Source organism: Erpetoichthys calabaricus, chromosome 2, assembly GCF_900747795.2.
Source record: "Erpetoichthys calabaricus chromosome 2, fErpCal1.3, whole genome shotgun sequence".
Lineage (NCBI taxonomy): Eukaryota > Metazoa > Chordata > Cladistia > Polypteriformes > Polypteridae > Erpetoichthys > Erpetoichthys calabaricus.
Window position 1 is genome coordinate 172048318 of NC_041395.2, and position 246925 is coordinate 172295242.

General features: G+C 39.5%; 4 protein-coding genes across 10 annotated transcripts in view; 1 reads left to right on the forward strand and 3 right to left on the reverse strand.

Annotated features, from left to right (window-relative positions):
- Nucleotides 1-9209, reverse strand: part of proca (protein C (inactivator of coagulation factors Va and VIIIa), a) — a 22107-nt gene extending 12898 nt beyond the window's left edge. The window contains exons 1-3 of the mRNA XM_051923584.1: nt 9057-9209; nt 7069-7143; nt 6513-6673 (exon numbers count right to left, since the gene is read on the reverse strand). Of these exons, the coding sequence (XP_051779544.1) occupies nt 6513-6673; nt 7069-7138 (231 nt within the window). The 5' untranslated portion in view covers nt 7139-7143; nt 9057-9209. The remainder of the gene's footprint in view (nt 1-6512; nt 6674-7068; nt 7144-9056) is intronic.
- A 20834-nt stretch (nt 9210-30043) lies between these two features.
- Nucleotides 30044-41306, reverse strand: LOC114645463 (complement C1q tumor necrosis factor-related protein 2-like). Its single transcript, XM_051923583.1, has 4 exons — nt 40953-41306; nt 32231-32311; nt 31144-31224; nt 30044-30930 (listed from the first exon to the last, which is right to left on the reverse strand). The coding sequence occupies exons 1-4, from the start codon at nt 41263-41265 to the stop codon at nt 30059-30061; spliced, it is 1347 nt and encodes a 448-aa protein (XP_051779543.1). The 5' UTR covers nt 41266-41306; the 3' UTR covers nt 30044-30058.
- Nucleotides 41307-73677: 32371 nt separating this feature from the next.
- LOC114646550 (diacylglycerol kinase delta-like) lies at nt 73678-207644 on the forward strand. Of its 6 annotated transcripts, XM_051923580.1 has the most exons (31): nt 73678-73809; nt 104083-104193; nt 105456-105536; nt 141762-141866; nt 146082-146214; nt 147267-147373; nt 150700-150825; nt 151229-151331; nt 151656-151818; nt 155031-155139; nt 155259-155398; nt 155676-155760; nt 157063-157157; nt 159147-159246; nt 161871-162147; nt 168579-168725; nt 168840-168968; nt 174407-174503; nt 178570-178680; nt 181118-181214; nt 182610-182717; nt 182862-182975; nt 185799-185933; nt 187036-187193; nt 190080-190191; nt 190469-190561; nt 191609-191728; nt 193888-194008; nt 196423-196553; nt 201921-201925; nt 203103-207644. In XM_051923580.1, exons 1-31 carry the CDS (start codon nt 73681-73683, stop codon nt 203191-203193), a joined length of 3633 nt encoding a protein of 1210 aa, XP_051779540.1. In that variant the 5' UTR covers nt 73678-73680; the 3' UTR covers nt 203194-207644. The 6 variants fall into 6 exon arrangements, with proteins under 6 accessions (XP_051779540.1, XP_051779536.1, XP_051779537.1 ...); XM_051923576.1 differs by lacking the exons at nt 201921-201925; nt 203103-207644 and having other exon boundaries at nt 196423-196898; XM_051923578.1 differs by lacking the exons at nt 73678-73809; nt 201921-201925; nt 203103-207644 and adding an exon at nt 103762-103992 and having other exon boundaries at nt 196423-196898.
- Nucleotides 207645-210488: 2844 nt separating this feature from the next.
- Nucleotides 210489-238975, reverse strand: saga (S-antigen; retina and pineal gland (arrestin) a). Of its 2 annotated transcripts, XM_028793315.2 has the most exons (16): nt 238815-238975; nt 238373-238463; nt 232724-232784; nt 230694-230738; nt 229912-230105; nt 225634-225693; nt 225446-225513; nt 224481-224616; nt 224308-224392; nt 222157-222229; nt 218365-218502; nt 215660-215737; nt 215064-215087; nt 214325-214377; nt 212541-212550; nt 210489-212171 (listed from the first exon to the last, which is right to left on the reverse strand). In XM_028793315.2, the coding sequence occupies exons 2-16, from the start codon at nt 238421-238423 to the stop codon at nt 212051-212053; spliced, it is 1197 nt and encodes a 398-aa protein (XP_028649148.1). In that variant the 5' UTR covers nt 238424-238463; nt 238815-238975; the 3' UTR covers nt 210489-212050. The 2 variants fall into 2 exon arrangements, with proteins under 2 accessions (XP_028649148.1, XP_051779545.1); XM_051923585.1 differs by lacking the exons at nt 210489-212171; nt 212541-212550; nt 238815-238975 and adding an exon at nt 238663-238681 and having other exon boundaries at nt 213897-214377.
- Between the last annotated feature and the right edge of the window lie 7950 nt (nt 238976-246925).

Here is a 246925-nt window from a genome sequence, read left to right on the forward strand (position 1 = left end):
ACAGTCGACACTAGTGGAGGTGGCTGTCTGCCAGTGGGTTACAGATATATGTATGGAGACCACCTAAAGGATAACCAAGAGGAGTTTCACTCTAAAATCTAACTATTTAATTCATTAATATGAATTAAAATGCTATATGCCTTTGTATTGTATTTTAAACTGACAGTAAAGGTGTGCACTGTACTGAAAATCAATCATTTAGTTGATATATTTTTAATTATGACACAATAAAACAGGGGCAGCATGGTGGCACAGTGGTAGCGCTGCTGCCTCACAGTAAGGAGACCTGGGTTCACTTCCCATGTCCTCCCTGCGTGGAGTTTGCATATTCTCCCCGTGTCTGCGTGGGTTTTCTCCGGGTGCTCCGGTTTCCTCCCACAGTCCAAAGACATGCAGGTTAGGTGCATTGGCGATCCTAAATTGTCCCTAGTGTGTGCTTGGTGTATATGTGTGTGCCCTGCGGTGGACTGGCGCCCTGCCCGAGGTTTGTTCCTGCCTTGCGCCCTGTGCTGGCTGGGATTGGCTCCAGCAGACCCCCGTGACCCTGTGTTAGGATATAGCAGGTTGGAAAATGACTGACTGACTGACAATAAAACAGTGCTAAAATCAAACGCCCCATTTGTATATGTATTGCATTTTCACATAGTTAACACATTGGATTGGACTTAATTTTGGGATAAATAATCTTCAATACTAGTTAGACACTGATTGGTTTATTGTACTAAAACAAAATGATCGTAAAGTTAGAAAAAGTTTTTCCACATCCTGGCATTTGAGACTCCACAACCACTGGACCCTGGACATGCTGGAACGGCATGACTGCTGACCTGCTCAACTCTGGGATTTTTGAATTGCAGCTCTCAATAGCTTCAACAATCCAGACTTCTGCACACTCTGACTTCACCTGAACAAGACAACAGCTTGTGCTTCAAAAACCAACAGGAGGAGTGAGAGAAAGAGCATCCTGACAAATGCATGAGCATACCTTACATGTGAACAGCCATGCTGCGAGGTGTTTTACTGAGTTTTATTTATTTGTTTTAGCTAGTTTGAACCGGAGACTAGTGGCTTAACCAATGCAACAAGTGCTGTGTATGTGAAAGCGTGCGATTCCCTGTGCTGAGGTAAATAGAATTGAGAAGCATGACTAATTAATTAGCAACATTTGGGGCTGCCATGAAGATAAAAAGGGGGCTAGTGCGTTAGAAAGAGGGAGATCAAGAACAGACAAAGAGAGAAAGAAACAAAGGTAGAGATCGATCAAGGAACAGTTGGTTAAATGCATTCCTGACAGCAAGGTCGGAATGGACAGCATCTGCTCTGCTGGGAATTTCAAAGGAGCAGGCATAGCGGCACCCAAGTGATGGCATGAGGCAATGGTAGATGCAATGACCAGCTGAGGTAATATATCTGTGAAGTGCAGTGACAGATGGAGGTGGATCTACAGTATGTGATGCACTACATGAGAGTCTGTAGTGACTGGCTGAGGTGGCAAGCTGGGAATACTGACAGGAGATTGAGCAAGTGGAATATGTCCCTGATTTCTGACAGGACAGATTGGAATACATACTGGATGCTGGTAATTTTAAAGTATTTATTTATTTAGGAGTCTATGAATTTATTGGAGCACACCCAATGAGGTTAATTAGTTTCTCAAGACACTGATTTTTATTTAACTGAATGCACTGATTTCCACTGTTTTGCACATAAAATCTTGTTGTTTAAATAAACATCTGTTACACTTTTGTTTTGTAAGTTTGGCTTGTCTGCTGACTTGCCCTGGTCCATGCTACCGATGGCCCAGAAGATGGAGGAGTCCATGCCATGGCTGTGAGCAGCAGTAGCATCACAGCACCCTATTGTTATTCATATAGATATCTTCTATAAAATTATTATTGTGTTGTCATTACTTTGTTGTTTTAATTGTGGTTATTTTGTTGCTGTTGTGGCTTTAAGATGACACAACTATTGCCAGCACTGAATCTGGTCCATTTGTGGAGCTAACCCTACCTTCTACACACATTGTATGCTATGTAAACATTATAAAAGTATATTATAAATTGTGTGTTTTGCTCCATCCATCCATCCATCCATCCATCCATCCATCCATCCATCCATCCATCCATCCATCCATCCATCCATCCATCCATCCATCCATCCATCCATCCATCCAGGTACTGAACACATCTGATCCAATTTTAGGGTTTCCAGCAGCACTGGGCACAGAGCAAAAGCCAACCCTATTGGGTGGGGCATCAGTCCAATCTAATATTTTGAATTATGTTTTTGTTTATCATTAATTTTGTTTTGAAGCTTTGGAGAAAGGTGCCTGGCAAGCACTAACAAGACAACAGGGAGCCCTGAGAGGTCCTAACAAAAATAACAAAGTTGACTCCAGAAAGGGTACAAGCATGGTAGCACAGTGGTAGCACTCCTGCCACATGGTAAGGAGAACAGTGTTTGTGTCCTGGATCCTCCCTGCCTGGAGTTTGCATGTACTCCTTTTGTCTGTGTGGGCTTCCTCCAGCTGCTCTAGTTTCCACCCACTGTCCAAAGACATGCAGTTTAGGTGAACTGGCAATGCTAAATTGGCCTGTGTGTTTGGTGTGCATGTGTGTGTGTGTGTGTGTGTGTTGGGTTTGTTCCTACCTTATACCCTATATGGCTGTGGCACCCCCATGACCCTGGTTTACATTAAGCAGATTTGAATATGACATGACATGATTCCAGAAAGGGCAGCATATTTTAACATACCAGGGAGCTATCTGAAGGACCCCACAAGAAGGTGGTAGTTCTTACATGTGGCAAATGTGCCCTAAGTGTAATTAGTAGAAAAGAGACAGGAAGAAGTCTGTGGAAGGTTTCAGATTTATTACAGAGAGAACACTAGACAAAAAGTTGCAACAGGGAGATGCATTCCAACATACAGAGTTAAAGCAGTGTTCCCATAACCTGTCAAGCTACTTTCACTATTCTTCAGGGTGGTGGGATAACAACATTGTACTGCTCAGTGTAACCTATTCACTCCTTAAATCTGTTACACACAGTCTTACATAAATTCAAAGTCCATGGTGAAGGGCTATCAAGTCACCAATCTAACTGATTTGTGCCAGCAAGTCAAGAATGTACAATCACTCTCCTTGACTGTAGCACTCATTGCTGCTCTAGCCAGCTTTCCAACATCGAACACATTTAATCCAGTTCTAGATCATGGGGGCCAAAGCCTTCCCTGAAACCATCAGGTAGCCCGTGGTTTGGTGCCAATCCATCACAAGGTGCATTCACATGCTCACCCAAAGCCATTTATAAATTTTCAATCTCTGATTACCTTAACATGCAAGTCTATAGGATGTTAAAGAAAAACTGGAGCATGTAGTCATGTAGTCATGTAATCATGAAGGCAAACTCAATGACTATGACCCTGGTCTGAACCTAGGATCTTGTGACTGAGCAATGCTAACCAGTATGTCACCGTGCCACCTTTAAATTCTTCACCAATAATTTATTACTTGTCTGTCAATAATTCTAATAAGTGAGTGCAGAAGACAGACATGCATTTACAAACATGCATATTACTAAATTAAACCACTTAAATGCATGTACAGCTTTAGGATAGCTTTTATCTATGAATATAGCCAGGCAGCATATGAATATATTGGCCAGGCTGCAGAATGACGGGGGTGGAAAGTAAATGAGGGATGGTAGCGGCGTGACCTGGGGCTGGGCGCCAGTCAGAAGACAGTAGGTAGAGAAGTGAACTACAAACCAAACAGAAAGTTCTGCACAAGGATTCAGTAAATAGGGCTTCCCTTATTGTCAGAACATTGAGGGGTTTATAGATTGGTGTAAACAGTTCCTAGTTCGGTTGCTTTTATTATTGCCTTGTTCTTTGCTTGATGAAATAATCCACTTTCTGCCACCCCACTGCCTTGCAAGCTGGTCCACCAACTTACAGAAAAAATTTGGGGGTTGGTTACAGGATTGCCACTACAGCCACCGTAAATAAAAAACTCACACTGTTCCAGTGTGGTGCTGAGGTGCCACCCGTTGCTCTCAGGTCCCAATCTAGGTGATTTATCATGTGGTAGGTGGAGCAATGCATTATCAGAGCATGTTCCCAACCTCTCTCTCTCTCTTTTTTCTGCCACCTCTTTCTTGTCCTGCCTTCTTCTCAAAGCCAGGTTACTGGGTCACTCCACTTTCTTTCTTTGTGACTAACATTCACACACACTTTGAATACCCTTGTGGTTATTTGATGGCCACAAATGTGCATTTATGTAACTCAATGGCAGACACTGAAGAAGCAGCAAAAACAATTCAGAAACACTTCAGAACTGAATAAACGCTTTGAAGATACGGGTTAATGTAGAAATGTGCAAAATGCTACATGTGTGCAGAAGCAAGCTCAGTTATAAATACAAAATGGAATACACTGTCATAAAGGAAGCAACCTCTGAAATAGGATTTATGGGTTTATGTTGGAAAAAAAAGTTTTTATCATCTAAATAATGTGCAGAAACTATTAAAATGGCAAACAAATGCTGTAAAATCTTTTGAATATAAATTGAGGGACATTATGCTTGTGCTCTATAATGCATTAGTGAAACAACACTTGGAGTACTATCTGCAATACTGGTCAATGCACTACAAAAAATGACATAGCAGCAAGTGAAGTTGAGAAGAGCAGTCAAGTGCATCCCACAACTTAAGGACATGTTGTACCCTGACAGACACAGAGAATTAAACCTGTTTAGTCTCGAGAAGAGGAGACAGTGAAGAAACATAATCAGGTTTTCAAAATTCTCAAAGGTATTGATTAAGCAGCTCTAGCAGAATTATTTCAACTTAATGGTGAATCATGTACTGTGATATCAATGGAAATTAAGGGGAAGTACATTTAGGACAGAAGCCAGGCAGCACTTCTTTACGGAAAGTGTTGTGGAAATCTGGAACAAATGATTGAGACATGTAGTTGTAACAGAAACCTTGATGACCTTTGAAAAGAATCTGGATGAGACACTGGGACAGTTTAGCTATTAGCTAAACAAACTGGCTTGATATACTGAACAAGTAAGCCCGCGATTCGCTAGCGAATCAGAAATCCAAGAATGGCAATCAGTTTCTGTTCCGTCCAGTATTTGGATGGATGACATATCATGGAGGGTGGGTGCGTCTGGGGAAATGTCATTTAATTAAATAAGCATATCTGTACTAAAGCGATTTTGTTTTGTGGAGACGTGATTCTGTTGCCTTTGCTGACACCGACTGCTGGCAGAGTGGAGCACAGCAAGTTTAGTTTACAGGTTGTGGTGTTCGCGTGCCAGCCACTGAGTCTGGGAAGCTGCTGGCTTTGAGTCTGTGACCGTTATGTCATCTATATTACTGGCACAGTGGATTAGAGCAAGTGTAGCTCACAGGTTGTGTTGTTTGGGCGACACCTACTGACTCTGGGAAGCTGCTGCGTTTTGGGAAGCTGCTGCGTTTGACTCTGGGGCGGGCGCCACGGCGCATCACGTTGTGTTATTTGTGCGCCACCTACTGACTCTGGGAAGCCGGCGCGTTTTGGGAAGTTGCTGCGTTTGACTCTGTGGTGGGCGCCGCGGCGGTTTGGGAAGCCGCTGCGTTTGACTCTGGACTCTGGGGCGGGCGCCAAACTGAATGACCGTTATGTGATCTATATTACTGGCACAGTGGATTAGAGCAAGTCTAGTTTACAGGTGGTGTTGTCTGGGCGCTTACAGGTTGTGCTGTTTGGGTGCCACCTACTGACTCTGGGAAGCCGCCGCGTTTTGGAAAGCCGCTGCGTTTGACTCTGGACTCTGGGGCGGGCGCCAATAGTACGCATGCGCCTCGTCTGTGCACCCTAGTACGCATGCACCTCGGTGCGTCCGCCGTGCATATATTAACTGTGGTTTAGTAAGATAGATGCTCTCCTCCTATTTGTCAAATCTCTTATTTTCTTATGTTTAAATGGACTTAGTGTCTCACAGAGACATTAGTCCCAACTGGAGGATCATATTATGCATTCATTTTCCCAACTCAGTTGTTCCTCAAAAGGATCTTGTTTTAGCAGCTTCAGGCATATGATCACAAACAACCCTGGACAGGGAACAAGTGCTTTTGCAGGACTGACTCACTCATATTTTTGGGAGGTAGAGGAAAATCTCAGGAACTTTAGAAAAAAAGGCCCTGATAAATAATGTCAATTCCACACAGATGATAACCAGCCTTGCATTCAAAAATAGTTCCCTGGAGTTGTGAGACAAAAATGCTACCAATCCATCTTAATCACTTACTGTGTAGTATTATCCTTTTAAGTGGGATGAAATTTACAAGTACAAATGAAGCCAGATGGCTCAACAGAACGTCAGTGACTCAGAATGAACCTATGAACCTTTTGTTTTTTTCCAACCAACACATGACTGCGTTCACCCCCAAGCCTACCCCCCCCCACCCCCTTCGGCCAGGTCTCCAGCCGCACAAGAGACACCACCTTATGGTTTGTGGCTCACCGTGGCATCCATGGTTTTAAAAATCTCTCGTGCCTCCTCAAAACTGCACTTCTCCTCCATGCACTCTCTTTCCAGTGAGCCTTGCTTGAGTTCTTCAAATAAGCTGTTGGCTCTCTTGTGAATGCGCAATACAGTATTTGCCTGCTGGCTGCTGTAAAACACTGAAGGAGGTAAGTAAGTTACTGACATGAGGTTTAGATTTGGTTTAGATCTGTCCATTCATCCATGCATCCATCCATCCATCCATTTAATAACTTAAAGCTTCTGCTGTCAAGCTTTTCAGACCTTTTTAATCATGATTGGCTAAAATGCCTGCTCATTCAAAATCTTCCCATATGGTGCTCAGCATTCTAACCATCTGTGTAGCAAGTTGTTATAACTAACAGTTTACCTGTTTTTTAAACTTAAAAGGCTGAAAAATGAGACACAAGATGAAAGTACACCCAACTGGCTTTCCCAAATGTGTAAAAAATGCTAAATTTAACCCAAAACATTTAGGACAGCGAGGTCCAGAAAAGTAATAGCACACCATCCTCTCAATTCCCCATTGACCTACCTGAGGCACTGGCAAAGCCTGTGGCACACAGCAACACATAGAGCAGCAATGTCATCCTCAAGTCTCTCATGGCTCCTAGGAGAAGGGCAGGGAGCAGAAGAGAGAGAAAGAGAGAAAGAGAAGGTCATTTTAGTATCAGTTTGGGCCATGTCTTTCTCCACACTCCAATTTGTGGGCTTTAAACAATGGTTGGTTTTAGTCAGGATGACTACTAGGGTAACAGTTTTGTAGCCTTTAGAGAAAGAAGGTTTTGCCTATAAAGAGCCTGCCAGAATGGTAAAGAGAGTGAGAAGATAGACTTAAGTAACTAAAAGGAGAAGAGATGAGGAGAGAAGGGAAGAAAGAAGAGAAGAGAAGAGAAGAATGGAACACAAGCATTCTGTTATCATGACCTGTTTAGTACACTGCCATTGAATTCCCAAACTGTCATGCAGGTAATAAGCCACCAATTAATTTTGAATCTTTGTATTGCATTTAAGGGTAGAAGGAAGTTGGAGACTATTCCAGCAGCATTACGTGAAACCTGGAACTAACCCAGGAAGGAGCACCAAACCATCTTAGAACACAATCCTGCTCAGTCCAATGCTCACTTATCTTTTCTATTTGCTCAGTTAACCTAACCAAATCATTGGAAACCTCTATGTTTAGTGCAAGGACCGTGCACCCACTGAATGGGTGAGCTAACTGGTATCATGTATTAAAGGAAGAGGAACATCTCTATTATCAAGGCTGATCATTATTTTCCATCCATCCATCCATCCATCCATCCATCCATCCATCCATCCATCCATCCATCCATCCATCCATCCATCCATCCATCCATCCATCCATCCATCCATTCGCCCACCCATTTCCTAAACCTGCATCATTATATCCAGAACCTGAGATAGCCAGAGCCTATATATTTTGAGATTATAGAATTTTTTGTGACTCCATGTTGTTTTTACTCTTTCTCTTTTCACATGTGGTTTTGAAAAGTTTTACTGTATTTGACAATCATCAACAGCATGACAATGCGGTTTTGGTATACCTTTTTATACAGACGGACAGATAGATTGGAATCATTCACTATGATGGCACTATATAACAGATAGATAGATAGATAGATAGATAGATAGATAGATAGATAGATAGATAGATAGATAGATAGATAGATAGATAGATAGATAGATAGATAGATGGCACTATATAATAGATAGATAGATAGATAGATAGATAGATAGATAGATAGATAGATAGATAGATAGATAGATAGATAGATAGATAGATAGATAGATAGATAGATAGATAGATAGATGGCACTATATAATAGATAGATAGATAGATAGATAGATAGATAGATAGATAGATAGATAGATAGATAGATAGATAGATAGATAGATAGATAGATAGATAGATAGATAGATAGATGGCACTATATAATAGATAGATAGATAGATAGATAGATAGATAGATAGATAGATAGATAGATAGATAGATAGATATGAAGGACACTATATACAGTAAAACAGACGGAATGACAGATACAATGACTTTTCTTTTCCAGGTTGTAAACTACTTTACGATGGTGGTCATCTATTACATGACAGTATCAGCATTACTTGACATGGTACAACTTGGTACAACTTTAAAGTTTTAAAGTGGTATGACAGCCCTTCAATATGCTGCAATCAGTTCGCTATAATTGCTTACTTCTGCATTGGTGATATGTAGGTAGGATTTTTTTATTTCCACCTCAGTTAATGCAGTTTTTCATTATTCAAAATTTCTGAGTGCAGGTTATTTAAAGAAGCCATATGCACGCCTGATTTTTGTCACAGACCAGGAGCCCTGTTAGCTGCTCTATTCAGTGTTCCTCTCAAACACCATCTTTTAAAAAGGTGCTGGCACTACACCACAGAGACCAATTTAAAATTCTGATACACTTGAAAGGTACATTCACTTTTAGTAAAAATTATATATGAATTTTAAGGAAAATGGTTACTTACAGTTTTTTAGATAAAGAAAAGCAGGCCTTCTATGAGGAGTGCAGTGTTTAACCTCAGTTAATGTCTAACTTTAAATATTTGCTGTTCCAGAGTCCTTTGATTCCTCAGGTAAATAATCGAGTGATTGAAGTGCACTGTCTGCAAAGCACAGCAACAGCAACACAGACAAAAACAAACTAGGGTTTACCTTTCTCATTTTGAATAGTATGAAATAAAAATTTGAAGATATATTATATATTAAGCTCCTGGTCCAGGTTGGTCCCTGCCTTTTACCTGATGCTGATGGTTGGCCCCTTTATCACCATCCTCAAAATTCATAAATGTCATTCAGATAATGAGTGGATGAATGAGTCCAAAAAGCAAATATAAGAATTTTTGTCTCTTCACATGCGTTTGACTCTTCATTTTTGCTCATCATCATTCTTAACAATCCTAACTCTCATTATTTTATATCGCAGTTTTTCTCAGTTGTTTAGATGCATTTCTCACTAACAGTAACCTCATTCTTTAAACTGTGCCTCAAAACTTTGCAGCATTAATGCATTTGGCCAGCACTATTTCATTTCTAATTATACAAAATGCAAATGATAAAGCACTATTGCAAAACACAAAGGATGACTGTCAGTGCCTACAACAGACAGAATGACAGATACAATGACTTTTTTTTACCTGGTTGTAAACTACGTTATGATGGTGGTTATCTATTACATGACAATATCTCATCTGAGTATGTCATGATGCTCAAAACTGACTGTATGTTTTTCACTTGCTTATGTACATTTCACACTTCCATTGACATAGTTGTTGTTTGCATACATCAGTGCATACAAATTATTGTGTACAATGAGTGGAGTGCTAAAGGGTGTCCATTGAAAGAGTCCATTTCAAAGGAACAGTGTGAGGATGAAGGAGCTAAGATGCCTTTATGTACAAGTCTGACTAAAAAGGAATAGTTTTCCTTTCAGTGTGCCTCCATTACAGTAATAATGGGACCATGTAACGAAAAGAAAAATGTGGTAGGTGTGCTGTTACTGATTTGTTGTATGGAATGAAGCTCTACATTGTTCAGATTTTATAGTATGTGAACTGGTGTGTGCATTTTGCAGAAAGTAATGGAGATGGAGACAACTGACACCTCACATACATTTATGTATGAGAACAAATAAAACAATCACAGGCCGCCCACAGTGACTGTGCCAGGGCAGCATGGAGGCAGCATAACCTGCTGTGGCCTTAACTGCTCGAAGCCTGGCATCTTAAATGATGTGTTAGTTTGGGACAATGTCATGTTTCACCACTCCAGTGTAGTGAGTGAGTTGTTTGCTGTCCATCTGCAAATGTGGACAGTGTGTCCACCACCCTATTCACCTTTCTACCTCAACTTAGTTTTAGGAATTTTTTTCAGCGTGGTTATGGAAGGTATGTGGTTGTCAGACTTATGATCAAATGTCCTGAGTGAGGGAAATAGACAATGCTTGTTACGACATCTCAGCTGTGACATGCAAGAATGGTTTCCCATCAGTGCTATGCAAGGCACAACATCAGATATAATGCTGACAGAATCTTGAATCCCAACAGAAAAGAGCTGATACCTAATTAAACATATTAGCCTTGGTGTTTTCCAGTCTATATTGTATTTTCTTCATATTGTAAGTAAGATTCAAGATCATCCTGTAATGTAAATTTATTACAGTTTCTCACTTGCTTTTCATTTTTACTTTACTTATCACAACTTATGTTAAAACATGCAGTTCAGCCTTACAGTAGAAGGACAGGTCATTATGCACTATGGTGACAACTTGGAAGGTCTTCTGCCTTGCATGTTCCTGGCATACTTTACTGCTGACCACACACAAAAAATAGGACTGGAAATCCAATTAATGGGATGGAAATGCAAGCAGCACTAGCAAATCTGCAAGCACAGCAAAAGAAGACAGTAAAATAAAGAGATCAGTCATTGGATTTTGTGAACAATCACAAAGAGCAGTGGTAAGTGAAACAACTTGCATGAAATTGAATTTGCAGCAAAAATCTGTGAAACAAGATGTGTTTCACAACCCACACAATTTGTGCTATTAGCACTTATCGTATATTTCAATTTTATCTTCAAGCTTTTTCTCTTTGTGTAAATGCACGAATGTCGTGGGAAGTCAAGTCACTTTAAAAGGTGTCATTTTGCTTGACTTCTCACAACATTCATAATGGCTAACATGGTACAACACCCTAGTACTGTAAATGCATGAGAAAATGTATTCTGGTGTACATCTTGAAGGGGAAAGCACAGCCAGAGAACACTTACCTGACAATACTTAGGAGGCACATATCTGTTGCTAAAATCAATTGGACTGGCTGTGAGGCCACTGGTGAGCCTATTGACAGATCCTAGCTTGGAGCAGCTTTTTGGAGATGGAGAATGTGAGTGCTGAAGGTGTTACCTCTGACCCAAAATGAGCGGTGAGAGGCTGAACTGGTGGCACGTATGTGCAGGTGTAGCAAAGTCTGTTCTGTCTTTTGTAATTTTTTTGCACGTTTGAGTTAGGAACTTCCCCAAAATCAATTGTTCCTGTATACAGTTAGTAGCATATGTATCGTATGTTGTAGTAAGGGTGCTAATTAATGTTACTCCCACATGCACCAGGCTTTTCTGTTAAGCTACCAGGCACATGGTGGATGCTGTAGGGGTTAAGACATATTTTCAGCTCTCCTCAAGCCGTTTTTAATTTTATTTTATTTGACATGTATATTAAATGGAAACACTCAAGTTTGCAATAAGTCTTGTGTTTGTTTGAGTTCTTACATGTAGATTTTGTATGAATTATGATTGAAGTTTTACTAAAAAAATAGCATTTATTCTTTTAGCGTGGTACCAGGCCATTTTAATGTACTTTGTTGTGGTGTACAACATTTGCCACATGTGTATTCTTAGATTCATTTTTATTTTAAATTGTATTTTATTTTGTATTAATAGTTTGAGTTTGTAATAATTAGTGTGACCACAAGGGGTCACCAGAAAGCCCCAAATCACAGACACATTAAGCACCAAATATTATTAGGATAAAAAAGGCTTTTTATTTTCATCCACAATCTTCTCTCTAATAATCAGCCACAAAGCCATACAAAACAATAAATCTTTGAAATCTTCCTCCTTCACCGCTGAGTGTTGCCCACTGCCCCCTTGATGTGAGACTGTGGGCTCCCTTTTAAGCTGGACCCGGGAATGTTTCAAGTGCCACTCAATGTCTTCCAGGAAGCACTTCCAGGCCATAAAGTAAGTAGGGATGCCCTCGTGACAGCGCCCTCTGTCGGCACCCAGGGACCCTGACAGGGCTGCACTTCTAGGCTCCAACTTCCAAGCACCCTTGCAGGTGTCCCATTTGGGCTGTTATATGAGGACCACTGCCACCTGGGGTATGGGAGATAGAACATCTCATGACTCTCAGCTTCTGCTGCTCCATCCATTATATCATGCTGGCTAGACACAAAGTTATTTTTCCGTCCCATCTGTTGTTCAACTTTGGCCTCCCATCTGGGTAAGAAACCATTCTCCAACCCAGCCGCAACACTAATTCTCCTCTTATATCACATCATATTTGAGTGAGGGGACGCTGGCACACACATGTTGCTACCACTCCTCCCTGTTAACAACACTTTTCAATAAAATTTGCATTCATTTTGCACCTTGCACTGGGAATGACTGAGAAGTGATCTGATGTTTGCAGCCACCTGGTATGTGGCTTTGGGGCGATCACAATTGTAATACCCAGCATAATATGTATGTGGTTGTATGTTGGAACCTCTGAATTCAGGTAACTATCTTTTATGTGCATTTTGTAATATCTCCTAAACTTCTTCTGGATTTTTTCTGCTTTGTTGTCTCCACTCATTTGAGCCACCCCAACCCACCTGTTTCACCTTCTCCTCTGTGCTGAGTTGCTGAAATGTTCTCTGCTACTATGAGATAAGTGTTGCTCTATAATATGCTGAAATACTCTTGTGATAAACTTCTTCATATTAAACAGTTTGTCCAGAGCAAATAGTCAGGCTAGAATGTCCTTAAAGGCACTGGCACTGTGTGTATATTTATATTTCAGGTCAAGTCATTATCACCACCAGGCTGTGAATGAAAAGTTAAATGGCAGCATTTGCTCACAACTACACTGTCCTACTCATGGCTTTGGGAATACAAATGTCAGTGTGCCAGATCTACAATATGCTAAAATAACCTGTGGCTATGGATCTGTGTAGAATGAACCGTCGTCAGCTAATATTACTTTGCTTCACCCAAGATGTCTTAATGGCAAAGCATTGGTGCTATCAGAATTCATTACAAATTCTAAGCTTGATGTGATGTGCTTAACATAAACTTGGAAAAAAACGAATGACTTTATGCCTCTCAAAGAGGCGACACCATTCGGATACGTTTACTTCTCAGAGGTTCATAGCTCAAGACAAGGTGGAGGGGTCACAGTAATTGTTAGATCGGAGTTAAACATCAAAAGAATCCCAATTAACTGTCCATTGTTTTTTGAGTATCTGGCTCTTAAACTAATAACAAAATCTGATTCTGACTTACCTATTGTTGTCTTTAATCCCCAAAATTCGATGTGTCCTTCTTTTCTGAACTGAATTATTAACTCACTTAAGTTTCCTTTCCCAGACAGTAATTCTTCTTGGTGATTTCAACTGTATGAAAAATCAGGAATGAATTCCTGTCCTTGCTGGGCTGTTCTGACTTGGTGCAACAAGTTGATTTTCCTACCCACTCTAGTGGTCATATATTAGACCTGCGCTGCACATCTGACTTATCTGTCGGCAACACTTACAGCAGTGATTTGAGGCACTCATGGCCATAAAACAGTACTTTTCACTGTCTCATTACCTCTCCTTCCTCTTACCTATAAATATCAAATTTATTTCAGAGACCTTAAAAATATCTGTCCCTCTATCCCTGCTGGATTAATTTCTGATCTTTTTCTGTCATCCCCTATTCCAGCGTTTTTCAACCTTTAAGTATTTGCGACCCGAGGTTCCTTAAAAGTTTTAATTGCGCCCAACAAATGTTTTTTTGAAAGGAGCCCACTAATACCAATTTGTTCTTTTTTAATTAATGATATATCATAGATGCATATTTTATTATACCTACTTAACTTTTATCGACATTTATCTAACTCTATATTTATTTTTCTAGTATCAGCATGTAAGTTAAGTTAATTTGTTTTGGTTTCAATGTATTTTTCATATTTTTGATTCTTGTTTTCTTTTTTTCATATCTTCGCGCCCCCCTTTTTGTTACTTTGCGCCCCCCTAGTGGGGCCTGCTCCACAGTTTGAGAACCACTGCCCTATTCCATCAATGCTAGATAGTCTTGTTGACTACTATAACTCAGCACTTCATTCAGCACTAGATTAAACAGCTCAGTTAAAACATAAGGAAGCTTCCTTTAGGTGTTCAGTTCCATGGTATAACTCAGAATTATGGTCTATGAAAGCAGCTTGCTGATGCCTTGAGGGAATGTTACATAAGACTGGCCTCACTGTGCATTTCAAGGCTTTCTCTGACCTTCAAAGGGCTTAAAGAGATGCACTATGGCAGAATAATAGAAAGAGGCCAAGATAACCCAAGGATTTTGTTCCCTGTAGTTAATAAACTAGTTCCACCTGCATCTGGCCCAATTACCTCCTCTACTGAAGTCTGAAAAATCCCTACACTTTTTCCGTAATAAAATGAAAAATCTAAATAGTTCAGCTAACACGAATCCATCATCTATTTATATCTTTTCCTGTTTTCCCACTCCATCCTGCTTCTTTTCTAAATTTTCACCAGTCATATCTGCACTTGTTAATAACATGCTTTGTAAGATGAGACGGATTAGTTGTGTACTGGACCTCATCCCCACAACACTTCTTAAATCCTACCTTAATTCCATAATTTCAACTGTTACAACAATAATAAATACATCCCTTGACATTGGCTTAGTGCCACCCCCTTATAAAATTGCTTCTGTAACAGCAATGTTAAAAGTCGGGAGTGGTCTCTCCTAGGCTTTCTTATATACTCAGATATGGGGATTGATATTTGAGGAGTAAACCGTGTGACACTGATTATATTTTTATATTATGTACATTAAACAACCATCAAAAACAAATCAAATTAATAATATTTTGAAGAATTATTATAAAGTAAAGTTGAATAAATCGAACTCTGCAGCTGCGTGAATAAAAAAAAATCAAGCATGTGTTCAGGTAAAGTACCACTTCCGGTTAACGGAAATAGCCGAAAAGTTGATAGAAATCTACATTTTGTACCTAATACTTGTATGCAAAATTTATGTTTACATACACACACACAGACAGACACACAGAGATAATTCCAAAAATGGTATTTTCAGATCCTCCCAGTGTGGAGTTTGCATGTTCTCCCCGTGTCTGCGTGGGTTTCCTCCGGGCGCTCCGGTTTCCTCCCACAGTCCAAAGACATGCAGGTTAGGTGGATTGGCGATTCTAAATTGGCCCTGGTGTGTGCTTGGTGTGTGGGTGTATTTGTGTATGTCCTGCGGTGGTTTGGCACCCTGCCCGGGATTGGTTCCTACCTTGTGCCCTGTGTTGGCTGGGATTGGCTCCAGCAGACCCCTGTGACCCTGTGTTTGGATTCAGCGGGTTGGATAATGGATGGATGGATGGTATTTTCAGACTCAGGGAGGTCTAAACATCGAGATTTATCAAAATCTCAACATCTAATTATTGGATGATTACAATACTTTTCCTATACTTCGTATATGAGAAAGTAAAAAAGTCTGGTCTTGTTATTGACAATCTTAACAATTTTTGGCCTGTCACTTACTTACCTTTTCTGTCAAAAGTTTTTAAGCACATTATAGTCCTCCAACTCAGCAATTACTTAACTTCTAATAAGTTCATGGAACCCTTTCAGTCTGGTTTCAGAGTGCAGCACAGCTGTGAAACTGCTCTGTTTCGGGTAACCAATGATTTGCTTATGGCAGCAGACTGTGCCAACAAGCATATTAATTCTGTTACACCTTAATGCAGCACTTAACACTGTCAGACTTGACATTCTACTGTTCAAAATGGAGACTATTCTGGATATCTCTGGCACTGACCTCCAGTTGTTTAAGTCCTATCTGACTGAATGGCAAGAGTTTGTTAGTCGTCGCAACAGTAGATCCAGCTCACACAAGGGACTCCTCAGAGCTCTGTCCTTTACCCTCTGCTCTTTTGTATCTATATGATTCCCCTTGGCCATATTATTCATAGCTTGGTCTGACTATCATTGTTAAGCAGATGATACTCAACTCTATTTCAGTGTTAAAAGTGAAACTTCATCAGAGCTTTCTCAGCTCACAACTTCCTTCAATGAAATTAATACCTGGATGGAGAAGAACTCTTTAAAAGTAAGTTGCAACAAAATTGAAGCGCAGCTTATGAAAATTAACTCCTTTTCAATCACAACTGATAATGATCTCATCAGACGTCCTTCTAATGCAAGGAATCTTGGTGTCATTTTTGATTCCTCCCTTTCTTATTCCACCCACATAAACCATATTAAGAAACTTTCCTACTTTCACCTCTATAACATATTTATGTTTGCTCATTCCTCTCCTTTTCTAATGCTGAGAAACTTCTCCATGCTTTTATCACATCCTGCATTGATTATTGTAACTCTCTACTGGCGGGTGCACTTCTAATCTTATATCACAGCTCTGGCTGATTCAAAACTCTGCTGCAAGAGTCCTTACATAGACCATCAACAATGAGCTTATATCACCCATCCTGCTTCACCTTCATTGGCTCCCTGTGTCTTACAGAATCGAACATAAAATTCTATTATTAACCTACAAGGCTTTAAATGGTCTCACACTGGACTACATCAGTGACCTTCTCCATCACTATGCTCCTGTTCACCTGCTTAAGGTTCTCTGATTCTGGCAATCTTGTTGTGCCCCAGCCTTTAAAGCCGGCATCTTACCGCCATAATATCAGTACTATTTTGGACTCAAATCTGTGAACATCTCTGTTCAATTTACTTCGGTTTTGTAGCCAGGAAACAATAAACATTTATGATGTCTGTAGCTCATCTTTGTGACATACAGTATGTATGTTATGTTATGAAAAAAGGAGGCCAGACGCATGGTGGATACTGTAGGGTTATCAGTGAGAAGCTATTTGTATGATGCCTTGTTCTTTTTTTGTTTCTGGGAAGGGAAAGAGGAATAAATTTCTGTTTTGCCATTTTGTGCTAATTAATTGATTTCTCTAGCAATTTGGTTGAACTGTTTTCAAAATTAAACAAGGCTGTTTTATTCATCACCAGTAATGTGATGCACAAGAATAAATATTGCAGGATTTAAGCCAGCTGAACTGCATGCTTTTTCTTCCCCCTCCCTTGCTCTTCTATAAGACGATGCCAAAAAATGTACTTGGAAAGACATTTCAGGATTATTAAGAGCAAATCCTCTGTTTTTGAAAATGTAATTCTCTTTAACTCCCTTAAAAGTCATCATTTCTAAAATTAAGATATTTCACAAACCACAGTCTAAATTCAGTAATATTAATAACACTGTTAAATATTAAGAGATATCAACCCATATGAAAGTCCTATGAAACTTTAGACAAGTGACATTGCCCAACAGATCAAAGAACCAGATGTTTATAATTGGAAGGTTCTGCAAATAATACCTCCTATTACAGAACACAAGGCTAAGGATCCTGACTTTCACTTAGAAGCACTGGTTTAACTAGGAAAGGCTGTATGTTTCCTGAAAACTGTTTGGCTGGGATTGCTAAAGCTGAAGCAGTGCCTAACACTTTCATTTGCTGACCATTCTGCTCGATGCTTCAGATGGAGAAACAACAGATGACGAATCTATGTGCTGAGGCTCCTCGTGACCACAGTCTGCTTTGCTCAAGAGAAAATGCTTGTAAACTGTCCCATGGCCACTCCTTGTTTATTCAAAAAAACTTTGTTCTATCTCTCTTTTCTATCTTTTAGCAGCTTCAGAAGTTGCAGACATTTTGTTTAACGCAGGTAATACATCACATACGAACAACCAATTAACTGATCACTCTGAAGTGGAAATTTGTATTGTTGTCCGCATATTGATTTGCCAAAATTTTACACCGGATGCCCTTCCTGACGTAACCCTCCTCATTTATCCGAGCTTGGGACTGGCACGAAGAAACACACTGGTTTGTGCATCCCCTGTGGCAGGTTTTAGTGTTACAGTGGACATAAACTATTGCCTATGAGTAGGCAATACCATAGGCAATATTAGTCTTTAAATGTATAGAAAAAGTGACATCACTGACGTGTTATAATCAGTCCCCACTGCATAGGTGTGTACTTAGTTTGCCTATACTGTATATAAATCTGGCCCTTGTTGTAGCCACTGTTTTCAACATACTACAGGTTAGGTGCTGCTGACGTTGGATATACTGTATAATGGTATTATAGGCAGTATGATAAACAACTTTTGATAATCCGGGGTCTCATCGGGGCTCCAGTATTGGCTAAACACTGAAATCTTACTCTGGTATTATAGAATGTACTGACTAAAGGCACACCATTAAAGATTTATAAGAATGATCAAGATAGAAAACATAATCAAAAAACAGAGTATAAAGCAAAATCAGGAGTCAAGAATAACAATCGGAAAAACCCACTAATGTTAACCAAAAATCAATTACCTTAAATACAAACAAAAGTTCAAAACAAGAAATAGTAAAGAAAATAGCACATAATTTCATTTGTTTATACAGTGTGGACACTAGGTGGCACTGTTGCCCCTTTAAACCCAACCGACAGACACTCAGGACACAGGTTAAAAGCACCAAGAAGATCTTTCATTTAGTTTCTTCTTTAAATAGTGGTCTTCAAGCACCACAGCCACAATAACACAGGCAAATAATTAAATAATACACAATTCTCTCTATATATCTCTCCTCCATAGCTTCATACCTGGCTCGCTTGCTGGATCTTTAGCAGTCCCTTATATAGTTATGACCCAGAAGTGTTTCTGTTCTTCCTCCTATGTGACTTTCCAGCACTTCCGGGTCAGATGGAGAATCCCAGTTCTTTAATCAGCTGGAAGTACTTCGGGGCTTCCATCCAAGTGACATGTTAGTATTTCTGGGCTATGTTGAAATAAGAGTCCCAGAGTATTCTCACAGTATCCCCTGCAATACTGAACTCAAAAGTCTGTGATGCCCTGCAGGAATACAGGGCACTTTTAGGCTGTAGGTAGGCTGCCATCTAGTGCTTTGGGGGAAGCTATGTCCAAACGTAGCTGCCTTCCCCCATCCTTCCATCCCTTACAGCAGTCTTGGATAAATTAGGACTGTGCAAAGCAACGACAATGCAGTCATGCTGATGATACATAATCTTGGTGCATCATGGGATGTATCACCTTGGTAATAGGCAATTCAGAACCAACAAAATCAGAAAAACAAAATGTTGTTAAAAAGGACACAAACAGGCGGCACGGTGGCGCAGTGGGTAGCGCTGCTGCCTCGCAGTTGGGAGACCTGGGGCCTCATGTATAACGCCGTGCGTAGAACTCACACTATAACATGGCGTAAGCACAAAAACGGGATTGTGCGTACGCACAGAAAAATCCAGATGCAGGAATCTGTGCGCACGCATACTTTCACGTTCTTCCACTACATAAATCCCGATTTGCGTGTAAAGTAACGCACGTGCACGCGCCTTCTGTCCCGCCCCAACTCCTCCCAGAATTATGCCTCTTTGAATATGCAAATCAATATAAATAGCCTTCTGTGAAAAGACAATGGGAAAAGCACGGGAGAAAATATAAGAATTTCAGCGAATACCAAGTGGAGGCAAAGGAAAAACGTACTATTTGTTGGTTTAAACAGTGGTATAATCAACAAAAGGAAGCTGATCGAGTGACAGAGTGTCGGAGAAACTCGAAGGCTCAACTTCACAAAGTCGCACAGTGCCCGAAATAAAAAAGAAATCACATATCAAAGTCGCCGTGAAAAAGCGAGTCGTAGCCCACCGTCTGAGTGTCATATGAAAGCTTATTAGGGTACAGACAAAAAAAAAAGGCATACAGTGGGGAAAAAAGCATGAAATGTCAACTTTAATCTCGAAATTTCCACTTTAATCACGTAGTTTATTTTGCCATTAAAGTAGAACATCATAAACTTCATCTTAAAATCGTTTAATTTACTAGTTTCTCAAATCCCATTGTAACTAAAGTAGGACGTTAAATGCTTTGTTCTGTATTTGATTTTCTATGTGCTCTATGTATGTGAATCACTACCTGCTTCTTAAACGGGCTTTCTCTTTCTCCGACAGGACACATAATCCATTACATTCGTGATATTACAGCTCTCTGAATAATTAAAATACTGAGATGTATACGTGATATCTTTTTCATGATGATAGGAATGAAAGCATGTTATTAAACATGGGAACACGGCGGCGCAGTGCTTGTTCATATCTCACACAAGAGGCTTGCTGCGCCATGCGCAACCTTCAATGAAATAATTTATCACAGCAGTACTGTCTCTTTCAAACGTACTAACCTCCAATTCCTGTCCTTACTTTTCTTTCTCCAAAAACTCAATCGCCACACAATAAGCTATGTAATAGACGTGAAGCCATCTGTAAGCTTAGAACTTCGATTCTTCAAAACTTTTAAGGAACATTGAAATATCTTAGTAGTACATGTTTAATTATTATATCCGTCTATCTTTCCAGTGTCGCGTCAGCACCAGCAAGAATACAGCGCAAGGCAGGAACAATCCCTGAACTAGCTAGCGCTGCGGCACCGTGTCCTCACATGTTTAATTATTAACAATACAGATTATTTAAATGAAGTTAAAGTTTTATCTGTATAATATAATCAACATGTTTTGCTGCATTTCGTCTTAGAAACGAATACCGTCATCACATGTAAATACGCGCTTTATAAAGTGGCGCAGGTTGTGCAATATTATAACTGTAGTGCAAGTTTACAGTGAGGTGATTGTACTTATAAGTACAAACAGTTCTACAAGGAGCACTTGATGGACTGATTTAGTGCCTTTAGAGTTCTTGGGATGAAACTGTTTCTAAACCGCGAAGTCCGTACAGGGACTAAAGCGTTTGCTGCGGCTCAGGCACCGTCTGCTTCATGCTGTGTACCGATAATTCTCTTTCCAATCAGCTGCTGCTGTGATTCCCCAATCAGATACAGTGATATAAATACTCCGAGTGGTGCAGTGAGAGTAATATGGAAAAAGATGATCTGCTGTGGCAACCCTTAACGGGATCAGCTGAAAGAAGATGCAGTGAGAGTTACAACGCTAAAGCAGTTATGGTATTTGGAATACTATGGCTATTCCCTGGACCATTATATTGCTACAGGTTAATTACAATCAGATGCATTACACTAATAAACAATATGCAGTTAATTTCAGTGTATTTATAAAGCCGCGCCAGGAATGTGGATTTAAGAAAGAAAGGTGATCACACAGGAACAGTAGCACTGCTTTGACACTGGGTGCCGCCAGTCTGCAAAACCGGGCGGATAAATTGCGTACGCCAAGGAATGAGTTACCGTGGAAATGTGCGTGGCTTTACGCCAAGTTTAGGTTTTATACGTCGCGATTTGAGCGTGGAAAGGTTCATACGCAACATTTCTGTGCATACGCACCGTTTATACATGAGGCCCCTGGGGACCTGGGTTCGCTTCCCGGGTCCTCCCTGCGTGGAGTTTGTATGTTCTCCCCGTGTCTGCGTGGGTTTCCTCCGGGCGCTCCGGTATCCTCCCACAGTCCAAAGACATGCAGATTAGGTGGATTGGCAATTCTAAATTGGCCCAAGTGTGTGCTTGGTGTGTTTGTGTGTGTCCTGCGGTGGGTTGGCACCCCTGCCCGGGATTGGTTCCTGCCTTGTGCCCTGTGTTGGCTGGGATTGGCTCCAGCAGACCCCCGTGACCCTGTGTTCGGATTCAGCAGGTTGGATAATGGATGGATGGAGGACACAAACAAAATAAATGACTTTTAATGTAAGTGTCCACACAATAAAATGTTAGAAATGGATTTTCTGAGTAAGAAAAACCCCAGGAAAGATTCATGAGTGATTTTTTAAACTAAAGGAAGCACAAGAAAAATTAAATAAAGCAATCGGTCACAACAATGTACAATAAATTAACTATGGAAAATGCTATTAGGATATGATCAATCACACCATGCACTCTACACTGTGCATACAAAAGCCATGCTACTCTGTACTTTTGACCAGCATCACACAGAGAAACCACTTTCATGAGACATTATTTTCATGACACAGACGCTGTGTGTGTAAAAGCCTACTGTAGCTCTGCCCTGATCTATTCCATCCATTCCAGATGCCAATTCACTTTAAAATGTGCAGTTGATCAAGGCCTTGTCCTGAACATCGCTACACACTTTAAGTGCCTTGAGCATGGGAAAGGTGCTATGTAAATAAAATGTATTATTATTATTATTTTTACACTTCTGCTGACTGCTGAATTCCTCTGGAGCGCTGCCATAGATTCATCACAACATTGGTATTGTTTATTAAGCAACCCTAAGAGACTAATAACTTCACTTTCCTGTTTTTATGTGCCACAGGGACACACTGTAAGACTCAGCAATCGCCATCACATTCTTCACTATCACCTAAATGAGACCTTATGCAGGCTAGCGCTAAAGTTTGTAGATGTTTTGTCACACGATTGGGCTGTTTCTGTCTCTTGTTAAGTCTGTTCTCCAAGATTGTGGCACAGCTTGAAGCAGCCAGATATCTATTCAATATTCAATATGGGATTTTGGAACCCAAGACTAATGAATTATTTTGGTTTAATGACAAACTGAAAAAGTTAAAATTTTTAACCATTATGGTGGGTGAGAGAGGACATGCAGGAGGTGGACGTAATACAACAAGAAGCAGAGGACAAGAAGATATGGAAAAGATGATCCGCCGTGGCGACCTCTAACGAGAGCAGCCAAAAGAAGAAGATGCTGCAATGGCATCATTATTTTTTAATAGGTGCCTCCATTTCAGAACAAATGTGTTGGGCATTTCAATCTGATCCGAAATTCCTGGCAGGCACAACACAACTAACATCCTCAGACTGACTGTGTGAAGGTTGACAAGGGTATTTCCACGGTATCCAAGATAACCCCTAATGTTGAATGGAAACTAAAATATTTTGTTAAGAATATTCTAGCTCTGGTTTTTGGTCTTTGAGTTTTGGTTCATATTTTAATTTTGACAATAGATTGATTTGACTGTGGGTTTTGACCTTAGCTTGCCCTCACTACGTTCACTTTCCGGTCATATTCAGTCTTTAAATACTCACTCTTTCTGAGTCAATATACTATGAGATTACCATTCCCTTATTGACAGAGTTCCTTTAAATTAGGACAGCCATATACTCTGAGTTTTGGTCAACATCTGTAGAGTAAGGATCAGAGAGGTTAATACAGCTAACATGAGAGCACTGAAATGCTGTTCTATAGTCAGGAATTAATTTTTCTCAAAATGTTCATGTTTTGATGTTCATTTTTAGTAATGCATCTTGCTATCTGGTACTGCTTTCATCTAACATAAAGGAACATGAAGGAATGGGCACACGCAACTTAAACATCCATATTACTAACCGAGAATGCTAAACCGGATGATGGACGCAGGCACATCCGGCCATGGGCCGTAGCTGCAAAAAGACGTACTGCGCAGGCGCAAAAAGAGTCCGCGAGAGTCGGCTGAGGAGCCGAGAAAGGCGGACAAAAGAGGGCGAGAGAGGCGGATGAGGGGCCGCGAAAGGCGCAGGCGCAAAAAGAGTCCGCGAGAGTCGGAGAAAGGCGGAGAAAAGAGGGCGACAAAGGCGGATGAGGGGCTGCGAGTGGCGGACAAGACCACAGAAAAAAAGGAGTGAGCACATACAAAAAGGAGAAATGAGGCGCAAAGTCAAACGCAGGAAAAGCACGAAACACATTGCACACGAAACTAGACCCGAAAAAAAAAAAAAAAAAGAGGCTCGCGCACAACAGCAAGGCACCCCCCCCCCCCCCTACAGGCACCGGACGGGACACACACCAAAGGGGGGATTCAACAAGCCCATGGAACACAAAAAAAAGAACACAAAACCACCCCCACAGACCCTACAAGCGAGGGACGGGACACACACAAAGAGGGGGATTCAACAAGACACAGGAACACAAAAAGAAAGAAGACGCTCTCGCAACAACAATCCTCAACAATCCCCCCCCCCCCCCCCCACATCCATAAGAAGTCACACCCAAAGCCACATATTCTAAAGTGAACGTCAGCACCTTCACACTAGACAGCATAGGTGTCAGCATTGGTGGATCTCCTTACAATAAAGCACTATTAACCGTTCAACTGCAGAAAAGGAAACATATTAACAGTGACTGCGACCCTCCTTAATACTTATCCATATTTCGGATGCTGAGAAAGAAACAAGTCATGAATACACGGTCACGGGTACAAAACAAAAAGGAAAGGATAACAGGAACAAACACACGAACACGAAAGAAACAACAAAATAGACGGCTATGCAGCATAGGTGGATCTCATTACAATAAGGCACTATTAACCATTCAACCGCAGAAAAGGCTCCATATTAACAGTGAGTGCAATACTCCTTATTACTTATCCATATTTCTAAAAGAAAAAATGTCTCGACTCCAAAAACGCAAAGCTCAACTAAAGCTTCTAACAAACGATGTACCTAAAAGTAAAAACTTTATGAACTGCGTTAGATCCTACAATAGTTCATTTGCTTTTAGTGAATATCAGGCCACCAAAAGGCAATGGCCCATACTGCTTTCCCATATGTGCACAAATACTGCATCGCATTGGAACAATGCACCCTGAAACAAATCAACAACGCAAATATGCACAAATCTACATCCTGGATCCACATGACGCAAACTATCAATCAAAGTGCTGCATCGCAACAGGCACGGATTCAAAACGAAACACATCCCGTCTCAGACATACGTTAACGGCAAGGAAGGCTACAACGGGCGTCTCACACAGCACAGGCAAATCGATTACAGCTCCAAAACAACACGTCCCAAATACTACATATGCAACAACGCGCCTCTCAAACGGCACAAGCAAAACATACACCGGGAAAATTCATTCAGATTAATGAATGTCATTTGCAATCATTGTCATTCAGTTCACTTCCCTGAAGAAACAACTGGCAATACAAGTAATACATTTAGACGTTGTTGTCAAAAGGGTCAAATTAGACTGCCTTCTTTACATTCATATACTGAATATCTACAGAAGATTCTAACTGACGATGTACCTGAAAGTGAAATCTTTATCAACTGCATTAGATCCTACAAATCGGTATCCACTATGAACATTAACGGTGGCACTGCACGTGACATCCGTCTTCAAAAAATGTTGTTTATTGATGAATGTACAATGGCATGAAGTCACTTACTCAACACCATTCATAAACTTCTACAAACGTTTATGAATAATAATATTCGATTTGGAGGAAAGGTACTTTTATTAGGAGGAGATTTTAAACAGTGATTAGCTTTCCTTCCAGATGCCATGCACTCAGCTATTGTTCAGTGCACCTTAAAATACGCAGACAATTGGCATTGCTTTCAAAAGATACAGTTAGTAAAAAAGATACGATGTCCAGAACCAGATCATAACAATTGCTTATTACAACTGAGAGATGGTACACTCACCAATACAGATGGACTTCAGCCACATATTATTACAATTCCTCAAGCCTTTATCTGCGACGACTTAGTTACAGAGAGATTTGGAACAGCAATCTCATTAGACCAAATGCCCCTTTTAACACAACGCACTATATTATGTCCAAAAAATATTAATGTGGAAAACATAAATACCCAAGTCATTCCATTACTTCCTGGAGAGACACAACTCTTTCTAAGCTCTGACAAAGTTGACTCTGATCACAATAATGACCATCTTCATTGACCTTACAAGTTCTGACCTGGAATTACCTTTTACACTTAAACGGCGTGTACAAAGAAATTTTCCAATAAACCTTTACACTGTGCCACACACTTTATTGTTTGCTTTCTATTTGCATCATCTACACCGTCACACTATTCTATATCTCATTCATACATCACGCTCTTTGTCATTCCCAACACCAGGGGTTGGCGAGCGAAGCGAGCAGGGGGCGGAGCCCCCTAGTAGCAATCTATTTGAATGATGACTGCCTTAGGAATTAATTTGGAACCCAAATTAACAGAGAGAATTGACAAAGAAGCTGGAAGTGGTGCCATTCTAAGAATGCATGATGCAAACCTACAGATGTACAGGTTACAGTAGACTATACTTGACAATTTATATTATATGAAACGTACTGTACTCACATTATATGAATAGATTGCACTATGCACAACCTGTATCATCCCGCCAAGGTTCTCGTTTGATCGTGTAGTAAAACTGTCATTCAGCAGTTTCATCATGTACTGATTCTGTGTCATCTAATAATAAGTACTAGACCATAACCCCTATTAATTGCAGAGGGTGAGAAAATGTAAAACCTGAATGTATTACAGCCCATCTTAGCGTCTCTGTTCATTTCAATTAAGTTACTGAATTTGTATTTCTTTGTGTTATGTTATTTGCATTGTAAACTGTCTTTGAGTAATAAAAGTACACCCTTTTATTAATACAATTCGCAGTCATGTACCTCCAAGCATATCAAGGCATCCTCAGAGCAAAGCAAGAATCAACCCTGTACGGGGCATAGCTCAGTCCAGCTAGGAATCATCATCATCTTTAGGGAGTGGAAGAAGAACCCTGAGAAAAATGCCATGTACACACAGGGAGAGCACTGAAACGCCACACAGACAATGACAATGGTAGTGTATTAATGGCAAATAAGGCCTTTGTGATATCTAAACACTTTAGGGTCATTAAAGGGTGCAGGTTATTTAATAAAAGCAGAAATGTGTAACCCTGAGCTCAAAAGATATAACTTGCTTTGTCTTAATTTTTTGGTATTAAAGTCTCAATGTAAAAAACTGTACAAGTTCACAGTGTCAACAAATGTGTTAAAAACATCCATGTACACAGAGCTGAGCACAGCACAGTTTGCATTCTTCCCATAGTCACAAAGAATATCCAAGAAATGTTGATCTGTAAATATAAAATGCAAAAGGTTGTCTGTCTGTCTCTCAAAAATGTACATAAAATCTTGATACCTTGATTTTGGTCACAATCAAGAGCTTATGCAGTAATATGCATTAGGCGGCCCATGACATGGGTGTGAGGGCTACCTCGGCCACAAAATTGGGCTTTGTGTCCTTCTCACAGCAAGTGGTGGCATTGCTGACAGTGAAGCACATTGCACAGGGTGACTGATGGCTTTAATTGCAAATGCCAGTCATACACACTGAGCACAACAGCAAGTCCTTTCCAGCAGCTCCGTGTATGACTTTATCTTTTTACCTTTTTTCTGTATTTTTTTCTATTTCACTGTTAACTGCTATCACTTTCTTTTATGTGGAATCATTCCCTGGACACTTTTACTTTTACTACGTGGACATGGATTTTTACACGCCGAGACTCGTCTATTCAAGTTGTCAACTTCAAGCACTGAGAACAAATGCCAGTGCCGGTGTGGTTCCCTATTTACTTGACGAGGTAAGAAGGTGGTATCGTGGCAGCAGAGTTGGCACTAAGCTAAAAATGAAGCGGCTTGCGAGAAAGTGACGTTTTAAGCCTTCGGTGCCTTCTGTAATCCTGGGAAATGTGAACTCAATATCAAATAAGATTGACAAACTGGCTGCGCTGGTGAAAAATGTCAGGACCTACAGAGAATGCAGTTTGTTGTGTTCTTATTATTATGTGAATTTCCCCTTGGGATTAATAAAGTATCTATCTATCTATCTATCTATCTATCTATCTATCTATCTATCTATCTATCTATCTATCTATCTATCTATCTATCTATCTATCTATCTATCTATCTATCTATCTATCTATCTATCTATCTATCTATCTATGTCATGCATTACTGAAGAATTGGTGAAGTGGGCTTTCTCTGCCACATTACTGAGCTTCAGGTCCTTCACACACCGAGTCACAATGAGATATGCCTGATAAGAAAAGCACAGACAGGAAAGAGCTGCAGTGACATCAGGCGGCAGTGAATAAGATTGTAGCAACCTCGGTGGAGTGACCTGGGGTGTTTTGTGAGAGATGCATCAGACCCTTTTCTTTAAGTGTTACTAGTAAAACATTAAAGAAATGAAGCAGGAAAGACTTTCTTTGGATGCATACTGTACTTTGCTGCTGTGTTGTCCAGTGGTTTGACTGAGATGCATTATGTGCTTTAATAAAAATAATTCTATTCTGACACTTCAAAGATTAGTGGTAGATAAACAGAGACATTCAAAATCTGTAAACTGGGGAATTTGTAATAGTAGCCCCATGTGTTGGAGGTTTGAAATGTATGCCAGTTATCCAAGCTCTCCTTGTCTTCTTCTTCTTCTTTCTCTTCATCTTTTCCCACTTCTATGTGAAGTTAATGTGCTCAATGAACCTTCTCCAAACAGCTCAGTCCTGCACCTCCTTGCAAGTCAAGCCATTTTCCTTCAGATGTTCTTTTACTTTATCCGTCCACCTCCACTTTGACTTCCCTTGCTTTCTCTTGCCCTGTTCTTCCATTCCCATTACTCTTTTACTCACACATATTCATTGTCTCTCCTCATCACATGTCCATACCACCTCAACCTACATTCCTGTACTTTCTTATTTATCTCTCCCACTTTTGTTGTACCTTTGATTGTCTCATTTTTTATTCTGTACTTTATTGTAATCCCAACATTCTCATTTCTGCCACATCTAACGTCTTCTCCTGCGTTTCATTTACTGCCCATGTCTCAGCTCCAAACATCATTGCTGGTCTTACCGCTGTCTTAAAAACCTTACCTTAACATTCGATCACACAACCCCACCAAAACATTTGCAAAAAGTCTTAGGCTTTGCAAAATTACTTTTTTTTAATCATATCTGATAACATTCAGACACAACATTGATGAATAATTTAGTATCTGAAAGGGTTATGAATAATTATTCTAAAAATACAATTCAACAATAATAGCATGTTGTATAATATAGTTTAATGTACATGATTTTAACAAGAAAGTATAATTTTCATACAGTGATAAAAAAACAGAAAAGATATACAAAGGGGTTTAAAAACTGTCATTAGTGTTTCTGATTCAAGATCCTTATGGGACTCATGAAAGAACTGAATTGACCGCATTGCTGATCTGTCCTACAAGGTATCCTTAAAGATGAACCCATGTGGTGTGTTATTATTTGAAGTATGCCATTTGCAATTCAATAGTATGTTAGCTTTAAAATTCTTGGTAAAAGTAAGAAAATTTAAAATGTAACTTTTTTCTTCCTTGTGGGGTATATTTTCAATGAGCATTAGATTTCTAAACATTTACAATATGCAATTAAATGCTTTGCTAGTGCTCCTGTAAGGACTCCAGTAAAATCCTAGATGTGGAAAGTGTACAATGTTTTTGGCTGTTATGGTTACATGATTATTTCAGATTTATTTCAATTGACTATAAGGTTTTGTATATTTTAATGATCATCATATAATAAGCAAACCTTAACTGGGTATTACATGGTATCATGTGGTTATTCTCCTGGCCCACGGTATACTTTGCAATCAGTCATCATGCAAAGTCAGATGGAGGTAAGCATTTTGTAACCTACAGAACCATTCCCAAGCAGACTCTTATCGCACCATCTTCTGTGGTCAAAGGAGCCCTTAAAATGAGAAACTCTGGGAGGGAGAAAGGCCTCCTTTAAGCAAAGCAGCAATAGGGCAAGGGGGAGAGTAAGCAATCAAGACTTTTAAAATTGAGGTGTCTCAAAGATGTTAGTGGCAGTAGTGGAGTGATCGCTATCAAAAGGGGGCAGCAGCTTTACGGTCTTCATCGTCCCAGAAATTACCCTTCTCTGGGAGGTGTTTGTGGGAAACTGCGGCTCTCTGATGAGTCGCAACTGTCTGGGAACAGCAAGAAACCGCTGAAAGTGCTACTGCTTTCGGAGTTCTGGAACATGCCATTGGTGCTGGTATCTTTCACTTGTATCCAGGCTTGGTCACCAGCCTGAAGGTGTTGCACCACCATCTGAGAGGCCTGACCCATGTTATTTTCCTCTGTGCTTTTTACAATACTCTGGAAGTTCACAAATAGGCCCACCTTAAGCACTCTGAGAAAAGCTGTCACGTGGTAGGTGAAGATATAAGTGCCATTTACAGGTGCTGTGTAGATCCCAGTGGTGGGATTATAGTGCCCCATGACATTATAGAGCACAGATGTGAAGGGCACTGGCAGATTGGGCCTAGGGTAGATGTTCTTTAGGGCTGCAGAAAAAGCAGATTGGATGGAAGGGGTGCATGGCCCTGGTTCTCCTCTATCTCCTTGATCCCCTTTCTCCCCTCTGTCCCCTGGCAATCCCTGAGGTCCCTCAACACCTTGAACTCCTGGCTCTCCTTGAGGACCCAGTGGCCCCATTATTCCCTCATCACCCTTTTCCCCATCTTTGCACTCACATACTCCCATCTCTCCCTGATCCCCTTTCAATCCAGGGGTTCCTTGCTCACCGGGGGAGCCTTTCTCCCCATTTTCACCTGTTTGGCCGGTTATGCCATCTTTACCAGGCAAACCAGGCTCTCCTCTTTCTCCAGATGGTCCTGGAGAACCTAGATTTCCAGGTCTGCCCTTCTCCCCTTCACAAACTGCCGGACACTGACCAGGTTGCCCTGGCGGGCCTCTTATGCCTGGAATTCCATCAATGCCTGACATTCCTTTTTCACCTGAAACCAGAGAAGTAACAAATTTACATTAACATTCATACAGTGCTAAAGTGGAACACAGGAAACAAGAAAAATATCATTTTGATGTTATTGCCCAGCTCATTGCTACAGAAAAAGCATGAAGATATATAACAATGGCCACATCAAATGCCTACCATGTCCTGTAGGTGGGCACACCTACTGTGTGGAGAAAAAAGACAAAATGTCACCTACCTTTGAGCCCAGTGCTACCCTTAGAGCCTTGGAATCCAGATTGCCCTTTATCGCCTTTTGGTCCCTCATCTCCTTTCTCACCTACATGATGGTAAAAATAAAGAAGAGTGCAGACATTTATTTTTTTCTTTTTGGTAATGGTGGCTCTCCTCTTTCTCCAGATGGTCCTGAAGGTCTTACACTTTACATTTTAAATTCTGGAAGCACCCAAAAGCTGAAACAACTAGGAGAAATATACGATGATGCTGAATGACCACGTCCATGGTGCCGGATTTTATGTTTACTTCCTCCTCCTCTACTTTAGTGGAGAACTCAGTTTACATGGATGCAAAGTAATATGACAGGTAATAAGTGTAAAGACTAGACTGAAAGTCAAAAAAGTGGCCAGTTAGAAACAATTAAAGGAAAGGGAAGGGTAAAAGCACAGATCAGATAAAACAAGTCCAGTGGGATCTGACAAGGTAGAAAGTAAAGGAAGCTGAGCACTTCACCATTAAGCTCTAGTGTTCCAACATACAGTAGCTCCTTTAACTACTTCACAGTCCTCAGTGGTTTTAGCACAGTAATGCATTCCAGCAATAAGTGAGAAAGAAGAGCAGGAAAAGCTTGCATCTGTAGGCTGAATTTAATTCAAAAAGACTATCCATTTTCCTTTGATTGGTCTTTTAAATGCAGTAATAGCATTGGGTGGATATCATTTTGGTAGTGTTCAGGTTAGGTGTTTCATGGTTTTAGCATTCCATCATCTTTCTCAGCCCAAAGTATTATTATTATTAGCATTATTCTGGGAGGAACTAACTAAGGTAAGGATGACGCTAATAAGTGATTGAAGCTTTATCTTTATCACCATCCAGATCTCCTCACAGGTGGCGCAGTGGTAGTGCTGCTGCAGCAAGGAGACTGTGGAAAATTGTGGGTTCGCTTCCTGGTTCCTCCCTGTGTGAATATCGCTTTGAGTACTGAGAAAAACACTATATAAATGTAATGAATTATTAATAGCTGACGTTCACATTTTCATACTAGCTTGGTTCTTTTTGTAAACCTTTTATTCCTGTGCTTCCTTTGTCATTGTCATGGACTCACTCACCTTTGAGGCCTCTTTGCCCAGGTAAGCCTTGATGACCTCTAATTCCCATCTTCCCTTTGATTCCTTGACTTCCTGGTCGTCCTGTGAAACAAAGAGAATCAATCCATTGAAGGAGCAGTGTGGTCGAAATAAAAATAAATTAGAATGACTTTATAATTAACCTTGATCACCGGGCTCCTAACAATCTAACAAATATGATGTCTAAGGGCTTACATCTGAAGCTCTCATGCACTGGAAATTACCTTCTTGCCATTTCAAACTCCTTTTTCCAGTATTGTGGATGTTCAGATTGATGGAATGAAGTTTAGTTCTAAAACCGAACACTTAACTGCCATGGTAGAATTAAGCACTCTGTAAACATTATCTCTGATAAAAATGTTATTCTATTAGCCAGACATCTGTGTTACAGTCATTTTGACAGACCCTTAAACAAGTTGTTTCATTATTGTATCTGACAGGGGCATATGCTCCCTGGGAATGTGTCCTTTTAGCATTGTAGCTCATTCTTTAAGCCTAAATAGATCCTTTCTCACTAATAGTGCAGATATTAAGAAAAGGGAAATACAGTAAAAAAAAAGCAAAAAAAAAAAAAATGAAAATAACCTGCTTTAAAATGCAGCTTTCATTCTTAATGCATATTACAGTATATACTGCCATATAATCTATATATATAAAATAGACTGTGTGTTTCATTTACAATCCTACACCTTTTGACCAATTGGACCAAATTTTACATAGTTGCACTTCAGAACCACACAGACAAGATAAACTATTTTGGAGCCCAAAACTTTGACCTGGGGGTCCCAGTGTTTTGTATTCCTGGGTGCTACACTTTGCACACTAGTGCCACCTGCTGACTCAGAACAAATATTTCAGTCCTATGATCCCTGACTGAACTGGATCAAATTTTGCATAGTTGCTCTCTAGGACTATACATACAAGGCAGACTACTTTAAAACTCAAAATGTTGATTCTGGGGATGCCAAATTAACATTACTTATCTGGAAAAAAACTTGTACTGCTTTAGACTACTGTAATATAAAACTAATTTATTCTGCACTTTTGCAAGGGGGTGTTGGGTGAGGCTTGATCGAGCAGAAGTGAAGCACAACACAAAGGAGAATCAAAGGGTTGTTGTTTAACTCTTAACTCTGTAAGTTTTCATTCATAATTTAAACACTGCACACAGTCCACCATGAACTAAGAGGATGAGTCAGACATGAGAGCTTTCATGGTTACTATTATGATTGGTCTTCTTTATTATTTATTTATTTATTTTCCAAAGGAATTCCTGGGACTTCTTGATATCTATTCTGGGGTTTCTGGGGTCAGTTAAATTTATGCAAATATTTATTTTGTTGTATCTTAGTTCCTAATGAAACTGGAATGTTTTAACGACTTATTGTGGTGCCATTTTTTTTTTAATATTGGCAGACAGTGCCATTATGGTGAGTTTCACATTGTACACTAATAGATAGATAGAACATATTTCATGCCATTTCAGTATCTATATTTGGATAATTCTACTTTTGATAAAGTCTACTTCTTGGTATTTTCATTCTCAGTTTTCTGTCTTATTTTCTAGCTACAATTCTAATTCTTGTCTCATGTTTCTGGCTTGGCAAAAGATTAGTTTATCTGTTTGGTTTTGACTCCTGCGTGTACTCCATTTTGGTTCTCATTTCCATTCTTCCAATCCCGAGATGAAAAGTCATTCTGCTTCAGCAAAACAGTTACAACCAAGCAAGAAGTTATTCTGAAATCTAATCGAACCCAGAAAGAACAAATTCTTGAAATGCTGCATGCTGGTAATATAAAAAGGAGTATCGTGTGCTTTTACAGGGGGGTGTTGGGTGAGACTTGATCGAGAGTGGAAGTGCTGAGCGGCACAAAGGAGAAGCAAAGGGTGGTTGCTTAATTCTGGCTTTGTTGTCTCTTATTCATAATTTAAGTACTCAAACTATCCATTTTGATGTAAGAGGATGAGTTAGATATGACAGTGCTCATGGTCCAGTCAGATTAATTCTCAACTCATGAGGGCATAGATATTGATAGATAAGGCAGTGTTGATGACAGAACAGCCAGCAATGACAACAGGGCTACCATTTCAAAAACACATAAACCCTTGCTTTCTTTCTTTAGCCCATTCTACAAATATACCCAGGCAGTGCCTGGTATTTTGGATAATATAATATAATATAATATAATATAATATAATATAATATAATATAATATAATATAATATAATATAATATAATATAATATAATATAATATTTACACCATGCTATGCACAGAAAGTTTATTTCATTTTAATCTTTTGAGACACGTTCTCAAACCAACCATAATAAGAATTAGGAAATCGCTTACTAGAAAATAAGGAAATTAAGTATATATGTTTATATTGAATTTCAAAAGATACGAAACATCAGGATAAACAACTGAGTAAAAACTTTGGAGCTCCTTGGTATAAGTTTTCGTTGAATCACAGTTTGCTCAATTAGAACTTTGACATTTTCACATGAAGTTGGTCTTGGGAAAACAACATACAGTTGCCCATGTGAGAAAACAGGATTAGGTAAGTAAATTCCAAGTTTTTGTAGAGTTTGTCCATGTAACTTGTTAACTGTCACAGCAAAAGCGACTCTTAATAGGAAAGTGTCATTGTTTAAATTGAAAAGGAATACATAGACTTTGATCATCCAAACGAATCCGTGGTAAAATAATTGTCCTTTAGCAGGTCCAGTACACCTAAGATTTCATAATAATATAATATAATATAATATAATATAATATAATATAATATAATATAATATAATATAATATAATATAATATAATATAATATAATATAATATAGAAAATGACCAAACCCAGCTTGACATCAAAACCATTTAAAAAATAAACTTTTCTGTGTGTTCCCTTAGAGATAGGGTGAGAAGCATTGACATGCGGTAGAGTCTCAGAGTAGAGCCGCTGAATCCTCCACATCAAAAGGAGCCAGTTGAGGTGATTTGGCATCTGATGCCTCCTAGACGACTCCCTGTGGAGGTTTTTCTGGCACGACCAGCTGGGAGGAGACACTGGGGAAGACCCATGGCTCGGTGTGAAGATTATTGTTCGGGAGCGCTTTGGGGTCCCACAGTATGAATTGGCAAGTGTGGCTGGGGAAAAGAATGTTCGGGGCTCACTGCTAAGAGTGTTGACCCCAAAACCTGGCTTCAGATAAGCAGTGGAAGATGAATGAATGTGTGAATGAACTTTTCCATGTTTATTTACACATATTGCCTTATAACATTAGGCAACCATAAATCGTTTTGGGTATGTCTCTACCAGTTTTGCACACCTAGGTTGGGGAATATTTGCCCATTCTTCCCATGAATTGTTCAAGTTCAGCCAGATTTCCTGGTGAGTGATGATGGACTGCACTCTCCAAGTGTGTCCACAGATTTTCTATCAGATTTAAATCAGAGCTTTGACTTGGCCACTCAATGATATACATTGTTCAACCCTTAAGCCATTGTACTGTTTTTCTGGTAGTGTGATTAGGGTTGAAGAGACACAGCCCTACAAAATAATGTTGCCATCACCATGCTTCATGGTAGGTATGGTACGTTAAGTCTTTTGTGCTGTTTGGTTTTCTCTAAACATAGCACTTGGAGTTCAGTCCAAAAAGATAGTCTTGGTCCCATTTGACCATAAAACATTTCACCACATTGCATCAAAATGCTCCTAGTGTTTATTTGCAAAGTGCAAATAAGAGTCAATGTGGTACTTTTTCAGAGGAGGCTTCTTTCTTGCCAACCTGGCATACAGGCTAGCTTTGTGTAAATATTCTTGTCACATGCACATAACAACCAATCTCTGCCTTAGAAATCTTTTTATTTCCTTCTCCTAACTTGTGCCTTTCCACAGTTTTATCTTCAAGCCGTTTTGAAAGCACATCTCCAATTGTGATCAATTCTTTATGTTTCCATGCACCACAAGCAGTGAAGTAGTCAGAACCACTACAACTGATATTGGGTGGGGACTAATTAATTTTACTTTAAGCTTGAGAGTTATAATGTGTAAATACAGCTGGAAATAGTTATATTTAACTAGCCAAAGTACCCGGCATTACCTGCTTATATTTGTAAAATGGATTAAGGAAAGAAAGAAAAAGTGCATGTTTTTTTTTATCAATCAATCATCATTCACACCACCTCTCTACCAATGTCTTACTTGTGCTCTTAGTTCAAGATGGACAGTTTGTAGTGCCTAAATTATGAAGAAAATCTGGCAAAGCAGGAATTAAACATTAGTGTTGCTTTGCACTTCCACTCTCAATCAAGCCTAACCCAACACTCCCCTGCAAAAGCGCAGGATACTTCTTTTTATATTACAATAGATAGGAGTAGCATGCAGCGTTACCCAACTAAGTAATGTTAAGTTATGGACATTTCATTTGTTGGTCTGCCTTTATCTTGTTAGGATATTTCAATTACTCTGAGCTAGCAGGGGGCACTGATGTACAAAATGTAGCGTAAGAAAAATAAATAGGGCTACAATTTTCAAAAATGTTGTGTTCCAAAGTAGTTTATCTTGTCTGTATTGTCCTAGAGAGCAACTATGCAAAATGTGGATCTGATCGGTCAAAAAGCTGTAGGATTATATAGGGAAAATACAGAAAGACAGACATTCTACTTTATATATAGATTTATTTTCATTTACAGGGTTTTGTGACAAAGAATGAGGATTTTGATAGGGCATGATGATTTTGTAAAGTTACTGTACATACATATAGCTGAAGAGAAGCCATAGAACAATACTATTATCTTACAATTTTTCAGTGGGGTCTTTGGAGATTGTATGTCCAGTTTTGAAGCAGTCTCAGGCATTTCTTTTAAACATTGACTTCTTGTGTCTATGCAAGATGGCTCCTGGCTTAATGAGGCTCTGAGAGGATTTATATCCACACTTTCCTGAACAATATTACATGTGGATTATCTTCTATTCTACCAGTTTCACACATTCAGTGAGTTATTTGCAGGTTCTATGAACCAATGCTATATATGGATAGGCGTCCTTGGACCATTTTATCACACACCGCTTTACCTGCTTTAACAACTGTCAAATTAGAACAAGGTACCTGCTCTCCTTACTAAAACTTCTATATCAAATCAAAGCAAGATTTCTCGTTTTAACTCTTAAGTTAGCAAATGTATGTTAAATATATCAAATGAAATCACTCTCACAGGTCATATTATATATATACTAGTCATTTAGCCCGTTACAATAACAGGCGCTAGAACAGTGGTGCATAAACATTAGTAGGAACAGTCTATATTAAATGGCAAGGGACTTTGACCTCATTCTTTTTGTTGGTCGTATTTTTCTTTCTTTCAGCCTTTCTTTTGTTGATGTTTACTTGCTGAGCTGACCGTTCTTCATGGGCTGCCGCCGTGTATTGTGTGTCTTTAATTTTCTGTGACAGTAATACTGTCTTGTACGGCTCTATTCAATAAGGGCGCGCACAAAAAGGCGAGCTTCAAAAAGGCGACCTCAATTGAGCGCGGCGAATAAAGGCGTTCGTAGATAATTTAGTTCAAATGGCTCTGGAATATGTGAAGAGCAACAAAGTTGCAGATCTTTATTTACGCGCGCCTTTATTTGCTGCGCCCAATTGAGGTCGCCCTTTTGAGGCTCGCCTTTTTGTGCGCGCCCTTATTGAAGGATACCATCTTGTATGTCCGCTGGCTTGTACGTCCACTGGCTTGTACGTCTGCTGGCTTGTACGTCTGTAATATACCTTTAATTTTCTCTGGCGGTAATACAGGCGTGCGCATCGGTAATATGCCTTTAATCTCCTCTGACAGTAATACTGGCTTGTATGTGGCTGTAATATGCGTCACTGTATTGTGTACCTTTAATTTCCTCTTGCAGTAATACTGGTTTGTATTTCCATAAAACGCCTCTAACTTTCTCTGACAGTAATATTGCGCATGGCACCGTGCCCCGCGCATGCGCACTTCACCAGAAGACACCCACACACGGATACCTGGACTCACATAGGGATTTTATATATATAGATAATATATATATTTGTCATATATTTGTATTTTTCAACTTAATACAAACATTTCACTGATGATGATCCAGTCATGCCAATCCCCAATATGACCACATAGTGGGTTGACTATGCCAGTTGTTGGACACTCATGCACATATTGTCTGTATGGCCGTGAACATATCATCACTGTTTTTGAGAACCAGATTCCATCCGTTATTCTTTCTGTTTTGATTTATTCTTTTCCATAAAGAGCAGAATGGTCTACTGTATGTGAATTTAAAATTGCTGGCAGAGATTATTTTAGGGAAGTTTGAAAGACAACTGTCACAAATAGCAAGGTCTAACACTGAAGAGACAAGCAATCAACAACCAAAATGAAAATGAAAATCAAGCTTGTAACACTAACTAGGCACCGAATCCCAGATACACCTTAACAAGAAGAAAATTATTTTCTTTCACTAAACAAAAGCATTTGTCATGAACATACTTTGTTACTGCTAGGAACTGATTTTTATGTTTCAACACATTACTTAATTTTGATACATTTTATCATTTTTGGACATCATTAGGTTTTTTTGTTTTGGCACGGTGGTAAGCATTTTTCTCCTGATCTATGCATGGCTGCAGCCATATTGTTTAATGCTGCTGTGCCAGTTGCCATGGATGGGATGTGATGCGTTTTGGTAAGGTTTCAGCATCCTAATTTTGGAAAGATTTGCTCTTGCATTCTCTTTCACTCTCTATTGTTAAAGGAAGCTTAAAGGCTTTTCCAAGAAAATTTAGCATTAAGGAACCTTTGAAGTTTGGCCTTTCGCAGTAGTTTGACTTTTACTTGTCCCAGATCAGGCCTTTACCTTCTACTATAAAGTCTATTTTTCTGGTACTCTCTTTCCTTTCCCTACCGCTTGGCACCTCCATGACTTGAAACATAGAATATGCCCTACACCTGTAGTGTGGCATCACAGCAAGCAATTCTAAAATAGCAGCACTGGATGATGTCACCTGTAGTGATTTTTGTGCATAATTATTACTTTTTGTAAAACTTTCAGAATTACTATCATAATTTATTTAATTATTTCAGGAATTTTTTTGCAAGTTATTTGTTTTTTCTAACTATTTTTATTGCTGTGATTCTGTGTGATTTTGTGGATTAATTTTGGTTAAGGCTGATATTTTGTGGTTGGTAATGTGTCCCCATTGCCAACATACGATGTCAGGAAGTGACTTGTTGCAGTGTTATCAGCCAGGAAGTACAAAAGGTGATGTCGTACAATTCCTGCCATCCAAGATTCTGGATTCTCCTTTTAGGTGTTAGGAGTATTTGGGAGTGTGGCAGATGACTGGGGATCCTGCCAAGCCGGGACACCTGGAAGGACCGGGAAAGGGACAATACCTCCCCTGGACCATGAGAGGGCAACCACCCTAATCTGCATCAGGGCCACAGGATCACAGATTAGAAGCTCAACCCCATTGGGGCCTGTGACCACCGCCAGGGGGTGCCTGAATGATTACAGAGCCATGGACTGCAGCACTTCGGCCACATCAGGAAGTGCCGCCGGAAGATCATCTCAAAGTACCTAGAGCACATCTGGGGCAGTATAAAAGAGGCTGCCTCATTCCATTAGTGGAGCTGGAGTCGGGTGGCAGCGGATGGAGCTTACGAAGAGAGGAGTAGAGGCAGCAGAAGACTTGAGAAGAGAGAACAGAATGGGCTGAGTAATTGTGGCTTTTCTATGCATTGCGTGGTCTTGTAAAGAAGAAGAGGTTATTAAACGTGTGTGATTTTTGGACATCTGGTGTTTGTCTGTCTGTGTTCGGGGGGTGAATCTTCACAGTATTCTAAAAGAACCTTCAGGACAAGTTGTTGTTTGCAACTTTATCTTTTTGTCTCTCAGTCTATTCAAAATGATTTTTTTTCTGCTTTTTCTTCGTTTTTAAGAAGTCACAAACATGCAACTAAAGATGATGGAAAAACAAGCCAATAGCTAAATAAAATATAATACTATATCTATTTAAAACTTGAAAGATTGTGTTTTTGGACACACTGGATTATGTTTCATTTTTATTTTGTAGCTTTGTAGTATTTCTTTGCGTTGCAGGAGCTAGTTTATTTCTAGCAGGCACTCAACTCTGTTCACACAGAGACAGGTTAGCAAAGCAAACTCTTTTCTGATCATTGATAAGAGCTTTGTAAGTAAGACTTACTTTTAAGTTAATGGTAGGGTTTTCAGAGAGAAGCATATTGTATTTTCTTGATTTTCTCCCCATGTTACATCATATAGTGTTGGCTACTCAGTCACAAACCTTGACTAGTGTATAGATAAAAATTGTACTACTTTAAATTTTACTTGCCTACTGCTTGAGACATCTTTGTTTTATTGCGTTTAGATTATATTAGTTATTAATTTGCAATACTAATACTGTACATAATGTAAGACAATCAGAAAATGTGTATTAAAGATTTCAAAGTTAAAGACAGCAGGACACAATGGTACACCTGGAGAAGTTCTCATCTATAAATATCAAAACCTCCTACTGATACCATCTGAGAGAGTCCAAAGTCCAAAGGACCTTAAAATATGAAAACATCAGGGTCAGACTTGTTAACGTGTGACCTAAGCAGAGAAACTAGGTTCCTGTTCTTTAGACTGTATAGAAGAGGTATTAAGAGTCATACCTGGAGGACCCGGATCACCACGGTCCCCTTTAGCGCCTTCTATTCCTTTGCAAGTTTTGCAGAGGCAGAACCAGGGCACAGATTCAATAGGAAGTGGTTCTGGCATGCTCATCAGATAACTGCAGTAGGCATCTCCTTGGCCACTGCCATCTGCAGGAAAGCTTCTGGAACTTTCAAAGGTTTGGTTTCCTTGTAGGACATTTGGTAGTGCAGCTGAAGAGGTGGTAGTGGATGACCTAATAGTGGATGCCATGATGCCATAGAAGGTCAAAAGTAGTGTCAAACATGTAAGAATGAATCCGGAGATCAACATGGTCTGTGAAAAAGAAAATTACTTCAGTCCACACATTTAATAGGCTTACTCCCATCCTCTTTCATCCCAACAGAATGAAGTATTTCAGTCAGCCTTTAACAAAGCCAAGAATGGGATAATTTAAGCAATAGACACGACTTACCCCAGAAATTCTGCTTGATCAGATTTTCCTCACATGTAAAAGTATAATCATTCAAACTTTTTATTAGTGTTTGGAAGTCTGTGCTTTCACTCTTATGAAGCCTGTCGTCCTATGACATTACCAAACCTACTTACTTTCAGCTCTCACAAAAATCTTCAGTAGTACTTTTGAACACCAGTGTCAACCTGCATTTTCCGAGCAAGATAAAAAAAATGCCCTGATCCTGAAAGAGGGCACCAAGCAATCATTTCTAAATAAGCCAAATATCACCTGCTCTCATGGGTAGAGTTAATGGGGCTACCTGGCCTACCCTGTGGTACTAAAATAAAGCCTCAAATGAAAGGTGTTTTTCCTCAAAAGCTTTTTAAGGCCACATCTCATGTAAATTTGTTAATAACTGATCAGTGTTTATATGCACAGAAGGAAGAAGCCTAGTTTCTTCATAATTCGCAATTATATGGGGAAGTAATCTTCTGGAATTCTCCTTTTGCAAAATGCTCTGATCTTATTAAACTGAGCAAAAAATCAGGTGAGCAACCTGTGATAATTGTATTTTATAAATATGTTTAGTCAAATTGACACATATTTATATGTTTCTGTTACCGGATTGCACACAGCACATTCGTGTCCTGCTGAGTGGCAGAGTGGTGGCTCTGAGGCTAGGGATCTGCACTGGCAATCAGAAGGTTGCCTGTTCTTATCCCATAAAATGCCAAAAGGGACTCTGCTCTGTTGGGCCCTTAAGCAAGGCCCTTAACCTGCAATTGCTGAGCACTTTGAGCAGTGAGAAAAGCACTATATAAATGCAAAGAATTATTATGTGTGCTTCTTGCCTTACAACCAGTGCTTTTTGAATAATAATAATAATGAAGGTATTTTTACTTCAGTGAGATAAGTTTCACATGATGTTACTCGTTACATAACGATCATTATTTTTAATTTGTTAATGCTCTGGAGCTTGCAAATTCAGTGATTTCTGAAATGTTGAGACAGATTATTTCAGCCAGGAGAAGGAATAACGTGATCACCTGAACATTTGTCTCTGGAAATTAATTTTGTGGACACTTCGGCGTGTGGTTGCTGTAAGCATGTGCAAAGCAATACACACGCAGGCTGACAGAGTACAATGGATATGCGCTGACTACAGAACACTTAACAGTAACTGATTATGGGTTTACATGGCCACATAACTGGATTATTCGTGGAGAAATCTACCTCTGTTAATCAGGTTATACAGAGGTCAACAACCCGGTTTCTTTAACTAGTGGTTTACATGGCATTTTAGAAACCAGGTTTCTGTGAATAATTGACTTATTGAAGCGCATGTAAATGAGCTAAATGAATACTTAAAATCCATCCTGCCCTAAGCAACTCTTTTTTATATGTTGCTTATTCTTAAAACAACAGAGAACTATTTTGTATGACTTCAGTTACAGATTAGTTAAATTTAGTTTGAGAGAGGTTATTTCAGCTTGTATAGTATATTTTGTATACAGCATTTTCCTCTTTTACATGTCTCTATCACACATCACACACACCCTGTGACAAAATATTCAATAAACAAAAATATGTCTTTGATGAAATAAATAAAAAATCAAAATACTCAAACTTACAAATTAGTAAACCCAAATTCCAAAACCAACCGTATATTACCCAAATCTTACACCATATGTAAATTTTCTAACTTGTTTAAAAAATAAGTGCATTTTTCCACAATTAAAATAAAGAGACAAACAAGCTAAAAAAATCAATCTTTCCTGTCATTTAAATATTGCTAGCATACTTGGGTACTTTTTCATAATTTTCACTTTTGACATATATTAATGTACAATTTACTTCATATGAAACCTTATATTATGACCAATGTATGATATTTGACTTCAGATGTGGTGTAAATATGTAGCAGTATGGTTGTGCATCTAAAAAATGCTATTATTTTTTAGGGTTCTTCTGTGCCCCCATACCTAAATGTCAAACTCTACCCATCAGCTGCCCTGCACGCATAAAGAATTTACATTTATTTGGGTTTTTCAAAAATTATGAATATCTGTCAAGCAATCCACTATCTGAGCTCCTATTCCTCGATGAAATCACAGGAGTCAGAGTTTTAATTTGCAGAAATAAAAATAATTTTTGAGCCAATTCTGAAGATGGCACATGTCCATGGGAGTGCTACATATACATGGGCGATCTTAAGGTTCAATTAGCATAAAATGATTATTTGGATAGATGGGGGGGTTTGAAATGAGAAGAATGAACTGGGATGCAAAGTGAATATGCAAACAATATATTAAAGACCCCATAGTGCACTATTCTCTCTGTTGATGGACATAAAATAACATAATATTCTCAAACCAGCTTAATTCAGTTTTTAGGTTTGTTGGTGACCTGAGCCTATCTCCAGGAGTACTGGGCATAATACAGGAACCAGACATGGGTGGGGCACCAGCCCATCACAGAGCCCACAGTCATACACAGCCACAATATCATAAGTCCAATAATTAACCTAACACACATTTTATAGAAAAAGACCCATATAAAGAAATTGGGAACAGGCTGACTTCATAAATATAATGAACTAGTACATGATTTGATTCTAGAACACTAGTCCATGAGGCAGCAGCACAATACCATGCTAATTAATAAATATGTGAATATATACTGTAAGAAAAATCTATGCATTTTCTAAGACTTTTTAGTCCAAGTTATGTGTTGGGTGCAGGAGTATGACATTAGGTGCAAATCTGGGACCAATTAGGAATGGTCACACTTATGTACTATAATGCAACAATTTAGAAACAAAAACTGTGAAATTTCTGAAACAGAAATTGTGATATATGAAGAACCCAGAATACCCATATAAAATCCAGCTGAACTCTGGGAGAACATGCAAACTCAACACTGAATGTGACTAGGTGGGAACTGATGTTGGAATTTTCAGCGTGACAGTAATAGCGCTAAAATAGGCACCCATGTGCCCTAAACTCACTTGAACACTGCTTAATTCATGTCTGCCCACAACACAAGAGTCTGTGACTCCAATGACTTTATGTAATTTCTGTCACTGAGCTTGCTCCGGGAGCACTGACACCATGCTAGCTAAAGAAATCGACAATATCCTGGGACAGAAGGGATGTTTTATATTGGCTGAAAAGATACAACTTCAATCAAGGGATACCCTAGGATTGGAGTTATGGAAGTGTTAAGCATGGCATACAACACCAACCAAATAATCAAGGAAACAAGTTAGCCCCATTGAACCAGCTTTTGGATGAAAATCAACCAAAACTTTAATGAGACTGCTAGTCCATCAGAGATCACATAGATAGAAGCAGAACATCCAGCATGAGCGCCCACAGCACAAAAGACCTCTAGCTAACCTTTAATATAAGGAAACCTCCAGTGGCATCTCTGCTGATGCACGCTCAAACCCATGCTCTCATGCTATCACTCAAACAATCACATTTCATGTTCAGCTAGCTCTCAGCAGTCTTCATCATCATTTTAAGACATTGGCCCCACTCTGCACTGTCATAGGATGGTGAGAAAAAACCCCTGTCCTGAAACAGTCCACCATATACCCCAAATGCCATCAGACCCCAGAGTCAATTACCGGTTTGAAGAGAGTGATTGAGAGAAAATCCCATCTGCTGAGAGGAAAGTGAGCAGTAAAGGCAAAGCAACGGACGCTTTATAAAGCTGACCTAGAAAGTGATAGGTGCAATTCGACTCGCAGATCCAGCATCCCCACAAAACAAAAATAAAAAAAAGAAAGAAACACCTGCATTGAAAAGCTTGCTAATTGAGGACAGTTGTGGAGAAGGGACTTTCTTCTGTGGCGGCCCATTGTCTTCTGTAAAATGATTCCTGCCTTTTTCACAGCCCAATCTCTCATCTGTCAATGAGAATAGCTAGCCTTGCTTTCTCTCTCTTCACCTACCTTTGTTTCCACGGGTTGGTGTGGCTTAGTTAGGACTGATAGCATCAAATCCTGGTGAGCAGGCACCTTGGGAGCTCCACATCTCAAAACTAGGTCTTGAGAACAAATAGTGCCAGTCCTGCCCACACCTCACATTAGCCTAGCATTAAAAAAACAAAACAGTAAGGTTGGAGAAAGGCAAAATGATCAGCAGCTCTAAAAATTGTTTATGCTGGCAGGAGCATTGAGGCGTCTTGAGAGATCAATTGAAAGGGTAACCAACAAAACTCATAAATCCTACCTGACTCTGGAAGCCAGAGTGGCTGTACACAGAGCTGGATGTGGTCTTCTGGGAATACCAAGTAATGTCTGGTTCTATTCTATTTGTTCACTTATTTTTGGCCTTTGAAGTATACTTCATGGATCTGAATATGGGGGGAAGCCTGAAGTATTATTGGCTATCTTTAAATAAATCTTTAAATAAACTGAAATTACACATCATGGTAAGTATACAATATATTATACATTGTATGGTATTTGGCACCATGTTAGTTAAAGTGTGAGGAAGTACGTGAATTAGCCCTGCAATATAATTACATGCACCTCTTCCCACTTTAGATTTAAGTGAGTCTGAAACTGTTCTGCGTTTTATACAACAACAACAACAACATTTATTTAAATATCACATTTTCATACAAAAAGTAGCTCAAAGTGCTTTACATAATGAAGAAAATAAAAATAAAAGACAAAATAAGAAATTTAAAATAAGACAACATTAGTTAACATAGAAAAAGAGTAAGGTCCAATGGCCAGGGTGGACAAAAAAAACAAAAAAAAAACTCCAGAAGGCTGGAGAAAAAAATAAAATCTGTAGGGGTTCCAGGCCACGAGACCGCCCAGTCCCCTCTGGGCATTCTACCTAACATAAATGAAATAGTCCTCTTTGTAGTTAGGGTTCTCACGGAGTCACTTGATGCTGATGGTCATACAGACTTCTGGCTTATAATCCATCCATCACTGTTGGAATATTATGGTGCTTTGAGTAGATGGTGGTGGCGCAAGCCATTCGATTAAAACAGCTGCGCCATCTGAGCTAAGCCACATTTCACTTAGTGCAATAAAATCTATTTTTTTATCACTAATAAGATCGTTGATAAAAAACATCTTGTTAGTTAAAGCTCTAACATTTAATAGTGCCATATTTAACGTTTATACTATGTTATGATACAGATTAAAAGTGGCCTAGTGGTTAGCACTGCTGTTTTCCTAGCTAGAAAATCAGCCATCAATGTCTGTGTAGAGTTAGCATGTTCTCCCCATTCCTGTATGGGTTTTTCTCCCACACTCAAAAGGGGTGTGAGTTTTAGTTAATTAGCCACTTTAATGTGGCCTTGTATGAAAAAATGTGTGGGTGTGTTCTCTTCAGTGAACTGGCACCCCATTCACACCTGAGCTTCTGCATTGTGCTTGAAACTGTCAAAACATTAGAACAATGAGAACAAGTCATTCAGCTCAACAAGCTCACCAATCCACCCACCTACATTCTGTGAGTTTTGAAGGACCTTGAAGTCCTACACTTTGCCACACTACTTGCTAATGCATTGCATGTGTCTGTGGTTCTTTTGTGAAAAAGAAAACAAACTCTGCACTTATAAAGCTTCCTGATTTGTCCCTGTGTTCTTGCTAAATAATTTATTTTAAAGCTATCTACACCATACTGATTTCCTTCAAAATTTTAAACACTTCAAGCAAGTCATCTCTTAGTCTCCATTTGGTTAAAGTAAGAAAGTTCAACTCCTTTAATTTTCATTCAAAGTTCATATCGCTTAGTCCCAGAATCAGGCATCCTCTGGACTTTGTCTAGCCCTGCTATGTTATCTTTATAATACAGAGACCAAAACTGCACATAGTACTCCAGATGCTGCCTCATAAGCAGTGATGTGCGGTGAGGTTCATGTCTGGTGAGGCACTGACTCCTTCAGAGTCAGATTTACAAATATATGAACCCAAAAGAGTAGCTTATTCACTGTTCAATTGGCAGCATGCACAATATGGTTATGCTTCATATCTCATCATCATTCTTCACACACACATAGGTAAGGTACATACTGTATTTGGCTAAGAAAGATTGTTACATTTATAGTGGCGATAAAGAGCGTAGGGAGCGCATTTGCTCTGCACCCTCCATGTGTTCTAAATTTGCTGTTGCAATTCTACAATTCATACTCATTCAATACAAATGAAAGTATAGAGTGGTGTACAAAAAAAACGGATTTCAATTTTTACCTAAAATTGAAATATTTAGTTGTTTTTAAAAGCTTTTAATTCAGATGCTTTAATCAATTTTAATTCAGACTGTTCAACAAAAGAAAAACAAAAGAGAATATTTTATTTAAGGTCAAAATTTTGTTTTTAAATATTGGATTGGTTTTTCTTAGTCTGATCTCATTTTTTATAAAACTGAAAACTGTTTATGGTCTTACCTTTATTTGTAAATGAAGTCCATACGCCTATCCTTCTCCACGAAAATCTCCGTCACTTTCTTGTAAATTATAATCCTTATATTAAAAGTCTTAATCTTCCGTTTTTCCAGTCAGTCGGAACAAAAAATACAAATAAACGGACCGCTGCAGTGCACTTGACTTTCTGATATCACTAACTTATTGGCACCTCTGCGTAGAAGAGCAGCAGCAACAAGCACCTGTTGGGCTCACATGCGACACCTTCAGTGCGACACGGTACTGTTGGCCTCACCTTGTGCCTTTTCACTGCGGTTTTAAGTCCAATCAGCAAAACTAAATATGTCACACACATTCATTAAAGTTATTAGCCAGACTGTGATAAGTCAGTGTGTATAATTAACGTGTCTACAAACATTATATTGGCGACATACAGAGAGACAGCAACAGGCATGCGCCAATCGCATGCATCAACCCCATGTGTGAAGGAAAGTGTAGTCCAAAGTGAGTTGAGGATCATGACTGAAACACCTCACGTTTCTCCATTGTATTCGAACAGGAAATGTGTAAATTTAGTGATTTTGACTATTAAGATGATCAAAATTATTGGAATCATACAGAAAACTAATTTATAGCACAGACCAGTGGGCAAATTTATTTTATGTTATCATTATTAGTTTTTTTTTTACTTTTCATAATGACAAGTAAGGCCTCCCCTGACCACACATACCTGCTCATTAGTATGAGTATAAAGCTTAAACATAATCTTCCTGGACTTCAACTCCACACATTATACTATACCAGCAAACCTGCAATTCTCAAAAGAATCACAAATCCAAGAATGGCAATCACTTTATGTTCCCTCCGATATTTGAAGGGATGAAAAATCATGGAGGGTGGGTGCATCCTGGGAAAGTTTTCATTTAATTAAATAAGCATATTTGTACTAAAGCGGTTTCTTTTTGGAGCTGTAACTCATCTGGTTCTGGTGTTTCAGAAGCGTGTTATAGGCGCCTTCGTTTATTGTTTTTATCCATGCAGTCTCGTTTTTGTTTTTCTATGGCTGTGGCGTTAGCTAGAAGTCGTTTGCTGACGGCAGTGGATTCGCATGCTGAAGTGATGATGGTGGCGGACCCAGGCTTGGAGGGGTACATTACTAAACAAAGGTGGTAGATGTGGTGGTGTGGGCAGTCGTGTTCGGGCAGCGGTGGGTGTGTGTACGGCTTGCCTGTGGCCTCTGGCATCTGTGCATATATACTGTACAACCTGGCGTGCACGCTTTACCTCAAGTTTAGTTTACAAGTCATGTTGTTTGGGCGCCACCTACTGACTCTGGGAAGCCGCTGGGTTTGACTCTGGGGCGCAGTCAGTGCGTCTGGCATCCGTGCATATATACAACCTTCGTTTAGTAATATAGATAACCTAACATCCTGTTTGCCTTCTTGATTGCTTCTGTACACTACAGCTCTCAGGTCCTTCTTATAAGGTATACTTTCACAATTCAAATGTTCCATTGTGCATTAAAGTCTTGCACTTGCATTCATTTTTCCAACATTCAATTCTGCACATTAACTTACATTAAATTTCATCTGCCATAAATCTGCCCATGCCTGAATTCTGTTTGGGTTACTCTATAATGGTTGAACTGATTCCTCATTAACTTCTTTTCCAAATAATTTAATATCATCTACAAACTTTGCTGAGTATTTTTTTGTCCAGATCATTTATGTATATTAAAAACCTAGCCACAGGGGATGCACAAACCAGTGTGTTTCTTTGTGCCAGTCCCAAGCCCGGATAAATGGGGAGGGTTACGTCAGAAAGGGCATCCGGTGTAAAATTTTGCCAAATCAATATGTGGACAACAATAAAAATTTCCATACTGGATCGGTCATGCCCCGGGTTAACAACAACCGCCACCAGGACGGTTAGTCAACAGGTGCTGGCGGAAATTGGGCTACTGTTGGCCGAAGAAGAAGAAGGAGAAGAAGAGGGGGAAGACGTGTCCGGAGGCAGGAGGAGAGGAGGAAAGTAAAGAGAGTGGAACTGAGGGTAGGAACTTTGAATGTGGGCAGTATGACTGGTAAGGGGAGAGAGTTAGCCGATATGATGGAGAGAAGGAAGGTTGATATATTGTGCGTGCAAGAGACTAAATGGTAGGGGAGTAAGGCCAGGTGGATCTGAGGTGGATTCAAATTGTCCTATCATGGTATGGATGGGAGGAGAAATGGAGTAGGGGTTATTCTGAAGGAACATTATGTCAAGAGTGTTTTGGAGGTGAAAAGAGTGTCAGACAGAATAATGATTATGAAGCTGGAAATTGGAGGTATGATGATGAATGTTCTTAGTGCATATGCCCTGCAAGTTGGGTGTGCAATGGGTGAGAAAGAAGATTTTTGGCGTGAGTTGGATGAAGTGATGAACAGTGTACCCAAGGAACAGAAAGTGGTGATTGGAAAGGATTTCAATGGACATGTTGGTGAAAGGAACAGAGGAGACGAGGAGGTGATGGGTAGGTATGGTGTCAAGGAGAGGAATGAAGAAGGTCAGAGGATAGTGGATTTTGCCAAAAGGATGGACATGGCTGTGGTGAATACATATTTTAAGAAGAGGGAGGAATATCGGGTGACACACAAAAGTGGAGGAAGATGCACACAGGTAGATTACATCCTATGCAGAAGAGTCAATCTGAAGGAGACTGAAGACTGCAAAGTGGTGGCAGGGGAAAGTGTAGTTAAGCAGCATAGGATGATGGTCTGAAGGATGACGTTGGAGATCAAGAAGAGGAAGAGAGTGAGGGCAGAGCCAAGTATCATATGGTGCAAATTGAAAAAGGAAGACTGTAAGGTTGAGTTTAGGGAGGAGGTGAGACAGGCACTAGGTGGCAGTGAAGAGTTACCAGACAACTGTGAAACTACAGCAGATGTAGTAAGGGTGACAGCAAGAAGGGTGCTTGGCGTGACATCTGGAAAGAGGAAGGAGGAAAAGGAAACCTGGTGGTGGAATGAGGAAATACAAGAGAATATACAGAGAAAGAGGATGGCAAAGAAGAAGTGGGATAGTCAGAGAGATGCAGAAAGTAGACAAGAGTACAAAGAGATAAGGCGCAAGGTGAAGAGAGAGGTGGCGAAGGCTAAAGAAAAGGCGTATGATGAGTTGTATGAGAGGTTGGACACTAAGGAGGGAGAAAAGGACCTGTACCGATTGGCTAGACAGAGGGACAGAGCTGGGAAAGATGTGCAGCAGGTTAGGGTGATAAAGGATAAAGATGGAAATGTACTCACAAGCGAGGAGAGTGTGTTGAGCAGATGGAAAGAGTACTTTGAGAGGCTGATGAATGAAGAGAACGAGAGAGAGAAGAGGTTGGATGATGTGGAGATAGTGAATCAGGAAGTGCAACGGATTAGCAAGGCGGAAGTAATGACAGCTATGAAGAGGATGAACAATGTAAAGGCCGTTGGTCCAGATGACATACCTATGGAAGCATGGCGGTGTTTAGGAGAGATGGCAGTGGAGTTTTTAACCAGATTGTTTAATGGAATCTTGGAAAGTGAGAGGATGCCTGAGGAGTGGAAAAGAAGTGTACTGGTGCCGATATTTAAGAATAAGGGGGATGTGCAGGACTGCAGTAACTACAGGGGAATAAAATTGATGAGCCATACCATGAAGTTATGGGAAAGAGTAGTGGAAGCTAGGTAATGAAGTGAGGTGATGATTAGTGAGCAGCAGTATGGTTTCATGCCAAGAAAGAGGACCACAGATAAAATAAATAAATAAATCTTTGCATTTATATAGCACTTTTCTTACTACTCAAAGTGCTCAGCAATTGCAGGTTAAGGGCCTTGCTCAAGGGCCCAACAGAGCAGAGTCCCTATTAGCATTTATGGGATTCGAACCGGCAACCTTCCGATTGCCAGTGCAGATCCCTAGCCTCGGAGCCACCACTCCGCCCAGATGCAATGTTTGCTCTGAGGATGTTGATGGAGAAATTTAGAGAAGGCCAGAAGGAGTTGCATTGTGTCTTTGTGGACCTGGAGAAAGCATATGACAGGGTGCCTCGAGAGGAGCTATGGTATTGTATGAGGAAGTAGGAAGTGGCAGAGAAGTACGTAAGAGTTGTACAGGATATGTACGAGGGAAGTGTGACAGTGGTGAGGTCTGCGGTAGGAGTGACAGATGCATTCAAGTTGGAGGTGGGATTACATCAGGGATCAGCTCTGAGCCCTTTCTTATTTGCAATGGTGATGGACAGGTTGACAGACGAGATTAGACAGGAGTCCCCGTGGACTATGATGTTTGCTGATGACATTGTGATCTGTAGTTATAGTAGGGAGCAGGTTGAGGAGACCCTGGAGAGGTGGAGATATGCTCTAGAGAGGAGAGGAATGAAGGTCAGTAGGAACAAGACACAATACATGTGTGTAAATGAAAGGGAGGTCAGTGGAATGGTGAGGATGCAGGGAGTAGAGTTGGCGAAGGTGGATGAGTAATGGGAATTGTGGAACAGAGGTGAAGAAGAGAGTGCAGGCAGGGTGGAATGGGTGGAGAAGAGTGTCCGGAGTAATTTGTGACAGACGGGTATCAGCAAGAGTGAAAGGGAAGGTCTACAGGACGGTAGTGAGACCAGCTATGTTATATGGGTTGGAGACACTGGCACTGACCAGAAAGCAGGAGACAGAGCTGGAGGTGGCAGAGTTAAAGATGTTAAGATTTGCACTGGGTGTGACGAGGATGGATAGGATTAGAAATAAGTACATTAGAGGGTCAGCTCAAGTTGGACGGTTGGGAGACAAAGTCAGAGAGGCGAGATTGCGTTGGTTTGGACATGTACAGAGGAGAGATGCTGGGTATATTGGGAGAAGGATGCTAAGGATAGAGCTGCCAGGCAAGAGAAAAAGAGGAAGGCCTAAGCGAAGGTTTATGATGTGGTGAGAGAGGACATGCAGGTGATGGGTGTAACAGAACAAGATGCAGAGGACAGAATGATACGGAAGAAGATGATCCGCTGTGGCAACCCCTAACGGGAGCAGCCAAAAGAAGAAGAAGAAGTTTATGTATATTAAAAAGGTCAGCGGTCCCACCATTTTTAACATCACCTAATTCAGAAAGAGTTTCTCATACAACAACTGCAGTGTAACAGGCTCTGTTATTACATAAATCTGAATTGGTTGGAAAATGAATGGATGGATTTTATAGAATAAGCAGATACTGTATATGAACTATTCTTGTTTCAGTGTTTTATTGTGAAAGTGACTACAAAGGCACTTTAAGCCTCCAAAGGTTCCTTTTTATTAGTGGACGAGTTAATCCTGGAAATGCCTAAATTCTTAACCTTGTTTTATACAGTATGTACACTCTGCAATACAAACCTCTTGAATCCTTAATAAGGACTGGCTACCTTTGAAAAAGATTTAAAACTGAACCTCTGAAATTCCTTGACAATGGTTGAGAACAATCTTGCTGTCAGTTTCCTCTATTACAGTGGCTGAATTCCTGAATATTGTAGCAAAGACAAGGAGCCTTTCGGGATCACAGAACACAGCCTTCTCCGAGTTTGCTATCTCTGAAAGAATTAATCTCAACTGCACTCCCAAAACACATATCTTATTGTCTCACTGCAAAAAATGAGATCTAAGCAAGTATTTATATCATGACATTAAATCTTTTTTTTCTTATTGTAAGAATTATTGACTTATCAAATAATCTGTATTTATAATTATTTAGCTTACTTTATGAAATCTTGTCAAGTAAATTTTCTTTACCCCATTGGCAGATTTTTTTGCTAAATAAAAGCAAAACAATTCCCATTTAAAGTTTTTTTGCCTAGTTTTTGCATAAGAATTTTTTGCAGTGCTCCACCTGGGCACAGTCTACCTTGGACACTTCCTTGTCTGTGACAAACCTTGCCTAAACATCATCTCCCTCACACATAATCTCCCCCACACCATCATCCAGTTCAAGTCCTTTAAAGTATTTCCAGCCCTTTTGGCTGTACCACTGTCCATACCCTCACGTCAAATTTTATTTTCATACTCTGCCCCTCTCCATTGTACGCCTAACAGCCTTATACAAATCTTTCTCTTTGCAGCACAAGGCAACATCTGCAAATTATCTGTACTGCTTTTTCAATTTTGCTGCAAATTCATAGGTTCCTGGTCTCTCCTCTCTCTTCAGTAGCAAATTTGACCACACATGAGAGGCCTCATCACTAATGTGAACCACAGAGCCACAAAATATTGGAATTCATGTACAAAGGCTGCACACAAAGTTTTGCTCAAAGATGTTCTCTCCACTCCTTTTGTGATATCTGTGACAATACTTTTCAAATCTTTTCCTTTATGGAGGGCCTTGGTTGCATCAGCTGCAACTGGACAACTTATAATTTTCAATGGTCTAGTTAGTTATCATTGAAGTTACTGTACTTTTAGCGAAACATGATGGCATGTTGACTACAAGGTCCCAAGCCCTTATTTTCTTATAAGCATATACACACTGGTTAGTTTATCTGAGCTTAAACAAATACTATCTAGTGGTAATACCTACCACTTTTTTAGTATTTGATTTTATATTTTCATATCTCCCAATATTCTTCCATCTCATTTGCATGCATGCCAGCATTCTCTCTCTGTTATCATCCTATGAGTCATTGCCATGTGCTTGCTTTTCTAAGACTTCTGTTCAAAAAGGCACCTGTCTGCTAAAATTCTGTTTAAAGACACACAATCAAAAATACTGCTAGTTTTCCCCTGTGAACTCCATAATACAGTCTTGTTTAAAATGTGTATTCACTTAAAAGTATTTTATGTAAATAATCCTAATATCCACACAAATCAAATGTTACAAGTCTTATTTAACTGTAAAAAGGACAATTTTTTTTATTCCTGTACACATAACTATTTTAGTCTGAATCAGGTGGCTTCTAAAGATCCTGACCTAGACAAAGCACGCATAGAAAATAAATAGATTAATAAATAAACAGATGCATTTTATTATGTAAATCATTTGTATCTATTTTTAATTGCCTTTAGTAAACCAACAATCAGGCAAACGAAGTGTCTTTACTGGGGGGTGCTTGAGTCTCTCCATTCGCATGAGATTCATAAGGCTCCAACATTAACAGACAACATTATTTTTTAACTTATTTTGCATCTCGATAATAACATTGCATACAATCAAGTCGAATTAGTACAACAAATAACTTCATAGTCAAACTAGAAAAAAGAAAGGAAAAAAAAATCAGAAAGTTAAAAAAGAAAGCAGGAACAAAAAAAAAGACAAAACCTCACAAAACAGAATTAATAGACAGCATTAACATATATTCCTTAAACATGGCCTTGGAAAAGAACACCTCTGGTTAAAACCCCATGGAACTGTAAATGGAGTACTTAGGATCTGGACAGTGGTGTTAGGAGGGAGGGGGTTCAGAAGCTTAATCCCCTCATATATTGTGCCAAACCCTTGATATCTCATTTATTTACCAGCCACATTACCTGCGAAGACAGAAAATGATAAAAATTTGAAAAATTTTGATATCTCTTGCCCTATGTGTACCTTCACCACCTTTCCTTGGTTATTCTCATGTGTCTGAACCTCTCTTGACTGGCACTCAGGCATTCCGGTAAATCGTGCATCCCAGATTCTGTCTGCTTTATATTTTCAGTCTTTGAAGGTAATTTTCAGTGTCCCTGCTAGGCCTTTACTCCTCATTGTGTGTCTCATACTTCTTCTTTCAATTGCATAACTAAAGCCGAACTGACCCATCAGATTGCTCTTAGCGACCAGACATACAGTACACACAGACCATAGCGCTTTATTATACAGTATATTATATAATCACCCCGCCATAGCTCTAAGGTTCTCCACAAAAGTGCTTTTAATATACCACTGTTGAGCCATCAAGGGATCAACCAATAAGGGAACTTCAAACATCAAGGGAGACAGATGCTTGGTTAAGACATTTAAAGAGGATTAAGTGTAAATTTAAAAAAACATCACAAGGAGGAACAAGACACCAATTAAACAAAGAAATCTGTTTCTAATTCAAGCACAAATTAAGATATATTTTGAAGTTTAATGACAATGCAAGAACTCGATGAAGGATGCCGATAGACACCCATAAAAGGGGCTAAGATACCATCAAATCCTAGAAATGCCCCTGAATTTGGAATGAGGGCTTTCCAATGGTAAAACATTTTCTCAAAACTCAGGGATGTTGCTTACTCGACAATAATGCACATTTAAAGGATTACACAGGATTAAAAGTCATTCAAATTAGTTTTTCTTTTATGTAGTGCAATTAACAGCAAATATCATCATAAGTCTCTTTACAGAACAAAATAAAATGCAATTTCTTGTAATCATGTTGTCACACATGTGTGCTTAGGAGGCAGTTAAAAAGCTTAAAGGTGAGTGAAACATCGCGAGACAAGGGGTTGACATACGATACTAACCTGGATCTCTCATTCTTCTCATCAGGAAAACTGAAGAAAAGTAAAACACTTACTTCCAGGTTCCAAGATGGCCACCAAGATGTCCCTCCAGGCGCTTCCACATGACGACACCTTCAACTCATTTTTGATGAGAACACTTCCGGTCCACTTTTGATGATGTCATATCCGTCCCACAACTTCGACGTCATCTCCTGCCAACAAATTTCTCGTCTCCATTTGTCCTCTGTATATAAACGCCATTTTCTCATGTACCATTTATCATCTGCTATACATGCTTTTGATCACTGCAATAAGTCTTTTCTTTTTTTTTTTTCTTGTCCTACAGACATTATACGGGGACGGTCCCCAAACCTTTGTTGTTTTGGCAACTCTCTTTATTTCAAGGAAGAATCTATTACAATGTAAACTATTCATCAATCCATCTGTTATTTTAAACCACTTTTTCCAGTATTCCACAAGGCACATTTACACTCACCCACACACACTGAGACTGGGCTAATTTTAAGGTCACCAGATTATCTAATACAAAACTAACTTCAGCAAAAAATAGTAAAAATAAAACATGCAGAGTTAATGGACAAGAAGGTAAGTGAAGAGCTGACAAATTTTAAAGAGCTTTATGGATCAAACATAAAAAGAATGGTTCACAGCAAAAACTAGATACATTTATAGTTGGGGAAATCTTAAACATTTTCCATCTGGTTTTCAAGACACACTACAGTGGTGTCATTATCATCACCATGACAAGTAGAGACTGCCTAAACTCATAAATAAGGGGGCAGCAATTGAGAGGCTGAAGAAAGCAGTGGGGCTACACTCTGGACTTTTGAATGCTGAGACATAAGAAGCATCACAAACAGACATAAGAAAGGAGATTGTGAGATTAGAAGCCACAAAGCTACATGAGCATTTGCTAAGTGCTGTGTAAATCGGTTTTAAAATGGTGAGAATGCCAGCATTAGAAGTTTTCAGCAGTCTAAGGAGTTTATGTTGCATTAGCGGAATAGATTGTGTAAGAGATTGTCTCTGCCACTGTGAGTGGCACATGGGATGGATTTTGCTGGGAGGATTTGTTCTCTAAACAAGACTATGGAGTTACTTCAAGTGCCAGTGTGAGTAAACAGGAGCTACAACTGGGCAGTAAGCTTTGTTTGGTGCAGTGTAATTAATTATTGCATGGAAAAAAGTGGCTGGCAGAGTGTCACAGGAATTCCCCCAACAGATACAGCAGAAGTTAACACTTCCCATCCAATCATCAGCAAAAATGCCAGCTCCTTTAATTAGGAATGTAAGAACACTTGGGCCGCTGGAGGGACACTGAGAGGCTATCTGTGACCCTGAAAGTGACACTGGTAACTCTTAGGTAAGGTTTCAAGGTTAATATGTCTGCAAGTGGCCACTTTAAGTTTAGAGTTGGGAGATGAGATCACTCTAGGTGCTGATTGAGAACGAGGTACTATAGATTGACTGCTGGGAACAAAGAATGGGAGTTGAAACGGAGAGCGGTACGGTGATTAAGGTTTACTGCCCTTTACCAATGGGCAGATAGGTGAGGCACCTAATACCAGGCACAACACACAGTGAGGAAGCTCAGTTTGTCTTATGTTTCATGCTCTCTCACCTTAATCACTCTTTGAACCAGTGGATTTCTTATTTTTTAGCATTCTTCTTCCATGTTTGTGTGGCACAGAGAGGTGTCCCCATCATAAAAAGTGACCAAATATAACAAAACAACTTGCGCAAACCAAGTGAGGCAAGAAACAGTTTGCTGTATTTATAACTAAACTGGAAGGACTAGGAGGTGAGAGCAAAAATGATTAAAGGAGCAAATAGTCAAGAAAAGTGTGTAAGGTGTGTAAGAGCCAAGAGATTAACAATACTGAGGGGCAAAACCAAAATTAAAGTTCAAAAGTCAAAATCAATTAACAAAGCCAAAGATCCTAAAGATAACTAAACTTCCTTTCCCTAACTAAACCTCATGACAGAATTTTTAATCCAAATACTCGGACGACAGGAGGTGCTGTTAAGTTTTATTACATTTTGTTAACTTTTTGTAAATTAAATTACTTTTCTTCTTGACTTCTTCATTATATAATTGGAAGGTTACCAGTTCAAATCCCATTACTGCCAGAAGTGATCCTACTCCCTTGAGCAAGACCCTTAACCTGGAAATTGCTCCTGGTGCGCTGTACAATGGCTGACCCTGTGCGCTGACCTCCAAAGGTCATGTGAAAAGACAATTTCCCCTCGGAGATTAAAAAAGTATATTAAAAATAAAAATGAAATTTTTTTTGGTCAATAAAGCTGTTGGAATCATTTTTGGCTGGATATCATTCCATTGTGTTGGACCGTTGCTATAAAACAACTGGGACCTCCATGAAACTGTTATCTCTGTGATGGTTAATAATCCAGCATCATGTGTCTGCCAATATCCAAGACAGTAGATAGGAACCCCCAAAAAAATTTAAATTACTTGATATTAAAATAAACATTGTAAGGTGCATTTGTAGATATTGACTTTGGGTTTTGTTTTTGATTTTGATTCCTGTTTAGCAATTTGGTTCAAATGATTTCTTAGTTTAGACTTTGCACATTTCTGAATTTTGTTCGAACTCCTGCGACTTATTATTTGGTCCACTTAGCCCACTGTGGGGCCTAACAGATGCATGATGATATAGTATTTGTGAGATAATGCAGCATATTACTTAAATGTGACTTGCAGTAGAGAGTGATTGCCGACAACAACAAGGAGCTGTCCACTGATAATGTACACAATGGTGGCACCCATGAAAGGAAGTACCAGTCAAAATAGCACTGTGTAAATCAAGAAAAATAATAAATGAAAACTAATATTAATCATTTTAGAGCATTACTTATAATAAATGCTTATTCAGAGAAGAAGAATTGAAAACAAAATGTTTTGGAATATTGAAGAAACAGCTTTAAAATCAGTAGCAGAAGTTTTAATTATGATTTAACATCAGAACTGAAGCCAGTGTGAATAAGCCAACCAAGGGCTCAGAGTTCTGTCCATATCATGACTCCAGCGGTGACATTGTGAGTCTAAGTTAGGGATAAGATGAATCTCTTCACTGCAGGTGTCTTGTCCACTCTCTTTTCACAATTTTATGGATGGGATATCAAAGTGCAGCTGAGACTTGTCAAGTAAGCAGTTTGTGAAGAGCTGCAGTTCTTCCAATTTACTGAGGATGTTGTCCTCCAGGCCTCATCAGACCGTGATCTCCAAAATTCACAGAAATATTTGGTAGCTCTATGTGATACAGTTCACATGTGGATTAGAACTTCCATCTCTGAGGTTATGGTCCTCTCTCAGAGAAAAGTGGCTTGTTTCCCATAGTTAAGGGTATTGTTCATGATTGAGGGTAGAGGTGATCATGAAATTGATCCATGAATCAGTGCTGAGGTGGAAGATTTGTATAAGCTGTACAGCACTCTGGGGGAGAAGAGGAAGATAAGTCATCAGATGAAGATTTTGATTTACTAGTCAGTCTACACCTCTGTCTTCACCAATAGTCACAAGCTCTAGGAAGTGAATGAAAGAGTGAGTTGTGGGTATAAGCAGCTAAGACTTCTGCCCAGGCTTATTCTTCATAGAAGGGTGGGGAGTTTGATAATAAGGAAAGACCTTTCGAGTAGAAGACCTTCTTCTCCAGACTGAGAAGTGCTGGCTGAGATGATTGGAGCGTGAACTTTGGATAAGTATGCAAAATATTCTGGGCGTCCTATTAGTGCTCCAGTGTTGGCTAAAGACAGAAATCTTACTTTGGTAATATGGAATATCTGATAAATTACTTATGGAGAATTCACTAAAAATGTGTTTATCTAGGTAGACAAAATTACATCATACGCAGACACTCTACATACAAAAGCCTTAGCATCTTATACTCCTGACTAGCATCACCTAGGGGAACCACTTTTCATGTCACATATGGACTTAGATGCTGTGAGTATAAAAAAAACTGCTGTGGTTCCACTCTGATATGTTTCATTCCCTCAGAAAGCCAGCTCTTTCATACTCCTGCAGAGTGTTAGGAAGATAAATCCTCTCAGTAGCACTGCTTCAGGTTGATTGCAATAATGTGCTTGTTCATTGAGCAACAAGAAGCAGCAACACCATACCCTACCTAACAAGACTAATTACTTCATTTTCCTGTTTTTACAGACTTTGTGAAACAAAAAATGAACATATGTGAACTGGAGACAAGACTTCCCTAGCTTCATGTCACGCCCGGCTTGAAAATCGTCTGTAGGGCGGTATCTGCTTTTCATCACCACTGAGCTGATTCCTCACACTGGCAAACACTAACTCTTGTGTAAGTTTCAAACCCTTTTTCTTGATTCCTTCTAATCTGAAAGACACACTGTCATTCCTTGTTGAATGAGCTGTTACACTCACCTTGTCCACCATGTGGAGCACTCACAACCTTTTAGTTCTGCCTCTGAAGACCTTTCTGCACTCCAATACAATATGTTTTACAGTCTCAGTAATGAGCAGTGAGTGATTTATAATACTCAAACATGTTATATTTTTCAGTGACTCTCCAAAATTTTGATTTTCAGGCAAACTGTGGGTCCACTAAGTTAATTAAGAGATCCTAGTCTGGATGCGCCAAGAGGTGTGCTAGACATGCACTACTGTGAGAAGACTACAGGCAAGCTGGATGAAACTTGGTTGACATTGCAGATTCTGGGCTGGAGTACGTTACTGAAAAAATGGAGGACTGGCCACCACAAACTTTAATTGGAAAGAGGGAGTGAAATGCAGAAATAAAATCTTTCTTTATTCCAAATGTATTAGTTCAAAATTATGTTAAAAGCAGTAATCAGTAAAAATAAAGATATCTGTGTAAGTGGAAATGCCCCGTGTTAAATCAATAGTCTGCCTATCTAGATACTGGTGTGGTGGCTCATTTTCTAAACTGAGGCTATGCTATGGAGGTTAGTTCCTATTTTCAGAAGTTATGTAATTTCACTTGAGGTCTTTGTTGCTTAATCAAGAAAAAAATGTATTTTTGTATGAAGATCCATCAGATGGCATGTTTTGTGCCAGCAGCTGCAGTATTTTCAGTTTCGCCAGCATATATTAAAGTTGCTGCAGCTAAAAAGCTCCCAATTAGATCTTGGGATTGAGCGAGTGCTCTATCAGAAGGTGAGATACTGCTTGTCTCAGCCCCTGTTTCTGTTAATGATAAAGATCCACAGGTCATTTGATGATCTTCTAATGAGGTTAGACTTCATGGTAAATTTATCTTTCAGATGGGCCTCGAAACATAACAGGCTGTGCATTTTAATGAAGACCTTTAAAACATTGTAGGTGCTGGATTCTCATTTGAAGGTGACTGAAGCATTTTGATTATTTTTTATTTTAATTTACAGTTTTTCAGTATCTTTCACAACACACATCTAACACCTTCATCCATTCATCCATCCATCAATCATCAGACCCACCTAATCAAATTCAGTTACATTTTGATAACATTTAAATGTGTCTTCCAATACAACAGTATGCTTTGCCATTTTTCTGGATGCAAAGAAGTTGTGTTTGCTGTATAAGGTGCTTGAAAGGCATTAAATCAAATAAAACTTGATTTATTGGTTTAAGCAATATTGCAAGGAGACATGTTGCTCCCCTAAGACTGACAGACAAATGAGAGCAATGGGAATCAGCACCTCATGATGCCCAATATGCCCCTTTCATAACAGCAGTCATAATGTGAAAGTTCAAATAATTGAGAATTTGGTTTTATTAGTGGAACTACTTTAATTGCACAGATCATATCATCTTATAAGTTCCCATAAAGCTGAGCTATCTATCTATCTATCTATCTATCTATCTATCTATCTATCTATCTATCTATCTATCTATCTATCTATCTATCTATCTATCTATCTATCTATCTATCTATCTATCTATCTATCTAGAAAAGGGTTCATGACTAAATTTGAGGCTAACATGCCTAATGATGCCAATGTATTGTCCCAGGGTACCCTTATTCACTGGCTCTTTCTATCATGGTGGTGCAAGAGGTGCAACTGGGGGCCTTTTTGTCCAGAGGAATAAGACTACATAATGCCTATCTTCACCTTAGCCAGTTATAATATACACAGTGACATGGGGAGTATATAACTTTTTATTATTACATATTTTTTATTATGAGGACTGATTGAAAAGTAATGAGACTGATATTTTACTTAGAATCAGGCAACTCCACACACTCAGAACATTATTTGTTTTTGAAGCAGCATCCTCCTCATTGAAAGTTTGGTAACGTTGCCTTCTGTCTTCAGTTCATTAGCTTTGGTAATGCTGACATTTATAACTGTGGTGGAAGGTCTACCTGAACATGTTTTGTCGTTCGCTAACGTGTTGCTAACCTTAAAGTACTTACACCATCGAAATACAGTGGCATGGCTAATCATTTCATAACCGTATGCTTGCCATAACATTTTGAGAGTTTCATTACTACTCTTTCCAAGCTTAATACAAAGTTCAATCACACACCTCTGTCATACTCTCACAGGAATGTTTTCTTCATCCACCATGACGACATGTACGAGGTGCTTCCACTCACTGTAACAGAACCGTGAAGAATATGGCAGTCCGACCTCAACTGCAGGTAAATACCTGTCAATGTATGCCATTCACAAACACTTGCATTGCATTCCCATGTCTGCCTCCCTGTTAGAGTAATAGTGACAGTCTCATTACTTTTCAATCAGCCCTCCTATATTGTATGTATGCTGTATTACTAAGTCTTGGTATTGAGTAAGAAATTCTCTCCAAATTTTTCTGCTATTTTATAGGTCATACAATTGGACTGGGGTTCTTGAATTTAGAAGCTTCGATATTCTTATCTGCTGCTCTTGAATGTATTAGGCCAGCAAATCAATTCCATTCATCTCTGAAACTATTGAATTCAGTCCAGGATTCCAGGGACTGAATCCTCTCCAAGCCCCAGAGGGCACAAGGCTCCACCATGACAAATGCCATGTTGGGCCTTTTGAGCCTGGTGCAGATAAGACCTTTTCCATCAGGAGTTTCTTCAACAAAATGAATGACAGATTAGATTTATAAAAAATGTAAGGTCTTAAACAGTTAAAGGGCCAAGATGACCTCAACTCGCCATGCCACTACTCTAGCATGTGTGTGGGTAAATCTGGTTGGGAAGCTGAACTTTAAGTGCCAAGGACTACAAAAGGCCTGTTTAATGCCACAGAAAGAGTAGGCATATCCATATGCTGGCCAAATTATGAGCAGGAGACTGGCAGCTGCCAACTTTATACTTCTTTGGACCACACTTCAGCTTACCTACATGACCATGGGTACATGCAAAAAGAGGCAGGTCAATTTAATCTCCAGATAGCAAGTTGGCACTGAAAATGGGTATAACTGTTTGAAAGCAGAGGCACCTCTATTCATTCAGCTAGTGCACTGAAAAATGAAACCAAGCCTCCAGACAAAGGCTGAACAAGAGCTAACACCTAGTCAATGACCTCATTTAGACTAGTTTCCACTCCAGCTCAAGTTATGAATGCCTGAAAAAAACTTTTCCACACCTTAGGAGTCTTTTGTGAGAAGTTCCTGGATTACTAAGGAAGAAAAAACTGGCAAAGAAGAGCTTTTATGAAACAAATAAAAACAATGGGCCCTCAGTGGAGACTGCCTTTTAGATTGCAAAAATACAAAAAAAAATAATCATACTGGTCAATGAGGAATTTTGTTTGACAAAGTGGGTCCATTGTTAAGCAGGCAGTAGATACCAGAAGGAAATGGGCATTCAAGGAACAAGGCGCTACGTCTAGACATGGGAAGATCAGGAAAATAACTCTTCATCTTTTGTTTTACGTATAGCATTATGGCAAGGGCCATCTTACTATTAGTTACGTAGGCCTTCACTTTAAGTATACCAAGGACACCATAGTAAGACGTATGTAATATATGGTGTAATGAGGTAGGTGGCACATCTGATCATATTGATGATAATGTGCCATGATTCATGTGGAGGGGTGTGGCTGGGTTGCAGCAGACGTGATTATCATTAGATTGAAGGTTGAGGTGCCATTATGATTAAAAGAAGTGAGAAGTGGTGTTCTAATAAGGAGCTCCATACATTTTACTTTTACTTCATCTTAATACATTTTTAATATCACGCTCTGCTCAAATTGCAATCCTGTCTTTAGAATACCCCAAACATGAAATAATGACATTCTCTAATACCTTATTCACTTTTAGTATATGTCTTACTTTGCCAAAGAAAATCAGAATAGCTTAAAGTGACTTTTTGATGTGGCCCTCTTAAGTTTGGGATGGTGGCACGTCTATCACCACTGGTAAAGCAATAAGCAATGACCGATCTTTGGGCATTAACTCAAAGATTCAGTGTCCACCATGCAATCAGAATTGTTGCAAGTTTTTCTCTCCCTTAAATGGAAGCTAGCTGCAACTCTTCTGAAAGTGTTAACCTGTCTCACTTGAGGTGTAAAATCTTTAAACCACATCAGAGTTCTGACTCAATAACCCTGTGGCATTTGTCTGTTCTCCCAGGTTTTGGCTCAGATTTTCCTCCACATATGTCTATTTAATGGGTGACCTGCATGTGACAATATTTTTTCACTAATATTTTAGGCTGTGGTTCCCAAACCAATGTGCAAGTGAAATTATCACCCAATCTGTTTAGAAATATTGGTTTAGTTCTTTACTTTTGATTTGAATTTCATTTGATTCCTAATTTTGAAATATAACCAAGCAGGACTGTTTAACCTTGAAAACTGGCTTTAAGGTAAGAAAAAAGTGGACAATTTTTCATTAGAAAGTCTGGGATTTATCGCATCTCTATTTGCAGAGGTTAAAAATCTTGGTGCTATTTTAGATCCCACACTCTTCTTGAAACCATATATTAATAATATTACCAAGGTACCCCTTTTTCATTTTAAGCAAATCTCAAGGTTGCATCCTTGTCTTTTGGATAGTGAAACAGTGACCCTTACCCACGCTTTTGTCATCTTGCAGCTAGATCACTGCAATGTGGTGTTGTTTGGTATCCCTACTCAGAGCCTCAACAGACCAAATTTCAGCAGCAAGGGTTGTTACCCATTTTAGAACTTTAGGAGCATATTACTCCTACACTTCAAAAATTATATTGGCTACCTGTCCTTTTTGGCATTCAATATAAACATCTCCTCTTAGTTTTTAAGGCCCTTCATGGTCTAGAGCAGGGGTCCTCAATCACAGTCCTGGAGGGCCGCAGTGGCTGCAGGTTTTTGTTCTAACCTGGTTGCATAATTAGAAAGCAATTCATGCCAATAATTTAATTTCATGGCTTGTCAGTGCTTTAACTCTGTTATGTCAGGTAATTCTTATATCCTGGATTTTCTTCTTTCCCTTTCTAAGGATATCATCTAAATGATTTGAAGGCTAAAATGGACGAATAATTCCCATTCCTTCACTTTTTCCTCTTCAATTTCCTTCCAAGTATTTAATTTAACCCAATAGTACATGATTACACACAGGTGTAAATGGTAACAAGCTAAATGGAGAAATGCTGGTCTCTTTTGTCATTTGCATGTTATTGCTAATTAGGAGCAATTAAAAACCAAGAATACGGCTGTTTAAGACTAAAATAAGCAATAAGAGTTCAAAATCTTAACGAGCGAGACAACTAAAGTGAAGCAGAAGTGTTACTTGAGCAATAAGTGTTTCTTATTAAGCAGCTGGGTTGGAGTAAAAACCTGCAGCCACTGCGGCCCTCCAGGACTGTGATTGAGGACCCCTGGTCTAGAGGGCTGCAGGTTTTTCGAAAGTTCCAACCCAATTGCGTAATTAGAATCCAATTCTTGCCAGTCTCAACCCATATTTAATTTTATGGTTTGTTGGCCGGCAATTTTAGGTTCTTATATCATAGATAGATTTTTTTTCCTTTCCAAGGATATCATCCAAATGATTTGAAGACCAAAACGGATAATTTTCAGTCTGTCACGTTTTTTTTAAGTGTTTTATTAAACCAAATAGTGCATAATGAATCCACAAAGGTGTAAATGGAAACATGTTGGATGGAGAACTGCTGGCTCCTTTGTCATTTGTATCTTATTGCTAATAAGGAGCCATTAAAACAGTGAATGCAGTTGTTTAAGACTGAAATAAGCAATTAAAGATGGGGAACCTTAACAAGCCAGACTGCTAAAATGAAGCAGAAAAATGTCACTTGAGCAGTAAGTGCTTCATCAGCAATAAATGGCTTCTCATTAAGAAACTGGGTTGGAATGAAAACCTGCAGCTACTGTGGCTCTCCAGGACCAATGCAGCCTGCCCCTGGTTTAGACCCACCTTATCTGTCTTCTTTATTGAATTCGTATTTTCCATCACACTGACTTTGTTCTTCCGATTCTATGCTGTCAATTGTGCCACTGTGCAGATTGCGTACTGTGGGTGTTTAGTGTGTCAGACCCATGGTTATGGAATGCCCTGACTTTGGTGCTTCATACATGTACCCCACTTTCTGTTTTTAAATTTAAACTTAAAACTTGTCTTTTTAATATTGCTTTTTGCTGAATTTGTTAACTGTATATATAAATTGGACTGTTTAATAACATGATTTAGTATTGAAGAAGAGGATCCTTGGGTATCTTGAAAGATGCTTTTAAATCAAATGTTCTTTTTTATTTTTAATTTCAAATAAATTGCACAGTGTGCTTAAATCCAGTGGTTTCTAACATTTATTCCTCCAAGGTGAAGATTTGCATGAGCATATGCAAGAGCCCACCGCAGAGGCTATAGTATTTACAGTCTTGTAGTATTGCTGCAGCCTTGACAAATGTGCTTGCTTTTGAAATTAAATTTTTTAACAAAAAGCATTTTTTGCTACTAGTGCTATTACAATGCCTGTGCTTTTTTAAAGTATAAAAAAGAAATAACAGGCTATTTCAAAAATAGTTTTTATTAAATAGAATTGTTTTTGCTAGTGTCTGAATTACTTAACCATAATTTAAAATATGTAGCAATTTTTGAGGAGTAAATAATAACCAATAATTAATAAAATGCAGAATCTGTCACTGTAGGTATTATGGATCAGAACAAAAGCTGCTCATTCCTCACTCAGCTTAAATATTAGTTTTTAAATTAAGCATAACATTATTAGGTATTCCTGAAAATGAATAAAAAACAAAAGTAATTTTTAGAATGCAGAATTAGTCACTGCGGACATTTCTTCATAATTTAATTACGGAAGGTACTTTGTTACCATTTGCATGTCCATTGGCAATAGCCACATTTGATATTAGTGGAAATGCAAATGTGTTTTCTCTTCACATACAACACTCAAGTCAGCAGAAAAGACAAAAGCATCATGTGGAACGGTGGCAGCAGTCAGGTAAGATGACAAAAGTGCTGCTTTAAAAAGTGAGCGCCATGGAAGTGGTGGCAGTGGCATATATGAAGTTGACCTACCATGTCTTTAATGAGACTGTCAAACCTTTTCCATAATACCAAAATATTAAACTTCTCTATGGCATTGAGGCATGTCACCTTCTTTACACTTTTTCTTGTTGGGTCATTTTGAACAGTCAGTACTGCACAGATAAACAAGAGCAACCATTAAACCCTGAATTGCTGTGCACACATGGGGAGTCCACCCAGTCCCTACCTAGATGTGATGTAGACAATGGAGATGTGTTTTAGCCTGCAATGTCAGATGTAAATGTAACCAAGCTAAGCTATATATGCATATAATCTAAATTTGTGAAACAGACATTAAAGGGAGTCTTTGAGAAAACTAATAGTCAATACTGTATGTGCCATATGCATCATGTTTTGAATGCTGATGAAGTGGGCCACAAAAGTTTTTCATATGTTTGACACCCTATTGCAGTATAAGTATTATTGATTTAAAATATTTTTCAACTATTGTGTAATTATTAACAGTTATCTTGCAGCTCTCTTGTAGATTTACTTGGACACCCACTGGTTCACAACTCCCTGGTTTATAACCACTGCTCTACTTGAGAAATCCCAACAAAAATGAATAAGTGTACCAAACTTCACTGAAATCAGTCCATAGCAGAGTTGATTCATTTGGACAGACAAACATGATGAAGACAGTAGGTGTTACTTTGTTTTATGTGAGTGCATCTAAGGATAAGAGGGAGGCACAGTGGCCATTGCTGCTGCCTTACACATCCAGCATCCTGAGCTCACATAGAGAGCCTGGTCATTGACAGTGTGAATTTGCATGTTGTCTTTGTGTCTGTGTGAATTTTTCCTCAGGTACTCTTCTCTATCACGTTTCCTAGAATGTGCAGATTAGGTTCATTTTTGACTTTAGATTAACCCTGCAATGGACTAATGTCTTGTACAGATAGAGAGTCAGCTAAGATAGGCTCCTGTTTCCTGCAATTCTAAATTGGATTAAGCTGGTTTTGTTATGTTGTGTTATCCACCCAATGCTGCTGGGGCAAACTGGGACAACCTGGTAAGTAGTTAATCAAATGGGTCTGATGGACCCCTCTTACTTTCTGCAATTATATTCAAATTCAGCAACAAACGCTACACAGGCAATTCTAATACCTCTATAAATTAATTCAGTTCTCAATTCTTGAATGTTAACCTCTATTTTGCAAGACCCCATAACCAGATCTTCACATTTTTCTTCCTAATCTTATTGGTTAATTCAGCCATTCATTGACTAAACCTACTTTTACTGTCATGGAGTCACAAAATACCCAAACCTTAACCGTAACAATTCTGTAAGTAAGGCAGGCGATGTTAAAATCCAGGTGTTGCTGTGCAGTGTTGACTTCTTGATGTTGTTTTTTCATACTTTACACCAGACAATGTCATTTTAACTGTTAATGAAATATGTTTTAATGGTGTGAATAAAATACACTTTCCACATAAAATTTACACCTCTAGAAAGTAGTCCTGAATTTTTGTTATTCACTGAAATGGCAGTTTCTCTCATGTAAGAGACGGAGGTTATGTGAGTTTTTAATGCTCTGATTTAAATTGCGATACTTTTGACATGTTACATAAATTTTTACATGAAACTTCCTCCTTCATACCATCGTTAACAAAAGAGGAAGTAGAGAGGAAGTTGGAAGAATATATGCCATTCTCCAGGGGGTAGGCATATCGATATCCAAGTCTACCATAAAGGGAAGACTGCATGAAAGTAAATACAGAGGGTGCACTGCAAGGTGCAAGCCACTCATGAGCCTCAAGAATAGAAAGGCTAGATTGGACTTTGCTAAAGAACATCTAAAAATGCCAGCACAGTTCTGGAAAAACATTCTTTGGACAGATGAAACCAAGATCAACCTCAACCAGAATGATGGCAAGAAAAAAGTATGGAAAAGTTGTGGAACAGCTCATTATCCAAAGCATACCACATCATCTGTAAAACACGGTGGAGGCAGTGTGATGGCTTGGGCGTGCATGGCTGCTAGTGGCACTGGGACACTAGTGTTTATTGATGATGTGACACAGGACAGAAGCAGACGAATGAATTCTGAGGTGTTCAGAGACATACTGTCTGCTCAAATCCAGCTAAATGCAGTCAAATTGATTGGGCGGCGTTTCATGATACAGATGGACAATGACCTAAAACATACAGCCAAAGCAACCCAGGAGTTTATTAAAGCAAAGAAGTGGAAAATTCTTGAATGGCCAAGTCAGTCACCTGATCTTAACCCAATTGAGCATGCATTTCACTTGTTGAAGACTAAACTTCGGAGCCCCTGAAATGAAGGGATTGTGTTAAAAAAATGCTTTAGTTGCCTCACATTTTTATGCAATCGTTTTGTTCACCCCACTGAATTAAAGCTGAAAGTCTGCACTTCAAGTGCATCTGAGTTGTTTCATTTAAAATCCATCCATCCATTTTCCAACCCGCTGAATCCGAACACAGGGTCACGGGGGTCTGCTGGAGCCAATCCCAGCCAACACAGGGCACAAGGCAGGAACCAATCCTGGGCAGGGTGCCAACCCACCGCAGTTCATTTAAAATTCATTGTGGTAATGTACTGAACCAAAATTAGAAAAACGTTTTCTCTGTGCAAATATTTATGGACCTAACTGTATATCAACATTTAGCTCCTATCTGGATTACTAACACACAAACTAGTGTAATTGATATGACACAGCATCATAGTAGATGTGCTGCCACTTCACAGATCCTGGGTTTAAATCTTATAACTGGACTTCATCATTTCTTTCCAAAACTGCATTCCCAATATTTAATTTTTCAATCTTCTTCCTATTTAATCATTGTACTGTGTGATCAGACCATACTGTGTGTGTGTGTGTGTGTGTATTTATTTATTTTATTTAATGAGCTGTAAAAAGCCAAGTTTGCCCATTGGGACAAACAAAGTTCTATCCAAAAATATACAATAGTTCTATCTAAAGGCATGCTGGTTAGGTGAATTGCACTGCTAGGAGAGGCTCACAATGCCGAACTGAACTAAATAGTTTTCAGAGTGTTGTGTGCTGCTTATTTATATAATATGAACTGTTGAATATATTACACTTGAGGAGTGTCAAATGTTTAACTCTTTCAAAAGTGCTGTTTTTTCACTTTTCAGTGTGGAGTCATTGAGTGAATTCTGAAAGTATTCAGACCCTTTACTTTCTGCGTACCTTATTGTGTTGAGAATTAAACTTTAATTGGTTACATTTATCTTTTTTGTCAATTAATCTACACTCAATAACCCATAATGACAAAATGTTAACATGTTTCAGAATGTTTGAATACTTAATAATAAAAAAGCTGAAATCTCTCATTCATATAAGTATCTAATCCTTTAATTCAGTACTTCAGTAACTCCATAGGCAGACGTTACAGTTTTGAGTCTTTGTGGGTAATTCTCTTCAAGCTTTACACATCGGGATTTGAGTACTTGGCAAATTAAACTCAAACCACATTAGACTGAATGGGAATCATCTGTAAACTGCCATCTTTATGTCTCTCCCCAGATCTTGTGTGGAGTGAAAGGCTGACCAGTCTCTCTGTCCTTGCCACTGAGAAGCACAACCATAACATGATGCTGCCACCCCATCCTTCACTATACGGATGTTATTAGGCTTTGGATGAGCAGCACCTGGTTTTTGCCAGACATAGTGCTTGGAGTTCTGCCCAAAGAGTTAAATTTTTGACTCATTAGACCAGAGAACCTTTTCCTCATTCTCTCAGAGTCCATTAAATGTTGTTTCGAAAGCTCCAAGTGGGCTGGCATATACCTCATACTCAAGAATGGATTCCATCTAACCACTCTGCATTGAATGTGTAATCGATGGAGTACTTCAGAGATGGTCGTGCTTGTGACAAGTTCTCCCATCTCACCAGAGGACTTCTGAAGCTATGTTACAATGACCATTGGGTTTTTGGTTACCTCCATGACCAAGGCCTTTCTTGCCTGGTTACTCAGTATGTCTAAATGGCCAACTCTAGGAAGCATCCTGGTGTTCCAAACTCCTTTCATTTTACAATTACTGAGGCCACAGTGCTCCTGGGAACACTGAAAAGCTTTAGAAATGGTTTTATCCCCTTGGCTTTATCCTGGAGGTCTACAGAGAGTTCCTTGGACTTCATGGCTTGTTTTTTGTCCTGAGATGCAGTGTGAAAGGTGAACCTTCTATACACAGGTGTGTGCCTTTCTAAACAATGTCCAATCATTACAGTTTTCCATAAGTGGACTCCAATCACATTCTAGACACATCTCACAGAGAATAAGCCAATGGAATGCACTTGACCACAATTTGGAGTGCCACAGCTTTGTGTCTGAATACTTAAAAATGAGAGATTTTAGTTTTTGATTTTTAATATACTTAAAAGTCTTTCTGAAAATGTGTTTACTTTGTCAAGATGGGTTATTGAGCATAGGTTGAGGGACTTAAATTGGCAATTTTGTACATTTAAAAATAAATCTACAACACAATAAAATGCAAAAGGTGAAAGAGTCTGAATACTTTCTTAATACACTGTATGTATACTGGTAAAATGTGAGATTTAGCCCTACAGTGGTGATATCACATTAATCAGTTTGCTGTGTATAGCTCACATCATTCAGTCAGAGACCACAAGACACAGCAGTACATGTTTACCAGTTCAGCCAATGTCCTGGTATTTAGACATTGGACAGACACCGGTCTATCTGAACACAGGGATGAACACAGGGAGAAGCGCAAACACACACTAAGAGCAAAAGAAACTGAAGTGTGGTCCAACACTGTAAGATGATGATGATTACCAGAAGGCTCTGGGTTCCTGCCTTAAGCTGTATGCTGGTGGGGTGGACCCAGAGCAGTTTGGGATATTGAAGAATTGATGGTGATGATACCGTACAGAAGAATAACACATTGCTACAAAGAAAAATGAAGTACAAAGAGGCAGAAGTTAACACCAGAGAAGAATTAATTATGTCAAATTCAAACAGGAATTGTTGGCTAGACTAATAATAACAATATAATATCCGAGTTGGCTGAATAAATCTGTTTTGGTTCATAAGATAGAAAACCCATAAATGGTCCTAGAAGAAGCAAGTTTAAAACCAGGCTGCCTCTATGATTTCATGCTTGGCTGGGATTCTAAGCCACTCTTCCACAGTTTATGAGACTACTGTGCTACTGTGTCGCTTATAATAATGTGCATTATACATACATACCTACAAATATAGACCTTCAGACCCACATAATCCATATCAGAGTTGAGGGAGTCACCCTGTAGCACTGGTTTCAAGGTGGGAAGCAACCTATGGTAGGGTGCCAGCCCATCAGAGGACAATTTAAATAATATTACAGATTAACAAATAATTACACTTTTGACTTCAGTAAAATATAAAAAAAAGGGCCAGTAACAGCTCCTCAGTGGATTAATACCTTCTTGTGTATAGTTTGCACTTTCTCCTATTGTTTTCATGGGTTTTCTCTGGGCTGCTCAGTTTCTTCTCTCATCCCTATGCCTTGCAGATGATTTTAACTGGTGACTGTAAATTGTGTATGCTGCATAACACTTTACAATTTCCCTTTTCCCTCTTAGGTTAGTGTTTGCATCTTCATAGACTCGACATCCTTGGTTGGAATCTCATGCCCAGTCTTTGTTGAGGTCAAGCTGCATGTTCTCACTTGTCTGTGTAAGTTTTCCACTGGTTATTGCAGTTTTCCTCTCACATCCAGAAAGGTTATTAGAATTGAGGCTAATAAAAGGTGTGAGCGTGCGTGTTCCCTTGTGACAGACTGTTGGCCTGTCCAGGGTTTCCTGCCTTGCGCCCAGTGTTACTCCGTACAGGCTTTGAAATTGATTAAAATGAATTTAAAGTTTTTGCAACATTGTTGCGCACTGGGCGGCAGAGGGAGCAATTATCCTGTAGTGGTCCTACGGTTTCGCCAGGGGTCGCTGGCAGCCCGTACTTAAGAGCAGCTGGTGGAGTGGAAGGATGGCGGCTGGAGCTGAGGCCGCGGCTCGGTGTTTGGAGGAATCTTCGGACAGCGAGCCGGAACAGGAGCCCGGTTCGCCGCAGAAGCTGATCCGCAAGGTGTCCACTTCTGGTCAGATCCGCAGCAAGGTACGGTGTTAACGCGCGGGTTCTTTGGAGGAGTGCTGCTTTAGGGGGCACCGGTTGGGGACTGCGATTTAGGCCTTGGAGAAGCTTGCATCTTTGCAGCCGAGCAACCCGGCTTGCTTTTCAACCAGACAGGGCCTGTCACTAGGAGATGCCAGCAGCCCGGCTTATACGAGCCCTGGAGTCGAAATGCAGTGTCTCATTGGTGTCTGCAGCCAGCTGATTGGTAGGTCATTTAAATGAGAACTAATCTCAGTCGATCGGTCTGTGGTAATTGATTACACTGCGGTTCAGATCAGTGCTTGGGTGGCATTCTGCTGGAGCGATCGACTTGATTAGGGGCTCCGTTCTGCCCAGGACAGTTGACTACATCGGGACTCCAATCGGCGTGAGTGTCTGCGCGTGCAGGGGCTTCGATCCACTTTACACGGGAGCCCTGTTGTCCATGGGTGGCTGCGTGGGTCGCACACCGATCGGCTATCATGCAATGCTTGTAACTCGGTCATCAGTCCACAGAGATGTATTGGGACTCCCATAGGAAGGGAATGAGAAAGCGTCAGTCTGAGGTGGTGGCCGACAATAAGTGTACATAAGCCCAGCAGTTCCATGCTGGTGGAGTTGAAGGGGCTGTTTGTGTGAAGGATCAGGTTTACCCTTTTCATTCGCACAGGTGACTGAATGTCCCCCAATAGTGGTGTATGAACATCATTGCACATTTGCTGGAGGGTAGTTGAGAGGAGGCTGGGGCAACTGGCACCTCTAGACTCATCCCTGGTCCAGGTTGGTTAAGGCACACCCATGAGGAGTATTCAAGTCATATTCCTGTTTCTACCTTTATACAGGGTAGTGGTAGCTTCTGGACAACCTGAGGTGATGGGGTTGCTAGAGAGATAACATCCTAAAGTGCTGACGTGTAGACCAACAAGACGTATGCTTTGTTATAGTTTGTTACTAACAGAATGTTTCTGCTGTTGCTTAGTCACGGCCAGTTTTAGTGTTCACAGCTTGAAGGCAAGAAGAGGAGCCATTAGAAACAGGATAACTTCATTAACACATCCATCCATGCATCTTCCAGACCCGCTTTATCCTGAGTGTGGTTAAAAATACATTTGTTTTATGTATTCATGCATGCATGTGTGTATGTCCATATCTACATAAATAAAAATGCCTAATTGTTGAGTTACTGGTTGTGCTCCCTTTCTCCCCCCAAGGTAGTTTTGTTTTTAATCCAGTCTGTCATTTCCACTTAACGGAAGCTCATTGTACTGAGGGAATGGCAAGGGTGAATGCAGTGCCAATAATAGCAAGCAGTACCGGGCAGTCAGACAGTGTTGGTTTCCTTTGCTTAGAGCCTCCACGTGCTTCCAAATTCATTTTTTTTTTGTCTTTGATTCATTTATTAACTGCTCTGTTGTCTTTATTTTCTCTGAATGAAGATGAATTCATAATAATAGGGCATAACAAGAAATGACGGAAATAAAAATATAAACATGTATTCAAATGTTGTTATAAATAAATTTGCAGTGTGTGTGTGACAGGGAGACTGGTTGGCACAAGGGGTATTCAAGTGGCACAGGGTGAGGGAGGTGTTCATCCGGAGAGGAATACAAAGTGGCCAATGGAGAGACACTTGACAAGTTGATGCCGGTGTGGGGTAATCCACTAACACTTCAGGGTACCCCAAGAGTAAAGTCTTTAGCAAATGTGTTGGTTTTCCTGAAATAATAATAGAAGCAGAGGAACACCACATCAGACCCTTGGGCTCCTGCTCCTCTATATAGAATGTGCTTCCTTTTTAGATGGTTCCAGGGGCACTGAGACTTGGGGACCATGGGATTATTTTTTCAATCCCCTCTCGGAAAGAAATTAGTCTGGTGTAAGAATGCAAGTTGGAGCAAGCGGGTGAGACCTGAGTAAAGACACCTAGTGGGGACAGTAGGGTTTTACTTGAACACATTTTTATTTTATAGTTTACTAGTTGATTACCCAGTGGCTTCGCTCACTGAGTGCAAGGGGAAAAAAATAAAATGTAGTCTATAAGTTATTAAACAGTAAAACATTAACATTTAAGAAGTAAAGTTACATTGAGCATTACTGGAGTGGTTTCAGGTAAACTACATTTTAAAGGCTCTATAACACAACAGATAAGTCGTAGATCCCTTGTGAAAGGTGCTACACGACCACTGTGGTATAGAAATTTACATTTTCTATGTGATCGTCCAAATTTTTGCCTGACAAATCTACATGCCTGCGATTTACTTGTTAAAATAATAAATCACAAAAGCAACCTTGAATGTTATGGGGTTTTAGTGACCCGAACTTACCTTAAGGGACAGTAAGTAGTTGTGTAGGGCAATTTACAAACCGAGTCCTGCTTCGATGGCGCAGATTACACTCATTTGCAAAGATTTCCACTCTCCCAGGAGCCGACGGGGGACTTGAAGTGTCACAAACAGTGCGAGAAGAGAGGACGCTGCCCGAAACTGCGAAGCTCTCGACTCGGTGGAGCAGCCCGACATTTCGCGCCTCCCAGCGTCCACTTTGTTCTCACGACCCCTCGCAGCTGAAGGCGGTCTCGTCTTCACATTGTTTACAGCTCGGCGCAGTTAAAAAGTACAAAGACGCAAAGCTGTTTTCCTCATCTCTTCTACTATCAAGTACTACCAACTAAAAAAAAGTTACAATGTGGCAGTTTCAGCGATAGTCATGTGGACGAATAAATAAAACTTCTCTGTCGGAACGCGCCTGGCGGTGGATGGCTCAGCGCTGTTCAGTAAAATAACTCTCACACAAATAATAATTCGTAAAGACGATATAAAAATGGCGTCCACAAACGAAGTGATTAGTTCCTGTATTATAATATGTTCTGTGGTCATAGGTCATTTCCATATCGCATGGTCATACGTAATTTCCGTTTCATACGTAATTTCCATATCACGTGGTCATACGTAATTTCCGTTTCAAACGCGAAAAGAATTTTATATATAGATTTCGTTTCATCATTTAAATTGATAAATCCACTTTCTCAGTTTTTGAGCTGCTCTTGCGTTTTGTTACAAACAATATTATATTAAAGTAACCCAGAGAAAGATGATGGTTGACATCTGCTTTGAGTGTATTCACACTTTACTGCTTTACACTTTATTCACACTTTACTGCTCGATTATTCCATACCTTCCACGAGAACTACAACTCCCAGTTTTGAGGTTATAAATTAGTCTTGAGCAACAAGGAAGTCCACAAATTGATGACTCAGTAAAATGCATTGACGTCTTTCAATGGCTAGAAAGGTACAAGGCGAGAGTTTTTTAAAGTCTCCCTGAAGGCGCAGAATTAGAAAGCAGGTTGTTGCCTGACAATTGGAAAGATTGAAGAAATGGGGGGGGGGGGGGGGGGAGGGGGGGTATTGGAATGCTGGGGCAAGAATAGAAATAAAAGTGATTCAAAGAATCCATGGAAGAGTTGGGCTAAGCCAAGTTCAGGGATATCTAGCGCCATGCCTAATTACACTACAGATGTACCTGTCCATATTGCTAGAATTAATATTCCAAGAAAAAAGTCTTAATACCCACAATTTATCTGTTTCAGTGTTTTAAAAATGTTATTCATTTGTGTACTTTCCTGTTGTGTATCCTTATTTGGAGCTGCAAAACTGGGATGTGTAATTCTCATGGAAAGTGCTGAATACCCAGCAGTCAAGTACAGATGAGTCTTGCATGACGGTTATTCTGTGGGTATGAAAGAGTACAATAAATTCCAAATTCTTTCTTTTCATCTGAATTTAAATTTTCATTTATTGATTTCCATTTTGTACTGGTAGGCGAAGCCAACTCATTTTGATATGAATGAATATGCAGCAGCTGTCGCTAAAGGGGAGGCCTAGTACAGTACAGCACATACTTTGTCACCATTTTAAGTCATTTCTTGCTTTCGTGTGTACGCGTCACTGAATGTAACTGCCGTGCGATACGCTTGGCCACAAGTGAGCAGCTGGTCAACGGTGGAGAAGTAGGACTTGCTTACTTGTAATTCTCTGCGTTTGTATGTGTGCATCCCTGCTGTGTCACCGCAGGAAGTGTAGTCACTGGGAAGGGGAAGAGAGACTGTGCGGGATTCCTCCAAAAAGACCACACGCATCTCGCAATCATCAGTTCATGGTGACATTTCATGCCACCAACTCTGAGGTCAGTGCCAAAAATAATGATCAAAGTGCAGGTTGTTTAAGCATAAGCAAATCACTTGATTTGCCTGCGCTCCAATTGGAGAACCAAACGAAATGTAACCAATTGTATCATAAATATTGTAAGTTGCCTTGGATAAAGCTAAATAAGTAATGGGTTGGAGTAGTGGCTCTGAGGCTAGGGATCTATGCTGAAATCGGAATCAGAATGAATCGGCAAGCAATTCTACTCCGTTGGGCCCCTGAACAAGGCCCTTAACTTGCAATTGCTCTGTCCTGGGGGTGAGTTAATTTGTATTCAGCCCTGCAAGCGGGTCCTCCAACCTGCAGGGAAAACTCCGGGGTTGGTGGCAGGATTGGCATTCCAGCTACCGCAAAAAAAAAACTTCACACTGTTGCAGTGCGGTGCTGAGGTGTCGCCCAATGCACGGCTGCACTTGGGTCCTAATTTGGGATCCTGAGGTGGTTTGTCAAGTGGTGAGTGTGGCATTGCGCCGTATGAGTGCAGGCTCTCAACCTCTCTCTAAATAAGTTAATGTAATGTAAAGACCATAAGGTGCACATACAGTATATACCAGTGGCACAACCTATAAACTATTTGTGTTTTGTGATTTTTAAATTTGTTATTTCTTCTGTTTTTTTGATATGTTTGAAATGTTTTTTCTGTAAAGTAAGTGATAAAGCTTTATACATTTTGCCAATTTGTTCCATTAACAGACATTTTCAGTTCAAGTTCACATGAATGCCCACAGGAGCAGACCTTTGTTTGTAATCTGAGGGTCACATGTAGCAACACCAAAATGGGCATAAATAGGTGCCCACTTCTTCAAATTATAAGGAGCCAGAACCTATTGTGGCAATAAACAAACCTTCCTTGTTTTATAAAGCGCCTTTCAGTAGTGAACATCACCCTGTGGTGCTTTATAAGTACAGGGCTACAGCTGCCATCTGTCTATTATTGAACCCACTTAATCCAGCTCAGGGTTACAGGGCTGGAGTCTACTCCATGTTCTTTATAGCACCTTTCAATAGTGAACACCATCCTAATGTGCTTTAGAAGTACCGAGCTAGAGTGCATTTAACATTTATTAATTTATGAAGACGGTGTGATGGTAGTTGGAGCTTCTTCAAGCAATAAGGTAATACATTTCGTATGGCACCTTTCTGTGCCATCTAAACATGACGCTACACTACAGTTGTTTCCATATGTTTTCGAACTTGGGCACAAATGCAGGTTATCTAAATTTGCTGACTGTCACAGAGTGAGTCTAGGGATGTACCAACACACCATATTATCTTGTATCTTTTGATAGGAGGCTCTCAAATTGAGATGTGTGGGGAATCAAGTAACCCATCGTACAGGGTGGAGAAAAACCAGTAGACTATACAATAAAGTGATGCTTGCATTATGTGAGTTGCATGTAAAAATCTAAACCAGCAATCCCTCAGATTGAGCATCTTCTCCTTTTTTTGCACATTTTGCAATGGAAATGCTTCCAGGAGAAACACATAATCGTGCCCGGAGTTGCTTTTTGGAAGACTGCATTAGTTATGGCGAACGGCAAATAAGAACATGAACACAAACATCCACCCTCCTGTACCCTTGTGGTGTAGTATATGGGAGCACTATGCCTTCTGTGTAAGTTATGACCGTAATGGACTGAAAAATGAGAGTGTGCCGAATTAGTCAAATACGAGTAGCATATGCCAGTGCTAACACCACAATCGGGTCTATTCGTCTGCATGGACATCACCCTTCTGTTGATTGGTAGAACTTGAATGCTTGAAACAACTTCAGAGTCTCACTGTAACATTTAGGCAGCCTTTCTTTGAACCCGGCAAAGGTGATCCTTCTTGGTAGTTCAAGAACATGTGCCATGTTACTCCAGTCCATCTCACCAGCCTTTTAATATAACTGCAGTTGCTACATTGTTGAACAATACAGAAACTCAACATACAAATGAACTGTCAAAAGCAGTAGCCATCACTCTTATTTACCCCACGCTACCTGACTATTACAGCACACAAAGTTACAGCAGAATAGGACGTAAAAAAATAAGAGGGCATGTATGAAGAGCGGGGCTTTTTTGAGAGTGTTACCATTGGAAATGTGGCCAGAGAGCCAGCAGCTACCATTAATTCTGTTTTTGTTACCTCATTGGTTGTTTTTCCTACATTGTCATACACTGCTTTAGTTATGTGCTGCATACAGTCTGCTGCTGAGAAACCACACGGGGCTGTGGAATCAGAGTTGGAAGCAATTATTGGGTTACAAGTGTTGAAGTCGGTAGATTTGTATTTTTTTTTTTTACTCGGACTAAATGTAAGTTGTAATGTAAAACTTTCCAATTTCACTGTACTAATGCAGTTAAACTATATTTTTGTTTTCTAGCCTTTTGGTAAAAGTATAACTTTTTTTAGAATTTCATAAGTATTTTCTATTTTTCTAACCTATTAAGTCCTAAACAGGCTACAGCACCTCCTACAACCCCATCTCAGCTAGCAAAGAGCACAAGGAAGGAACAAACCCTGGACAGGATGACAGTCCATTACAGGGAGAACACTCACACATCAACCCCAACCACACTCTAGGGCCAATTTAGCATCGCCAGTCCACCTAACCTTTGGACTGTGGGAGGAAACTGAGGCGCCTGGAGGAAACCCACGCAGACACAGGGAGAACTCCATGCAGGAAGGACCTGGGATGCAAATCCTGGTCTCCTTACTGCAGGGCAGCAGCAGTACTGCTGCTCCACCATGCCACCTTTTGTAAGTTTTATTTAGTAAATACCGTATATACTCGCGTTTAAGTTCTCCCGCGGATAAGTTGGGGCTTGATTTTAAAGTATAATTTCCGGTATTTTGTAATGTCGGTCATATAAGTCGAATGCTGAAAACTCCTGCTATTGCTCCAAGAGATTATGATATGCTAATGGCCACCTGAGAGAGTAACCACGGAGCACACTGCCTTTTTTTCTATGTATTGTGCCTGTGTGACCTGAACTATTCCGAAGCGACGTTTGCACTGATTTGTGTTTTTTGTATCTCACACCCTCATACACCTTCATCGTAGATAAGGGATGTTCTTACAATAGAGCGTTCAATCAGAAGAAAATATGAAGCTTTTTTTAAATTAAATGTTGTTGAAGTGGTGAAAGAAATTTGCAACAAAATTTGATGTGCCTGAGAAACTGGTGTGAGATTGGAGGAGGTTAGAAGATGAAAAAAAAAAAATGTGTCGCATTTTTGAACGGGTGTATAAACCGGGGTCTGATTTTTATGATCGAATTTTTGCGTTTCAAGACCGAGTTGTATGTGAGTTTATACGGTAAGTATAAAATCCACAGCAGTGTCACAACAGCCTTTAAACCCCAACCGGAACAGGTTAGGGTGCAAACAAACAAGAAGCCCAATTCATTATGGCAGTGATGAAATGCTTTGTGTCTTGTTTGTTTTGTGCTTTCGATCAACATAGTAATAATAGTCTAATTACAAATCGAGGAGTCTGAGTTCTAGTTGGAGTCGGTGGTACCATAAATTGAGATGTTGGAGCTGAAAGTTTTGTGTACCAACTTCACAGCCCTGCATACAAAGCTCCATTGTTTCATTCTAAGGCCTCATATATGATACTGTTACAATGTTGATCGTTTAAAATAAATTTTAAAATGACACATGTTCAGAGCACTTCCTGTTTTAGCTGTATTGAAAATGTATGTAATATACCGAAACAAAACATGGATTTTGTGAACTGTTATACCCCTAAGTGAGTCTGCAGCAGGGAGCCAACCAGCAGCTTCTTGGCCCTTTAAGCACTGGCCCACACTGCCGACTAACTGCAACTATAAGGCTGGTATCGGCTCTGCCCCGCATGGGTGGGCACAGGGGCTCAGTCTCCCATGCACAGGACTGATTTGGAGTAGTTGCTCCGCATATTTCTGAATGAGGAGAGGAAACCAGAGTTGACTACCGCCCAGTGGCACTCACTCCAATCATTATGAAGTGCTTTGAGCGGTTAGTTTTGAGTCACATAAAGAATCAGCTGCCCCCCAAACTGGACCCTCTACAGTTTGCATATCAATCAAATCGATCAACTGACGATGCAATTTCAATGGTATTCCACCTGATCCTGTCACATCTGGATCACCGCAATGCACATGTAAGAATGCTGTTCATTGATTTCAGCTCAGCATTCAATACTATCATTCCCAGGCAGCTGATCAGTAAGCTGGATCTGCTCGGACTCAACACCTCCACTTGCAACTGGATTCTGGACTTTCTCACTGAAAGACCTCAAACAGTACAGATTGGGAATATAAGATCTATCACCATCACACTGAGCACAGGTGCCCCCCAGGGTTGTGTGCTGAGCCCGCTACTCTTCACGCTGTTGACCCATGATTGCACCTCCAACTCTGACACAAACCACATTATCAAGTTCGCCGATGACACTACAGTAGTGGGACTCATTGAGAACGACGATGATGCGGCGTACAGAGAAGAGGTGGAACGGTTGGCACTTTGGTGTAAAGACAATAATCTGTCACTTAATGTTGAAAAGACAAAAGAGTTGATTGTTGACTTCAGGAAGACAAAGGCTGTCCATCTCCCACTCAACATTGATGGCGTCACAGTAGAGAGAGTGAAGAGCACCAAGTTCCTCGGTGTTCATATCACAGAGGACCTGTCCTGGACCAAAAACACCAACTATCTTACAAAAAGGGCCCAGCAGCGTCTTTACTTCCTGCGACGACTGAAGAAGGTGCACCTCCCTAAACCCATACTTACCACCTTCTACAGAGGCACCATAGAGAGCGTCCTGACCAGCTGTATTACAGTCTGGTATGGAAACTGCCATGCCTCCAACCGCAAAGCTCTTCAGAGGATTGTGCGGACTGCTGAGTGCATCATTGGCAGCTCTCTACCCAGTCTGCAGGAGATCTACACCTCACGCTGCCTTCATAAAGCCACTAGCATCATGGCTGACCCCCACCACCCCTCCCACCAATTGTTTACTCCTCTTCCATCTGGAAGATGACTCTGCAGCATCAGGAGCAGGTTTGCGAGATTGTGCAATAGTTTCTTTCCCCAAGCAGTCCGGCTTCTGAACACCATGCTGCCCTCCTCCACACTGGACTCTTTACTCCACACACTCTCTGGATTACATAATACTACTTAATACTGTATATGTTTTTTAGTTATATATATATATCTTGTGTACTGCACCTTTTGACTCTGGAGGACGATATTTCGTCCCACTGTGTACTGTAAGTATATTGTTAGGATGACAATAAAGCTCTACTTGACTTGACTTGACTAGTCCCATGTGAGCCTATGGAGAACATATAAAAATCATCTAGACAGCACCCCAAAGAATGGGGGGTTGCAACACTACTTGAGTTGCTCCTGTGGTTTTAGAACCTCTTTGTATTTTACCAAAAGTGCTTCCATTCTTATTTTTTTAAATAAAGTATCCATGTTTTCAATTTTTGGACCCACTTATTTCCTTTGAGTGTTTCAGAGGTGTTCATTCTGCTGGAGCCACGTGAAGATGCAATTATGTCTTTTTCCAACAGACATAAACAACTTTGAAATATGGCGGTGTCCCCTCATGAACACACATAGCTTTCCTGCATATCTCTCATGGAGATTTCAGTTACCACCAACTTTGTTCCCAAATTACTGAAAGTAAAGATAAAATGCATGTCCACTAAAATAGACTCCCCCTATTGACTGCATAGGAATAGCCGAGTTTGCAATTGCCTGAAGGTACATTCATTATTCCCATTACCCAGAAGTCCCCAACTCCACTTCCCTTTTCCCACTTTGTTCTCTCCTTGTCATTGGAGATGCAGCTGCTTTTTCAGTTTTCACAACAAAACTGCCCAGTCTAACCTGTGAGACCTTCTACACCTTCAGCAGGTCATTTAGATTGAATGCGGTAGAGTTGGAAACCCTCCACAAAACTGGCAGCTCTCTCATCTTTAAATTGGAAATGTGCATGCCAATGAATCTCTGGATATTTTTTTTTTCAGTGTAAAACAAACGTTTGCTTTTTTTATTTTGTGGGCACAGGGTTATGTTTTGGTGGCAAATGGTATTCATTTTTAACCACTAAAAGGAAGAGGGGTGGTCCTCTGACAGCCTTTTTGAAATACAGAGTGCTGAATTAAAGTCATCCAGTAGGGCTGATTGGAATGCTTGGCTTGTGCTGCCTGGCAAAATGGATGCCCTCAATGTGTGTCTACAAAGGAGTGCAGTGCTTAGGGCTGCACTTAGGTGGTGCAGCTGAACATCTGTGAACCTGTTGTATGCCAGCCACATTTGCCAGCTGGACTTGTTTGCACTATGATGGCAGGCAATACTGCTGTGTTTGTGTTGTGATAGAGCAGCTCCATGACAGTGAGCTGGTGTAGCGAAGATAGCTGACCACAAAGTCCCGGCCCTGTTTCCTGACAGTCAGATGTGTCACTTTTGCACAATGATGCGCGTGGTGCTCCATAGCCGGCTGTTGTAACCTCCAGTCATACAGGCTCAAGGTGGGTCAGTGGAGGGATCCAAATGGACTACGAGGCACAGCTTCTCTTCTTCTGCAGGAACAAGGTGAGCTGTGTTTAAATTGTTGTAGTCACAAACTTCCCTTGCCTTTACAGTGTGCACTTGGCTACAGCTTGCTAGAGGATGTTTGCTTTGAGTTGTGTGCAGCTTTAGCAGATGGCCCCTGAACATGAAGGCGGGTCAGTTTTCTGCCAGCCACCTACTGCCTCAGTTCTTTTCATGCCCATGGCCTCTTGGCTGCAATGCTTGAGCTCTCGGTAAGAGGACATTAACTTTTGGGGACTTATTCACTTGAGATGGGTAGACTATTGAAAATGTAGTTGGAGATCAGGTTAGTGCAGCATGGTGTTCTCAGCTCTTGTCATGTTAAGGTGTTAGTTTTTACTTGTTGCATGCCATGGCAGTTCTGCTAAGTGCAGTGTACAGCTGATGTGAAGACATTGGCCACTGTGGTGTACATATAATTAGCAGCAAAAGGCCTACATTGGCCTACGGCATATCTTATACTAGCTTTTGTGGAATATCCATCATGGTTTTTAGCTTCAAGACCAGGTCAATTTTGTATCGTAATGTTTTTTTGCTTTTTCTACCTTATTGGGGATTAAAAATTAGTGTTACTGTTTTTTTTTTTTTTTTGGTTTTTATGTTTGATTTTTTTCAAACTGTGCTTAATGTTTAGCTGAAGGTTTTTTTTTTTTTTTTTTTTTAAACTTGAATGCTTGCCTCTGGAGAGGACAGAATTTTGTTTAAAATAAATGTTTATAAGCTCACCTAAGGATGGGTAGGCTTCACCAAATGATGTATATCAGAGGTGGCCAACTCCGATCCTAGAGAGCCACATTGGCTACAGGTTTTAATTCTAACCATGAACTAGTTTTTTGCTACTACTTAACTTCATTTAATTTATTTGTTATTTAAGAGTTGGAGCCTTTAAATTGGGTTTCGAGTAATGTTAGTCCTGCAGGGCTGCAGTGGCTTCAAGTTTTTGAATGCGATTGCTTCCTAAGAAGTCATTTATTGCTGATGAAGCACTTCTTGTTCAAGTTGCTGTAGTTGTTTTGTTAACATTTTGAACCCTTAATGGCTTATTTTAGACTTAAACAGCTGAATTCACTGTTTAAACCGTTCCTTATTAGGAATAAGATGCAAATGACAAAGGAACCAGCAGTTCTCCATTTAGCTTGCCTCTGTTTCCACCAGTGTGTATTCATCATTCACTATTTGGTTTAATTAAGTACTCGGAAGGGAACTGAAAATCACCCACCCGTTTTAGGCTTCAAATTATTTGGATGATACTTGTATCATTAGCAAGAGAGAAAAAAAAATCTGATTTAAGAATGAAGTGACATGGTAGAGATATTTCACTTCATGGCTTGCTAGTGCAATAAGATCTGTTACTGGTGAGGATTGGCTTCTAATTAAGCAACTGGAACAAAAACCTGCAGCCACTGTGGATCTCCAGGATCGGAGTTCACCACCCCTGATGTATACAAACTTTAAAGAAAATGTGCAGCTGATGTCGGTCACAACCAAGTAAACTGCTATGTTAAGTCTGTTGACTTCATCATGTTTTTGAATAACTTTCCTTTATGCTAGTGGTGTGATGGTCAGTATAGCTCCTGCAACTTGCTGCATCTCCAATCTGTCTTGTTAAAATCTTATTTTGTCCATCTCTGGCTTTGCACAGGGTTGGAAACCACAAAGAGTGTTTTGGACATGGGCGATGAAGTGAAGTAAACACTTAGGGCTCATTTATACTTCACACTCAGAACGCATATGCTCCCACATCATGGCCGCCACACGTTCTGAGCGTTCATTTGATGCGTCCTCTGAGCGGGTCCTCAGAAATTAACGCGACGCGTGCGCGAGTTGCAGTACAGTAATCCCTCGCTACTTCGCGGTTCACTTTTTGCGGATTCACGACTTCGCGGATTTTATATGTAAGCATATCTAAATATATAACGCAGATTTTTCGCTGCTTTGCGGGTTTCTGCGGACAATGCGACTTTTTACTTCTGGTACTTGCTATCTCAGTTGGTTTGCCCAGTTGATTTCATACAAGAGATGCTATTGGCGAATGGCTGAGAAGCTACCCAATCAGAGCACGCAGTTAAGCTCCTGTGTGCTGCTGATTGGCTCAGCGACGGAGTGTTGCATTAACCAGGAAGTCTCATCTCACTCATTCAGCATTAACGTGCTACTGCTTCAGGGGCCGTGTCCAAGCGCCAACAGAAGATGCAAATGATTGCAGAAAAGGTAAAAGTTTTGGATATGTTGAAGGAAGGGAACAGCTACACCACTGCAGGACACCATTACAGCATCAATGAGTCCACGATTCTTTTTATTTAAAAAGGAGGAAAAGCATATAAGATCTACGGCCGCAGTGTCCTTTAACCAGGGCGCAAAACGAGTTGCAAGTGGACGTGATAAGGCAGTAGTCTGGATGGAATCTGCTTTAGGAATCTTTGCAACAAGGTCGACTACGTCATGACCGCCTACAAGTTGCTACGTGTACTTCGCTATACAGTAAGTGTAAACTTATCTACCGATTTTCATATTGCTTAGCAGTTGTCCCTGTTATTAATAGAGTAAAGGGTGGGTTGTACACAATACAGGGAGGGTTTAAAAACGTCCAAGTACACGTTAAACAATTAAATAAATATGGTGTCCCTACTTCGCGGAAATTCAGTTATCGCGGTCGGCCTTGGAACCTATCTCCCGCGATAAGTGAGGGATTACTGTACCAGCAAAACGTTGGGGGGCGCAGTGTGCTAAAAGTTGAAATGTGAGGTTAGAGTCTCTGTTTACTATCTACATGTGACAGAAAGCGGCTTTGCGGATCCTACGAGATTGGTGTGCGTGCTTCGATATTTGATAAATGGTTCGAAGAGGTGAAGCAAAATGCCGACATACAGATGTATTCATGGTGCTTTTATATTCAAGCATCGCATATTCCCGATCGTAATGACACGATACGTTTTAAAATTCTCACATACCGTCTTCGGTGCCATCTTTTTTTCTAGGGCTTCCTCTGCTCCTGGCAGCAGCAAATCAACTGCAACAGATCGCCACACTGAGCACATTAAATGTATGATATTCCAACTCTCTGCACATTTAGAATCCTTAAGATTTATACTTGATATCACTTTCATGATGAAAAGCATTAAAGTATGTATATTACATTTTACAGATAAATCGGTAATTTCACTTAAATAATGAATACTGTTAATAATTACACACATAGGGTGACACAGTGGCAGAGCGTTAGCGCTGCTGTTTTGCAGGGAGTCGCGTCGCTGATATTCCCTGCCTGGAGTTCACACGTTTTCCTGCTGGGTTTCCTCAATGTGCTCCAGTTTCCTTCCAAAGATCTGCTGATTTAGGGATTTGGTGCCGCTAAAATGACGCTAGTGTATGTGTGTGCTTGTACTCCCCTTGCGATGAGCCGAGGTATCATCCAGGGATTGTTTCTCACTCGTGCCCAATGCTTGCTGGAATGGACACATCCCTGAATTTAATCAATAAACATCCTTTTCAGAGATATTGCGGAAAGGTGTCATCGGAATTTAATGGGTGTTTCAGGCAATTCACAACACAGAGAAGCCAAACATGTTCTCACCATGATAATATCTCGCACTGCCACCTGGCGGATTCCTCCAGATTTACGTAAAGTACGTGAGCAAGTATAAACACTTCAACGCTTGTGTAGCAGGAGCGTCCGCTGCAGCATGCCTCGTGTCGCGTGAAGTATAACTCCGGCCTTAGCACTGGTCATGCTGGCGAGCTCTTCCTGGCTAAGGAGACATTATGTGCTCCAACACAATGCTCCCATTCAAGCATGGAGGCCCATGAGTCTCCCTTTAACAGGATCTCGCAGCCTACAATTAATGTACATACTGCAACCTGAAAAGGCTGTCGAGTGAACATAATGGTGGGATAATAATAATACAATAATAATAACTCTTTGCATTTATATAGTGCTTTTCTCACTACTCACAGCGCTCAGTAATTGCAGGTTAAGGGCCTTGCTCAAGGGCCCAACAGAGCAGAGTCCCTATTGTTATTTACGGGATTCGAACTGGCAACCTTCCGATTGCCAGTGCAGATCCCTAGCCTCAGAGTGTGGAAAGGTGGACTTTTTGAACATTTGAAAAGATAAGAATATTTTCAGAAAGAAAAGCATGCAATAATATTTGCAAAAGCAGCTTCACTTTTAAACTACTAGTCCGACAATCGTGTTTATGAACTATAATGCTAAAAGTGGACTTTCAAAAATCTTCGTCTCTGGAAGTGGAGGAGAAGCTGTCAAGAGATTAACACTCCACTATTAGATCTCTCAGATATTTGATTTATTTTCTACATAGTCCGCCCTGGATGTTAACAGTATCAGGGCACGTTCTTGATGTGGTGACATATTGAGAGAATGGGAAGTCCACGTTTAATATTAGCTGTCTAAACTGACACAGTCCAAGTTATTTTAATTTAGATACTTGTGAATGAAAGGTTGTTTATTAGCCACACTGGTGTCAATGAGATTTCTGCTGGTCATGCTGATAATCTCGGGTTTCTTTTTGTAGTGTGTTCTGTTTCTCTCAGTGCATTGCTCTAACATCTTCAGACAGGAATGAATGCTCATGTTTTACAGACTCGATGAAGGACTTATGGAACATTACAGAACATGACATCCATCCGTCCATTATCCGACCCGCTATATCCTAACTACAGGATCACGGGGGGATGTCTGCTGGAGCCAATCCCAGCCAATACAGGGCGCAAGGCAGGAAACAAACCCCGGGCAGGGCGCCAGCCCACCACACAGAACATGACATTTCTACACTATTCATTTGGATTTTTTTTTATTATTTGCTTTGCTTTTCAAACATCTGTCTACTAATACTGTTGTGTCTGCATCTTTGAACAAATTGAATGTTTACGTTTAAAGGCATACTGTGTATTTCCTTTCATCGCTTTAATAGGCTGCATGAGTGTAAAACACTAGGGGCCTCATTTATAAAATTTGCATATACACAAAAAGAGGCTCAAAATGTGCATGCGCAACTTCCCATGCAAATGACTGGATTTATAAAAGAAAACTAGGTGGGGGAACTTGCATATATTTAAGGCACGTCTGACCCATTTATATGCAACATTTCGGAGAAACTGCGAAATGATGACACCCTTAATAAAGTAGGGGAATACATCAAACCAACTAAATGACGACTTGCACACATAATAATTCATATCACTGAATCGCTATTAAAATGTGTGTTGATGTGATTAGCATATTAAACCTCAGAAATGGTGATTATGATGTATAATAGACTCTACTTTAGTTCCCTTTTAAGAAGGCAGATGCTGTGTATTTTACCTGAAGAACGTTTTTGACTTTTTTATATCGTCTACTTGTTATCACTTTCAGGGAATTGACCGACAGGTCATGAATATCTGTGTGATGCTTCATTATATGAGACTCAATGTGTTAGAAGCCATTTAACCAACCGGTGAGACACTACATCCAGTTTTCAAATGAAGTGGGTGTACATGCATCAAGCTTTTGCCAACATAAAAAGGCAATTTGTAGCAGTGTCTGGTTTTCCTGACTTAATCAGAACACTTTAATGCACTCGTATTATAAGAAGGGCATCTAGTGAGAATGAAGCTGCTTTTGTTAACTGTGAGCAGTTGCTTTTCATTAATGCACAAGTCATTCAAGATGTGACTGGCAAACACTGTGGCTCGGTGGTCTGGGTCAACCTGTGATTAATTTATTCTGAGGCAAAATAGCTTTGACAGATGTGATGGTACTGTATGTGATTGTTGGCTTATTGGTAAGGTAACTGCCTGACCCCTGTACTGTAACAGCAATCGCATGATGACCTGTGCCAGGTGATAGTGGCTACCCATTCAGATGATGGTTCTTTACACCTTTCCCAGACCCTTGGAACTCTGAGGAGAGGCGCAATAATGCCACACATAATCTTGCACTCTCATTTGCGGAGCACTGAATGCAAGTGGCAATGTCTTGATGCATCAGGTGGGAGGCTGCTCTACCAGCCAATTAAGTTCTGCAGCATCATGACTGCACATGTATGAGGTTGATTTACATGGTCCATATATGGATGTTTTCATGGTGGCATTTGAGGCACATTCACATATGCATATTTACAAGGTGATTGTGATTTATAAATGTATGTACAGGGTATATGCCCGGTTTTATAAATCTGATTTTTGCTGTGTGCATATTTTTACCTTAAAACCACAGAAAATTTTATAAATGAGGCTACGGGTGAGGCAAATTGATGTCATAAGTGTGAATGGGGAAGAAAGAGGACAAGGGCTGAACTGCACATGCTCTCAACTGAAGACCTCTGTTCAGGGTCCAAGCTGTAGCTTGTTTCTTTCCCTTCTCTTGATAAGCAGGTTCACACGCGGTCACTGATTACAACTGCAAGATGTTATGCGAATGAATATGAATAATGTTGCATCCGTGCCACAATGTTTTCCGAAATGTACGATACATAAAATGAATAATTCCAAATTTCATATATACCTATGTCTCTGTTTTTTTTTTTTTTTTTTTTTTTTTTTTTTGACATCATAGACCATAAGTTGCATACTAATTCAGCGTGAGCAGGAACACTCAATAAAACTGAATTAAAAAAAAAAAAAAAAAAATCAAGTGATGGTGAGATACGATGAAGGCAGATTCACCAGTGTTTGTGTGTCAGCTTTTATCCCTCCAGATCAGAGAATGTCCAGTTCCATTGCCTTAAAACACCACTAGGGCGGTAGTATGTATCGTGATTGTGTCTGAGAGAATAAAAGTGGGGGAAAAAAAATAACTTTTATATATGTACACCGTACAGACGCAAACCAAATGTATGTGTGTACTGTATAATATTAACAATAAAAGCAGCTCACTACTGAAAACAGCAAATATAGGAGGCAGTCATGATTGAACCGGGGTCTCTTGATTATAAGTCAGCAAATCTTACCGTTACGCCATGGAAACTATTGTTTTATCCTTGAACCATTTGTGAAAGTGTTTATTTGATCTTTGGACTTCAGGCCTCACACATTATATAGTTTATGCCAACATTTTGTCATTTACTACTAAAATATGAAAACTGTTTCTGTTTTAACAATGTGTTTACACAGATTCTTGTAGAAATAGAACAGACATGAAATCTGTGTGTTCTAAATAACAATCTATTATTTCCACTCTAAAACTCCAGCACTTCACTCCCAGATAATCAAGGCATGAGCTGAGAGAACTTTGTGCACGTTCTGCGGTGGTGGGGGGATGGAATAGCAGGCTGCTTGCTGCTTGTCTTTATTGGCACATTTACAGGACAAAAGACGCTGACGGAGAGGTGCAATGGGATTTAAGGTGGGCTGGATCTACAAGTTTTTTCGTAGGCTCTGGTAATTCTAGTGTTAAAAACTCTGTGAATGTGAAAATCCACAAATATGTTTTGGTCCCGTGATTACTAAATACCATGCAAGAAACGCAAGATAGAATGATCACTGCGCAATCGGACCAAGTGTGTAAGACTGCCTGCTGAGACAAAGACGCGTGGCATCCCCCAGACAAGGTACGTAGTTCAGCAGTTCCTTAGTGAACTTTATGCAAAATGGAACTTATTATAATAATTTTTTTGTGTATGTATGATAGTACTGTGGTGGGCTGGCGCCCGGCCCGGGGTTTGTTTCCTACCTTGCGCCCTGTATTGGCTGGGATTGGCTCCAGCAGACCCCCGTGACCCTGTGTTCGGATTCAGCGGGTTGGAAAATGGATGGATGGATGGATGATAGTACTGCGGTGGGCTGGCGCCCTGCCCGGGGTTTGTTTCCTACCTTGCGCCTGGGATTGGCTCCAGCAGATCCCCGTGACCCTGTGGTTAGGATATAGCGGGTTGTATAATGGATGGATGGATGTATGATAGTAAACAACAAAATTAATTAATATTACAGATACAAAAGATACCCAACAACACTAAACGCAAAAAATAAACACTCCTGACACAGTCCACTGTTTCAGATGCAAGTGATGGTGGTATAGTTATGAAATTAAATCCCTGTGATCAGCCTCCTGAAAGTTATGTAAGGTTTTGTCCTACCATGATGCGAGTGTATATTAAGATTTGTAGAGTTTGAAGACATTTTCCAACCCAGATGAAATCACATAAACAAGCAGGCACAGGACAAGAATATAGGAGCTTATTCCATGTTTATGCTTCAAGGATGATTTCAGTGCTGTTTTTCAAATTTTTGTGAAGCATTACTTATAATTTAATAAAACAAAAAGCATCCTTGAGGGGCTTAGTGATGACCTATGTAGGAAATGTGAAACAAAACTCTTGAAAATTTGTTAAATCCATTCACTTTGAAGTGGAAAAGGTTTCAACTTCTTTCCGTCTTTTAGAGTTATATTTACAACATTAAAAGGAAGTTGGAAGCAATTAATATTGGCACTGTCTTTCCTAAGAGACCGCTACATATTCACTTATTGCTTTGCAACAACCATCATAAGGGGAGTTTTCATGTAAACAGTAGCGAGTATGGAGGAAGCTAAAGTACAGGTCGCAAGAAAAGTAAGCATCTTAACTGTTTGGCATGATGTTGCCCTTCAGCTAAAATGTGTGCAATGAAAATGTGAAATTAAAATAAAAACAAAGTGGTTTTGGGGTGTGGAAGGCAGTTTGCAAACTTCATATAGTCACATGGAACTTTGACGCATGAGTGCTGAGTTATGTGGCGCTATGGCTAACAAGATAGATACACTTACTGTAACAGAACCTGATTGTTTTTGTTCTTCTGACAACTGTTTCTTCCAGTTGAAGTTTGCAAAATGGAAAAATTATTTTTAGAGGATTGTTGGATGTGGTGGGCAGATTTGTTTCCTGACTTGTGTCCCGTGTTAGCTGGGGTTGGCTCCAGCAGACCCCTGTGACCCTGTAGTTAGGATATAGCGGGTTGGATAATGGATGGATGGACGATTGTTGTAAAATCATCCTCATCTATGAGACAAGTGGCATCCTTGAGTAACAAAGTGGGGTCATCCCTGGACACACACTGCATTTTCACAAAATGGCAGCTTTAAGTCCTGCTGTCTATTTCAAAGGCATTTGTCCTTAGTAGACAATCTAAAACGAGCTTGCTTTTGTCACTTTGTGTCATATGTTCATATTGAGATGTCTAGTGTGTTTTCTGTTGTAACCACTAGGGGGCAGCAGGGAGAATATTGCACAGACATATCCCCAGGTTCAAAACACATACATCTTCTTTCCCCCCCACCCCCCCCCCACCCCCCCCCCCCAACAGGCTACCTTTTTAAGAGGGTTTCCATCCATCCATTTTCCAATCCGCTGAATCTGAACACAGGGTCACGGGGGTCTGCTGGAGCCAATCCCAGCCAACACAGGGCACAAGGCAGGAACCAATCCCGGGCAGGGTGCCAACCCACCGCAGGACATTTTTAAGAGGGTTTTCTCTTGTGAATTCAAGTCTGCACAGCAGTTGAAATTTTCCTCCTCTACTTCTAAGTAGTCCAGCTCCTCTCCAGACTCCTACTTGACCTGACTGAGGCAGAGCTACTCCTCTTATTCCAGACCCAGAAGTACTTCCTGTCCATAGGAAGCGCTTTGAGGTGGAAGTAATTCATTTGAAGTTGTGACTTTACTAAAGAGAATGTTTGTGTTTACCATTTATTTACAACTATCTGAAGCACATGGTGTTGCCCGGGTATAAAAAAAAAAAAAAAAAAAAAAAAAAAAAAAAGGGAAAAACAGTCTTTTGGGCCAAACACATGAGACTTTGCGGCTGAATAAGGGAAGAACCCAGATTGCAGTGCAGTTGTGCTAATGTGGTGAATTCTGCTGTCGGATTTTTAATTATGCAGTCATGTTTTACAATTTTTGAAGTTGGCACGTTTGTCTCCTGTTTTAAAGTGTCCAGGCATTCTCATTTATGTGTCGTCCTGGATCCTGAAAAGCTGCATAAATTGCCTGAATATGAATAGGTATGGTTGAGAGTGCCTTCAAATGGGGATGCTGGGGAAATGTTTGGCATTGGGAAGCAGTCTGCCCCTGCCCATCCATTTATAAGTGCTTCCTGATGAGCAAAGGCACAATTATCCAACCTGGTTGGGATGGCTGTCCTCCCATATCCTTGCATTAAAGGGGCCTCACTGCCAGGTAAGCAGCCATCCATCCTGCTCAGGATGCCAGCTCACCCATGTTACCCATCACAAAAGGCTGTCCACACCCATCACGTATTATAAATGCTGACAGCCAGTGTATGTTGTGTGTTTTTATTTATTTATTTATTTGTTGTTATCTCTAATTTACTTATCTTCATAATTGTTTAAGTGATTGATTGATTTTAATATTAAAGTGTAGTTTTGTGCCATTGCTCATGGTTTCTAATTCTGAACATCCCAAAATGGCTCTTTTTATCCACCTGTGCATCCATTTTTCTAAACTGCTTTCCTAGTTCAAGCTCATGGGCTAGAAGCCTATCCCAGCAGGGCTAGAAACTAGTTGGGAACCAAGCCTGGACAAAGTGCCAGTCCTTCATAGGATGCATACACCCACGTTCTGTCATATGGGGCCAATTTAGAGTTGCCAATCAACTCAACACACACACGTCTTTGGGATGTGGGAGGAAGATCACAGCTTTGTCTTTTGAGCATTGGAGTTGTGGGCTGTTATACTATGGAGTAAACTGGGGTGCAGTGCTGAGGCGGAGCTGCCCAAACCCCACTTCACTGATGCCCCCAAATCGACATAAGGATGACAAATATTTTTTTTTTATTCTGAACATACCAAAATCAGTGTTGGAGTGCAGCTGAACCAAAAATAGGTGGCCATCTAAGTTTAGCTCTGCGAAAGTTTACAAAGGTTCACACAAGCCACAAAGTAACAGGAAGTCTTGTAAATAGGAGAGGATGCGGTATGCGAGGCCAGCTATTTATATCTCATTTGCGTCATAAGTCCTCAAGCTGCCAGACTTTAAGTTCTGTAAAGGATGTTGTTGAAGGATGGTGAATTTGTCCAATCTACGCTAGAAGAATTTCAGTCGTGTGGCTGCAGCGACACACTGTCATGGTGCGGAGTACAGTGTGGCTTATTTGGTTACTTGTAGTTCTCATGTTTCAGTTTTGTAAGTGGCACACATGCATCATTTGAGTTCATGTGATTGGTCCTAATGGACTGCATGTGCTCATATCCATATAGAGAGTGAAGGTTACAAGCTAGTCAAGTTAATGCTGTCGCAGTACAAAGTTTAACACATTGATTCAATTTCATTACATATTTGCTTTCGTGAAGAACAGCCAGTTTCCTTTTGTCTCAAATACCCACACCTTTCATTACCAACACATTCTTAAATACACATTTCAGTTCCTGTATGTGAACTCAACACCGCGTTGGCTGCCTGCCAATACTATTTTTATTTTTCTTTAACTAGCTATGTGAGGCGAGGCAGCTTAGTGGTGCAGCCGGTAGCATTCTGTGTTACTGCACTTTGATTTTTGCTGCACCTTCTATATGGAGTTTGCATGGGTTTCCACTAGAAATTGTACTATTTTTCCCACCATTCCTATCAAATAAATGCTTTTGGGCAGAATGGTGCTTGTAAAATGTCCTGATGTGTGTACCCTCTAGAGCTGGGTCCTGCCATGTGCCTGCTGTTGCCAGGATAAGTCCAAAGCCTCTGCAATTGAACATTAAAATGCAGGTTTTGACATCAGTGGATACTTTTCTATAATATCCGTTAAATTTTGACATTGCATGTTGTGCCCCCTTATCTGAGTGTTTCAATGTCACTAGACAGTGTTCATTGCTGTTTATACATGAAGAATATTTTTCATTTGTAGATGCGAATGTATATCCAAAGGTATGGTAAGCTACAATATGAGCCCATTGGTCCTTTCTTCCATGGAAATTGACAGGACTCTGAGTTGTCTTAGAATGAGAAACTGAGGCGGACACCCGATAATGAGAAGTGCAGTCATTGTTGGCAGCATAAAAGGTGTCCCAGAATTCATAGTTGCCTTGTCTAACTGGAACTGGAGAGGAGTATAGGAGGCATGCACAACGGACATCTAGACTCCATTGTAACATTTTTGTCTTGTTTGAAACGTCATGCTACATTTTGTTTATTTATTTTTTTTCATACTAGGTTTTATGAAATGTTGGGTGTGTTTTGTGATTTGGAACAAATTGCAAAGGCTATATAAGTCTTAAAAACCATGAGAACATGTATAGGACTTACTTTTGCAATTAAATAATGAACATTAATTGATCGCTGCTGTGTTATTTTTGAAAGGTTTGTGTGTAGCCAGTAACTACAATTTCTTGAATTGCAACTTTTTTTTTTATTACAAACAAGCAGTGGTTAATTGTCAAAAAATATTTGGGTTAAACCCTTTAATGTTAGAGTCTCTGTAAAATGACACCATATGTTGACAAAATGGGTTTAAATTACTATGAAAGACCACCATTTCTGAATTAGTAAAGCAATGCTAATGCCCTATATGGGGCGACGAGACCTTACCTGGACAGTCCTCTTTTTATATCTGCTGTAAATTAGGATTCCCAACATCAATTCATATCAAGTGACTTTATTGTCATACATTCCAGTGCAATACAGACAAGTGCAGAAGACGTAAAGAATATTATACAATAAATATCTAAATAATAGGTTAATGAGTAGATAGTAATAAATAAATATCTAAAAAAAAGTACTGCATATAAATAAGCTACCAGGAGCAGATCTGAGGGCAGCACAGAGTTCAGCGTCTGAACAGCCCTGGCAGACCTGGTTTGGATGCTGCAGTATATTCTGCTAGATAGAAGTGCGGCCAGTAGACGAGGGGAGGGTGGGAGCTGTCCTTCACAATACTGTAGGCTTTGTGAACTTATTCTTAAAAATTAAATTATGATGACATTGCACCTGGCATGCTTCTTAATGCCCAGCATTTACGGTAATTACCAGTCACATCCTGCGAGTATAAAACTCACATCTGCATTTGAAGGCCTCCTACTTGGATGTCTTTCTTTAATAAACTGCCAGTTAACACTTGAAGTGAAAAATATAGACAGTGGTCAGCTTTCGACCTAAGCCAAGAGTATTTTTAAATTCAGCTTTTGTTAATTTGTAATGCAGTTGTAAATGATGTTCTTAGAAACATGGCTGAGTGGTTTTAATAATAATAATAATAATAATAATAATAATAATTCATTACATTTATATAGCGCTTTTCTCGGTACTCAAAGCGCTATCCACACAGGGAGGAACCGTTTTGTTATACATCTACCGGATAAGTGGTTTATAAATTCGACAAATTGGCAAGGCATAATTGTGAAATCAGGAAGATTTTTATAACTGTGTAGAGTAATCTTTAAAGGATGTTATTTATGCAGTCCTTCATAACATATCACATACTATGGATGGAAACATTGACTTTTTATGTTAGACATATAAAAGTTAAGAAAAACTGAAGCTTGTGTACATACCCGGCAGCTTTAATCATCCTTGATAACTACACAGTAACCAGTGCACAGTCAAAAGCAGACCTGTATTGGACTACAGTAAACGACAGGGTGTATAGGGAATAACTTTTTAACAACTTTCACACAATTCATAACACCAACAGAAATAGTCACACATCAAAACTATAATGGATAGTACAGTATATGATACATAAAGTCGAGCATCTTCACCACCAGCTTACAAATGACTATTATATGGGACAGCTGTCCGTTATGCTACAATTATGCCTTCAGTAAAGGGAAAATATAACTTTCTAAATTCAGACAGAGCTACACAAACAATTTTACAAAATCATATATACCTGCATACTGTAGATATTAGGAAGCCATGACGAAGCTATTGTACATTTCTATTCAGACTCAACTGATCTTTTTAACCAGACATTTAGAAAACTCTGGAAAAATTAGCCAGTATATTGGAAGTTGCATAGTGTGGGCTTGTCAATGGCTGTTCAAAGTTCATGTAACAAGTTTATTCTTATATGCGTTAGGCTTGCTGCATCTAGTGACAAATGACTATCCTCCTTCAATTTGCTGTGCCTGGTTGCAGGTTTTGACACAGTCAAAATTTCAGTATGAGACTTGTTTATGGTGCCATTTCACTTATATCTAGCAATGCACCTTTTAACAGCTTTATTATACACAACAGAAACGTCTACCTAGCCAGTGGTGTGCCAGCAAGTGTTATGTAAATGGCAAACTGAAGGTCATGAGTCCTTTTGTATCCTGATACCACACCTCAAGTGCTTATTGTTATGGCATGCTTCATGAAGAGCATGATTGATGTTAACTGCACAATCTATTTTAATGAACTGGTGATTTGTGTCCACAAAAGGCACTTTTTCCCTCCAGAGTCCTTTTTATTATTAATACTGGAAATGCCTAAATTATTACCTTGAATTTACAAGTAGACTCCATGTTACGTATCTGTATGACATTCACTCATATCTCAAACACCTAAATCAAATCGAGGAATATAGCCAGGACTGGCGACTTTAGCTTCAAAATAGAGCAAGCAAGAATCCTTCACCGGGGCCAGCCCTGAAAGAGCTATACTTCAGAATACCTTGGCAAAGGCCAGGAGCATCGTCAAGAGCTGCACGCCTGTTGGGACTTACCAGATAACCTTTGAAAGGGCTGCACATATCAAACGGAGCAATAGAGACTGGCCACCTCAGTCTTAGAATTCCTTAGCAGGGTCCCTCCGCTCTCTCATCGTTACCCCGAAAGAGCTAAAAAAATTGCAAATCACTTGAACAAGAACACTAGGGGCAGATGATTTTAATAAACGAGGCAAGTCTCAGTGAGGAAATATTCAAATTCTAATTTAATGACTACTTATGTTTATTTGAAGAGTAACCAGGCATTAAATACAAGAAGTCAAAAGTGAAAGAACAGATACAATGTGAACGATTCAAGTCAAGTGTCCAAAACAGCAAGCTTAGCCTCAGTATAACCAGAGGAAAGATGCTTATATAATTTTAAAGAGTCCATTCAAGGTATTCCTTAAAAAGGTGCCATAACGAAGCAGGCCTTGCTTTCATTTTTCACTTTGTAGCAGGAGCTACACTTTTGTCTTTAGACAGCATGTAATTCTCCTTAACTCACCTTTTCATAGCAAACACTGGGTTTTTAATACCTGCTACATGCCTTCATTTTGAAAGCGGGCACATTGTTTACTTCACATTCATCTCCCTCCAGAGTGGAATATACATCTGCATCATGCCAATCGGTGCCTTGTTTTATACAGTGGCTCGATGGCTATTTTTAGTAACTGACATTAGCCAAAAATTGGACTGTTGAGACTTTACTCTTTCGTCAACCATAAGTTACTTTGTTATTTAACTTGTACCTCACAATTAACTTAAAGTCCCCAAAATCCCTATTTTAGACATACACAGGCTGGTTAGCTTATCTGAGCTTAAACATAACATGTTAACACTTCTTCCTAACGTTTAATGTATATTTGCATATTTCTCTCAGAGCTCTCTGTATTAGCATGTCTATTTGCATCCCAGAATTCAATACTGTGTTAAAATCAATTTTTATTCCTTTCAATTTCTTTAGTTGATGGTTAAAAAGAATAACCGATCTATTAGATCCCTTTTTCTAAAGTTATCTAATACCTAGTCCACACTGTCCTCTGAAACTTTTTTTTACCTTTCTCATGAGCCCCTTGAATGGTCGTCTTCATCCACCTGTGTCTGCTCCCCTTACACCTCCCCCACCCGGCTGTCTGACATTATGATGTCGTCATTAAGCTAAAACACCTGCTTGTCAGCACTTCTTGTTCTGTGCCTGCATTTAACTTTCTCCATACCTTTCTTGGTAAAAAGCACACAATTAAAAGCAATGCTAGCTTTTCCCTTACAAGTCCTAGAGAATAGAGACAGAGACAACTTTTTTCTAATTTTGGTTCTGTACATTACCACAATGATTTTTAAATGAAACAACTCGGATGCAGTTGAAGTGCAGACTTTCAGCTTTAATTCAGTGGGGTGAACAAAACGATTCTATAAAAATGTGAGGCAACTAAAGCATTTTTTAACACAATCCCTTCATTTCAGGGATTAATTGGACAATTGACTCAAAGGCTATTTCATGGGCAGGTGTGGGCAAGTTCGTCGTTATGTCATTATCAAACAAGCAGATAAAAGGCCTGGAGTTGATTTGAGGTGTGGTGCTTACATGTGGAAGATTTTGCTGTGAACAGACAACATGCGGTCAAAGGAGCTCTCCATGCAGGTGAAAGAAGCCATCCTTAAGCTGCGAAAACAGAAAAAACCCATCCGAGAAATTGCTACAATATTAAGAGTGGCAAAATCTACAGTTTGGTACATCCTGAGAAAGAAAGCAAGCACTGGTGAACTCAGCAACGCAAAAAGACCTGGACATCCACTGAAGACAAGTGGTGGATGATCGCAGAATCATTTCCATGGTGAAGAGAAACCCCTTCACAACAGCCAACCAAGTGAACAACACTCTCCAGGGGGTAGGCGTATCGATATCCAAGTCTACCATAAAGAGAAGACTGCATGAAAGTAAATACAGAGGGTGCACTGCAAAGTGCAAGCCACTCATAAGCCTCAAGAATAGAAAGGCTAGATTGGACTTTGCTAAAGAACATCTAAAAAAGCCAGCACAGTTCTGGAAAAACATTCTTTGGACAGATGAAACCAAGCTCAACCTCTACCAGAATGATGGCAAGAAAAAAGTATGGAGAAGGCGTGGAACAGCTCATTATCCACAGCATACCACATCATCTATAAAACACGGTGGAGGCAGTGTGATGGCTTGGGCGTGCATGGCTGCCAGTGGCACTGGGACACTAGTGCTTATTGATGATGTGACACAGGACAGAAGCAGACGAATGAATTCTGAGGTGTTCAGAGACATACTGTCTGCTCAAATCCAGCTAAATGCAGTCAAATTGATTGTGCTGCATTTCATGATATAGATGGACAATGACCCAAAACATACAGCCAAAGCAACCCAGGAGTTTATTAAAGCAAAGAAGTAGAAAATTCTTGAATGGCCAAGTCAGTCACCTGATCTTAAACCAATTGAGCATGCATTTCACTTGTTGAAGACTAAACTTCAGACAGAAAGAAAGGCCCACAAACAAACAGCAAAAAGGCCTGGCAGAGCATTAAAAATGAGGAAACCCAGCATCTGGTGATGTCCATGAGTTCAAGACTTCAGGCTGTCATTGCCAGCAAAGGGTTTTCAACCAAGTATTAGAAATGAACATTTTATTTCCAGTTATTTTAATTTGTCCAATTACTTTTGAGCCCCTGAAATAAAGGGATTGTGTTAAAAAAATGCTTTATTTGCCTCACATTTTTATGTAATCGTTTTGTTCACCCCACTGAATTAAAGCTGAAAGTCTGCACTTCAACTGCATCGGAATTGTTTCATTTAAAATTCATTGTGGTAATGTACAGAGCCAAAATTAGAACAAAAGTTGTCTCTGTCCAAATATTTATGGACCTAACTGTAGTCTTGGTAACACCGTTTATTCGCTAGAAAGCTACATCTTCTCTAAAATAAAATGCAGAAATGAAGTAAGAGTTTTATTTAATAAAATAAAAAAACTCATTACAAAGCCACTTATAAAATAAGCAGCACATATAGTAACTTTGTAATGTTAACATGGGATTTCTTCCATTGGGCAGACAAACTGGTTGACAATTGTCATTGCATGGAGTGACCTTCAGGGAATTTTGACGTAAAGTGTACTAACTCAGGGCAAGGCAGTTGGTTCTTTAATGAGAGGAGACCAGGAAATAGATTGGCTTTGTGGTTAACATTTTCAGCTACGTCCACCCAAAATACACTAACCTAAAATCATACTTCCATAGCACAAAAAGTCCAGTTCTTAAACCAGAATTTTCACATGCAAGAATCCTTTATCAGCACACCAATCTTGGTTGATCCGTAAATGCATGTTCCAGCCTTTTAAATAGTCGTTCTGATGACATCACATTCCATGCATGCCAGGACCATTCTGGGTAAGATCAGCGTGGCACCTGCCGATATCAGTAAGGAATACCTACTGTAGCTATCTACACCAAAAAAAAAAAAAACAAGCTTTTTAATAACTAGGTGTCTTCCGGTTAAAATCTACACATGTGCTATAGAGTGGCCACCATGACATCACACAACACAAGTGTCCTAGAGATGACAGCCACCTACTGTAAGCTTAATGACATCATTGATAAACATTTACTAAGCCCAAGTGAAACTTAGAATAAGCAAAAATTAATATTTATGACCAACAAATTACCCAAATACAATAAAATTAAATTTTAAATATACTTAGAATCTGTCAGTAATCATTAAGTTGTACCAAATAACTCCTTTTTAAAAGCTGCTCTTCTTGCCAACTTATCTTCATTTCAAGATTCCCCTAACATTACAAAAAAATATTTCCTGAATTAGATAGCCATTTAGCCTTCTCCAGTCCGAGTACAAGATGACAACCTTGACATTATAATGTGATTTGTTCTGCTGTTGCAGTCAAAACTACGAAATGATGTTCATTCAGATCAAAGGCCAAAGTTGCCAAAGAAGCACTGATAGCTTTATAGGATGAAATATTATTTTATATGCGACCCGATCTCGGATAAGCGGAAGAGGATGGGTGGATGGATGGATGTATTAATATTGTTCAATTTGTACAGCGTGCTCTCTTAATGTGAAAAGGATCACAGGTGGATGGGGCTGTAGATAAGCTACAATCTCATATTTCAGTCTGGGCTAATGATAGCATTGTAATTGTCTTAAACTGATACATTTGGATACAACTATTTGTAAATTAGAGGCTGAATTAAATGGGCGCACAATTCTTACAGTGGAGCACTGCTATAAAAAAAATTCTTCTTGGATGTAACACCTAAAATGTTGGAAAAACCAACCTCCAAGAACAGAATTTTGCTTAATGTAATATAATCCAGTGTTCAAGCAACACCTATTTAAGCTTACAAGGGGATAATGCCTGGAGCCAGACGCGCCCTGTGCCTATTATTCTTAATGCCGTCCACTGTTAACATGAAAAGTTGCACTAGCTAGCTAATGTGTTCCATTGTATATCTATGTTTATTTAATGGGGTTGGGTCACAAATACCTGATCATTGGTGCAGCTGTAAGTGGGACGCACAAAGCTGGATGTCTGGCCTAGTGACAAAACCTCCTCTCACAATTCGGTCTGTCTTGTATGTGACATTGCATCACCATGCTTAACTTTACCACAGTCTTTCTCCAAGACAAAGATACTATGCATGCTTCATAATGATAACCAGAGATGAGATTAGAGAAACTGTGGAGGTTAAATAGTAGAGCACAGACATATCTGTGTCCAATTCTGTATCGGATTGCACATTGAGCTCTCCAAAGGTGATCTTGGCTGAGGCTGGATGGGAACCTGATCCACGGTGAGGTGGAGGGTCACTGTACTCCCTTTCTCAAGGATCTTCTCTTTTCCAGACAATCATTAAAGAAGGCCTGCTGATGAAACAGACCAGCTCATTTCAACGCTGGAAGAAACGTTACTTCAAGCTTCGAGGGAGGACACTTTACTATGCAAAAACAGCCAAGGTATGAGCTGTGTTCACAACATTTGTTTTTACATGCAGTTGAGGGCTTTACAGGCAAACGGAAGGTGTTAGAATGGAGGTTTCGGTGCAGAGAGATGAGTGGCGAGCCCTAACATCTGGTTTTGAGCTGTGACTGGACCTTCACAGTGTTGCTCAGAATAGTAAAAACATTTTCCACAGTGAAGATATCTAGATTTGTGAACTCCCTTCAAATTTTGTTACCTACTTAGGTTTTAGTTATAAACATGTGCAAGGTTTCTGGTTCAGAAAACAATGTAAAGTCTTTAATAGGTTAGGAACTGTAGATTGAGTTAACCTTTTAAACTCCGCCACATTTTCTTATTTCTCTGATCGTTTGATTTAACAGGCAATAACCTCATCATCCATCACTCATTATTCATATTCTACCCCCTTTCAGAATTTTATACAGCAGGGGAATTAGTTATGTTGTATGCATGTGTTACAGCAGAAAAAGTTGCAAAATTCAGTAATGTTTTTAACAAAAAAATGCATTTTGAATGTTATTCTTACATCCATATGCTTTGGTATTAGCTTCCAAATACTTTAAAAGTGTCGATGCATGTGTTGGGAACAACCAGAAAAAAAGTTATGAAATATTTACAAGTAATCTATCTAGTTTTACCATTTTGAAGCAATACAAAAAAACAGGATGCTTTTTTCTCTGCTTTTACTGTCTTCAAATAAATACGTATAATTATTATTGCAAACCCAGGGCCTATATAACATTTTGAAGGGTAGCGTTTACTCCAATAGTTGCAAGATTCAAAAACATCTTTATAACAAAGTGGAACGTGGTGTAATTTGAAAGCTGAAACACCCCTGTTGTTTAGTGCATTTCATTCTGTCAAATTGTTATCAGATGAATCGGGATGTTCAAGAAAGTCATGAGTGGGTAGGGGGCAAGTGTCGGTGCGAAGAAGTAGTTCAGCCATCTTTGAGGGAAGAAAGAAAAACATTGGAATGTGGCATTGGGGTATGCATCATGCCATTTTACATTAATTATAGCAGTGAGCAAATGAAAGGTTTTCTTCTCTCTTCTGCATTTTTGTTAGATTCTGCTGGTGGGCCCAAAACAATGGGGCTGAGTTTAAGGGGTTATGGCAAATGTAACATTGGATGGTACCTGCTGTGGGCTCTGGCTAAACAAACAGTATATATGGTCACTTCTCTGAAAAGCCCAAGAGAAATGAGCAGATTAGACTGTGAGTGATGCTAATATTTTTACCTTCTTATTTCTTTCAGTCCATTATCTTTGATGAAGTCGATTTAACAGATGCCAGTGTGGCAGAGTCCAGCACAAAAAATGTCAACAACAGCTTCACGGTGAGCTTCCATGTCATCTAATAGAAGACTTGGGAAGGGGGAAATATTTTGCATGTAACTGCTTTGGTAGGAATAAACGTATATATGGAGAAGTAATGGGAGGATGCACCCAAGTAGTCCGGTCTTCAGCACTATGAGAAATGCCATTTTCATATTTTAAAAGACAGCTACAGATGTTTGGAGCAGAAGGTGAAACTCAGTACAGTAGACAGTTGCAGTATTTTTTGTTGCAATATACTAAAGGCAATTATTGGAAATGTATTTGCACCAGTTGTTGGAATGCAGAAGCAGTGCATTTTATTCTATACTTGTATAACGAAATGCATTACTTTTACATTGCCATGTGTGGTACTGCTGCAGAGATGCACAACTCATTTGGTAAAGCTATGTTTCAGTCAAGAATTGTGGGTTTGCTATGGTTTTCTCAGTTTTGCATCAAACAAGTATCATATCAGGAAATGTGAAATTTTCAAGCCTGTCATGTTGAAACTAAGCCTACTACAGATTAGGTCAGTCTTTCTCAACGTCCAGCATGACTAAGCGCACTTTTTAGCTGTCACATACACAAGAACCCACCATTATGACTGGTGAGCCTCTATGATAAATTTGATTTTTGTTGTGGTGAATTGCTAAGTGCTATAACTGCATTACTGGGAATTATGAGCGTGCACTACAATATTCTGTGACTCACTGATATTTATTTTGTTTATTTAGTTATTTATGTGTTTTATGTTGCGTAAATGAGGGCTACAACTAGAGATGCCACAAAAACCATAACCGTACCAGCGTTTTTTACAGTATCATTAGTACAAAGAAAGTCGGCACTGCACTCATGCGTTACTACAAATAGACAAATTACTTTGGATTTAACAATAATACATAATTAAACGGGAGTAAAAACTGCATATAAAAATAGCTCACAATGGTAATGCAGCACTGCGGTGGGTTGGCACCCTGCCCAGGATTGGTTCCCTGCCTTGTGCCCTGTGTTGGCTGGGATTGGCTCCGGCAGACCCCCGTGACCCTGTGTTCGGATTCAGCGGGTTGGAAAATGGATGGATGGATGGTAATGCAGCATTAACACATGTTGAAAAGAAAGAACTCGAACGTTATGTCTGGAAATGCTTTGTGTCCACTCAGAGTGCAGGAATCATACTGGGGGGAACACACACGCACACACACACACACACACAGAGGCTCATTTCATTTCCACTTTTACCCCATTATGGATTATTTCAGATTGGTGTGTTCTTTAAAGGTGAAATAAGATTACCGATGAAATAGAATTGTTTAACTTTTGTTGTCACACATTTGCAAGAGGAGATGAAAAGATAACAAGATTAATCACCTTTAAGCAGTGTCCTGCACAGTCCCGATTTAAATTAATGGTGGATTTGTATTCATTCTCTGATTTTAATGAGCACTGAGACGAATGTCTTTCATTCCAAACCCAGTTCAGTGTTGCAAAGCAAGGAAGGGGACCTCGCATGTATCTGCAGCTATTCATAAAGGACTGGGATGTAGGAATAATAGCAGCACAGACAACAGTTGCAGTAAGTAAACAACGAGGCAAGTCTCGAACAAAGTGCATATTAAGCTTGTTTACACCAGCAATGACATGAGTTGCTCCATTTGTTAATACTAAAATAAAATGTATGCAGTATTTGAATGCTTCGAAGGAGAGAGCACTTCTATTAATACAATGTATACTGTGTTAACAGAGATGCATAATCAGTAAAATGTGCAGTTTAGAAGGACAAGTAAAGCCACATACTTTATTGTTAAATCCAAATCTGGGAACTCTGAATTTGTGTCCTTCATTTGACGTTTGAAGGCAAACTACTGTTCTTTAAAATAATCCATAAGTGAAAGCACACATCATAAATTGGAATGGTGCATTAAAGAATGTAATGCTGCCTCACAGTTTATAAATTTGAGTACAGATAATGACTGTACAAGTATTTTTCAAATTCTGGATTTCTACACAGACATAAGCAATAGCAAAGTCTGGTCATCATGTAAGAAACTTTAAAAACATCAAAACTAAGGCTGAAATAACAGATTCATGTAAAACTAGCAAGTTTACATTCTACACAAGAAGCTCTTATGTTTGGATAAATATAAAAAAAAAAAAAAAAGGAGGGACAGATTTGGAAAATAAAAATTAATTTAAATTTCAAATATCAGGAACTAATGGTGCTTTGACATATCCGTTTAATATTATTATCTCATCAGTAATACTTTTTATACCAGCTAATGATGCAAATATATAATCTTATAATAGCAAATCTAACTGTTTGGTTCACTGACAAATCAGACTTTAAAAGCATGTTGTTACAAAAGTAGCTTTAAAGAGTTTGTTTAAATGGAAATATCATCTTGGGACTAGACAGTAACGGCACACTGCACGATAAACATGTAGTGAATACACTTGACTTGACCATACTCCGTTGACCCTTGACCTTCTTTGACCGTATATTTGTACAATGATTTAAGATATGAAGAGGTAGGGGAAGTGACAGCGAAGGTGGTAGGAATGAGAACGGTGCTGCTGGCTGCTAAAAGTTGATTCTACAATAAAATAAAGAGTAATAATTCCAAAACTCTTCGCTTTTAATATAAATCTGTAGTGTAGAGTTTCAACGTAGTATATGTGTACCAAATGTCAGGTCAATAGGTCAAACAGTTTGCGAGGTACAGGTGATTTAAAATCCTGGGCAGACAAACGAACAGCCACGGAAGCACATTATATAAGAAGATTGACTAATTTAACGGTACATATAAAATCATGTTTGAATTTTTATATTCTGAGTCGGTTATAGGCAATATTTTTCAGTTACTGGAAAGAAAATATCCAAATAAACATAGAATGTGCATATGGTAAAATAATTCAGTTAGTTCATGATGATGACATTCTTTAGAAACCCTATGCTGAAGTCCCCCCAGATTATAAACCCTCTATTTGCTGTTACACTTGAGGGAATCGCCACCTCTGTCACACATTGAAGTTCAAGCCCCGCATTGTATTTTGATATTTATGAATGCCAGTGCTTGTTTACTTAGATGGTAGTTGGGTAATTGCTTGATTGATCTGCCAGATTTTTTAAGCTGCTGTTATGTTAGTATTTCTGTATTTTATATTGTGTTACAGAAAAGGCACAGTATTATTAGAGTCTTAGAATTCATTTTTCCCCACTTCTTCACATTCCGTTCTTCTCTATTGCTGCTTTCTTGTTTTTGACCTTCTTCCTGTTCGAGTATAGGATGATGATTTACCATTTTGAAGCACTCCTTATTTATCAATGTATCGTTCTCACTGAGATGTCTGCCTACATCTTCTGGATCGGTATAAAACCACTTGGTATTTGGCTCATATTTTCCATACATACCAGACTTTCCACTAACCGAATCTGGCACATATCGTAGGTAGAAAATTGCATACTGTATTTTAAAGTGGGCAGTGTTGAATCAGAGTTTTGGAATATGGTGGCAAATGGTTTAACTGTTGCGTGTAGTGTATTGCGCTGTGTTGATCTGTGTTTGCATGCAATATTTCAAACCAGTTTTTTTTTTTTTATTTAATCTTTTGGTAAGGGGAAAGATTCCAATTTTTTTGTGCATATGTGCACGTGAGTCGGAGCTTGTTCCATCCATCCTCATGCTTTATGCTATTGGGTTAGGCTTTGGGCTCACGGGACTCTCAATTAGATTGAGTCGTTTTAAATGAATAACTGCAGATTTCATGCAATTGAAGAATAACTGTTTTGCCCTAAAGAAAATGAATGCAAAAAGTCCAACCTTCTAGTTTTTATACTATTTAAATAGTTTATTTGTGTAGGCACCTTCTTTAACCAGAAAAGTGGATGAGAGAATGCCTTCTAAAAGCAAAAAAGTGTTTAACCCCACCTATGAACCAGCTCTAGCCGTGGGCCCCTCTGTATGTGCCCATTTGGTAGCTCGCTGGCTGTTTACACTCCCATGTAGCAGCTCATGCTTGCTGAGGGCAGGCTCAAGTCATCTGAGACTTGTCATAGATTTGTATCACACCTTTGTTTGTTTGACATGGTGGCATTGTTTGAGTTTTTAGTTACGGAATTTGCTCCACTGCTTCTTCAGGCCAGAAATGAGATCATCACATGGTGGGAAGTATGAGCGATAAAACTCTCTAGATGGCCTATTTAATTGCCTTAACATGCTTTTTGTAACTATGTCGATTCTGAGTTGCAGAAATCCAGGATACAGTGTGTGCTTTTCTTCAAAAATGCTACAATATATCTATTATTTTTGAGAATTTGCAGGGAGTGCCTTTAATTTATAAAGATGAATCCGTCTTTACTGATTGCCTTCATTTTAACAAAGCAGTTTTTTAAAAAGGCATCCAGTTCATGTTTGTCAGTGCACCTCTACATTTTATCTAACATTGCCTGATTTAAAAAGAAGTTCAGGGTTTAAACAAATAATGAAGCTTCCTTTTCAGACATACCAGAGTGGCAGAATGCTGTCATTTACGGTAAAATGAATAGGCAGGAAGCACAATATTAGATAAGCAGTACAGTGTAACCTACTTTTTAATCTCCAGAATTTCACAACAAATGAAGAATGAAATTGAAGAAGGACCAGCAATCAAAGAATGAATTAGTCCCTGAATACAAGATAATCTCCAAAAGGAGACCAGTGGCCATTGAGACCCTCCAGAAACAAAATGGAGCAGGCAGTGGTTGCGTTTTTTCTCATTCATTTTTAGGCTGATCAAGTATTTGGAACTTTACACCAAGACAAGTGAATTTCCATTTATAATAATGTGAATGATGATAAGAAGAGATTTCTGAGCTGCCATCTTTTCAATGTGATTTTTTTTTTGCATTTGTTTTTTGTACTATAAAGCCGAAACTGAAGGGATGCATACGATCTGTTGGTGTAAAAAGTCAGGGAAAAAAACATACTGTAGAAAAGTAAAACTGCCAATGACAGACATTCAAATGCAAACACTCGGACAGAACAAAGCTTATTGGAAGGAGAGTTTGATTGCAGGCATAATTCAGCCAAGTTTTATTAGACTTAGCTCATGCTTTGGCTGTAAGCATCCAGTGCTGGACACCCCATATTTGCTAGATCAATTCAACACATCATTGTTGAGGATCACGATGTAGTCAAAAAAAAACTTGTACACATCTCTTTTATTCAGAATAAAGGCTGTGACCATTCAGAATTACCAGAAACTCTGCATTTTAACCTGACTGGTGCATTTGGATTCTCTCTCATCTCTCTACTTTCTGAAATGCCACAATATTACAATTACAACTTATTTTGTGCCTATACTCTGTGAAGAGTGCTGTACAAGAGTGTTGGGAACAATTCTCTGTTTAAATACAAGTATAGATTATAGTAATTGCTAAATACAGAACAACAGAGAACAAAGGAACAAATTAAACAAAATGTAATTGTACAATATCTGTCTGTTGATTAATTGAGGAACCATTGCCAGTTGGCAATAGACGAGATCATTTTTGACTTTCTCTTTTACAATAATAAAGTCCTTGAGACCTCCACCAACTGTCCACCTAGCTCCTCCTGGGTTTTCTGTACTGGAGTCTGTGTTGGCCGTCCAATCTAATGAGAGAATCTTCTACAACATTCTCTTCTAACTAATGTCTCTCTTTCTCTCTTCCCAATGTGCCAGTGAGTCCTTGCCCATCTTGCATTTTATCTTCCGACCTCACTTTCATTTTAAGCCTCATCCCAGGATTACTTCAAAATGAGCCATTGGATCATGTCTGAGGTCTGCAAATTTTACACTGGCATCCAGGAGGTCACTGGATTTTAAGACCCTAAGTGGTCTGCTGACCATTCTAAGAATCGTGTCCCAACTAAATAAGAGCTGAGATCTCTCTGCGGCCATCCATTGGTCTGGAGGAGTTGAACTGGCCTCTTTCTAGTTCTTCATTGCCTTGCTTTCCCTCTTAGAGGGTCAGTGTACTGAGCAGCTTGCATTCTTTTGCCTTGATGGAGTGTTGCAGTCTTCTTCTTAGAGGTGTATAATCTCAATATCTTTGAGGATTGCCTTCTAGGACTTTCCATGTAGAAGACTCGGTTTACAGGTGCAGAAGAACTCTCTCTCTCATCGTCTCTGACAAACCCTTGCCAGTAAGGCAATTGTTTACATTAAGTCAGTGTAAATTTGGTCCCTTTTTCTTGAAAGAAATGGCATCTTTTCAAGCACCAGTCAACCTAACCAACACATTTTGGGGTTTGTAAAAGAGAAAACTCACCCAGATGCATGAAAACCTCACCACACAGAGAAACGGAGCACGGGATTTGAACACTCTGCTAGTCACTCCTACACCACACCAACTGCATAAACACTTCTGATTATACTCCCACCCACTTAAACAAGCAAGATGGAACATAAGTCTTAAAAGTTTCACAAATTTTATAAAGGTCCTATAAATGGTTAACACCAGCTCATAGTGTTATCTTAGCTGGCAAACATAATTTGGGTGTTCTTATAATTACAGTATGACAAGGCCGAGAGAATATCTCCAGATGACAGTACCTTGTTACTATGAAATTTCTTTAGACCAAATAGCCACGACAATTATTAGAATAATTCCAATATTTAGAAAATATGTAGAATCAGTGGACTGTTCTGGATCTGGTTTATCATGAACTCTCTATAATTGTCCATTACTTTACCTGTTATGAAATTAAAAAATACAGCTCTGAGTTGTGGGGATCAGAGCCTGTATTACCAGCATCAGTTGCAAGGCAGGATATGACAACTATGGACATGATGCATGTCCATTGCAGGACCCAGGCACATATTCTGCTACAATTGGAAAACTTAGAATCGCCAATTAAACCAACAAACGCAATTAATGATGTGGGAAGAAAATTTTACTAAAACTAACTTTGTGTTGTGGATACACAACACAAACATGGCAAAAAGATGGCAGGCCTCCAAAATACCCTCAAACCAGGCCAAGACCTTCAACAGTATAGGATTCACCCCATGCAACCTGGCCCCAAATTCCACAGGTAGGCTTTGGCCCGCACAAGCCCAAATTAAGGGACTGGATATGTCCCAAATATATAAAATGCCTTTCAAGAAAAAGGATAAACCTTGAATGACAAGTCCAATGAAGAATCTTTTTATCAGATAAAGAATTTCTATAAATAATATTAAGGAGCACAAACAAATTAAACAGGAAAAAGGGCATGAAATTAGATGTAATAAGTCTGTCTTAAAAGGCAACCCAACTCTAACAAGCTGAAATCTAAATCCAAAAATTCAATCCAAAGAATAGGGCAAGAAATTTGCAAAGCCAGAACATCGAAACAGAACTTATAGAAAACACTAACCGCACTCCAAATAACAATGACCTTCTGATGCACTGCTCCCCAGCCTGAACTATAAAGCTTGAGGGTGGTCCTTAAGCAGTGACACAATGGTGGCTCTGTATCCTGGGGTTCTACCCATAGGAAACAAGGAACATAAGCAAACAGCATAAACACATAATATATAAACACTAAATCATAAATAAACCTAACAGTATTACCAAAAATGACATAGTAACAAAAACTACATAAAAACATTCAGAAATAAGGAAAACTTATTTAAGCCAGCAATAAACCTGACTGGAACATAACACTCCGATAGTAGGATAACATGCATACTCCACATAGACCGTGTTGGGTTGCAGGATTTGAACTCTGAATAGTGTGTCTGTGATGTGTTAATGCTAACGGTATATGTGTCATGTACATATTTCACATAATATTGCATAAAATTTGAATTAAATTTGATGGTGTTTTAAATAAAACATTCCACCTGCTTCTCCAGGTTCTGTTTTTTTCAGTTCTTTTATTGAAGAGTTGCTAGGGTGTTATATCTTTACTTTTTAAGCTTTGGTAACATTCAGTATAATCCTTCCATTTAAAACATCTAATTCCAAATTGGCCAGAACTTCTCAACACACCAGTCCTGGACAGAACACAAGTCCATCACAGAGTATGTGCATTCAGGCACCCAGTTTGGAATCCACAGCGTAATTCACATAAACATTTTTGAGATATAGGAATATACCCAAGTATCTGGAGAAACTAAACAACGGAGACGTGGAACCACTTAATTTAGTATATAAATATAACAGAACCTACCATTTTATTTGCCCCGTAATGTAAGACTTTGGCTATTTTTTACATAACAGTTTCAAATCTGCAGGGTTGTGCAGTATCAGAGCCTATCCCTGCAGTATTGGATGGCAAACGATTTCAGTGTATATATACTCTGTAGGTGCCAGGGTGGATGGCCAATCATCCTGACCAGGAAGGAGACTGAGTTCCTTGCCCGGACGGGTGGCCATATTGGAAGGACAGGCATTCTGGCGGGGTTGGTTGCTGGCACCTTTCTTGACTGTGAGGCCATAATGGATGGGTAGTGGGAGACTGTGTATCCAGAGCAATTCCTTCCCCAGCACGCTAGATGGCCGCATCCCTCAGGTGGATCTCTCAAGTACACGCTTGCAGGGAAACCTGGAAGGTGTAGTTATAATGGGCAGTCCTTTTGGGTTTTTGTGGGGACCGCCAGGTGGTACTGCAGAAAGGAGTTGTCAGTTCTTTTAATAAGGTTCTGCCTGACCCAAAATTGCTTCCTGGGTGCAGTATAGTGGCACTAGAAATACACTCCTGTCAGGAGTAAAAGAAGCCGCTCGGTTTTATCCAGGTAAGCCGGAGTCTGGTGGAAGAGGACAACACTTGCCTGGAGGAGTGGAGGGTTGGAAGAAAGGAAAGAAAGTAACTAGTTTCTCTGTTAACTGTGAGAGAAGTACGTTTAAAATGTGCTGTATGTAATAAAAGAAGCACATTTGAACCTGGGAATTGAGTCGGTGGAGTTTATGTTTGGGGTTAAGTGTCGGCAGCGCCCCCTATGGGTCACAGCTCACACAAGGCCAATTCAGAGTAGCACGTAAACCCCTCAGGCACATCTTTGGAGATATAGGAGGAAAACTAGGCTACCTGGGAGTAGACTTTAAAAAGGCTTAAAGCTGGCAGCACTGAAGGAATTATGCTCTTGTTTGCAAGGGTTTAACATTTCTTCTGAAGTTCATAGGGAAAAACTTGTGCATGTGCTTAAGAGATTTATATTGCAACTTTGCTAGTCTACTGCTCCACAAGAGGCAAATCATAAAATAAAACTGTTGGTCACTTGGTGAATATTAGTGATTTAGTTGTGCTGATTCTAGACAAACAGTAATCACTGTCCAGTTGTCGCTTATTTTACTTTTTAGCCTTTTTCCTTTTTATTTATTTTTTTTGTCACTTTATGCTGTGTCCTGTTAAAACTCCCCAGGATGCTGCCATGTTTAGCTTTAGAAAAGGTTGACAGTGTTCTCCTAGTGATGCCACAAGGTCTGCCATTCCTGTGGTCCTTTTACAGTGGTCAGCTTTTCTCATGCTGGTGGGTCACAGTCCACCTTAAACTCCAATCCAACGCCCCTTTCCTTTAACCATGCGTCATCTAAAGGCATGCATCTCTTCTGCTGCTTTGTGACATTGGGGGCCAACCTGGAGTCCCGCCTCCAGCAGGATGTGGAGAGCTGAGTTGCGTCAGACTCTTTAAAACTACAAATGTGATAGCAGACATTTCAGCAGTCTGGATGTCCTGTGAGGTGCCATACCAGGTGAGCCACAATTTAAAATTGTGTTTATGTGTGGGCATAGGGAGGTTGGTTGGCTTTGTAGATTGATTATCCTATTCTCATGCCCTTGTGATGTGCCTGGGATGTTTTGCTGCAAATAGTAAGTGTTCTGGGTGGAGAGGAAATGGGGGGGGGGGGTTGTTTTTGTTTAACAGTTGTGGTTTCCAGCTCATAGCTGGTGGCTTAAAAAAGAAACAATAATTGATAAAAAGTAGTGAGCTGAGAAGGGGGGGTGGGGTGGGGGATTGGGGTGGGCCACTGATACTGCACTGGAGAGCAACTCAGTATGTGAAGGGCAGTATGTAGCTTGAAGCAGTTTGCTACGGTTCTCAAGGCTGAGGTCAAGGTACATTGAGTTGGCTAAGGTTGTCCAGAGTGTGCTTTCCTACTTAATCTGAAGTATCTATTCTGTCTCATCCTTTTTCTTTAGTCCATCCTGCTCGGCTTCTTTCCAAAAGTATGTTTGACTTTTCACTTTGTTCTGCCATGTGTCAAAAATGTATCTTTGGATTAATCATTTTCATATAATACTACAGTCTCATTGGATTTGTGGTGGCATTATCTAACTTTGTCTTTCACCACTGTACGACTTGAAGTGCCTAGGTCTATCACATTAATGCCACTCAGCCTGCCATAATTGGATTAGTTTTATCTCATGACGTTCTCCTTGCCTGCACTGTCCTTGAGATGCCAGTCCATTGTGCCTTCTCATGTTTCAGCTTTCTTCATTTCTCATTTGCATTCAGTGTCTCAGATCTACCTCATGTTGTGCTCTGTACCAGCACTATGCCTCAAATGTCGATCTGTTGTGCCTTGTTGTGTCTGCTCTCTCCTTTTCTCTTGCTATGCAGCCTGCCAGAGATGGATCTGCTAACTCTCTCATGAAATGTTTCATACTAGCACTATGCCCGAGATGCCAGTCTTTTGTGCCTTCCTGTCCTATCACTTACCAACATTAGTTCAAAGGTGGCTCCTTTCTTCTTTACGTATCTGACAGGTCTGGCTATGAGGAGGCCAAATTTGCAGAAGCCTTTTCAAGACTTTGCTTTGCTTTTTATATCAGTTCAGAGTAACTGCCTTTGCTAGTGTTTGAACTGGCGTGGCTCATGCTTTGTGTCGTTCTTCATTATCTTTACATGGATGTAAACAATGAATCTCAGTTTGGTTAGTGACATACACCTGGGGAGGACTGTGGAAATCTGGGATGAGCTGTAGAAGCCAATTAATTTACAGTAAATGCTGTCTTGTCATAACAGTTGAATTGTTTTTGACCCTAACACACCCCCATCCCCTGATGTTCTTAGTTGTCTAGCTTGCTTATTTCAAATTGAGATGACTGCACCTCCTGTATAAAAACAGGAAACTTGTTACTGAGACATTTTCTTTATTGTATTTTATGTAGGTAAGCCAATTTTGTCAAATCAAATGTCATTTCTAGTCCACATAAGTTTTCCAGAGCAGTTACAGAAATATATATATACTGTATGTATATACTAGCTGTGTAAGCCCGTTCTGTAAAACCCCTGGCTCCGAGAAACCATGGATTCTGGATCTTCAATCAATCAATCACATTAGTTGTGCATTAGTGGCTAGGCGAGGTTCTCTTTCATCTGCGGTTTCGTTTTGCAGATAGATAGATAGATACTTTATTAATCCCAAGGGGAAATTCACATACGCCAGCAGCAGCATACTGATACAAAAAACAATATAAAATTAAAGAGTAATAAAAGTGCAGGTAAAAACAGACAATAACTTTGAATAATGTTAACGTTTACCCCCCCGGGTGGAATTGAAGAGTCGCATAGTTTGGGGGAAGAACGATCTCCTCAGTCTGTCAGTGGAGCAGGACAGTGACAGCAGTCTGTCGCTGAAGCTGCTCTTCTGTTTGGAGATGACACTGTTTAGTGGATGTAGTGGATTCTCCATTATTGACAGGAGCCTGCTCAGTGCCCGCCGCTCTGCCACGGATGTCAAACTGTCCAGCTCTGTGCCTACAATAGAGCCTGCCTTCCTCACCAGTTTGTCCAGGTGTGAGGCGTCCTTCTTCTTAATGCTGCCTCCCCAGCACACCACCGTGTAGAAGATGGCGCTCGCCACAACCGTCTGATAGAACATCTGCAGCATCTTATTGCAGATGTTGAAGGATGCCAGTCTTCTAAGGAAGTATAGCCAGCTCTGTCCTCTCTTGCACAGAGAATCAGTATTGGCAGTCCAGTCCAATTTATCATACAGCTGCACTCCCAGGTATTTATAGGTCTGTACCCTCTGCACACAGTCACCTCTGATGATCACAGGGTCCACGAGGGGCCTGGGCCTCCTAAAATCCACCACCAGCTCCTTGGTTTTGCTGATGTTCAGGTGTAGGTGGTTTGAGTCGCATCATTTAACAAAGTCCTTGATTAGGTTCCTATACTCCTCCTCCTGCCCACTCCTGATGCAGCCCACGATAGCAGTGTCGTCAGCGAACTTTTGCACGTGGCAGGACTCCGAGTTGTATTGGAAGTCCAATGTATATAGGCTGAACAGGACCGGAGATGGGCTTGCCTCCATTGTCTACCAGCAGCTAAGCAAGGTTCTCTCTCCTCGAAGGTTTCGTTTTAAGTGAGGTCCTCTTTCCTCAGCAGTTTTGTTTTGCCAACATGCTTGCCTCCGTTGTTTATCAGAGGCCTTGGAGGTTTTGTTTTGCCGATGTGCTCGCCTCGCTTGTGTATCAGCGGCTAAGCAAGTTTCTCTTTTGTCGGCGGTTTCACTTTGGCGACAGAGCCGCTTTCTTTGAGTATCATGCTGTAGCCTCACATTTCCAGGCTGGACAGACAGATGCACACAGTTCCACGCGTAGACGTTTATATATAATATAAAAATTTATATGAGGGCTGTATAATTTTTACTTCATTATACTATATTGCTTTTGTGGTAACTGGGCATTCTTCTAGGCTGGAAGTGTGAAGTTTTTGAATTCATATTGAGCCTTTTGAGAGTTTTGGAATGCTGAGGTTAGTGAAGAATTACCTGATTTGCTTAGATCAGTTGAAAGTGCGTGTTCATCTTCACTTCTTCAACTGTGTGTTGTCCACATGGTTGTTTATATTACCTAATAATGATTAGGGATGCACGATAATATCGGATTTATATTTGTATCGGCAGATAATGGGTTAAAATAATTTTATCGGCATCGGACCGATGACTAAATTGGACCGATAATTCGAACCGATATTGATGACGCATTCACTGTGTTCCGGATGTGCCGGACGTTTAGGCGACGCTGGGCTACTGTGCGAAAATGTCTGCGGTGTGGAAGTTTTTCAAAGTGAGTGAGAGTGACATAAAATATGCCATTTGCAACACTTGTTTGACTAATGTTTTGCGTGGAGGGACCAAAGTGCGAAATTTCAATACCACCAACTTAATTACACACTTGAAGACACGCCATCCCGACAAATATACAGAATTCCTCAGAGCAAAAGAGGAGAATCCTGCGCCACCACGCACAAAATCAAAAACTGCTGTTAATCAACGTGTTGATCAGTTACTTGAAAAATCAAAGAAATTTGATAAAGACAACCCTAAAGCTAAAACAATTACTGCAAAGGTGATGGAATTTATTGCTCTGGACGATCAGCCATTTTCTGTTGTCGAAGATACAGGATTTCGAAGGCTGCTTGAGTATCTCGAGCCCCGTTACCAGATACCCAGTCGCCGTTATTTTTCGGACATAGCGCTTCCAGAGTTGCATAAAATTGTGGAAAGTCATGTGCACACACTCCTTGCTGAAGATGTCACAGCCATAAGCTTTACCACTGATATATGGACATCTGATATGAGTGCTATTAGTATGCTTAGTTTAACTGCTCAGTGGATCGACCGCAAGTTTGAATTGCAGAAAGCAATCTTGCACGCCCAAGAATGCTCCGGATCACACACGGGTGCTGCACTCTCTGTAGCTTTTAAAAGAATGTTTGAAACATGGAAAATACCCAAAGAGAATGTTCATGTAGTATTACGAGACAATGCACGCAACATTGCAAAGGCTATGGAGGAATGCGGGATCCCAAGTTTGCCATGTATGGCTCATACTTTACAGCTTGCCGTGAACGATGGCGTACTATCCCAGCGCAGTGTCTCTGATACAATAGCGATCGGCAGAAAAATAGTCGGTCACTTTAAGCATTCACAATTAGCCAACTCGCGTCTCAAAACTATACAAACTGAACTTGGTATGCAGCCGAAAATGCTTCAGCAAGATGTTTCGACTAGATGGAGCAGCACATTCTATATGCTGCAAAGCTTGCTGGAGCTGAAAAGAGCCCTTGGGGCTTATGCCTCCGATTTTGAGTTACCTGCAACTCTAACGCCTAATCAGTGGGGTTTGATCGAGAACATAATCACACTCCTTGCTCCATTTGAACAACTGACAAAAGAAATTTGCCAGTCTGAAGCCTTGGCTTCTAACGTTATTCCCTCAATTAATGCCTTAAAACGACTGTTGACTAAAAGTTCTCATACTGACTTCGGAGTCAAAACCAGTAAAAGCGCTCTCTTGGAGGCTGTAAACAATCGTTTCATTGAGATTTACAAAGAATCCATGTACTGTGTTGCCACTATTGTAGACCCGAGATACAAAGACCGCTATTTCGATGCAGATGTAAAATCACTGGCATTCAAAATGTTGCAAGCTCAGGTGGAACTTGCATCGAACGAAATACAGACGACTGAATCACAGATAGATGGTCCACAACAGAAAAGGGCCAAGAGAAATGACGAAGTGGCTTGCACGCTCTTCGAAATGTACAACGAAATTCTTGAAGAGAACACATTGATGCCTCGGGAAAACAGCCAGATGACAACTGAGGTGAGTGGAAAAAAAAAAAAGCTCTGTGGAGATCTTTACAACATTGTTTTAAGTAAATAACATGGGCTGTCGGATATAATATCACTATTCTAACATAATTCGAATGTATACAAAATCTTGGAAGGCAAGAAAGAAAAACGGCAATCGAATGTAAAAAGAGCGGTTGTTGGTTTTACCTGGCACTAACTTTGGCTTCATGTTACTTAAGACGTGCTGGACACTTTTGTGGGATTTTACAGATCTGTTTTTTGCACGTAAGTTTTTAGGATCAGTCTATGCGTATTTCTAAATTGTTAACCCATATTGTTATTAGTCATTAGTTAAACGGTCGGCATCTTCTGTGTTAAACACAACCATTTTAAAGATTGCTAATTTTCATCAAGCGACTGAGCCAACTATAGCCTATGCTTCTTTGCTTCATATTTTTGTTTGGTGCGTGTTAACTAAATAGTTTCATAAATAAACAAACTCGTTTTACATTTTTTTGTTACTTTGAAAAATGCTGTCTGCTAATAATTGATTATAATACTTTGTTGAGGTCTTTCAAGTATTTTGTGTAACATTTAATACACTTGTTTCATTTGTAAAACACTTAAAGGGTCACAATGCTTCAGTTTATTTACTGTAAAAAATAGACAAAGGGATATAAGGTCCTCTGGCCTCTAGGAAAAAAAGAAAAAAAATGACTGCATTTACTTTGTTTGAGCAATCACTGACAATTTTGTTTGTTTTTCTTTTGAACGTTGTCTTTAGAAAGTGCCAGTGCGGTTTGTGTCTTACTTCTCTTTGCGTTGCTTTTTGTGGGACAGCCAATCACATTCATGGAAGACACTGATTTCAACTATGTCTCTTAAGCAGTAATGAGCAACTTGTAAGCAGATCATGATCATGCCCAATGCGTCGATCGTGTTGCATTCAAAAAAAAATTTTTTTTAAACGTTAGTCTATCATATATCCTCCCTATGGCATCTGCCACTTGATTGACATACAGGGCGGCCAGTCTGAGATCTCTTTTCTTCTAACACACTAGTCATCCCGCACTCACGATCAAACGTGCGAGCTACTGCAAAACTCCGGCTGTGATCTAGTTAGCCTTCCAATTTATATCGACTAAAGAAGGGATTTAAAAAAAAAAAAAAAATTGTATGGGCTGGATGTGGAATTGGAAGAGGATTTTTTACTCACAATGTCACAATCGAAGTGCGTTTGTCTGATATGTCAATCTATCATTGCTATTCCAAACAAGGAAAATGTGGAAAGGCACTTTCAAACTGTTCATAAAAACTACGAAACTGACTTCCTTCCGAAGAGCGATCCGAGAAAGGAGAGGGAACTAAAATCGCCGTTAATCGGACAGCCGTCATTTTTCACATTCAGCTGAAGTCTGAGGCTCATGGACAGTTTTGGAACTTACAGAGAAAAAGCTCCCAAAAATGAGGAAATGTGCTGCCTCCTTGACTGCATTATTCGGCTCTACTTATTTATGCGAGTCAGCCTTTTCCCATGTGAAGATTATTAAATCCAAGTACTGTAGTGACCATAAATGTATTGAATTGTTATTGTGCCATAAGGGTTATTCAGTTATGCAAGGTATGACAACATATATTTTATGTATAATGTATACTCAGTATATATATATATATATATATATATATATATATATCCATCCATCCATCCATCCATTTTCCAACCCGCTGAATCCGAACACAGGGTCACGGGGGTCTGCTGGAGCCAATCCCAGCCAACACAGGGCACAAGGCAGGAAACAATCCTGGGCAGGGTGCCAACCCACCGCAGATATATATATATATATATATATAATTTTTAATGTAGGTAGATCATTTCGATCTGGTCATTTTAAAAGTAGCTCGCAAGCCGAAAAAGTGTGGACACCCCTGATCTACAGTGAAAAGCAAAAATATTAATAATAAAATGTTTCAAAAAACAGCAAATACAATACAGACATGCATTCAATTCAAATGCCATATACTTTTTTTTATTGTAAGGATTCTAATCTTAATCTGACAGCCCTGGTAAAAGCCAAAATGCAGATCTATCTTTTAGATATGAAAGATGACACAGAATATAATATTGTATATGTATGCATGCTACTTGGCAGGTGCAGGGATTTCTTTCTGAAGCACCAATCCCGAGGAATGAAAATCCACTGAAATATTGGAACAACAACTGGAGTCGGTTTCCTACCATTGCCAAAGTAGCATGCAAGTTCCTGTCAGCCCCATGTACTAGCGTGGATAGCGAGAGATTATTCAGTTTGGCTTCTAATGTGATCAACGAAAAGAGAAACAGAATTTCCTGTGGCAAGGCAGAGATGCTCTTGTTCGTTAAGAAAAACCTCCCCATCATGCTTAAAAAATAGAAAAGAATGATAAGCCTCCAGAAAAAAAAAGTTACTTATTTCTTTACTGTTGTACGCTTTTCTGATTTTTAAAATTATAGATTGGTTAGATTTATTCCATCAAAAAAGAAAGAAAAAATGTTACGTGGTAAACTATTTAATACTGCAGACTGTAAAACAAAGGATCAGATAGCCAGTCAAATGTGATTGAGCAGAAGCCATTTTAATGATTGTAAATAATCTGCAAAAGTTGTTATTCTTAAGTTGTATTGCTTATTTCATTGTAATTGTACATTTTACCATTTTTTTTCAGTTTTCATTTTTTCGATTATTGTTGAATTTGTTGTATTTGTTCCATCAAAAAGAAAGAGAAAAGTTATTTAAAGCAAAAACCTGTAGAACTGTTACCCATATAACCAACAGGTAGCCAGCTAAATGTGGCAGATATCATTTGTTTTTAATGATTGAATGTGGTGTGCAAAATTGTTATACAAATAAATGTTCACTTTGTCTGTAATTCTTGTCCAGACAGATCAAGTCTAATTTTTCTCTGTATCTTATAAATATGTATATCGGCATCAGTATCGGCATCGGCAGATAAGTCCATAGACATTATCGGATATCGGCATCGGCCCAAAATTCCCATATCGGTGCATCCCTAATAATAATACATTTTATTTATATAGCACCTTTCCCATGCTCATGGCTCAAGTAGTCTCCGACTTCAGACTGAAAACAACACTGAGTTTGTGTTGATTCCAGTCTGATTTCTGTAATTTCATTTTTTCTGTTTTTTTGTTTGGACTTGTATCTGGTTTTGGTGGTGAGAAATATAGCCATGATGACTTGTGGACTGTCTCCTTTTTTCTAGTTCTTTAGAAGTTCTTTGAAACTGAATTTCTGCCATCTGTGGGAGAAGCATTCTGCCTGGAGGGCCTCAAGGACACTCTTCTCTATATAGACAGCTTAGCAGATTCTGTTTATAGTGTTTCTGTAAAGTCACTGAATTCTGCACACTTTTTGCTCCTTTCTGCTGTCCTGGGTAGGGAGATGTGATACCCTGTGCAAAACAAATCCCGACCTAATTATGGGGCATCTTGTAGTTCATGACTGAGATTAAAAGGGAGGTTGGTAGTGAGGAAGACACACAGACAAAAGAAAACAGAAGAGCATTTATTAAAAAGTGTCAGAAAAGTGATTTTCAATGTTATGTCATCAGCAGTTTTTTAACATTGTTCCAGTGCTTTAAAACTAGAAAACAAGAGGGGGGGGGAAAAACAAAGAAGTACAACACACACAAAAAATAAGTCAGCAATGAGCTCACCAGTTTTACCCCCACTTTTTTACCACTAGGAGTCTTTGATGAGTACCATACACTCCCTTCTCTTCTGTAAGTAATTCAGAAGGACTTTAAGGCAAGAACCACTGACAACAGACAAACAACACAAAGATAACCTCTAGTGTCTGCTTTCCTGTTTTATAGGACCATGGAATTTTTGTCCTCCAATCCCCTCTGATTCCTGTCCTGTCCCTTATAATGAAAACACACTCTTTCACACGTGGTATGGTACGTGCTTCATTTGGGTATATTTCGCTACTCAAGCTTACATATGTGCATGTATGCACATCCTTTAATGTACAAACTTCAACCCTCTCTGATAACCACTCCTGTACTTTGCTCATGAGCACTGCAACCCAAAATCTAGTGGCTTCACCAATCTGCTTCTTCCATTTCACGACAACAAAACAATGGCGTGTCAACCTCCCCTGCCCAGAGACATGCAAAGGCCACGTAGCACTCCATGAGCACTGTGTGCCACATAGTCGTGCAACCATTTCTCTACCAGAACATCCACTACACCACCTCATAACCTCGAAGTTAAGTGCCGCTTGACTACATGACTATTTACAACAGAAACATTAAGTTTATTGTATGTTTCTTAATTAAAACTAAGGCCCATCACAGAAGACACTATGGACTGGGACTGTTTCTGGGCACTTGTTCTTTATCAGGTAGTCATTGGACAACAAGGATGAAAGTCAGCAGCCTAGGTGGGTAGCGCTGATTGTGTGCTCCGTTTTGCTCCCATTCAAGGTGGAGTGGTACTTTTGTTTGTCACTTTTTTTTTTTTTTTTTGCTCTTTCACATAAAGAATATTATTATTGTTATATCCATATTGATCTTCAGGGTTCTTTTTCTCTCTGGGGTCCCAGAAGGACGTTTTCTAAGGGTGATAGGTGTGCACACAGGGCACATTTGACCTTGTAGTCCATGAGTTTGAACTCCGCTCTCCAACTATGCATCAGCTCTGTGCCTGGCTAACTGACATGTTTATCGCTGAGTTGTTCAGCTCTTCGATATTGAGAGGCCTCCTGTTTATTTTTATGCTGATTATTCTGTCCGAGTTTGTGCATTTAATTATTCTGTATACCCTGCCTCCCATTCTGCTTTGTGTGGGGTTTCTGTTTCAGACCAGGAAGTCAGATTAAACCAAATGCTTTTCTAAAGTCCACAGTGCTTTGTACTATTTTGTATTTGTGCTTTTGGTTGCAGAGCTAGCTGAGCATTTATGTTCCTTTTTAGGCTTTGGTTATCCTGTTTTATTATCTATCTGTCAAACCAGTATTACTATTATCTGCTGCCTCTGCTTCATCCTCCTTTTTCCCTTTACTATGGGAGCTGTCAGACTAATCACAATGCTGCCCCCTTCAGCCTTTCTTCCAGTACTGACCTTCTGGCTGAAACCAAGCACCTTGCTGCTCATCTGTTTGTTACTAGAAACACTAGTGTGGCATGCAACACTTAACTTGTGCTGTTGGGAAAAGGTAGCATGCAGCCTGGGAATCTGCCCTCTTCATGAACATGGACCTCTCAGCCTGAATTATCCCAATTTGCTGATCCCTTTGTGAAGCCTCCTTAGGACTTTAGGGACTTTCAAAACTAGTCTTGGTATTTTTTCAGAAGAATTAAATGGATAGGACTGGCAAGCTTTGTTGGGCTGAATGGCCTATTCTCATCTAGACTGTTCCAATATTCTAATTCCCAGCATTTTGCTTTACTAGTACAGAGATTCAGAGAGGGCAGCTGCATCATTTGTAGCCTCAAAGGTGGTCATCTTCCCCAGGATTTCATTCATTTTGACTGGGGGGAAAAAATAACTGTTGTCATAAATTCAGCATCTCCATTGCCATATGGTCATTTTTTCCCATGTAAGAGAGAGAGTGACTTGTGATGGGCGGGTGGTGCAAATGTCAACCTTGAAATGGGTGAAGGTGGTTTGAAAATGGCCGGATGGAAATATCTACATTAATTACATCCAAGCCTTTTGTGCTGCCCTCTTCAAATCTGTGCTGATGCCACTTAAAATTATTTAAAGAATATTAGTCCGTGAAATACTCTGTTCACTTTGAGCAGTGACTAATACCATTTTAGCCAGTGTGTTATGCTTTTCTAATTTCTAAAGTAAATAATTATTTAATGTCTACCTCAAACTTGTGACTTACTGCAAGTAGGAGGAATATTAGCAGGAAATACGGGTGACGTTAGGCCTTCCTGCAGATGTTTGTGATTCACAAAGTCTGTGTCTGACATACCTTGGCTTATTTACTTCAGTTGGGCCAGCCATCACATCAGCGGGTTAAGCTGTCATACCCCACATATATATTTTTACAGATTCTGTTTAATTAGAGGAGCTTTATATTACAGTTGTTTTAAAGAAGATTTGAGCTGTGTCATGTCAAATTGCATTCTTGATAATTATTCTCCCTTCCATTTTGGTGAAGAAACCAGAAGAACCAAATTCTTTTTCCTGACATGCAAGCCATTGACTGGAGAACAGTGAATAAAGTCACTGCATATGGCATTTGGAAACCATTTCAGCTATGTACTATTCTTAAAGTGAATGACATAACAATTTAAAATATTTCCCAAAACACAACAGAGAGGATATTGGATGAAGAAATGGATAATTTTATGTGTCATGCATTATTGAATATTGATTATTAGCAGAAGCAGTATTGGCACTATTGTCATCTCTAAAGAATACAGTGAAATTCTTACCGGCTTGGCTAAACCACATGCAACACCTTCTTCTTCTTCTTCCTCTTCCATATCCTCCTGTCCTCTGCATCTTGCTCTGTTACACCCATCACCTGCATGTTGTCTTTCACCACATCCATAAACCTTCTCTTAGGCCTTCCTCTTTTCCTCTTCCCTCGCAGCTCTATCCTTAGCATCCTTCTCCCATCTCTCCTCTGCACATGTCCAAACCAACGTGATCTCGCCTCTCTGATTTTGTCTCCCAACTGTCCAACTTGAGCTGACCCTCTAATGTACTCATTTCTAATCCTGTCCATCCTCGTCACACCCAATGCAAATCTTAGCATCTTTAACTCTGTCACCTCCAGCTCTGTCTCCTGCTTTCTCGTCAGTGCCACCGTCTCCATCCCATATAACACAGCTGGTCTCACTACTGTCCTGTAGACCTTCCCTTTCACTCTTGCTGGTACCCGTCTGTCACAAATCACTTCTGACACTCTTCTCCACCCATTCCACCTTGCCTGCGCTCTCTTTTTCACCTCTCTTCCACAATCCCCATTACTCTGTACTGTTGATCCCAAGTATTTAAACTCATCCACCTTCGCCAACTCTACTCCCTGCATCCTCACCATTCCACTGACCTCCCTCTCATTTACACACATGTATTCTGTCTTGTTCCTACTGACCTTCATTCCTGTCCTCTCTAGAGCATATCTCCACCTCTCCAGGGTCTCCTCAACCTGCTCCCTACTATCGCTACAGATCACATTGTCATCAGCAAACATCATAGTCTTGTCTATGTCTATGTCTAATCTCGTCTGTCAACCTGTCCCTCACCATTGCAAATAAGAAAGGGCTCAGAGCCAATCACTGATGTAATCCCACCTCCACCTTGAATACATCCGTCACTCCTACCGCAAACCTCACCATGGTCACACTTCCCTCGTACATATCCTGTATGACTCTTACGTACTTCTCTGCCACAGCTCCTCTCGAGGCACCCTGTCATATGCTTTCTCCAGGTCCACAAAGACACAATGCAACTCCTTCTGGCCTTCTCTAAACTTCTACATCAACACCCTCAGAGCAAACATTGCATCAGTGGTGGTCTTTCCTGGCAAGAAACCATACTGCTGCTCACTTATCATTACCTCCCATCTTAACCTAGCTTCCACTACTCTTTCCCATAACTTCATGCTGTGGCTCATCAATTTTATCCCAATGTAGTTACTACAGTTCTGCACACATTGCCTCCCTCTGGCACCATGATAAACAAAAATGTAATAAAATATGGAACCTCATTATGTTGAACTGAAAACACAACTCAGCTTACCTGATTTACTCCTACAAGTGACCTCTGTTGGTTAAAGCCTTGATCACTACCTGCTGTACTGTTAGAGTGGAATGTATGAACCATCAGGATCAAGCAATATTGTTTTTACCCAGATATTTAAATAATATTGCATTGTGGGATCCCTGGTTATTTGCACACCTGCTGCCTGTGGTAGCTTTTTTAGTTTTACAAGTGTTTCATTTTCCATTATCTTTCCATATGTTGACAAACAGTTCCTTAGGCAGACAATCCAAACCTCTGTTGAATATAAAACCATAGCTTGTATTCCTTAAAGTTCTTTCTGTCTTAAGTATGTCAAGAAATCTTTTCTTCACAGCTTAGTGTCATCTTAGAAGTTATGAAACCAATATATTTGGTATAAGGGTGCCATCAAGGAAGTACATGCAGAATAAAATCTCATATAAGTCCTCCAGAAGACAGGATGAATTACTTGGTTTTAAGTCATCAAATGTATATGCCAATGGTCTCCAACTCTGATCATGGAGGGCAGCAGTGGCTGCAGGTTTTCATTCTAAAATTTTTTAATTGGTGAGCAATTTTTGCAGCTAATTAACTTCTTTTCCTTTCATTTTGATTGACTTATTTTTTAAGATTTGTACCCCTGAATTTTCTTCATTGCTCCTCTGAATTGCTTCACTTCTTTCCTTAAATGGCACTGAAATAGAAATGAAATGTGGAGTAAACAAAAGACTGACTAATTCATGTCCTCAAACTCAAATCATTTTCACATCAAGCAGTTGCTTAATTTGGCACTGATTCTTGTTAGTTAAACTTGTTCTTTAATTCCATGGCTTGTTGCTTCTCTCATTGTGCAATGGCATGCATTTCTGAAATTGTGGATTTTTTCTTTCCTAAGAGCTCTGTTAAAATGTCTTGTGGACCTGACCAGGTTAACATTCCTGAGAACTTCATCTTTCTTTTTTTCAGATATTGTATGATGGACACAGGTTGCTGGTTTTGTATCTCATTATTGTTTGGCTGATAATTAAGGAAAAAGAAACAATTAAGGGGTCTGAGTCTTCAAGGACAAGTCAAATGATATTAATTGAAAAGAAGTTAATTAGCAGCAAAAACGGGTCACTAATTAAGAAAAAGTTTAGAATGAAAACCTGCGGCCTCCCAGGACTGGAATTGGGGACCCCTGGTATATGCCATTGTGGAAAGACAGGGACCACCATGGGATAGGTATCTCATTTGTGGATTGTCTAGAAAGACAGTGAGACAGAAGATGAGGAAGGGAGGGCTCGAGGATCTTTGGTAGAACTGTCGAAAGTCTTAGGATTTGAATCTGAATTTTTATTTAAAAATATTTAAAAATGGAATATGTTCAGATTGAAAACCATTTTTTTTATTTTACATCAATAGGACCAAAGAAATAAACATTTAGTACCAGCAACCTGTAATCTATTGCAACAATTTGTTATACTTGAGTTATCAATGTGAACATTTACTTTCACCACTCTTCTTTCATAATCATTTTACAAAATCTGCTACTTTATCATGTTTTCTAATGGTGGATCATGTTGAAAAATGTCGTCATATAAGCAAAGCTGACATTTTGATGCAAGGATTCTTAGTAATCATTACCCCAGAGAGTGGCGACATGTTGCCTCTCTCATTTAGCAGATATAACCCCTGAGATGGACTGGCACCCTGTCCACGGTCTGTTCCTGCCTCAGCTTCCCTGTGACCCTGCTCAGAATAAAGCGGATCTAGAAAACAGATTGATGGATGGATGGAAGAATTTCCTTGTATTCTGCAAGTGAGACAATAATCTATCCATCCATTTTCCTTTCCCACTTATCCAGAGCAGGGTTGCAGGGCAGCTGAATCCTATTTTGTAACAATAATGACTGTATAAAAGCTAAAATTAGTTTTTTTTGGTTTTTTTTTTCAGGGTCAGCGTATTGAGCTGCAAATTCATACAACAGACAAATATGTTTCAACAAATCTCATAAAATACGTATTTTAGTGCTCTTAATGTAGAAACAAAGATGGCCAAAAGCAAACACAGGGTCTCCTTCTTTAGGATTATAATGCTGTTTTGCAGGAGTTGTATGTATAGTCCTTCTTTAAGGTACACGGCACAAGTATTAGTACATGAATGAGGGACCCTTGTGCATTCAGAACAAGAAATACCAGTCCTCATAGTTATTTAACAAAAACACATTAGGGAGAGATGATCATTGGTGTTTGCACAAAGAAGTCAAACGCAAACCCTATTTGCCCACCAAGGCTTGGTTATACAGGTTAAAGTCTCTGTTAAACTAGTAGCAAGGCTTGCCCAATTGACCATTGTGTAAAACACAATACCACAAGCATATGTAACTCTAGCAGCACTAGTAACTCGCCTGTGTTTCCAAACTCTCTGCTCATCTCTTTAGTCCCTCTGCCCACTACTTCCTTGACAGTGTTTGCTTCTTCACACTTCCTAAATCCGACCTCAGTGAGTCACTGGCTGGAAATTAAACTTCTGTTTGAAACAAATTGACATAATTAGAAAGCAGCAAATATATTAAAGTGTAGCAAGGGACAGATCAGTGCAGTGCCACAATAGCTGGCACTGCTACTTTACAGTTCCAGGAAGCTGGGATTGATTTGCAGCCTGGTCACAGTCTTGATTAGATTATTTTCTCACATACTAAAATGTGTGTGTTGGGTTGATTGAGAAAATGTAGATACCTATATGTGTAAGTGATGGGCTGTCCTCCTATCTGTGACCAGTACTGATGTGGCCGAGATCCCCTGCCATCCTACATTAGACTAATTTGCCTTCAGGTAATGGATCAATGCATGGATCTATATGGTAGTCACACAGATACATAGTATGTGAAAGGAAATTACAGTAACACAAAAACTTAATGTTACTTGTTCTTTGTAAGTTGTTGTTTTTGTTGTTAAGCAATAAAGACTGAACAAAGCAGAATGTTCTTTCATTCTGTGTTTAGCACCTGTATTATTATAAATTCAGAAAATACTTAAATTTATTACATTTAGCATGGCCATAACAGTTGCTTTTTCCACTCATCATCCCTTCTTTATTCAAAGGGTTTGCTCCATGTTCTACCTCTCTTGGCACTTTGGAGTCACCTTAAGGTCCCCTCCATGCTCATCTCTGCAGGTGTTTTGTCCTTCACATGCCTTTAGGTCGTTATTCTGTGTGGTTTGTTCTTTCTGCTTCATGAAGTTCACTCTTTGTTTCTTCACACTGAAAGGATCTCTTTTTGCTCTTCACTCCTTCATTGTCTAATTGCTGTTCTTTCCTTGGATTCCCCACTCTGTTTGTCTGATTTATATGGTTGACTTGTGACAGATCCTCGTCAAGGCTTTGCTACTGATATGACCCCTTCTGATGCCCTTTTTAAAATTAAACTGACCCAGTGTGTCTTTTGTCAGCTTTATATGAAATTACAGCATTTGCTTGTGAAATCTAAGCTTTTTAGAAGGTAAGCCCAAGAGAGACGCGTGACAGTTCCTGAGAGGCAGGGGTTTAGAAAGGGAGGAGGTGGTGACTTGAGGGTGGCAGGCTTTTGTTTTCAACTTCCTCATAACTCGGATTTAGATGGAAAAACTGGCCCTTTAAGCTGCAGAGTATTTTCAAACTGCTGCCTCACTCTGATTCACAAACAAAGGTGGGCTTTCAGTAGACGGGAACACGTGTCTGCCGTGGGGGGCAAGGGTCAGAGTGGCAGTCAGCTTATGCCTAGGAAGAGAAGAAGAAGAAAGCACACTGCCACATTCGTTTTGAGCCTGGGAGACATGCCGTGAGGTAGAAATTCTTTTCTGTCTTAGTCTGAAATTTTAACTTCTTTCTTTCTTTCTTTCTTTCTTTCTTTCTTTCTTTCTTTCTTTCTTTCTTTCTTTCTTTCTTTCTTTCTTTCTTTCTTTCTTTCTTTCTTTCTTTCTTTCTTTCTTTCTTTCTTTCTTTCTTTCTTTCTTTCTTTCTTTCTTTCTTTCTTTCTTTCTTTCTTTCACTCACCTGGCTGTCTTCATTGTTCTATATGGGTGAGACTGGTTGCTTCTCCTGACACTTGTAGTTTTCTGGTTATAGTGGAAGTAGAATCATTTACATTTATGCAAGGAGCTCCAGGTTCCTGTGGCAATCTCTGCAGGATGACAACCTAAAATGTGTATCTATTTGTTATTTTTGCTTATCTAGTTCAAGTATTCACCCTTGACTTGAAGTGTTTAAATTTTGCTAAATGAGAGATTACTGGGCTGCGTCCTTCCCAGTAACCCGACTTTTTGAAAAAAGAAGCTGACTGTCAATGTCACCACAGTCCTTTCTTTTGAATGCATATTTTTCATTCTTGGCTATTCATCAAAGTTCACCCACAAGTACTTCCTTGAGTTTTATAATGTGGCTTGTCAAGTCTAAAGTCTCTTAAAAGCCCATGCATGTTTTGAAATACCTGCAAAGCCTGAATGTGTTGAAACTGAAAGGACTCTGGGCAACAGTTGCTCAGTGCTTAGTACTGCTGCAGCTTCAGATTCATCTCGGTGTGGAATTTGTACATTCTTCTTGTTTCTGTATGCACTTTTCTTTCTTTCTTTTTTTTTTAAACTAGATTCCCTATTTTTTCCATACATACCAGAGGCATGCATCTTAGTTTACTTGGTGACATTTAGTGAGTAAGTGTGCCTGCTGAAGAATTGCCACTGTGTACAAAAGTGGCTGCTACTTGCACTCAGCGCTACAGGTAAAGGCAGCAGCTACCTGCCACACTAAAGTGGATAAGTGGGTTACCAAACGAGTGGAGGCAAGGATGGAAACTGTCCTTTATGAGTTGGCGTGAGTGTACCCTACAGTGGATTAGCACCTTGTGTTGTCTTCTTGTAGGTGAGGCTCACAAAGTTCCTAATGGATTGACCTACTCAAACCTCAAGCTTAACACATATATGCTGTCCATCTGCCCAGACTTTTAACACCTCAGTACTCTAGGGTTGAACAGTGTACTGGTAGTTTAAGAGCACTGAAAAACCCAGTTTTTAAAATGGTACAGTACCCACGTTTTGTTAGTCTGTACTGTAAGCAAGTAATAGTTTTGAAGCACCTTGTGGTCTGTCGATTATTGGTATGATAACTCCCACCATACCACCACATTACATGTAGCAGAATTCTAATGTCTATATTAATCTAAACATGCTAGAGATACAAAGGGGACACCGTAATCTGTTTATTGTATTGTTTTTTGGAGTGCGGCAAGGCAGGGAGGCATGCAATGTGTGGTTGAGCACAGAGGCTGCTGTGATACGAAGAAGGTGGTGGTGGTGATTGTTAGTTATCTGTCACTTGCTTTGGTATCTTTTTGGTGATGGTACTGAGGTTCAGATTCTGGTGTCAAATTTTTAGTACTGATCCAACACTACGGCACCTAGAGACTCGATAGCTTTAGCATGAACATGAATGGGTGACCATGGATGTATCTTAGACCTAAAGACTGACACATTTTGGTCTACCTGAATAACCAAAACTTGTGGAGTCTTACACACCTTAGTTAAAGCCAGTTACCAATCAGATGTGTTTATTCCCACAGTGCTGTCCTCCCTCTGTTGGAGGCATCCACCCTCAACCTGCATAACCCCATGAGAAAGAAAGTGGCTGTCTCCCCACACCAAGTGCCATCATTTAATTTGATTGCAGTACTTTCGTCACTCGATATGAAGAGGAAGTGTAGAAATTTAAAAGCACGGCAGTGTTTTTTTAATTTGTGGTGGTGACATGTAATCACTGAAGCAACTTGAGCTCTCCAGTCTCCCTTCCTGTTTACTCACTACACAACAGACTTCCAGTACAACACCAGTACTTGCCACCTAGAGTAATTTTCAGATGACTCCTACATTATTGGCCACATTAATAATGGAGATTAGTTGGAGTACAGGAAGGTTGTGTACGACTTTGTCTTGTGATGCACGGAGAGCCACCTGTATCTCCACATCAGGAAGACAAAAGAGCTGGCATTCCAAGGAGCCTCTGAGACCAGTCACCCTCCACTGTTTATGCAAACCTCAAACTGGACTGGTCTGACAGCACAGTGGCACTATAAAAGACAGGCCAGAGCAGATTGAACTTCATGAATATGTCTATTAATGTGTGCAGCAAGCTGCTGGAGATTGTCTGTTACCCCGTAGTAGCCAGGGTATTGCTCTATGCTGCAGTCTCTTAGAACAGCTCAAAAGATGCACAATGCCTGAACGAACCTATCAGAAAGGCCTGCTGCACCACAGGACTAACCCTGAACATGCTACAAACTGTTGTGGAAAAGAGGATGGAGGCAAAATTGGATGCCATCATAAAAAATAACCTCCATCCCTGTCAGGAGGCCCTGGGTTGGAGCACTTTCAGCCACAGGCTAAGAAGCACCTCTGGGGGTCTTTTCTGTCCACAGCCATCAGAAAGTTCGATGCTTCCTTCTGATGCCCTAAACTAAATGCTTATCTAATCTAATTTGTTTCTTAGAATAGAATAATTGAAAATGAATTAATTGTTTAGCCTTGGAAGGAAAAGGCAGATGGATTTTAAACTGAGATAAAAAATATGAAACACTCAGAAACTGAGCAAAGTTTGTAACCAATCAGTCCTATCATTTGTAAAAACGTAAATCGGAAACCAAAATGCATAGTCGAGGATATAAAGCGTGAAGTCTGAGAAGTCAAAAGATCCTAAAACTTAGCACGCAATATGCATAAAATCCTATTACCCAATTTTGGATGACCGGGGAGAGCACAGTGGTGACATTATATACTGTTACGCAGTTGATCTTTTCTGTGCTCACCTAGTCAGTGACCATGGTAGCCATGGATGCAACTGCCACAAAGTATGGATACCCTACACAACAAAAACAACATTTATAAAAGACATGGAAAAAAACCCAAAAAACTAATGTCTTTTAATGGTTCAAGTAATTATTTAAACTGCAAAGTCAGAATCGACATAAGTCAAAACTCTTATGACAAATAGACATTTCAAAAAAGATCTATAATAAAGCTGGAAAAATTTTAAAAATCAAATCATAACATAAATAAATGACAGAGAGTAGTAAATAAAAATAGTATGGTCAAGATGTTATGGAAAAAGATGATCCGCTGTGGCAACCCCTAACAGGAGCAGCCGAAAGAAGAAGTATGGTCTAGATGTAAAGTCCTAATGAAAGTACACCCTTGTTTCAAAGTGAAAAATCTTATTGATTAATACTTTCTATCACAGCCTATCTGAGAAAAAAAGAGACAGACTGTAGCTTGTATTGATGTAGTACTTGCAGCCCCAAATGATTGTTCCCTTCATAAATCACCTCTATCCAGGGCTCATTCCTGATTTACGTAATGTGCTGCTGAGACAGGCTTCAGCATCTCGCCTCACTGAACTGGATGAAGCAGATTATGGATGAAAGATCTCGTGAGTAGAGTATTGCTGACATGGTATTGCCTGCCTGCGTGCATGCTGAACAAATGCCAATGCAAGTTCAGCAACCTGTTTGAAGGATTAACAAGCTTAGAAACCCAAATCCAGACTGTAATTCCTTCAAGCAGCTGCTTGACTAGGGTCAACAATGGTGAAGGTGAGCTTTAAGGGCACGCATAGGCTGACTGAAATGAACAAATTGCTAAATTTTCTTTTGATGCAGTTTTTTTCGCCCCTGTGCTTAGCCTTCACTCCTTCAATGTATGTCATGTAAAAATGTTTGAACAGCTTTGTTATTGTTTTAATTTTTCCATCTAGCAGACTAGTACTTTAAGCCTTGTGTTCTACGGTGTTCTCTGTTACATGTTTACTTTGCAATTTCTTATCACTCAAGTGTATTTGTGTGTGTGTGTACACTAGCCATGCTACCTGTTAAATAATTAAAAAATATTTTCCATCTTGCACACTTTCAGGTACTTTTCTCTGTATTCGCATGTGCCTGACGCGGTCTTCATTGACGCTCCCTCTCTCAAGCACGTACCCATAAAGCCTACTTCTCAGACTTTCTCATCATTTTCAAGGCTTTCTTGCAGCCTGTCTACTTTTATGCTTGCTGTCTTTGAAGGTGACTCCCTGCACGCCATTTCTCCTCCTTGTGTCAAAAGAGGAAATTCGAGTGTGAGACGCACAACACAAAAGCCAAACTGACCAATCACACCAAAGCTAAACTGACCAATCCAATTACTCAGAGGGACTGGACACACACACACACTTTACTGCTTTAATATATATACAGTATAACTTTATTTTGTAAGTCAAGATGTCGAAAAGTATAATAGTTTAAAAGATAAATGTGTTTTGATAATTGAGCAAGTGATCCAAGTGATTGGGGCAGAAAAAATCTAAAGAATTCTATAATTATATTTGTGGCACTTCAGGCATCTGATTTCTGTTTAATTTTGTTGAGAGTATGCAGCTTTCGCATTCCTTCGGATTGCATGCCTAACTAAATTTGAATGGCTTTGTTTCCTGCTCTTCACGTTTGTCAGGTTCCAACATTCTGTCTTGCCTTATCACACTCCTAAAGCTAATTGTACATTTACTTATTTGACTGACGCCTTTATCCAAGGCAACTTACAACATCTATGATACAATTAGTTACATTTCTATTGGTTTTCCAATTGGAGCACAGGCTGGTCAAGTGACTTGCTCATGGTCACACATTGTCAGTAGCGGGATGTGAACCCATAACCTTAAGGTTTGAAATCCAAAGCCTTAACCACTTACACCACACTTCCTGACAGTGACTGCTGGTGGCTTCTAGCTGGAGCTCTGCTTTGGTATTTTGAGCTGTGAGTATGTCATCATGGTGCTTCTTAGGTGAGGCCAAATTTTAAAATGTCTTTCAGGTAATTGTGGAATCTTACAGCTGCCTTAACAAGTTAGATCTCTCCACTGGATCACAGTCCCACTGTAGTTTGCGTTGTAGTATATCCTACAAAGTGTGGATATATGTGTAGAGTGACTATATGATCCAGGTTAGAGCTAGCTGTCCTGATGCTTTACTTTCAAACATCCTGAGTTTAATTTCGTAAGGTGCCCAGGTGGGAACTGTGTTGTTACTTGAGTATCCACATTACCCGTTTAGATGAATCAAGTTGGGATACGGCCACTTAAAACACATATATTGTTGTCTGCATTCTTATAAAGTAGCAATATCTTACTCAACACAGTGTTGGCACTCTGATTGAGTGGAGACCCTGTGGGGAGTCTGGCCTGTTCAATCTAGAGGATGCATGATCACTCTTTTCATAACCAACTTGCCCACACATATACTCGACAAGCCTACAGGTGATACCATGTAAGCAAGCTGTGGTAAAGTGTATCTGGGTCCATGGTGGTGCGGAGTTTTCAAGATGAAAGCAATGTGGCTTAGGCTCCATGGGTGTAGGTGCGTGAGTTAGCATAGCTGTGCGGCGCCAGAGTGGTTAATGGGAAAAATGGCTAGTCACACTTGCACGTGAATGTGGGTTTAGTTCAGCTGGTTTCCTCATTGATGCCCTGCAAGTTCTAATTTAGGCATCTGCACCCATGAGAGCATAAAAGGTGTTAGAGTAGGACAGAGAGGGAGAGATTGAAAAGCATAAGAATTGGAACAAATGAACAGAAGGGAGGAATAAAGTGGGGTAGGGTTGTGCCTGCTGAGCATCCAGGGAGCAGGAGTAACTGAAGGGCAAAAAGGTTATCTTATGGATGACAGTGAGAGGTGGTGGAAGGAGGATGGAGCCAGACTTTGGCATCCAATCTGTAACTAGCAGAGGTGACTGGGGTGCAAGACAGTTTTAAAAGGTTGACCATGCTCCTGGCTGTGCAGACCTGATGGGTGAATAGGGGTTGAGAAGACTTAGAGAGGCACCAAAGCTTAGACAAGAGAGAGAGAAAAGATTCAGTTTTATTGTTCTGGTTTTATTACCATGGATTATTTATTGATTATCTATTAACTGATTTTAAGCACCATTTTGAAGACGCAGTTGTTTTTATTGGATCATTTATTTATTTAAAGGCAATTTCTGCACTGCACTTTTTTGGACAATTGTGTTTGAAATAAAAGCACAATGTATTTTGGATTGCACCCATTTCTGTTGTTTTATGTCCTCATTGCACTAGTCCATCTCAGTGCATGACAATCAATGTCCATGTGCAAGCAGAGATGATGCCAGCTGTCGGCAATCTGGGTATCATGCATGTTCCTGCCTGGTCCCATAATTGTTGTGTCCTTGTTTAGCATCATGAAAATCTAGACAGAATTTTTACCCAATCTTCCTCTGTTGTGACCAGACCCACACCCACACGGACTGTGGCAGCCTTGGTTTTTACTTTCTTTTGCACATAGCTAGGCTAAAGAAGAAAGCCACAGATTTAATCTGCCATCATATATGTGCAGCTAGTTCTTTTTTTTTTTAACTCAAATTCAGCCTAATTTTTGGCTGTTCTGCTGCTTTGATTTATCTGGGTATAATGTCATCGTCCTTCACTCAATATTCATGTTGTTTTCACAGCTGGAGAGTTATGTTGTTTATAAATGTTACCTCAGGATAAGTTGCAAAATTCAGTATTTGTTTTTTACCAATACATGCACTTTGAACGTTATTCTTATTTCCATAGGTGTTGGAGTAAGCTTCCAAATACTATAAAAGTGTCTGTGAATGTGTCGGGGACAACCGGAAAGTAATAGTTATGAAATATCTACAAGTAATATATCTAGTTTTACTGTTTTCAAATAAGAGTCCATAGCATGCATATCCATTATTGAAAGTCTGTGGCCTGTGTATCAATTTGAAGGGTAGATCTTAACTCTGTCAGTATAATTTCTTTATCAACTCTATATATTCTGAGTATTTAAAATTACAAAACCAATAGCTACAAGATTTGAAAACGTCTTTACATAACTTTTTTATTTTTTGTAAAGTGGAAAGCATAGAAAGTAGAATGTGGTATTATCTGAAACATAAAACGCCCCTTTCATTTCACAGATACAGTAATAGACTGAATTAGGATGTTCAGGAAACCCGGGGGGACAGAAATTGCTGTGATTCAGCAGTTCTACCATCTTTGAGGGAAGAAAGAAAAACATTGCAAAATGGTGTCTGGGCAGGCAACGCAGCATTTTAATGGCAAAGCACTTTAATTATAGTAAATGAATGGTTTCATGCAGTCTTAAAAATTCTCATTACCATCCTGTGTTGCCGGTGGACCCAAACTAAGGGGCTAAATTTAAAGGGCAAGCATTTTACAGTATGTTTAAATATTGTGATGGAAGCTTTTCTCCTAAGCATAGCCCTTGGCTTGCAAAATACAAGTATTTTCATTAATTTAGAACTCTTTGAGAAAACATTTCCCGTTTAGTATCCTTGTCTACATACCTTTAGTGCATACTGGTCTTGCCACAATAAGAGTTGCCAAACACTTGTTGATCTCCGTTGTAATCACCCAGACAGCCCAGTCCCCAACTTGAGTATACATTGCTGTTGACAAATATCATGTAGCTGTTGGGGATTCAGTGCTGCTGAATAAGCACAAGACAGACAGTACAGAGCCTATCTGCTCTGAACGTAGAGTCATTTGTAGTGGGGCACATTGGTGGTGCATGTGTAAAGATCCCATCTAAAATCTGATGAAATCTATGTAATGGCTATAGAAGCTCCACGCAACCTTTTATGTACCTGGATACCCCTTTCCATGTGACTACCACTAATTCCCCATATCGATAATTAATCAATCAAAGTCTTATTATATTCGCAATAAATATTCTGCAAAACATTTCCAATAGTTAGATATTCTTTAAACTACATAGTCAAAAGAGACATATCTCGGTTCTTGCATTTCAAATTAAAGCAACTCATTTGTGACTGCCATCTTACATAGGAGAGGCCTGAGAGACATGCCGTCATCCCTGTATCCAGTGAAAGAACAAGTTGAATTATTTTTTTTTTTAAATATTATTTTCTTGATTCCGCACCATTGGATGGTATTCCACAAACATGATAGCGATACTCAATTCAACCTCTCCTTCCAGGCAGTGCATTTCCTCACAGTTTACAGAGTACTAGATCAATATCAGCAAATCTCTTCACTCCTTCTCTTGATGGTAATCGCATCCTGTACATTTTTCTCTCCTCCATCACCAATCAATCCTCCTAAATGCCGGTAAACATTATAGCAAATAGCAAAGCTCCTTAATTATGACAATTAATTAGCTTCAGTAGATTCATCTCATTCTGATTAATTAGGGTCAATGTGAAATCCAACTGTCCAGGGAATGAATAGCTTGCTCTATGGCTAGCACTGCTGCCTCAGGGGTCCGGATAATTAGTTTCAAATCCCACTGCTGTCATCGTATAAATGTGTGTTGCTTATTTGATGATTATTTGCATGTCTTCTACAGTGCGCTAATTATGGATGCCTGTTTGGTGTGTTCATTTTGAAAGACTGCAGTAGGAGTCAATGTGTCTCAAGTGATCAGAGCCCTATGTCGACATTATCAAGGCCTGTTCTATCAGTTTAAATGTTTGCATGATTGTATTCACTGTTTATTGCAGCATCTTAGAGACTGGTAGTTTTTCCTTTCAAGTTGACTATATACCCTAGAACCTACACACCCATAGGGACAGCACAGGCAGGTTTGTTTAGGTTGTAGGTACTTTCATGTATATAAATAAGTTATTCACAAAAGGGATGATGAAAGAATGAGAAGAAAATGCAAGCTATGTGACTATGTTAACTCCCAGGCATGTATACCTTAGGAGTACAAAGATCCATGTAACCACTCTCCTGGGTGACTCTCAATCTGGGCTGGAAGGGCCAATAACAAGCTCCAAAAGACCAAACTCTGCTTGCCCCAGTCAGAAAACAACCTCATACAAAATGCTTCAACGTAAAATCAATATTATTTAGAATATTTACAGTTCAGATTTGAAACAGAATGACAATGGAGATGAAAAGTCTGAATGTTCCACGAGTATTGAAATTGTGGCAATGGTGGTTCAAATGCGAAAGTGAATATTGAATTCATGTTAAAAGCAATGTCTTATGAAAAAATGGCTTCTGAAGAGCATCCACTATTGCTCCACTCCACTGAGACACCTGGATCCAAATCGGGGCTTAAAATTTCTGGTTCACCAGACGTAATTCCAGTTCTTCACTGTGTGCCAGCTTAACCCTTTGCGGTCGTTAGGCCAGAAAACTGGCCTTATAAAAAGTGTGCTATAGGTCGTCAGGCCACCGCTGGTGGCCCTGCAAGTTTCTGACCGATTTGCACAGTCGCCTGGTCGAGAAAAGTGGCCTGTGTTATTCCTACGTGCTTGAAAAAAATAACTGCTGTAATTATTGGCGTTTTTTCAATAATTAATTACGACTAATGTAGCGTGACATTGAAAATTAAATACGACTGCAAAGGTTAATACTCAAGGCAGTTTTACACACAATTACAAACAACATCTCCCCCTGTCAGCTCCTGCTACAAATCTGAACTTTCACATACCAATCAATATTCTTTCAAGACATACACATGTCTTGAGGAAAAGACCTAAAAGGGTCGGTCCACTCATGTATTCTTTTAACCTGCATGTCTGCTTATAGAGACATCACCTTTAGCAAAATGCTGCTGTCATAAAATCACAGTATAATAACGCCATTATACCTGAATGATTCAATTTCCTGCATCTTCTATCAGATTAAAGGTGGTATTAATCTCCAAAGTTTTGCATGCCTGGTTGTAAATGCACAGTTCTTTTCAACATCATTGTGGTATGTATGGATGAGTCAGGAAATCCACTAAAGCAGGGTTAAGGGATGACTCCATAGACTGGCACAGCCAACGCTGCAAGGTTTTGCCTGGTGGCAGTGCCTACAAGTTGTACTGTTTTAGAAAAATTGTACTTTATCATTGCTTATTTCTGTAGATATCTATAGGTTTTATTTTTTTATTATTAAATTTGTTTTTTTATTGGTTATGTTCCATGCAGATAATCACTCCATGCAGGAAGCTTATTCTCTGTGCTGAAAATCGTAAAGAGATGGAAGACTGGATTGCGGCACTGAAGAGTGTCCAAAACCGAGAGCTTTTCGAGGTGGGTGTCCAAGACCTCCAAATGAGAGGTCTTTGCATAGTCCAGGTAACCTAAGGAACAGAAATGCTGACTTAACCATCTGTAATGTGTCGTAAAGAAAGCAGAGTTTTATGGCCCATGAATAATCCTGGCTTCAAATTCTGTTGTGTTGCAGACAGAAATCTCCAGTTAGCTTTATAGTGCAATCTGTGAATTCGAGTTGGCTCAACTGAGATGTTGATGATTGTTGGCAATGAGAATTGCAAAGTTCAATACTGTGGAAGCAACAGTAGGATTTGCTGATTCTGAAAGCAGAAAATGAAATTTGAAACCTCTAGGGGGGGAAAAAATGGAGATCTCTCTTACATAATCTGGGGATATTGGATTAGCAGTTCTGTCACATGAGAATCATCCATCCTATAGCTTGACTATGCTTGCTGAATTACAGGGTAAAGTTAGGTCACAGTGGGAAGTTGGTAGTAGTGTCATAAGTCAGTATTTTATTTGACTCTCTTCTGATTTCATAGCTTTTTTTGTACTCTTGACTATTCTTGGTAGCAGCAATAATGAGACAAAATGGTAGAGCACCCTAGAAGAAAGTGGATGAGATATTGGAATATTTTAGCTTATTTGCTAATCAAACAACCTGATGAGCTGAATGGTCCCTTCTCATTTTATTAAACTTGCTATGTTGTCTAAGGTCAAAGATTCCATTTAGTTTTTTGTGGTATAAGGTGACAATGGACATCTTGCATGCATCAGCCAAACTCAAACTTAATTTAAGACCATTTTTTTTCCAATAAGTTCAAATATAGCAGGTTTTGAGGACATGAATGGGTGTGTAAAGTGGTTCAAATCCCCACAAAAATTGTTTTTTATTCTCATCAATTAAGTGAACAGAGAGACTAATGACATAAATATCACTCTGTTATCTCCACTGGGGTGAGAAATGTTGGTGAAAATAAGATGACAAATGTAGAATGGTGAACATAAAGTGAGAAAAACATTTAATATTGTAATTAATTTGTATTGTTAAATAATTTGGAGTATAATGCTGTTAAATTGTTGGTGAACAAATCTAATCATGAAAATCAGAATAGGAATTTGATACATGGACAATCCTTATTGCATAAATATGGGCGGTGCTGCATGCCCAATATGGCATTTTATTGTATAATGGCAGCAATCCAGGGGCCTCATGTATAAAATCTTGCTTGAATTCCATTGTAAAACTGTTCATATTCTCAAAAGGCAAAAATGGTGTATGCACAAAAAAACAACTGGATTGATAAAACCACACCTACACCATACACCATGTGCCGCACCAAGTTCCTGTATAAATGTCAAGTCCACCTAAAACTATGTACTTGTGCATACGCTTTTAGCTCATTTTACTCCATTGCCACCTGTCAATATAGTTTATAGAGTCAAAGTGCTGTTTTTGAATATTCATGATTTAATCACAAAAAAATTTGACTGTGTTCCTAAGTAACATCTTTTCTACAAAACATGAAAGAACAGAGGGAAAAGCAAAGCATAAAATGAAACTTCAGTGAATGTAAAGATGCAGTATCATTGACTGAAGTGGAGAACCATTAAAACATTCATTTTACTGGTCTCTCTCTGCAGGATTCTTAAATAAAAGAAAAAAACATGTCAGAGTAGCTGAGTGAGGAGAGCAATAGCAATGTGCCATTATGCAGTGCCCAGACTGCTGGCAGTACATAGCAGCTGTATGCACAGAACTGCAAGATATTAAGAACATTCTTATTGAACTTGTAAAAAAAAATCTTTTTGCCAAGTAAATCTCAATGTTGCAAACATACAAGACTCTTTAAATTTGATGCACAACATCCAAATGTCTTTGAATTGCCATTTTATACATGTCCCATGGGATAATGTTTGGGTCACCAATGCAGTCATCTTGGCTAGTCTCAGGTGGCAGAGGCAGTCTGATTTTTTTTGTGCTATGTTGCTCATGTACTACGCAAACCAACACAATGCAGCAAACCTTTTGTGGGACGATGGAACCGATGGTCCATTCCGAGGTGACTTACAAATATACTCTGTGTGTGTATGTGTGTACAAGTGTATATGTATGTATATAATATATTTACACACAGGGCTGGCAAAAGTAGGTGTACAGTTGTTTGTATAGAAAAAGACATTCAGGTTTTGATTATTACAATAGCTTTATTCACTCTGTAGCTTTATTAACTCAAAAGAATGTGTCAATGGTGCAGTGCACTTGGGTATAATGTTGAAAGTGCTCAAATTGCCAGCATCCTGTTCTCATAACTGTAAACCTACTTTTGCCCATCCTGTGTGTGTATGTATGTATGTATATTGTCACAAAGTGGACGCTTGGTGGCGCTGTTGCTCACCTTTACCCCAACAGACAAACACTGGACACAGGTTAAAAGTGCTAAGAATATTTTTTTACTTTCTTCTCAATAGGGCCCCAAAGCACCTCCACCACAACAAACGGGCTTTAACTATAATAGTAATACAATAATTAAACAATTCTTTCCTCCCAGCAGCTCCGCCACACTCCCTCCCAACTCTGGCTCACTTGCTGGGTCTCTCATAGTCCTTTATATAGTTCTTGACCCGGAAGTGCTCCTGTCCTCCTGGCCATGTGATTCATTAGCACTTCCGGGTCAGATGGAGACTTGTATTTTCCTCAGCCCGAAAGTACTTCTGTCCTTCCGCCCCCATGACTTGGGAGTACTTCCGGGCTATATTGGAAATAGAAATCCCTGTGTCTCCCTGCAGCATCCCCTGGTGGCACCCACGGTACCCAGCAGGGCTGTGAAGCCAAACTCCATCTCCCATAGTGCCCTGCGGGAATCTGGGGCACAGCTAAGCTGCAGAGAAGTCGCCATCTAGCATCCTGGGGGTTTTGTCCTGGTTGAGCTGCAGGCCGTCCATCACAATAAATAATATAATTATAATATATATATATATATATAATATATATATATATATATATACACACAGTGGAACCTCGGTTTGCGAGTAACTTGGTTTACGAGAGTTTTGCAAGACGAGCTAAAATTTTTAATTAATTTTGACTTGATAAACGAGCGAGGTCTTGCAATACGAGTAGTATGTATACGCTTTGTCTGCTGAACGTCATGTGATCACAACTGAGCTGATGGTGGTTCTCTCTTTCGCTGCGGGATTATGGGCAATCTTCTCCTATTTTCCGTCTGAGTCGGCATGCCTCACTCATATAGTCAACATCCGTACAAGCATATACTGTTTAGATAGATAGATAGATACTTTATTAATCCCAATGGGATAATACGGCATTGTGACTCTGTGTGCGTATGCTGTGACGTGCGAGTCCCCGTCTTGCACCCCCAAACACGAAGCTGAGTCTCAGTACTTTAGCAAAAAAAGCTTTATTCAACTTGAAACTGCAACAGCGCAGTTATTTATTTTAGCGGGATCTGCCACTCTCCTATACACAGACACAGCAGTCAGGCAGGGTCGTGGTCAAATAGTACTGTGCCCTGCGCATTTATAATGTTCCTTGTTCCTTGTATCACCCATCGACGGCAGGCACTTGTAGCATGTCCGCGATCTTTTCGGATTCGCTTTTACGGCGAACTGCTACAGCGCTGGGAGACTGGGATTGCTTTGGGACACTCTTCCGTGTGTCATCCCGTTGAGTGGAATCCCACAAGAGTTTAGAAACTCATTCACACCAGCCATGATTCTTTTCAAAGGTAAAGTGCAGGTTAATTTGTTTTATGTATTTTTACTTTATATTATGTATTAATCATTTTTATATGAATAGTTTTGGGTTGTGGAACGAATCCTCTGAGTTTCCATTATTTCTTATGGGGAAATTCACTTTGATATACTAGTGCTTTGGACTGAGAGCACGTTTCCGGATTGAATTATGCTCGCAAACCGGGGTTCCACTGCATGTATATATGTGTATATATCCATCCATTTTCCAACCCGCTGAATCCGAACACAGGGTCACGGGGGTCTGCTGGAGCCAATCCCAGCCAACACAGGGCACAAGGTAGGAACCAATCCCGGGCAGGGTGCCAACCCACCGCAGATGTGTGTGTGTGTGTGTGTGTGTGTATATATATTTATATAATATAAACACACATTTCTGTGCACAAGCAAGTTTTATACATGTGGCCCCAGGACTCTAAGGCAGTTTACCTTTAGAGTGGTGCTTTAAGTCATCTTTGCGTCCATCTTCTGTTCCAGTCTACTCAGTACAGCATGGACCACTTCTCAGGAATGCACAATTGGTACGCTTGCTCACATGCCAGACCTACTTACTGCAATGTATGTCGTGAAGCTCTTTCTGGTGTTACCTCACATGGACTGTCGTGTGAAGGTAAGTTGTGAATATTATCTTACAGTTGTTGTGCTATTGCAAGAGGAATGAAGTAATAATGAAATGCACTCATTCTTTTTGTTTACCCCGGGCTGAGCTGATGATCCTGAACATGTGGAGGAATGGCTAGAAGTTTGGTGCTTGCCCTTCCACTTGCTTGGTTCCGTTTCCATTTCCACGCCATTTATATGTGAATAGTAATTATATGGGCTTTCATGGTTCTTTATAAGCCCCCTAAATCAGACGACTGTAGAGTCGGTCCTGGAGGACTGTATTGGCTGCAGGTTTTTGTTCTGACATGATTGCTTAATCAGAAACCAATCCTTGGCAATAACTCATGTTATTTGATTTTCTTGTTAGTACTTTCATTCTGCCATGTCAGCTTATTTTTCTATTGTAGATTTCTGTTTCCTTTCCATGGATATCAGCCAAATGATTTGTAGTCTGGAGTGGAGGAGTAATCCTCAGTCATTCACTTTTTTATCTTCAGTTTCCTTCCAAGTATATTATTAAACCAGATAGTCATTCAGTGGGTCTTGCAGTTTGCTGGAGTCTATCCCAGCTGGCTTAGGGCGCAAGGCCGGAACAGGGTGCCAGTTCACAATAAATGCACAGAGGTGTAAATGGAAATAAGTTAAATTGGGAACTGCTGGCTCCTTTGTCATTTACATCTTATTGCTGTAAGGTGCAATTAGTCTTAAACTGCAGCATTCACTGGTTTTAAAGTAAGCAATTAAAGGTGGGGAATCTTAACCAGTGAGACAACTAATATGAATTATAAAAATGTTGCTTGAGTAATAAATGCTTACACAGCAATAATTGACTTTTCTTTAAGAAACTGGGCAAACATCAGCAGCCACTATGGCCCTCCAGGTCAAACTGCAGACCCCTGCTCAGACAAAACACTACAGTAGACACTTTTACATTGGTTGTGGCTTTAAAGTGGATCTCATGTTTCCAATATATTTTTTTTTCTCTTAATGATTCATGCTTTTTTGTCGAAGTTAATTTTTTTATATCATAGTAATGCATTGTCTTTTTCCTTTCCTCAGTCTGTAAGTTCAAAGCTCACAAAAGATGTGCCATTCGTGCGACAAACAACTGCAAGTGGACAACCCTGTCCTCTATCGGCAAGGACATCATAGAAGACGAGGATGGGGTGAGATTGGGACTCTTGATATCAGTTACTAGGACCTGAGCTAACTCTTGAAGAGGCTATAAATGGAATTTTAGATACCGTAACAAGAAGATGGCCTGTATGGAGACGCCAAGATAACATTCACCCTCTTGGTAACCTTGGCGAATACAGGCCACCTATACATACATAATCTCACGCCACTCCCAACCTGAACAGTGCTAGTTATCATGTTACCAGCCATTGCCTTCACACCATTATCATGTGGGTGAACCATGAAATACTGATTTGCTAGTCTTATATGAAAGGTAATGCCCTCTGTCATGAATTCTTCTGATTTAAAGGATTCTCTTCGCTTATTTGCTGGACAGTTTTCTGCCACTTAAGCATCTATCCCTGCCCCCAGTCTGATGCCACTTGAACTTCTAATTCCACCCTTCCTGTGAAGAATTCTCCTCTGCCTGTGATCTGTACAAATTGTAACATGTTGTTAAAATGTATTTTTATGGACTCTTTCACCATCGCATCGCCCACAGGATTAATTAAAAGGGGGGGGGGGGGGTCCCAATCCACACCCACTCCACACCCACTCCCAACCAAGCATATCCACCATTATTTTGAGCCTTGATTTAAATACATTTTTGTTTACCATGGCACCTGAGAGTGGTGTACTGTACACAAGACAATACTACTGCTACTACTAATGCCCGTGTGGTTAGTGGCTCTGCAGGTAAAACATGGCTTTACTCTGCCATCTGCTGGCTGAAGTTCTTTCTCTGATGAACATTTCATTCATTCATTCATTTTTATTTATTCATTGTTTAGGATTTGGCGCCCTCATGTGTCTATCAGGTTTTTTTTTGTGTCCTTTACAATAAAGAACTCTATACAGCCTTCAACATGGTTTTGTTTGTCATTAAATACAGTTAGGCTGTGGTACTGTATTTCATTTCTTTTGACATAATAGGTCATCTTGTGTGAAAATCTGCACAATGATGCTTTTTCTGTAGCGCAAGTCTTTGTTACTATCTCAAACCTGGCTGTCACCTAGGTTAGGAGGATGTTTTGGATTTTCTGATTCTCAGCCATCTATTTCTACCAACCTGTTTTAATTTTTACTTGAAATTTTGTTGTTATTTAAATTTTTATTTTACTTAGCCCTTTTTAGTTACATTTTAGGTAAATTACACATTATACAATAATTTTGTATATAACATGATTAAACTCTTCCGACTGAGGGTTATGAGGGGCTGGAGTCTGTACTGGCAGCATCCGGCGCAAAGTAGAAACCATTCCAGTCCAGTAAAGAGCCAACTAACACTGAGCCAGTTTAGAATTGCCAGTTAACCTGCGCAAACATCCTTGGGATTTTGAAAGAAAACCTGGAGAACCTCCAGGGAAACACTAGTCTCGCAGGGCTAGACGTGATTCTCAAGCGAGAATACATATTTGAGGACAACCTGTTAAAAAGTGTGTAGTGAACAGCAGCCAAATCCTGTGCTACAAAGGTTACATGTACAGAACTACGAGAACTACGTACTTTCTTAAACACCTACACCAAATTTCTCCATTCATGTGTTTTAAACCATCGCTGAGCAAAAAAATACTGAACAAAAAGACTTGGCCCTGAGAGAAAATCAAAAGCTAAAGTTGTTGTTATCCAATCAGGAGTTCAGTAGAACTTGGAGCTCAGTAGAACAAGATAACTGAAGTCTAATAATTAACTTGAATGCTGCACAGACAGACAGACACACATGAAGATCACTGCAGCTACTGGTGTCCCATACATTTGAGAAGTGCCTCTACTACGATATCTTTCTTTCATTTTAACTGTTACATCACTGTATGACATAATAACAGAAGATATAGTTTAGATAAGCAGTGTAGTCTGTGGATAAGCAACGTGTTTAAAATGCTGCAGCTATTTCGTTATGGCATGTTTGCATTTCCAGTTGGACAGTAATGTTCATTTGCTTTATTTGTTTAGATGTGCAGTCAAAAGGTGGGTGCTGTGCAGCCTTGTCTGTGCATCTACTGGTGTCGCTATGCCGATTTGATGATACGGGTGTTTTGAGTACTGAAATCTGCATCTTCTTACTTTTATTCTATGTCCCTAATTTTAATTCTTATTTATTTTGTCTTTTTTCTCTTTCTTCATCATGTAAAGCACTTTAAGCTACATTATTTGTATGAATATGTGCTATATAAATAAATGTTGTTGTTGTTATGTGGCACTTTGTTATCAGATCTCTTAACAGCAGTCCTTTTGACAGAGTGTGATATACCGTTTACTTCAAGTGCATTTTTTGCATTTTCAATGTTTTCATGAGTCTAGCCATCAATTCTTTCAAGTTTACATAGACTCCTATGGTATCATCATAATGCTGAACAACAGAGAGGCACATGCAGCACCTGCGACAACACGTCGTTGACATTTATCATGACGTCCATTGATGATGTTGAATGCTAATTTATAATCTGATACTACAGAAAGGTTTTTCCCTTGCGTCAGGTTAGGTGTATTTTTATAATGTGCAGTATGTTTTCTGCACATGCAACAGAAGTGTATATGTCTAATAGGAGGTTTTAGCAGACTTTTCAACTCTAGACAGTTCATCGTAAACAGGAGCTTGCTGTCTGTCGGACCAGGTTAACAAGAACATGTCTGATCTTTGTAGTCCAAAAGCACTGCCCTTCCTTTGAGCTCTGGCTTCATGTGGTGTTGGATTGTTGCAGAAATGTGACACTCAGTGAGTCGTCTAATTGTTCCGAACCAGTTTTAAGCAAAATTCACTCCTGGTCATCTCCAGACGTATATTTTATACATCTGGCTGCAGCAAAACTAAGGAAACACTGATATGGCAAGCCGTGTGGTGTAGTCGTTAAGACTTTGGACTAGTGAGGTTGTGAGTGCAAATCTCACCACTGACACTGTGTGGCCACTTCACCTGCCTGTGCCTCAAATGGAAAATGCAAAAAGAAATGTAACCAGTTGTGTCTCAAAGGTTGTGAGTTATCTTGGATAAAGGCGTCCACCAAAAAATGTAAATGAAATGAAAATAAAACAGGAGTGGGATTCGATTAGATAGATAGATAGATAGATAGATACTTTATTAATCCCAAGGGGAAATTCACATACTCCAGCAGCACCATACTGATACAAAAAACAATCTTAAATTAAAGATTGATAATGATCAAGCCCATAAGGATCTATAAGTCAAGTATGTTTTCCACAGTGCCACCCATTTCTGTACACACTTTTTGTATCCATTAGGACTATTTAGATTGCTCCTGAAATGTGTAATTTTGACATAATTCACTGTTTAAGTGCAATTTTTTTTGTTCTGTAGATCTCAATGCCTCATCAGTGGCTGGAGGGAAACCTTCCAGTCAGTGCCAAGTGCACAGTGTGTGACAAGACCTGTGGCAGTGTGCTGAGACTGCAGGACTGGCGATGTTTGTGGTGCAAAGCTATGGTAAGATACAGAGAAATTGCCCGCTGTGCGTGAAATGCCCCCGCAGCAGTAGAGTTCATGGAGTAGCTAAAAGAAGTGGCAGAGCTGGCTAAATTTTACTTAGCTTGATGAATCTAATAATGTTAGGCTGAGTCAGGGTGCCTTCTAAACTTTATTCATGTGCTTTACAATGGAAGCCTTTTAGTATTATCTACAGTATTTATTTTGTAAAGTCCCTCATGTGATCTTTCATCTCCTTCATGGAGTAGTCCTTAATTAAATGTTTATCTGCTAGTTTTTTAAACTGGGTGAGCCAGACAACATACTGCAGAGATCATGTTCTGAGCCTTACTAAATTCAGTTCTGGCTGAATTTTAGGTTGTTTTTAATCAATACATTTTTATCATCTTTTTATGTCTCTCAGGTACACACATCATGTAAAGAGTTGCTATCCAGTAAGTGCCCGCTTGGCCAATGCAAGGTGTCTGTGATACCACCTACTGCCTTGAACAGCATTGACTCAGATGGTAAGTGCAAGTGTGGTGGATGAGAATTCATAGTCCTGCAACAGACATGGCCTTCTTAACATATGGGCATGCTGGGCAGTTGCCCGGTGGGCCCCATGCTAATCTATGTAGGTGGTGGCCCCAGTGCACTGCTTGGCCTGGGGGCATATAATGCTGTTAAGACGGCCCTGGCAATAGGATATGACCGTGAGGTGGTCAAATGTCCCATCCTTCTAATGACAGTGTCTTGTATCATTTCTGAGCTTCCTAGTGGTGCTAATGGCAATTATCACTTTGATATTTGACAGAGGAAATATATATTTTTTTGTTATATTCTTTGGACAGGTTTCTGGAAGGCCACATGCCCCCCCTCATGTACAAGTCCCCTCCTCGTCTTTGTGAACTCCAAGAGTGGTGACAACCAGGGAGTGAAGTTTCTGCGACGCTTCAAGCAGCTGCTAAATCCAGCCCAGGTTTTTGATCTCATGAATGGAGGACCCCACCTTGGGTATGAACCAGAACAGAGTTTAATGTACAGTGTCCATCTTTCCTTTAGAGGAATTACAGTTTATGCTTTACAGCAGAGCATTTTACCCCAACCCCAGACATTATGGTCCCCTGTTCAGGTAGCTCAGAAATTCCTTGCACATGAGCTCTGGATGAAAGTATATTCTGCATGACTGTCCATCTTGAAACAGAGGTTTGCCCCATAGTCTAAAATTGTGTCCTCAGGTTGATTGCTGACTCTATAATACTAGGTTAAGTAAAAAGAAATAAATAAATAAAGACAATTTGAAAATTACATAGTAACCACAATGGAGATAAGCCGATGTAATGCAATGTAACACGTTTCCAATGGCTTATGTTAGTTCAAAAACACAAAACTCAGTGGTCTAGTAGAAGCCAAGGCTCCACTGCACGATCGAACCAATGTTGAACAATGCTCTGTAGTGAGATTTCTTCGGGCAGAGGCAGTGAAACCTGCTGAAATTCACTGACGAAAGTTGGCTTGTGGCAGATCAGTAAGCTGTTTGGGTATCCATCTTGCATAAGCTTTACAGTACCATAAGTCATCATGCAGTATGGCACGTGCAGATCCATAGCTCATATCCAAATGTGCAGCAACAGTGGACAATGTAATCCATCTGTCTTCTCTGTTAAAGGCATTTGCCATGTCGATGTGGGCTTGTGTGCACGATGTTGATGTTCCACCAGATCCAGCTTTGTCGGTTGTGCTTGTTGCTCCCACTTTAAACCTTTCAACCCATTCATAAACTTTTTGTTGAGTCATTCTGTTTTGACTTCCATACTTAGACTACATTTTTCAGTGAATTTGAGTAGGTCTCACTCTCTGGGCCCAAAACAAAACTCTTACCAATAAGCCATTGCAAATGTGCTGTATTGTGTCAACTTCTATTCATTGCAGTTACCAGGTAATTTTCAAGATGCCTTTACTTTTTAATTTACCCTTGTAGCTCAGTGTGTGTGTGTGTGTGTGTGTGTGACTTGGGATGATTACACATTCCGCCCAGGGTAACATTCTACCTGTGCTTGGTCTTGTGAGAATGCTCTTTGGCTGTTTTGTCCCTAATCTGAAAAATATTGCGTTGAGAAAGAGATGAGCAAATTCCACATTTCTGCTACCATGCAGTCAAATAACCATATTTCGAGCTGACCTTAATCTACTGTTTACCTTCATGCACTGATAAATGATTTTCTTTCTTATGTTAGATTTGAGAAACAGACAATGTGTGGTTAAGAGAATAAAACTGTTTTGTATGACATCAAATTCAATGACATATTTTTGCATCATGCCAATATAACCATTTTTCCTTAATGTATACATTTCATATTTCAACAGAAGGCCAAAACTTCCAGTGCTTCTCCTTTTGTGTTCATAATAATTTGTCATGAACACTTCATTTTTGACTTCGAGATAACTTTTTTTTTTGTCCAGTGTCTCCTGACTAACCAGTATGAAAAAGTATACGATATGCCATTCAACTTGTCTTGATGTCTAGTTAGGCAAAACATCAAATTTTGGGGGGTTTTCCCCCTTATTTATGGCCATGTGGACCTGAAAAACATTCATTTTTAGCTTATTTTTGGACCATATATTGTGCCACTAGGTGTCTTCAGCAAAAATGATCAGAAGGACTTGAAGTTTGGAATATCACATCTGCCAACCCCAGGGGTTCACTGCCTAATGTGATACAAGAGGTCAAAGTTACTCCTTTTCACAAAACTTTGACAAATGGGGATTGCTAATATACGCTTATGAAGTGTTGTTTCAGGGGTGCCAGGGTCAGTGATTATGGACCTCTATCAGAGGGTATAAAATGATAAATTTCTGTTATAGTCGAGAACACTTAGACTTCGAACATTTATATTGAAGCACACATTTTAATATTTCAAATATTTGACACAACTGTTCTTGTTTATTATGTACTTATGAAGTAAATCATTATTTTTTTGAACACCTCAAATTAGGACAACTTATGCTAATTCATACTTTTATTTTTTATTTAGCAAACGTGGTATTGTAGTTTTATAAAAAGCTCTTGAGTATGCTTTATAAAGTATGACAAACAAACAAACTTGCAGCCACAAGGCACAAAACAGGGAATTAGTCTTCACTGTTATTACTGATTTTTAAGAGATGGCCTATACATGGGCTGCTGCGTTGATCTGAAGGATGTACTGCTAGTGTTTCATAGAGCTGAAGCCATCAGTCCTGGAGAAAGCAACGTGAATTAGACATTTGCTGTCAAAACATTACTTTGGCCTATTTTTGAAGCCTCGAAAGTTATTGTTTTGTAATTTTTATTTATTTACGTACATCTTGTGCTCTGAGTATCGTTAGCTGACATTTTCGAGCGATAATGTGTAGTGCCACTGCTATGCAGTACTCCTGCAACAGTTGCTAATGTCGCTGGCACTATTTTGTGTTTAGCGCTTCTCAGAATTTTATTAAAATGTATGACAGATGAAATTCTGTTCATAAACTGCATAAGCAAAAATAAAATGATTGTACATACTGTAGCAGAATGGCAGTGATTTGGGACTTTTCTTTTTGCAACTGGGTTTTAATGTTCTCCTTTGTTTTTGATTTTTTAAAAAAATTTAATTGAAAACTGTTACCTGGTTTGTCAATTGCCAGTCTCTCCTACTCGAGTAAATCAAAGATATGACTAATGCATTTGTTTTTTTATATCAGCTTCCCAATACCATACTCAGTACATATGACATAACTACTGCTGCTGCTACTATTGGCACCAATAGTAATCATTGAATTTCAGATATTAAAAAACCAATTTGTGTTTTGTTCCATTTTTAAATAACCTTCTCTTTACATAATTAAAGTGTACAAACCGCCTCCTGGAGTCATTTCCCTTTTTCTTTATCTCCAGATGTCACGTTCCTCCTTTAATATCTGTGCTCTTTTCATTGATCTTGAATTTCTTGCATACAGTTGCTGCTTGCTGAGTGGCTTCAGGTGTTAGAACATTACAAAATTTTCAATAACGACAGTTAGTGGTGTTGGACTGGAGCCCCTTCCAGACCAGCTGTCTGCTACCCTGAATTGGATACATGACTTAGAATTATGGATGGGTGAATGGAATGAAGACCATTGACTTTTTCCTTTTTCATAAAGTCAGCTTCTTGAAATTTCCTTCTTGTTAATTTCTTTGCTTGTCTTCTGCTTTTTCTCCCTCACAGCCTTCGCCTCTTCCAAAAGTTTGACACCTTTAGAATTCTAGTATGTGGTGGAGATGGAAGTGTGGGCTGGGTCCTGTCTGAAATCGACACCCTCATGTTACACAAACAGGTAATTTTCTAAGTCCTCAGCCTAAGGAGGTCACAGGCATTGGGCACAGAGGTTTGTCTTATTAACTCTGCCCTAATGCCATGGTTATGCATTTGACTGTATTACTCTTGTCTTTTTAGTGCCAACTGGGTGTTTTGCCTCTGGGCACAGGCAATGACTTGGCACGTGTGCTAGGCTGGGGCTCTGCATGCGATGATGATACCCAACTCCCGCAAATCCTAGAGAAACTGGAAAGAGCAAGTACCAAAATGCTGGATAGGTGAGTGTGAATAGTACATTCTTTAAGGGTGTGCCTTGTGTAAATATATGGGTTTAAAAGGGGAATGAATGGTCCGATTCTGGGATGTGGGCAGGGTAGACTTTGTAGAAGATTCAGTTAAAAGAAGGCATTTAGGCATGAGATGAGTAAGGAGTGACAAAGACTCTGCTCAAGATCTGGGAAATGTCTGTACGATATTAGCCAAAACAGACTAGACTTTGATCTTTTGGGATTTTGTGATTGTAGCCTTAAAAAGTGTTTTTTGCTTTCCTTGTAGGTGGAGCATCATGGTTTACGAGACCAAGTTTCCCCGACAGCCTTCTTCATCCACTGTTACTGAAGATTATAGCGAAGACTCTGAGGTAATGGACTAAATAATTCAGGCTAAAGGCTAACCCAAATCATTTCTCTATTTGTGTTTTCAATTTGGGCCAAAATTGTCAAGTCGCAGATGGTTCTTAAAATCCTTTATTATAAGTCAAAAGTAAGACCATACAATTCAAAAATTCCCCAGTCAGTTTATTTCATATGTGGCATTTCATGGTCATCCTGGATTCTAAAAGAAAACGGGAAATCGCCAACCAGACAAAACATAGTGAAATACAAGAGAAACGATCATTTTCAATGGTCTATACTTGCTAGATGATCAGTACACCATGTGGGCGCCTTTGGATAAATTACATTTTATTTGTGTACTCACACATTACTGTGATACTTTACTGACATTGTCAGAAGACCATTATGTTGTGTTCTTGGTGTCAAATAACCATTAGGGGTTTTGTGTGCTGCCGAGTGATCATTATATTCTGTAAGCACATGTCAAATGTAAAGTATGTTTCATATACAGTTGTGCATTTTAATACATTCTTGTTTATTATGGTGTTGGAGAGTTGAAACGTGTTGAATATGCAAGTTAAGAATTTAATTTTACTCTTTACATACAACAATACTGCTACAGCTACTACTATCAAAATATTTAGTTTGCTGTTTATTTTTGTGAGGAAAATTAGATCTTACCTTAAATTGCTTTTTGTGGTGGCCAACTAACAAATCAACACTGCATTCGCCCAAAAATCTGACCAGAAATTCATTCGAACTCCAATTACACCTGAACACAGCATTACCCGCAAACGTGGCTGTTGTATTTCCATTTTGCGTCATCATTTAGTGTATTACAGAGGTGATGCTTATTCTCTTATTAGTTTATGGTTTTTGTCATTTGTATTATTGTAATATTGATTCTTCTGTTTAATGTGGAAATTTAACTCTGTAAACTGATCTACTGAAAAGGTCACTATTTAAATAATACTTTGGTCTGATCTGAGAAGTGGTTTGGTTGTTGTCAGCTCCTGTCTTAACTTTATTTGAAAGTTACAAGTGATGCTTTTGCACCTCTCCAGTGAGTCCGCCTTTTGGCTCCAGTAGGGAGAATACTTGATATTATTGGTACAATGAAAGGGCCCTGATTTCCTATAAAATGTTTTTTTATGGGTGTATTTTCTCTTTTATACAGTGTTGATCAGTGAAAGACAGAATAGCCCATAACCTGGGCTTTGTAAAAGCAAACTATTTTGAAACAAGATATATTTTCTTTAGAGATTGTATGCTTTATTTAGAGCAAACTTAGTGCTGTAGAATTTCCTTCCTGTGCTCCTCCTTTGTAGGTCCAGCAGATATTAGTTTATGAAGATTCAGTTGCTGCTCACTTGTCAAAAATCTTGACATCCGACCAGCACTCAGTGGTGATCTCCTCAGCAAAGTAAGTCCAAAGTTTCAATTACGACAATGAATTTTGCATGGTGTGCTTTTAAATTTTAATTATTGAACAGTACCCCCATAATTGTGAACTGGATTGAGCAGGTCTGAAGACGGATGGATGAATGAATATTGAAAATTCAACAATTTTAATTATTACCTATACTTTATCACACTGTTGAACAGGATGTTTGAATGAGTTTAGAAGTAAAAGCGAGCTGTAAACCCCTTAAGGACACTTGGCTTTAACTATCCCTTTTAAGCCTGTTTAGCTCAATGTGAAAAGAAGAAATCGTTCATATTCACAAAAAAAATCATTTAATCTTCTGTCCATTCTCCAGTCCACTCCTGCCATAGCAGTTACATTTAAAAACTTTAAAACTGCCCACCTCAGCCACATTGACGTAACAGATATCTCAAGTGTTTGTGTCGATGTATGTGGCAACTGCATTTTTCCTATTTTCCAGACTGGATCCTTTTAATGTCTAATATACACTCACTGAGCAAATTATTATGAGCACATGCTTATCCATGCCATTATGTAATCAGCCAATCATATGGCAGCAGTGCAGTGCACAACATCATACAGATATGGGTGAGGAGCTTCAGGTAATGTTCATATCAAACACCAGAATGGGGAAAAATGTTATCTCAGTGATTTCACCCATGGCATGACTTTTCTGTATTTCTGTAACTGCTGATCTCCTGGGATTTTCACACATGACAGTCTAGAGTTTATTCAGAATGCCACGAAAAAAAAACATCCAGTAAGTGGAAGTTCTGCGGCCATAAATGCCTTAATTAGAGTGGTCAGAGGAAAATGCCCTGACTTGTTCAGGCTGACTAAAAGGCTACAGTAACTCAGATGACCATTGAGTTCATCTGTGGTGAACATAAATGCATCTCAGAATGCACAACACATTGAATGTCAAAGTAGAATACCACTTTGAATTCCACTCCCATCAGTCAAAAACACAAAAATAAAACTGCAAAGAGCACAGGCTCAAAAAATCTGGACTGTTGAAGACTGGAAAAATGTAGCCAAGTCTGATGAATCTTGAATTCTGCTGATACACACAGATGGGAGGAACAGAATTTGGCACCAACAGCATTAATCCATGCACCCAACAGTCCAGGCTGGTGGTGGTGGTGTAATCGTGTAGAGAATGTTTTCTTGGCACACTTTGGGCTCATTAATACCAACCAATCATTGCTTGAATCCCACAGCCTGTTTGAATATTATTGCTGAACATGTGAATCCCTTCATGGTCACAATTTACCCATCTTCTAATGATTATTTTTAGTATGATAATGCACCATGTCACAATGCAAAAACTGTATCAAAATGGTTTTATGAACATGACAATAAGTTCAATGATGTTCTTTGGCCTTCCCAGGCATCGGATCTGAATCCAATAGAACATCTTTGGGATGTACTGGAATGGGAGATACACCACATGTGCTGACAAATCTGCAAGAATTGTGCAATGCAATTATGTCAGCATAGTCCGGGTTTTCAAAGTGATGTTTCCAACATCTTGTGGAACCCAAGCCAAGAAGAACTGAGGTGTTTTGAGAGCAAAAGGAGGCCCTAGCTAGTATTAGTATAGTGTTTTTAAGAATTTGCTCCATGAGTGTACACACAATTTTTACAATAGATTTCAAATTCTAGTTTTTATTCAATAAACTGAAAATGCATACTGGCAGCAGACACTACAAATACCTTAATACAGTCTCCCTTCTGGTAGTCTCAATGTGACTTTTAAATTATACAATGCCAAATTGTTTTACAAAAGCACAAATGGAGTTGATACTAAAATGCATCTGGAAAAAGTGTTTTTATTATTTTTTTTTTTTTTTGGTATGAAAACTGGTGTGTGTCGTCTCCCACACAGACTGAATGCAACCTTTTCCTCTCTGAAATGATGTTCTGTGGATTGCAATTATTTTTTTTCCATTAATACCATACTGACCTGTGCACTTCACCTGCCAGGGTGCTCTGTGAAACGGTAAAGGATTTTGTGGCGAGAGTGGGGAAGGCTTACGAGAAAACACCAGAGAGTTCTGAAGAGTCAGAGGCCATGGCCAAGAAGGTAAGATCAAAGTAGGAGTTTTTTATTGAAAAGTTCTCCATGAGCAAAGCTTCTGCCTTACAGATGTTGTGTTCTGCAGTCACAAACATGGCAAAATAGGATTCAGGTCTCCAAACAGAACCATTAAGTAGGCCAGGACCTTCACTGGCCAGTCCAGAAGAGACTTAAACCCAGGCCAGCTTGCCACATTGAACCACCTACAGGCTTCAGTCTAGCAAAATCCAGAGTGGAACAAACTGGCTTGACAGTTTCAAATATAAATGTCACAAAATGTATTCAAATGTCCTAATAGTTAGAGGATAACTACAAATCCCTGGACTGTAGACAGAAGGGCAGTGAAAAAAACTTCATAATTGACCAATGTTTATTAACAATTTAATAACAAAGCAAAACATTTTGTTTAATTTAACAAAAAATATAACTAAAGTGGTTGTTGGGATACGCTGCAGCTTACCCCATGACCCTGCTCAGGATAAATGAGTTTGAAAATGGATGTATGGATAGGTGAGCAAATAAGAGTAGCCTAGAAGGCAATCCAGTGAAAACAAGTCCCAATACACCATCCACAAGGAAAATCAAATAACAGAAGTGAAAATGTCTGTAAAACAGAAATAAGAACTGAAACAACATTTGCATAAAGACTCCTCTAGCAATCACAATGAATTACTAGCTTGATCTAGCTCTGACATCCAAGTAAAGGCAGAGGACTCAGCAGTGGAGACGTGTAAGGGTAGCCTCACCTGCTGGGAATCCACTCACGAAACACATGGAATAGGGGCATATTTTATATGTCAAGTCAAGTCAAGTCAAGTTGGGGAGCATGCACTGGTACAGCGCGTTGCCGTACCCACCACATGACGAAACAGCTCAGGATCCAGGTTGGCCACCCCCCAGGCAGACCTACCCTCCGGAAATGACCATTTATCTGCCGCAGCCAAGTGTTACGTGGGCGTACCCTTGGCCTGTTCCAGCCACTCGGGCCCCCAACAATGAGGATTTTACAAGCTGGATCACCCTCGGGGAAACGCGCCACATGGCCATAGTGCCGTAACTGATGCTACCCCACAATGCAGGGAATGTGCCTCATTCAGGACTCCATGAGCAACCGCTCATTCGACACAAAGTCAAACCAGCGGTACCCAAGGATTCTCTAAAGAGACACAGTACCAAAGGAGTCCAGTCTTTGTCTCGGGTCAGTGGATAGCATCCATGTCTCGCAACCATATTGCAAAAACATTAACACAGGAAGCACCAGAACTCTAAAGACTTGGACCTTCGTCCTTTTGCATTGATATCGGGAGCGCCACACTCTCATTTCCAGCGACCTCAAGACCCTCCCCCCCATGCTCTCATAATCCGTCTACTGACTTCATAGGAAGAGTCACCAGAGACATGAATGTCACTGCCAAGGTAAGTAAACCTCCCAACAAGGTCAACACTCTCTCCGCAGAGAGACACACTGCTAATGGCTGTGCCTAAGAGGTCATTAAAGGCCTGGATCTTGGTTTTTATCCAGGACACTCGCAAACCCAAACATTCAGACTCCTCACTCAGTCTCAAGAGCCCCGATCAGAGTCTCTGTTGACTCTTGAGATATTTATATGGAGAGTGCATAATTACAAAAATAACAGAAAATGCATAAAAATCTGAAAAAATAGTTCAATAATAACGATGACACAAACTCAAGTTGATACACAACAGCAGAGTCATAAATTTAATGTTTGTGCATGTGTAGGCTTCTTGAGGACAATAAAATTGGGCACTGTGGGCTGCTGGCTCTATGTACTCATTTTAGGATCAACAGCAGACCTACTCTTGGTCAGACATGCAAGTAATTTCACTGTACCTTCTACATGTGGCATTACTACTACAACAACTAATACATTTTGATAGATTAGTGATGGCATCTGCACACTCTGAACTTTTTGTTTTAGTTTGATTAGCTTTGGATGTTATTTTTTTATATATTTTGATCTATTTCAGTCAAGGGGTAGTTGGAATTCAGTATGCCTGTGGACTTAGACACAAGGTAGAAAGCTATCCCATAAATTGGTATGTGTATGCACATTCTCAAATCCATTTAGATTTTAAGTTTAGCCTTTTGAATTTAAACATGGAACCTTTAGTATAGTACATGGAGAACAGGCAGCAACTATTGCAGGCAGCAACTATTGCTCCATCTCATTTAGCTTTTCTTTTTGATATCAGCAGTTTAATGAAGGGAAGCGAGTTTGATCTAGTAAAAGAATGACCAAATTTGCATAATTTAGGAATATAGTGTCAAATTGGGAAGCACAATATAGCAAAGAGTGCCAATGGAATCAAATGCGACTCATTGTTGTAGCACTTTAGAAGTTCAAAAATATAAATTGTAAATTTTTAGGACTGCATATATTAATATTAGGAAGAAATATTTTAGATGGTGTCACTAAGGATTTTAAGGGTGAATGTTTTTAGAATGACTTTAAATGATCATGTAGCAGAAAACCTGTTCTGATATGGTAGTTTGTACCCCACGTACTTTCTGGTATCTTGCATTATTTTAAAACCTTTCAAGAGTTCTCTCAAGACTGATGATTCAGCTTCTTTTCTAAACTAGCCTTCTGCCATTCCTAACCCTACAGTGCAATGTCCTCAAGGAGAAGCTGGACTCCCTTCTCAAGACACTCAATGAGGAGTCTCAAGCCTCCACTTGCCTTCCCAGCCATCCACCCACCATTGCAGAGGAACAAGAGGATGGAGAGGGGATGCATTCACCTACCAGAGACCACCCCACTCCTCCCCAGATTCCGTGCCCTTCTAGAAGTCCCCAAGCCATCTTTAAACCACGGGAGCAGCTCATGTTAAGAGCCAACAGCCTGAAGAAGGCCATCAGGCAGATCATTGAACACACGGAAAAGGGTAGGTGGATTCACTGGGAATAAAGAATTGTGTATCCATCGTATTTGACAAAATTTATGTAGCCATTGTCCTTAAAAAAAAAAAAAAAAAAAAAAAAATGGGGTACATCCACAACTCTCTCTTAGCACCCTCCTGAAACTAATATCTATGTTACAGAAAAACAAGAACAAAGGAATTTGGTAAAACTTTGGACTTTGGTGTATAGCAAAAGGAACCTTTGAATTCTGATTTATAAATGAGCTCATATAGTGCAAAGGTTTGTAAGATGTGGAAATGTGATATGTATGGATAGAGAAATGGAAACGGGACATATATTTATCTGGTAGTGAAATGTTGAAATCCCAAGTTATTCGAGTACTCTGTGGGTTTTAGTTTCAAGAAGCATTTGTGACCTTTAGTCTGGACATTAGAACTGCACACTAACCATGGATCACAAATGAATGTTAACTAATCAACATTCAAACTGTACCAAACCACCAGCCGAAAATAAATTATAGCTCATTACATGATCTGAATCAACCTGTTTGGATCTGTGACCCATCACAAACCAGATTTATTAACAAGTATGGTTTGTAAATTTGTTCTTCATTGTAAATTACAGAAGCCTATTTAAACGTTTATGGCAGCAAACATTGCTTTGTTTGCTATTATTTCAACTCTGAGAAGAATTATGAAAACCTAGTGCGTTTGTAATGAAATAGACATGTCTAACTGAGTTCTGTAGCTAGTTTACCTGTCCCTGGTCAATTAAGTAGAACCTTGGATGTATATGAACTATTCATTTAATATGCATTATTATAAACAATTATTTTGAATATGTAATTTTATATGAGGTGATTGACTTGAAAAATACTTTGAATAGACTAAGTTATTTTTTTCAGTCGTGGTATGCATTAAATTTGTGTTCTTAATTGAGACATTTATTTTCATTTGAAAAGGTACCATGTTTCTTACTGTTTTATATGTGGCTTACCTTGTTCAGTTGGTAGTGATTTTTAATCTCATGTCTTCCTGGAGAACGAACATAAGAACATTTCCAATAGAATGTGAGCCAATGGTGACCAGCACTAGACAACAGTAAACGTATCAAAAATGTCCACTAAAAAAATCACGTTACTCATGTTGCATAATCAACACGTCCAGTCATCCAGTGGTATGCTCACAATGTACAAACTGTAGGCAGAGGTCTTAAGTATGCTACTGTGATCTGTGAGGGCCTCTAATGAGCTTATTCCCAGGGAGCGTGCGCCCCCTGCTGGCTACCCAAACACATAGTTTTTGCTAAAATATGGTTAAATAAATAGCTCGGCAAAATGAAAGTAGTCCACAAAAGGGAAGCCTCTTCATACAGCATCGCACTTTTGAACTGAATACCTGTCTCTTGATAAATGCAGGATTCTCTGCCTTATTCAAGTAATTGTCTTTGGGGGAGGGGGGGAGTGAGTGACATAAACTCATAGATTAATGTCCTGTTGGGATGTTCACATCTCACATAAGCACTAGAAGCCGTAACTTCAAGCATGGTCAGGACAACTGTGGTGAGGGGCTACTGGTGCCAAGACCTCCATCCATTCATGTTTGCCCCTCAACATAGATTATTAAAAATGTGCTTATATACATATTTTTAATTTATGTGTTTCACATAACAAACATTTTACATAGCAAGAAATAAACTGAATAAAAATTACTATTTGACAAAAAATGTAAAATGCGAGTTTTCCTGGACTGTACTAGACACAACAATTTTGATCACCAACTGCTCAAGAAATTCACCTCCCAGGCTCAAATAATGGTGAGTTCAGTGGTTTGACATTTGCCTTTGTATACTGTATTGTGTGAGCTTTAATCTACCAACAGCACACATCAGCCTTGATGCAGTTTTACTTTTATCTACAGAGAAATGTTTTTGTAGCTAAATAGTGCATAATTGGTGCTGAGAGTACATTAACAACATCATTAAAATGGCCTTCTTATTTAAACTGCAGAAGACTCGCTCTTTAATATTTTTGCCTACATATATTTATTTATTGATTGATTGATTGATCATCCCTTCATTGCTGTGTATTGGGTTTCCTGTGCTTATGGGGCCTGCCCTTGACAGATACAGCCTCTGCTTGGCTTTGGGCTTGTGAGGCAACAGTGTTAACCTGCAGCTTTGCATCATGCAGGATGAAGCTCTCTTTACTCCAGTCTCTTGTGTTTGCACTCTCAGGCATATTTGTTTTGAATCAAAAATACTGTGGGTTTGCTTCCTGTTGTAATCCTACATCACTTGCCCACTAACTTTTTCTGCTGCACACCCTGACTTCAGAACATCACCATCACCACAATAATTTTGATTGTTTTTTTCATAACGATGCCTTTGAAATGAATGCAGCTTATTTTCACAGATCAAAGCCTTTGCCACATCAAAGTGAACGTATTTGGTACTGTCACAGATTGAGTATTTGTCCACCTCTTGAACCCTCAGGTACCATATTTGGTACTGTCACAGATTGAGTATTTGTCCACCTCTTGAACCCTCAGGTACCATATTTGGTACTGTCACAGATTGAGTATTTGTCCACCTCTTGAACCCTCAGGTACCACTCCAAACATGAAGTAAAAGAATAACAACTATTTATTCTGTTATTGTACCATGCACAAAGCACCCTTTCCACCACACTACTCATATAACAATTCTCTCACAATAAACAATACAATCCTCCACTCCCAGACACTTCGCCCTCCTACCTCCCAGCTCAGCTCAGTGTCTGGGCTTTCCCACAGTCCTTTTCTACACCCTGACCCGGAGGTGCCTCTGTTCCAATACCCACAAGTCCGTATTCCTTCCGGGTCAGGGTAAACAGTTCTTTTCTTCACCCCGGGAGTACGACGTTTCTTCCGGTCACGTGACTGTGACGCACTCCCGGGTTATAGGGCACCCAAGAGCCCACTAGCCCCCTTACAGCGACTCCCGGTGGTCCCCAAGGTATCCAGCAGGGCTGTGTATATAAACTACAAAGTCCATGAGGCCCTGCTGGAACACCATCCAGCACCATCATGCTGTCCGGAGGGCTCCTCCTAGCGGCCTGGGGGTGGCGACCGGAGTCTGTAGCCGGTCGTCCATCACATTACATTTATAAGCCTTTTATTATGTTTGTATCAAGGTCCTGGAAACTCCATTATAAACTGCTAGAACAGAGGTTTTTTTTTTTTTTAATTTATAATAAATGCTTTACTTAAGAACACAGTTTCACTGGCCAAATTAATATATACTATGATTTTGTAAAAATTCTTTCTCAGTGATCAAATAGCATCTAATACCATGCCCTTTGAACCTCTTGCTTCTTCAGTACTCATGTGTGTCATCCCAGCATTATTTGCTGTCACTTTTGCTTCAGCTCTAACTGACTGGCATTGACTTTCTTTCTTGACCTGTAGAGAGAAGCCAAGCAAAATGACACCTTTTATTGGCTAACTAAAAAGATTACAATATGCAGGCTTTCGAGGCAACTCAGGCCCCTTCTTCAGGCAAGATGTAATGCCAATGTTTTTTTTTTTTTTGGGTGGGCCTTCTTTGCATCCCCGTTTTTGTTAAGAACTTTCCAGATATGTTGAGCATTTGCCAAAGGTAAGCAATTTGCTCAAAATATCCAAACTCAATCATTCCCCCCTTTGCAATGCCTTTGTGTGTTTATTACCTTATTTTTTCTTCTTCATTTCAGTAACCAATTTTGCCTTCATGGCATCACTGTTTTGGTAATAATTCTGAGAGTGCTGCAGGCTTTTCTATTAGAGAAATAGGGCAAAGGCCGTTGTTTTCCCTCTCTGTTCAGTGTGGTCAGACGAGGTATGACACCAGTACAAAGTATAAATGTTGGGGTGCAATAACACCAAAATAAACCGAGGTTGACAGAGTTAAAACAGAACAAAGAAGTGTAGCCTGCACTGCCTTCTCTGTAACTTTAAGTAAGCTTGGATGTGCAGTCTGGCTTTGGTCAAGAGCTTCCTGTCCTGCAGCTGGCCCAAGTCCAAAATGAGACCCAAGCATCTGAGAGTATCCTGTCTGCAGTCATCCACAGCCGGTATTTCAAGGTCCTATTTTGTCCTTTAAGGAAAGGCTTTCTTACTGCCACTCGTCCTGTCAAACCTGTAGCACAAAGTCTCCTCTTCACAGTAGAAACTGAGACTTTCTTTTTTCGACTACTGTTAAGCTGTGCTTGAATCTGTTGTGCTTGCACCTGCCTGTCACGCAAACTAGTGACCCTCTGAAGCTTGTCGTCTGATTGCAATGTGACTTTCCACTTCCACTTTCCAATTGTCCTTGGATTACGTAGGCCACCATACTCACTGACACTTTGATTGTTTTGAAAATTCTCTAAATGAAAGGCCTACACTTCTAAGGGTAAGAATGCTCTGTCTCATTTCATTTATTAATTCCTGTTTTCTTGCCATTAGCACTGGAATATTATCCAAGTAGTACTTCAGAGGGTGTAGTAACACAGTCTGTTAAAACTCTGCTTCAAGACAAACACAGATTGTTTTTAAGTAATCCACAGATGTTGGGACACCTGTGCAAACTGTTTGCTTCAACTTGCATGGCTTAATTTACTTTAACTAATGGAGCACATCTGTAGGTTGTAACCTAATAGTTGCTCCCTGAAGAAGGCCCATTTGTAGTATGTATCATGGTGGTGCAGTGGTTAGCACTGTTGCCTCACTGCTCAGATCACATGCTTTGCCACAATAAACAATCCAGAATTGTTGGCAGAGTTTCCCCTAACACTCAGGAACACTTAAAAGACCATTTCTCTATAATAATCCACTCAAAAGTTCCCCACTGACTTCAATGCATTTTGCAGAGTTCGGTGAAATTGGCGAATATTTCCATGATTTCAGCAGGGTTTGCTTATCACTACCTTGGGGGTATCTTGGTGGTGGGGAGAGGGGAGTTCCTTTTTACTACAGTGAGGAGAGTGTTCCGGGATTTTAAACCCCGAAATAAATCCAAATTAATCTCACATTAAGATGCACCATCTGTAGAAGTTAGGTAGTTCTGCCTTAAAATTATTTACCCAGGAAGTACTGGGTGCAGCTGCTAGTATTGACATAAAAGATGAAACATAAGGTGGACACACATTATAACTCAGAAAGAGATTTTTGGAATGTTCTTGATTTTACAGACTTTTTCATTTTGTGTTTTACTATTTAGAATTTTAGTAAGATGTCGTAAAGAATTCACCCTTGTATTACACAACTGTGGATATGAGAGAGCTAAACTGTGAGGCTGCAATTGTTTCCGTTTTTCCTGAAAAGCTTTTGCTGTGTGGTGTTGCATTTACTACTTTCTGTTTGATTAGAGAACATTGCTTGTGGTCGAGTACACTCTTTGTCTTGCCACGTGGACCTCTGTATGTAGTGCTATCATCCTCAGCTCACTGTCAAGCTCTTTGCTGTATCCTCAGTAACACCACAGTGAAAGCTTGTCTCTTCCTGACAAGAGAGTTTAGGCCCTGATATTCTCTTCTTGAAGTAATGTGGCTTCTCTGTCTTTCAAGATTGGGCTCAATCACTGACACAAGGTTTAATCCTAGGGGAGCAGATCTTAGAGCTATTGTATGTTCAGAGCATCCGCAGCTCGAAGGCTTTTAGAAAAGTGGATTCAACAGTTAATGAAATTACTTTCCTGCTCCCAGGAGAATGGCCCTGCTTACTGCCCCAAAGAAACAGATGAAATGTTGCACCTAGGTTTTAAAGGGAGGTGTGGGCTCTGGTGACTGGATGATAGCATCTTCCAGTTGCATATTTAATGTCTGCTTATAGTTGTGTTGTTTTGTCCATAAGAGTGAGTCAGAGCTCAGCTTGTAGTTACAAGATTAAAGTTAATGTCCTATTAGTCTAAAGGAGTCCCTGCAGACGTGTCGGCTCCTCCTTGATTGACATGTCTTTTTATCAAATAAAAACCTGCTAGCCACATGCTCATATAACTGTTGTTTAGCCACTTATTTAATTAAGTATTCACTATAGAATGTAGGTGGCCTTCTCCATTTCTGACAAGTCTGCTGTCTGAAGAAGTCTTGTGCAAATGAAAGCCTAGCAAAATGTGGCAGTGCCATCATTGTCCTATACTTTCCCAGCACATCTACCCATCTAATACAAGTTGAAATCTAAGTAATCAACGTAGACCTCAGCGTTATCATTTGCAGCGCACCATGCAGTGCATATGTCTCTGTTACACGCCATTCGGTATGAGATTCGTCAAAGTAGTGTTAATGTTTGTGATGTACCATCTGTTGGAATGACAAATGTGATGCATTTTATTACTAAAAATGTTTGAGGCACACCTTCTTTTGGAATGATTGAGACAATAGCAACTAGGCCGGAACACAGTCAGACACACATACATATATCCTTTTATTAAAGTGGATTAATGTTTTTGTTCATTATAGCTGTGGATGAGCAAAACACCCAGACACAAGAGCAGGAGATCTTCACACTGGTGAGCACATCTGAAGATGAAAACAAAAGTGAGGAAAAGCCATCCCAGGGCGTAAATCTTGTCAGCATCACGAACAAAGGGCGGGCACCAAGAAAAGGTGAGTCACTGCTCCTATTGCATTAAAGTGTTGCCATCTGTGGCCCGTCAAGGACAATAAAACAGTTGTGGCTGCCCCACTCCGGTCACAGATATCGGCCTTGTGTTCCTCCAGCATCCAAATCTCCATGCGAGAGGCTGATTGGCAAAGGAAGTCTGTCAGTGGGCAGCTCTGCATCACTTCCTGCCCAGACAGGAAACCGGGACAGCTTACCGATGCTGAACACGAAAATTCTGTATTCAAGTAAGGTCGTTGACTCTTTATTAACCCCTTCTTTTTCTGTTTTAACAAAAGCCAGCGTGTATCTTAAGCACAAAAAAGACATGCTTCGAAAGCTATTCTTATGTGTCGCGTCTTTTGCCACTTCTCTGTCCTGTGTTTGCCATGTGACAATAAGCTTTTTTCCGATTCCTTCTGCTCTAACAAGTTCTTTAAAAAATTATCTGGAAAATGTACAACAAATAATGGGGTGAGTGACAATTACCTTTTTATACCAAACTGCCTTGGTACAAATATGAACTTTACTGTATATAGGCAGTTCCATATTTTTGCCCCCTCTTGGTTTCCTTTCCTTACTTTTATGCACTTGGAAGCAGTAGCAGTGTTAATATTGCCACGTGCACATGAGTACAGTACAAAACCTCACTGCTGTCCTGCGCCATGACAGTCAAAAATGTATTAAAGTACATAACTTCACAATTATAAACCTAATATATAAACCTCTTGAAACAAATCAGATTTGTTAATATTCTTAGCTTTTAATCAAAAATACACAAATATTGTTGACCTGCTTTTATATTGAACAGGAGGTAGGAGGAAGGGATAATAAACTTTGGTCTTGTGACTTCTCAAGCATGCAGCCAAATTTCCTACTGATAATAATAAAAAAGAATAATTTTCAAATAACCCATTTCCAATAATGTGAATTCTGGTGGTTTAGTTAATTTCAGACAGATATAAGATTTGCTTTGTAGTGTTCTGGTATGCAATAACCACATGTCACATTCAGCAAAGATGTATTTTGAACAGTTACTTTTGCATTCTAAAATATTTTATTCCAAGAATAAAAGTATTTCATGGCATCAGTATGGAATGAATGAAAATAAAGAGACAGTCAACAATTCTTAAACTCTGTATGCCTGTCCTTCATTTCCCTAAAATTGGAGACTCTTACAAACAAATCAATCCGAACAAATTAAAAGCACACAACATACCCAACCAAATCTAAACCTGAAAACAGACTCGCTAAGCATAGTCTAAGTCCACCCATGTGGACAACAAGAGATTGAAGAAGTGGAGGTGAACGTGCACCTTCAGCTGACCTAAACAGATTACGGAAGCCTTCACTATCCTCAACTTCACACAACTTGTAGAGAATCAATGTAAAATCAAAGTCTTTACACTTCCAGCTTGGCAGAGTGCCTTGTACCAGAAGTTAGCAGCCAAAGTATTGAAATTTAATGCAATGCATATACAGTATATTCATTTCTATATATACATTTATGTTAATGCTTTATAAACATTCAATACACTAGAAATCACTTCAAGTTTAACTGAAATAATTGATTACATTCATAAACTGCAGTTAAAAAACCAAGTTGCAGTCATCTCAACTTGAAACAAATAAGCGAGATGACTTGTTAGGGCCAAAAATGAATAAACTGTTGTGATTGGACAGCATTTAAATGAAACAAATATATACTGTACTTCTACCAGTGTTCTTCAGCTCTCTCCATGTTAGCGACCATGTCGTTAATTAAATTGAAATTCCCAACCACAATTAATAGTCATTTTCTAAACCACTTTGTCCTGGACAGCGTTGTAGGGGCTGCTGAAGCCTATCACAGCTAGCATAGGGCCCAAGGTATGAATGAACTCTGGACAAGGTGCCAGTCCATCACAAGGCAACCATGTGTCTTTGGACTGTGGGAGGTAACTGGAGCACCCAGTGGAAACCCACACAAGACAAGGAGAGAAAATGCAAACTCCACGTAGGGAGGACCCTGGACGTGAATTCTGATGTCCTTTCTGCATGGCAGCAGTGCTACTACAGCGCTGCCGTGCTGTCCCACAATTAACAGCTAAGATGTAATCCATTTGAAGGTCATTAAAAATTATACAAAGTGTGAGCCATACCAGTTTGAACACTAGTAATCCGATGTCGAGAAGTCTGTACCTCTGTTGGTAACATTTAAGCGTGCCCTAAAATAAAGTGAATTGAATGGAAATATGAGTGTTATGATAACAAACAATAATGCACTTTCTCATAGTTAATAAATACATTATTAGGGATGCATGCGATTGAAGGTTCTGTCACTCGCTGTTTTGTTTGTTACCAAGGATGACGTGTCATCTTTCTCCCTGGACAGATTCTTTATATAGTTTGCTCAGTATCGCAAACCTAGAAGCCAGATGTCCTTTCAGAATGCACATTTGCTGAATGCAATAGCAGGAATTTATTTATTCATATCCAAACATTTCACAGCCAAGTCATTGTAAATCTGTCTGTAATTAAGTAAACTTTCGCTGGCCTCATTATTGGAGATTACCAGAGCACGCAGATGCAGTATGAGAAAATTATCTGTTTTATTAAGATCAGTGGGACAATGGGCCACAAATTCATAGTTAATTGTCTCAGGAACACTTTCTACTCATTCCTGTTTCCTACTCACTATAAAAGTGGGGTTATTTTTTTATTTAATTCTTAAAAGTTTACCACGTTAATAATGTAATTATTTAAAAAGTATTTAGGTATATTCTTGTATATTTCTAGATACATATTACATATATGTACTTAGATACATATTACATGAAAGTTTTTGTGATCTATTTTAACTAGACCAATAAATCTGCACTGTACCATGCTGTGGGTTTGTAAATGGAAGTGTGTCAAATAAAAATTATTTTAGTTTTGTACAAATGTCAAGTAATAAATCTATCGATTAGCTAGTTCCTTATAAGTCTACTTCTTGTGACATACATAGTGTACTCCATTCATCAATTTTTTGAAGTTCATGTACGTATACAGGCAACATCTGAAGGCAGCCTGTACCACAAATATTGTTCAACACTAAACTTAATGAACCATCTGCTTTCTAACCTGCTTAACCAGTTCATCATTGTCGCAAGTCTGTAATATCTCCCAGGGGCAGCATACAAAACGATAACAGTGATGAGCCCAGAGGGACTTTATATCCAACGTCAGAACATACTGATGGATTACTGTCATCATCCATCCATCCATCCATCCATTGTCCAACCCGCTGAATCCGAACACAGGGTCACGGGGGTCTGCAGGAGCCAATCCCAGCCAACACAGGGCACAAGGCAGGAACTAATCCTGGGCAGGGTGCCAACCCACCGCAGGACACACACAAACACGCCCACACACCAAGCACACACTAGGGCCAATTTAGAATCGCCAATCCACCTAACCTGCATGTCTTTGGACCGTGGGAGGAAACCGGAGCGCCCGGAGGAAACCCACGCAGACACGGGGAGAACATGCAAACTCCACGCAGGGAGGACCCGGGAAGCGAACCCAGGTCCCCAGGTCTCCCAACTGCGAGGCAGCAGCGCTACCCACTGCGCCACTGTGCCGCCCGTACTGTCATCATATTTTAGTAAATCCTGAAAATGATTTGAAAAATATGATCTAAATCAAGCAGGCTGTTGCCTGAGAACTCAACTTGATGCAGTTTATGCCCTCATTTATTGGTACATAGGTTTATGTATATATGTTAATTTTTAAATTACCTGTTAACATTACAATAATGATGATGTGTTGTCAATTAGGATACTGATTTTTTTTTTTTTTTTTTTTTTTTTATTTTGCAATAATTTTTCCTTGGACTTAACTAAGATTTGTGGAGGTTATTTACTCCAGACAATTTAATGGTAACTTTATTTGGCTATTGTCTCCTCTTTGGAACAGTTATGAATTGTTTTACAGTTAATTTGTTTTCTAGCATGCATCACTGTTTTGAAGTTTAGTTGCTAGGACATAACGTCCAATTCCTGGAAGTCACACAATGTGATATCACAAAAGTCTGCTGCACTTGTGTAGCTGTATCCAAAATGACAGATTGCTACCAAACCTTTTATGCATTAAAAGCTATACAGTAGAGTTCTAGGTATATCAAAATTTTGCCATTGTCATTTCAGCTTTGAATTCTAGTTGATGATATAAAGAAAATTCCAGGTTTTCTCATCATTCTGGTTCTCTTACAATTTATTTTTATATTCTGGTTCCCCATTCTTGTCCTAGTGGCTCACCACTATATGTTTTCCCATGGCAGAAAATAATCTGGAACAAACTACCGAGACATGTAATTGAAGCAGAAACCTTGACAATCTTTTTAACAAGTATCTGGGTGGGAGAATTGGGACGGCTTAACTATCAGCCAATCAAAAAAGCTTGATGAACTGAGTGGTCTCCCCTTGTTTGTTAAGTTTAAATTAGAATATAAGAACCTAAAAAATTTATAGTTATGTCAAATAAAAAGCTGACAAATTCAATCACAGTGAATATGGTCCATGTGATTTATAAATTTAGTAGCCTATTCTAGATTCTGCTTAAATATCTTTTATGATATTTTTAAAAAATCTTTTATGATAACCTCCAAGGATGTGAAATCACCTAAAGTTTTAGAAGCAATATACAGTCCATTACATTGATACATTCATAAAATTATTTCAAAAACACCTTCTCAACCACTGCTGTCACAATTAAGGTTTTAATAAAAAGACAAAAATCAGATTGTATGTTTAGTTTAACGTTGTTACCCAAAAGCAGCTTTAGTTCCCATCGAGCAAATGTTTCTCAAATAGCATTTTTAATCTGCAAAAATGTTTTTGAACTGATTTTTGAATCTGCTTACTTGTAGGGGCACCCCTGGTGGCAGGGCCAGCACTGTCATTTAGGTTAACTAGGCACCTAGTACAGACCCAGACTTACAAAACTTAAACTCGGACTGTGCTTATCAGCAAGCTTATAATACCAAAGGAAAACAAATCTCTTTGAGATAATATGTATATAATAATAATAAAAAAAAGGTTTGGAAGCACCATTTGCAACTACACCTAGAATAGCAAAAATGGTAGAGCCAGCACTGCCTGGCCGAGGATCTGATTTGTTTTAATTCTGTGTGTCATTATGCTCTCTCTTGGTTGGCTATCAGTTGATTTGGATTTTGCTTCATGAATCAAGTTTTGTAATGTACCAGTAGTGTGATTTTTAAAAGACTAACTGAAGAATAGTATGTGGGGTATGAAGCAGCCAGTGGTTAAGGACCACAAGGCTGTGGCCTGAATGGTCTCTGGCTAGCTAGCAAAGATTGGCACCCACATCTTGTGGACTCTGCTTATCACCCAGTGTATGCCATGTCTTTTTCTCCCACAATTGGTATATGTGTTAATTTAACTGGACATTCTAAATCAGTCCCCTGTGAGTGAGTGAGTGTGTGCGCATTATTGTGTTATGTAATGGATTGATGTGTGATCCAGGAATGGTTTCTGCCTTATGCCTGATTCTGCTCCTGCCTCTATGACTCTAAACTGCAATGAAAGTAACATTTCAGCACTGCTACCATATTCACTAGATTGCTGTTTTTTGGAGTGTTTCACTATCTCTTTTGTAAACTGATATTCCCTAGCTGTGAGCTGCTCTTTGTGTCTTACAGGTTTACGTCCTGGCCACTCAGGCTCACTACCAGGCAACTCGGTCATCAGCCGCTTATTGGTGAATGCAGAACCCTTTAACTATGATCCAGACAGCCTGTAAGTACTTCCATAATCTGACGACTGGCTGTTGCCATCTGGTGCATTAAATTGTGCTTTTATTCATTGTTAAGTTTGCTGTTTCAAACATCCATAACCTGTGCCCTCGGGTGAGCAGAGGTTAGTCATACAGAAGATAAAACAGGACAGGCCTAACCCTGACTCTACTTTGGTGCCAAGTAGAAGTGTCTGTGTGGTGCTGCCAAAAGATTTCCAAAATCCAGACATAAGACTGTAACAATCATAAAAAAATGATACAGTTTGAGTTACCCTATTCTGAAATGCCAGAGACCAGAAGCATTTTAGATATTTTGAAATATTTGCATATACATAATGATAGTGGGACACCCTTGATCATTTATTATTGGAACTTCATTTGCAGTTCCTGAGCCAGACAATGCAGTTTAAAAAGCAGTTTATTAGGGTGGGAGGTGAGGATGGTGAGGAACACAACTGAAATAGCAAACTGAACTCTGTACCGTCTTCCTCACTGTTCTGGCCATGGGGAATGCCGTCAATCAGCTGCATTGGCATGGTTCGTTGGAAAGGCTGTTCTACAGGGCGAACCAAAACCGAAACACTCTCTCTCTCTCTCTCTCTCTCCGTCCACTCAAACTCATGATGTTTACTCAGCTATGCTATTACACTCCTAGCTTTCCTTTCACCACCCCCCTCCTTCTGTCTCATCCCTCATTTGGTGAGTCTGGTGTCTCTGCATTCATTGGTTTGACTGCTGGCTGCTTAAACCCCACCCATTGCTCCCATTGCCATTTCTATAGCCAGCTTGTGCCGTCACATTCTTTATCCCATCTTGGTGCTGCTACGTATTATAGTAATAGCAGAGTTGTGTGTTGACGTGACACAACACCCCTTTTACAAGGGCAATTGCACACAAGATCATTTTTGGTTATCTGTCAGTTTACATCAGCTACCTGTTGTCACTTCTCAGGGAACTGGCTGACAGGTCAAGAATTTCTGTCACATTTCACTCCTTAATGTCCGCTGTGATGGGAGCCATTAACCACCCGACTGAGGCACTATGTTCAGTTTTTGTATGGTGTGGGTGTACACACATAAAACATAACATGTTTTGCCAACATACAAAGGCAGTTTTCAGCAGTGTAATTTTCCTGACTTAAACGGAGAAAATTACTGAAATGCTATAGTAATAAGGACACCTAACTGGAATGAAGCTGCTTTTGTTAACCATAAGCTGTGACATTCTATTAATTCTCAGAATGCAGAGAAGAGGCACTACAATCTATGCTTCTTCTAAGGTGTGCATCAATGCATCAATTTGAACAGTGCTGTGCTGCACATTTGAACTGCCATGACAGTGTTTTCATTTTGCTTCGTGGGGGACAAAACTTGTCGAATGTATTTCAATACTTCATGGGGGGCGTTCTCTTGGTGATTCTTGATGCTTCGCTGGGTACCCCAACCCCCAGATCACCAATCATGTGCCTAAGCTTCACAGAAGACATGTTTACAAGAGGACTGATATTAATAAAGGTAAATCATGTAGAAATGTAAATATGGCAAGTATTATAATTCAGGTTTCTTTTTTTTTGCCGTACATACTTTTCAGGGTTTTTTGCCACACGCATTTTTGTTTTATGCTCGCAAGCAAACTTTTATAAAAGAGACCCCAAGTAAAATTTTCCACTTGGGACGTCATGTCATAGTTGAAAAAGTTTGGAATTTTGAGATTATGGATACTCAACCGCTTTAATAACTTCTAGGTAAAATATTCTTATTGATGGCACCGTTGGCAGTGATTACTACTGTCACTTCATGGATTCAATATCAGGTTCAGATTCTATCCTTACTTTGTCCATGTGGAGTCTGCACTTTACTTCTGTCACTCTGTAGCTTCTCTTCTCGCACTCCCAAAGACCTACAGTATGAGTGGGCCCTGTGATGTACTGGTGTCCTATCCAGGGACGATTCCTATCTGGCACCCAGTACTGCCAGGATTGGGTCACCCTCCCAAGATGCTAAAATTGCCCAAGTAGGTTTAAGAATAAGAATGTGTGCTTTATTGTTATTATATAATATGATGATAAAGAATTCTCTGTTACTCAATTACTGTCTCTTAATCATAGTTAAAGAACACTATGAAGCTCAACAAAAAAGTGATTATCGTTGCTCAGATAAATATTACTTTTTCAGGTCTTGAATCTCTGCCCAGTCCCGTTCAGTGTGGACCCTCCATATTCTCCCCAAGCCTTTGTGGATTTCCACCTACATCCCAAATATGGGGTGATAGGTTACTTGTTGACTTTAAATTGACCTACTGTCCTACTTGCCTGTCCTATTAACGTGTAACATGTTGCCATGATAAAGAAGAATGTATTAACATACATTGCTTTCTTTTCCATCCATCCATTATCCAACCCACTATATCCTAACTACAGGGGTCTGCTGGAGCCATTCCAAGCCAACAAAGGGCGCAAGGCAGGAAACAAACCCCAGGCAGAGTGCCAGCCCACTGCAGGGTGCGCACACACACACCAAGCACACACTAGGGACAATTTAGAATCTCCAGTGCACCTAACCTGCATGTCTTTGGACTGTGGGAGGAAACCGGAGCGCCCGGAGGAAACCCACGCAGACACAGGGAGAACATGCAAACTCCACGCAGGGAGGACCCGGGAAGCGAACCCAGGTCTCCTTACTGCGAGGCAGCAGCGCTACCACTGCGCCACCGTGCCGCACACATTACCTTCTTTTATTTGATATAATTGCATATGAAGTTTAGGACCCTCTTTTTAAATTTGTTTCAGGTTGTATAAACTCAGTTTTATAACCAGTCAAAAGAAATGCACATTTCATACTAAAGGGAATACATAGGTCACAATAAGTAAACATTTTCTAGCATTTCAGTCACTAAACAATAAATGGATAAGGTTATGGTACATAGTGGACATTATGGGGTTTGTAATTAACATCTTGCAGCTCATACTGCTCCTTTGACAAGCTGAAAGTAAAGGAAACAGCATCTGACATTCTTGTAGTAATTATTCTGTTATATCCAAATTTTATACTTACTGAACTATAGCCTTACATTAGACTGGCAGACCCAACTTTGGGTCCTGCCATTACGTCCATTGCCAGTGTGTCCTACTGTGGACTGGCATCCTCTCTGGGGCTGGTTCCCTCCTTGTACCCAGTTCTGCCAGAGTAGACACTAAGTCCCAATAATCCTGAACTTGAAAACTGGTTTAGGAAGTGTATGGATAGATGAACAGATAGTTAGAACAGAGCAAAATGAGTATTATTCTTTTTTTCTCTTTTTACTTTTGAAAAATTAGCCAAAGAGCAACTGGCAAAAGACAATCCCTGGTATAACCACAATTACAATGACAAACTATTGCATCTTTGAAATGAAATAGATTAGAACAATATACTGTATTGTAAAAAAAAGGTTATCCTTATTGTTGCTGTGAAGCAGTTTGATGCAGAAAATTCTTGGTGTTTTAGACAGTCCAAGCCTCTACTGTTAAAGGAGAGTCTGCATGTTTTTCTAGTATGTGCCAAAAAGGAATTCATACTTGAGTTATAAAAGAAATCCCCCTTGATGATGTCTGGATAGATTAGTAAATACACAAGTCTTGAAGTCAAAGATTTCAAAAAGGAAGGAATATAAATTTGGTAAGAACGTACACTGAGAGCTAATGGTGGAAAGAGAGAAGCAGTAGAGGGCTGCACTCTAATCTACAACTCTTTTGCAATTTTTAGTGGAGTGCTTCCTGGCCTACAGTAATGTGTGGTCTGAGCAGTTTATCCAAAGGTGACCTTTGGCTACTCTACGTTTGGAAGTTGACGTCATTGCAGCACATGCAGGACATTATGCTGCATTGACTTATTCCTGCATTTTTCATTAGACAATTGTAGGTCTTGGGAGAGAAGTGTTGTATAAACACGGCAAGTCAGCCACAACATGCATGTCATTTGTTTAATGTTACATTGCCCAGTACTTAGGATCCAGTTGCTACCTCTGTGTTGTTGAATGGTTGTACAGTTACACTAAAGTCTTCTGACCCATTGCTGCACTGTTTTTCAGTGACTGTTATACCGAGAAGTGTGTCATGAACAACTATTTTGGCATCGGACTGGATGCAAAAATCTCTCTTGACTTCAACAACAAGCGAGATGAGCACCCAGAGAAGTGCAGGTAAGGAGATATGATCTGTGAATGTAAGTGCAATTGAGTTGAATTCAAGGTCCAACAAACCCTTTTCTGCTTGGTGTTTGTCTGTAGTCCTCCTTACAAGAGATGAGAAGCCATTACTGATTCATCTGTCAATAAATGCCATTTCGGATTGCCTTTAAATACAAGGGTATGCAGAAATGCCAAGATCACAGTGAATTTTCTCAGTCTTGCTTTTCATCACTTCATGACCCACGCAGATTTGCAACTGTTGTTGAGCAGTTAATGATCCACCCTGAAGTCATTGTATGCAAGAGAAATCGGAAAAGCCTAAAGTTAACATTTGACATGGGGTCTTACAAGTCACTATAAGCTCACAATTTGCACCACCCTGCTAGAAACTTGTTACTCAACAACAACATTTATTTATATAGCACATTTTCATACAAACAAGTAGCTCAAAGTGCTTTACATAATGAAGAAAAGAAAAATAAAAGACAAAATAAGAAATTTAAAATAAGACAACATTAGTTAACGTAGAAAAAGAGTAAGGTCCAATGGCCAGGGGGGACAGAAAAAAACAAAAAAAGAGAAAAAAAATAAAATCTGCAGGGGTTCCAGGCCACGAGACCGGCCAGTCCCCTCTGGGCATTCTATCTAACATAAATGAAATAGTCCTCTTTGTATTTAGGGTTCTCACGGAAGGACTTGATGATGATGATGGTCATGCAGACTTCTGGCTTTTAATCCATCACTGTTGGAACATCACGATGCTTTCAGTAGACCAAAAGAACACCGTAAACGGAAACAGAAGAGAGAGTAGGGGTTAGTACATATTTTAGAGCCACCATGAATAGTTATTATAATGAATTGGATATACAGAGTATCAGGATTAAATTACAGTGAAGTTATCAGAAGGCCATGTTAAAGTAATGTGTTTTCAGCAGTTTTTTAAAGTGCTCCACTGTATTAGCCTGGCGAATTCCTATTGGCAGGCTATTCCAGATTTTAGGTGCATAACAGCAGAAGGCCGCTTCACCACTTCTTTTAAGTTTTGCTCTTGGAATTCTAAGACACTCATTTGAGGATCTGAGGTTGCGATTTGGAATATAAGATGTCAGACATTCCGATATATAAGAAGGGGCGAGATTATTTAAGGCTTTATAAACCATAAGCAGAATTTTAAAGTCAATCCTGAATGACAGGTAACCAGTGTAGTGATATCAAAACTGGAGAAATGTGCTTGGATTTTCTTTTCCTGGTTAGGATTCTAGCAGCTGCATTCTGCACTAGTTGCAAACGATTGATGTGTTTTTTGGGTATTCCTGAGAGGATTGCGTTACAGTAATCTAGTCGACTGAAAACAAACGCGTGAACTAATTTCTCAGCATCTTTCAATGATATAAGAGGTCTAACTTTTGCTGTGTTTCTTAAGTGAAAAAATGCTGTCCTAGTGATCTGATTAATATGCGATTTAAAATTCAGATTACAGTCAACAGTTACCCCTAAGCTTTTTACCTCCGTCTTGACTTTTAATCCTAATGTATCCAGTTTATTTCTAATAGCCTCATTGTATCCATTATTGCCAATCACTAAGATTTCAGTTTTCTCTTTATTTAGCTTGAGGAAGTTACTATTCATCCATTCAGAAATACAAGTCAGACATTGTGTTAGTGAATCAAGGGAATCGGGGTCATCAGGTGCTATTGATAAATACAGCTGTGTGTCATCAGCATAGCTGTGGTAGCTCACATTGTGCCCTGAGATAATCTGACCTAATGGAAGCATGTAGATTGAGAAGAGCAGCGGACCCAGGATAGAACCCTTGTGGAACACCATATAAGATATCATGTGTCTTTGAGTTGTAATTACCACAACTAACAAAGAATTTTCTCCCTGCCAGGTAGGATTCAAACCAATTTAAGACACTGCCAGAGAGGCCCACCCATTGACTAAGGCGAATTCTAAGAATATTATGATCAATGGTGTCAAATGCAGCACTCAGATCTAAGAGGACTCACATATTCTGGGGCTTTTTAGATAAATGCTGGCTGCAAAATCAGCACCAGAGACTACCCCTCTCAGGTTCAGACTTATAACATTTTGATCACCCCTCATAGGTATTGAAGAGTAAAAAATATGAATATGCTTGGACATGTTCTTGACATGACATTATTGACACTGTCACAGTTCTTCAGTTCTCCTACAGAAATTGCACCTTTAAAGATTTAAATGTGTTCCTGCTCCCATGAAACCTGCAGAGATATTCAAGATAGTTAGGACTTTAAAACAATTTTGAATAGAACAGGTGATCCAGCCCAAAAAGAGCTCACCAATATTATTCAGAAAGTTTCTCCCATTACAACAAAACATGCTTTAATGAGCCTCTTTAGAGGTGAAGCCCTCATTGAGATATTTTAGAGATGAATTTTTTCCCCCCCTAATTTCCTGTTCCCTTCAGAAGTCGCACAAAGAACATGATGTGGTACGGTGTGCTTGGAACCAAAGAGCTACTTCACAGGACGTACAAAAACCTGGAGCAGAAAGTGCTGCTAGAGGTGAGTGTTGATCTGTTTACCTAATAAAACCTTGCTGCCCTTATCGGCTGTAATGAGCCATTAAAATTGCAGAAGTGTTTTCATAAATTTTGTTTTTATACCAGAAAGCTTTGTTAAATGCCACCTGCAAGCCTTGTATCGTGCAACAGTTTCTGAAAATGAAGGTCTTGATCTAAGATACAGAGCCATCCACTGACGTGTTTTATAGACTTCAAGACTTGATCTAGGAGTTGAAGTCAGAACTAAAGTTTTATGCTGCATTCCATTTGAAGTGGAAAGTCAAAATGTCCGTCAGCGTTTGTCCGAATTCAGATCGTGTTGTTAATCCAAAATGGTGATGTACACGGTAAACTTGAGTTACAGCTGTAGCATTAGATGTAGTGTTTATGAGCCCTTCTGTCTATTTGTTTCTCACACACACTACTGTCCAACTTCTATCAGTGGACATGTTGCTGCAGTGTTTGGATCAGCAAAATACTGTGTAATGCATTGTTATCAACTGCTATTTATTCCAATGTAGCAGTCACAACAAAGGTTTTCCTGCATGTGTCCATATTGGTTTTTATGAATTTTTACTGGAATGCAGTCAATTTCGATAACAAACATCTGAGATGGAACACAACATTACTTATATGGTCTTGGCCACAAACTTGCTCAGGATCTGGAGCCTTTCTGCAAACCCTTCTAAATAAGTGGTCACTTGTAGAGCCATGAGGTGTAATGCTCCCTTTAATCTGTCTGTTTTAATATGTGATCAGTCACCACTTAACCTCTTGGTCTTTGAGGGTATTGTCACACACTGTCCTTCTGTGCTTTGAACTATTGTTTGAGTTCACTAGTTCTGTTTTCTCTTTAATCTGTTAGGATTTTTCTCTGGTTATTTTCAGAAAATTGAATATAATTCTCTCCAAATTTTCAGATTTCTTTTTTTTTTTTTTTAAATGGTTTTATTAAGACAGAGCTAAAGTTATACTGCATTAATGTGGCAGAAATGATTTGCTGGTCTTCACATACAATAAAATTTTGTTCCATTCAACTTGTGACCTCTTCTGTGTTCTGTCATTCTCCTCTGCCATGTCGGTAAAATGTGCAGATTTGGTAGCAAAGAATACTCCTGCACATGAACTGAACTAAAGAGCCTGTCCTGCTCTTAACCAGATAAGTGAATTAAACCTCTTTCATCTTAAGCAGGGGATCTAATTCAGGTTTCTTGACGGCATCACTAAAGTTGAACCAGAAGAAGGTTTGAATTACGTATGGAACAAGGACAAATTTGGAAACTAAGGGAAAGTGTATTCAAAACTAAATCCAGAAGATACTTGGAGTGTAGAAGACAAATAGTAAAACTAAAACCTGTCCAGTTTATCGAATTTATTTTGGCTCTTTTCCTTCTAGTGTGATGGCCGACTCATTCCCTTGCCCAGCCTGCAGGGCATTGCAGTACTGAATATCCCCAGCTATGCAGGAGGGACCAATTTCTGGGGAGGGACCAAGGAAGATGATGTGAGTTCCACTTGGAGAATACCTTTGTTTTAAATCTGTCCATTCAGTCTTTTTTTACTTGCAAGTACTGCTGGGTATGGTGGGGTAGTGAGCTCAGAGAAAGATGGTATAGAAAAGGTAACCAAGGTTCATGTATTTGTCTAGAACTTTACAGCACCCTCATTTGATGACAAGATTTTGGAGGTGGTAGCAGTCTTTGGCAGTATGCAGATGGCGGTGTCAAGGGTGATCAATCTTCAGCACCACCGCATTGCTCAGGTAAGGCAGGCTTTTCTGGTTCGTAAGTGACAGCTTTATTGGTACAATTGCAGATCCAAATAACTATAATTTAACCTAAATTAATTTCTCTGTTACAGTAGGGCTGTATGATTAACAGAATATATGTCAAGATTGTGATTTGTCATCATGTTAATGTTTAAATGTAATTACCGTATACATTATAAAGAAGTTAAGCTCCATGTGTTCAGTTTTCCATTTTTGGTTGGTTTTTTTCCCCCTTTTAGATCTGCTCACTGTAGAACAAATACATTGTAGGGGGAAAAAACAGCCAAACAGCAATTAGCATGTGCATTGCCTATGGTTAAACTGAAATAGGAGTAGCCAGAACACCATATATTTAAAAATTCAGACTTTTTCAATATACTGTATTTTTTTATATACGTTTCAGACTGAAACATAGTTTATACAAATAAATGTGTTAATTGTGCACAATGACAGTACATTACCTTATGTATATTCAGAAAGCTATAGGGTTTCTGAATATACATAAACCCTAATCACAACATAACGTCAGCTTCCACTGTACATGTCAATAAATGTATAATTATAACATTAACACAAAACCTTTAGCACTGAAATAATTATAGTCCAGGATGTTGAAGTTTGTACAAAAAATGCTATTAATGTTATATAGGCTGTAAAATAACAAAAAAAACAATTGTTTTGTTCTGTAGCGCATGCTCCCAACCTCCTCCTATAAGTAATAAGAATAATAATACATTTTATTTATTTGTAGGCGCCTTTGTAAACACTCAAGGACACCAAACAATAGACAAAACACAGATTATAAACAAAATTAAAATACAAAAATTTAAATCGGACAGAGCAATTAAAGAGAAAAAGCAGTCTTAAACAAATGAGTTTTAAGTTTAGATTTCAAAAGTGAAAATGATTTAATATTTCTAAGCTCAGGTGGTAGTGAGTTCCAGAGCTAGGGAGCTCCCCATAGTGGTAAGATGGACGAAGGGGACAGTCAAGTGGATGGAGGAAGAGGATCTAAGGGTGTGGGAGGGAATGGCAACATGGAGGAGGTCAGACAGATATGGAGGGGCGAGGTTGTGGATAGCCTTAAAATATAACAGAAGAATTTTGAATTGAATGCGGAACTTAACCAGAAGCCACTGAAGCTGCTACAAAACAGGAGTGATATGGTGAATAGAGGGGGTTCTAGTAATGATGCGGGCAGCTGAATTCTGGACCAGTTGAAGCTTATAAAGAGATTTGCGAGAAAGACCAAAGAAAAGGGAATTGCAATAATCCAGACGAGAAGTGACAAGGCTATGAACAAGGATATCTGCAATTAACATGGAATCAAGAACAAGTTGTTTCTAACTCCTGCCACCACTGCTATTGACAAAACACAAGACCAAACACTGCCTTGTCATGTCCTTTGTTACTGTTTCAAAGTGCCAACTTTAACACATACAGTTATAAGATGCAACATGAAAATCAAACCAACACATGTAATGGCACAGTGGATAGCACCGCTGTTTATCTCATAGGCATATTTTAATACTTGGTGTAATTAAATGTCATAGGCATACTTAATAAAAGTCTCCATAAAAACCAAACCAATCCAACACCTTACCTGTGATCTTAGGTCTGTTGCATGGCAAAAAAAAAAAAACAATGAATGTGATCTGCACCAGAGAGCTTTCCAAATTATTTTATCATGTCAGTATGTTGGTTAATGCAAGGGATTTTTTAAATTATTTTTATACTTTTGCTATTCCCTTTTCAATGATTCATCCAGTGTGCAATTTATATAGTAAAAGCAAAGCATGTTATTGATCTTGTTGTTAAGGACTTACACATATACTGATTTTAGAACCACCTGGAGTACTTCCAGTGTAACAATATGCTCGTTTGGGTCATGCAGAACTTCTTGGGAAAGGAGGAGTCTGTACCCAGCATCTCCCTTTAGAGGCACCTCAGGACCTCAACAAGGATGCCTACCAGAACTCCAATTTCCATGTGGCCCTGCATGTGTCCAAAATGGGAGCCATACCAGAGGGATGCTGCCTCCCAGTGTACTGGAGGAACACCCTGTCCCGGGAGGCAGTCTCCTTCTGTGCTTCTGCTGTAGTCTGTCATCTGAAAAAGGAGCCATCAACCACCCTTGGTGAGGTGCCTGCCCCTCCACATCCTCCTTTATTAGTTGTGTTAACCGGCTTTGTCAAGGAATGTTTCTAAGTCAAAGGGCCTCAGTTAACGGTGCCATTTTTTTCATCAGGTGTATCAGAATAATAACGTCATTTATTTTTATAGCACATTTTAGTACAAAGAATGTAGCTTTATGTGCTTTACAAGATCGTTAATGAGAAAGTTACAAGAAAAGAAAAAAACAAATAGATTAGGAAAGAATATTATTAATAAATAACAAAGGGAAAATATAAATATTTGATACAATCTTATAAAACAGATATATATTAGTAGAAGGCTAGCATTTTTTTATACATACTGTATATCATAATGTCAGTCTCTAAAGATGAGTGATAAGGTCAGATGGCTGGCAGGACTGGAAAAAAAAATCCAGTTAAGCTGGAGAAAAAAACAAAACCTGTAGGGGTTCCAAGGCCAAAAGACCACCTAGCCCCCCACTTTGCATTCTACCCAACATTAATGTGCTTAAGTCATTCGTCATTGTTTCCAAGCTTCGTCCCAGAGGATTTGATGCAGTCGGTCTTGTGGACAGCTGGGGTGCCTGCCTTCCATTTTAGCATCACAGGTGGCTGCACATTGCCTCAGCCGGGTGGTGGTGGTGGCGGCACAAAATACAGAATTTTTACTTTGCCTTTACAGTGTCGTACTGTGAAGATCACCATTCTGGGAGATGAAGGTGTTCCAGTGCAGGTGGATGGAGAGGCATGGGTCCAGCCTCCTGGGTACATCCGGATTATTCACAAAAACCGAATGCAGACGCTCACCAGAGACCGGGTGTGTAATCACACATTTTCTTCCTCATTTCCTTGTTCAGCCATTCTACTTAAATGATTTCAGTGCACAATTTCTTAAAAAAAAAAAAAAGAGAATTTAGATACAAAATGGCAAAGGTACTTCAAATGATGACAAGACAGAATAACAACACCATTTTTTGTGCAGTCTCTTTTGTCAAGACAATGGGGAGACTTCTGGTGTGAATCCTCATTGAGCTCCCGTCCTTAGCCTAACTATGGATGAATCTGAGCATGTTGTTCACGTCCAATACTTGTGCTGTCTTCTCTGATTTTTTTCCAGAATCTTACACTGCCATCATCTTGGTAGATATGGCAATTTTAAGATCTGCCTAGGCACTCCTGTGAATAGAAAACATTAACCTCACGTTTGGCCTTTAGTAAAGATCCTCATGAGACTTTCCATTATAACTATTTAACAATTAAAGTTTTCTGTTGTCTTTTTAAAGCATAGAAAATGTAATCTGATTCTGTGTTGCTGTCTTAAATCAGGAATATCTGAAGCTGAATCCTGCTCATGTTTTGGTGCATCCCTGTTGTCTCTCTTCTGTGGTTCTCTTCACAGTACTCTAGTGGGTTTGCCTCCTGGTGGTCCCAGACTCCACTGCAGCCCGGTTTTAAACAGATTCATTTAGTGGAGTGATGATCCAGCTCCAAGGAAGCTTTGTCTTCTTAAACCAGTGTGCATTTAAAATATATACTCCTTTCAGTATGCTTGTTGTTAGTGGTCCAGCCTTCCCAGTTTCTCTGTGTTAGGTGTGAAATAATGTCAAGTCAGCTTTGGCATAGTATAATTAACTACAATTATGTGCATTTGTGATTCAGCCAATTTTTGGTTACAAGTGTTAATAGTTGTCTCTGGGGATCCACATTTGGTTACTATGCCCTGAGATTATGCCTTTTGACTCACGGCAGCCTGTATATAGTGCAACTAGGCATTGTTTTCTACTGACCATAGAAAAATGGGTGCACATCTTTTTTCCAGTAATGTTCAACTGATCTGTACAAAATATGTCAGTATTGCTGCTGCAGTAAGCTTTGCCTAGTCTGCCAGCATCTTGAGTGATTCTTTGTTTGCTTCACAGGCTTTTGAGAACACTTTGAAATCATGGGAGGACAAACAGAGATGCGAGTTTCCAAGACCTTCATCCCAGCATGCTCTGCTGCCACCAGAGATTGTCTCAGAGGAAGAGGCATTGCAGATCAATCAGTTTGGTCAGGCTGCTGGAGCACTCATACGCAGGTGAGGGATTGACCTTGCCTCAAGCAGAATGTTTTTGTGACAGTCAAGTCGCAAGCTGCTTAAGAGCTTGTAAGCATCGTAGTGCACCCTCTACTGGCATTATTAATCGTCCAGCAGACCGTATTGTCTTTATCACACTGGTCCCAAATGAGTGATACAGACATCACTTCTTGGTTCCCATTACATGGCTTCTAGTTGAAATGGATATCAAACGTGATAAGTGCTGCTCTTGTCACCGGAGGATGTCAGATTACACAACTAGTAATCTCAGGAGACAATTCCGTGATAACGTTCTAACACAGTTTCATATTTCCAAAGTGTCACATGCTCGTCCCTTTTTCCGACAGCGTATATATAACAGAGCTGCATGACAGAGCTGGTGCTGATACAAAGGCTTTAGAGGCATGGCGGGTTCAGCCACAATCTCTGTCCTTTTTTTGATTTGCCCCCCACGACTACCGTAACCTATTATCTATGGGGGAGGAGTGAAAGTTTTAGATTTGTCAAAAATTTTGATCTCCGTTTTTTGACAGGTCTCAAAGTTTTAAAGTCCCTTGATACCCAAAACATTGATATCTCGATAATGGGTGTGTGTTTGCGTGTCACGGTTTCTTGAGGACAGTCTAGAGCTAAAATGGATGGATGAAAAAATACCTCAAAACTTAAGCCTGTTATGAGATGATGATGTGCTGATTAGTTTTTGAGCCAAATTGTGCAAGAGAAAGAGGCACTCTAGAGGAACCCTCAAATACTGTAATTCTGCAATTAATTATGAATTCTTCTTGTCAGTTGCATTTGTAATGACCTGTTTTATCATCAGAAAGATTAGCATCAGAGTGGTAAATTATTACTGAAATGTTATAGAATAGTTGAGGTAACTTGGTTCATAGGGAGCAAAGCCTACTGATGCCAGCCAGCCATTGTCCAACCCGCTATATCCTAACACAGGGTCACGGGGGTCTGTTGGAGACAATCCCAGTCAGCACAGGGCACAAAGCAGGAACAAATCCCCGAGCAGGGCGCCAGCCCACAGTAGGGCGCACACACACACACACACACACACACCAAGCACCCACTAAGGACAATTTAGGATCGCCAATATACCTAACCTGCATATCTTTGGACTGTGGGAGGAAACCCATGCAGACACGGGGAGAACATGCAAACTCCATGCAGGGAGGACCCGGGAAGCAAACCCAGGTCTCCTTACTGCGAGGCAGCAGCGCTACCACTGCGCCACCCTACTGATGCTCACGTCCAAATTTTTTTTTTCTTCTTCTGTTCTTTCATGGTGCGTAAAATACATGACATCAGACAGACAAGCCTCACTTTGGTTTGCAAGGTCCAAAACACATGTTTCTTATTCCACATAGCCACATTATATGCACTGTACTTCCAGGTGCTCAGTAATTCTCAGCCTTCACACATGCACAGAGCCTGACACTTTGACTTAAGACATAATCAAACCTGTCTGATTTAGTTGTTTTGCGAGTCATGGGCTATGTGTCACTATTCAACTGGTTGCTCATGGGAGTTAGCCGTCAACTGCTTCTGACTCACTAACATTATGTAAATAAAGTCTGCGACTGAAAATCGCTGGAAAAGTCGTGACGTGTCATGACCTAATTCTGCTTTGTGACAAGCAGAAAAACAAAGCAACAAAACAAATTTTTGCCTTTCAATTTTTCATGAATCACAATAGCATCCCTGTGGGTGACTAAAAGAGTGTCCCCAGTGTTTTAAACCACCTTTATAAAGCAGTTTCTAAAAGTACATTAAACATTTTCAGTTGTAATTTTAGTGGCAGGAACAAATGGAAACTTTTAAATATAGTGAGATTTTTTTATGGTAGAAATCAAACACAAATATTTGCCAACAAGTCATTAAAGAAAAAAGACACCTGTAGCTGTTTAGGTTTCAATGTCAAGCCCAGTTTCTAAAACCTTAAAGTCTAAATAAACTGGTTTTATTAAGTATTTTTCATCAAAAAACCTTTCCTTATTCTAATGCCTTCCCTAGTCAGATGATTAACGGCAGCTGTTGTGACTTCATACACAAGATTTGTGCACATAGCAAAAGCCTGGCTGTATAAAGCATCCATGATGGTGTCACTAAGACACAAAGTTCTAAGCGTAAATATTCACCACACAAAAATAATACCATAATAAAGATCACAGAAGGCCTAGGTGGAGCCAAACTGTGGTGAACATTAGGAATGAAAGACAACTGATCTTTTGGTTTGTCATCAAGGCAGGCACCTCCAGTAGGAGACGTACACTGGGTGTGATGACTTTGTGAAATTCTTGTTTATTACTTCTTCCTGTTGCTGTCTGTTTTGAAAATCTTCAACAAAGGAACTGGAATTGGTTGATCTTAAAAAGGATTGAGGTGTTTCAAATTATGTTGATCATGACGGAAATAAAATGTTGATGGGAGAGAGAGAATTGTAGGTAGTGGATTATGGTTCTCCTCCATTGGTTTCCACATTCACTAACTAGTAATTTAATAATAGATGGTGGTTTCCTCTTTTTTATTACCATTGCTCACAAGGACTGCCTTGAATTTGTTTTGTTTAGTTGTGTATTCTATCTCAGCCAATCATTAACTGATATTTTATTTGGTAATATGCTAACTCACATGTAAGCTGTCTTTGGACAAATATGGAATGCTCACAGATGTTCTGTGTGTGTCTTAAATATACAGTTTGGAACTCAGCTAGTAGTAATAGTGTCCTAGGCAGTCTCAAATGTAATCTTTTCTGGCACAATCCCATGCCCAGTTTCCCCAGAATCAATCATTTAGCATGGTGCAAGACAGAAAAAGAAGTTCAGGAGTAAAACACACTTTTACATTTTCCTGATCACATTTTTACTTTTGTGTGTTTAGCATTCGAGAAATCGCCCAGTCCCAACAGACCATTGAGCAAGAACTTGCACATGCCGTCAATGCCAGCTCCAAATCCATGGATGTGGTCTATGGCAACTCGAAAAACACAGAGGTATGCGTGATTTATTTGGGATGATTATTAATTGTCTACCGGAATCTTAATTGGGGGCAATGTATAAAAAGTGTTGTAATTTCTACATGGTGTGACCAAAATGTATGCAATGTGTACCTTTAATCACATCTGAATTGTTTGATTTGAAATTTTAAACTGTGGAGCACAGGGGTAAATCATAGAGTGTGTCTTTTCTCCACACATTATGGAGGAGACTGTGTGTTCAGTACATTCAAGACATGATGTTCACTGTGGTGTGCATTCTGTTTGATTACAGAGTTTGGACTGCGGGTCAGTCATCGAGATGGTCAGCAATGTTAAGGCTCTACACAATGAGACGGAGCTGCTGTTGAGGGGAAAGATGAGTCTGGTAAGAATGTTTAGTCTGTTGGTTCATGGGAGTTGAAGTGGGTCAAATTGATATTTTGTAGGAAAACTGCTGAGTTAAATATGTGAATTTAGGTGATTTGTTAGTATTATAATTACAGATATTTTCCCCTTCATTTTAACCTTAATATATTAATTCTTATTTCTCTATGTATTATGCAGGCTAAGGAAATTGAAATAAATATTTTAAATTTCATGGACCGAACAACAGTGTGCCTTGAAAACTCTTAAACATTTACAAGTATACACTGTACACAGGCTGTAAAATGTATTAATTTTCCTTGAATATTTTGACTTTATGAAGTTACAGTATGGATTTTTAATGTTTTTTGAGCATTAATCAACACAAAGTATTCTATCAGTCACATATTTATTTGATTCAAATGAATGGTTAATGTTGGTCGAGATCAAGCAGAAGTGGCTTCCCATTATTATTGTGAAGTTTTTAATGCCACAACATGTAAGTGTCTGAAGATTAAATAAGTGAGCAGTTGGTTCACAAGATGCATGGCAGTGGCTTTACTTAGAGGAAGCAGCAACTTGTGCTTCAAAATCTCAGGTTCTATTAGTAAAATGTTTAAAGTGGAATGCTATGGGAGTTCACCACTGTGCTATACAATTCATTTTAAATGATTTCACTTGCATACATTACTGTTTTGTTTTAGTAAATATGCCATCAGGGTTAATTAATTTGACATAAATTGGCTGGGACCACTTGGTAAAGTTTTAGTACCGTAGAAATATTTTTTGGGCAGCTCAATCATTATGAGTCCAGTAAAGATTCATCTATGAAACATGGCAAACGTGTAAAATCTGATATAATAGGGAAATAAAATGTTTGATCAGCAGGGTATATGATAGGGTAGAAAGTGTTCCACATGAACTTGACAGCCATTATTCGGGTCAAAAGTTGTAAAAGTTCAGCACAATAAACAATTCTTTAGTATGCCAGCATATAAGCAGCCATGAAGTAGCTGTACTGTTTCTCTGCATGTTTTCTCATTAGCCACATCTCTTATTTTTCCCAAAGCAGTTAGATTCCCCTCAGAAAGAGCAGTTGTCAAATGCCCTCGGAAATGTAGACCTACAGCTTCAAAAACTGTCTGAAATTTCTTGGCTATGTCAGCTGTTTGAGCCTGTGGACGATGAGGTAGGTGGTCTTACTACTAAGCTTGGGAAGGTATAGCTCATAAACACATGCAGCTTTTCCTTTTAGTTTTTGTCATGAATAAAATGAACTGTGTTATAAACAGTGTGAATTATTTTAACAATTTTATAGTATAACCCGATTTACTGTATGTGCCTGTACATTGCCTGGACAATGGGAATGTTTTTTTTCAGTTTGAACTCCTAAGACCTTTTCCCTAGGTCAGTATTGCTTATGTTGTATTTATAATTTATGTTCCTTTTGAGTTAATGTAGTACAAATTTCAATATGGTTTTTAAGATTTCCCAGGTCTTTGTAAATTGTTTTTGCAGTCCTCCTAATATTTTGCTGTTCCACTTAATTTGGTGTCATTCACAGATTTAATACATTTACTCACTACACCATAGTCTTTTTTTTGGCTAAGAAAAATTTGAAAGCAGGGTGGCATCATAGTGCAGTGGTAGTGCTGATGCCTCGAAATAAGGAGACCAGGGTTTGCATCCTGGGTCCTTCCTGCATTGAGTTTGCATGTTCACCTCGTGTGGGTTTCCTCCAAGTGCTCCAGTTTTCTCTCACTGTCTAATAGAAATGCAGGTTAGGTGAATTGGTGACACTAAATTTGGTCTATTTTTTGGTTTGTGTGGGGTTGAGTGTGTGGTTGCACTATGATGGACTGGCACCCAGTCCAGGGTTTGATCTTGCTTTGCACCCTATACAACCTTGGTTTGGATTAAGTGGGTTAGAAAATTGCATAATTCGAAAGTAATTTTTATAACTTGGATCATTCTAGATTCAGAGTCATCAATGTGGAGTGAAAATGAAAGTCTCTGTTCATCATTTCTCTTCATTCTGCATGTTATTTAGAACATGTTTGAATTCAAATAGTATTTTAGTTTTTGACCATCATTTCTGTTATTTTATACACTGTAGAGCTAAGGCCCATTGCTTAGTATTTACTAGAATCCATGTTGTCTCTGAAGCCATATTTGTAACTTTACAGTTAAACAGGTACTACTTTCACCAATGCAAAATAAATTACCAGAATAGACTGGTCTTACAGTTAATCAATGATGCATCTTTTTCTTTTTAACACTACTTGAACAGTCCCATCATGCTCTTAATACTGGTCTTCATGACACATCCTGTCTTGAAGTACATTTAACTTTCCTGTTTTAAAATTCTAAAAAAGTAGCTTAACTTTACATCTTCCTGAAGTATTTATTTATTTCTTCCATGGTAAAAACTTGGGTGAAACATTTATTTAACTCGTTTGTTATTTCCTGCTCATTTTCAGTTGTGCCTTGGGCATCTTTTATTTAAAGGTGGTAGACCTGAAAGAATGTGTTACAGTATTTCTTATTCAGTTTTTTTAGTTTCCATTTACAGTTGTGATTTCTGTTATTTGTATTTTATGGGTTTTTTTTGTGTAAAGTACCTGTAGGTTAATCTTTTTCATTTGATGTTTTAATAATGTGTTTATTCATCTAGTATTCTTCCAATGGTTTTTGATTTGTTTTTTTGCATGTGAAAGTGTATTTTCCACAATTTTTATTTGCAAAGTTTCTTTCCCCAATTCAAAAGCTTATTTCAAACTAACATATTGAAATCAGTCACAGAACTGGTTACTTCTCTTGCTCTATCATTATATTTAGAAATGACCAAGTTTATACAAGCTTGAGACAATCTGCTAAAGAGGCAGTCATTTGCCAGTATACTGATGAGTGACTACCCTATTCTTGTGCCCTTCCAGCAGAAGGTTCTCAGTCAACCATAGTACAGCCTCTTGTGTAAAATGTGCAATACATCTTGCATTTTCCTACCTTGGTAGTGTATGCGGGTTCTCTTGCTGTTGGGCAACCCCAACAGAATTCTTTGCGCTCTCATGAAAAATGGAAAAAGAACATCAAGTTCAACCAATGTTCAACTTCAAGAATAAAGGTGATTTGTAAAAATAAAAAAGGTCAAAGAGTTAAATAAGATGCTAGTGCCATATTTTAGACACTGTGCTTGTACTTATTTCATTGGCGCCTACATTTGGTTGTGTACTTATGAATATTGCTGTGTGTCCATCTCAAGCTGTCAGACTGCTGTGCGGTTTAATTCAAACTGGAAACAGAGCCATTTGGACCATCTTCTCTTAACCTGTGGTTCACCTTCCACAGAGTCACCTAATGGAATATACGAAGCGAAGCCGCAGTGGGAAGTTCCGCCTGGTGCCAAAGTTTAAGAAGGAGAAGAACAACAAGAACAAGGAAGCTGCAGGGAGCTGTCTCAGTCAGCCAGGTGGGTTTTTGAAGCTTTGATACCACAGTGGGACCACCTTAATACACATGTATAGAAAAGGCAGACCGGTATAATCTCTGTGTATTGGAAATATTGAATGCTTTCACACTACTCTCTAAGAAGAACACAGCACTACTTAGTGGGGAGAAGCATCCAAAAAGAACAATTTTAATATAGCACTGACATTCAGAATGATTTTGATATAGCACTGAAGAAATTCTGGAGGCCATTAAATTAGTTTATTTTTCATTTCTTTACTTTCAAACTGTTAGTGGAGTGGTATACTCTGTAAAATGTTTAATTAAAAAAATCCAGTGTTCAGCTTTACCAATAACCATATCCATTTATCCTCCAGTGATGGAAATTCTAGAACATCATTTCTGATTATGGCCTAAATATTCACTTTCATTTTAAATTTACATTTCTTTTGATTGGTTATCAGTTCATAAAACTATAACATGGCAATTTTAATTAGGATGTACTAAATTACGTATATACTGAATTTCTAGTGAATAAAATGAACTTCTGTATTTATAGTTCAGTGTATAGTTCTATATTCTATTCCATATTCTATTCTGTATTCTGTGTATAGTTCTGTATTCTTGTTTATCATGTCTCTGGAGTATGGCAAGATGTCACATGTTGGTTGCACTCTTTTCATGGTACCCTGTGGACATGCCAATACTACTAACTCAACTATTGCTACCAAGACTGACCCCATCATCCAAATGACTGACTCTCAATGTCAGCCCTCCAGGCCTCCTGTGGCTGCAGGTTTTTGGTCCAATCAGTTTCAGGGGTCAGTGATTGATTTTATGTCTAACTGGTGACCTGGTTTAGTTAGCTGTCTAATCTACCATTCTATATTCAGAAAAGTGCATTGATATGAAACTCTGACTTGACGTTTTTCTACAAATTCACTCTTTTAAGCTGGGGAGTTTGCTCCCGTAATTGAAAGTTAATGGCAAGGGGAGCAGACATGAGGGCAAATGACGGTGAGTGCTGAAAGGATTCAGTGTTAGACCCACTAACCATGGTCACTAGTAAATAATGCCTTAAATAACCAGAAGACCTGGTCAAAGGGGGATGTAAATATTAATTATAATGATCATTACCAAAAAAGGAGAATGTAAATAGTATTTACAGTAATATTCATTAAATACCAAAAAAAAAAAATACCAAATTACCAAGCTAACAAAAAAAATGAAATCATCCCAAGGCAACTTACAGTACTTGTATAATTCCAATAAAAAAAACTAACAAACCTTGTTAAATTTTGTGGATTGACAACAAAACAGAGAAACTGTAAACAATAGCTTGCTGAATTAAGATAGGAATAAAATTTTTTAAAAGTCGTAGGTTGTGATGAAAGCATGCAGAACTAATTTTCTATCGATTACTCTGCAAAGCACACCACTGACATCTACTGGCAGGTGGTTGTAATGACCATACAAATATGGTGAGATGATAAGAGAGATGTTCAGGTTCAGATTATATGTCAAAGCTTTTAAAATGGAAGAAACATTTTAGTACAATTGATCACTTTAGTGTATTTTCTGATCTGTTTTTGCAAACTTTGCAACCCACAAAGACAGATACAAGTATAATACATTTGTTTTAATATGAAACAAAAATGTTTACTAGTCCTTTTATTTTGATCAAAAAGAAAAGAGCCCCACATTTTGTGTGCATTACTCAGCACTTACATTTTATTTTCTACTTTTTTTTACACTAAAAGGTTTGTTTATCCTATAAACTGCTTATGGTTTCTTCCACTACCCAGAACCAGACTGTGCTATGTGGTCAGGTCGTGCCTCATTACCAGCTCACTCCACCAAGCATTTAACTATTCAGTTTTCAAGAATTTCTTTATGGGCTGGTGCCAAATAAAATATGACTGTTTTCTGGCTTTTGCACACCCATGAAAGGTAAAGAAAATGTTCATAAAATGCATCAGATCCTCCAGAGCTCCTATAGAGAAAAAAGCCCACCCAACAGACTGGTCACTGTATTCTGAGGGTCCTCTGAAAATGACCCTACATTATCAAATTACTGCTTTTACTATTTCCTCAAGTGGATTTCAATCACATGCCAAATGATGGAAAGGTGGAATCATTTATGTCTTTTTATGTTAATCATTGCTATTATCTCTTGTTCACTTGTGATTTTTTTCCAGTTCTAATCACAGTCTAGTGGTGTTTGATTGAAATGATTTTATTTTTCCCCTTTTGCTTTTAGATTGTGAAACTGTGCCACCCAGTCCTCTTCACGTACTCTTTAGTTTACATTTGGCTGGGAATGTGCAAATGACTCAAATCATAGATGGAGGCTGGGCTGGCCATTTTCTGTCTCTTTTCTCTCTTTGTTTCTCTATCTGGTGTTGGGTACTGAAGGGTTCACTCACTCTCTAACAGTGCACCTCTGGGGTACGGAAGACGTGGCAGTGTGGCTGGAGGTGCTCAGCCTCTGCGAGTACAAGGACACTTTCATTGGCCATGACATCCGTGGAGCCGAGCTCCTGCACCTGGAGCGGCGTGACCTCAAGGTACATTCTGATGCTTGAATTCCCCCTTCCCTAAGTGCCGCCGTCATCCTTGCAACTAACCCATCTTACTATGCTTTTCCCTAAAAGCAAATGACATGCCGCCACATAGTAGATCAAGGAGGTAAGGAGTCACACTGCAGTGACTTGTAGAACATTTTTCATAGAGGCAGTGCCTAACCCTTAAAAACTGCATTTTAGTTGTCTATTTGTGTGATGGGCTGCTTGGTGGTGTGGTGGGTAGTGCTGCAACCTCACAGATTCAGTTTTACAGGATTGAATTCAGTACCCAGTTATACAAAGTGCAAAGTTTCTCCCATGCCTTTATGAGTTTTCCCTCACACGTAGCCAAAGATATGCTGGTAAGTTTATTCGCAATTTCGAATTAGCTCAGAGTGAGTGTATGTGTTTGTATGTGCGTGTGTGTGTGTGTGTGCGCGTGTGTATGTGAGTTGGCCTGACACCCCATTTCATGCAGACCAAATACTCTTTGGGGCAAGCCCAAATATAGCAAAAGGCACTTTCCCAACATTGGAACTTTGTTTTCAGGACCCCCAAACCCCCCCATCTCCTTATTACTTCTATGCGGTGTATGGTGGCTGATATGAAGATTGATATAGTGAAAAGTGTGACCCGATCAAGAGTTCATGGTTAACTCCCCTCCACCTCAAAACACCCCACTTCTTTATTGCTTTGAAGCAATCACAAATTATTGGGGCAGATTATTCTTTCATTGCAATGCATGGTGCAGATCACCAATAAGGCTGGTATGAAAAGTGATGCAGTGCGAATTGTGGTGCTCCATCTTCAATAATAAATTTTAGACTACAGACACATTTGAAAGATGGCACCAATACTTGTGGTAAACCAATCAGCACAAATCATCACCTGAGCCCCACCCATGATAATTCCTGGTTAAACAAAAAGTACATACTGTGGAGTGGGAGCCAAAAAAAGAACTAGGAACTACCTAACAAAAACTACAAATGATAGATAGATACTTACTTTATTAATCCCCACACACTCCAGCAGCAGCATACTGATAAAAAAAACAATATTAAATTAAAGAGTGATAAAAATGCAGGTAAAACAGACAATAACTTTGTATAATGTTAACGTTTAATCCACCCAGAGTGGAATTGAAGAATCGCATAGTGTAGGGGAGGGATGATCTCCTCAATCTGTCAGTGGAGCAGGAAAGTTACAGCAGTCTGTCGCTGAAGCTGCTCCTCTGTCTGGAGATGACACTGTTTAGTGGATGCAGTGGATTCTCCATGATTGACAGGAGCCTGCTCAGCGGCTGTCACTCTGCCACAGATGTCAAACTGTCCAGCTCCGTGCCTACAATAGAGCCTGCCTTCCTCACTAATTTGTCCAGGTGTGAGGCGTTCCTCTTCTTTATGCTGCCTACCCAGCACACCACCGCGTAGAAGAGGGCGTTCGCCACAACCGTCTGATAGAACATCTGCAGCATCTTATTGCAGATGTTGAAGGATGCCATCCTTCTAAGGAAGTATAGTCGGCTCTGTCCTCTCTTGCACAGACCATCAGTATTGGCAGTCCAGTCCAATTTATCATCCAGTTGCACTCCCAGGTATTTATAGGTCTGTACCCTCTGCACACAGTCACCTCTGATAATCACAGTGTCTGTGAGGGGCCTGGGCCTCCTAAAACACACCACCAGCTCTTTGGTTTTGTTGGTGTTCAGGTGTAGGTGGTTTGAGTCGCACCATTTAACAAAGTCCTTGATTAGGTCCCTATACTCCTCCTCCTGCCCACTCCTGACGCAGCCCATGATAGCAGTGTTGTCAGCGAACTTTTGCACGTGGCAGGACTCAGAGTTGTATTGGAAGTCTGATGTATATTGGCTGAACAGGACCGGAGAAAGTACACAGAGTTCCTGTGGTGGGAATGCTATAATAGGTCCTGAGTTTCTAAAAAGTTCCCACGGTGGTAAAGTGCCTATTGATGCACACATCCACTCAAGCCAACCACTTCATCTCACACACTTTTAACAGACACACTTTCAACCTCTTATCCACTCATTCACATCACACACATGCAAACTTAGAATTTAGACAGGTTGCGACTATCTGCGCAGGATAAGGAATCGTCAAGAATATATTGCACGAAATTTATTGTGGGATCGTTATAATTTCAAGCTGAAATATTTAAAATAAATTGTTTTTTTCTTATGAAATTGTATCCAATCATGTGACATTTACTAATTAGCCAGGAAGTAATATTCAAAATTCAGGTTACAAGTTAGCTATCAAAACAAGTTAAGTAGCGAAAATGTCTTAAGATGAAAATTCATTCACTTTAATGACAAACAGACCATAAAGCGTGTCTTTGTAATGCCCTTATTCCAAAATGCTCTCACAGCCTGTCTGATTTACAATGAAATGGCCTCTAAGGGTACAATTTGAGGTGCCACTATCTTCAGAAGCATAGCAGTTTTAATGGATCTGATCCAGCACAACCTCATGAAAACTGAGGCCTTGAAAGCAAGCTGTGATCAATGCAGGAAATACGGTGCCGCCATAATTTTTGGGACAAAGACATGTTATTTCTTGATTTACCCCTCTGCTCCACAATTTAAACCTATGTAGAACAAGTGTTGTCATTTCTACAGGTTGTGACTGAAATGTATGCAGATACCTTTAAATCAAAGTCTGCAATGTGCACTTTAGTCACGTCTAAATTGTTTGATTTGTAATTTTAAACTGTGGAGCGGAGGGGTAAATCGAGGAAAAATGTGTCTTTGTCCCAAACATCATTGAGGGCATCTAACCTGCTCACAAACACAAAAGGAAAAAAATACAAGTATTTCCATCCAAGATACATGGGCCATTAGCTAAGCACAATAAAGCTTTTACTGATGCAAAGGTATAAAGAGTACATTACAGGCATTTATCAGAGCTTGCTAGTGATAAATCAATTAATAAAGCTATTAAATTGTTAGCTGTCCCTGCTGCACGTTGTGTCGATACCTTAGTAGGAAATATCCTAAGTCAGACGACATCAGTGAGGCTGATCATATGTCCCTATCCATGGATGAATCGACAGACAACACAGACATGGCACATCTGTGCATTTATATCCAGTATTTTGATGGATCAGAAAGGAACAGTGGGGGCTAAGGGTGCCTGAGAACCTGCGCACACTTTCCAGCCAATTGTGCCCCATTGCTTTTGAATAGGAATCCTCCCACTGACTTCATTTCTAGGTGTTGACAATGTAATTGAAGTAGCAAATAAGCAGTAATTATTTAATTATTTTCATTGTGAGTACTCTGAAATTCAACACGTAGACATGGACTGAATCATTTCATTTAGTGATGAATTCTCTCCCGTGGCCCTGTGTGCCTTGTCACCTTGAGCTCAATACTTGCCCGCTGTTATAGATGCCTCACATTTATAGATTCCACATAATTTTAATAACTGAAAGTAATATGTTGGAGCATGACTTGGGTCCAGGCAAAAGCTAATTGATGATCTTGGACATAGCTGTTGTCTTTTAGTGCTCACTTGCATTGACTCTTCTTGATGCTGTTACCACTGTTTTCAGTTTGGTAATGGGCCCTATTCACATGTGCATATACAGTGCATCCGGAAAGTATTCACAGCGCATCACTTTTTCCACATTTTGTTATGTTACAGCCTTATTCCAAAATGGATTAAATTCATTTTTTTCCTCAGAATTCTACACACAACACCCCATAATGACAACGTGTAAAAAAGTTTACTTGAGGTTTTTGCAAATTTATTAAAAATAAAAAAACTGGGAAATCACATGTACATAAGTATTCACAGCCTTTGCTCAATACTGTGTCGATGCACCTTTGGCAGCAATTACAGCCTCAAGTCTTTTTGAATATGATGCCACAAGCTTGGCACACCTATCCTTGGCCAGTTTCACCCATCCTCTTTGCAGCACCTCTCAAGCTCCATCAGGTTGGATGGGAAGCGTCAGTGCACAGCCATTTTAAGATCTCTCCAGAGATGTTCAATCGGATTCAAGTCTGGGCTCTGGCTGGGCCACTCAAGGACATTCACAGAGTTGTCCTGAAGCCACTCCTTTGATATCTTGGCTGTGTGCTTAGGGTCGTTGTCCTGCTGAAAGATGAACCGTCAACCCAGTCTGAGGTCAAGAGCGCTCTGGAGCAGGTTTTCATCCAGGATGTCTCTGTACATTGCTGCAGTCATCTTTCCCTTTATCCTGACTAGTCTCCCAGTCCCTGCCGCTGAAAAACATCCCCACAGTATGATGCTGCCACCACCATGCTTCACTGTAGGGGATGGTATTGGCATGGTGATGAGCGGTGCCTGGTTTCCTCCAAACGTGACACCTGGCATTCACACCAAAGAGTTCAATCTTTGTCTCATCAGACCAGATTTTCTTTCTCATGGTCTGAGAGTCCTTCAGGTGCCTTTTGGCAAACTCCAGGGGGACTGCCATGTGCCTTTTACTAAGGAGTGGCTTCCGTCTGGCCATTCTACCATACAGGCCTGATTGGTGGATTGCTGCAGAGATGGTTGTCCTTCTGGAAGGTTCTCCTCTCTCCACAGAGGACCTCTGGAGCTCTGACAGAGTGACCATCGGGTTCTTGGTCACCTCCCTGACTATGGCCCTTCTCCCCCGATCGCTCAGTTTAGATAGCCGGCCAGCTCTAGGAAGAGTCCTGGTGGTTTCAAACTTCTTCCACTTACGGATGATGGAGGCCACTGTGCTCATTGGGGCCTTCGGAGGTCTACAGACAATTCCTTTGACTTCATGCTTGGTTTGTGCTCTGACATGAACTGTCAACTGTGGGACCTTATATAGACAGGTGTGTGCCTTTCCAAATCATGTCCAATCAACTGAATTTACCACAGGTGGACTCCAATTAAGCTGCTGAAACATCTCAAGGATGATCAGGGGAAACAGGATGCACCGGAGCTCAATTTTGAGCTTCATGGCAAAGGCTGTGAATACTTATGTACATGTGCTTTCTCAGTTTTTTTATTTTTAATAAATTTGCAAAAATCTCAAGTAAACTTTTTTCACATTGTCATTATGGAGTGTTGTGTGTAGAATTCTGAGGAAAAAAATGAATTTAATCCATTTTGGAATAAGGCTGTAACGTAACAAAATGTGGAAAAAGTGATGCGCTGTGAATACTTTCCGGATGCACTGTAAATGTATTTTGTTTCTTCTGGAAGGTGAGGTGAAGGTTTTAAATGCTCCTTGGGTTATGCAGAACAATGGCAAAACAGTGAAATGAGCTTTAGGAGTATCTGTCTAACTTCAAATTCTTAAAAACTAAATCATCCTCACCTTAGTCACCACAGCATTCCCACTGATTAAACCAAGCCATTAAAAGAGAAGGATTTGTTTTGTTATACGTCGTGACAATAAATGTTTGTAGTTGCCACTTCAATGTTGATGACTACAGAGAGTCTACATGCTACATTAAGACTGATGCCATGCCTTCATAACTTGAACAACTTAGTTGTCCTACCGACACTAGAATCAGCTTTTGAAAGGGCAAATGCTCATCTCAGACTTAATGTATGGGAGTCTGCGCTGATGGAAAGCAGCACACCATGTCATTTCATAACTGGCTTAACACTATGAACCATAAGTTTAAAACCATATCTAACCCTTTTATGTTCATGTGCTTCATGGCAGGAATATAATAACTCATATAAAATAAAACATTTTGAGATGATACAAAGAGAAACGGTTGCTAGGATCCATAGATGAAATGCAGTCAATTTATAAAATCACATCTAATGCGTCTTATTAATTCTGTATGTCAACAAACTGAGGCTGTAGGTTAGCTGAAACTGTCGGCATACTGGCATGTGCCTTGGTAATTATAAATTCTTTGCTCCACAAAAAGTGTTTGCCAAGTTTTAAAGCTGTCATTGTGGAGTGCTTTTTAATGATACTTTCTGTATTGCTAAAATTGATCTCAGGAAGTGAAAAGAGAGAAGTGTAATAAACGCTATCCTTTGCTAGCTAACAGGAACTAGATTTACTCCTTGATCTGTCATTTCCAAATTTTGCTAAAAAGAGCTAATCGTAATTACTTTGGTCTGCTAGGAGCTGTTAACCAATTGTTAAGTTTAAACTGTTTTGAATAATGGCAGAATGACCTCCCTCTATTTTCTAACCAGGTAATTTAATAGTGAGTACCCCTCAAATAGCCAAACAGTTACTTCATTAGCAAGGCACTTATTTATTATATTTTAAATTTGACATTTTTTGGTCCTTATATAAGGAATGATTTTCATTTTGACCCACAAATTCCCTCCGTACAAATTCACAGCATTATAATAGTGTGTTACCCTCTTCTGTATAAACCACAAGGCAGCCAATTTGAGCTAGTCACAATCCCTGTGTGCTTCAGTGTTTTAAAAGATGTACATAAATAGCTTATTGTTACAGATCCTGTTGTCATAATTCTCTTTTTTGTAAAGACATCTACCACATAAGCAATAAAAAAAAAAAAAAAAAATGTCACCACAGAGGCGGCCTGTTCTGATCTCATTTTCTTTATTCCAGGATTTGGGGAGTGACGAAAGTGGGCCACATGAAGAGGATTTTACATGGAATCAAGGAGCTGAGCCGGAACAGTCCTGCCACCGAGGCATAGCCTCAGCGTTCACCTCCTGCATTTTCAAAGCGCATTAATGAAGGAACTATTTGGTTTTCTACCAGTTTTGCTGTCCACAAGCGTGCCTGGGCAAATCTTGAAACTGAAACCTCTTACAAGCCATGTGATCCGATCCATCTTAGTTGGGTGGTTATTTTTATTTATTTATTGATTTTTTTTTTTTAATTGGAATAGTCTAATCTAGTCTGCTTTTGCAGTTTCCTACACAGCTGACCCCCAAATGCTTGGAGCAAAAAAAAAAAAAAAAATAGTGCATACAACTAAGGTCTGGTCCCAAATGTGCCTGGTTATTGCTGCTGCTGAAGAGCCAATGAAAACGGAGTGGGTTCCACAGCATTCGTGCCTTAACTGATCCACTTTCAATATAGATTGTATTGAATCAGGAGACCGTCTTGGGAATTTTAAAGCTGGTTTGCCGTGGAGCCAAATCTTTGAAGGAGAAGGAGACCATGTCATCTGGGCAAGCTGGTTGCACCATCTGGCGCATGCTCAATGCTCTGACTCAAGAAGCTCTACTGCAATTGCCTTAAACAAATGCCATATCCTGCTACAATCAGGGTCATAATGAATGAACTACCCAGTCCTGCTCTTGAACATTTTTATTCTTTTAATTGAATTTTGTACGTCGAACAAAAATCCTATGAACTCGCTTTTTGAAGTCTTGGGTTCATCATGTTGAAATTTCTCCCATCACAGTACCTGTGCATTTGGAAGGCACCAGCAAACATTGTGATTTATTTCATTCCAGGGGTAGGGCTGTTTTTTGTTTTGTTTTGTTTTTTGTTTAATTATTAATTTTTTTTTTTATATTCCAATGGATCACCTTTTTGCAGAATGTTTTGATTTATGATGAATTTGGACTTTACTCCACATCCTTCTCCATACTTGGTACCGTTACATTAATTTGGAAGCCTGCTTTTTCCAAAGCACGCTGGACCACCGCTTTCTACCCAGTGCCTCTCAAAACTAAAAGGGCCACAATGTCTTGTACAAAATTTTTTTATACAAATATAACTCTCATCTGTCCTGCAAGGTACAATCCACATGGCATTATGTCAAGACCCACCGGTCTGTCAGGGTTTTCTCCCAGGCAAGGATAACCAATCACAACTACTCAACCTCCATGTTGATAACTGAAGTGACTGCCCTTGGGCATGAACCCACTCAGTACCAGATTGCACAATTCTTCTCGAACGTGTAGGTCCAAGCAAAGGAGCCCTATTCATGCCTGCTGCTACTAATGGCACCAAAAGACTTGGAAATTCATTCCAAAATCACTTTCTCAAAATTGGTACTTTGTTTTTATTATTTATTATTATTGTCGTGTAACTGTGAAAAACATCAGGAATGTAATTTACTGAAAGCCAGCCTTCTTGTCTAAGGGACAGAAACAAAAGAGACAAAATCAAAAATGAAATGTATTAAGTCCCCATGGAAGTGTTTTCAGCTTCGCTCCGCAAAACCCATGGGCTGACAGTTGGAGAGTTCCATTGGGAACATCTTCCCAGGGATTCAGAGAGACAGCATGGGCCTGCAAATCTGACTTCAGGGACCAGCGGGCCTGAAAACAAAAATGGATAAGTCGATGGCAGGCTTCAGCTGAGAAAAAAAAAAAAACAAACAAACAAACTGGGGACCCCCTCAGCTTAAAAGCAAGTCATTTTGCTTTCAGGGTACAAAAGAAATCCTCAATGGGGGTGTTGAGGGTTAGCGGTTGTGCTCGTACAAGAAAAGAATTATGCAAAATAAAACAAAGTGTTTTGAAAGCAGGGGTAGGTGAACTATTCTGCTTTAATTTGTTCATGGACAACACTTAGCCTTGATCATAGAATGGATGTGTGACTTTTAACCACCCCTTGTGTCTTTCTCATCTTTTCTTGTTCCTGGTCGCTATCATCTTCAACAGCTAAGCCCCACCTGGCACACTGACGCTTTCAATTTAGCATGTTGCCATCTTTTTTTATAATTTATTTACTTGATAGCTTGGCTTCCAGGTTTACTGTCTGGGGACTTTTAGGGACCAGCCATATTGTGCCTGCCTTGCTCTGTCCCCCTTGCTTTTGACACAGTTGGAAACCACAGACACTGAGGCCTTCGGGGAAAGACAATGACGGCAAGAATGTTGTTCAGTCGCAGGCTAAATTCCACTTCAATTCTTTCATTCTGTTGCTGTCCTGGTGTAGTGGTGATGCAAATCTTAACAATATGCAGCACTGAAGTTCTTGGATTTTAACAATTTGGTGTGTTTGGATGTGAGTGTGTGTTTTGGAGTTTAAAGATATTTATACAAGTCCAACAGAAAAAAAAAAAACAAATCTTGAGAAAGTGGGGGTTGAAAAACCACATCTGAGACAGCCAACCATTTTTTAAAGAAGAGCTGTGTATGATTTCAGCACTGGCAGTTTTAAATTTTGTATAAAATATAAATGTTGAAAGAGCTACTGCTAAGTGGAAAGGTTATGGATTTTGTTACGTGCAGTGAGCCTGAATGCTGTGGTGTGCCCCATTTTCACCTCTGTTTTTACAGTGGTGGACAAGAGCACAAGTTAGCCAAACTTGACATTTATGATGGGATTGTAACTCTAGCCAAGATTCAAAAAATTCCACAAAGTGATTGATTACAGTGTTTGAGTCAGTGATGGTGTGCCAGACAAAGCGTCAAGTGAAAACATTGCCATATCTGCTAGGTGTCAGGTGTCATTTTCTCCTGTTTTGTGACCCAGTTTAAAAAAGTAAGCCCACTGGCACGTGTGATAATATGCAAAGATGATAACTTGTAAAAGTGCAGCCCGATTGCGCTTATCAGTCCAACTGAGGAATTTGTCAAATGCACCCCTCAGGACTAAATGAAAGCAGCCATTTTACTAATTGTGAACAGAAGCCGTATCCTCAACTAAGACACAGTGCAGCGTTTGAAGGAGAATTTTGCATTATTTGGTAAGTGGAATGTTGCGCCTTAATTAAAGCAAACTTTCTCCTCAACGTTAAAATGACACAGGGTGTTCTCCTTAATGCCTGTATCTCTTTAATAAGCCTGTTGCGGTGATGTGTTTTTGTTTCTGTGTGATGTTTTAGTGAGCTTTGTGCACAGAATTTGGGAAAAATGCCAGAATGCCTCTTAGGTTTGCTCAGATGACTGAAGCCATGCCCACCTAATGTGTTTTTGTTTTTTCCTCCCCTGGGTAATTTTTTTTAGCTTATGGGGGAAGATTGTTCCATATGGATTGGCAGTTAATGTGTTTTTGTGGATGAGTGATGAGGTATATTGGAATGGAGGCTTCATTTTATGATCTACAGTAAAGCCTCTGTTGGCAACACTGAGGTAGTTTTGGGTTTTCTTGGTTTTCTCATTGACTGTCCTCTGCATGAGTGTACCCAGCATTCTACAGGTAACAACAGGGTTTCTGCTGCGTGTGAGTTTTTGTTAGCCTTCGGCTAAGCCATGTTTTTCATTTTAGCTCTTGAGCCCCACAGCTTTTCATCGTGGGTTGTAAATTTGGGGATGTTGGCTGTCGCCATTTTCTGACAGCCTGAGTTGCCTCGAAAGCTTGCATATTGTAATCTTTCTAGTTAGCCAATAAAAGGTGTCATTTTGCTTGGCTTTTCTCTACATTCATAATGGCTAACACAGTACAACACCCTAGTACTACTGACAGTCCTTTAAAAGTCTGGCCTCTGTGCTACATACCTCTCTTTTGTGCTGACATTTATGTGGCTATTGACAAATCCATTCTTAGAAGAACCAGCTCTCACTTTTCTACATGCGTAAAGTAAAGAGACTTAGACGGCAAGATACAAACAACAAATGACAATCACAGACACAGGCAGAAAACGGCCATTTCCAATTTTTGCTTCCCAGTGCTGGGCACTGGAAGGCAAAACTAATCCCAAAATACGTCTGCCATCTAAACTTCCTCACGTGGAGGTGAAACTGATGGAGGGGGTGAATTTTCTTATGGTACTGAAGCAGCGTAGAACCTCTTGGGATTGCATTTTCTTTAAACTGGCATGAACTCTGCTACATTGGGTTTCCAGCCAGCTTATTGCCTTCAGGTCGGAATGAAATCCTGATCTGAAAGCTTTTTTTTGTTTTTCTTTTGAAGGAAACAGAAATATTGGCAAGTCTCTGTTGTGGTTGTTTTGGTAAGTCACTACATGAAGACTAGAATTGTGCTTTGCTTACAGAGACAATTTCACAAGAAACCAGCCATTCTACATATCAGTTCATGAAGCTTGGGGATACATCTCATGGGTCCTCCCGTGAAAGTGTCTTGAGTATATTTAATGTTTAATTTATAGAACGTCAAGTATTCAAGTTAAGTATTGCTGTTTGTTCACTCATGTACATAACCCCAGCAGCAGGGGTGTAAATATCTTTGTTCTTGTACAGAAAGCACCAATCTTCCAGTAAAATGCGGTTATTGTTTTAACTTGTTTCTTGTCTTGTATTTATTCCTTCTGAAAAGTTTGCAAAACTTCTGATTGGGAATCTAATCCTGTATCCTACTGGTAGTAGCATTTTCAAAGCAAGAAAAAAAGAAAATCAGGAGTGGTCTCCCCTAGACTTTCTCATATACACAGATATGGGGATGGATATCTGAGGAGTAAACCACAAGATTTTTATATTATGTACATTAAAGAACCATCAACATCAAATCAAATTAATAATATACTGAACGATTATTATAAAAGTAAAGTTGAATAAATCAGACTCAGCAGCTGCATGAATGAAAGGTAAAGTACCACTTCCGGTTAACGGAAATAGCCCAAAAGTTGATAGAAATCTACGTTTTGTACCTAATACTTGGATGCAAAATTTGGTTGACCTAAATAAAAGCTTACTCAAGTTATCGTGTTTTCATGCATACACACTCACAGACAGACACACAGACATAATTCCAGAAGTGTTATTTTAGGGCTCGGGGAGGTCAAAAAATGTTGAGACTCATCAAAATCTCGAAATGGAATTTTTGGAGGATTCCAATACTTTCCCTTTACTTCATATAAGAGAAAGTCAGGGGGGTCTAAAATGTGGAGATTCATCAAAAACTCGACATTGAATCTTGGACAATTACAATACTTTCCCTGTACTTCGTATACGAGAAAGTAAAAAGGTAATCTTATGAACAGTTAACTATAGTTTATAAGGCCAACATACAAATTTCCACCCCTTTCCCAGTTCTAATGAAATTGTAGCATTCTAACACAGTGTAAACTTGTAATGCACTGTGAGCAAATGCAAACAATATATAAGAAGTGTACTGCATTGTAATTAGCAATACAGGGTGCCCTAGAGATGCCTTGCATACTGTAACACTTTGTATTGTAACTAGGAGTTCCATCATTCATCTCATAACCAAGTTAAGAATGACTCAGTTTATAGAAATGATTTTCAAGGACTTGGCATTTGAACAAGTCGTAGCAATTTACTTGTGGATAAGGAGATACCTGCAGTGTCATATAGCACATAAAGCTCTTTAAAGATGTACGTACAGTCATCACTAATCAGTAGACAGAAGAGTACGAAATATTTGTTAACTTTTTCTCCTAATTGTTGGAATGCTATCCCATCAAAGAAATCAACTTCCCTCCCATCAATGTAACCACCGACAAACCACCGCTGTAATGGACTTCAAGCACAGGGAGATCTTCTGACTTCTAGAGTGGTGGCCATGATGCATTGATGGGGATTGGGATTAGCAAAGGTACAGTATGTAGATTTGATTGCCATGTAGTAATTTCATATTCAATTTTTTTTAATTGTAAGTCTAATATATGTGCCTTATCTTTGGTACAACTCTGCTTTTCTCCTACTTCAAATCATATTTTGCTTATTTCCTTTGCTGCTTTCCAGATTGGCCGCCTTTTTACAAGAGCTGCTCTCAAACTAAGTTTATGACTTCAGGATGCTGGTTACTTGTAACTGTGCCCCAGTATTGAAAGTCAATCCCAACAACAGTAATAAAGACCCCTGGACTTCTTTCAATAATGGGAAGGTTTTAACAAAACCAAAAAACATTTTTGTGAAAACACTTAGCAATTAAACACTAGTACACATACAAAATTAAGCCATAAATCAATAAGACAACTTTGAAGCAGGCTTATTTGGTAAATGTGAAGGACTTTTGTTTCACGATTGGGCTGCTTCTTTAGAAGACTTTTTTTATTATTATTATTTTCTTCATCAAGACTGCAAGCTGAATTTTTACAGTCTGATGTTTGTTTTCTTTACAGGTGTATTGCACAGAAAAGCAAGAAGATTGTATTAAGGTCACACATGAATACAGTATACATGTGGCGCAATATGGGCCCAACCAAATAGATGAAGCAGGTTTTATTGCTAAAAGCATGACATATCTTAATATTAAATGTAGAAAGCTGTGAATACTGTTTGAGGTAAGTTTGTATGCAATGGTACAATACATAGTTCTTAACAGTTTTGATTTGACTGCTAAATATACAGTATATTTATACTGAAACAATATGGTTTAATCAAGTTTAAAAATTGTTCATCAGTTTTGACTTGACTGCTAAAAAATATGATTGCCATAGCTAAAACATATTTTAATCAAATTTAAAAATTACAATCTAAGAATTGAATTACATCTGCTCACCAGATGTGCTCTGTTTCTGCCCAGAGCTGGTTGCTGTTGTGTGCCCTGCTGTACTTCATCATGACAGGATTCGGCTTTCTGCAGTCCTGAACTGGACTAAGCTAACTCCAGTAATGAATACACGAGTCTGTTCTTAATGTGTATGTCAGGCATTATGCTGATGCTGTTACTTTGCAGGGCTGGTTGCACATTCTTACAAATCTATTTTCTTATTACAGACAGCATTGCTTTTAAATAACACCCCTCCTTAACCTTCCACTCTCCAAGTTTTTATAGGCTCTGACAGCACCTGTAGAAGACAACAGCCAAAGCTTTTTGGCTAACCGCAGCCTTCATGTCTGTGAAATTTTTCCATCAGAGCCTCATTGTGGATTTGGATACTCATTAATGAATGATTCTTTAATAAAAACTTAACATAAAGCTATTTTATTGGTTTGGTGGAGATATTGCATTTCCTAGAACTGAACTTTGTCTATTCGTGGAGCTTCTTGCTCCCCTCTGGACACACAACATGAGAGTCTGCACCTACTATTAACCCCTGAGGACTGAGTATATTAGTCAGAATGTACTGAGTAAAGGAGAGGTTTGTCCATTTTCTTTGACTACAGAAAGTACCCATCATTACAGTGTTGTTTTAAAAATGAAAAAGCTTTGCTCCAGTTCTTTATTTAAATAACATTTATTGGAAGCTCCAAAGTCTATTACCTAATCAGACCCAGGGGATGCTATAAATTTGACATGATTCAGATTCTATATTTTACACACACTCAAAGTACTCTTTGGTGAGTGAAACACGGATCACAAGGTACAATGTGTTCAGACAAATTTTCCTTCCCTCCCTCACTTTAAGAGCAAATTTGTCCATAGTTCACTTGATGTTCTTTCTACTACTCCAGCTTCCACAGCTTAGTATGAATTCTGTGAGACAATTTTAAACTGGGATACTACACAATCAACAAGTAATTAATATTTAGATTTAGAATGTGAAAAGCAGCTATATGACAAACTGCACAACTCAGATGAAGTAGATATTGTGCCATGTGTCATTAGCACGCTCACCTTGTGTTCCTGTGCCTTTTCACTAAGGGATTGTTTTCTGTGACAATCCCAAAAACATTCTGTTAAGCCAACCAGTGACTCCAAACCAGCAAACTACAACTGTTGGGTATGCTTGAGTGTGACTTGCTGCCAAGATTTGCTCCAGATGTGCAAGAGAAAAGAGGCCCAACAAAAAAAGAGATATTGGAACAGTATAAGTATTGGCTAACCAATCAAAAACTAAGAGCTAGGATACATCCACACTACTATGTTTTCATTTCAAAGCTAATATTTTAATTGAAAATTTCTTCCATCCTTACTTATTGTACATTTGCACATCATTTATGAAAGCTTGTCTATCCACACTTAAATGACTAAGAACACACACGTTCACCGACACTGGGCATGCACGCATCAGCTGAAAAACGGTATCACCACCGGCCACGAGATTAGCAAAAGTGCAACATGCAGCATTTAAACCGCACAAAACACAATTTAGATGTGTACAGGTAAGCAACACAACAAGTGCTATGGTAATCAACTCTTCTTTTGTCTGCTGTGTTGGAGTGTTATTCTTCTGTGAAGGGAGACCAATCAGGGAATGAGCAGAATCCAATGACGAAAGGGCTAGTTAAGCACGAACAGAACTGAATGCAATTTGAGTCTGCATTTTCAAATATTACAATGCGGAAGCTGTGTTTTCAGAAATCTACGACAGTGGAGATCGTTTTCAAAAGTCTGTTTTCAGAGGTTGAAAACACCAGGCTAGTGTGGACGAAGGGGGAAAAAAACAGACTAATGTCTGCATTTTTAACTAGAAACATAGTAGTGTGGACGTGCCCTAAGTCAATAGCTTCCTCTTCTTGAGACATTCTCATGTTGTATCGAGTTGGTTCCTTTTTTTATGGTAGAAAGTGGTGGTGTAATACAAGTATCACCTTTAATGAGGTAATAGATAAGCCTCCTTTTTGTGTGAGTGGATCCCTTCTATGATTAATGTTCACACTGATTTATTTTTTTTTCCCTCCACAAGAGGAAAATGCTGCCCCATCACAAAAACAAGGGACTTTGCATGTGTGTTTGTGTCCTATGCCTACAGTATATTTAATACATTTATTAAGGTGGCCTTGTTTAGCTGTCAGTTGTGACTCACACTATAGAGAATGCTGAAGTATTAACAGCCCTCATTCAGCAGGAGAAGCATTCCCATCATCATCATCTTCTTCTTCTTCCTTCTCTTCATCAACACATCCTTTCAAATATGAGCGTTTGAATTCTTCAAACACCATTTCCTCTTCTTGTTCACTGTGAGGAGAGAGACTGCAGTGAGGTTGTGCTGCCAGTACTGGAATGGCGAATGAGACTATACTAGCTGACTAACAGTCAGATTCTCCTTCTCTTTAAACAGATCATGCAATACTTCTGTTTGAAGAGCCCACCAGTCACATAATCTAGACAGTGAGGGGTAAGGGGTCGGGTACAGTAGCTCCCCAAGTTAAACACTTTCTTTCCATATTCTTATTCACGTCTTATTTTATTTTCTTAGCTAACATGTAACACCTAATTGACTTCCAGACTACAGAACAGTAAATGAGACTGTCACACCATGCCATAATGCTAGGGTAAGTTAAGTGAAACCCAAGCATCTTCCAGCTGGTGCTTCCCTGAACTTACCTTTCCTTCACTGTGATGAAGACAGCATGGAAGGGAGAAATAATGAATAGTGTTAAACAGGGACAAGTGTGGAAAATTAATCTATGCAATAAAATAAACCACACAACCCAATCCTTACTCACGTGAAACATTTTAAAGCTTTTTAGGTTTTCAACTTGAGCATCAGATATTCATTTGTTAAAAAAGGAACTTGTGTTTCTGCGGTGGGTTGGCACCCTGCCCAGGATTGGTTCCCTGCCTTGTGCCCTGTGTTGGCTGGGATTGGCTCCAGCAGACCCCCGTGACCCTGTGTTTGGATTCAGCGGGTTGGAAAATGGATGGATGGAACTTGTGTTTTAGTCAGTGGACTCCTATGCCATTTGACATTTAGTCCGTGCTGCTTATCCCATGCATTCTGCCCTGATGATCTTACAGAACTGTATCACCCAGCTTTTAAATTATATACTAGCTGTGGCATCTTGAGCTGAAAATACCTTTATAATGAAGTGTCAAATTTTAAAAAGTAGGAGGAACATAAATGGAATTAAGAATGCAGTGTCAACCCGCACACACACAATGTACTGGTGGTGCAGGGTGACAGAGGTTTTGAGAGAGAATGGAATCAAAAGATGGCATGGAGAAGTTAGAATTCATATAGGAGTTGTACCCAAGAAAATAATATTTAAATGGCAAAGCTCAGGACATGTAGTATCGTAGTCCAAGAACTGAGCAGTAAATTGTAAGCATACAACCAGAGGAATTAAACATATGGCATACATTGTAATATGAGAGAAGAAATAACTGTTGTAACCAATGAATTCAAAACTAAGAATATGAAATGATTAATTTTTTTTTCTGACTTGGATGATTAGGCATATGTGGTGCTGGCTTTTAAAATGTCACCCTAATGATATCGTGACATGCCACCTTTTGAGATGTTGTGCCCTAGCGGCCAGTCACCAGTATGACAGCATCTGTAAGGAAAATGAGAAGGCACCATGGGAAAATGTGGCTTGTCTTCAGCAAAGTTAATGAAAATGAATATAACCACTAGATTCCTTGCTTTAAAAACCCCAAAAAGACTACACAAATCATTTGTAGAGGCCAAGAAACTTTTGCAAAAAATTAAATTGATAAGCACGATCATGACACACAAAGGCGGCATGGATGCATCTTCAATACAGAACATTGCACTGTGGAAATGGACAAATAAATTCAACGCTGACAAGCTATCATGCAGTAAAAATGTGGTGCAGGCCATTTAAAGTGTAAATGTGAGAAGACCAGTTTTAGTAAGCAAAAGTGAAGCAGTGGGGATTTAGTTTGTACTGAAATGAAATCAATTGGAAATCAAATACATCTCAGTCCTCTGACTAATCTCTAATTTTTTTCCCTGTTAATCTGTAATGTACACCTAAACATTCTTTTTGATGGCCAAGGAATGCCAATGTTGATCCCAACTAACGGTTATGGCTAGGTTTACGGTTAGCATAGTTTTACTTTCTACAATTGTCTATAATGTAGTTTTATACTTTTAATTCATTTTTAATTGGGTGTTAGAAACACAAAAGGGTGCCAAGCACATGAAGTTTCACCTTTTCAGTCCTTCATATCAATTGTTGAAGTACAAGTGTGTTTTCAATCTTGGTCATCATGCTCTCCTCTTGGAGAAGCAGCAATGTATACATTTGAGCAGGTGTAATATACCCCAATATCCTAAGGATCACTAGAAGCCTAAAAGCACTTTCAAAGGAATAAGAAAAAAAGAAATATAACCAGAGCGAGTGGTTTTGGGTCTTACTTACCCGAATCTGGTTTAGGGTGCATTAAGCCAAAGGGGATCTCCACTCCAACCTCACTGGAAAAACAGATACATTTTAATGAGTGTAGCATTTCATAAAAAAAACAGCAACTGTTTCAGAGATAATATACCTGAACCTGAACTTCAAGGTTTTGGTTTTTCCCAGCTTTTTACTGGACAGCTTGATGTCTACCTCTTTGAAAATTATACAGAAGCACTCTGCTACATATCAGCCTTTCTATTGCTCACTGCTGCCGTCCTCATCTTCTCAAACCTGCCTTGACGTATCATGCTGTTCACATTTTGTTTTAAATCATTCTCTTACTGCATTTCCAGAGATAATTTTCAAACTTGATTTAGATATCAAATAATGAGACCAATAGACAATGGAGTCAGTTAAGATGAATGCCATGTTTAGAAGCTCAGCTGCTTTCATATGGTGTTTACCTAACAATACAGATGATCTTCTAATCTGTGTGTGTCTAGGAGTGAATGAAGTTAAAGCCATGTCTTTATCATGGGCCAGTGTCCTGGGAAACTTGATCTAGATGTTCTTGTGTAAGTATTTATAATATATTAGCATGTGCTCTCTACTTTTAAGAAGTTTCCAACTTTTCCATTTAGTGGTACAACGTTCTTGAAAATGGTTGACACCCAATCAGCAGAGAAAACCAAACACTGATGTCTGTGATCAGTGTTAATTTAAATTAAGATAAAAACTTCAAAAACAAAAAAAGTCTCACCTAGCAGCAATGTCACCCAAAATCCTGCAATGGAAAGACAAAGCATGTGAAGGATAGAATGCTACAAATGCCTATCAAGCAATCAGAGTTACTTCATTTAAAGGAAGTCTCTAAGATATTAAAAAATGGAAGTTATCACTGTAGACCTGTTATAACTCCATAAATATGCTTTGCCATCCTTAGCCTGATATCTGATCAGCAACCACTGCACCAGCCAACTGCACTGGTATTAACCCCACTCTGCATCAGTTGGCTTCTCATCAATTAAATTGATTGCTCAATTATGGCAATTCAAGCAACAAGACTTTTATCTAAGAGAGCCCCAGAAAAGCATTTACGTATCATCATGCTGTAGACAAATTACAGTGTACTTTTTTGTTGTTTAGGCATATACATAGCATGTATGGGTGAGCAGTAATTTCCCTCATTAATTCATTTTCAGACACCATGCCAAACTCTGTGCTATTAGGAAGGTAGGCTGTCATCTCCTATGTCTTGAGATGCTGTGTCCTACTAACAAGACATCAGTGCTATTGAGCAAAATGATTAAAACATTTAGGCTCTGCAAAATAAAAAAAGAGATGGACTCTACTCACCCTCCTACTACCAGCTTCACAATTATCCGATAAGAAACCAGAATGCCCAGGACCTCTTTTTCAACTCCTTCCTTCACACTAGAAAAAGAGTACAAGAGAGAAAGAAGCAAGACCTTAGGCCTAAAACAGAAATGGTGGCATGTCCTCCAAGGGTAGATGATCTCAGATATTTGTCAAGAGACATTTCACATCACAAAGCTCAGCTATTTTCGTCTGACCAGTCCTCCGATGAGTGATAAGTGTTTGATCTATAAAGTTACAGTAGGTGGAAATAAATTAATGATATTGTTAAGAAGGTTGGATTCCCCCAGCTTCAATCAGACCTATCCTTTCCACAAGGATCACAAAAACAGTACTGCTGCATACTGAATACCAAGTTTGCAACTATCAAGGCATCACAACAAACATCTAACATAATAAACTCTTGTAAAGTCTGGCAATTTGTCCCATACATGTAACATGAAATGTTGCACTGGGCTCAAGGGAAATAAAGATAACATCTTCAAAAACCCATATCCATTTTCCACCCAAAACATTAAAAAATGCAATGCTCAATGCTAATACAAACCCCTAGAGCTCCTGGAAGTGATATGCTGTTAGTACTGGAGTGGTTAAAAATAAATGCACATACATACATACATATATACACATACACACACACACACACACACACACACATCTCCACCTTAATAAAAAGATGTGTTTGTGTGATTGTCTGTGTCCATTCGGTTCCTATGTCTCTGCTAGCCAACAGATGGCACATCACAAACATTACCACTGCCTTTATGAATACTTTACCAAATGTTTTATATATATAGAAAGAGAGAAATAGATGGGGAAGGATGAGCTAACAATATATAGATACATACACACACACACTCAGAAATATATATACATGTATATATAAATGTACATAGCTCAAAATCAGTTGGTTTTCTTTGCCCGTATTCCTTTTCTTGTTATCAATACAATTTGAACCAAAAAAAATGTATATATATGTATATGTCATGGGTAAAGCCATAACTTGGGTAAACCTAGCATTACCCGGGTAAAGCTTGCATTATCCAAAGAGATTACCTGGGTTAAGTTAGAAACTCATATTTTATTCCAGCTTTACCTAGGTTCTGCTAGGTTTATCCAATTTTCAGGCTTTACCCGTTTTTATATATATAGTCGGGACGCCTGGAGGATGGAAGGTCCAGCAGAGAGATGATACCTCCCCCGGAACATGAGAGGGCAGTCTCCCTGGTTTACATTGGGGGCATGGGATTGGAGCTTAGAAGCTCAACCCTGTTGGGGCCCGTGGCTACCGCCAGGGGTCGCCTGGACCATCCCAGAACCCTGGACCAGGGAGAGAATTCGAGCACACCTGGAGTGCTTCCGGGTGCCCATGCAGCACTTCCGCCACACCAGGAAATGCTGCAGGAAGGTCATCAATGAACACCTGGGGCATATCCGGGTATAACATAAAAGGGGCCACCTCACTCCATTCAGGGAGCCGGAGTCGGGAGGTGGAGGACCGAGCTTGTGTGGAGGAATGTAGGTGGCAGAATAAAAAGTAGAGAAGAAGAGAGAAAGAAAGAAGGGACTAAACAATAGTTATCATTTACAGTATATTTTATTCATTGCCTGAGAAGCAGAACCGAAATTGTTCAGTAATAAATGAACGTTCAGGAAAGTGGCACTGATCCATCTATAGAGCTGGTCTTAAAATATACTTATATACTGGTTCTGGTGTTCTCAATCCTTAAATAGGATAAAAAGAGTTTGGAAAATGGATGAGAAGCTACTGCAAAGCTACAAAGCACTATTCTAAAACCACTTTAATAAGGGTGGTGTCACCTGAGCCCACTGATGAGGCTCTCTTGATGTCAGAATTTAGAGTTAATCTGAGAAGTAACTTCTAAAGGAACTGACTTCACCAGATACCAAATTATATTTTTTACTGTACCTATGAGCATCAACATTGTTGCCATAACCTTTGCCACCACAGTTTTAACAAAAAACTTTTGCTTTGCTGTGCATTGACACATTTATTTATGTATTTTTCTTAACCGATTTATTCCAGGACTGGGTTTCAGGGGTTGTCAGAGTCAGTAACAAAACAGGCACCACCAATAAACAGGTTTTCAAAGCACCAGTCTGCACTCTCACTCACCAAGTGGACTTATGTAAAGTTGCCAATGAACCTGACCAGCAAATCAGAGTATTCTGGGGGGCAAAAATATTAAATATGGAAACTCATACAGAGAACATGCAGACTCCACGCACAGAGGCAGATCTGAGATAGGAGCCAAACACAGGACTATGTAGTTGTGGTGAAGTAGCCTTTCACATTATGTGCAGTGTGTTAGCTTGTAAAAGACTTAAAAACAAACCAAATGTTTCTTTTTTATTCTTTATTTTGCCTTATATGATTTCCCATATTAGGAATTTGTTAGTTTTCGCATACCCCTTGGGGTCAGAGCGCAGGGTCAGCCATAGTACAGCTCCCCTGGAGCAATTACAGGTTAAGGGCCTTGCTCAAGGGCCCAGCAGAGTAGGATCTCTTTTGGCAGTGACAGGGATTCGAACCGGCAACCTTCAAGTTATTAGAGACATGCAGACAGGGGTCTTCATTACCAATCCTAATCAAAGCTAAAATAGTTTAAAACCCCAACTCCATGAATAGAACCTAGAAGATGTGGCAGTGGGTCAGCTCTTACATTGTGCTTGAAGCCAAATTGGTGTCTTCATGCTTGAGTTTGCCATCCAGGGCCAGGCCTCGTCTCTCCCGATTGTTAGCCAGCAAAGGCAGGAGTGTATAAACCTTCTTAAAGCTGGATTTAGGTGGTACTTTATCTCTACAAAAAAATAAATAGAAGTTATGCTCAATAAAACACTCAGTTTGGAAAAGGATCCTGGTGTGGCAGGCTTCTGCAAATGCAATCAGAAAATACAACCAAAACAAGTATAAAAGACTGGTACTTTAGAAGCATTTTTCAATTCCAAGTTATTTATTACCATCATGATCTTGTTTGCCTTGGGAAATTGTGTACTTTTTATAAATTAAAAAATGAATACAGTGCCTGTGTTTACAGTTCAAAATGGTCTAAACATAAAACAAAAGCCTTAAAATTTGTGGAATAAGTTGTTTTTTCAAGCAAAGAATTTCTTGAGTAACGGACAATGTCTTGCGATTGCACACATACTGTAAAACAGCATACCTGTTCAAAAAAATCAAAAAAGTTATGATATTCTGTCATTTTTAAAGAAGTCTGACATCAGTCTCCACATCATTGCCTGTTGCTCACATGGCAACCTTTCTTCCCCAGGGTCTTTCTGCAGCTCTTACTTGATTATTTCCAACAGTTAGGTCTAGCTCAAGTATATTTTTACATGTACATATTACAATTAATTTCTTACTTGCCAGTGACATCATAAGTAGCGCAAGTACATCACAGTAGTATAATTTCAACGAAAGATAAACTCAAACAAACAGCATTCATAGAAGGCAACATCCACCCTAACTGATCAAATTATGTGGAATACCGCTACACCTACTTATGCATGCAATCATCTAATCAGCCAATCATGTGGCAGCAGTGAAATGCAAAAAAATAAAAAACATGCAGATACAGATCATGAGTTTCAGTTAATGTTCACCACATACACCAGAAATGGGAAAAATGTGATCTCAGTGATTTAGACTGTGGCATGATTGTTGGTTCCAGAATGGCTGGTCTTAGTATTTCTGCTCCTGCTGGGATTTTCACACACAGCAATCCCTATAGAGTTTACTCATAATTGTGTGAAAAACAAACAACATCTTATGAGTGTCAGTTCTGTGAACAGAAATGCCTTGCTGTTGAGAGGGGTTAAAAGGAGCTGACAGTAACTTACTCAGACAATCACTCTGTAGAACTCTGTTGAAAAGAGAAGCATGTCAAACTTCGAGGCAGATGAGCTACGACAGCAGAAGACCATGTCGGGTTTCACTCCTGTCAGCCATGAACAGAAAGATGAGACTGAAGCAGGCACAGGCTCACCAAAATGGACAGTTAAAGACTGGAAAACCGACACCTTGTCTGATGTATCTCGATTTCTGCTGAAGCAGTAGGATCAGAATTTAGCACCAACAGCATGAATCCATGCACCCAACCTGCTTTGTGTCAACAGTCCAGGCTGGTGGTGGCGAAGTAATAGTGTGGGGAATGTGTTCTTGGCACAGTTTGGACCTGTTAATACCAACCAATCATCACTTGAATGCCACAGCCTATTTGAGCATTGTTGCTGATCACATGTATCCCTTCATGGCCACACTTTACCCATTTTATAACGGCTACTTTTAGCATGATATTGCACCATGTCACAAATCAAAAGTCACCTCATGAACATGACAAAGAGTTAAGTGTTCTTCAGTGACTATCGCAGTCACCAAATCAGAATCTAATAGAACACCTTTGGGATGTGAAGGAACAGGAGATGCATAGCATGAATGTGCAGCTGACAAATCTGGAGAAATTGTGTGAGGCAATTGTGTCAACAGGGTCCAGAATCTCAAAGCCACGAAGAACTGATTCTGTTTTTAGAGCTAGAGACCATACCCAGTATGGTGTTCCTAATAATTTGCCCAATGGGTGTACACACAGTTATCTACAACACTAAATACACCTACTGCCTATGTTATTATGAAGGAAATATTTGGTAAAATTACAATCTGAAAATACTGGCTAGACTTTGAATGGTCCTATAACTATTGTCAAAAGAAATAAAAGAGAAAAGAGACTGTGGAATGGCTGATGCCTTTAAAAGTCCTGTGCATGTGTTATAGATGCCCTGAAGAGAAGGCTGATTAGTACCATTAACGCTCTGTGGTGTCTGTGATCTTACAATTTTGAGCTATGCTGGTGCCAAGTACTGTACAAGGATTTTACGTGCCAGTAAGGATGGACTGCATTGCGCACTCATAAATGTTAGTGAAAACAAAAGACATCTGAGGAAGTAAAAATGTTGGTGAGCCTTCTTAACAAAAGCTGAACTGTGTTGTGCAGTTAGTCTACACCAATAATATATCTAATTATGAATATGTGGATACATTTAGCTTCCCTATTACACCATATTTTTCTAAGCTGTGTTTTGGGCTGTCCATTAATTATTTTGGCATTTTATTGTAGATTTATTATTATGTTTATTCACTGCTCAAAATATTATTGTATTATTGTTATGATGGTCACATCACTACAGTGCTAAATGCTTGTTATTTCTTGTGGGCGCCACTACTTTGTTCATGTTCTTTATCCCAATGACATTTGTTGCTATCTCATGGTTATGTATGACTTCATCAAGTACTCCTTATTCAGAATTGTGGCCCACAGATTCAGAAAATACCACAAATTTCTTTTGTAGTTTATTCGAGGGAACATACCGTATATACTCACGTATAAGTCGGGTCATGAAACCCAAAAAATTGATTATAAAATCAGAACCCGACTTACACACCCTTTCAAAAATGTGACACTTTTTTTTTTTTTTTTTACATCTTTTTGCCTCCTCTATTTTTTGTTGCAATTTTGTTGCAGCAGCGCAGTTACTAATTTCTTTCACTGCTTCAACAACATTTAGGTTAAAACCAGCTTCATTATTTCTTCTGATCGAATGCACCATCATAGATAAGGGGTGCTCTTATGATAAAGGTGTATGAGGGTGTGAGAAACAAAAAACACAAATCAGTGCAAATGTTGCTTTGGAATAGTTTGGGTATTACCATTTGGTCACATAGGTACAATACACAGAAATAAAAGGGCAATGTGCTCCGTGGTTACTCTCTCAGGTGGGCAATATTATAATCTCTTGGACCAATAGCGTAAGTTTTCCGCATTCGATTTATACAACCGACATTATAAAATACCAGAAATTATATGGTAAAATCAAGTCCCGACTTATCCGCGAGTATATACGGTAAATCTAGATAGTGCAAGGACATTATTTGTGCTCAGGCCCAATATTTTTTTAAATATATGAAAAATGTTTCATTTCAGAACACAGTTTCCCATGGAAAATAAATGAACACCATGATTATGAAAAAATGACTAACCCAAACCCTCATTCATTTTTGTGAGCGCTGACAAAAAGCACAAAGGTAAGGTCACAGCTCTGGACAGGAATTCAGAAGGCCTCTTATTTGTAATGGAGAATGGACAGGAATGCACTCCAAGATGTGACATGGTGGACAAAGTAATGGTCAGCCAGAGGGTAACATGACTGAAATAGAAGCCAATACAGTAAATGAAAGTTTACACTGTTGTGAGACAATATGCCATCCACAATTTTGAGCAAATGTGTATAATGTGTAATTACGTTCATCTTAACATAAACCCAAGCTAATTGTGAATATGGTGCAGCGCTATTTAGTAACTTGCCACGCAATGTGTTTTTGAAAAAAATGTCTACGGTGAGACCGAGTTCGTTTTTAGCAGTGCAAAACTGTCTGCCATTTCATGAGAACATTCACTTACCCAGCCTCTTCCATGGCCACGGGTTTAACATATTTGTCGTTAGAGTAGAGGACCACTGTAGCCACCTGCTCAGCTGTTTGAAAGGGAAGGGGAGAGAGGCAAAGGAAATTTTGAGTAAAGACAGAGATGGCAGCATGCATTTAAACAAAGACAGTTACTGCTTCGTCTCCTAAACAATATATTTTTCTAATTTTCCTGTTTCTTCTAATCAAATCTTCTCTTCATTAATTGCAACCAAAGTATGTAAAACAAAAATAAATTATGCATTTGAGAGTGGAGTTTGTATCTGATATGCTTTGAGTAAGACAGACTACTGAAGTGCATGTCTTACTGGTTTGTAACTTATTCATTTTAATGAAAACCTTAAAATCAGCCTTATGTATATTATGATTACTTCCAAAAGAGGATTCTCCAAACATCTTGCCCAACACAGGACTTTCAGTGTTTAAATTAAAATAAATTCTAAAACTGCAAAATTCTAAATTTCAAAAATGTACATAATTTGTTCCACAATGTTTTGCTGTTGAAAGTTGTACATATTACTGTCAACTTTGGATGGCAATATGCTACAAAGGATCTGGGATGACTTAAGACTGAATGATTGATGTCTGCTGTGGGCCACTAGGGGCACATATTGAGCATTTGTAAGATTGTGAGAGCTCCTTTACAAATTGATTTAGGGTCCTATGATATGTAGTTAGTGAGTAATGCATTTTAAAAAGTATTTTAGTTTTTTTTTTGGAATAACATATACACACAAATATACTTTAATGCACACATTTGCTTGTTCAATATACTCCCAGTCAAGGACAATGTCTTCTTTTGCTGAGAGTCAGCTTGATGCTATCGCACATAGCCTTCCTTAGGTGTTGAATGGCTTCCAAAACCTCTTTGAGGTCACCAACAAGTGATTGTCTACGGTCTTATCAAACACTTCCTACATCCAGCTTTTCACTTTAACACTGGCTAAAAGTAACGTTTCCTTAGCCCTTTCATTGAAAAAGCATGAAAGACTCTTCCTTAAACTTGATGGATTCCCTCACCGTGGTGTTCTCCATCAGTGCACAGGGTTGCCACACCTTTCAGCCTTTGTTTCTTGTATCCGCCTTTACTAGTTCATTCAGAATGCGAGAAGAAAATATTTAGAAAGAAAGGGCTGATCCCATCCCGAACAGAAGCATTCCACAGTGTACCTCTTGAACCAAGCAACCAGAATATGACCCTGAAAATATGGCAAATCTACTTAACAAAATCAATCATGAACCTCGGGCCGAAGGCTCGTCACACATTACATTACCTGACATAACTTCTAGCTGGAGAGCCTATCAAATTTAACAACTGAATTTATTAAATGTCATTGTCTTGAAAGGGTTGCAAGATTGCAGGAATCACAAGGGATGACATTCTCATGACTTTTTAGCACAGTTCCAAATCTCGTATTTCAATGTGTCACACTACACACCTGACAGTACCACTTATGCACTGTGACTGTCTGCTACTCACTTTGATTTTCTTAAGATTATGTAAATAAAAACTGCAACAGAAGATAGCAGAAGTGATTATGTAATGTGATGTTGGCTGTGGTCCAACTTGCACTTGTTACCACACTTACATTAGAACATGGTGTTTTTCTATGGAATATTAATCTTCACTCATCTTCAGATCATGCAAACTTGTCTTCCATTAAATACTCCTCAAGGTGATTATATCCTGTTCCATGTAAGTGCTGAAAATTCTCGGCATGGACAGAGACTGCAAGTGGGACATTTTTAAACATTAAACCTACCAATCTTAAGAAAGTCCAGTATTATGAGCAGCCTTGAGATACATATTGTCACAAAACATTTTTTTTCTTTCTGCAACTCTGCACAAAGTCTAGGACCACGGACTTCCTGATCTCCATTCCCACTCTTAGAGTGAAAAACACACCACATTGTTGTGTGTAGCAAGATAGTCAGCCTTTAGTCAAACTGTAGTTTTGAACCCCTCACTCTGTTCTACATTTCAAGAACCAGTTCCCTTTACTCCATTTGGATCTATCCCATACATGTCTCAAATCCACTCAGAATGTCATGTGACCCATTTGCATTGTGAGAGATTCTCCTCACTTACTTTATAAAACATATCTAGTAATGGCAGTTCTCTGCTTACCTGTGAGAGTAATGTTCTTGACCGTTTTTGAGGAATTGTTGCTGATGTTGACTTGCACATTTATTGGTTCTCCATGGTAGTATGTCTGTAGGCATAAATCCTCATATGTTTAGTTTTGTATGCAGGCAAACTACCATAAAACTGCTTAGCCTGCCCCCTTTTCATTGACTCACCTGCTTTTCTAGGCTGACCTCAAGGTGCAGTGGTCCATCAGACATGAGGAATTCCCGGGTTGTCTCAACAGTGGGTGGAGGGCCACTTTTTTCTGGTGCATACTGTACTTTTCGGATCATCAGCCGCACAGAATTTCTATAAGTTTGGGGAAAAATTGACATGAGGATTCCATTAACAGCATTTACTGGGAAGGGAAGGGAAGTCAAAGTTGATTAAAGCCAATTTAAAGCTTGAATGGTGTAACAGTTTATTCTTAATAAACTTCTTCATAAATGTTATATCACAAAAGCAACAAAGTAAGAGTTTCACTGTCTAACCGTAAAACATGGATCCTGAAACATTCTCCATTATTTTTCTAAACAAGCAGTCATAAAATTAAGATAAGCGATGCAGTTGTAAGTAATGCTCCATAAAAATATTTGAGATTTTATATTGGTCGCTTTGTTTGTAACTTACAGAACAGTTATTACTAGCAAGCTTTGTGAGAGAAGTGATCACTCGGTGTATATTATGTCTGCGGTACACAACCTTTAAAGGGTTACATGTCCATTGCAAATCCTGTGAGACACTGCGACATGTTTAACAGAAGTGCTGTACTCTTTATGAGACTTAGTAACTAAGGTGTGTTATAGACTAGAGAATTTACTTGCCCCTTTCTAACCTGCATGTCACTGTTTAAAAAGAACAATCCCATGAAGAGGTACTCTGCATTCACTTACTACACTTCACTGAATTTCAGCACAGAGGGGTAACCGTTGGGTATGATGCCAGAATATGCCAGCATGACTGGGCCAGGGTTCACTTTTTCAATGGAATCCACGAGTCAACCAGCCTGTCGCTTTAAGCACTGCCACAAAATGCTTTACAAGGTATATATATATATATATATATATATATATATATATATATATATATATATATATATATATATATATATATATATATACACACAGTATCTAATTACCGTTTATGAATCTTGTCATCCTGGTTATCAGCACAGAAGGCTTTGACTTCAAAGTCAACAGCGCAGTACTGAAAATAGCAAAACAAGGGAAGTTAAAACCACATCATCATGTCTTGTATCACTTTTTTGTTTTTGCATGACTAAATAAAATCTTGGAGAAGAAGAATAGGATCAAAGGATCAACTTACCTTTCCCACATCCGTAGGAGATGGCTGCAGACCTACAGAGCTGGGCAGGTTATCTGGAAGCTGAAATTCATGGAAAAGGTCACATACTGTACACGAATTGGAGAATTTCAGTTTATGTAAGCATTAATCCAACCATCCATTATCCAACCCGCTATATTCTAACTACAGGGTCACGGGGGTCTGCTGGAGCCAATCCCAGCCAACACAGGGCGCAAGACAGGAACAAACCCCGGGCAGGGTGCCAGCCCACCGCAAGGCACACACACACACACACACACACACACACACACACACCAAGGGCAATTTAAGATCGCCAATGCACCTGCATGTCTTCGGACTGTGGGAGGAAACCAGGGCAGCCGGAGGAAACCACGCAGACACAGGGAGAACATGCAAACTCCACACAGGGAGGACCCGGGAAGCGAACCCAGGTCTTCTTACTGCGAGGCAGCAGCGCAACCACTGCACCACTGTGCCGCCCTAAGCATTAATCCAGACTTGTTTTTCAGTTTATTTAGATTGGTAGAATTCGGAAACATTACCCTGAGTTAAAAATGGAGTGAATATTTCTAAACATTTAATTTTGTAAAGTGTACATCAGTGTGAGAATTGTATATGACTAATGTGATGGACAACACACATGGGCTGGCATCCCTCTCAGGTTGGGCACCAATCCCTTCCATGGCTGGGAGGCCATGACAATGAATGGGAAAGACAAAGAGCATGATGTTCCCTGCCCTTGTCAAAAGGTTGACAAAAATCCCAATATGCAGGTGGGCATGTTAGAATCCCGGCAGGGATGGAGCAAAGACCATTATCAGGCTGGGAGGCCAATGTGATGGATGGACAGGAAGACAACCTGCCAGGGCTACATGCTACCTTGACACGCTACAAGACAGCAAACAAAGTTGATGTTACTTCTACAGACACTAGCAAGGTATGCTGGGAACTATAATCCCAAGGGCTGCCATTTCAAGGTTCATGGGTGCTGCAGGGATCTGTGATCCCTAATTTGTGGGACCTGATAGTGCTTCCAACAGGCTATGCCCTAGCACTGGATGTACTCCTGGGTCAAAGATAAAAGAAGCCACTCGACGTCGTCCAGGTGAGTTAGAGTTGGGTGGAAGAAGGACAAAGCTCACCTTGAAGGAGTAGAGGAATAAACAATACAGAAAAAAGAAGACAGAAGAGAATACTTGTGTTTATATATTGACTAAGAAGCCTTGTAAGGTATTGTTGTCAAGAAATCATGTAGTTGAACCCAGGACCTGTGTCTGTGTGGTTGTGTCTGGTATTTGGGGTGCTGCATTTCCCCATAGTGGATTAAACTAGGATTTGATTGAAAGCACGGGTCAAACTCTGCTCCATTACACATTGCAACTAGTGTACAGTAGAGCTTTGGAACACAAACATCTCCAGACTCAGACAATGCAGAACATGAACGTGTTGTTCGATAATTTTTTTTGCCTCTAACCTCGAACAAAAACTCAGAATGTGAATATCCTGCTAAAACTTGTACAGATCAAGATGCAACCGTGAGGAGCAGAGACAAAGCCAAACAGGCCTGCGTATGCTGTATAGGCCTTCTGAAACTGTGTTCTCTGTGAACGTGTTACTTTTGTGCTTTTTTTGGGTTTCTTTGCTTCAAAGTTATCAGTGAGAGTAGTAAAGCAAAGAGGAAGCTTGTACATGTTACAATTGAGCTAAAAGAGGAAATAATAATGAAACATGAAAGTGGTTGACGTGTGTCGACTTTTGCGGAAGAGTAACCTCTCCATCCCTCCTTCTCTCCTACCACTTCCAGTATGACATCAACTTGCATCATCACAGGTAAAGTGCAGTTAAAAGTATGTAAATGGTCATTTCTATTTGTTTTATGTTTTTGATTTTAATGTGTGTACTACTGTATTGATTTCAATGGTTTTATTTAAACATTTTTTCTCATAGGTAGGTAGGTAGGTACAGTAGGCTAAATAGGTTTATGTAAATGTAGGCTCTCCTCAATGCACACCTCAATGCAGTTAAATTGCCATTTCAATTTATTTTATGGGTTTATCTCTTCTGTGCATTGATTTCAATGGTTTTAAAATGATTGTTATCTTTAGTTATGTACATATATAGGTATGAATAAGCAATCATTTGTGGGTCTGGAATGGATCGATCCTATTTACATTATTTCTTATGGGGAAATTCGATTTGAAACTCAACCCAATGATAACTTGACCAGTCTTCTGGTTTGTATTCCGAGGTACTACTGGAAGCAAGTGTGGGCACAATATAAAAGTTCCCCACGGGAAATATTTTAGAACAAAACAAGTCGTTCCACTGTAAAATATGTGCAAAATTTAGAAGAGATACTATAGGTTCAACAGTGTGGAATGGCAATACAGACAAACAAACATTTAGCTTTATACCTCGTATATGTAAGAAGACTGAAATCAGTCTTTGAAGCCATCATTATAAAGGCAAACTTGATATCAAAGGCCTCTTGAGCACTGAAACTTTCCAGTGTTTGTTTGCCATTTTTCAAGCATTTTTTGGGGGGCTTTTTCAAGTGTTTGCAAAGAAGTGATTTGTAGGAGAAAATATATTTGACATCATTTTCTTTTACACTTCTCTGGGTTGAGAGGTGATTATCGTGCCTGCAGAATGTCTATGAATTTAGACTTTTTTAATCCTGGAGATCACAGTACTAAAGTGGAGGTATCATCAGCGTCATGAGCGCAGACATTGGGTTCACCCTGTTCTGCAGCAAAGGGAGCCAAAAGGACAATTCTGAACTATACAAACTTGGACAGCATCCTGGAAAATTCTAGATTTACACATGGGTGTCGATAAGCATATAAGAACAGTGATATTTGATAGTGTCTTCGTGATATTCACAGAATCGTATTCCAACCATAAACTTTAGAGGTATACATTTAATCCCGCATGTGCTGAGGGGTAAATTTAATCTGTCCAGTTTAGGGTTATAGAGAGTCAGTGATTATCGCAGCAGCAAGGCCTCAATCACAGAGCTAATCGTTAAAGAGTGTGCTGCGTTCAATACAGTAAAAGAAATCTATAAATAAAGTGTTCTCTTTTAGTTTTAATTACGTTATTTAATATAGACATTTTGAAACAGTGTGATTTGGTACGTATAGCAGCCAATATTCATACCCAGGGTCTCAGGGTGGGTCTAGAAAAGGAGATGGATGTTATTTACTTCACAGCACATCAATGACTAAACATACTGCATTTTCTTAATTAAGAAGTATTACTGACATATTTCTTATTCTGTGTGAAAACAGGTAGTCACCCACAGTAAGGCACACTCACTACTGCAGGTTCATCTGGAAATGCACAAGTAGAAAATGCGATACAACTCTGCCTATATGTTAAAACATCTGTATTAAACTTGCTAAATTTCAACATGATTAAAACTAAATGTGTACTTCTAACTTTTGTTCAGTTATTGTCACTTGATTGGAAACTACATGTGTAACTTAATCAGCCCTACAATAGCTGTCACCAAAGTACGTATGTGCACGATACCAGGATTATTTTTTTTCTAGGTTTGATAAGCTGCTTCACTCCTAGTTCATCCAGGAAGAAGGTGCGACTTCCTATAAAAATACTCTGTTTTTTTCTACCAACGGTTTTCTACCACTGATTTCAATGGAACAAGCGTTTCACTGGAAAATCCCGAAAACTGCTGTATGTAGGAGTAGGAGATTTCTAACCGCTTGCTGCTGAAATGCTTAGGTGTGAATAGTGTCATTGGAAATAACTATACAAGTGGTGTGGAGTGTTCTGGCCTAGCACTAAAATACTAGAAAAATGCTATAAAAGGTATAACTAGGCCATAAAAGAAAATGACACTCCAGTCAATTTTTCAAACTATCTTCCAGGTTTAGACTTGTGTTGCTCATTTAAGCAGCATGACGTTTTGTCCGTTTAACTTATATACATTATTCCAGAAAGACAAAAAAACATAAAAATCCAGATTACTACTACTTGTCTAGTGACGGGCTTTGTGCCACCCAAAAAATATGCAGTATATATACTTATATATTAGAACGGCAAAGTGCTGACTATTATCATGGTATGGAAAAGCAACAAGGAATAAGACCTGGTTGATTACAGCGCTCGAAAACACAGTACCGTGCAGATTGGCCGAGCTACTCTTCTACGTTTTGCTCATGACTGTTTCTCCTACATGGAGCCTGCAGTTAACAAAATGTAAGCTACTTCTCTAGTGCTACTCAACTCAAAACACAAATGGTGTAATGGACATACCTCGAAGAAGAAAGGGTAGGCATTGTCTCCCAGCTTACGCAGGAGACGTTCTTGGATCTTGGTGTGGGCCCTGCGGTCCTGCAATGGAGGGTAGAACTGACGAGTGCTCACATAGATATCACGCCGGAATGCCAGCCCAAGGACATCCATATCATCACGACCATATCGGAAGATGCAGGATAGCATTACATAGACTGCAGACAATAAAACAGAACTTGCTTTGTACTAATAGAATATAGGTAGGTTGGAAATAGTAACAATTCTACAAATGAACAACTTGGAAAGAGCAGAAAGTTGGCAGATGTGGTCTCTGAAAATACTCCAGTAAATCCTTTCTTTTTTACCAACCTTCCACTTCATTTTAAGATTCCACTCACCACAGGAAAATGTGGTCAGCTAAGATGGACAATGATTAAATGCAATGGACCTAAACTCAAAAAGGCATGGCACAAAATCTACTAGGATGAGGGGGACTACTCCAGATCTGCTTTTAATTTTATATATTATTTAAGTAAATTATAATTATAAATTATTTAAATAATGTAAATCATTATAGTATTGTAGAGCACTTTGAGCTACATCCAATGTACGAAATGTCCAATGTTATTATTATTATTATTATCATTAACCCTACAGATCACTCATTTTGAATTGATACTTGCAGGGGTAATAAACCCCAGAGATTCATCCTGCTTGTTATAAAGTCGTGGTGATAAAGCTTTTTGCCATCAAAAAGGGTCATCAGAATGAAGATTTGAACAGAAGCAACATTTAATTCCCACCTTTCTTTCCTTTCAGGAGCTCTGGATCCACCAGAACTACACCATCTGTAAATAAGAAGCAATAAACTGTCAGGGAAGACAGGCGTTACATTTATTGCATATTGCAATAAATCTGTACTTTTAAAAGTTGTCCTCTGGAGGATATGGCACATCGAACAATCTAAAAAGAGGTAACTACTAAAAATCTAAATATTGTTAAGGGCTTGGATTGGATGGTTGTGGTCTTAGTCTTTTACCACCTGTTTATGCCAAGCCGAAACCATACAGAAAGAAAAGCACATAAAGGATCAGGAAATGGGTGAGGAAAAAATGTTGTCTGGAATGTACATGGTCAAAACAAACTAAGGAACAAAACCAGAATGTAAACTTAAATGTAATCAAAGAGGAGCAAGCTAGAGTCTAATAATATATAGTCTTTCTGTTCCTTTTTAAAAACTTGCTTTTCACAAGTCTCTGCGGGAGTCATGATGTGGGTGTGGGACAGCATTGAAATCTGGTAAACATTTAAAGCCACAAGAATAAATTGCATTTGGGTAAAAGATAGTAGAAAACTGTTAATGTGTTAGCTTCTTTCCCAGTTAACACAGAAGGACTAAAGCTGTTCTCCCAGCTAAAAGACATGTGATCAAGCTGATTGTAATTTATCCAAATGCGGCACCTGGGCAAATGTTTGACTCTACTCTTTGTGGATATGTGGGAAGAGCAAGATGTAAGGATTCTCTCCCCGCTCTCATGGCACTTAACCATCAATAGTGTTGACAGGTAAACTTTGATCAAGCATTTTTCCCAGTGAATTTTGCTCTGAAAATTTTCTATTCAGCCAGTTTAGACCAGCTTATTTTTGCACTGCCTCATGATGTTTTGCAAGGCCAGTGAGACATCACAATGCAGTAGCAGCCAAAGTTGGACGTGGATGTCACTACCCAATCTGTGCTGCGCATGCGCACAACTTCCACACATGTGTACCTTTCACCTCACACTTTATAGTGCTGCCCGATCTCCTTCATGCATGTCTGAGTAATTTACAGCGTATACAAGAAGAGATGATTTTGCTGCCTGGTCTGTAATCTAGCTGGATTTGCACCCCACATGCATTAAAAACAAAAAACAAAAAAACACTTGCAGTATTTTTATTTGAGGTGTACATTAGCTGCCCATAGGTAGAATATTATGAAAATACTTAATTGTTCTATAAAGATTCATTGTTGTGTAATAACTTTTTGATTAAGCATCTTATGAGCCTCACTATGTAGCACAGTTTGGGTAGTGACACTGATTCCTTACGTCACTGGTTCTATCGGTGTGTGTTAGTCACAGTGATAGGAGCTCAGGTAATGCAAAGAGAATTATAAAGGACTCACAGTTCAGATTACATTTTCAGTCCAGCATAGTTGGTAGTCACTTTCCTAGGCATCAGGCATATGTAAAAGACCACTGTACCATTTTTACTCTACATAAAACTAATTTCATTTTTTTTCCCTCATTGACTTCAATGCATTTTGTAGAGTTTGCTGAAATTTCTGAATCTTTCACATTTTCAACGAACTCAAGGCAAAGCGAGTTCAGTGAGGTTCATTCATCACTATAAAACCAAGATCATCGCAACACAAAGCACTGTATTTATGTAAGGCTGAAGAGGAAACATAAAGCCGTTTAAATGCTTGTAATAACATATTTCATCTTGAGTAATTGAGAAAGTCAAGCTCACCTATTAGAAATCGTAAAAATCCGGCAGAACATATAACCAATGCCATTAGAATTTTGACATCAAGTCAAGTCAAATTTGTTGCCATTTGTGCATAGTACAATGAAATTCATACTTGCATATCTACTCACAACAGACATCAAAAAATATAGAGGGAAAGAAAAAATAAAACAAGAGCGGGTTATAAAGTAAACAATTAAAAATGTGGCAAAGCCCATCTACTTTTAACTTATAAAATCATACAACAGCCTAAATAGACAAAGGTTGCTCATAATAATGGAGTTGAATGTTTTACACAATTTTGTTTTTTTTTTTTTTTACTTACCCACAGGATCCACATAATCAACATGATCTACAAAATCTCTCTTGCCCATATAGACCCCCACCTGTTGAGATAAATAAGTGGCAAAGATTAGAGACGATTAAAATGCTATGTATAAACTGCACCTCTCAAACCTACATGGGTGTACATACTAAGATCGTATCGCACTAACTGACAGAAGAGCCAAACCAATAAAGCACAGCTGTAATGAAATTAATCTTAAGTCCAGTGGCACTGGAGTGTCCTTCAGCCTACCCCTCTGTCCCCATTTGGAAATTCTTCTGTTATTAAGAGCCTTCTGTTTACAGTATAATGCCTTCCATCGTGAAAGCTGTCCAACTTTCATATCCTCACAGGTGGCGCAGTGGTAGTGCTGCTGCTTTTCAGTAAGGAGATTGTGGGTTCACTTCCTGGGTCCTCCCTGTGTGGAGAGCTCTTTGAGTAGTGAGAAAAGTGCTATATAATATTATATATATATATATATATATATATATATATACAGTATATGTAAAGAATTATTATTATTATTATTAATCTGGCCTGGTAATTAGAGACCATGGTGCATCTTTAAACTTTTTAAAAGCACGTTGTTGTTGATACAGTTTGTTTTCTGTGATGCCCCAAAGTTGACCATTTTAGCTTATAGTGCTTTAATTGTGTATGTGTATTTTTGAGAGTTTTTTGGGATGTCAGGTTCAATAAGTGGGGTGCCAAATACTGCCAACTTACAACATTACAAAAACAAACTTTTATTTAGTAACTCACTTTGAACTGAAAATCATCAAGATGCATGGCTAGTCCCCTGCCACCTTAAAGTTAACAACATCTGCAGAGCTGTTTGACACACACACACACACGCACACACACACACACACATACATACACCCTCAATTCATTATCAATAAAGGGGATATCCCTGTGACACCCTGTGTAGTGGAAATTGGGAGACACCAGCCAACACTCTAGGTGTCTAGTATGTGGGACCGTGCGTGACCAGGATGATGGTGTAAAATAGGGAGACACGGACACAAAATGGTTGGGTATTTACAAAATAAAGTAAGGTTTTATTTACAAGTGCACTTAAAGAAAAAAACAAAAATAACGTCCTGCGGAAAATAAATATCAATGCCCAGTCCAATACCGCAAAGGACACACAGAACAGTTATAAAACAGAGCTCAAAAATGATGACTATTTATAGTATTTACAGTGCTGACTGAAAGTCCCAAACGAAAAAGAAAAATGTACAAAACTTAATGAAACCTATATATACACAAAAAACAAAAATAAATCTGTCTTCCTCCACTGTAGTCCAAGTCAGGAAACGGCTCCTCTAAACAGTGTATAATACAGGGTTTACCAAAAGAAGAATATTCAAAATACAGAAGAAGATAAAAGTGTATATACAAAAATAAACAGTGCACCGCTAACCGCATCCCAATAAATACCTCCACCAAAGCTAATCCGGAGATATTTACATAAGAAGAAAAAATATTTACAAAAATCAATGCACAAGCAGTAGTGCTTGGTAAATTCAAGACAGTGTTCTATCAAGAACCTCTTTCTCAGCAAGATCTAGCCAGAAGACCCCCTCTACAGGCCGTAAATTCCCTTTTGTATTCGGTGCCCCCGTGCCGACCAATTATGCTACTAAACGTCATCCATCTACGGGCACGTGATGACGTGGATGTGTCTACGAAGAGTGGCGTCTCCTGCCCAGCAAAATTCCTATAAGGGTCATTCCGATCGGACAATGGTGGAGCTGTCTTTCCATTCCTACACGAGACCTGCTGTGACGCTCCCCAGAGGCCGCTCATATCGTCAGTGAAGATGTCCTTCTGCACATTGTAAATGGACAAAAAGGCAAGCTTTTATTCCTTTATACTTTTTGTCGTCCCCCCCCCCCAAAAAAAAAAAACAAATGCCTCTTTTTTAACACTGCAGAGGACACTACACTAAATTTATTTAATGGCTGGTAATGCTAGTGAGGCACATTACCACAATCCCACACAAACATGATAAAATCAACGATTAAGGATCACAAAGCATCACCACCATTGTAGCAAGGCTACATAACATGTCAAGCGGGTTGGCTTTCTGGACTGGCCATCACTGTATAATGTGGCTGGGCGGGTGTCTAAGGAATATCCCTTCAGGCACCTTTGTGGACGGCCAAGTGCTGGGAGGACCCCGGTTGGTAAGTATTCCAGCTGCTGGCGTCATGTTGCTATAACAACTAAGCAGGGAAAGGATGTTTTGGCGGGAAACTCTTCTTTTTAAGGGGAATGGTGGATTGAGGATGAGTAATAAAAGAAAAAAGCAGAAGGCAAGGAGGTGACTATCTACGCTTAAAAGAATCTTCAGGATCAGACTTCACCCAGAGACGTCTTCTATTTGTGGGTGGCCACCCCGAAGTTGAAACAGTGTGACAAATCCCTGAGAAGAGGCCGGGGTTGAGGTTCTCTGGTGCTCCCATTTGGTGAGTCGGACTCATGTTTAAGTTTCTTCGGGATAGCGAGCTGGGAAGCTGTTTTCGCCCGAGGATGGTTTTTTTCCCCACTCCATCCTATAGTAGAAACTGTACTTTCTTCACCATGTCACGGACTACGTTAAATCTTTCTTTTTGTTTTTGAGATCTTTCTTCTTTATGTCTGTTTCAAACCAGGGATTAAGATTTGGCCGCAGGGCAGGGCGTCTTAGGAAAAGGGTTCACAAATGAGCACTCAGGGTCCGGTCAAGTGAATGTATCAATTGGATTATAATATACTTAACCAGTCCAACTTCCTTCTGATTTTTACCAAGTATTTAAGAGCACGTATAGGGGAAAAGAGGGGCAGGGGACCGAATATTTACATTGTCCACTTCCCCCTCGGGTGGTAAAGTGTAGTAATTGCGTCCCATATCGGGCGATTGTTACCCCATTTTCCCCATATCTTTTATATCTCCTCTGTTTTGAGCCTTCCTACTTATGTTGAAATAAGATATGAGAGTTTTCCATTTATCCAAAAAGTAAAGAAAGGTTACTGCACACAAACATCCAACATCTGTAGACAAAATTCATCATCCTGCATTACCGTACATTTAATGAAAGGTTACATAAAATGTCTTCACTCAATTACAGTAAAATAAAACCGATATGATGTTCATTTTAAAAACATTATTTTCCTTTTAATTTCTGCATATTTTAATTAAATGACAACAGTATACTTATTTTCTTTTTTTATATTAAAAAAATACGTAATTTGATATTTTTTGACAGTATACTAAAATGTGAAAATATATTGTTGAAATTAATAGTTAAAAGTGTCTCCATTTTGTAAACAAGCCTTTTATTTGCTAAATGAGATTTACTTTCTAAAAGTTTCCATGTCTGGCTAATGAGATTAAAGTAAGACGGATGTAGTGACTCTAATCTCAGAATACAGTTGTAATCGGCTAACCACGAGTTAAAACATCCAACTAGCAGATTGTTAAACTTTTTAAGTTTGCTACTGTATATTTATGAAGAGCTTCAGTCGCAGGTCATGTAGAAGTTATAAAGTTGGACAATGGACCACAGAATTTCAGGTTCAATCCATGTGTTCATCTCGCCACGCAACTCTAAGGGAATCACTTGACATATTAATGGATACTGATGTTGTAAGTCCCCTTGGTGAATAAAGAGCAATATCATCCACTGAATTGGAGGCCTGCTAAATCCAGTTTAGAACTGTAGGAGGCCAGAGCCTATCTCGCATCTTAAACACGTGTGTCTGACTGGTGACTTGAAATTGTCCCCTGTGAACGAGAGTTAATAAATAGGACTGGAGTCCCAAGTTTAAATGAGGGTTATTCAGGTTCTTTAAGGAAAGAGAGAGAATGTCCAGCTGGAGCAAGTTTAGGACTGCAGAGCCATAAACAAGTTGATGTACAAGACTAGGAGGCAATCTTTAAATTCATGTGTTCTTAAACAATGACACATCTTATCAATTGTTTTTTCATCTCCATTAAGCAGTTTGCTTAGTTATTTATTACTCTCACATAGGATAAGTCCCTGCAGTTTTGTAATGCGTTTTATTTTTACCATCTAATTACATACTTTGAAGTTCTGTGAAGTTCTCAAGATCTCCTTCACCTAACCAGGGTTGGTCCCTTGCACTTAGTGCTACTGGGACAGCAATAATATTACAGACCAGGGCTCCCTAAATCAGCATTGCCCACTACCAAAAAATATCCGTGGAATAACTAATGGATAGCTTATGTCATAACACTCATGTGAGTCAAGTGCAAATTTTAACATTTCTCTAACATACCATGAAAATCAGTTTTGTCCATAAACTGTTTAAAGCTTATCTCTAGCAGGGTGGATCTAAAGGACGACAAATTGGAAACCCTAAATGCTGTGTGCACTTTTATTAGTTATCCATTCCAGACAAAGCCACTTTGTATGAACATCCCTTGGAAGGATGTTTAGAAACTTTCTGAGCAGGTCTTACTGAATTACTGTATGTACCGATGGATCAGCTGAATGTTTCTACATAGCCGTCACAAATTCAACTTGCTTTCATTTTTCCCAGCCCACATATTCTACAATAAGGTCAGACACAGCTGAAGCCTATCCTAGCAACACTGGGTTCAAGACACTTAAGGTTATGGGTACAGATCTCAACAAGCTTCAGCCAGAGGATGCTGTGACATCATTCAGGTGCCTGGGGCTAGAGGTAAGAAGCAGCGAGTGCTAACACAGAGCTATTGTGAAAATGTGCCATTCAGTGGGTCCCAAGAATTAAAACATTTAGGGAATAAATGACTGATAAGGTGTATTTTGTGAACACCACAACAGCAACCTGTATGTTCTTCTCATTTCATTCTCCAAAGCTGAAATTCCTGTTACATTGAGTTTATCCTACAGAATCAATTAACGGATACTGTAACTTTATAGCAATAACATAATTGAATAAATCCAGCTAAAAGCAACAGTTTGAATCTATCTGTTATGTCTATGCACACTGGGTAGTCAGTATGCGGCACTTCAAAAAGCATTCACCAACTGTCCACACAGGATTCATTTAGCTCAAGGTTGCTGGGGGCCTGAGCCTATTCTGGCAACAAGGGCACATGGTGAAGCAAACCTGGATGATACCCCAGTCCAATGCAAGAAGCAGAAGTGACACACACATCAACTCATTGTGGACGAGTCTGAACAACGAGAAGAAAGGTGCATAGCAAACAGGGTCCCTATAGCAACTGAACCCTGGGTAAAGCTCTGTAAGGCACCAAAAATATATCACAGTGCTTAATGACTGTGCCAGACACATTATAAACATCGTCACCATTTTCAACTCAAACACTTAATAAAATTACGTAAATTAGAAGAGTGAAAAAAACATTAACTTGGTCACAATATTGTGGAGCCTAAAATATACCCTGCCGGCAAAACTAGACCAGTATGGATGATGATGCTGAAGATATCTCTGCAAATAAATATTCCGATACTATGGGTAGAGGGTCCCATCTAAACGTAAAACAAAACCTGACGTTGGCTCTCCAGTAAAAGTGAATAAGTTCCCAAAATTTGAAAAAAAGATGTCTCCTTCACGTACACAGCTATAGGTTAAGCCTCTTTCGAACATTTCCAGTCCCCACCAGAATACAATTCTTGTTTTTGTACTTACCGACTTGTCCCTGGAGACCTTCTTAAAAACAATATGCTTTTTTGTGCTCATTGCGGACAATAGGATACAGTCACCGTACTTCTCAATTTACCTGTTGTAGAGAAGCAATAAGAGGGTTGTTTATATTATTTTCAGCATGTAACAAATGTTTGTCCCAGCACTACAGTTTTGAACCTGAATGATATTGACATTTTCAGTGCCAAAACCAGCTGTATAGTCAACCCAAAAACTACAAGTTCAGCAGAAGTCAGAATATGACACAGCCCTTCATTCAAAACCTGGCCTTGCACCGTCTAACTGTAGCTTGGTAATGAGCCTGAACAGTTCACATTATGGAAGTCCAGTGATGCGTATCACCTTAGATTAAAAATGTCATGAATCATTTCTCCAATTCCCTCCACCAAAGCAGCCTACAGTTGCCATTACATTTACATATACGTACTCTGACACGTAAAAGACCAAAGCAGAAGCTTCAAGCGATGTGTCTCTCAGGCTCACGTAGGCACAGCAGGGCAGAAGAGTCCTTCTAGCATTATAAGACTAGTAGAAGGATAATATGCACCGAAAATGAGGATAACTTTCACGTCACAGGAACCAATTGGGTGCTTCCCAAAATGTCTGCAGGTTAAAGTGGATTGGGATCACACAGAATTCCTCGTGTCAGCAGAAGAAAGGTTGAGCCGCTTTACCAGAGATTTGTCTTTCCAGATGGACTAATCCTATCAATCAGTGCCCTTAAGCAGTCAGTGTCCTGCATTAGTGCAAACCTAAACCTCGGTGCTGACTCGAGTAATATGGTGTAAGTTTGAGGCCACTAGACAGGATAGGGTCACATAAGGGACCCATAAAAGAGGGCACGGATGGACATCCTCCACTCCTTTTGGAGTTAACAGGGTGTCTCATCATCTGTGTTGTTGGAGGAATGGACTGGATGAGCTTGTTTCCCTTCAAATAGCACATAAATGAAATCTGATACAGTGTCTCCATTAACACTCACCCCTATTGCCTGATAAACTGCTTGGTAAATTTCAGTATTTATCATGGTGCTCTAATACTGGTCACCCAACCACAGTCTACAGTGTATGTGAAGATTTTTTTTTTTGCAAATTCCATATCATTTATGAAGAAGTTCACCCAGGAGGAAAAAAAGCAAAATCTGCTGGTTAGCCTCATCACAAGGCAATACACCTTTTAGGGGAACACCACAAACATCTACCGCTACTATTGTTCTTGTAATTCCTATATAAACTGCTCAAAAAAATTAAAGGAACACTTTGAAAATGCATCAGATCTCAACAGGAAAAAATATTCTGCTGGATATCTATACTTCTATTGACTGGGTAATGTGTTATGAATGAAAGGAGGCCACATCGTTTGAAATGAAATGAAAATTATCAACATAACAGAGGGCTGAATTCAAAGACACCCCAAAAATCAAAGTGAAAAATGATGCAGCAGGCTAGTCCAGTTTGCCGAAATTTCATTGCAGCAACTCAAAATCATACTCAGTAGTTTGTATGGCCCCCACCTTCTTGTATGCATGCCTGACAACGTGGGGGGGGGGGGGTATATGCTCCTAATGAGACGACAGATGGTGTCCTGGGGATCTCCTCCCAGATCTGGACCAGGGCATCGCTGACCTCCTGCACAGTCTGAGGTGCAACCTGGCGGCGTTGGATGGACTGAAACATAATGTCCCAGAGGTGTTCTATTGGATTTAGGTCAGGCGAGCGTCGGGGCCAGTCAATGGTATCAATTTCTTCATCCTCCAGGAACTGCCTACATACTCTCGCCACATGAGGCCAGGCATTGTCGTGCACCAGGAGGAACCCAGGACCCACTGCACCAGCATAGGGTCTGACAATAGGTCAAGGATTTCATCCCGATACCTAAGGGCAGTCAAGATGCTGTTGTCTAGCCTGTAGAGGTCTGTGTGTCCCTCCATGGATATGTGTGGAAAACCATCACTGACCCTACACCAAACCGGTCATGCTGAACGATGTTACAGGCAGCATAATATTCTCCACGGCTTCTCCAGACCCTTTCATGTATGTCACATGTGCTCAGGGTGAACCTGCTCTCATCTGTGAAAAGCACAGGGTGCCAGTGGTAGACCTGCCAATTCTGGCATTCTATGGTAAATGCCAATCGAGCTCCATGGTGCCAGGCAGTGAGCACAGGGTCCCCTAGAGCAGTGGTCCCCAACCTTTTTGACAGCAAGGACCACTTTATTAGATGCAAATTTTTCCACGGACCGGTTGGGGGGGGGGGGGGGGGGGTTGGGGGGGGGCAGTTTTATACACAATTTACATAACATTTCTATTATTATTAAAGTTATTAAGCAGTTCGCATACGTTTGCAATCTGAGATTTTTCTTCCTTTTTTGCATATAACAAAGACATGCCTTGCATTTGCCATTCCAACAGATTGCACATCACAGACATTAACACTGCTATCTTTTTTTCGTGTCTGCCGTTTCTACAGGAGGGTGACAATGAGTTAAATTCCAATGGATGTTTTTCAAATGTTGACAAGTAATAAGCAAAAGGAATCACTGAAAACCACAGACAACAAAAACAGCAAAAAAAAACAGTACGAGGAAAGTTCGAAGAAAGAGATTTTTTTACAATGTTTCTGTTTGGGGATCGTTGTGCAAACGTGCACAACTGATCATGCGACCACAGATCTAACTGCTCTGTGGATGATTCGTTCAAGCATTTCAAGGTCACTTCGTTGTAATGAAAGCATCTGTTGAATGTACTTCGTAGTAACGTGATTTCTATAGACTCATGTCATATGGGGAAACTGTCGGGACCATAAAAATACATTGTTGTAATACTCTCTCACCTCGGTCTCTCTCCTCTCTCTGCACCGCTGCAAAGCCCCGCCCGCCAAGCGTTCTGAAAAGTCTGAGTTAGTCGCCGTTGCCGGCAGTTCTCTCGCGGCCCAGCTGTCAGACGGCTGCGGACCGGGGGTTGGGGACCCCTGCCCTAGAGGACGTCGGGCCCTCAGGCCACCCTCATGAAGTCTGTTTCTGATTGTTTGGTCAGAGACATTCACACCAGTGGCCTGTTGGAGGTTTGTAGGGCTCTGTCATTGCTCATCCTGTTCCTGTTTGCCTGTCTCCTGGAATCTCCTCCATGCCCCTGAGACTGTGCTGGGAGACACAGCGAACCTTCTGGCAATGGCACATATTGATGTGCCATCCTGGAGACGTTGGATTACCTGTGCAACCTCTGTAGGGTCCAGGTATCGCCTCATGCTACCAGTAGTGACACTGACCGTAGCCAAATGCAAAACTAGTGAAAAAACAGTCAGAAAAGATGAGGAGGGAAAAATGACAGTGGCCTCCACCTGTTAAACCATTCCTGTTTTGGGGGTTATCTCATTATTGCCCCACTAGTGCACCTGTTGTTAATTTCATTAACACCAAAGGAGCTGAAACTGATTAACAACCCCCTATGCTACTTAACTGACCAGATCAATAGCCCAGAAGTTTCATTGACTTGATGCTAAACTCTGATTAAAATGTGTTCCTTTAATTTTTATGAGCAGTATATACAGTAATTAATTTAAATGGGAGCAAATCCAAAAGAACGAGGATAAAAGAAACAACCTTTTGTGAAAAACTAACAGTCAGAAAAGGAGGTTATGCTCCAAGTCTTCTATCCAGCAAAAGAGCTAGAATTGTATGGATAAGGTTCTTATCAACTTGTACCACCATGGGTCACTTAGAAAGGGAGTTTAGGATTTCTGCCTCTTGGCACACTGGTGTCCCATTAACTACAATTAGTTGCAGTTACAACAACGACATTCAAAGCAGTCAGTCAGTCATTATCCAACCCGCTATATCCTAACACAGGGGCACGGGGGTCTGTTGGAGCCAATCCCAGCCAACACAGGGCTCAAGGCAGGACAAAACTCCGGGCAGCATGCCAATCTACTGCAGGGCTCACACACACACTAGGGGCAATTTAGGATCACCAATGCACCTAACCTGCATGTCTTTGGACTGTGGGAGGAAACCGGAGCACCCGGAGGAAACCCACGCAGACACAAGGAGAACATGCAAACTCAAAGCAGGGAGGACCTGGGAAGCAAACCCAGGTTCAAAGCAGTTTGGGTGTCAATTGAATTAGTTGTTCTTGTTATCAAATGCACCATTAAAAGCCAATCATGCCTTGTATTGTCCATCTCCAACCCATATAACACAGCTGGTCTCACTACCATCCTGTAGACCTTCCCTTTCACTCTTGCTGATACCCGTCTGTCATAAATTACTCATGTCACTATTCTCCACCCATTCCACTGACCTCTCTGTCATTTACACACATGTATTCTGTCTTGTTCCTACTGACCTTCATTCCCCTCCTCTCTAGAGCATATCTCCACCTCTCCAGGGTCTCCTCAACCTGCTCCCTACTATCGCTACAGATCACAATGTCATCAGCAAACATCATAGTCCATGGGGACTCCTGTCTAATCTCGTCTGTCAACCTGTCCATCACCATCACAAATAAGAAAGGGCTCAGAGCCGATCCCTGATGTAATCCCACCTCCACGTTGAATGCATCCGTCACTCGTACCGCAGACCTCACCACTGTCATACTTCCCTCATACATATCCTGTACAACTCTTACGTACTTCTCTGCCACTCCCAACTTCCTCATACAATACCACAGCTCCTCTCGAGGCTTTCTTCAGGTCCACAAAGACGCAATGCAACTCCTTCTGGCCTTCTCTAAACTTCTCCATCAACATCCTCAGAGCAAACATTGCACCTGTGGAGATCTTTCTTGGCATGAAACCATACTGCTGCTCACTAATCATCACCTCACTTCTTAACTTAGCTTCTACTACTCTTTCCCATAACTTCATGCTGTGGCTCATCAATTTGATCTCCCAGTAGTTACTACAGTCCTGCACATCCCCCTTATTCTTAAATATCGGCACCAGTACACTTCTTCTCCACTCCTCAGGCATCCTCTCACTTTCCAAGATTCCATTAAACAATCTGGTTAAAAACTCCACTGCCATCTCTCCTAAACACCTCCATGCTTCCATAGGTATGTCATCTGGACCAACGGCCTTTCCATTTTCATCCTCTTCATAGCTGTCCTTCCTTCCTCCTTGCTAGTCCGTTGCACTTCCTGATTCACTATCTCCACATCACCTAACCTCTTCTCTCTCTCTCTCGTTCTCTTCATTCATCAGCCTCTCAAAGTACTCTTTCCATCTGCTCAACACACTCTCCTCGCTTGTGAGTACATTTCCATCTTTGATCTTTATCACCCTAACCTGCTGCAGCTTGGTCCCTGTCTAGCCAATCGGTACAGGTCCTTTTCTCCCTCTTTAGTGTCCAACCTCTCATATGCCTTTTCTTTAACCTTCCGCCACCTCTCTCTTCAACTTGCACCTTACCTCCTTGTACTCTTGTCTACTTTCTGCATCTCTCTGACTATCCCATTTCTTCTTTGCCATCCTCTTTCTCTTAATACTCTCCTGTACTTTCCCATTCAACCGCCAGGTTTCCTTTTGCTCCTTCCTCTGTCCAGATGTCATGCCAAGCACCCTTCTTGCTGTCACCCTTACTACATCTGCTGTAGTTGCCCAACTGTCTGGTAATTCTTCACTGCCATCCAGTGCCTGTCTCACCTCCTCCCTAAACTCAACCTAGCAATCTTCCTTTATCAACTTTCACCATTTGATCGTTGGCTCTGCCCTCACTCTCATCCTCTTCTTGATCTCCAACATCATCCTACAGACCACCATCCTATGCTGCTTAACTACAATTTCCCCTGCCACCACTTTGCAGTCTTCAATCTCCTTCAGATTAACTCTTCTGCATAGGATGTAATCTACCTATGTGCATCTTCCTCCTCCTCCTTCTTAAAATACATATTTACCACAACCACATCCATCATTTTCACCAAAATCCACTATCACCTGACCTTCTTCATTCCTCTCATTGACACCATACCTACCCATCACCTCCTCATCTCCTGTGTTCCCTTCACCAACACCCATCCATCCATCCATTTTCATCCATTGAAATCTGCTCCAATCACCATTTTCTGTTCCTTGGGTACTCTGTTCATCACTTCATCCAACTCACTTTTAATGGAGAAGTAGTGGTGGCAAGGAATCCCTTTTCAGTTTTCACGCAGGCAACATCATGTTGACATCCACTGCCATCTTCCTCTAAAGAACGAAACCTCCAACATGTGGGTGCTGTGGCCATGTGGGCAACATGCAGAAATTCTGCATATCAGGCATGAGAACTGGGAACATCAGGAAGGCGAGGCAGGTGGGGAAAAAAAAAAAATCAACATGCTCGACCGTTTGCGGCAGTGTCAGGTCCATAACAGTCTCAAGAGCCCAGAGACCCAATCGGGCATGGCAGCTGGTAACCATAAGGCAAACTGGAACTGGTCATTACTGCCACCAACCAACCTGGATTGGTGAAAGCCTTAATTGATACAGCATCAATAATGCAGCCTGACATGGTAACCGAGGGCCCATGATCGTCTGCCACCCAGGCACTTTTTTCCCCCACAGCTACCGGGTAAGTGGCTGCCATGAAAGGAGAAGTAAACATAAATCTCCAAATCTGTGAGTAAAATACTATTTTTAGAAATCCACATTTACACTAAATCTTATTGTTAATTAAACCTGTTAATTCCATGGCTTGTTGCTGCTCTCATTGTGTAACAGCACACATTTCCAAAACTGTTGATTTTCTAAGAACACTATTAAAGTGTTTTGGAGACCTGAACAAATCCTTGTTCCTGAGACTTTCATCTTTCTTTATTTTCAGATACTGGACACAGTCTGCTGGTCATGTTTTTGCTCATTTTATACCTCATTATTGTCTGGCTGCTAATTAAGGAAAAACAAACAATTAAGGGGTTCAAGTCAAGTCAATTAAAATTAATTCAAAAGAAGTTAATTAGCAGCAAAAACCATCACTAATTAAGAACAGGGTTAGAATAAAAACCTGAAGCCACTGGGGCCCTTCAGGACTGGAGTTGGTGACCCCTGCTTTAACCAATCAGTGTTGTTCACACAGGTGTCTCGTCTGCTCATTGTTAAATGTCTTTATTAAGACACAATTAAGGAAGCCAACTGCACAGAGTCAAAATTATTAGGAAAACCACAAAGAGAGTTAAGCATTTAAAAGATATAGGAAATATTTCTAAATTCCTTAGTAATTTACAAAAAAAAAAAAAAAAACCTGCTGTGCTTTTCTGAATACAAAATAATAGAAAGTCAAAAATGGCAGCTAAGTAAATGAGATCAATTAGAGATTAAATGACCGATTGTGATACTTGCAGCCACATTAAGGTCCGCGTTTGAGAGCCACTGCCACAGTAAAGAGATGACCAATAATTTAATTGTTGATTGGCAGGCATTTGGGCTCCCAACCATTCAACAAACAGAAACATAGACCACTGTACTGTTTATATCAGTAAATGAATGTAGTAAAAAACAAATTACAATTCTATCATTATTACTAGTAGGTTGAACTAAATCAATCAAGAACCCCTATTTAGCTGAGATGCTCATATTGCCTTAGTAGCCAATACTTTTAATTAAATGTGAAATATTAAACAATGTTTAAAAGTATTCTGTGGCAGCTATCTGTCTCCTTCTTGAGACAGAGACATCATTGGAATCCTGCTCAAACCCAAATTCTTTACAGCAGCTTATTTTCACTTTTTCAACTTGGGTCATTATAAACAGTCAATGTCCATTGTAATTACAGGTTAGTAACAGGTGTGTGCCGAGCTGCACAAATAAATGCAAGTGGACACTGGAGACCTACAGTATTTAATGCCTGGTGTACATGTAATCTGATTAAATGATATGTAGCTACAATTGATATATGACACAAACATTAAAGGGGGTTTTTATGAAATGTGTGTAACATGGTTTGAATTTTGCCGAGGAAGGTCGTTTACAAAAGGACCAAGGACCAGATATAGCCCATGGGGAGTTTGACATTTCTCGTCTAGGGGAATGCAGTACCACAAGACAAGAACGGAGAGCAATAAAAGAGAACCATTTACCTGAAACCAAAATAAAAAGAATACATATTAAAGAATATGATGCCTTGGGGGTAGCAAATGCTTGGTTTTAAAAAAAAAAAAACTTTGCAAAGAAGAGAATGTATGGAACACTCTCACAAACCTTTCAGTTAATAGTATATTCTGATGAATGCTACAGAAGAAATAGATCATTATCCTTTTAACGATAGCTAGATACTTTCAGCTAACTAACAAACAAGTGGAATACATATTGTTTGAAAATGGGTGGAACAACAAAAATCTAATTTTTTCAAAAAGACAAATGAGTTATAAGCAGGCAGACTGCACATTTCTGTGAGTAGAAAATTCACTTCTCCCACCTTTTGCCCAGATTTACAGTGTTCAGGGCCGGGGTAAACCCCAAAGTTACAAGTCCAAAACAGGATACTTCAAGCTTAGACTCAGTACAATCGTAGCTTATTTTGAAACATTTGTTACACAGAAATGAGCAATTTGGCAAATGTCA

What these genes read in the sequence shown, in the direction of transcription:
- LOC114645463 (XM_051923583.1), bottom strand. Translation starts at nt 41,265, where the DNA reads ATGTTGATCTCCGGATTCATTCTTACATGTTTGACACTACTTTTGACC. An exon ending in TGGGCAAAGAGGCCTCAAAG is followed by an intron (nt 31,225 to 32,230) that starts GTGAGTGAGTCC and finishes ACCATCATGTAG; the next exon opens with GTGAGAAAGGAGATGAGGGA. An exon ending in GGGTAGCACTGGGCTCAAAG is followed by an intron (nt 30,931 to 31,143) that starts GTAGGTGACATT and finishes CTCTGGTTTCAG; the next exon opens with GTGAAAAAGGAATGTCAGGC.
- LOC114646550 (XM_051923580.1), top strand. Translation starts at nt 73,681, where the DNA reads ATGGCGGCTGGAGCTGAGGCCGCGGCTCGGTGTTTGGAGGAATCTTCG. An exon ending in ACTATGCAAAAACAGCCAAG is followed by an intron (nt 104,194 to 105,455) that starts GTATGAGCTGTG and finishes TATTTCTTTCAG; the next exon opens with TCCATTATCTTTGATGAAGT. An exon ending in GTGGTGATCTCCTCAGCAAA is followed by an intron (nt 157,158 to 159,146) that starts GTAAGTCCAAAG and finishes TTCACCTGCCAG; the next exon opens with GGTGCTCTGTGAAACGGTAA.
- saga (XM_028793315.2), bottom strand. Translation starts at nt 238,423, where the DNA reads ATGAGCACAAAAAAGCATATTGTTTTTAAGAAGGTCTCCAGGGACAAG. An exon ending in TGATTATGTGGATCCTGTGG is followed by an intron (nt 230,739 to 232,723) that starts GTAAGTAAAAAA and finishes TCTTATTTACAG; the next exon opens with ATGGTGTAGTTCTGGTGGAT. An exon ending in GTGGCCATGGAAGAGGCTGG is followed by an intron (nt 218,503 to 222,156) that starts GTAAGTGAATGT and finishes ATTTTTTTGTAG; the next exon opens with AGATAAAGTACCACCTAAAT.